This window comes from Gorilla gorilla, chromosome 5, assembly GCF_029281585.2.
Source record: "Gorilla gorilla gorilla isolate KB3781 chromosome 5, NHGRI_mGorGor1-v2.1_pri, whole genome shotgun sequence".
Classification (NCBI taxonomy): domain Eukaryota; kingdom Metazoa; phylum Chordata; class Mammalia; order Primates; family Hominidae; genus Gorilla; species Gorilla gorilla.
Genome location: NC_073229.2, coordinates 13570725 through 13859082, shown reverse-complemented (window position 1 = coordinate 13859082; position 288358 = coordinate 13570725).

Here is a 288358-nt window from a genome sequence, read left to right as displayed (position 1 = left end):
TTTTCAATTTGAAGCATTGGATTAAAATGAATTAGGTTATATTCCAACATGTTTATATTGAATTTCTTTTTTCTCCAATTGGTTTCTTTTTATTAATGGGGGAGTGTTGCATTTGTATAAGGTTTCCCTATTATATTCAATTGTTTTGAGATGCTTTTAATATGAAGTTTTTATGTTTTCTTTTTGATGTATACATGTTATGCTTTTATGCTGAATTTGATAATTGGTGCTGTATGTGCAAAGCAAATGTAATTTCCCAGCTTTTATTTTTTAAAGCCCTGGGAAGCAACATAATAAAGTAGAAATAGTATCAAGACAGGAGTTAGAATACCTGGTTTCTAAAATTTAAATTAAATTAGGATCTAGTGACATTATAGGTGTTCCTTGATCTTCTGATGACCTGATTCCTCAAAAGAAAAATAAAATAATCTATAAATTGTTTCTAATTCTAAAACTCTATCAATCCTATTTTTAAAATTGTAATTAGTTGAACTCTGTAAGGTCACAAAAATCCCTATTAAGAAACTAAAATAAAATTTTATCATATCTTAAAAATACTCTGATCTTTTTTATATGCTGACATGAATTCTAATTATTTTTGAGCCCCTAAAAAATATTTAAGATCACAGTTTATGTTTTATTATTGACTTTCAGATAATTAACATTTTACTGATAGATATGAACAAATCTACTCTAACAGAGATAGTCATTAGTTTATTTCTCTCTTTTCAGTATCAATAAAAAGTATCGATTTACCAATAACAATGAATTAATTGCCTGAAATAAATGAAACGTAAGCAGCAAAAGTGAACCTTTGAGTATAACTCTTCTTGTAAACATTGACTTAGTTCAAAGGGAGCTTATCTTTAAAAAAAAAGCGCTAATTCATGTCTATTGGTATAGATATAATCTTTTGTTCCTTGAAAATAGATCCTACTATACTCCAGACACTATGCCACTTGGTGCAGATATTAACACAAATAGCAGGTGATCATTGTCCTCATGGAGTTTATTTTAAAGAGAACAAAGTGAGACAAAGGCACACAAGCAAAGAACTACAATACAAAGGGGATGGCATCTGACTCAGCATGGAGGTGTCACGGAAGGTGTTGTTTTGCTTAGGTTTTGAAGTGTGGGTAGGAGATGGCCCATGTTGAGAGTGGGAACTGGGAATTAAAAAGATGAGGAGGTCTCTGCAAATCTACATGGATGGGAAGTAGCATGCTGATGTGGGAAACAACTAAAAAGTTCCAGAATGCATGGTTTATAAAGCGTGAATCAGAGAGGGCTAGACCAGTAGCCAGATCAAGGATATCTCAGATGTTATAGTCATGAATTAGTGCATTGACCTGCAGGCCATGGGAGTCACTGAAGGTTTCAGTCAGGTAAGTGAGCTGATCAGAACAGTCCTTTAGATAGGCCGCTCTTTTGGCTGTAAGGGGGACACGTTTGAAGTAGGGCTATAGCTAAAAATATACAGACACTTCCTCTTTTCTACAGCCCTGCTGGCATCTGTTGTATTTTGACTTTTTAATAATAGCCATTCCAACCGGTATGAAATGGTATCTCATTGTGTTTTGATTTGCAATTTTCTGATGATTAGTGATTCTAACCTTTTTTTTTTGTATTTGTTGGCCATTTGTATGTGCTCTTTTGAGATGAGTTTGTTCATGTCCTTTGCCCATTTTTTAATTGGGTTATTTTTTTTTCTAATTGATTTAAGTTCCCTGTAGATTCTGGATACTAAAAAACAAACAAAAACCAGAAGTAAATAAATTCTCAGGACACACACACCCACACCCACACCCACAGAGAGAGAGAGAGAGAGAGAGAGCGCTTAGGTAAGAGGCCACCAACCACCAGGGTCTAAACTGGGAACACTTTCTAGTACAGAATGAATGGAAAAGATTCATGAAATATCTAGAAAGTAACGTTAATGAGATTTACATGTATGGAGTGAATGAGCAGAAACAGGGATCATTCAGGATTCTGGTAGGGATAACAGGGGGAGCCATTAGTTGAAATTTTGAAGTGGGAGAAGGAGAGGGAGTTTTAGGGAGAAAGATGAGTTTTTTTTAGGTATTTCAAACCCTTGAAGCTTCTATGGGACATCGAAGTGGAAATAACAGTCTGTGGGTTGGGACAATAAAGAAAGAAATTGGTTGAAGACTAGGGGAAGAGTATAGAGCAAAGAAATATTTAAGATAATAAACATAGAGAGATAGCTGAAAATGTGGGACTGGATTACAAAGGAAGAGTGATTTAGTTATGAAGCCCAAGGGCTGACAGGAATGGGTGACTACTCGAGGAGTTCATATGCATCTGTTATTGTATGAATAAAAAAAATTATCTGTTCCTTCCTAAAGATATCTTCAACCTGTTTTTGGATACATATGGGCACTGCTTTTCATTCTCTTAGCCCCATTTCTTATTTTAGCCTCTGCTGTAGCAATCAGTTCTGCACAGGCTTTGACCCAGGCTTTGACTAGTTGGTGCAGGTGTGATATGACACTTACCTGGAATGGCCCACAGTTTGTGGCTGCTCTCACTTAAGCAGGTGGGATGCTCATGTAGGTGTAACCTAGAAGCTTGGTAGAGTTTATGCCCATGGGGCAACCTGTGACCACTCAAAAATAAAGCCCTTTCCTCCTCCCAGATTGAGGAGTCTTGCATTATGTAATAAAACTCCTTAGAAGGCCTATTAGGTTCCAATACAGCATTAGGCAACTTGATAAGGTATCCCATCATCAGCCTTCCTTTCTTCCCTCATTCCTCTGCCTCTCACTCTTTCTTCCTAAGTTAACTTCTTAGATAAAATGCCAACTTTCTATATTTTGTTTCACATCAGGGAAAATAATTGTATATCCCATTTCAAAAGCATATAAAAAGGTTACTGTATAGAAAATTTGTCTTTAATAGATTAAGCTGTAATTTTCCAAATACTTTAAAATTTTATTTCAGAAACGTTTTTCCTTTTTATAAGCTTCATCTAAAAGCAGAGTTCACCTAAGAATATACCTAAGAGCATATTACATAGAATATATTTTATATTTCAGTAGTTTAGCTAGGATTCTTTCAAAATTGAGAGGATCTACAAATATTTCTAACACATTAGTTTTCAGTCTTAAGGCTGAGTCAAGAACAAAGCTCCTAAACTTTGTGTTGGTGATTGAGAACATTTTAAAATTGTTATTTAATTCATTAATTTATTTTTAAAAAATTTTCACATTGTAATTATATAGATTTATAGGATACAATTTGATGTTTCAATGAATATGTATGTTGTCTAATGATCCAATAAGGATAGTTAGTGTATTAATTACCTCATGCATTCATCATGTCTTTTTAATAAGAAATTTCAAAATCCTTTCTTCTAGATACTTTGTAATATACAATACTTTACTTTTAACTATAGTCACCCTGCTTTGCAAAGAACACTTCAACTTATTCTTCCTATATAATTGTGATTTCATAACTGTTAACCAATCTATCTCCATTTTGCCCTCCCCACTTCTTCCTCACTGTTTGGTAACCACTATTCTACTCTACTTCTCTATTAACTTTTTTTTTTTAAGATTTCACATATGAGAGAGATCATGCGGTATTTGCTTTCCGTGTCTGGCTTATTTCACTTAACATTGTATCCTGCAGGGTCATCCATGTTGTTGCAACTGGCAGAATTTCATTCTTTTTTTATGGCTGAATAGTAGTTCATTGTGTGTGTGTCCATATACATATATATATATATAATTAATTTTATGTATATTATAATTACACATAAAATTATATATAATTATAATTATAATTATATGTAATTATACATATAATAATATATATTATATGTAATATATATAATATACATAATATACGTTATGTATATTATACATAATATACGTTATGTATATTATATATGTATATATGTATTATATATGTATGTATATATATTATACGTTATATATTATATATAATATACATAATATGTTATTATATATACATAATATGTTATATATATGTTATTATATATAATATACATAATATATATTATATATAATATACATAATATATGTTATATATAATATACATAATATATATTATATATAATATACATAATATATATTATATATAATATACATAATATATATTGTATATATATAATTCACTTGTTTCTTTTTAGACACATAGATTGATTCCATATCTGATTATTAGAAATAGTGCTACAGTAAACATAAGAGTGCAGATATTTTTCAAACACAATGATTTCATTTCCTATGGATGTATACCCAGTAGTGGGATTGCTGGGTTATGTGATCGAATGATTGTTGTTTTGTTTTTTTTTTTATTTTTTAGCGAATTTCCATAAAGTTTTGCTTAATGGTTGTACTAGTTTACAACCCCATCAACAGTGTGTAAGTGTTCCCTTTTCTCCACTTCCTTGCCAACTCTTGTTATCTTTTACCTTTTTGGTAATAGCCATTCTAATGGGTGAACTGGTATCTCATTGTGGTTTTGATTTGCATTTCCCTGATGGTTAGTGATGTTGAACATGATTTTATTATATATTCGTCTTGACCATTTCTATATTTTCTCTTGTGGCATGTCTTTTAGTTTATTTTGTCCTTTTTTTTTTTTTTTTTTTTGAGAAGGAGTCTTGCTCTGTTGCCCAAGCTGGAGTACAGTGGTGCAATCGGGGCTCACGGCAACCTCCATCTCCCTGGTTCAAGCAATTCCCCTGCCTCAGCCTGCTGAGTAGCTGGGGTTACAGGCACACACCATCATGTTTGGCTAAATTTTTGTATTTTTAGTAGAGAAATGATTTCACCATATTGGTCAGGCTGGTCTCAAACTCCTGACCTCAGTCAATCCACCTGCCTCAGCCTCCCAGTTTTGCCCATTTTTAAATAAGTTATTTATGTTTTTGCTGTTGAGTTGTTTAAGTTTCTTATATAATCTGGGCATTAACTCCTTAGCAGATGTATAGTTTGCAAATATTGTATCCCATTCTGTAAGTTGTTTTTTCACTCTGTTAAGTTTCCTTTGCTGTGCAGAAGCATTTTAGTTTGATGAAACCCCATTTATCTATTTTTGCTTTTTTTTGCCTGTGCTTTTGACGTCTCATTTAAAAAATCCTTGTACAACCCAAAGTTATAGAGAATTTCCCACATGTTATCTTCTAGTAGTTTTTCATAGTTTTCAATCTTACCTTTAGGTCTTTAATCGCATTTGAGTTGATTTTTGTATAAGGTAAAAGATAGGGGTCTGATTTCATTATCCCACATATAGATATCCAATCTTCTCAGTACCATTTAATGAAGACACTGTCTTTACCCCTGTGTGTGCTCTTGACTCCTTTTTTGAAAATCAGTTGACTTTAGGTATGAGAATTTATTTCTGAGCTGTATATTCTCTTCCATTGGTCTATGTGTTTGCTTTATGGCAGTGCCATGCTGTTTTGCTTACTATGGCTTTGTAGTATATTTTGAAGTCAGGTAGTGTGGTGCCTCCAGCTTTGTTATTTTTGCACAGGATTGCTTTGGTTATTTGGGGTCTTTTCTGGTTTCATACAAATTTTAGGGTATTTTTTTCTATTTCTGTGAAGAATTTCATTGTTATTTTGATAGGGATTGCATTGAATCTGTAGGACATTTTGTTAATATGGTCATTTCAATAGTATCAATTCTTCCATTCCATGAGTATATAGTGTCCATTTTTTGTGTATCGTAAATTTTTCCATCAGTGTGTTATAGTTTTCATTGAAGAGATCTTTCACGACCTTGATTAAATTTATCTGCAGATTTCTTGGTAGCTATTGTAAATGGAATTCCTTTCTTGATGACTTTTTCAGATAGTTCACTATTAGTGTATAGAAACACCACTGCATTTTCTGTGTTGATTTTGTATACTACAACTTTACTGAATTTATTTATGATTTCTAGTAGTTTTTGGTCAAGTGTTTAGGGTTCCCCTTCTATATAAGTATATATAGAAAGAACCCTAAAGAGAGAGAGATCATATATATCTATATGATCATATATATAGATGTATACATATGTATGTGAGATCACATTTTCTACAAACAGAAACAATCTGACTTCCTTCTTTCCAGTTTGGATCCCTCTTATTTATTTCTTTTGTCTAATTGCTCTGGCTCTGACCTCCAGTACTATGCTAAATAGAAGTGGTAGAAGTTGACATCCTTGTCTTCCTCCATATCATAGAGGAAAAGCATTTAACTATTCACCATAAATAAGATGTTAGCTGTGGTTTTGTCACATATGGCCTTTACTGCGTTGAGGTACACTCCTATACCTACTTTCTTGACAGTTTTTATCATAAACAAATGTTGACTTTTGTCAAGTGTTCTTTTTGCATCTGTTGAAATGATCACATGGTTTTTGTTTTTCTTTCTATTGTGGTGGTGTATCATATTTACTGATTTGTGCATGTTAAGCCATCCTTTCATCCCTGGGATGAATCCCACTTGATTATAGTGAATACTCTTTTTAGTGTGCTGTCGAAGTCAGTTCACTTGTATCTTGTTGAGAATTTTTGTATCTATGTTCTGCAGGAATATTGGCCTGTTATTTTCATTTTGTGCATGTCTTTGTCTGGTTTTAGAATCAGGATATTGCGAGCCTCATAAGATGAGTATGGAAGTATTCCTTCCTCATTACTTTTGTGGAAAAGTTTGTGGAGAATTGGTAGTTATTCTTTAACTGTTTGGTAGAATTCAGCAGTGAAGACATCAGGTCCTGGGTGTTGGTTGTTGTTGTTGTTTTGATGGAAGATGTTTTATTATTGATTCAATTTCCAAACTCATTATTGATGTGTTCAGATGTTATATTTCCTCACAATTTAATCTGGGTAGTTGTATGTGTGCAGAAATTTATTCATTTTATTCTACATTATCACATTTGTTGGCATATAGTTATGAGTAATGTCTTACAATCCCTTATATTTCTGTGGTGTATCAGTTGTAATGTCTCCTTTTTCATCTTTTATTTATTTGAATTTTCTCTCCTTTTGTCTTAGTTTAGCTAAAGGTTTGTCAGTTTTACCTTTACACTTTGTCTTATTTATCTTTTGAAATATTTTTTAGTGTCTGTTTCCTTTATATCTGCTGTGAGCTTTATTATTTCCTTCCTTCTACCAATTTTGGGTTTAGTTTGTTTTTGATGTTCTAGTTACTTGAAGTGTATAATTTTGCTTTGTGATTTGAAAATCTTTCTTCATTTTTGGTGTAGGCTTTTATTGCTATAAATTTCCCTCTTAGAACTGCTTTTGCTACGTTCCATAGGTTTGGGTATGTTGGATTTTAATTCTTACTTGTCTCAGCGACTTTTGAAATTTTCCTATTAATGTCTTAATGAGACCTATTGATTTCTTGGGTGCATGCTATTTAATTTCCATGTCTTCATAAAATTTCCAAGGGCTTTCCTGTTGTTGATTTCTGGCTTTATATCACTGTAATCAGAAAAGATACTTCATATGATATCTGTCTTCTTAAGTTTGTTAAGACTTATTATGTGTCATAATGTATGATTGGTCCTAGAGAATGTTTGGTGTACAGTTGAGAATAATTTGTATTCTGCAGCTGTTGGATGATGTATTAGTCTGTTTTCATACTGCTGATAAAGACATACCCGAGACTGGGTAATTTACAGAGAAAAAGAGGTTTAGTGGACTCATAGTTCCACGTGGCTGGGGAGGTCTCCCAATCATGATGGAAGGCGAAAGGCACATCTTACATGGTAGCAAACAAAATAGAATTGAGAACCAAGTGAAAGGGTTCCCCCTTATAAAACCATCAGATCTTGTTAGACGTATTCACTACCACAAGAACAGTATGGGGGAAACCGCCCCCATGATTCAATTATCTCCCACTGGTTCCCTCCCACAACATGTATGAATTATGGGAGCTATAATCAAGATGAGATTTCGGTGGGGATATACAGCCAAACCATATCAGGTGAGATCTTCTTTACCTGCTAGGTCCATTTGGTCTATGGTATAGTTTGAGTCTGTCATTTTTTGGTTGATTTTCTCTTCATATAATCTGTCCATTTTTAAAGTGGAGTGTTGAAATTTCCTACTAATATTGTATTGCAGTCTATCTCTACCTTTAAATCTAATATTTGCTTTACATATCTGGTTGTTCTGGTGTTGGGTACATATATAGTAACACCTAAGTAACATATATGTTACGTCCTCTTATTGAATTGGACCTTTTATCATTTCTTTATACAGTGACATTCTTTTTTTATATAGTTCTTTTATTTAAAGCCTTTTAAAATATGACATGACTGTGGCTACTCCTGCTTGCTTTTCATTTGTTTGCATAAAATATATTTTTCCATCTCTTCACTTTCAGTCTATTTGTCTTTAATAGTGAGGTAAGTATCATGTAGGCAGCACATAGGTGGCTTTTGCTGTCTGAATCCATTCATCCACTTTATATCTTTTAAGTAGAGTTTAATCCACTTCTATTCAAGTTTATTATTGATAAATTAGGACTTCCTTCTACCATTTCATTACTTGTTTTTTAGATTACTTGTTCACTTCTTCCTTTCTTATTGTTCATCTCTCTAGTTTGGTGGTTTTCTGTGGTGCTAAGCTTTGTTTCTTTTCCCTTTTTTGGTGTGTGTGTGTGTGTATCTGCTGTAATTTATTTCTTTCTGGTAAGTGAAACTAACATACAGAGTCCTGTATTTGTAACAGACTATTTTACACTGATAACAACTTAACATCTGTCACATAAAAATACTCTTGACTTCTCCCCCTCACACACACAATTTATACTTTTGTTACCTTACATTGCATCTTTATGAATGGTAGACTCAATGGAACATAGGATCTATGTCACAACTAAATCAACTATTTAATGGCAGCATTAAAGCAGCCCAAAGAATTTGAAAAACTGGTGTGGGTGTATTTAACTTTTTAAAAACTATGTTTCATAATGTTTTCATTAAAAAGTCTTTATCAGTTTGCTAATGCCTAATTTTTACAACCAGCCACCATAGATTTTACAGGATAAATATATTATTTCAGTGGTAATTGAAGCAGAATTTTTGTTGCTCTTCTTACCCTTAGAGATTGTGTATTATCCTCAGACGTAATTCTTTGATTTTTTTTCTTTTCATGTTGTTACACATAGTTACCAACAATCAACGTGAGAATAACCTTTGAATATTTTCAAGCATTAAGATTTGTTTATACAGCTGCACAATTAGACAACAAACACTCTTGGGTCTTTACCTCTCAGCATTCCCCTGATTATTAACTTAAAGGTATGATGGGAAAAGTATCAATTTTTCTTGGTCACCTAGATTTAGAAATATGTAATAAGTATAAGCTTGGGTCTGCTTCTTCAGAAGCCTAGGAAGTGGAGTGATGGTTCTCTGAAGAGGCTGGAAACAAAGTATGTGTTTCCAGAAGGCTTAATAGAATATGTTGAGACATAGGCCATTAACACAAAAGTGAAAGAAATGCAAAAAATGTATGAAAGTAAGGATTTGAGAAGGGAAATTTTATTTTTAAGTCTAAGATTCCTATGAATTATATGAAAGTAAATGTCCTATTCCTAAAATTAGCCAAAGGAAACACTTCACTTATCAATGTGATGTGACTTTTCATACTCTTATCTAAAGATATCCTAAACTAAGATCCAGTTTTCTGAGAAAAGACCTTTTACTCATGCTTTAAAGCATGTTAGATGATTCCTACCACATCACATAATGTTGTTTACATGTATGATTTAAACTGCATTTATTCTTCAACTCACTGGTTCCTTAGGCTTCTTATCTTTCCTTGCACGCTTAGATAATTTTATGTAAAATTGATTTTTAGAAGTTTAGTTGCTGGGCGTAATGGCTGTCACCTGTAAACCCAGTAGTTTGGGAATTCAAGGCAGGTGGATTGCTTGAGTCTTGGAGTTTGAGGCCTGCCTGGGAAAGATGACAAACCCCATTTGTACAAAAATAAAAATATTAGCTGGATATGGTGGCACATGCCTGTGGTCCCAGCTACCCCAAGTCTGAGGTGGGTGGATGGCTTGAGTCCGAGAGGCAGAGGTGTGAGCCAAGATCATGCCCTGCTCTTCACCCTGGGCAACGAAGCCAGACACTGTTTAAAAAAAAAAAAATGTAGTGAGATTAGATTTCTATTTCTATGTGATTAAAAATTAGGAGAACTTCAAGGATAATGAATATTAAAAAATGGCCATTGCTACTTGCATGTTCTATGAAGCCAGCATACACAGCAACGTGCTACCTAAAAACCAAGCTATTTAATATGTAGCTTAGATTTCAGATTTGATTGTCTTTGAGGTTTCATTATTGCAGAGATCAATTTCCAGACCAAATATAGACTAATTATGTACTTGGTCTTTTTTCATATGAAACTTCCCAGCCTCGGGTATAAATTAAGAGCAAATACGGATGTTTATACCGATAGCGGTGTAGATATTTCAATGTTTATACAGTTAGCGGTGTAGATATTTCCATGTCTATACAGATAGCGGTGTGGACATTTCCATGTTTATACAGATAGTGGTGTAGATATTTCCATGTTTATAGAGATAGCGGTATAGATATTTCCATTTTTATACAGATAGCGGTGCAGATATTTCCATGTATATACAGATAGCGGTGTAGATATTTCCATGTTTATACAGATGGCAGTGTAGATATTTCCATGTTTATAGAGATGGTGGAGTAGATATTTCCATGTTCCTACAGAGGGCGGTGTAGGTATTTCCATGTTCATACAGATGGCGGTGAAGATATTTGCATGTTCATACAGATGTATGTGTACATATTTCCATGATAATACAGATGGTGGTGTAGATATTTCCATGTTCATACAGATTTCGCGGTAGATATTTCCATGTTCATACAGATGGCGGTGTAGATATTTCAATGTTTATAGAGATTGCGGTGAAGATATTTCCATGTTTATACAGATGGCCGTGTAGATATTCCCATTTTTATTCAGATGGCAGTGTAAATATTTCCATTTTATACAGATAGCGGTGTAGATATTTCCATGTTCATACAGATTGCGGTGAAGATATTTCCATCTTTATAGAGATAGCGGTGTAGATATTTCCATGTTCATACAGATAGCGGTTTAGATATTTCCATGTTTATAGAGATGGTGGTGTAGATATTTCCATGTTTATACAGATGGCGGTGCAGATATTTCCCTGTTTATAGAGATAACGGAGTAGATATTTCCATGTTTATGAACATAGCGGTGTAAATATTTCCATGTTTATAGAGACAGCGGTGTAGACATTTCCATGTTAATAGAGATAGCATTCTAGATATTTCCATGTTTCTACAGATAGCAGTGTAAATATTTCTATGTTCATACAGATAGTAGTGTAGATATCTCCATGTTTATAGAGATAGCGGTGTAGACACTTAGCTGTTTTACAGATAGCAGTGTTGATATTTCCAAGTTTATACAGATAGCGGTGTAGATATTTCCATGTTTATACAGATAGCGGTGTAGATATTTCCATGTTTATACAGATAGCGGTGTACATATTTCCATGTTTATACAGATAGCCGTGTAGATATTTCCATGTTTATACAGATAGCATTGTAGATATTTCCATGCTTATACACTTAGCGGTGTAGATATTTCCATGTTTATGCAGATAGCGGTATAGGTATTTCCATCTTTATAGTGACGGCACTGTGGATATTTCCATGTTCAAACAGATGGCGGTCTAGATATTTCCATGTTTATAGAGATAGTGGTGTAGATGTTTCCCAGTTGATAGAGATATCGGTGTAGGTATTTCCATGTTTATACAGATGGCGGTGCAGATATTTCCCTGTTTATAGAGATAACGGTGTAGATATTTCCATGTTTATGAACATAGCGGTGTAAATATTTCCATGTTTATAGAGACAGCGGTGTAGACATTTCCATGTTAATAGAGATAGCATTCTAGATATTTCCATGTTTCTACAGATAGCAGTGTAGATATTTCTATGTTCATACAGATAGTAGTGTAGATATCTCCATGTTTATAGAGATAGCGGTGTAGACACTTAGCTGTTTTACAGATAGCAGTGTTGATATTTCCAAGTTTATACAGCTAGCGGTGTAGATATTTCCATGTTTATACAGATAGCGGTGTAGATATTTCCATGTTTATACAGATAGCGGTGTACATATTTCCATGTTTATACAGATAGCCGTGTAGATATTTCCATGTTTATACAGATAGCGTTGTAGATATTTCCATGCTTATACACTTAGCGGTGTAGATATTTCCATGTTTATACAGATAGCGGTGTAGATATTTCCATGTTTATGCAGATAGCGGTATAGGTATTTCCATCTTTATAGTGACGGCACTGTGGATATTTCCATGTTCAAACAGATGGTGGGGTAGACATTTCCATGTTTACACAGATACCGTTGTAGGTATTTGCATGTTTATAGAGATAGCATTGTAGATATTTCCATGTTTATACAGATAGCTGTGAAGATATTTCCACGCTTATAAAGATAGCGGTGTAGATATTTCCATGTTCATACAGACAGCGGTTTAGATATTTTCATGTTTATACAGATAGCGGTGTAGATATTTCCATGTTTTTACAGATAGCCTTGTAGATATTTCCATGTTTATACAGATGGCGGTGTAGATATTTCCATGTTTATACAGATGGCGGTGTACGTATTTCCATGTTTATGGAGATGGCGGTCTAGATATTTTCATGTTTATGAAGATAGCGGTGTAGGTATTTCCATGTTTAGAGAGATAGCGGAGTTGATATTTCCATGTTCATTCAGATAGCGCTGTAGATATTTTCATGTTCATACAGATAGCTGTGTAGATATTTCCATGTTTATAGAGATGGCGGTGTAGATATTTCCTTGTTTATACAGATAGCGGTGTAGATATTTCCATGTTTACAGAGGTAGCGGTGTAGATATTTCCATGTTTATGCAGATAGCGGTGTAGATATTTAAATGTTTATACATATAGCGGTGTAGATATTACCATGTCCATACTGATTGTTGGGTAAATATTTATTTCCATCTTTATACAGATGGTGGTGTAGATATTTCCATATTCACACAGATGGCTGTGGAGATATTTAAATGTTTATAGAGATGGCAGTGTAGATATTTCCATGTTTCTACAGATGGCGGTGTAGATATTTCCATGTTTATAGAGATAGCGGTGTAGATATCTAGATGTTTATACATACAGCGGTGTAGATTTTTCCATGTTCTTACAGTAGGGGTGTAGATATTTCTATGTATATACAGATAGCGGTGTGGATATTTCCATGTTTTTACAGATGGCAGTGTAGATATTTCCATGTTTATAGAGATGGCGGTGTAGCTATTTCCTTGTTTATACAGAAAGCGGTGTGGATATTTGCATGTTTATACAGATAGCGGTGTAGATATTTCCAAGTTCATACAGATAGCGGTGTAGATATTTCCATGTTCATCCAGATGGCGGTGTAGATATTTCCATGGTCATACAGATGGCGGTGTAGATATTTCCATGTTTACAGAGAAAGCGGTGTAGATATTTTCATCTTGATACACATAGCGGTGCAGATATTTCCAAGTTCATAGAGATAGCGGTGTAGATATTTCCATGTTTATACAGATGGCCATGTAGATATTTCCATGTTCATACAGATGTCGGTGTAGCTATTTCCATGTTTACACAGATGGCAGTGTAGATATTTCCATGTATACACAGATAGCGTTGTAGATATTTCTATGTTTATAGAGATAGCGGTGTAGATATTTCCATGTTTATACAGATGGCGGTGTGTATATTTCCATCTTTATAGAGATGGCGTTGGAGATATTTCCATGTTCATACAGAGTGGCGTATTGATATTTCCGTGTTTATAAAGATGGCGGTGTAGATATTTCCGTTTTTAGAGAGATGGCGGTTTAGATATTTTCATGTTTATAGAGATAGCCGTGTAGATACTTCCATGTTTATACAGATGGCGCTGTACATATTTTCATGTTCATACAGATAGCGGTGTAGATATTTCCATGTTTATAGAGATGGCAGTGTAGATATTTCCTTGTTTATTCAGATAGCGGTGTAGATATTTCCATGTTAACAGAGGAAGCGGTGTAAGTATTTCCATGATTTCGCAGATAGCGGCGTAGATATTTAAATGTTTATACAGATAGTGGTGTAGATATTTCCATGTCCATACTGATTGCGGTGTAGATATTTCTTTCCATCTTTATACAGATGGTGGTGTAGATATTTCCATGTTGATACACATAGCGTTGCAGATATTTCCATGTTTATAGAGATAGCGGTGTAGATATTTCCATTTTTCTACAGATAGCGGTATAGATATTTCCATGTTTATACAGATGGTGGTGTAGATATTTCCATGTTTATAGAAATGGCGGTCTAGATATTTCCATGTTTATAGAGATAGTGGTGTAGATATTTCCCAGTTGATAGAGATATCGGTGTAGGTATTTCCATGTTTATACAGATAGCGGTGTAGATATTTCCATGTTTATACAGATAGCGGTATAGATATTTCCATTTTTATGCAGATAGCAGTGTAGATATTTCCATGTACATACAGAGAGCGGTGTAGATATTTCCACATTTATAGAGATGGCGGTGTAGATATTTCCTTGTTCATACAGATGGCGGTGCAGATATTCCCATGTTCGTACAGATGGCGGTGTAGATATTTCCATGTTTATAGCGATGGCGGTGTAGATATTTCCATGTTTATTCAGATAGCGGTGTAGATATTTCCATCTTTATACAGATAGCGGTGTAGATATTTCCACGTTTATACAGATGTCGGTGTAGATATTTCCATGTTTATAGAGATGGCGGTGTAGATATTTCTACGTTTATACAGGTGGCGGTGTAGATGCTTCCTTCTTTATATACATAGCGGTGTAGATATCTACATGTTCATACAGATGGCGGTTTAGATATTTCCATCTTTATAGAGATGGCGGTATAGGTATTTCCATGTTTATAGAGATGGCGGTGTAGATATTTTCATGTTCCTACAGATGGCGATGTAGATATTTCCATGCTTATAGATATGGCGGTGTAGATATTTCCACGTTTATAGTGATAGTGGTGTAGTTATTTCCAAGTTTATAGAGATAGCGGTGTAGATATTTCCATGTTTATACAGATAGCGGTGTAGTTATTTCCATGTTTATTCACAGAGCAGTGTAGATATTTACATGTTTGTAGAAATGGCGGTCTAGATATTTCGTTGTTCATACAGATAGCGGTGTAGATATTTCCATTCTTATAGATATAGCAGTGTAGATATTTCCATTTTTATACTAATAGCAGTGAGAATATTTCCAAGTTCATACAGACAGCGGTGTAGATATTTCCACCTTTAAAGATATGGCGGTGTAGATATTTCCATTTTCATTCGGTTGGCAGTGTAGATATTTCCACGTTTATACAGATGGCGGTGTAGATATTTCCATGTTTATACAGATGGCGGTGTAAGTATTTCCATGTTTACACAGATAGCGGTGTAGGTATTTCCATGTTTACACAGAAAGCGGTGTAGACATTTCCATCTTTACACAGATAGCGTTGTAAATATTTACATGTTCACAGAGATAGCGGTGTAGTTATTTCCATGTTTATACAGAGAGCGGTGAAGATATTTCCATGTTTACACAGCTAGCGGTGCGGATATTTCCATGTTTATGCAAATAGCAGTGTAGTTATTTCCATGTTTATAGAGATAGCAGTGTAGATATTTCCATTGATATACAGATAGCAGTGTAGATATTTCCATGTTCATTCAGATAGCGGTGTAGATATATCCATGTACATACAGATAACGGTGTAGATATTTCCATGTTCATACAGATAGCGGTGTAGATATTTCCATGTTCATACAGTTAGTGGTGAAGATATTTCCATGTTCATACAGACGGCGGTGTAGATATTTACATGTTCATACAGATGGTGGTGTAGTTATTTCCATGTTCATACAGATAGCGGTGTAGATATTTCCATGTTCATACAAATGGCAGTGTAGATATTTCCATGTTCATAGAGATGGCGGTGTAGATATTTCCATGTTCATACAAATGGCGGTGTAGATATTTCCATGTTCATAGAGATGGCGGTGTAGATCTTTCCATGTTTATACAGATAGCAGTGTAGTTATTTCCATGTTTATAGAGATAGCAGAGTAGATATTTCCTTTGATATACAGATAGCGGTGTCGATATTTCCATGTTCATACAGATAGCGGTGTAGATATTTCCATGTTCATACAGATAGTGGTGTAGATATTTCCATGTTCATAGAGATAACGGTGTAGATATTTCCATGTTCATACAGTTAGCGGTGTAGATATTTCCATGTTCATACAGATGGCGGTGCAGATATTTACATGTTCGTACAGATGGCGGTGTAGATATTTCCCTGTTCGTACAGATGGCGGTGTAGATATTTCCATGTTCATAGTAATGGCGGTGTAGATATTTCCATGTTTATGCAGATAGCGGTATAGATATTTCCATGTTTATACAGATGGTGGTGTAGATATTTCCATGTTTATAGAGACGGCGGTCTAGATATTTCCATGTTTACAGAGATAGTGGTGTAGTTATTTCCAAGTTTATAGAGACAGCGTTGTAGATATTTCCATGTTTATACAGATAGCGGTGAAGATATTTCCATGTTTATACAGATAGCGGTGTAGATATTTCCATGTTTATAGAGATAGTGGTGTAGATAATTTCAATTTATACCGAGAGCAGTGTAGATAATTCCAAGTTCATACAGATAGCGGTGTAGATATTTCCACGTTTATAGAGATTGCGGTGTAGATATTTCCATGTTCATGCAGATGGCGGTGTAGATATTTCCATGTTCATACAAATGGCGGTGTAGATATTTCCATGTTCATAGAGATGGCGGTGTAGATATTTCCATGTTCATACAAATGGCGGTTTAGATATTTCCATGTTCATGGAGATAGTGGTGTAGATATTTCCACGTTTATACAGATAGCAGTGTAGTTATTTCCATGTTTATAGAGATAGCAGTGTAGATATTTCCATTGATATACAGATAGCTGTGTAGATATTTGCATGTTCATACAGATAGCGGTGTAGATATTTCCATGTTTATTCAGATAGCGGTGTAGATATTTCCATGTTCATACAGATAGCGGTGTAGATATTTCCATGTTCATACAGTTAGCGGTGTAGATATTTCCATGTTCTTACAGATGGCAGTGTAGATATTTACATGTTCATACAGATGGCAGTATAGATATTTCCATGTTCATACAGATGGCGGTGTAGATATTTCCATGTTCATTCAGATAGCGGTGTAGATATTTCCATGTTCATACAGATGGCGGTGAAGATATTTGCATGTTCATTCAGATGTATGTGTACATATTTCCATGATAATACAGATGGTGGTGTAGATATTTCCATGTTCATACAGATTTCACTGTAGATATTTCCAAGTTCATACAGATGGCGGTGTAGATATTTCCATGTTCATATAGATGGCGGTGCAGATATTTCAATGTTTATAGAGATTGCGGTGAAGATATTTCCATGTTTATACAGATGGCCGTGTAGATATTCCCATTTTTATTCAGATGGCAGTGTAAATATTTCCATTTTATACAGATAGCGGTGTACATATTTCCATGTTCATACAGATTGCAGTGAAGATATTTCCATCTTTATAGAGATAGCGGTGTAGATATTTCCATGTTCATACAGATAGCGGTTTAGATATTTCCATGTTTATAGAGATGGCGGTGTAGATATTTCCAAGTTTATACAGATGGCGGAGTAGATATTTCCATGTTTATAGAGATGGTGGTGTAGATATTTCCATGTTTATACAGATGGCGGTGCAGATATTTCCCTGTTTATAGAGATAACAGTGTAGATATTTCCATGTTTATGAACATAGCGGTGTAAATATTTCCATGTTTATAGAGACAGCGGTGTAGACATTTCCATGTTAATAGAGATAGCATTCTAGATATTTCCATGTTTCTACAGATAGCAGTGTAGATATTTCAATGTTCATACAGATAGTAGTGTAGATATCTCCATGTTTATAGAGATAGCGGTGTAGACACTTAGCTGTTTTACAGATAGCAGTGTTGATATTCCCAAGTTTATACAGATAGCGGTGTAGATATTTCCATGTTTATACAGATAGCGGTGTAGATATTTCCATGCTTATACAGATAGCGTTGTAGATATTTCCATGCTTATACACTTAGCGGTGTAGATATTTCCATGTTTATACAGATAGCGGTGTAGATATTTCCATGCTTATACAGATAGCGGTGTAGATATTTCCATGTTTATACACTTAGCGGTGTAGATATTTCCATGCTTATACAGATAGCGTTGTAGATATTTCCATGCTTATACACTTAGCGGTGTAGATATTTCCATGTTTATACAGATAGCGTTGTAGATATTTCCATGCTTATACACTTAGCGGTGTAGATATTTCCATGTTTACACAGATAGCGGTGTAGATATTTCCATGTTTACACAGATAGCGCTGTAGGCATTTCCATGTTTACACAGATAGCGTTGTAGTTATTCGCATGTTTATAGAGATAGTGGTGTAGTTATTTCCATGTTTATACAGATAGCGGTGAAGAGATTTCCATGTTGACACAGATAGCGGTGTGGATATTTACGTGTTTATACAGATAGCGGTGTAGATATTTCCATGTTTATACTGATAGCGGTGCAGATATTTCCATGTTTATACAGATAGCGGTGCAGATATTTCCAAGTTTATACAGATAGCGGTGTAGATATTTCCATGTTTATACAGATAGTGGTGTAGATATTTACATGTTTATAGAGATGGCGGTCTATATATTTACTCGTTTACACAGATAGCGGTGTAGATATTTCCATGTTTATAGAGATAGCAGTGTAGATATTTCCAATTTTATACAGATAGCAATGTAGATATTTCCATGTTCATGCAGATAGCGGTGTAGATATTTCCACGGTTATAGAGATGGCGGTGTAGATATTTCCGTGTTTATACAGAGAGCGGTGCAGATATTTCCATCTTAATACAGATGGCGCTGTAGATATTTCCATGTTCCTACAGATGGTGGTGTAGATATTTCGAAGTTTATAGCGATAGCAGTGTAGTTATTTCCATTTTTATAGGGAAAGCTGTGTAGATATTTAAATGTATATGCAGATTGCTCTGCAGATATTTCCATGTTAATTCAGATAGCGGTGTAGATATTTCCATGTTCACCCAGATGCCGGTGTAGATATATGCATGTTCATACAGATGGCGGTGAAGATATTTCCATGTTCATACAGATTGCGGTGTAGTTACTTCCATGTTCATACATATCACGGTGTAGATATTTCCATGTTCATAGAGATGGAGGTGTAGATAATTCTATGTTCATACAAGTGGCGGTGTAGTGATTTCCATGTTCATAGAGATGGTAGTGTAGATATTTCCATGTTTATACAGATAGAAGTGTAGTTATTGCCATGTTTATAGAGATAGAAGTATATATATTTCCATTGATATACAGATAGCTGTGTAGATATTTCCATGTTCATACAGATAGCGGTGTAGATATTTCCATGGTGATACAGATGATGTTGTAGATATTTCCATGTTCATAGAGATGGCGGTCTAGATATTTCCAAGTTTATAGAGATAGTGGTGTAGTTATTTCCAAGTTTATAGAGATAGCAGTGTAGATATTTCCATGTTTATACAGATAGCGGTGTAGTTATTTCCATGTTTTTACAGATAGCGGTGCAGATATTTCCATGTTTATAGAGATGGCGGTCAAGATATTTCCTTGTTTATACAGATAGAGGTGTAGATATTTCCATGTTTATAGAGATAGCGGTGTAGATATTTCCATTTTTATACAGATAGCAATGTAAATATTTCCATGTTCATACAGATAGCGGTGTAGATATTTCCATGTTCATACAGATAGCGGTGTAGACATTTCCATGCTGATACAGATGGTGGTGTAGATATTTCCATGTTTATAGAGATGGCGGTCTAGATATTTCCACGTTTATAGAGATAGTGGTGTTGTTATTTCCAAGTTTATAGAGATAGCAGTGTAGCTATTTCCATTTTTATACAGATAGCGGTGTAGGTATTTCCATGTTTATACAGATAGCGGTGTAGATATTTCCATGTTTATACAGATAGCTGTGCCGATATTTCCATGTTTATACAGATAGCACTGTAGATATTTTATGTTTACGCAGATAGCGGTGTAGATATTTCCATGTTTATACTGATTGTGGTGTAGATATTTCCATGTTTATAGAGATAGGGGTGTAGATATTTCCATGTTAATCCAGATTGCGGTGTACATGCTTCCATGTTCATACAGATGGCGCTGAAGATAATTCCGTGTTCATACAGATGGCAGTGTGGATGTTTCCATGTTCATACAAATGGCGGTGTAGTTATTTCCATGTTCATAGAGATGTCAGTGTAGATATTTCCATATTTATAGAGATAGCGGTGTAGTTATTTCCATGTTCATAGCGATAGCAGTGTAGATATTTCCATGTATATACAGATAGCTGTGTAGATATTTCCATGTTCATACAGATAGCGGTGTAGATATTTTCATGTTCATACGGATGGCGGTGGAGTTATTTCCATATTTAAAAAGATAGCGGCATAGTTAGTTCCATGTTCATAGAGATAGCGGTGTAGATATTTCCATGTATATACAGAGAGCGGTGTAGATATTTCCATGTTCATATGGATGGCGTTGTAGATATTTCCATGTTCATACAGATGGCGTTGTAGATATTTCCATGTTTTTAGAGATGGCAGTGTACATATTTCTATGTTTATACAGAGGGCGGTTTAGATATTTCCATGTTTACAGAGACAGCCGTGTAGATATTTCCATGTTGATACGCATAGCTGTGTAGATATTTCCATGTTTATACAGATAGCGTTGTAGATATTTACATGTTTAGAGAAATGGCGGTCTAGATATTTTCTGGTTTATACACATAGCGGTGTAGATATTTCCATGTTCTTAGAGATAGCGGTGTAGATATTCCCCATTTTATACAGATAGCAGTTTAGATATTTCCATGTTCATACAGTTGGCGGTGTAGATATTTCCACGTTGATAGAGATAGCGGTGTAGATATTCCCAATTTTATACAGTTAGCAGTTTAGATATTTCCATGTTCATACAGATAGCGGTGTCGATATTTCCACGTTTATAGAGATGGTGGTGTAGATATTTCCATGTTCATCCAGATGGCGTTGCAGATATTTCCATCTTTATACAGATGGTGGTGTAGATATTTCCATGTTTACACAGATAGCAGTGTGGATATCTCCATGTTTATACTGATAGCGGTGTAGACAATTCCATGTTTATACAGATAGCGGTGCAGATATTTAAATCTTAATACAGATGGTGGTGTAGATATTTCCATGTTCCTAAAAATGGTGGTGTAGATATTTCCATGTTCATACAGATGGCAGTGTAGATATTTCCAAGTTTATAGATAGTGGTGTAGTTATTTCCACGTTTATAGAGAAAGCTGTGTAGATATTTCCATGTATATGCGGATAGCTGTGTAGCTATTTCCAAGTTGATACAGAGAGCGGTGTAGATATTTCCACGTTCATCCACATGGCGGTGTAGATATATCCATGTTCATACAGATGGTGGTGAAGATATTTCCATGTTCATACAGATGGCGATGTAGATATTTCCATGTTCATACAAATGGCGGTGTAGATATTTCCATGTTCGTAGAGATGGCGGTGCAGATATTTCCATGTTCATACAGATAGCGGTGTAGTTATTTCCATGTTTATACAGATAGCGCTGAAGATATTTCCATGTTTACACAGATGGCAGTGTGGATATTTTCAAGTTTATACACATAGCGGTGTAGATATTTCCATCTTAATACAGATGGTGGTGTAGATATTTCCATATTCCTAGAGATGGCGGTGTAGATATTTCCATGTTCATAGAGATGGTGGTGTAGACATTTCCATGTTTAGTCATATAGCATTGTAGATATTTACATGTTTACATAGATAGCGGTGTAGTTATTTCCATGTTTATACAGATAGCGGTGAAGATATTTCCATGTTTACACAGATAGCGGTGTTGATATTTCCATCTTTATACAGATAGCGGTGTAGATATTTCTATGTTTATACTGATAGCGGTGCAGATATTTCCATGTTTATACAGATACCGGTGAAGATATTTCCATGTTTATACAGGTAGCGATGTAGATATTTCCAAGTTTATAGAGATAGCGGTGTAAATATATCCTTGTTTATACAGATAGCGGTGTAGATATTTCCATCTTAATACGGATGGCGTTGTAGATATTTCCTTGTTCATACAGATGGCGGTGCAGATATTCCCATGTTCGTACAGATGGCGGTGTAGATATTTCCATGTTTATAGCGATGGCGGTGTAGATATTTCCATGTTTATTCAGATAGCGGTGTAGATATTTCCATCTTTATAGAGATAGAGGTGTAGATATTTCGACGTTTATACAGATGTCGGTGTAGATATTTCCATGTTTATAGAGATGGCGGTGTAGATACTTCTACGTTTATACAGGTGGCAGTGTAGATGCTTCCTTCTTTTTATACATAGCCGTGTAGATATCTCCGTGTTCATACAGATGGCGTTTTAGATATTTCCATCTTTATAGAGATGGTGGTATAGGTATTTCCATGTTTATAGAGATGGTGGTGTAGATATTTTCATGTTCCTACAGATGGCGGTGTAGATATATCCATGTTTATAGATATGGCGGTGTAGATATTTCCATGTTTATAGAGATAGTGGTGTAGTTATTTCCAAGTTTATAGAGATAGCGGTGTAGATATTTCCATGTTTATACAGATAGCGGTGTAGTTATTTCCATGTTTATTCACAGAGCAGTGTAGATATTTACATGTTTGTAGAAATGGCGGTCTAGATATTTCATTGTTCATACAGATAGTGGTGTAGATATTTCCATACTTATAGACATAGCAGTGTAGAAATTTCCATTTTTATACTAATAGCAGTGTGAATATTTCCAAGTTCAAACAGACAGCGGTGTAGATATTTCCACCTTTATAGATATGGCGGTGTAGATATTTCCATGTTCATATGGTTGGCAGTGTAGATATTTCCACGTTTATACAGATTGCGGTGTAGATATTTCCATGTTTATACAGATGGCGGTGTAAGTATTTCCATGTTTACACAGATAGCGGTGTAGTTATTTCCATGTTTACACAGATAGCGGTGTAGACATTTCCATCTTTACACAGATAGGGTTGTAAATATTTACATGTTCATAGAGATAGCGGTGTAGTTATTTCCATGTTTATACAGAGAGTGGTGAAGATATTTCCATGTTTACACAGCTAGCGGTGTGGATATTTCCATGTTTATGCAAATAGCAGTGTAGTTATTTCCATGCTCATAGAGATTGCAGTGTAGATATTTCCATTGATATACAGATAGGGGTGTAGATATTTCCATGTTCATACAGATAGCGGTGTAGATATTTGCATGTTCATACAGTTAGCGGTGTAGATATTTCCATGTTCATACAGATGGTGGTGTAGATATTTACATGTTCATACAGATGGCGGTGTAGATATTTCCATGTTCAAACAGATGGCGGTGTAGATATTTCCATGTTCATACAGATGGTGGTGTAGACATTTCCATGTTTAGTCGTATAGCATTGTAGATATTTACATGTTTATATAGATAGCGGTGTACTTATTTCCATGTTTATACAGATAGCGGTGAAGATATTTCCATGTTTACACAGATAGCGGTGTGGATATTTCCATCTTTATACAGATAGCGGTGTAGATATTTCTATGTTTATACTGATAGCGGTGCAGATATTTCCATGTTTATACAGATACCGGTGAAGATATTTCCATGTTTATACAGGTAGCGATGTTGATATTTCCAAGTTTATAGAGATAGCGGTGCAAATATATCCTTGTTTATACAGATAGCGGTGTAGATATTTCCATCTTAATACGGATGGCGTTGTAGATATTTCCTTGTTCATACAGATAGCGGTGTAGATATTTCCATGTTCATACAGATAACGGTGTAGATATTTCCATGTTCATACAGATAGCGGTGTAGATATTTCCATGTTCATACAGATAGCGGTGTAGATATTTCCATGTTCATACAGTTAGCGGTGTAGATATTTCCATGTTCATACAGATGGAGGTGTAGATATTTACATGTTCATACAGATGGCGGTGTAGATATTTCCATGTTCATACAGATGGCGGTGTAGATATTTCCACGTTCATACAGATAGCCGTGTAGTTATTTCCATGTTCATACCAATAGCGGTGTAGATATTTCCATGTTCATACAGTTAGCGGTGTAGATATTTCCATGTTCATACAGATGGCGGTGAAGATATTTATGTGTTCATACAGATGGCGGTGTAGATATTTCCATGTTCGTACGGATGGCAGTGTAGATATTTCCATGTTTATATAGGTGGCGGTGTAGACATTTCCATGTTTATACAGATAGCAGTGTAGTTATTTCCATGTTTATAGAGATAGCAGTGTGGATATTTCCATTGATATACAGATAGCTGTGTAGGTATTTGCATGTTCATACAGATAGCGGTGCAGATATTTCCATGTTCATACAGTTAGCGGTGTAGATATTTCCATGTTCATACAGATGGCGGTGTAGATATTTACATGTTCATACAGATGGCGGTGTAGATATTTCCATGTTCGTACAGATGGCGGTGTAGATATTTCCATGTTCATAGAGATGGCGGTGTAGATATTTCCATGTTTATGCAGATAGCGGTATAGATATTTCCATGTTTATAGAGATGGCGGTCTAGATATTTCCATGTTTACAGAGATAGTGGTGTAGTTATTTCCAAGTTTATAGAGACAGCGTTGTAGATATTTCCATGTTTATACAGATAGCGGTGAAGATATTTCCATGTTTATACAGATAGCTTTGTAGATATTTCCATGTTTATACAGATAGCAGTGTAGATGTTTCCATGTTTATAGTGATAGTGTTGTAGATAATTTGAATTTATACCGAGAGCAGTGTAGATATTTTCAAGTTCATACAGATAGCGGTGTAGATATTTCCACGTTTATAGAGATGGCGGTGTAGATATTTCCATGTTCATGCAGATGGCGGTGTAGATATTTCCATGTTCATACAAATGGCGGTGTAGGTATTTCGATGTTCATAGAGATGGCGGTGTAGATATTTCCATGTTCATAGAAATGGCGGTGTAGATATTTCCGTGTTCATAGAGATGGCTGTGTAGATATATCCATGTTTATACAGATAGCAGTGTAGTTATTTCCATGTTTATAGAGATAGCAGTGTAGATATTTCCATTGATATACAGATAGCTGTGTAGATATTTGCATGTTCATACAGATAGCGGTGTAGATATTACCATGTTCGTACAGATAGCGGTGTAGATATTTCCATGTTCATACAGATAGCGGTGTAGTTATTTCCATGTTCATACAGATAACGGTGTAGATATTTCCATGTTCATACAGATAGCGGTGTAGATATTTCCATGTTCATACAGTTAGCGGTGAAGGTATTTCCATGTTCATACAGATGGCGGTGTAGATACTTACATGTTCATACAGATGGCGGTATAGATATTTCCATGTTCGTACAGATGGCGGTGTAGATATTTCCATGTTCATAGAGATGGCGGTGTAGATATTTCCATGTTTATGCAGATAGCGGTATAGATATTTCCATGTTTATACAGATGGTGGTGTAGATATTTCCATGTTTGTAGAGATGGCTTTCTAGATATTTCCATGTTTACAGAGATAGTGGTGTAGTTATTTCCAAGTTTATAGAGGCAGCGTTGTAGATATTTCCATGTTTATACAGATAGCGGTGAAGATATTTCCATGTTTATACTGATAGCGATGTAGATATTTCCATGTTTGTGCAGATAGCAGTGTAGATATTTCCATGTTTATAGAGATAGTGGTGTAGATAATTTCAATTTTATACAGAGAGCAGTGTAGATATTTACAAGTTAATAAAGATAGCGTTGTAGGTATTTCCACGTTTACAGAGATGGCGGTGTAGATATTTCCCTGTTCATACAGATGGCAGTGTAGATATTTCCACGTTTATAGGTATTGCAGTGTAGATATTTTCATGTTTACACAGATGGCGATGTAGATATTTCCATGTTTACACAGATAGCGGTGTAGACATTTCCATGTTTACACTGATAGCGGTGTGGATATTTCCATGTTCATACAAATGTCGGTGTAGATAATTCCATGTTCATAGAGATGACGGTGTAGATATTTCCATGTTTATACAGGTAGCAGTGTAGTTATTACCATGTTTATAGACATAGCAGTGTAGATATTTCCATTGACATACAGATAGCTGTGTAGATATTTGCATGTTCATAGAGATAGCGGTGTAGATATTTCCATGTTTATTCAGATAGCGGTGTAGATATTTCCATTTTCATACAGTTAGCGGTGTAGATATTTCCATGTTCATACAAATGGCGGTGTAGATATTTCCATGTTTATACAGATAGCAGTGTAGATGTTTCCATGTTTATAGAGATAGCAGTGTAGATATTTCCATTGATATACAGATAGCTGTGTAGATATTTGCATGTTCATACACATAGCGGTGTAGATATTTCCATGTTCATACAGATAGCGGTGTAGATATTTCCATGTTCGTACAGAGAGCGGTGTAGTTATTTCCATGTTCATACAGTTAGCAGTGTAGATATTTCCATGTTCTTACAGATGGCAGTGTAGATATTTACATGTTCATACAGATGGCGGTGTAGATATTTCCACGTTCATACAGATAGCGGTGTAGATATTTCCATGTTCATACAGATAGCGGTGTAGATATTTCCATGTTCATACAGTTAGCAGTGTAGATATTTCCATGTTCATACAGATGGCGGTGTAGATATTTACATGTTCATACAGATGGCTGTGTAGATATTTCCATGTTCGTACGGATGGCAGTGTAGATATTTCCATGTTCATATAGGTGGCGGTGTAGATATTTCCATGTTTATACAGATAGCAGTGTAGTTATTTCCATGTTTATAGAGATAGCATTGTGGATATTTCCATTGATATACAGATAGCTGTGTAGGTATTTGCATGTTCATACAGATAGCGGTGTAGGTATTTCCATGTTCGTACAGATAGCTGTGTAGATATTTCCATGTTCATACAGAAAGCGGTGTAGATATTTCCATGTTCATACAGATAACGGTGTAGATATTTCCATGTTCATACAGATGGCGGTGTAGATATTTCCATGTTCATACAGATAGCGGTGTAGATATTTCCATGTTCATACAGTTAGCGGTGTAGATATTTCCATGTTCATACAGATGGCGGTGTAGATATTTACATGTTCATACAGATGGCGGTGTAGATATTTCCATGTTCATAGAGATGGCGGTGTAGATATTTCCATGTTTATGCAGATAGCGGTATAGATATTTCCATGTTTATACAGATGGTGGTGTAGATATTTCCATGTTTATAGAGATGGCGGTCTAGGTATTTCCATGTTTACAGAGATAGTGGTGTAGTTATTTCCAAGTTTATAGAGACAGCGCTGTAGATATTTCCATGTTTATACAGATAGCGGTGAGGATATTTCCATGTTTATACAGATAGCTGTGTAGATATTTCCATGTTTATACAGATAGCAGTGTAGATATTTCCATGTTTATAGAGATAGTGGTGTAGATAATTTCAATTTATACCGAGAGCAGTGTAGATATTTCCAAGTTCATACAGATAGCGGTGTAGATATTTCCACGTTTATAGAGATGGCGGTGTAGATATTTCCATGGTCATGCAGATGGCGGTGTGGATATTTCCATGTTCATACAAATGGCAGTGTAGGTATTTCCATGTTCATAGAGATGGCGGTGTAGATATTTCCATGTTCATAGAAATGGCGGTGTAGATATTTCCATGTTCATAGAGATGGCGGTGTAGATATTTCCATGATTATACAGTTAGCAGTGTAGTTATTTCCATGTTTATAGAGATAGCAGTGTAGATATTTCCATTGATATACAGATAGCTGTGTAGATATATGCATGTTCATACAGATAGCGGTGTAGATATTTCCATGTTCGTACAGATAGCGGTGTAGATATTTCCATGTTCATACAGATAGCGGTGTAGATATTTCCATGTTCATACAGATTGCGGTGTAGATATTTCCATGTTCATAGAGATAGCCGTGTAGTTATTTCCATGTTCATACCAATAGCGGTGTACATATTTATATGTTCATACAGATGGCGGTGTAGATATTTCCATGTTCATACAGATGGCGGTGTAGATATTTCCATGTTCATACAGATAGCGGTGTAGTTATTTCCATGTTCATACCAATAGCGGTGTAGATATTTCCATGTTCATACAGTTAGCGGTGTATGTATTTCCATGTTCATACAGATGGCGGTGTAGATATTTACATGTTCATACAGATGGCGATGTAGATATTTCCATGTTTGTACGGATGGCATTGTAGATATTTCCATGTTCATATAGGTGGCGGTGTAGACATTTCCATGTTTATACAGATAGCAGTGTAGTTATTTCCATGTTTATAGAGATAGCAGTGTGGATATTTCCATTGATATACAGATAGATGTGTAGGTATTTGCATGTTCATACAGATAGCGATGTAGATATTTCCATGTTCATACAGATAGCTGTGTAGATATTTCCATGTTCATACAGATAGCGGTGTAGATATTTCCATGTTCATACAGTTAGCGGTGTAGGTATTTCCATGTTCATACAGATAGCGGTGTAGTTATTTCCATGTTCATACCAATAGCGGTGTAGATATTTCCATGTTCATACAGTTAGCGGTGTAGATATTTCCATGTTCATACAGATAGCGGTGTAGATATTTACATGTTCATACAGTTAGCGGTGAAGATATTTCCATGTTCATACAGATGGCGGTGTAGATATTTACATGTTCATACAGATGGCGGTATAGATATTTCCATATTCGTACAGATGGCGGTGTAGATATTTCCATGTTCATAGAGATGGCGGTGTAGATATTTCCATGTTTATGCAGATAGCGGTATAGATATTTCCATGTTTATACAGATGGTGGTGTAGATATTTCCATGTTTATAGAGATGGCGGTCTAGATATTTCCATGTTTTCAGAGATAGTGGTGTAGTTATTTCCAAGTTTATAGAGACACCGTTGTAGATATTTCCATGTTTGTGCAGATAGCAGTGTAGATATTTCCATGTTTATAGAGATAGTGGTGTAGATAATTTCAATTTTATACAGAGAGCAGTGTAGATATTTCCAAGTTAATACACATAGCGGTGTAGATATTTCCACGTTTACAGAGATGGCGGTGTAGATACTTCCATGTTCATACAGATGGCAGTGTAGATATTTCCACGTTTATAGGTATTGCGGTGTAGATATTTTCATGTTTACACAGATGGCGGTGTAGATATTTCCATGTTTACACAGATTGCGGTGTAGACATTTCCATGTTTACACAGATAGCGGTGTGGATATTTCCATGTTCATACAAATGTCGGTGTAGATATTTCCATGTTCATAGAGATGACGGTGTAGGTATTTCCATGTTTATTCAGGTAGCAGTGTAGTTATTACCATGTTTATAGACATAGCAGTGTAGATATTTCCATTGATATACAGATAGCTGTGTAGATATTTGCATGTTCATACAGATAGCGGTGTAGATATTTCCATATTCATACAGTTAGCGGTGTACATATTTCCATGTTCATACAAATGGCGGTGTAGATATTTCCATGTTTATACAGATAGCAGTGTAGATGTTTCCATGTTTATAGAGATAGCAGTGTAGATATTTCCAGTGATATACAGATAGCTGTGTAGATATTTGCATGTTCATACACATAGCCGTGTAGATACTTCCATGTTCATACAGATAGCGGTGTAGATATTTCCATGTTCGTACAGAGAGCGGTGTAGATATTTCCATGTTCATACAGATAGCGGTGTAGATATTTCCATGTTCATACAGATGGCGGTGTAGATATTTCCATGTTCATACAGTTAGCGGTGTAGATATTTCCATGTTCATACAAATGGCGGTGTAGATATTTCCATGTTCATAGAGATGGCGTTGTAGATAATTCCATGTTCATACAAATTGCGGTGTAGATGTTTCCATGTTCATAGAGATGGCGGTGTAGATCTTTCCATGTTTTTACAGATAGCAGTGTAGTTATTTCCATGTTTATAGAGATAGCAGTGTAGATATTTCCATTGATATACAGATAGCGGTGTAGATATTTCCATGTTCATACAGATAGCGGTGTAGATATTTCCATGTTCATACAGTTAGAGGTGTAGATATTTCCATGTTCATACAGATAGCGGTGTAGATATTTACATGTTCATACAGATGGCGGTGTAGATATTTCCATGTTCATACCGATGGCGGTGTAGATATTTCCATGTTCATACAGATAGCGTTGTAGTTATTTCCATGTTCATACCAATAGCGGTGTAGATATTTCCATGTTCATACAGTTAGCAGTGTAGATATGTCCATGTTCATACAGATGGCGGTGTAGATATTTACATGTTCATACAGATGGCGATGTAGATATTTCCATGTTCGTACGGATGGCAGTGTAGATATTTCCATGTTCATATAGGTGGCGGTGTAGATATTTCCATGTTTATACAGATAGCAGTGTAGTTATTTCCATGTTTATAGAGATAGCAGTGTGGATATTTCCATTGATATACAGATAGCTGTGTAGGTATTTGCATGTTCATACAGATAGCTGTGTAGATATTTCCATGTTCGTACAGATAGCTGTGTAGATATTTCCATGTTCATACAGATAGCGGTGTAGATATTTCCATGTTCATACAGATAACGGTGTAGATATATCCATGTTCATACAGATAGCGGTGTAGATATTTCCATGTTCATACAGTTAGCGGTGTAGATATTTCCATGTTCATAGAGATAACGGTGTAGATATTTCCATGTTCATACAGATAGCGGTGTAGATATTTCCATGTTCATACAGTTAGCGGTGTAGATATTTCCATGTTCATACAGATGGCGGTGTAGATATTTACATGTTCATACAGATAGCGGTGTAGATATTTCCATGTTCATACAGATAGCGGTGTAGATATTTCCATGTTCATACCAATAGCAGTGTAGATATTTCCAAGTTCATACAGATGGCAGTGTAGATATTTCCACGTTTATAGGGATGGCGGTGTAGATATTTTCATGTTTACCCAGATGGCGGTGTAGATATTTCCATGTTTACACAGATAGCGGTGTAGGCATTTCCATGTTTACACAGATAGCTGTGTGGATATTTCCATGTTCATACAAATGTCGGTGAAGTTATTTCCATGTTCATAGAGATGACGGTGTAGATATTTCCATGTTTATACAGATAGCAGTGTAGTTATTACCATGTTTATAGAGATAGCAGTGTAGATATTTCCATTGATATACAGATAGCTGTGTAGATATTTGCATGTTCATACAGATAGCGGTGTACGTATTTCCATGTTTATTCAGATAGCGGTGGAGACATTTCCATATTCATACAGTTAGCGGTGTAGATATTTCCATGTTCATACAAATGGCAGTGTAGATATTTCCATGTTTATGCAGATAGCAGTGTAGATATTTCCATGTTTATAGAGATAGCATTGTAGATATTTCCATTGATATACAGATAGCTGTGTAGATATTTGCATGTTCATACACATAGCGGTGTAGATATTTCCATGTTCATACAGATAGCGGTGTAGATATTTCCTTGTTCATACTGATAACGGTGTAGATATTTCCATGTTTATAGAGATAGTGTTGTAGTTATTTCCAAGTTTATAGAGACAGGGTTGTAGATATTTCCATGTTTATACAGATAGCGGTGAAGATATTTCCATGTTTATACAGATAGCGGTGTAGATATTTCCATGTTTATACAGATAGCAGTGTAGATATGTCCATGTTTATAGAGATAGTGGTGTAGACAATTTCAATTTATACCGAGAGCAGTGTAGATATTTCCAAGTTCATACAGAAAGCGGTGTAGATATTTCCATGTTTATAGAGATGGCGGTGTAGATATTTCCATGTTCATGCCGATGGCGGTGTAGATATTTCCATGTTCATTCAAATGTCGGTGTAGGTATTTCCATGTTCATAGAGATGGCGGTGTAGATATTTCCATGTTCATACAGATAGCGGTGTAGATATTTCCATGTTCATACAGATAGCGGTGTAGATATTTCCATGTTCATACAGTTAGCGGTGTAGATATTTCCATGTTATTACTGATGGCAGTGTAGATATTTACATGTTCATACAGTTAATGGTGTAGATATTTCCATGTTCATACAGATGGTGGTGTGGATATTTCCATGTTCATACAGATAGCGGTGTAGATATTTCCATGTTCATACAGATAGCGGTGTAGATATTTCCATGTTCATACAGTTAGCGGTGTAGATATTTCCATGTTCATACAGATGGCGGTGCAGATATTTACGTGTTCATTCAGATGGCGGTGTAGATATTTCCATGTTCCTTCGGATGGCAGTGTAGATTTTCCATGTTCATACAGGTGGCGGTGTAGATATTTCCATGTTTATACAGATAGCAGTGTAGTTACTTCCATGTTTATAGAGGTAGCATTGTAGATATTTCCATTGATATACAGATAGCTGTGTAGATATTTGCATGTTCATACAGATAGCGGTGTAGATATTTCCATGTTCGTACAGATAGCGGTGTAGATATTTCCATGTTCATACAGTTAGCGGTGAAGATATTTCCATGTTCATACAGATGGCGGTGTAGATATTTACATGTTCATAGAGATGGCAGTATAGATATTTCCATGTTCATACAGATGGCGGTGTAGATATTTCCATGTTCATAGAGATGGCGGTGTAGATATTTCCATGTTTATGCAGATAGCGGTATAGATATTTCCATGTTTATACAGATGGTGGTGTAGATATTTCCATGTTTATAGAGATGGCGGTCTAGATATTTCCATGTTTACAGAGATAGTGGTGTAGTTATTTCAAAGTTTATAGAGACAGAGTTGCAGATATTTCCATGTTTATACAGATAGCGGTGAAGATATTTCCATGTTTATACAGATAGCGGTGTAGATATTTCCATGTTTATACAGATAACAGTGTAGATATTTCCATGTTTATAGAGATAGTGGTGTAGATAATTTCAATTTTATACAGAGAGCAGTGTAGATATTTCCAAGTTCATACAGATAGCAGTGTAGATATTTCCACGTTTATAGAGATGGCGGTGTAGATATTTCCATGTTCATAGAGATGGCGGTGTAGATATTTCCATGTTCATACAAATGGCGATGTAGATATTTCCATGTTCATAGAGATGGCGGTGTAGATATTTCCATGTTTATACAGATAGCAGTGTAGTTATTTCCATGTTTATAGAGATAGCAGTGTAGATATTTCCATTGATATACAGATAGCTGTGTAGATATTTGCATGTTCATACAGATAGCGGTATAGATATTTCCATGTTTATACAGATAGCGGTGTAGATATTTCCATGTTCATACAGATAGCGGTGTAGATATTTCCATGTTCATACAGTTAGCGGTGTAGATATTTCCATGTTCATACAGATGGCGGTGTAGATATTTCCATGTTCATACAGTTAGCGGTGTAGATATTTCCATGTTCATACAGATGGCGGTGTAGATATTTCCATGTTCGTACAGATGGCGGTGTAGGTATTTCCAGGTTCATAGAGATGGCAGTGTAGATATTTCCATGTTTATGCAGATAGCGGTATAGATATTTCCATGTTTATACAGATGGTGGTGTAGATATTTCCATGTTTGTAGAGATGGCGGTCTAGATATTTCCTTGTTTATAGGGATGTCGGTGTAGATATTTTCATGTTTACACAGATGGCGGTGTAGATATTTCCATTTTTACACAGATAGCGGTGTGGAAATTTCCGTGTTTATGCAGATAGCAGTGTAGATATTTCCATGTTTATACAGATAGCGGTGCGGATATTTCCATGTTTATACAGATAGTTGGGCAGATATTTGCATGTTTATACAGATAGCGGTGTAGATATTTCCATCTTAATACAGATGGCGGTGTAGATATGTCCATGTTTGTACAGATGGAGGTGTAGATATTTCCATGTTCATATAGATGGCGGTGTAGATATTTCGAAGTTTATAGAGATAGCGCTGTAGTTATTTCCAAATTTATAGAGAAATCTGTGTAGATATTTCCATGTATATGCAGATAGCTGTGTAGATATTTCCATGTTCATGCAGAAAGCGGTGTAGATATTTCCATGTTCATCCAGATGCCGGTGTAGGTATATCCATGTTCATACAGATGGCCGTGAAGATATTTCCAAGTTCATACAGATGGCGGTGTAGATATTTCCATGTTCATACAAATGGCCGTGAAGATATTTCCATGTTCATAGAGATGGCGGTGTAGATATTTCCATGTTCATACAAATGGCGGTGTAGATATTTCCATGTTCATACTGTTAGCGGTGTAGGTATTTCAATGTTCATACAGCTGGCGGTGCAGATATTTACACATTCATACAGATGGCGGTGTAGATATTTCCATGCTCGTACGGATGGCAGTGTAGATATTTCCATGTTCATACAGGTGGCGGTGTGAATATTTCCATGTTTATACAGATAGCAGTGTAGTTATTTCCATGTTTATAGAGATAGCAGTGTAGATTTTCCATTCATATACAGATAGCTGTGTAGATATTTGCATGTTCATACAGATAGCGGTGTAGATATTTCCATGTTCGTACAGATAGCGGTGTAGATATTTCCATGTTCATACTGATAGCAGTGTAGATATTTCCATGTTCATACAGATAACGGTGTAGATATTTCCATGTTCATACACATATCTGTGTAGATATTTGCATGTTCATACAGATAGCGGTGTAGATATTTCCATGTTCGTACAGATAGCGGTGTAGATATTTCCATGTTCATACAGGTGGCGGTGTAGATATTTCCCTGTTTATACAGATAGCAGTGTAGTTATTTCCATGTTTATAGAGAGAGCAGTGTATGTATTTCCATTGATATAAAGATAGCTGTGTAGATATTTGCATGTTCATACAGATAGCGGTGTAGATATTTCCATGTTCATACAGATAGCGGTGTATATATTTCCATGTTCATACAGAGAGCGGTGTAGATATTTCCATGTTCATACAGATAGCGGTGTAGATATTTCCATGTTCATGCAGATAGCGGTGTAGATATTTCCATGTTCATACAGTTAGCGGTGTAGATATTTCCATGTTCATACAGATGGCGGTTTAGATATTTACATGTTCATACAGATGGCGGTGTAAATATTTCCATGTTCTTACAGATGGCGGTGTAGATATTTCCATGTTCATAGAGATGGCGGTATAGATATTTCCTTGTTTATGCAGATAGCAGTATAGATATTTCCATGTTTATACAGATGGTGGTGTAGATATTTCCATGTTTATAGAGATGGCGGTCTAGATATTTCCATTGTTTATAGAGATAGTGGTGTAGTTATTTCAAAGTTTATAGAGACAGCATTGTAGATATTTCCATGTTTATACAGATAGCGTTGAAGATATTTCTATGTTTATACAGATAGCGGTGTAGATATTTCCATGTTTATACAGATAGTGGTGTAGATATTTCCATTTTTAAAGAGATATTGGTGTAGATAATTCCAATTTTATACAGATAGCAGTGTAGATATTTCCAAGTTCATACAGATAGCAGTGTAGATATTTCCACGTTTATAGAGATGGCGGTGTAGATATTTCCATGTTCATACAGATGGCGTTGTAAATATTTCCATGTTTATAGAGATGGCTGTATAGATATTCTCATCATTACACAGATGGCAGTGTAGATATTTCCATGTTTACACAGATAGCGGTGTAGATATTTCCATGTCCATACAGATAGCAGTGTAGATATTTCCATGTTCATACAGATAGCGGTGTAGGTATTTCCATGTTCATACCAATAGTGGTGCAGATATTTCCATGTTCATACCAATAGTGGTGCAGATATTTCCATGTTCATACAGTTAGCGGTGTAGATATTTCCATGTTCATACAGATGGCCGTGTAGATATTTACATGTTCATACAGATGGCGGTGTAGGTATTTCCATGTTCATACAGATGGCGGTGTAGATATTTCCATGTTCATACAGATAGCGGTGTAGATATTTCCATGTTCATTCAGTTAGCGGTGTAGATATTTCCATGTTCATACAGATGGCGTTGCAGATATTTACATGTTCATACAGATGGTGGTGTAGATATTTCCATGTTCGTACGGATGGCAGTGTAGTTATTTCCATGTTCATACAGGTGGCGGTTTAGATATTTCCATGTTTATACAGATAGTAGTGTAGTTATTTCCATGTTTATAGAGATAGCAGGGTAGATATTTCCATAGATATACAGATAGCTGTGTAGATATTTGCATGTTCATACAGATAGCGGTGTTGCTATTTCCATGTTCGTACAGATAGCAGTGTAGATATTTCCATGTTCATACAGATAGCGGTGTAGATATTTCCATGTTCATACAGTTAGCGGTGTAGATATCTCCATGTTCATACAGATGGCAGTGTAGGTATTTACAAGTTCATACAGATGGCGGTATAGATATTTCCATGATCGTACGGATGGCAGTGTAGATATTTCCATGTTCATACAGGTGGCGGTGTAGATATTTCCCTGTTTATACAGATAGCAGTGTAGTTATTTCCATGTTTATAGAGAGAGCAGTGTAGATGTTTCCATTGATATACAGATAGCTTTGTAGATATTTGCATGTTCATACAGATAGCGGTGTAGATATTTCCATGTTCATACAGATAGCGGTGTAGATATTTCCATGTTCATACAGATAGTGGTGTAGATAATTCCATGTTCATACAGATGGCGGTGTTGATATTTACATGTTCATACAGATGGCGGTGTAGATATTTCCATGTTCATACAGATGGCGGTGTAGATATTTCCATGTTCATAGAGATGGCGGTGTAGATATTTCCATGTTTATGCAGATAGCGGTATAGATATTTCCATGTTTATACAGATGGTGGTGTAGATATTTCCATGTTTATAGAGATGGCGGTCTAGATATTTCCATGTTTATAGAGATAGTAGTGTAGTTATTTCCAAGTTTATAGAGACAGCGTTGTAGATATTTCCATGTTCATAGAAATGGCGGTGTAGATATTTCCATGTTCATAGAGATGGCGGTGTAGATATTTCCATGATTATACAGTTAGCAGTGTAGTTATTTCCATGTTTATAGAGATAGCAGTGTAGATATTTCCATTGATATACAGATAGCTGTGTAGATATATGCATGTTCATACAGATAGCGGTGTAGATATTTCCATGTTCGTACAGATAGCGGTGTAGATATTTCCATGTTCATACAGATTGCGGTGTAGATATTTCCATGTTCATAGAGATAGCCGTGTAGTTATTTCCATGTTCATACCAATAGCGGTGTACATATTTATATGTTCATACAGATGGCGGTGTAGATATTTCCATGTTCATACAGATGGCGGTGTAGATATTTCCATGTTCATACAGTTAGCGGTGTATGTATTTCCATGTTCATACAGATGGCGGTGTAGATATTTACATGTTCATACAGATGGCGATGTAGATATTTCCATGTTTGTACGGATGGCATTGTAGATATTTCCATGTTCATATAGGTGGCGGTGTAGACATTTCCATGTTTATACAGATAGCAGTGTAGTTATTTCCATGTTTATAGAGATAGCAGTGTGGATATTTCCATTGATATACAGATAGATGTGTAGGTATTTGCATGTTCATACAGATAGCGATGTAGATATTTCCATGTTCATACAGATAGCTGTGTAGATATTTCCATGTTCATACAGATAGCGGTGTAGATATTTCCATGTTCATACAGTTAGCGGTGTAGGTATTTCCATGTTCATACAGATAGCGGTGTAGTTATTTCCATGTTCATACCAATAGCGGTGTAGATATTTCCATGTTCATACAGTTAGCGGTGTAGATATTTCCATGTTCATACAGATAGCGGTGTAGATATTTACATGTTCATACAGTTAGCGGTGAAGATATTTCCATGTTCATACAGATGGCGGTGTAGATATTTACATGTTCATACAGATGGCGGTATAGATATTTCCATATTCGTACAGATGGCGGTGTAGATATTTCCATGTTCATAGAGATGGCGGTGTAGATATTTCCATGTTTATGCAGATAGCGGTATAGATATTTCCATGTTTATACAGATGGTGGTGTAGATATTTCCATGTTTATAGAGATGGCGGTCTAGATATTTCCATGTTTTCAGAGATAGTGGTGTAGTTATTTCCAAGTTTATAGAGACACCGTTGTAGATATTTCCATGTTTGTGCAGATAGCAGTGTAGATATTTCCATGTTTATAGAGATAGTGGTGTAGATAATTTCAATTTTATACAGAGAGCAGTGTAGATATTTCCAAGTTAATACACATAGCGGTGTAGATATTTCCACGTTTACAGAGATGGCGGTGTAGATACTTCCATGTTCATACAGATGGCAGTGTAGATATTTCCACGTTTATAGGTATTGCGGTGTAGATATTTTCATGTTTACACAGATGGCGGTGTAGATATTTCCATGTTTACACAGATAGCGGTGTAGACATTTCCATGTTTACACAGATAGCGGTGTGGATATTTCCATGTTCATACAAATGTCGGTGTAGATATTTCCATGTTCATAGAGATGACGGTGTAGGTATTTCCATGTTTATTCAGGTAGCAGTGTAGTTATTACCATGTTTATAGACATAGCAGTGTAGATATTTCCATTGATATACAGATAGCTGTGTAGATATTTGCATGTTCATACAGATAGCGGTGTAGATATTTCCATATTCATACAGTTAGCGGTGTACATATTTCCATGTTCATACAAATGGCGGTGTAGATATTTCCATGTTTATACAGATAGCAGTGTAGATGTTTCCATGTTTATAGAGATAGCAGTGTAGATATTTCCAGTGATATACAGATAGCTGTGTAGATATTTGCATGTTCATACACATAGCCGTGTAGATACTTCCATGTTCATACAGATAGCGGTGTAGATATTTCCATGTTCGTACAGAGAGCGGTGTAGATATTTCCATGTTCATACAGATAGCGGTGTAGATATTTCCATGTTCATACAGATGGCGGTGTAGATATTTCCATGTTCATACAGTTAGCGGTGTAGATATTTCCATGTTCATACAAATGGCGGTGTAGATATTTCCATGTTCATAGAGATGGCGTTGTAGATAATTCCATGTTCATACAAATTGCGGTGTAGATGTTTCCATGTTCATAGAGATGGCGGTGTAGATCTTTCCATGTTTTTACAGATAGCAGTGTAGTTATTTCCATGTTTATAGAGATAGCAGTGTAGATATTTCCATTGATATACAGATAGCGGTGTAGATATTTCCATGTTCATACAGATAGCGGTGTAGATATTTCCATGTTCATACAGTTAGAGGTGTAGATATTTCCATGTTCATACAGATAGCGGTGTAGATATTTACATGTTCATACAGATGGCGGTGTAGATATTTCCATGTTCATACCGATGGCGGTGTAGATATTTCCATGTTCATACAGATAGCGTTGTAGTTATTTCCATGTTCATACCAATAGCGGTGTAGATATTTCCATGTTCATACAGTTAGCAGTGTAGATATGTCCATGTTCATACAGATGGCGGTGTAGATATTTACATGTTCATACAGATGGCGATGTAGATATTTCCATGTTCGTACGGATGGCAGTGTAGATATTTCCATGTTCATATAGGTGGCGGTGTAGATATTTCCATGTTTATACAGATAGCAGTGTAGTTATTTCCATGTTTATAGAGATAGCAGTGTGGATATTTCCATTGATATACAGATAGCTGTGTAGGTATTTGCATGTTCATACAGATAGCTGTGTAGATATTTCCATGTTCGTACAGATAGCTGTGTAGATATTTCCATGTTCATACAGATAGCGGTGTAGATATTTCCATGTTCATACAGATAACGGTGTAGATATATCCATGTTCATACAGATAGCGGTGTAGATATTTCCATGTTCATACAGTTAGCGGTGTAGATATTTCCATGTTCATAGAGATAACGGTGTAGATATTTCCATGTTCATACAGATAGCGGTGTAGATATTTCCATGTTCATACAGTTAGCGGTGTAGATATTTCCATGTTCATACAGATGGCGGTGTAGATATTTACATGTTCATACAGATAGCGGTGTAGATATTTCCATGTTCATACAGATAGCGGTGTAGATATTTCCATGTTCATACCAATAGCAGTGTAGATATTTCCAAGTTCATACAGATGGCAGTGTAGATATTTCCACGTTTATAGGGATGGCGGTGTAGATATTTTCATGTTTACCCAGATGGCGGTGTAGATATTTCCATGTTTACACAGATAGCGGTGTAGGCATTTCCATGTTTACACAGATAGCTGTGTGGATATTTCCATGTTCATACAAATGTCGGTGAAGTTATTTCCATGTTCATAGAGATGACGGTGTAGATATTTCCATGTTTATACAGATAGCAGTGTAGTTATTACCATGTTTATAGAGATAGCAGTGTAGATATTTCCATTGATATACAGATAGCTGTGTAGATATTTGCATGTTCATACAGATAGCGGTGTACGTATTTCCATGTTTATTCAGATAGCGGTGGAGACATTTCCATATTCATACAGTTAGCGGTGTAGATATTTCCATGTTCATACAAATGGCAGTGTAGATATTTCCATGTTTATGCAGATAGCAGTGTAGATATTTCCATGTTTATAGAGATAGCATTGTAGATATTTCCATTGATATACAGATAGCTGTGTAGATATTTGCATGTTCATACACATAGCGGTGTAGATATTTCCATGTTCATACAGATAGCGGTGTAGATATTTCCTTGTTCATACTGATAACGGTGTAGATATTTCCATGTTTATAGAGATAGTGTTGTAGTTATTTCCAAGTTTATAGAGACAGGGTTGTAGATATTTCCATGTTTATACAGATAGCGGTGAAGATATTTCCATGTTTATACAGATAGCGGTGTAGATATTTCCATGTTTATACAGATAGCAGTGTAGATATGTCCATGTTTATAGAGATAGTGGTGTAGACAATTTCAATTTATACCGAGAGCAGTGTAGATATTTCCAAGTTCATACAGAAAGCGGTGTAGATATTTCCATGTTTATAGAGATGGCGGTGTAGATATTTCCATGTTCATGCCGATGGCGGTGTAGATATTTCCATGTTCATTCAAATGTCGGTGTAGGTATTTCCATGTTCATAGAGATGGCGGTGTAGATATTTCCATGTTCATACAGATAGCGGTGTAGATATTTCCATGTTCATACAGATAGCGGTGTAGATATTTCCATGTTCATACAGTTAGCGGTGTAGATATTTCCATGTTATTACTGATGGCAGTGTAGATATTTACATGTTCATACAGTTAACGGTGTAGATATTTCCATGTTCATACAGATGGTGGTGTGGATATTTCCATGTTCATACAGATAGCGGTGTAGATATTTCCATGTTCATACAGATAGCGGTGTAGATATTTCCATGTTCATACAGTTAGCGGTGTAGATATTTCCATGTTCATACAGATGGCGGTGCAGATATTTACGTGTTCATTCAGATGGCGGTGTAGATATTTCCATGTTCCTTCGGATGGCAGTGTAGATTTTCCATGTTCATACAGGTGGCGGTGTAGATATTTCCATGTTTATACAGATAGCAGTGTAGTTACTTCCATGTTTATAGAGGTAGCATTGTAGATATTTCCATTGATATACAGATAGCTGTGTAGATATTTGCATGTTCATACAGATAGCGGTGTAGATATTTCCATGTTCGTACAGATAGCGGTGTAGATATTTCCATGTTCATACAGTTAGCGGTGAAGATATTTCCATGTTCATACAGATGGCGGTGTAGATATTTACATGTTCATAGAGATGGCAGTATAGATATTTCCATGTTCATACAGATGGTGGTGTAGATATTTCCATGTTCATAGAGATGGCGGTGTAGATATTTCCATGTTTATGCAGATAGCGGTATAGATATTTCCATGTTTATACAGATGGTGGTGTAGATATTTCCATGTTTATAGAGATGGCGGTCTAGATATTTCCATGTTTACAGAGATAGTGGTGTAGTTATTTCAAAGTTTATAGAGACAGAGTTGCAGATATTTCCATGTTTATACAGATAGCGGTGAAGATATTTCCATGTTTATACAGATAGCGGTGTAGATATTTCCATGTTTATACAGATAACAGTGTAGATATTTCCATGTTTATAGAGATAGTGGTGTAGATAATTTCAATTTTATACAGAGAGCAGTGTAGATATTTCCAAGTTCATACAGATAGCAGTGTAGATATTTCCACGTTTATAGAGATGGCGGTGTAGATATTTCCATGTTCATAGAGATGGCGGTGTAGATATTTCCATGTTCATACAAATGGCGATGTAGATATTTCCATGTTCATAGAGATGGCGGTGTAGATATTTCCATGTTTATACAGATAGCAGTGTAGTTATTTCCATGTTTATAGAGATAGCAGTGTAGATATTTCCATTGATATACAGATAGCTGTGTAGATATTTGCATGTTCATACAGATAGCGGTATAGATATTTCCATGTTTATACAGATAGCGGTGTAGATATTTCCATGTTCATACAGATAGCGGTGTAGATATTTCCATGTTCATACAGTTAGCGGTGTAGATATTTCCATGTTCATACAGATGGCGGTGTAGATATTTCCATGTTCATACAGTTAGCGGTGTAGATATTTCCATGTTCATACAGATGGCGGTGTAGATATTTCCATGTTCGTACCGATGGCGGTGTAGGTATTTCCAGGTTCATAGAGATGGCAGTGTAGATATTTCCATGTTTATGCAGATAGCGGTATAGATATTTCCATGTTTATACAGATGGTGGTGTAGATATTTCCATGTTTGTAGAGATGGCGGTCTAGATATTTCCTTGTTTATAGGGATGTCGGTGTAGATATTTTCATGTTTACACAGATGGCGGTGTAGATATTTCCATTTTTACACAGATAGCGGTGTGGAAATTTCCGTGTTTATGCAGATAGCAGTGTAGATATTTCCATGTTTATACAGATAGCGGTGCGGATATTTCCATGTTTATACAGATAGTTGGGCAGATATTTGCATGTTTATACAGATAGCGGTGTAGATATTTCCATCTTAATACAGATGGCGGTGTAGATATGTCCATGTTTGTACAGATGGAGGTGTAGATATTTCCATGTTCATATAGATGGCGGTGTAGATATTTCGAAGTTTATAGAGATAGCGCTGTAGTTATTTCCAAATTTATAGAGAAATCTGTGTAGATATTTCCATGTATATGCAGATAGCTGTGTAGATATTTCCATGTTCATGCAGAAAGCGGTGTAGATATTTCCATGTTCATCCAGATGCCGGTGTAGGTATATCCATGTTCATACAGATGGCCGTGAAGATATTTCCAAGTTCATACAGATGGCGGTGTAGATATTTCCATGTTCATACAAATGGCCGTGAAGATATTTCCATGTTCATAGAGATGGCGGTGTAGATATTTCCATGTTCATACAAATGGCGGTGTAGATATTTCCATGTTCATACTGTTAGCGGTGTAGGTATTTCAATGTTCATACAGCTGGCGGTGCAGATATTTACACATTCATACAGATGGCGGTGTAGATATTTCCATGCTCGTACGGATGGCAGTGTAGATATTTCCATGTTCATACAGGTGGCGGTGTGAATATTTCCATGTTTATACAGATAGCAGTGTAGTTATTTCCATGTTTATAGAGATAGCAGTGTAGATTTTCCATTCATATACAGATAGCTGTGTAGATATTTGCATGTTCATACAGATAGCGGTGTAGATATTTCCATGTTCGTACAGATAGCGGTGTAGATATTTCCATGTTCATACTGATAGCAGTGTAGATATTTCCATGTTCATACAGATAACGGTGTAGATATTTCCATGTTCATACACATATCTGTGTAGATATTTGCATGTTCATACAGATAGCGGTGTAGATATTTCCATGTTCGTACAGATAGCGGTGTAGATATTTCCATGTTCATACAGGTGGCGGTGTAGATATTTCCCTGTTTATACAGATAGCAGTGTAGTTATTTCCATGTTTATAGAGAGAGCAGTGTATGTATTTCCATTGATATAAAGATAGCTGTGTAGATATTTGCATGTTCATACAGATAGCGGTGTAGATATTTCCATGTTCATACAGATAGCGGTGTATATATTTCCATGTTCATACAGAGAGCGGTGTAGATATTTCCATGTTCATACAGATAGCGGTGTAGATATTTCCATGTTCATGCAGATAGCGGTGTAGATATTTCCATGTTCATACAGTTAGCGGTGTAGATATTTCCATGTTCATACAGATGGCGGTTTAGATATTTACATGTTCATACAGATGGCGGTGTAAATATTTCCATGTTCTTACAGATGGCGGTGTAGATATTTCCATGTTCATAGAGATGGCGGTATAGATATTTCCTTGTTTATGCAGATAGCAGTATAGATATTTCCATGTTTATACAGATGGTGGTGTAGATATTTCCATGTTTATAGAGATGGCGGTCTAGATATTTCCATTGTTTATAGAGATAGTGGTGTAGTTATTTCAAAGTTTATAGAGACAGCATTGTAGATATTTCCATGTTTATACAGATAGCGTTGAAGATATTTCTATGTTTATACAGATAGCGGTGTAGATATTTCCATGTTTATACAGATAGTGGTGTAGATATTTCCATTTTTAAAGAGATAGTGGTGTAGATAATTCCAATTTTATACAGATAGCAGTGTAGATATTTCCAAGTTCATACAGATAGCAGTGTAGATATTTCCACGTTTATAGAGATGGCGGTGTAGATATTTCCATGTTCATACAGATGGCGTTGTAAATATTTCCATGTTTATAGAGATGGCTGTATAGATATTCTCATCATTACACAGATGGCAGTGTAGATATTTCCATGTTTACACAGATAGCGGTGTAGACATTTCCATGTTTACACAGATAGCGGTGTAGATATTTCCATGTCCATACAGATAGCAGTGTAGATATTTCCATGTTCATACAGATAGCGGTGTAGGTATTTCCATGTTCATACCAATAGTGGTGCAGATATTTCCATGTTCATACCAATAGTGGTGCAGATATTTCCATGTTCATACAGTTAGCGGTGTAGATATTTCCATGTTCATACAGATGGCCGTGTAGATATTTACATGTTCATACAGATGGCGGTGTAGGTATTTCCATGTTCATACAGATGGCGGTGTAGATATTTCCATGTTCATACAGATAGCGGTGTAGATATTTCCATGTTCATTCAGTTAGCGGTGTAGATATTTCCATGTTCATACAGATGGCGTTGCAGATATTTACATGTTCATACAGATGGTGGTGTAGATATTTCCATGTTCGTACGGATGGCAGTGTAGTTATTTCCATGTTCATACAGGTGGCGGTTTAGATATTTCCATGTTTATACAGATAGTAGTGTAGTTATTTCCATGTTTATAGAGATAGCAGGGTAGATATTTCCATAGATATACAGATAGCTGTGTAGATATTTGCATGTTCATACAGATAGCGGTGTTGCTATTTCCATGTTCGTACAGATAGCAGTGTAGATATTTCCATGTTCATACAGATAGCGGTGTAGATATTTCCATGTTCATACAGTTAGCGGTGTAGATATCTCCATGTTCATACAGATGGCAGTGTAGGTATTTACAAGTTCATACAGATGGCGGTATAGATATTTCCATGATCGTACGGATGGCAGTGTAGATATTTCCATGTTCATACAGGTGGCGGTGTAGATATTTCCCTGTTTATACAGATAGCAGTGTAGTTATTTCCATGTTTATAGAGAGAGCAGTGTAGATGTTTCCATTGATATACAGATAGCTTTGTAGATATTTGCATGTTCATACAGATAGCGGTGTAGATATTTCCATGTTCATACAGATAGCGGTGTAGATATTTCCATGTTCATACAGATAGTGGTGTAGATAATTCCATGTTCATACAGATGGCGGTGTTGATATTTACATGTTCATACAGATGGCGGTGTAGATATTTCCATGTTCATACAGATGGCGGTGTAGATATTTCCATGTTCATAGAGATGGCGGTGTAGATATTTCCATGTTTATGCAGATAGCGGTATAGATATTTCCATGTTTATACAGATGGTGGTGTAGATATTTCCATGTTTATAGAGATGGCGGTCTAGATATTTCCATGTTTATAGAGATAGTAGTGTAGTTATTTCCAAGTTTATAGAGACAGCGTTGTAGATATTTCCATGTTTATAGAGACAGCGTTGTAGATATTTCCATGTTTATAGAGATAGCGGTGTAGATATTTTCATGTTCATAGAGATTGCGGTGTAGATATTTCCATGTTTATACAGATAGCAGTGTAGTTATTTCCATGTTTATAGAGATAGCAGTGTAGATATTTCCATTGATATACAGATAGCTGTGTAGATATTTCCATGTTTATGAAGATAGCGGTATAGATATTTCCATGTTTAAACAGATGGCGGTGTAGATATTTCCATGTTTATAGGGATGGCGGTGTAGATATTTTCATGTTTACACGGATTGAGGTGTAGATATTTCCATGTTTACACAGATAGCGGTGTAGACATTTCCATGTTTACACAGATAGCGGTGTGGATATTTCCATGTTTATGCAGATAGCAGTGTAGATATTTCCATGTTTATACAGATAGCGGTGCGGATATTTCCATGTTTATACAGATATTTGGGCAGATATTTCCATGTTCATACAGACGGCGGTGTAGATATTTCGAAGTTTATAGATGTAGTGCTGTAGTTATTTCCATATTTATAGAGAAATCTGTGTAGATATTTCCATGTATATTCAGATAGCTGTGTAGATATTTCCATGTTCATGCAGATAGCGGTGTGGATATTTCCATGTTCATCCAGATGCTGGTGTACATATATCCATGTTCATTTTGATGGCGGTGTAGATATTTCCAAGTTCATACAGATGGCGGTGTAGATATTTCCATGTTCATAGAGATGGCGGTGTTGATATTTCCATGTTCATACAAATGGCGGTGTAGGTATTTCCACGTTCATAGAGATGACGGTGTAGATATTTCCATGTTTATACAGATAGCAGTGTAGTTATTTCAATGTTTTAGAGATAGCAGTGTAGATATTTCCATTGATATAGAGATAGCTGGGTAAATATTTCCATGTTCATACAGAGAGCGGTGTAGATATTTCCATGTTCATACAGATAACGGTGTAGATATTTCCATGTTCATACAGAGAGCGGTGTAGATATTTCCATGTTCATACAGATAGCGGTGTAGGTATTTCCATGTTCATAGAGATGGTGGTGTAGATATTTCCATGTTTGTACAGATAGAACTGTAGATATTTCCATGTTTATAGAGATAGCAGTGTAGATATTTACATTGATATACAGATAGCTGTGTAGATAGTTGCATGTTCATACACGTAGCGGTGTAGATATTTCCATGTTCATACAGATAGCGGTGTAGATATTTCCATGTTCGTACAGAGAGCGGTGTAAATATTTCCATGTTCATACAGATAGCCGTGTAGATATTTCCATGTTCATACAGATAGCGGTGTAGGTATTTCCCTGTTCATACAGTTAGCGGTGTAGATATTTCCATGTTCATACAGATGGCAGTGTAGATATTTACATGTTCATACAGATGGCGGTGTAGGTATTTCCATGTTCGTACGGATGGCAGTGTAGATATTTCCATGTTCATAAAGGTGGCGGTGTAGATATTTCCATGTTTATACAGATAGCAGTGTAGTTATTTCCATGTTTATAGAGATAGCAGTGTAGATATTTCCATTGATATAAAGATAGCTGTGTAGATATTTGCATGTTCATACAGATAGCGGTGTAGATATTTCCATGTTCATACAGATAGCAGTGTAGATATTTCCATGTTCATACAGATAGCGGTGTAGATAATTCCATGTTCATACAGATGGCGGTGTAGATATTTCCATGTTCATTCAGATGGCGGTGTAGATATTTCCATGTTCATACAGATAGCGGTGTAGATATTTCCATGTTCATACAGTTAGCGGGGTAGATATTTCCATGTTCATACAGATGGCGGAGTAGATATTTACATGTTCATACAGATTTCGGTGTAGACATTTCCAAGCTCATACAGATAGCGGTGTAGATATTTCCATGTTCATACATTTAGCGGTGTAGATATTTCCATGTTCATAAAGATAGTAGTGTAGATATTTCCATGCTCATACCAATAGCGGTGTAGATATTTCCATGTTCATACAGTTAGCGGTGTAGATATTTCATGTTCATACAGATGGCGGTGTAGATATTTCCATGTTCATAGGGATGGCGGTGTAGATATTTCCATGTTTATGCAGATAGCGTTATAGATATTTCCATGTTTGTACAGATGGTGGTTTAGATATTTCCATGTTTATAGAGATGGCGGTCTAGATTTTTCCATGTTTTCAGAGATACTGGTGTAGTTATTTCCAAGTTTATAGAGACAGCGTTGTAGATATTTCCTTGTTTATACAGATAGCGGTGAAGATATTTCCATGTTTATACAGATAGCAGTGTAGATATTTCCATGTTTATAGAGACAGTGGTGTAAATAATTTGAATTTTATACCGAGAACTGTGTAGAAATTTCCAAGTTCATACTGATAGCGCTGTAGATATTTCCACGTTTATAGAGATGGCGGTATAGATATTTCCATGTTCATACACCTGGCGGTGTAGATATTTCCATGTTCATACCAATGGCGGTGTAGATATTTCCATGTTCATAGAGATGGCAGTGTAGATAGTTCCATGTTCATACAAATGGCGGTGTAGATATTTCCATGTTCATAGAGATGGCGGAGTAGATATTTCCATGTTTATACAGATAGCAGTGTAGTTATTTCCATGTTTATAGAGATAGCAGTGCAGATATTTTCATTGATATACAGATAGCTGTTTAGATATTTGCATGTTCATATAGGTGGTGGTGTAGATATTTCCATGTTTATGTAGATAGCGGTATAGATATTTCAATGTTTATACAGATAGCGGTGTAGATATTTCCATGTTTATACAGATAGTAGTGTAGTTATATCCATGTTTATAGAGATAGCAGTGTAGATATTTCCACGTTTATAGAGATAGCAGTTTAGATATTTCCATTGATATACAGATAGCTCTGTAGATATTTCCATGTTCATACCAATAGCGGTGTAGATATTTCCATGTTCATGCAGTTAGCGGTGTAGTAATTTCCATGTTCATTCAGATGGCGGTGTAGATATTTACATGTTCATACAGATGGCGGTGTAGATATTTCCATGTTCATACAGATGGCGTTGTAGATATTTCCATGTTCATACAGGTGGCGGTGAAGATATTTCCATGTTCATTCAGTTAGCGGTGTAGATATTTCCATGTTCATACAGATAGAGGTGTAGATATTTCCATGTTGATACAGATAGCGGTGTAGGTATTTCCATGTTCATACAGATAACGGTGTAGATATTTCCATGTTCATACAGAAGTCGGTGTAGATATTACCATGTTCATACAGTTAGCGGTGTAGATATTTCCATGTTCATACAGATGGCAGTGTAGATATTTACATGTTCGTACAGATGGCGGTGTAGATATTTCCATGTTCGTACAGATGGCGGTGTAGATATTTCCGTGTTCATAGAGATGGCGGTGTAGATATTTCCATGTTTATGCAGATAGCGGTATAGATATTTCCATGTTTATACAGATGGTGGTGTAGATATTTCCATGTTTATAGAGATGGCGGTCTAGATATTTCCATGTTTATAGAGATAGTGGTGTAGTTATTTCCAGGTTTATAGAGACAGCGTGGTAGTTATTTCCAAGTTTATACAGATAGCGGTGAAGATATTTCCATGTTTATACAGATAGCAGTGTAGATATTTCCATGTTTATACAGATAGCAGTGTAGATATTTCCATGTTTATAGAGATAGTGGTGTAGATAATTCCAATTTTATACAGATAGCAGTGTAGATATTTCCTAATTCCTACAGATAGCGGTGTAGATATTTCCACGTTTATAGAGATGGCGGTGTAGATATTTCCATGTTCATACAGATGGCGGTGTAGATATTTCCATGTTTATAGAGATGGCGGTGTAGATATTTTCATGTTTACACAGATGGCTGTGTAGATATTTCCGTGTTTACACAGATAGCAGTGTAGACATTTCCATGTTTACACAGATAGCGGTGTGGATATTTAAATGTTTATGCAGATAGCGGTGTAGATATTTCCATGTTTATACAGATAGCGATGTGGATATTTCCATGTTTATACAGAGAGTTGGGCAGATATTTCCATGTTTATACAGATAGCGGTGTAGATATTTCCATCTTAATACAGATGGCGGTGTAGATATGTCCATGTTCGTACAGATGGCGTTGTAGATATTTCCATGTTCATTCAGACGGCGGTGTAGACATTTCGAAGTTTATAGAGATAGCGCTGTAGTTATTTCCATATTTATAGAGAAATCTGTGTAGATATTTCCATGTATATGCAGATAGCTGTGTAGATATTTCCATGTTAATGCTGAGAGCGGTGTAGATATTTCCATGTTCATCCAGATGCCGGTGTAGATATATCCATGTTCATACAGATGGCGGTGAAGATATTTCCATGTTCATACAGATGGCGGTGTAGATATTTCCATGTTCATACAAACGGTGTTGTAGATATTTCCATGTTCATAGAGATGGCGGTGTAGATATTTCCATGTTTATACAGATAGCAGTGTAGTTATTTCCATGTTTATAGAGATAGCATTGTGGATATTTCCACTGATATAGAGATTGCGGTGTAGATATTTGCATGTTCATACAGATAGCGGTGTAGATATTTCCATGTTCATACAGATAGCGGTGTAGATATTTCCATGTTCATACAGATAGCGGTGTAGATATTTCCATGTTCATACAGATAACGGTGTAGATATTTCCAAGTTCATACAGATAGCGGTGCAGATATTTCCATGTTCCTACCGTTAGCGGTGTAGATAATTCCATGTTCATACAGATGGCGGTGTAGATACTTTCATGTTCATACAGATGGCGGTGTAGATATTTCCATGTTCGTACAGATGGCGGTGTAGATATTTCCATGTTCATAGAGATGGCGGTGAAGATATTTCCATGTTTATGCAGATGGCGGTATAGATATTTCCATGTTTATACAGATGGTGGTGTAGATATTTCCATGTTTATAGAGATGGCGGTCTAGATATTTCCATGTTTATAGAGAGAGTGGTGTAGTTATTTCCAAGTTTATAGAGACAGCGCTGTAGGTATTTCCATGTTTATACAGATAGCGGTGAAGATATTTCCATGTTTATACAGATAGCGGTGTAGATATTTCCATGTTTATACAGATAGCAGTGTAGCTATTTCCATGTTTATAGAGATAGAGGTGTAGATAATTCCAATTTTACACAGATAGCAGGGTAGATATTTAAAAATTCATACAGACAGCGGTGTAGATATTTCCACGTTTATACAGATGGCGGTGTAGATATTTCCATGTTCATACAGATGGTGGTGTAGGTATTTCCATGTTTATAGAGATGGCGGTGTAGACATTTTCATGTTTACACAGATTGTGGTGTAGATATTTCCAAGTTTACACAGATAGCGGTGTAGACTTTTCCATGTTTAAACAGATAGCGGTGTGGATATTTCCATGTTTATGCAGATAGCAGTGTAGATATTTCCATGTTTATACAGATAGCGGTGCGGATATTTCCATGTTTATACAGATAGTGGTGCAGATATTTCCATGTTTATACAGATAGCGGTGTAGATATTTCCATCTTATTACAGATGGCGGTGTAGTTATGTCCATGTTCATACAGATGGCGGTGTAGATATTTCCATGTTCATACAGATGGCGGTGTAGATATTCCGAAGTTTATAGTGATAGCGCTGTATTTATTTCCATATTTATAGAGAAATCTGTGTAGATATTTCTATGTATATGCAGATAGTTGTGTAGATATTTCCATGTTCATGCAGATAGCGGTGTAGATATTTCCATGTTCATCCAGATGCCGGTGTAGATATATCCATGTTAATACAGATGGGGGTGAAGATATTTCCATGTTCAAACAGATGGCAGTGTAGATATTTCCATGTTCATACAAATGGCGGTGTAGATAATTCCATGTTCATAGAGATGGCGGTGTAGGTATTTCCATTTACATACAAATGGCGGTGTAGATATTTCCATGTTCATAGAGATGGCGGTGTAGATATTTCCAGGTTTATACAGATAGCAGTGCAGTTATTTCCATGTTTGTAGAGATAGCAGTGTAGATATTTCCATTTATATACAGATAGCTTTGTAGATATTTCCATGTTCATACAGATAGCGGTGTAGATATTTCCATGTTCATACAGATAGCGGTGTAGATATTTCCATGTTCATACAGATAGCAGTGTAGATATTTCCATGTTCATACAGATAACGGTGTAGATATTTCCATGTTGGTACAGATAGCGGTGTAGATATTTCCATGTTCATACAGTTAGCGGTGTAGATATTTCCATGTTCATGCAGACGGCGGTGTACATATTTACATGTTCATACAGATGGCGGTGCAGATATTTCCATGTTCGTACAGATGGCGGTGTAGATATTTCCATGTTTACGCAGATAGAGGTATAGATATTTCCCTGTTTATACAGAAAGTGGTGTAGATATTTCCATGCTTATAGAGATAGTGATGTAGATAATATCAATTTTATGCAGATAGCAGTGTAGATATTTCCAAGTTCATACAGATAGCGGTGTAGATATTTTCACGTTTATAGATATGGCGGTGTAGATATTTCCATGTTCATACTGATGGAGGTGTAGATATTTCCATGTTTATAGAGATGGCGGTGTAGATATTTTCATGTTTACACAGATTGCGGTGTAGATATTTCATTGTTTACACAGATAGTGGTGTAGGCATTTCCATGTTTACACAGATAGTGGTGTGGATATTTCCATGTTTATGCAGATAGCGGTGTAGATATTTCCATGTTTATACAGATAGCGGTGTGGATATTTCCATGTTTATACAGATAGTTGGGCAGATATTTCCATGTTTATACAGATAGCGGTGTAGACATTTCAATGTTCATACAGAGAGTGGTGTAGATATTTCCATGTTCATACAGATAGCGGTGCCGATATTTCCATGTTCATACAGATAACGGTGTAGTTATTTCCATGTTCATAAAGATAGTGGTGCAGATATTTCCATGTTCGTACAGTTAGTGGTGTAGATATTTCCATGTTCATACAGATGGCGGTGTAGATATTTACATGTTCATTGGGATGGCGGTGTAGATATTTCTAAGTTTGTACAGATGGCGGTGTAGATATTTCCATTTTCATAGAGATGGCGGTGTAGATATTTCCATGTTTATAGAGATAGCAGAGAAGTTATTTCCATGTTTATAGAGATAGCAGTGTAGATATTTCCATTGATATACAGATAACTGTGTAGATATTTGCATGTTGATACAGATAGTGGTGTAGATATTTCCATGTTCATACAGATGGCAGTGTAGATATTTACATGTTCGTACAGACGGCAGTGTAAATATTTCCATGTTCGTACAGATGGCGGTGTAGATATTTCCATGTTTGTGCAGATAGCGGTATAGATATTAGCATGTTTATACAGATGGTGGTGTAGATATTTCCATCTTTATAGAGATGGCAGTCAAGGTATTTCCATGTTTATAGAGATAGTGGTGTAGTTATTTTCAAGTTTATAGAGATAGCGTTGTAGACATTTCCATGTTTATACAGATAGCGGTGAACATATTTCCATGTTTATACAGATAGCGGTGTAGATATTTCCATGTTCATACAGATAGCGGTGTAGATATTTCCATGTTTATAGAGATAGTGGTGTAGATAATTCCAATTTCATACAGATAGCAGTGTAGATATTTCTGTTCATACAGATAGCGGTGTAGATATTTCCACGTTTATAGAGATGACGGTGTAGATATTTCTATGTTTTTACAGATGGCGGTGTAGATATTTCCTTGTTTATAGAGATGGCGGTGTAGATATTTTCATGTTTACAGAGATGGCGGTATAGATATTTCCATGTTTGCACAGATAGCTGTGTAGACATTTCCATGTTTACACAGATAGCGGTATGGATATTTCCATGTTTATGCAGATAGCGGTGTAGATATTTCCATGTTTATACAGATAGCGGTGCGGAAATTTCCATGTTTGTACAGATAGTTGGGCAGATATTTCCATGTTTATACAGATAGCGGTGTATATATTTCCATCTTAATACAGATGGCGGTGTAGATATCACCATGTTCATACAGATGGCAGTGTAGATATTTCGAAGTTTATAGAGATAGCGCTGTAGGTATTTCCATATTTATAGAGAAATCTGTGTAGATATTTCCATGTAAATGCAGATCGCTTTGTAGATATTCCCATGTTCATGCAGATAGCCGTGTAGATATTTCCATGTTCATCCAGATGCCGGTGTAGATATATCCGTGTTCATACAGATGGCGGTGAAGATATTTCCATGTTCACAGATGGCGGTGTAGATAATTCCATGTTCATACAACTGGCGGTGTAGATATTTCCATGTTCATAGAGATGGCGGTGTAGATATTTCCATGTTCATAGAGATGGCGGTGTAGATATTTTCATGTTTATACAGATAGCAGTGTAGTTATTTCCATGGTTATAGAGATAGCAGTGTAGATATTTCCATTGATATACAGATAGCTGTGTAGATATTTGCATGTTCATACAGATAGCGGTGTAGATATTTCCATGTTCATAAAGATAGCGGTGTAGATATTTCCATGTTCATACAGATAGCGGTGTAGATATTTCCAAGTTCATACAGATAGTGGTGTAGATATTTCCATGTTCATAGAGATAGCGGTGTAGATATTTCCATGTACATACAGGTAGCGGTGTAGATATTTCCATGTTCATACAGATGGCGGTGTAGATATTTACATGTTCATACAGATGGCGGTTTAGATATTTCCATGTTGGTACGGATGGCAGTGTAGATATTTCCATGTTCATACAGGTGGCGGTGTAGATATTTCCATGTTTATACTGATAGCAGTGTAGTTATTTCCATGTTTATAGAGATAGCAGTGTAGATATTTCCATTGATATACAGATAGCTGTGTAGATATTTGCATGTTCATACAGATAGCGGTGTAGATATTTCCATGTTCATACAGATAGCTATGTAGATATTTCCATGTTCATTCAGATAGCGCTGTAGTTATTTCCATGTTCATACAGATGACGGTGTATATATTTCTATGTTCATACAGATAGCGGTGTAGATATTTCCATGTTCATACAGTTAGCGGTGTAGATATTTCCATGTTCTTATAGATGGCGGCGTAGATATTCACATGTTTATAGAGATGGCTGTCTAGATATTTCCATGTATATAGAGATAGTGGTGTAGTTATTTCCAAGTTTATAGAGACAGCGTTGTAGATATTTCCATGTTTATACAGATAGCGGTGAAGATATTTCCATGTTTATACGGATAGCGGTGTAGATACTTAAATGTTTATACAGATAGCGGTGTAGATATTTCCATGTTTTTAGAGATAGTGGTGTAGATAATTCCAATTTTATACAGATAGCAGTGTAGATATTTCCAAGTTCATACAGATAGCGGTGTAGATATTTCCACGTTTATACAGATAGCGGTGTAGATATTTCCATGTTCATACAGATGGCGCTGTAGGTATTTCCATATTTATTGAGATGGCGGTGTAGGTATTTTCATGTTTACACAGATGGCGGTGTAGATATTTCCATGTTTACACAGAAAGCGGTGTAGACATTTCCATGTTTACACAGATAGCGGTGTGGGTATTTCCATGTTTATACAGATAGTTGGGCACATATTTCCATGTTTATACAGATAGCAGTGTAGATATTTCCATCTTAATACAGATGGCGGTGTAGATATCTCCATGTTCGTACAGATGGCGTTGTAGATATTTCCATGTTCATACAGATGTCAGAGTAGATATTTCTAAGTTTATAGAGATAGCGCTGTAGTTATTTCCATATTTATAGAGAAATCTGTGTAGATATTTCCATGTATATGCAGATAGCTGTGTAGATATTTCCATGTTCATGCATATAGCGGTGTAGATATTTCCATGTTCATCCAGATGCCGGTGTAGATATATCCATGTTCATACAGATGGCGGTGAAGATATTTCCATGTTCATACAGATGGCGGTGTAGATATTTCCATGTTCATATAAATGCCGGTGTAGATATTTCCATGTTCATAGAGATGGCGGTGTAGATATTTCCATGTTCGTACGGATGGCAGTGTAGATATTTCCATGTTCATATAGGTGGCGGTGTAGATATTTCCATGTTTATACAGATAGCTGTGTGGGTATTTGCATGTTCATACAGATAGCGGTGTAGATATTTCAATGTTCATACAGATAGCGGTGTAGTTATTTCCATGTTCATACAGATGGCGGTGTAGATATTTACATGTTCTTACTGATGGCGGTGTAGGTATTTCCATGTTCGTACGGATGGCAGTGTAGATCTTTCCATGTTCATACAGGTGGCGGTGTAGGTATTTCCATGTTTATACAGATAGCAGTGTAGATATTTCCATGTTTATAGAAATAGCAGTGTAGATATTTCCATTGATATACAGATAGCTGTGTAGATATTTGCATGTTCATACAGATAGCGGTGTAGATATTTCCATGTTCATACAGTTAACGGCGTATATATTTCAATTTTCATACAGATAGCGGTGAAGATATTTCCATGTTCATACAGTTAGCGGTGTAGATATTTCCATGCTCATACAGAAGGCGGTGTAGATATTTACATGTTCATACAGATGGCGGTGTAGATAATTCCATGTTCACACAGATGGCGGTGTTGATATTTCCATGTTCATAGAGATGGCGGTGTAGATATTTCTATGTTTATGCAGATAGCGGTATAGATAATTCCATGTTTATACAGATGGTGGTGTAGATATTTCCATGTTTATAGAGATGGCAGTCTAGATATTTCCATGTTTATAGAGATAGTGGTGTAGTTATTTCCAAGTTTATAGAGACAGCGTTGTAGATATTTCCATGTTTATACAGATAGCGGTGAAGATATTTCCATGTTTATACAGATAGCGGTGTAGATATTTCCATGTTTATACATATAGCGGTTTAGATATTTCCATGTTTATAGAGATAGTGTTGTAGATAATTCCAATTTTATACAGATAGCAGTGTAGATATTTCCAAGTTCATACAGATAGCGGTGTCGATATTTCCACGTTTATACAGATGGCGGTGTAGATATTTCCATGTTCATACAGATGGCGCTGTAGATATTTCCATGTTTATAGAGATGGCGGTGTAGATATTTTCATGTTTACACAGATGGCTGTGTAGATATTTCCATGTTTACACAGAAAGCGGTGTAGACATTTCCATGTTTATAGAGATGGCGGTGTAGATATTTTCATGTTTACACAGATGGCGGTGTAGATATTTCCATGTTTACACAGAAAGCCGTGTAGACATTTCCATGTTTACACAGACAGCGGTGTGGATATTTCCATGTTTATGCAGATAGCGGTGTAGATATTTCCATGTTTATACAGATAGCGGTGCAGATATTTCCTTGTTTATACAGATAGTTGGGCAGATATTTCCATGTTTATACAGATAGCTGTGTATATATTTCCATCTTCATACAGATGTCGGTGTAGATATCTCCATGTTCGTACAGATGGCGGTGTAGATATTTCCATGTTCATACAGATGGCAATGTAGATATTTCGAAGTTTATAGAGATAGCGCTGTAGTTATTTCCATATTTATAGAGAAATCTGTGTAGAGATTTCCATGTATATGCAGATAGCTATGTATATATTTCCATGTTCATGCAGATAGCGGTGTAGATATTTCCATGTTCATCCAGATGCCGGTGTAGATATTTCCATGTTCATACAGATGGCGGTGTAAATATTTCCATGTTCGTACAGATGGCGGTATAGATATTTCCATGTTCATACAGGTGGCGGTGTAGGTGTTTCCATGTTTTTACAGATAGCAGTGTAGTTATTTCCATGTTTATAGAGATAGCAGTGTAGATATTTCCGTTGATATACAGATAGCTTTGTAGATATTTGCATGTTCATAGAGATAGCGGTTTAGATATTTCCGTTGATATACAGATAGCTTTGTAGATATTTGCATGTTCATACAGATAGCGGTTTAGATATTTACATGTTCATACAGATAGCGGTGTAGGTATTTCCATGTTCATACACTTAGCGGTGTAGATATTTCCATGTTCATACAGATAACGGTGCAGATATTTCCATGTTCATACAGATAACGGTGTAGATATTTCCATGTTCATACAGTTAGCAGTGTAGATGTTTCCATGTTCATACAGATGGCGGTGTAGATATTTCCATGTTCATACAGATGGCATGGTAGATATTTCGAAGTTTATAGAGATAGCAGTGTAGTTATTTCCATATTTATAGAGAAATCTGTGTAGATATTTCCATGTATATGCAGATAGCTATGTAGATATTTCCATATTAGTGCAGATAGCGGTGTAGATATTTCCATCTTCATCCAGATGCCGGTGTAGATATATCCATGTTCATACAGATGGCGGTGAAGATATTTCCATGTTCATACAGATGGCGGTGTAGATATTTCCATGTTCTTAGAGATGGCGTTGTAGATATTTCCGTGTTCATACAAATGGCGGTGTACATATTTCCATGTTCATAGAGATGGCGGTGTAGATATTTAAATGTTTATACAGATAGCAGTGTAGTTATTTCCATGGTTATATAGATAGCAGTGTAGATATTTCCATTGATATACAGATAGCTGTGTAGATATTTGCATGTTCATAAAGATAGCGGTGTAGATATTTCCATGTTCATACAGATAGCGGTGTAGATATTTCCATGTTCATACATTTAGCGGTGTAGATATTTCCATGTTCATACAGATGGCGGTGTAGATATTTACATGTTCATACAGATGGCGGTTTAGATATTTCCATGTTCGTACGGATGGCAGTGTAGATATTTCCATGTTCATACAGGTGGCGGTGTAGATATTTCCATGTTTATACAGATAGCAGTGTATTTATTTCCGTGATTATAGAAATAGCAGTGTAGATATTTCCATGTATATGCAGATAGCTGTGTAGATATTTCCATGTTCATGGAGATAGCGGTGTAGATATTTCCATGTTCATCCAGATGCCGGTGTACTTATATCCATGTTCATACAGATGTCGGTGAAGATATTTCCATGTTCAAGCAGATGGCGGTGTAGGTATTTCCATGTTCATACAAATGGCGGTGCAGATATTTCCATGTTCATAGAGATGGCGGTGTAGATATTTCCCTGTTCATACAAATGGCGGTGTAGATATTTCCATGTTCATAGAGATGGCGGTGTAGATATTTCCATGTTTATACAGATAGCAGAGTAGTTATTTCCATCTTTATAGAGATAGCAGTGTAGATATTTCCATTGATATACAGATAGCTGTGTGGATATTTGCATGTTCATACAGATAGCGGTGTAGATATTTCCATGTTCATAGAGATGGCGGTGTAGATATTTCCATTCTCATACAAATGGCGGTGTAGATATTTCCATGTTCATAGAGATGGCGGTGTAGATATTTCCATGTTTATACAGATGGCAGTGTAGTTATTTCCGAGGTTATAGAGACAGCAGCGTAGATATTTCCATTGGTATACAGATAGCTGTGTAGATATTTGCAAGTTCATACAGATAGCTTTGTAGATATTTCCATGTTCATACAAATAGCGTTGTAGATACTTCCATGTTCATACAGATAACGGTGTAGATATTTCCATTTTCATACAGATAGCGTTGTAGAAATTTGCATGTTCATACAGATAGCGGTGTAGAAATTTCCATGTTCATACAGATAGCGGTGTAGATATTTCCATGTTCATACAGATTGCAGTGTAGATATTTCCATGTTCATACAGATAGCGGTGTAGATATTTCCATGTTCATACAGATAGCGGTGTAGATATTTCCATGTTCATACTCTTAGCCGTGTAGATATTTCCATGTTCATACAGATGGCGGTGTAGATATTTACATGTTCATACAGATGGCGGTGTAGATATTTCCATGTTCGTACGGATGGCAGTGTAGATATTTCCATGTTCATACAGGTGGCGCTGTAGATATTTACATGTTTATACAGATAGCAGTGTAGTCATTTACAAGTTTATAGAGAAAGCAGTGTAGATATTTCCATTGATATACAGATAGCTGTGTAGATATTTGCATGTTCATACACATAGCGGTGTAGATATTTCCATGTTCATACAGATAACGGTGTTGATATTTCCATGTTCATAGAGATGGCGGTGTAAATATTTCTATGTTTATGAAGATAGCGATATAGATATTTCCATGTTTATACAGATGGTGGTGTAGATATTTCCATGTTTATAGAGATGGCGGTCTAGATATTTCCATGTTTATAGAGATAGTGGTGTAGTTATTTCCAATTTTATAGAGACAGCGTTGTAGATATTTCCATGTTTATACAGATAGCAGTGAAGATATTTCCATGTTAATACAGATAGCTGTGTAGATATTTAAATGTTTATACAGATAGCGGTGTAGATATTTCCATGTTTATAGAGATAGTGGTGTAGATAATTCCAATTTTATACAGATAGCAGTGTAGATATTTCCAAGTTCATACAGATAGCGGTGTAGATATTTCGATGTTCATACAGATAACGGTGTAGATATTTCCATGTTCATACAGATGGCGGTGTAGATATTTACATGTTCATACAGATGGCGGTGTAGATATTTCCATGTTCGTACTGATGGCGGTGTAGATATTTCCATGTTCATAGAGATGAGGGTGTAGATATTTCCATTTTTATACAGATAGCAATGTAGATTTTCCATGTTTATAGAGATAGCAGTGTAGATATTTCCATTGATATACAGATAGCTGTGTAGATATTTGCATGTTCATACAGATAGCGGTGTAGATATTTCCATGTTCGTACAGATAGCGGTGTAGATATTTCCATGTTGATACAGATAGCGGTGTAGATATTTCCATGTTCATACAGTTAGCGGTGTAGATATTTCCATGTTCATACAGATGGTGGTGTAGATATTTACATGTTCATAGAGATGGCGGTGTAGTTATTTCCATGTTCGTACAGATGGCGGTGTAGATATTTCCATGTTCATAGAGATGGTGGTGTAGATATTTCCATATTTATGCAGATAGCGGTATAGATATTTCCATGTTTATACAGATGGTGGTGTAGATATTTCCATGTTTATAGAGATAGCTGTCTAGATATTTCCATGTTTATAGAGATAGTGGTGTAGTTATTACCAAGTTTATTGAGACAGCGTTGTAGATATTTCCAAGTTTATAGAGACAGCGATGTAGATTTTTCCATGTTTATACAGATAGCGGTGTAGATATTTTCATGTTTATGCAGATAACAGTGTAGATATTTCCATGTTTATAGAGGTAGTGGTGTAGATAATTTCAATTTTATACAGATAGCAGTGTAGATATTTCCAAGTTCATACAGATAGCGGTGTAGATATTTCCACGTTTATAGAGATGGCGGTGTAGATATTTCCATGTTCATATGGATGGCTTTGTAGATATTTCCATGTTTATAGAGATGGCGGTGTAGATATTTCCATGTTTACACAGATGTCGGTGTAGACATTTCCATGTTTACACAGATAGCGGTGTGGATATTTCCATGTTTATGCAGATAGCGGTGTAGATATTTCCATGTTTATACAGATAGCGGTGCGGATATTTCCATGTTTGTACAGATAGTTGGGCAGATATTTCCAAGTTTATACAGATAGCGGTGTAGATATTTCCATCTTAATACAGATGGCGGTGTAGACATGTTCATGTTCCTACAGATGGCGGTGTAGATATTTCCATGTTCATACAGATGGCGGTGTAGATATTTTGAAGTTTACAGAGATAGCGCTGTAGTTATTTCTATATTTATAGAGAAATCTGTGTAGATATTTCCATGTATATGCAGATAGCTGTGTAGATATTTCCATGTTCATGCAGATAGCGATGTAGATATTTCCATCTTCATCCAGATGCCGGTGTAGATATATCCATGTTCCTACAGATGGCGGTGAAGATATATCCATGTTCATACAGATGGCGGTGTAGATATTTCCATGTTCATACAAATGGCGGTGTAGATATTTCCATTTTCATACAGATAGCGGTTTCGATATTTCCATGTTCATAGAGATGGCGGTGTAGTTATTTCCATGTTTATACAGATAGCAGTGTAGTTATTTCCATGTTTATAGAGATCGTGGTGTAGATAATCTCAATTTTATACAGATAGCTGTGTAGATATTTGCATGTTCATACAGATAGCGGTGTAGATATTTCCATGTTCATCCAGATGCCAGTGTAGATATATCCATGCTCATACAGATGGCGGTGAAGATATTTCCATGTTCATACAGATGGCGGTGTAGATATTTCCATGTTCATACAGATGGCAGTGTAGATATTTCCAGGTTCATAGAGATGGCGGTGTAGATATTTCCATGTTTATACAGATAGCAGTGTAGTTATTTCCATGTTTATAGAGATAGCAGTGTAGATATTTCCATTAATATACAGATAGCGGTGTAGATATTTCCATGTTCATACAGATAGCGGTGTAGATATTTCCATGTTTATACAGAGAGCGTTGTAGATATTTCCATGTTCACACAGATAGCGGTGTAGATATTTCCATTTTCATACAGATAGCGGTGTAGATATTTCCATGTTCATACAGACAGCGGTGTAGATATTTCCATGTTCATACAGATGGCGGTGTAGATATTTACATGTTCATACAGATGGCGGTGCAGATATTTCCATGTTCGTACGGATGGCAGTGTAGATATTTCCATGTTCATACAGGTGGCAGTTTAGACATTTCCATGTTTATACAGATAGCAGTGTAGTTATTTCCATGTTTACAGAGATAGTGTAGATATTTCCATAGATATACAGATAGCTGTGTAGATATTCGCATGTTCATACAGATAGCAGTGTAGATAATTCCATGTTCATACAGATAGCGGTGTAGATATTTCCATGTTCATACAGAGAACGGTGTAGACATTTCCGTGTTCATACAGATAGCGGTGTAGATATTTCCATGTTCATACAGATAGCGGTGTAGGTATTTCCATGTTCATACAGTTAGCGGTGTAGATATTTCCATGTTCATACAGATGGCGGTTTAGATATTCAAATGTTCATACAGATGGCGGTGTAAATATTTCCTTGTTCTTACAGATGGCGGTGTAGATATTTCCATGTTCATAGAGATGGCGGTGTAGATATTTCCATGTTTATGCAGATAGCGGTATAGGTATTTCCATGTTTATACAGATGGTGGTGTAGATATTTCCATGTTTTTAGAGATGGCAGACTAGATATTTCCATGTTTATAGAGATAGTGGTGTAGTTATTTCAAAGTTTATAGAGACAGCATTGTAGATATTTCCATGTATATACAGATAGCGGTGAAGTTATTTCCATGTTTATACAGATAGCGGTGTAGATATTTCCATGTTTATACAGATAGCGGTGTAGATATTTCCATGTTTATAGAGATAGTGGTGTAGATAATTTCAATTTTATACAGATAGCAGTGTAGATATTTCCAAGTTCATACAGATAGCAGTGTAGATATTTCCACGTTTATAGAGATGACGGTGTAGATATTTCCATGTTCATACAGATGGCGGTGTAGATATTTCCATGTTTATAGAGATGGCGGTTTAGATATTTCCATGTTTACACAGATAGCGGTGTAGACATTTCCATGTTTACACAGATAGCGGTGTGGATATTTCCGTGTTTATGCAGATAGCGGTGTAGATATTTCCATCTTTAAACAGATAGCGGTGCGGGTATTTCCATGTTTATACAGATAGTGGTGCAGATATTTCCATGTTTATACAGATAGCGGTGTAGATATCTCCATCTTAATACAGATGGCGGTGTAGATATGTCCATGTTCATACAGATGGCGGTGTAGATATTTCCATGTTCATACAGATGGCGGTGTACATATTTCGAAGTTTATAGAGATAGCGCTGTAGTTATTTCCATATTTATAGAGAAATCTGTGTAGCTATTTCAATGTATATTCAGATAGCTGTGTAGATATTTCCATGTTCATGCAGATAGCAGTGAAGATATTTCCATGTTCATCCAGATGCCGGTGTACATATATCCATGTTCATACAGATGGCGGTGAAGATATTTCCATGTTCATACAGATGGCGGTGTAGATCTTTCCATGTTCATACAAATGGCGGTGTAGATATTTCCATGTTCATAGAGATGGCGGTGTAGATATTTCAATGTTCATACAAATGGCGGCGTAGATATTTCCATGTTTATAGAGATTGCAGTGTAGATATTTCCATGTTTATAAAGATAGCAGTGTAGTTATTTCCATGTTTATAGAGATAATGGTGTAGTTATTTCCAAGTTCATAGAGACAGCGTTGTAGATATTTCCATGTTTATACAGATAGCGGTGAAGATATTTCCATGTTTATACAGATAGCGGTGTAGATATTTCCATGTTTATACAGATAACAGTGCAGATATTTCCATGTTTATAGAGATAGGGGTGTAGATAATTTCAATTTTTTACAGATAGCAGTGTAGATATTTGCATGTTCATACAGATAGCGGTGTAGATATTTCCATGTTCATACAGATAGCGGTGTAGATATTTTCATGTTCATACAGATGGCGGTGTAGATATTTACATGTTCATACAGATGGCGGTGTAGATATTTCCATGTTCGTACGGATGGCATTGTAGATATTTCCATGTTCATACAGGTGGCGGTGTAGATATTTCAATGTTTACAGATAGCAGAGTTGTTATTTCCCTGTTTATAGAGATAGCAGTGTAGATATTTCCATTGATATTCAGATAGATGTGTAGATATTTGCATGTTCATACAGATAGCGGTGTAGATATTTCCATGTTCGTATAGATAGCGGTGTAGTTATTTCCATGTTCATACAGATAGCGGTGTAGATATTTCGATGTTCATACAGATAACGGTGTAGATATTTCCATGTTCATACAGATGGCGGTGTAGATATTTACATGTTCATACAGATGGCGGTGTAGATAATTCCATGTTCGTACTGATGGCGGTGTAGATATTTCCATGTTCATAGAGATGAGGGTGTAGATATTTCCATTTTTATACAGATAGCAATGTAGATTTTCCATGTTTATAGAGATAGCGGTGTAGATATTTCCATTGATATACAGATAGCTGTGTAGATATTTGCATGTTCATACAGATAGCGGTGTAGATATTTCCATGTTCGTACAGATAGCGGTGTAGATATTTCCATGTTGATACAGATAGCGGTGTAGATATTTCCATGTTCATACAGTTAGCGGTGTAGATATTTCCATGTTCATACAGATGGTGGTGTAGATATTTACATGTTCATAGAGATGGCGGTGTAGTTATTTCCATGTTCATACAGATGGCGGTGTAGATATTTCCATGTTCATAGAGATGGTGGTGTAGATATTTCCATATTTATGCAGATAGCGGTATAGATATTTCCATGTTTATACAGATGGTGGTGTAGATATTTCCATGTTTATAGAGATAGCTGTCTAGATATTTCCATGTTTATAGAGATAGTGGTGTAGTTATTACCAAGTTTATAGAGACAGCGTTGTAGATATTTCCACGTTTATAGAGACAGCGATGTAGATTTTTCCATGTTTATACAGATAGCGGTGTAGATATTTTCATGTTTATGCAGATAACAGTGTAGATATTTCCATGTTTATAGAGGTAGTGGTGTAGATAATTTCAATTTTATACAGATAGCAGTGTAGATATTTCCAAGTTCATACAGATAGCGGTGTAGATATTTCCACGTTTATAGAGATGGCGGTGTAGATATTTCCATGTTCATACAGATGGCTTTGTAGATATTTCCATGTTTATAGAGATGGCGGTGTAGATATTTCCATGTTTACACAGATGGCGGTGTAGACATTTCCATGTTTACACAGATAGCGGTGTGGATATTTCCATGTTTATGCAGATAGCGGTGTAGATATTTCCATGTTTATACAGATAGCGGTGCGCATATTTCCATGTTTGTACAGATAGTTGGGCAGATATTTCCAAGTTTATACAGATAGCGGTGTAGATATTTCCATCTTAATACAGATGGCGGTGTAGACATGTTCATGTTCCTACAGATGGCGGTGTAGATATTTCCATGTTCATACAGATGGCGGTGTAGATATTTTGAAGTTTACAGAGATAGCGCTGTAGTTATTTCTATATTTATAGAGAAATCTGTGTAGATATTTCCATGTATATGCAGATAGCTGTGTAGATATTTCCATGTTCATGCAGATAGCGATGTAGATATTTCCATCTTCATCCAGATGCCGGTGTAGATATATCCATGTTCCTACAGATGGCGGTGAAGATATATCCATGTTCATACAGATGGCGGTGTAGATATTTCCATGTTCATACAAATGGCGGTGTAGATATTTCCATTTTCATACAGATAGCGGTTTCGATATTTCCATGTTCATAGAGATGGCGGTGTAGTTATTTCCATGTTTATACAGATAGCAGTGTAGTTATTTCCATGTTTATAGAGATCGTGGTGTAGATAATCTCAATTTTATACAGATAGCTGTGTAGATATTTGCATGTTCATACAGATAGCGGTGTAGATATTTCCATGTTCATACAGATAGCGGGGTAGGTATTTCCATGTTTACACAGATAGCGGTGTAGACATTTCCATGTTTACGCAGATAGCGGTGTGGATATTTCCATGTTTATGCAGATAGCGGTGTAGATATTTCCATGTTTATACAGATAGCGGTGCGGATATTTCCTTGTTTATACAGATATTTGGGCAGATATTTCCATGTTTATACAGATAGCGGTGTAGATATTTCCATCTTAATACAGATGGCGGTGTAGATATGTCCATGTTAGTACAGATGGCGGTGTAGATATTTCCATGTTCATACAGATGGCGGTGTAGATATTTCGAAGTTTATAGAGATAGCACTGTAGTTATTTCCATATTTATAGAGAAATCTGTGTAGATATTTCCATGTATATGCAGATAGCTCTGTAGATATTTCCATGTTCATGCAGATAGCCGTGTAGATATTTCCATGTTCATCCAGATGCCAGTGTAGATATATCCATGCTCATACAGATGGCGGTGAAGATATTTCCATGTTCATACAGATGGCGGTGTAGTTATTTCCATGTTCATACAGATGGCAGTGTAGATATTTCCAGGTTCATAGAGATGGCGGTGTAGATATTTCCATGTTTATACAGATAGCAGTGTAGTTATTTCCATGTTTATAGAGATAGCAGTGTAGATATTTCCATTAATATACAGATAGCGGTGTAGATATTTCCATGTTCATACAGATAGCGGTGTAGATATTTCCATGTTTATACAGAGAGCGTTGTAGATATTTCCATGTTCACACAGATAGCGGTGTAGATATTTCCATTTTCATACAGATAGCGGTGTAGATATTTCCATATTCATACAGACAGCGGTGTAGATATTTCCATGTTCATACAGATGGCGGTGTAGATATTTACATGTTCATACAGATGGCGGTGCAGATATTTCCATGTTCGTACGGATGGCAGTGTAGATATTTCCATGTTCATACAGGTGGCGGTTTAGACATTTACATGTTTATACAGATAGCAGTGTAGTTATTTCCATGTTTACAGAGATAGTGTAGATATTTCCATAGATATACAGATAGCTGTGTAGATATTCGCATGTTCATACAGATAGCAGTGTAGATAATTCCATGTTCATACAGATAGCGGTGTAGATATTTCCATGTTCATACAGAGAACGGTGTAGACATTTCCGTGTTCTTACAGATAGCGGTGTAGATATTTCCATGTTCATACAGATAGCGGTGTAGGTATTTCCATGTTCATACAGTTAGCGGTGTAGATATTTCCATGTTCATACAGATGGCGGTTTAGATATTCAAATGTTCATACAGATGGCGGTGTAAATATTTCCATGTTCTTACAGATGGCGGTGTAGATATTTCCATGTTCATAGAGATGGCGGTGTAGATATTTCCATGTTTATGCAGATAGCGGTATAGGTATTTCCATGTTTATACAGATGGTGGTGTAGATATTTCCATGTTTTTAGAGATGGCAGACTAGATATTTCCATGTTTATAGAGATAGTGGTGTAGTTATTTCAAAGTTTATAGAGACAGCATTGTAGATATTTCCATGTATATACAGATAGCGGTGAAGTTATTTCCATGTTTATACAGATAGCGGTGTAGATATTTCCATGTTTATAGAGATAGTGGTGTAGATAATTTCAATTTTATACAGATAGCAGTGTAGATATTTCCAAGTTCATACAGATAGCAGTGTAGATATTTCCACGTTTATAGAGATGACGGTGTAGATATTTCCATGTTCATACAGATGGCGGTGTAGATATTTCCACGTTTATAGAGATGGCGGTGTAGATATTTTCATGTTTATACGGATGGCGGTGTAGATATTTCCATGTTTACACAGATAGCGGTGTAGACATTTCCATGTTTACACAGATAGCGGTGTGGATATTTCCGTGTTTATGCAGATAGCGGTGTAGATATTTCCATCTTTAAACAGATAGCGGTGCGGTTATTTCCATGTTTATACAGATAGTGGTGCAGATATTTCCATGTTTATACAGATAGCGGTGTAGATATTTCCATCTTAATACAGATGGCGGTGTAGATATGTCCATGTTCATACAGATGGCGGTGTAGATATTTCCATGTTCATACAGATGGCGGTGTAGATATTTCGAAGTTTATAGAGATAGCGCTGTAGTTATTTCCATATTTATAGAGAAATCTGTGTAGCTATTTCAATGTATATTCAGATAGCTGTGTAGATATTTCCATGTTCATGCAGATAGCAGTGAAGATATTTCCATGTTCATCCAGATGCCGGTGTACATATATCCATGTTCATACAGATGGCGGTGAAGATATTTCCATGTTCATACAGATGGCGGTGTAGATCTTTCCATGTTCATACAAATGGCGGTGTAGATATTTCCATGTTCATAGAGATGGCGGTGTAGATATTTCAATGTTCATACAAATGGCGGCGTAGATATTTCCATGTTTATAGAGATTGCAGTGTAGATATTTCCATATTTATAAAGAAAGCAGTGTAGTTATTTCCATGTTTATAGAGATAATGGTGTAGTTATTTCCAAGTTCATAGAGACAGCGTTGTAGATATTTCCATGTTTATACAGATAGCGGTGAAGATATTTCCATGTTTATACAGATAGCGGTGTAGATATTTCCATGTTTATACAGATAACAGTGCAGATATTTCCATGTTTATAGAGATAGGGGTGTAGATAATTTCAATTTTTTACAGATAGCAGTGTAGATATTTGCATGTTCATACAGATAGCGGTGTAGATATTTCCATGTTCATACAGATAGCGGTGTAGATATTTACATGTTCATACAGATGGCGGTGTAGATATTTACATGTTCATACAGATGGCGGTGTAGATATTTCCATGTTCGTACGGATGGCATTGTAGATATTTCCATGTTCATACAGGTGGCGGTGTAGATATTTCAATGTTTACAGATAGCAGAGTTGTTATTTCCCTGTTTATAGAGATAGCAGTGTAGATATTTCCATTGATATTCAGATAGATGTGTAGATATTTGCATGTTCATACAGATAGCGGTGTAGATATTTCCATGTTCGTATAGATAGCGGTGTAGTTATTTCCATGTTCATACAGATAGCGGTGTAGATATTTCGATGTTCATACAGATAACGGTGTAGATATTTCCATGTTCATACAGATGGCGGTGTAGATATTTACATGTTCATACAGATGGCGGTGTAGAAATTTTCCATGTTCGTACTGATCGCGGTGTAGATATTTCCATGTTCATAGAGATGAGGGTGTAGATATTTCCATTTTTATACAGATAGCAATGTAGATATTTCCATGTTTATAGAGATAGCGGTGTAGATATTTCCATTGATATACAGATAGCTGTGTAGATATTTCCATGTTCATACAGATAACGGTGTAGATATTTCCATGTTCATACAGATAGCGGTGTAGATATTTCCATGTTCATACAGATAGCGGTGTAGATATTTTCATGTTTATGCAGATAACAGTGTAGATATTTCCATGTTTAAAGAGGTAGTGGTGTAGATAATTTCAATTTTATACATATAGCAGTGTAGATATTTCCAAGTTCATTCAGATAGCGGTGTAGATATTTCCACGTTTATAGAGATGGCGGTGTAGATATTTCCATGTTCATACAGATGGCGGTGTAGATATTTCCATGTTTACACAGATAGCAGTGTGGATATTTCCATGTTTATGCAGATAGCGGTGTAGATATTTCCATGTTTATACAGATAGCGGTGCGGATATTTCTATGTTTGTACAGATAGTTGGGCAGATATTTCCAAGTTTATACAGATAGCGGTGTAGATATTTCCATCTTAATACAGATGGCGGTGTAGACATGTTCATGTTCCTACAGATGGCGGTGTAGCTATTTCCATGTTCATACAGATGGCGGTGTAGATATTTTGAAGTTTACAGAGATAGCGCTGTAGTTATTTCTATATTTATAGAGAAATCTGTGTAGATATTTCCATGTATATGCAGATAGCTGTGTAGATATTTCCATGTTCATGCAGATAGCGATGTAGATATTTCCATCTTCATCCAGATGCCGGTGTAGATATATCCATGTTCCTACAGATGGCGGTGAAGATATATCCATGTTCATACAGATGGCGGTGTAGATATTTCCATGTTCATACAAATGGCGGTGTAGATATTTCCATTTTCATACAGATAGCGGTTTCGATATTTCCATGTTCATAGAGATGGCGGTGTAGTTATTTCCATGTTTATACAGATAGCAGTGTAGTTATTTCCATGTTTATAGAGATCGTGGTGTAGATAATCTCAATTTTATACAGATAGCTGTGTAGATATTTGCATGTTCATACAGATAGCGGTGTAGATATTTCCATGTTCATACAGATAGCGGGGTAGGTATTTCCATGTTTACACAGATAGCGGTGTAGACATTTCCATGTTTACGCAGATAGCGGTGTGGATATTTCCATGTTTATGCAGATAGCGGTGTAGATATTTCCATGTTCATACAGATAGCGGTGTAGATATTTCCATGTTCATACAGTTAGCGGTGTAGATATTTCCATGTTCATACAGTTAGCGGTGTAGATATTTCCATGTTCATACAGATGGCGGTGTAGATATTTACATGTTCATACAGATGGCGGTGTAGATATTTCCATGTTCGTACGGATGGCATTGTAGATATTTCCATGTTCATACAGGTGGCGGTGTAGATATTTCAATGTTTACAGATAGCAGAGTTGTTATTTCCCTGTTTATAGAGATAGCAGTGTAGATATTTCCATTGATATTCAGATAGATGTGTAGATATTTGCATGTTCATACAGATAGCGGTGTAGATATTTCCATGTTCGTATAGATAGCGGTGTAGTTATTTCCATGTTCATACAGATAGCGGTGTAGATATTTCGATGTTCATACAGATAACGGTGTAGATATTTCCATGTTCATACAGATGGCGGTGTAGATATTTACATGTTCATACAGATGGCGGTGTAGATATTTCCATGTTCGTACTGATGGCGGTGTAGATATTTCCATGTTAATAGAGATGAGGGTGTAGATATTTCCATTTTTATACAGATAGCAATGTAGATTTTCCATGTTTATAGAGATAGCGGTGTAGATATTTCCATTGATATACAGATAGCTGTGTAGATATTTGCATGTTCATACAGATAGCGGTGTAGATATTTCCATGTTCGTACAGATAGCGGTGTAGATATTTCCAAGTTAATACAGATAGCGGTGTAGATATTTCCATGTTCATACAGTTAGCGGTGTAGATCTTTCCATGTTCATACAGATGGTGGTGTAGATATTTACATGTTCATAGAGATGGCGGTGTAGTTATTTCCATGTTCCTACAGATGGCGGTGTAGATTTTTCCATGTTCATAGAGATGGCGGTGTAGATATTTCCATGTTTATACAGATACAGTGTAGTTATTTCCATGTTTATAGAGATAGCATTGTAGATATTTCCATTGATATACAGATAGCTCTGTAGATATATGCATATTCATACAGATAGCGGTGTAGATATTTCCATGTTCATAAAGATGGCGGTTTAGATATTTCCATGTTCATACAGATAGCGGTGTAGATATTTCCATGTTCATACAGGTGGCGGTGTAGATATTTCCATGTTCATAGAGATAGCGGTGTAAATATTTCCGTGTTCATACAGATAGCGGTGCAGATTTTTCCATGTTCAAAGAGATAGTGGTGTAGATATTTCCATGTTCATTCAGATAGCGGTGCAGATATTTCCATGTTCATACAGTTAGCGGTGTAGATATTTCCATGTTCATACAGATGGTGGTGTAGATACTTACATGTTCATACAGATGGCGGTGTCGATATTTCCATGTTCGTACAGATGGCGGTGTAGATATTTCCATGTTCATAGAGATGGCGGTGTACATATTTCCATGTTTATGCAGATAGCGGTATAGATATTTCCATGTATATACAGATGGTGGTGTAGGTATTTCCATGTTTATAGAGATGGCAGTCTAGATATTTCCATGTTTATAGAGATAGTGATGTAGTTATTTCCAAGTTTATAGAGACAGCGTTGTAGATATTTCCATGTTTATACAGATAGTGGTGTAGATATTTCCATGTTCATAGAGATAGTGGTGTAGATAATTCCAATTTTATACAGATAGCAGTGTAGATATTTCCAAGTTCATACAGATAGCGGTGTAGATATTTCCACGTTTATAGAGATGGCGGTGTAGATATTTTCATGTTCATACAGAAGGCAGTGTAGATATTTCCATGTTTATAGAGATGGCGGTGTAGATATTTTCATGTTTACACAGATGGCGGTGTAGATATTTCCATGTTTACACAGATAGCGGTGTAGACATTTCCATGTTTACACAGATAGCGGTGTGGATATTTCCATGTTTATGCAGATAGCTGTGTAGATATTTCCAAGTTTATACAGATAGCGGTGCGGATATTTCCATGTTTATACAGATAGTTGGGCAGATATTTCCATGTTTATACAGATAGTGGTGTAGATATTTCCATCTTAATACAGATGGTGGTGTAGATATGTCCATGTTCGTACAGATGGCGTTGTACATATTTCCATGTTAATACAGATGGTGGTGTAGATATTTCGAAGTTTATAGAGATAGCACTGTAGTTATTTCCATATTTATAGAGAAATCTGTGTAGCTATTTCCATGTATATGCAGATAGCTGTGTAGATATTTCCATGTTCATGGAGAAAGCGGTGTAGATATTTCCATGTTCATCCAGATGCCGGTGTAGATATATCCATGTTCATACAGATGGCGGTGAAGATATTTCCATGTTCATACAGATGGCGGTGTAGATATTTCCATGTTCATACAAAGGGCGGTGTAGATATTTCCATATTCATTGAGATGGCGGTGTAAATATTTCCATGTTCATACAAATGGCGGTGTAGATATTTACATGTACATAGAGATGGCGGTGTAGCTATTTCCATGTTTATACAGATAGCAGTGTAGTTATTTCCATGTTTATAGAGATAGCATAGTAGATATTTCCACTGATATACAGATAGCTGTGTAGATATTTGCATGTTCGTACAGATAGCGGTGTAGATATTTCCATGTTCGTACAGATAGCGGTGTAGATATTTCCATGTTCTTACAGATGGCGGTGTAGATATTTCCATGTTCATACAAATGGCGGTGTAGATATTTCCATGTTCATAGAGATGGCGGTGTAGATATTTCCATGTTTATACAGATAGCAGTGTAGTTATTTCTATGTTTATAGAGATAGCATTGTAGATATTTCCATTGATATATAGATAGCTCTGTAGATATATGCATATTCATACAGATAGCGGTGTAGATATTTCCATGTTCATACAGATGGCGGTGTAGATATTTCCATGTTCGTACGGATGGCAGTGTAGACATTTCCATCTTCATACAGGTGGCGGTGTAGATATTTCCATGTTTATTCAGATAGCAGTGTAGTTATTTCCATGTTTATAGAGATAGCAGTGTAGATGTTTCCATTGATATACAGATAGCTGTGTAGATATTTGCATGTTCATACAGATAGCGGTGTAGATATTTCCATGTTCATACAGATAGCGGTGTAGATATTTCCATGTTCATACAGATAGCGGTGTAGATATTTCCATGTTCATACAGATAGCGGTGTAGGTATTTCCATGTTCATACAGTTGCAGTGTAGATATTTCCATATTCATACAAATGGCGGTGTAGATATTTCCATGTTCATACAGATGGCGGTGTAGATATTTCCATGTTCGTACAGATGGCGGTGTAGATATTTCCATGTTCATACAGATGGCGGTGTAGATATTTCCATGTTCGTACAGATGGCGGTGTAGATATTTCCATGTTCATACAGATGGCGGTGTACATATTTCCATGTTTATGCAGATAGCGGTATAGATATTTCCATGTATATACAGATGGTGGTGTAGATATTTCCATGTTTATAGAGATGGCGGTCTAGATATTTCCATGTATATAGAGATAGTGGTGTTGTTATTTCCAAGTTTATAGAGACAGCGTTGTAGATATTTCCATGTTTATGCAGATAGCGGTGTAGATATTTCCATGTTTATACAGATAGCGGTGCAGATATTTCCATGTTTATACAGATGGTCAGATATTTCCATGTTTATACAGATAGCGGTGTAGATATTTCCATGTTTATGCAGATAGCCGTGTGGATATTTCCATGTTTATAGAGATGGTGGTGTAGATAATTCCAATTTTACACTGATAGCATTGTAGATATTTCCAAATTCATACCGATAGCGGTGTAGATATTTCCACATTTATAAAGATGGCGGTGTAGATATTTCCATGTTCATACAGATGGCGGTGTAGATATTTCCATGTTTATAGAGATGGCGGTGTAGATATATCCGTGTTTACACAGATAGCGGTGTAGACATTTCCGTGTTTACAGAGATAGCGGTGTGGATATTTAAAAGTTTATGCAGATAGCGGTGTAGATATTTCCATGTTTATGCAGATAGCGGTGCGGATATTTCCATGTTTATACAGATATTTGGGCAGATATTTCCATGTTTATACAGATAGCGGTGTAGATATTTCCATCTTAATACAGATGGCGGTGTAGATATGTCCATGTTCATACAGATGGTGTTGTACATATTTCCATGTTCATACAGATGGCGGTGTAGACATTTCGAAGTTTACAGATATAGCACTCTAGTTATTTCCATATTTATAGAGAAATCTGTGTAGATATTTCCATCTATATGCAGATAGCTGTGTAGATATTTCCATGTTCACGCAGAAAGCGGTGTAGATATTTCCATGTTCATCGGGATGCCGGTGTAGATAGATCCATGTTCATACAGATGGCGGTGAAGATATTTCCATGTTCATACAGATAGCGGTGTAGATATTTCTATGTTTATACAGTTAGTAGTGTAGTTATTTCCATGTTTATAGAGATAGCAGTGTAGATATTTCCATTGATATACAGATAGCTGTGTAGATATTTGCATGTTCATTCAGATAGCGGTGTAGATATTTCCATGTTCATACAGACAGTGGTGTAGGTATTTCCATGTTCATACAGATATCGGTGTAGATATTTCCATGTTCATACAGATAGTGGTGAAGATATTTCCATGTTCATACAGATAGCATTGTAGATATTTCCATGTTCATACAGTTAGCGGTATAGATATTTCCATGTTCATATAGATGGCGGTGTAGATACTTACATGTTCATACAGATGGCGGTGTGGATATTTCCATGTTCTTACGGATGGCAATGTAGATATTTCCATGCTCATACAGATGGCGGTGTAGATATTTCCATGTTTATACAGATAGCGGTGTATTTATTTCCATATTTATAGAGATAGCAGTGTAGATATTTCCATTGATATACAGATAGCTGTGTAGATATTTCCATGTTTATACAGACAGCGGTGTAGATATTTCCATGTTCATACAGATAGCTGTGTAGATATTTCCATGTTCATACAGATAGCGGTGTAGATATTTCCATGTTCATACAGATAACGGTGTAGATATTTCCATGTTCATACAGATAGCGGTGAAGGTATTTCCATGTTCATACAGTTAGCGGTGTAGATATTTCCATGTTCATACAGATGGCGGTGTAGATATTTACATGTTCATACAGGTGGAGGTGTAGATATTTCCATGTTCGTACGGATGGCAGTATAGATATTTCCAAGTTCATGCAGGTGGCGGTGTAGATATTTCTATGTTTATACAGATAGCAGTGTAGTTATTTCCATGTATAAAGAGATAGCATTGTAGATATTTCCATTGATATACAGATAGCTGTGTAGATATTTGCATGTTCATACAGATAACGGTGTAGATATTTCCATGTTCGTACAGATAGCGGTGTAGATATTTCCATGTTCATACAGATAGCAGTGTAGATATTTCCATTGATATACAGATAGCTGTGTAGATATTTCCATGTTCATACAGATAACGGTGTAGATATTTCCATGTTCATACAGATAGCGGTATAGATATTTCCATGTTCATACAGATAGCAGTGTAGATATTTCCATGTTCATACAGATAACGGTGTAGATATTTCCATATTCGTACAGATAGCGGTGTAGATATATCCATGTTCATATAGTTAGCGGTGTAGATATTTCCATGTTCATACAGATGGTGGTGTAGATATTTCCATGTTCATACAGATGGCGGTGTAGGTATTTCCATGTTCGTACAGATGGCCGTGTAGATATTTCCATGTTCATAGAGATGGAGGTGTAGATATTTCCATGTTTATGCAGATAGCGGTATAGATATTTCCATGTTTATACAGATGGTGGTGTAGATATTTCCATGTTTATAGAGGTGGCGGTCTAGATATTTCCATGTTTACAGAGATAGTGGTGTAGTTATTTCCAAGTTTATTGAGATAGCGTTGTAGATAATTCCATGTTTATACAGATAGCGGTGAAGATATTTCCATGTTTATACAGATAGCGGTGTAGATATTTTCATGTTTATACAGATAACAGTGTAGATATTTCCATGTTTATAGAGATAGTGGTGTAGATAATTTCAATTTTATACAGATAGCAGTGTAGATATTTCCAAGTTCATACAGATAGCGGTGTAGGTATTTCCACGTTTATAGAGATGCGGTGTAGATATTTCCATGTTCATACAGATGTCGGTGTAGATATTTCCATGTTTATAGAGATGGCGGTGTAGATATTTTCATGTTTACACAGATGGCGGAGGAGATATTTCCATGTTTACACAGATAGCTTTGTAGACATTTCCATGTTGACACAGATAGCGGTTTGGATATTTCCGTGTTTATGCAGATAGAGGTGTAGATATTTCCATATTTATGCAGATAGCGGTGCGGTTATTTCCATGTTTATACAGATAGTGGTGCAGATATTTCCATGCTTATACAGATAGCGGTGTAGATATTTACATCTTAATACAGATGGCGGTGTAGAAATGTCCATGCTCGTACAGATGGCGGTGAAGGTATTTCCATGTTCATACAGATGGCGGTGTAGATATTTCGAAGTTTATAGAGACAGCGCTGTAGTTATTTCCCTATTTATAGAGAAATCTGTGTAGCTATTTCAATGTATATTCAGATAGCTGTGTAGATATTTCCATGTTCATGCAGATAGCGGTGAAGATATTTCCATGTTCATCCAGATGCCGGTGTACATATATCCATGTTCATACAGATGGCGGTGAAGATATTTCCATGTTCATACAGATGGCAGTGTAGATATTTCCATGTTCATACAAATGGCGGTGTAGATATTTCCATGTTCATAGAGATGGCGGCGTAGTTATTTCCACTTTCATACAAATGGCGGTGTAGATATTTCCATGTTTATAGAGATGGCGGTGTAGATATTTCCATGTTTACACAGATAGCAGTGTAGTTATTTCCATGTTTATAGAAATTGCAGTGTAGATATTTCCATTGATATACAGATAGGTGTGTAGATATTTGCATGTTCATACAGATAGCGGTGTAGATATTTCCATGTTCATACAGATAGCTGTGTAGATATTTGCATGTTCATACAGATAGCGGTGTAGATATTTCCATATTCATACAGATAGCGGTGTAGATATTTCCATGTTCATACAGATAGCGGTGTAGATATTTCCATGTTCATACAGTTAGCGGTGTAGATATTTCCATGTTCATACAGATGGCGGTGTAGATATTTACATGTTCATACAGATGGCGGTGTAGATATTTACATGTTCGTACAGATGGCAGTGTTGATATTTCTATGTTCATACAGGTGGCAGTGTAGACATTTCCATCTTTACAGATAGCAGTGTAGTTATTTCCATGTTAATAGAGATAGCAGTGTGGATATTGCCATTGATATACAGATAGCTGTGTAGATATTTGCATGTTCATACAGATAGCGGTGTAGATATTTCCATGTTCGTACAGATAGCGGTGTAGATATTTCCATGTTCATACAGATAGCGGTGTAGATATTTCCATGTTCATACAGATAACGGAGTAGATATGTCCATGTTCATACAGATAGCGGTGTAGATATTTCCATGTTCATACAGATGGCGGAGTAGTTATTTACATGTTCATGCAGATGGCGTTGTTGATATTTCCATGTTCGTACCGATGGCGGTGTAGATACTTCCATGTTCATACGGATGGCGGTGTAGATATTTCCATGTTCATACAGTTGGCGGTGTAGATATTTCCATGTTTACACAGAGAGCGCTGTAGATATTTCCATGTTGATACACATAGCAGTGTAGTTATTTCCAAGTTTATAGAGATAGCGGTGTAGATATTTCCATGTTTATAATGATAGCGTTGTTGATATTTCCAGGTTTATACAGATAGCGGTATAGTTATTTCCATGCTTTTACAGATGGCGGTGTAGATATTTCCATGTTTATAGAGATGGCGGTCTAGATATTTCCATGTTTTTACAGATAGCAGCGTAGTTATTTCCATGTTTATAGAGATAGCGGTGTAGATAATTTCAATTTTATACAGATAGCTGGGTAGATATTTGCATGTTCATACAGATAGCGGTGTAGATATTTCCATGTTCATACAGATAGCGGTGTAGATATTTACATGTTCATACAGATGGCGGTGTAGATATTTACATGTTCATACAGATGGCGGTGTAGATATTTCCATGTTCGTACGGATGGCAGTGTAGATATTTCCATGTTCATACAGGTGGCGGTGTAGATATTTCCTTGTTTACAGATAGCAGAGTAGTTATTTCCCTGTTTATAGAGATAGCAGTGTAGATATTTCCATTGATATTCAGATAGCTGTGTAGATATTTGCATGTTCATACAGATAGCGGTGTAGATATTTCCATGTTCGTATAGATAGCGGTGTAGGTATTTCCATGTTCATACAGATAGCGGTGTAGATATTTCGATGTACATACAGATAACGGTGTAGATATTTCCATGTTCATACAGATGGCGGTGTAGATATTTCTATGTTCATACAGATGGCGGTGTAGATATTTCCATGTTCATTCTGATGGCGGTGTAGATATTTCCATGTTCATAGAGATGAGGGTGTAGATATTTCCATTTTTATACAGATAGCAATGTAGTTATTTCCATGTTTATAGAGATAGCGGTGTAGATATTTCCATTGATATACAGATAGCTGTGTAGATATTTGCATGTTCATACAGATAGCGGTGTAGATATTTCCATGTTCGTACAGATAGCGGTGTAGATATTTCCATGTTGATACAGATAGCGGTGTAGATATTTCCATGTTCATACAGTTAGCTGTGTAGATATTTCCATGTTCATACAGATGGTGGTGTAGATATTTACATGTTCATAGAGATGGCGGTGTAGTTATTTCCAAGTTCGTACAGATGGCGGTGTAGGTATTTCCATGTACATACAGATGGCGGTGTAGATATTTGCATGTTTATAGAGATGGCGGTGTAGATATTTTCATGTTTACAAAGATGGCGGTGTAGATATTTCCATGTTTATGCAGATAGCGGTGTAGATATTTCCATGTTTATACAGATAGCAGTGCGGATATTTCCATGTTTATACACAGAGTTGGGCAGATATTTCCATGTTTATACAGATAGCGGTGTAGATATTTCCATCTTAATACAGATGGCTTTGTAGATATGTCCATGTTTGTACCGATGGCGGTGTAGATATTTCCATGTTCATACAGATGGCGGGGTAGATATTTCGAAGTTTATAGAGATAGCGCTGTAGTTATTTTCATATTTATAGAGAAATCTCTGCAGATATTTCCATGTATATTCAGATAGCTGGGTAGATATTTCCATGTTCATGCAGATAGCGGTGTAGATATTTCCGTGTTCATCCAGATGCCGGTGTACATATATCCATGTTCATACAGTTGGCGGTGAACATATTTCCATGTTCATACAAATGGCGGTGTAGATATTTCCATGTTCATAGAGATGGCGGTGTAGATATTTCCATGTTCATACAAATGGCGGTGTAGATATTTCCATGTTCCTAGAGATGGCGGTGTGGATATTTCCTTGTTTATACAGATAGCAGTGTAGTTATTTCCATGTTTATAGAGATAGCAGGGTAGATATTTCCATTGATATACAGATGGCTGTGTAGATATTTGCATGTTCATACAGCTAGCGGTTTAGATATTTCCATGTTCATACAGATAGTGGTGTAGATATTTCCATGTTCATACAGATAGCGGTGTAGATATTTCCATGTTCATACAGATAGCGGTGCAGATATTTCCGTGTTCATCCAGATGCCGCTGTACATATATCCATGTTCATACAGTTGGCGGTGAACATATTTCCATGTTCATACAGATGGCGGTTTAGATATTTCCATGTTTATAGAGATAGTGGTGTAGTTATTTCCAAGTTTATAGAGACAGCGTTGTAGATATTTCCATGTTTATACAGATAGCGGTGTAGATATTTTCATGTTTATGCAGATAACAGTGTAGATAATTCCATGTTTATAGAGGTAGTGGTGGAGATAATTTCAATTTTATACAGATAGCAGTGTAGATATTTCCAAGTTCATACAGATAGCAGTGTAGATATTTCCACGTTTATAGAGATGGCGGTGTAGATATTTCCATGTTCATACAGATAGCGGTGTAGATATTTCGATGTTCATACAGATAACGGTGTAGATATTTCCATGTTCATACAGATGGTGGTGTAGATATTTACATGTTCATACAGATGGCGGTGTAGATATTTCCATGTTCGTACTGATGGCGGTGTAGATATTTCCATGTTCATAGAGATGAGGGTGTAGATATTTCCATTTTTATACAGATAGCAATGTAGTTATTTCCATGTTTATAGAGATAGCGGTGTAGATATTTCCATTGATATACAGATAGCTGTGTAGATATTTGCATGTTCATACAGATAGCGGTGTAGATATTTCCATGTTCGTGCAAATGGCGGTGTAGATATTTCCATGTTCATAGAGATGGCGGTGTAGATATTTCCATGTTCATGCAAATGGCGGTGTAGATATTTCCATGTTCATAGAGATGGCGGTGTGGATATTTCCATGTTTATACAGATAGCAGTGTAGTTATTTCCATGTTTATAGAGATAGCAGGGTAGATATTTCCATTGATATACAGATGGCTGTGTAGATATTTGCATGTTCATACAGATAGCGGTTTAGATTTTTCCATGTTCATACAGATAGCGGTGTAGATATTTCCATGTTCATACAGATAGCGGTGTAGATATTTCCATGTTCATACAGATAGCGGTGTAGATATTTCCATGTTCGTACTGATGGCGGTGTAGATATTTCCATGTTCATAGAGATGAGGGTGTAGATATTTCCATTTTTATACAGATAGCAATGTAGTTATTTCCATGTTTATAGAGATAGCGGTGTAGATATTTCCATTGATATACAGATAGCTGTGTAGATATTTGCATGTTCATACAGATAGCGGTGTAGATATTTCCATGTTCGTACAGATAGCGGTGTAGATATTTCCATGTACATACAGATGGCGGTGTAGATATTTGCATGTTTATAGAGATGGCGGTGTAGATATTTTCATGTTTACAAAGATGGCGGTGTAGATATTTCCATGTTTATGCAGATAGCGGTGTAGATATTTCCATGTTTATACAGATAGCAGTGCGGATATTTCCATGTTTATACAGAGAGTTGGGCAGATATTTCCATGTTTATACAGATAGCGGTGTGGATATTTCCATCTTAATACAGATGGCTTTGTAGATATGTCCATGTTTGTACAGATGGCGGTGTAGATATTTCCATGTTCATACAGATGGCGGTGTAGATATTTCGAAGTTTATAGAGATAGCGCTGTAGTTATTTTCATATTTATAGAGAAATCTCTGCAGATATTTCCGTGTATATTCAGATAGCTGGGTAGATATTTCCATGTTCATGCAGATAGCGGTGTAGATATTTCCGTGTTCATCCAGATGCCGGTGTACATATATCCATGTTCATACAGTTGGCGGTGAACATACTTCCATGTTCATACAGAAGGCGGTGTAGATATTTCCATGTTCATGCAAATGGCGGTGTAGTTATTTCCATGTTCATAGAGATGGCGGTGTAGATATTTCCATGTTCATACAAATGGCGGTGTAGATATTTCCATGTTCATAGAGATGGCGGTGTGGATATTTCCATGTTTATACAGATAGCAGTGTTGTTATTTCCATGTTTATAGAGATAGCAGGGTAGATATTTCCATTGATATACAGATGGCTGTGTAGATATTTGCATGTTCATACAGATAGCGGTTTAGATATTTCCATGCTCATACAGATAGCGGTGTAGATATTTCCATGTTCATACAGATAGCGCTGTAGATATTTCCATGTTCATACAGATAGCGGTCTAGATATTTCCACGTTCATACAGATAGCGCTGTAGATATTTCCATGTTCATACAGTTAGGGGTGTAGGTATTTCCATGTTTATAGAGATAGTGGTGTAGTTATGTCCAAGTTTATAGAGACAGCATTGTAGATATTTCCATGTTTATACAGATAGCAGTGGAGTTATTTCCATGTTTATAGAGATAGTGGTGTAGATAATTTCAATTTTATACCGAGAGCAGTGTAGATATTTCCAAGTTCATACAGATAGCGATGTAGATATTTCCATGTTTATAGAGATGGCGGAGTAGATTTTTCCATGTTCATACAGATGGCGGTGTACATATTTCCATGTTCATACAAACGGCGGTGTAGATATTTCCGTGTTCATAGAGATGGCGGTGTAGATATTTCCATGTTCATACAAATGGCGGTGTAGATATTTCCATGTTCATAGAGATGGCGGTGTAGATATTTCCATGTTTATACAGATAGCAGTGTAGTAATTTCCATGTTTATAGAGATAGCAGTGTAGATATTTCCATTGATATACAGATAGCTGTGTAGATATTTGCATGTTCATACAGATAGCGGTGTAGATATTTCCATCTTCGTACAGATAGCGGTGTAGATATTTCCATGTTCATACAGATAGCGATGTAGATATTTCCATGTTCATACAGATAACGGTGTAGATATTTCCATGTTCATACAGATAGCGGTGTAGATATTTCCATGTTCATACAGTTAGCGGTGTAGATATTTAAATGTTCATACAGATGGCGGTGTAGATATTTACATGTTCATACAGATGGCGGTGTAGATATTTCCATGTTCGTACAGATGGCCGTGTAGATATTTCCATGTTCATAGAGATGGCGTTGCAGATATTTCCATGTTTATGCAGATAGCGGTATAGATATTTACATGTTCATACAGATGGTGGTGTAGATATTTCCGTGTTTATAGAGATGGCGGTCTAGATATTTCCATGTTTATAGAGATAGTGGTGTAGTTATTTCCAAGTTTATAGAGACAGCGTTGTAGATATTTCCATGTTTATACAGATAGCGGTGTAGATATTTTCATGTTTATGCAGATAACAGTGTAGATATTTCCATGTTTATAGAGATAGTGGTGTAGATAATTTCAATTTTATACAGATAGCAGTGTAGATATTTCCAAGTTCATACAGATAGCAGTGTAGATATTTCCACGTTTATAGAGATGGCGGTGTAGATATTTCCATGTTCATACGGATGGCGGTGTTGATATTTCCATGTTTATAGAGATGGCAGTGTAGATATTTCCATGTTTACACAGATGGCAGTGTAGACATTTCCATGTTTACACAGATAGCGGTGTGGATATTTCCATGTTAATGCAGATAGCGGTGTAGATATTTCCATGTTTATACAGATAGCGGTGCGGATATTTCCATGTTTGTACAAATAGTTGGGCAGATATTTCCATGTTTATACAGATAGCGGTTTAGATATTTCCATCTTAATACAGATGGCGGCGTAGACATGTCCATGTTCGTACAGATGGCGGTGTAGATATTTCCATGTTCATACAGATGGCGGTGTAGATATTTCGAAGTTTATAGAGATAGCACTGTAGTTTTTTCCATATATATAGAGAAATCTGAGTAGATATTTCCATGTATATGCAGATAGCTGTGTAGATATTTCCATTTTCATGCAGACAGCGGTGTAGATATTTCCATGTTCATCCAGATGCCAGTGTAGATATATCCATGCTCATACAGATGGCGGTGAAGATATTTCCATGTTCATACAGATGGCGGTGTAGATATTTCCATATTCATGCAAATGGCGGTGTAGATATTTCCATGTTCATACAGATGGCGGTGTGGATATTTTCATGTTTATACAGATAGCAGTGTAGTTATTTCCATGTTTATAGAGATAGCAGTGTAGATATTTCCATTGATATACAGACAGCTGTGTAGATATTTGCATGTTCATACATATAGCGGTGTAGATATTTCCATGTTCATATAGATGGCGGTGTAGATATTTCCATGTTCATACAGATAGCGGTGTAGATATTTCCATGTTCATCCAGATGCCGGTGTAGATATATCCATGCTCATACAGATGGCGGTGTAGATATTTCCATGTTAATACAGATGGCGGTGTAGATATTTCCATGTTCATACAAATGGCGGTGTAGATATTTCCATGTTCATAGAGATGGCGGTGTAGATATTTCCATCTTCATACAAATGGCGGTGTAGATATTTCCATGTTTATACAGATAACAGTGTAGATATTTCCATGTTTATAGAGATAGTGTTGTAGATAATTTCAATTTTATACAGATAGCAGTGTAGATATTTCCAAGTTCATACAGATAGCGGTGTAGATATTTCCACGCTTATAGAGATGGTGGTGTAGATATTTCCATGTTCATACAGATGGCGGTGTAGATATTTCCATGTTAATGGAGATGGTGTTGTAGATATTTTCATGTTTACACAGATGGTGGGGTAGATATTTCCATCTTTACACAGATAGCGGTGTAGACATTTCCATGTTTACACAGATAGCGGTGTGGATATTTCCATGTTTATGCATATAGCGGTGTAGATATTTCCACGTTTATACAGATAGCGGTGCGGATATTTCCATGTTTATACAGATAATTGGGCGGATATTTCCATATTTATACAGATAGCGGTGTAGATATTTCCATCTTTATACACATGGCTTTGTAGATATATCCATGTTTGTACAGATGGCGGTGTAGATATTTCCATGTTCATACAGATGGCGGTGTAGATATTTCCATGTTCATACAGTTAGCGGTGTAGATATTTCCTTGCTCATACAGATGGCGGTGTAGATATTTCCATGTTCATACAGATAACGGTGTAGATATTTCCATGTTCATACAGATAGCGGTGTAGATATTTCCATGTTCATACAGTTAGCCGTGTAGATATTTCCCTGTTCATACAGATGGCGGTGTAGATATTTACATGTTCATACACATGGCGGTGTAGATATTTCCATGTTTGTACAGATGGCGGTGTATGTATTTCCATGTTCGTACAGATGGCGGTGTAGATATTTCCATGTTCATGGAAACGGCGGTGTAGATATTTCCATGTTTATGCAGAGAGCGGTATAGATATTTCCATGTTTATACAGACGGTGGTGTGGATATTTCCATGTTTATGGGGATGGCGGTGTAGATATTTTCATGTTTACACAGATTGGGGTGTAGATATTTCCATGTTTACACTTATAGCGGTGTAGGCATTTCCATGTTTACACAGATAGCGGTGTGGATATTTCCATGTTTATGCAGATAGCAGTGTAGATATTTCCATGTTTATAGAGATAGCGGTGCGGATATTTCCATGTTTATACAGATGGGCAGATATTTCCATGTTTATACAGATGGCGGTGTAGATATTTACATGTTCATACAGATGGCTGTGTAGGTATTTCCATGTTCGTTCAGATGGCGGTGTAGATATTTCCATGTTCATAGAGATGGCTGTGGAGTTATTTCCATGTTTATGCAGATAGCGTTATAGATATTCCCATGTTTATACAGATGGTGCTGTAGGTATTTCCATGTTTATAGAGATGGCGGTGTAGATATTTCCATGTTTATAGAGATAATGGTGTAGTTATTTCCAAGTTTATAGAGACAGCGTTGTAGATATTTCCATGTTTATACAGATAGCGGTGAAGATATTTCCATGTTGATACAGATAGCGGTGTAGATATTTCCATGTTTATACAGATAACAGTGCAGATATTTCCATGTTTATAGAGATAGGGGTGTAGATAATTTCAATTTTTTACACATAGCAGTGTAGGTATTTCCAAGTTCATACCGATATCGGTGTAGATAATTCCACGTTTATAGAGATGGCGGTGTAGAAATTTCCATGTTCATACAGATGGCGGTGTAGATATTTCCAAGTTTATAGAGATGGCTTTGTAGTTATTTTCATGTTTACACAGATGTCGGTGTAGATATTTCCATGTTTACTCAGATAGCGGGGTAGACATTTCCAAGTTTACACCGATAGCGGTGTGGATATTTCCATGTTTATGCAGATAGCAGTGTAGATATTTCCATGTTTATACAGAGAGCGGTGCGGATATTTCCATGTTTATACAGATGGGCAGATATTTCCATGTTTATACAGATGGCGGTGTAGATATTTCGAACTTTATAGAGATAGCGTTGTAGTTATTTCCATATTTATAGAGAAATCTGTGTAGATATTTCCATGTTTATGCAGATAGCGGAATAGATATTTCCATGTTCATACAAATGGCGGTGTAGATATTTCCATGTTCATAGCGATGGCGGTGTGGATATTTCCATGTTTATACAGATAGCAGTGTAGATATTTCCATGTTTATAGAGATAGCAGTTTAGATACTTCCATTGATATACAGATAGCTGTGTAGATATTTGCATGTTCATACAGATAGCGGTGTAGATGTTTCCATGTTCAGAGGGCGGTGTAGATATTTCCATGTTCATACAGATAGCGGTGTAGATATTTCCATGTTCATACAGATAGCGGTGTAGATATTTCCATGTTCATACAGATAGCGGTGTATATATTTCCATGTTCATACAGTCAGCGGTGTAGATATTTCCATGTTCATACAGATGGCGGTGTATTTACATGTTCATACAGATGGCGGTGTAGATATTTCCATGTTTGTACGGATGGCAGTGTAGATATTTCCATGTTCATACAGGTGGCGGTGTAGATATTTCCACGTTTATACAGATAGCAGTGTAGTTATTTCCATGTTTATAGAGATAGCATTGTAGATATTTCCATTGATATACAGATAACTGTGTAGATATTTGCATGTTCATACAGATAGCGGTGTAGATATTTCCATGTTCGTACAGATAGCGGTGTAGATATTTCCATGTTTATACAGATAGCGGTGTAGATATTTCCATGTTCATACAGATAACGGTGTAGATATTTCCACGTTCATACAGATAGCGGTGTAGATATTTCCATGTTCATACAGACGGCGGAGTAGTTATTTACATGTTCATGCAGATGGCGGTGTAGATATTTCCATGTTCGTACCGATGGCGGTGTAGATACTTCCATGTTCATATGGATGGCGGTGTAGATATTTCCATGTTCATACAGTTGGCGGTGTAGATATTTCCATGTTTACACAGTGAGCGCTGTAGATATTTCCATGTTGATACACATAGCAGTGTAGTTATTTCCAAGTTTATAGAGATAGCGGTGTAGATATTTCCATGTTTATAATGATAGCGTTGTAGATATTTCCAGGTTTATACAGATAGCGGTATAGGTATTTCAATGCTTTTAGTGATGGCGGTGTAGACATTTCCATGTTTATAGAGATGGCGGTCTAGATATTTCCATGTTTTTACAGATAGCAGCGTAGTTATTTCCATGTTTATAGAGATAGCGGTGTAGATAATTTCAATTTTATACAGATAGCTGGGTAGATATTTTCATGTTCATACCGATAGCGGTGTAGATATTTCCATGTTCATACAGATAGCGGTGTAGATATTTACATGTTCATACAGATGGCGGTGTAGATATTTACATGTTCATACAGATGGCGGTGTAGATATTTCCATGTTCGTACGGATGGCATTGTAGATATTTCCATGTTCATACAGGTGGCGGTGTAGATATTTCCATGTTTACAGATAGCAGAGTAGTTATTTCCCTGTTTATAGAGATAGCAGTGTAGATACTTCCATTGATATTCAGATAGATGTATAGATATTTGCATGTTCATACAGATAGCGGTGTAGATATTTCCATGTTCGTATAGATAGCGGTGTAGATATTTCCATGTTCATACAGATAGCGGTGTAGATATTTCGATATTCATACAGATAACGGTGTAGATATTTCCATGTTCATACAGATGGCGGTGTAGATATTTACATGTTCATAGAGATGGCGGTGTAGTTATTTCCATGTTCGTACAGATGGCGGTGTAGATATTTCCATGTTCATAGAGATGGCGGTGTAGATATTTCCATATTTATGCAGATAGCGGTATAGATATTTCCATGTTTATACAGATGGTGGTGTAGATATTTCCATGTTTATAGAGATGGCGGTGTAGATATTTCCATGTACATGCAGATGGCGATGTAGATATTTGCATGTTTATAGAGATGGCGGTGTAGATATTTTCATGTTTACAAAGATGGCGGTGTAGATATTTCCATGTTTATGCAGATAGCGGTGTAGATTTTTCCATGTTTATACAGATAGCAGTGCGGATATTTCCATGTTTATACAGAGAGTTCGGCAGATATTTCCATGTTTATACAGATAGCGGTGTAGATATTTCCATCTTAATACAGATGGCTTTGTAGATATGTCCATGTTTGTACAGATGGCGGTGTAGATATTTCCATGTTCATACAGATGGCGGTGTAGATATTTCGAAGTTTATAGAGATAGCGCTGCAGTTATTTTCATATTTATAGAGAAATCTCTGCAGATATTTCCATGTATATTCAGATACCTGGGTAGATATTTCCATGTTCATGCAGATAGTGGTGTAGATATTTCCGTGTTCATCCAGATGCCGGTGTACATATATCCATGTTCATACAGTTGGCGGTGAAGATATTTCCATGTTCATACGGATGGCGGTGTAGATATTTCCATGTTCATACAAATGGCGGTGTAGATATTTCCATGTTCATAGAGATGGCGGTGTAGATATTTCCATGTTCATACAGATAGCGCTGTAGATATTTCCATGTTCATACAGTTAGGGGTGTAGGTATTTCCATGTTTATAGAGATAGTGGTGTAGTTATGTCCAAGTTTATAGAGACAGCGTTGTAGATATTTCCATGTTTATACAGATAGCAGTGGAGATATTTCCATGTTTATAGAGATAGTGGTGTAATTTCAATTTTATACCGAGAGCAGTGTAGATATTTCCAAGTTCATACAGATAGCGATGTAGATATTTCCAGGTTTATAGAGATGGCGGAGTAGATTTTTCCATGTTCATACAGATGGCGGTGTAGATATTTCCATGTTCATACAAACGACTGTGTAGATATTTCCGTGTTCATAGAGATGGCAGTGTAGATATTTCCATGTTCATACAAATGGCGGTGTAGATATTTCCATGTTCATAGAGATGGCGGTGTAGATATTTCCATGTTAATACAGATAGCAGTGTAGTAATTTCCATGTTTATAGAGATAGTAGTGTAGATATTTCCATTGATATACAGATAGCTGTGTAGATATTTGCATGTTCATACAGATAGCGGTGTAGATATTTCCATCTTCGTACAGATAGCGGTGTAGATATTTCCATGTTCATACAGATAGCGATGTAGATATTTCCATGTTCATACAGATAGCGGTGTAGCTATTTCCATGTTCATACAGATAGCGGTGTAGATATTTCCATGTTCATACTGTTAGCGGTGTAGATATTTCCATGTTCACACAGATGGCGGTGTAGATATTTACATGTTCATTCAGATGGCGGTGTAGATATTTCCATGTTCGTACAGATGGCCGTGTAGATATTTCCATGTTCATAGAGATGGCGTTGTAGATATTTCCATGTTTATGCAGATAGCGGTATAGATATTTCCATGTTTATACAGATAGCGGTGTAGGAATTTCCATGTTTATAGAGATGGCGGTCTAGATATTTCCATGTTTATACAGATAGCGGTGAAGATATTTCCATGTTTATACAGATAGCGGTGTAGATATTTCCATGTTTATACAGATAGCAGTGTAGATATTTTCATGCTTATAGAGATAGTGGTGTAGAAAATTTCAATTTTATACTGAGAGCAGTGTAGATATTTCCAAGTTCTTACAGATAGCGATGTAGATATTTCCACCTTTATAGAGATGGCGGTCTAGATATTTCCATATTCATACCGATGGCGGTGTAGATATTTCTATGTTCATACAAATGGCGGTGTAGATATTTCCATGTTCATAGAGATGGCGGTGTAGATATTTCCATGTTCATACAAATGGCGGTGTAGATATTTCCACGTTCATGGAGATGGCGGTATAGATATTTCCATGTTCATACAGATAGCAGTGTAGTAATTTCCATGTTTATTGATATAGCAGTGTAGATATTTCCATTGATATACAGATAGCTGTGTAGATATTTGCATGTTCATACAGATAGCGGTGTAGATATTTCCATCTTCGTACAGATAGCGGTGTAGATATTTCCATGTTCATACAGATAGCGGTGTAGATAATTCCATGTTCGTACAGATGGCCGTGTAGATATTTCCATGTTCATAGAGATGGCGGTGTAGATATTTCCATGTTTATGCAGATAGCGTTATAGATATTTACATGTTTATACAGATGGTGGTGTACATATTTTCATGTTTATAGAGATAGCGGTGTAGATGCTTCCATGTTTATACAGATGGCGCTGCAGATATTTTCATGTTCATCCAGATAGCGGTGGAGATATCTCCATATTTATAGCGATGGCTTTTTAGATATTTCCTTGCTTATACAGAAAGTGGTGTAGATATTTCCATGTTCAGACAGATGGCGGTGAAGATATTTTCATGTTCATACAGGTGGCGGTGTAGACACTTCCATGTTCGTACAGATGGTAGTGACGTTATTTCTATGTTTATACAGATGGCGGAGTAGATATTTCCATGTTCATGCAGGTGGCAGTGTAGATATTTCCATGTTTATACGGATAGCGGTGTAGATATTTCCATGTATGTACAGATAGTGGTGTAGATATTTCCATGTTTATACAGATGGCGGTGTAGATATTTCCATGTTCTGAGAGATGGTGGTGTAGATATTTCCGTGTTCATACAGTTGGCGGTGTAAATATTTCCGTGTTCATACAGATTGCGGTGTAGGTATTTCCATCTGTAGACAGACGGCGGTGTAGATATTTCCATGTTTATTCAGATAGCGGTGTACATATTTCCATCCTTATACAGATAGCGGTGTAGATATTTCCATGTTTATTCACATGACGGTGTAGATATTTCCTTGTTTATACAGATAGTGGTGTAGATCTTTCCAAGTTTACAGAGATAGCGTTGTATATATTTCAGTATTTATACAGTTGGCGGTGTAAGTATTTCCATGTCATACAGATAGTGGTGTAGATAATTCCATGTTCATACAGATGGCGGTGTAGATAATTCCATCTTTATACAGATGGTGGTGTAGATATTTCCATGTTTATTCGGAATGCGGTGTAGATATTTCCATGTTTCTAGAGATGGCGGTCTAGATATTTCCATGTTAATAGAGGTAGCAGTGTTGTTATTTCCATGTTTATAGAGGTAGCGGTGTAGATATTTCCATCTTTATACAGATAGCGGAGTAGATATTTCCATGTTTATACAGATAGGGCTGTAGATATTTCCATGTTCGTACAGATGGTGGTGTAGATATTTTCATGTTCATACAGATGCCAGTGTAGATATTTCCATGTTCCTGCAGATGGTGGTGAAGATATTTCCATGTTTATACAGATTGCGGTGTAGATATTTCCATTTTCGTACAGATGGCGGTGTAGATATTTCCATGTTTATACGGATAGAGGTGTAGATATTTCCATCTTTATACAGATAGCGGTGTAGGTATTTCCATGTTTATTGAGATAGTTTTGTAAATATTTCCATGTTTATACAGATAGCTGTGTAAATGTTTACAAGTTTATACAGATATCGATGTAGATACTTCCATGTTTATGGAGACAGCGGTGTAGATAGTTCCAGGTTTATACAGACAGTGGTGTAGATATTTCCATCTTTATACAGACAGTGGTGTAGATATTCCCATGTTTATACAGACAGTGGTGTAAATATTTCCATGTTTATAGAGATAGCCTTGTAGATGTTTCCATGTTTATAGAGATAGCGGTGTAGATATTTCCATGTTTATACAGATAGCGGTGTAGATATTCCCATGTTCTTACAGATAGCGGTGTAGATATTCCTATGTTTACAGAGATGGCGGTGTAGACATTTTCATGTTTATACAGATGGAGGTGTAGATATTTCCTTGTTTATATAGATAGCGGTGTAGATATTTCCATGTTTATAGAGATAGCGGTGAAGATATTTCCATGTTTATACAGATAGCGGTGTAGGAATTTCCATGTTCATACAGATAGCGGTTTAGATACTTCCATCTTTATACAGATGGCGGTGCACATATTCAAATGTTCATACAGATGGCGGTGTAGATATTTCCATGTTTATAGAGATGGCAGTGTAGATATTTCCTTGTTCATACAGATGGCAGTGTAGATATTTCCATGTTCATACAGATGGCGGTGAAGTTATTTGCATGTTCATATGGATGGCGCTGTAGATACTTCCGTGTGCATACAGATGGTGGAGTAGATATTTCCATGTTCATACAGATGGCAGTTTAGATATTTCCATGTTTATAGAGATGGCGGTGGAGATATTTCCATCTTTATGCAGATAGCGGTGTAGATATTTCCATGTTTAAACAGATAGCGGTGTAGACATTTCCATGTTTACACTGATAGCGTTGTAGATATTTCCTTGTTTAGAGAGATATCAGTGTAGATATTTCTATGTTTATACAGATAGCAGTGAAGGTATTTCCATGTTTATAGAGATAGAGCTGTAGATATTTCCAAGTTTAAACATATAGCGGTGTAGATATTTCCATGTTTATACAGATGGCGGTGTAGGTATTTCCATGTTTATACAGATAGCGGTGTAGATATTTCCTTGTTTAGACAGATAGCGGTGTAGATATTTCCATGTTTACAGAGATAGCGCTGTAGATATTTCCATCTTTATATAGATGGCAGTGTACATATTTCCATGTTTATAGAGATGGCGTTGTAGATATTTTCATGTTCTTACAGATGGCCGTGTAAGTATTTCCATGTTTATAGAGATGACGGTGTACATATTTTCATGTTTATAGAGATAGCGGTGTAGATACTTCCATGTTTATGCAGATGGTGCTGTAGATATTTTCATGTTCACACAGATAGCGGTGGAGATATTTCCATGTTTATAGAGATGGCTGTGTAGACATTTCCATGTTTATACAGAGAGCAGTGTAAAGGTTTACATGTATATAGAGATGATGTAGATATTTCCATGGTTATACAGATAGCGGTGTAGATATTTCCATGTTTATACAGATAGCGGTGCAGATATTTCCATGTTTGTACAGATAGCGGTGTAGATATTTCCAAGTTCATACAGATAGCGGTGTAGTTATTTCCATGTTCATACAGATAGTGGTGTAGATATTTCCATGTTCATAGAGATATCGGTGTAGATATTTCCATGTTCATACTGATAGCAGTGTAGATATTTCCATGTTTATACAGATAGCGGTGTAGATATTTCCATGTTTATACAGATAGCGGTTTAGATATTTCCATCTTAATACAGATGGCTGTGTAGATATTTCCATGTTGATACAGATGGCGGTGTAGATATTTCGAAGTTCATTCAGATGGCGTTGTAGACATTTCCATGTTTATAGAGATAGTGGTACAGTTATTTCCATGTTTATAGAGAGAGCTGTGTAGATATTTCCATGTTCATACAGATAGCAGTGTAGATGTTTCCATGTTCATACATATAGAGTTGCAGATATTTACATGTTCATAAAGATAGCGGTGTAGATATTTACATGTTCATACAGATAGCAGTGTAGATATTTCCATGTTTATACAGATGGCGGTGTAGATATTTCCATGTTCATCCAGATGACTATGTAGATATTTCCAAGTTCATACAGAAGGCGGTGTAGATATTTCCATGTTCATAGAGATGGCCGTGTAGATATTTCCAAGTTTATAGAGATAATGGTGTAGTTATTTCCATGTTTATAAAGAAAGCGGTGTAGATATTTCCATGTTCCTACAGATAGCGGTGTAGATATTTCCACCTTTATAGAGATGGCGGTGCAGATATTTCCATGTTCATACAGATGGCGGTGAAGGTATTTCCATGTTCATACAGATGGCGGTGTAGATATTTCCATCTTCATACGGATGGCGGTGTAGACATTTCCATGTTAATACAGATGGCAGTGTAGTTATTTCCATGTTCATAGAGATGGCGGTGTAGATATTTCCATGTTTATTCAGACGGCGGTTTAGATATTTCCATGTTTACAGAGATAGCGGTGTAGATATTTCCATGTTGATTCACATTGCGGCGTAGATATTTCCATGTTTATGGAGATAGCGTTGTAGATATTTCCATGTTTGTACAGATAGCGGTACAGATATTTCCATGTTTATACAGATGGCAGTGTAGATATTTCCACGTTTATAGAGATGGCTGTCTAGATATTTCCATGGTTATAGAGAGAGTGGTGTAGTTATTTCCAAGTTTATAGAGATAGCGGTGTAGATATTTCCATGTTTGTACAGATAGCGGTGTAGATATTTCCATGTTTATACAGATAGCGGTGTAGATATTTCCATGTTTACATAGATAGTGTTGTGGATATTTACGTGTTTATAGAGATAGCGGTGTAGTTATTTCCATGTTTATACAAATAGCGGAGTAGATATTTCCATGTTCATACAGATAGCGGTGTAGATATTTCCAAGTTCATACAGATAGCAATGAAATTATGTCCATGTTTATACAGATAGCGGTGTAGATATTTCCATGTTTATACAGATAGCGGTATAGATTTTTCCATTTTTATACAGATGGCAGTGTTGATATTTCCATGTTTATAGAGAGAGTGGTGTAGTTATTTCCAAGTTTATAGAGATAGCAGTGTAGATATTTCCATGTTTATACAAATAGCAGTGTAGATATTTCCGTGTTTATAGAAATGGCTGTCTAGTTATTTCTTTGTTTACACAGATAGCGGTGTAGATATTTCCATGTTTGTAGAGATAGCAGTGTAGATATTTTCTTGTTCATACAGATAGCGGTGTACATATTTCCACCTTTATAGAGATTGCGGTGTAGATATTTTCATGTTCATACAGTTGGCTGTGTACATATTTCCATGTTTATGCAGACTACTGTGTAGATATTTCCATGTTTATACAGATAGCATTGTAGGTATTTCAATGTTTATACAGAGGGCGGTTTAGATATTTCCATGTTTACAGAGACAGTCGTGTAGATATTTCCATGTTGATTCACATTGCAGCATAGATATTTCCATGTTTATGGAGATAGCGTTGTAGATATTTCCATGTTTGTACAGATAGCTGTGCAGATATTTCCATGTTTATACAGAAGGCAGTGTAGATATTTCCACGTTTATAGAGATGGCTCTCTAGATATTTCCATGTTTATAGAGAGAGTGGTGTAGTTATTTCCAAGTTTATAGAGATAGCGCTGTAGATATTTCCATGTTTATACAGATAGCGGTGTAGATATTTCCATGTTTATACAGATAGCGGTGTAGACATTTCCAGGTTTACACACATAGTGTTGTCGATATTTACGTGTTTATAGAGATAGCGGCGTAGTTATTTCCATGTTTATACAAATAGCGACGTAGATATTTCCATGTTCATACAGATAGCGGTGTAGATATTTCCAAGTTCATACAGATAGCAGTGAAGGTATTTCCAAGTTTATACAGATAGCGTTGTAGATATTTCCATCTTCATACAGATGGCAGTGTAGATATTTCCACGGTCATACAAAGGGCGGTGTAGATATTTCCATGTTGATAGAGATGGCGGTGTAGATATTTCCATGTTTTTATAGATAGCGGTGTGGTTATGTCCATGTTTACAGAGATAGCGCTGTAGATATTTGCATGTTTATACAGCTAGCGGTGTAGATATTTCCATCTTAATACAGATGGCGGTGCAGTTATTTCCATGTTGATACAGATGGCGGTGTAGATATTTCCATCTTTATGGAGATAGCAGTGTAGATATTTCCATGTTCAAACAGATGGCTGTTTAGATATTTCCACGTTTATAGTGATGATGTTGTGGATATTTCCTTGTTTATAGAGATGGCCGTTTAGATATTTTCACGTTCATACAACTGGCGGAGTAGGTACTTACATGTTTATAGAGTTGGCGTTGTAGATATTTCCATATTTATAGAGATAGCGGTGTAGATATTTCCATGTTCATACAGATAGCGGTGAAGATATTTCCATGTTCAAACAGATGGCGGGTTAGATATTTCCTTGTTCATGGAGATGGCTGAGTAGATATTTCCATGTTCATACAGAAGGCGGTGTAGATATTTCCATGTTCATACAGATGGCGGTGTAGGTATTTCTATGTTTATACAGAAAGCGGTGTAGGTATTTCCATGTTGATACAGTTAGTGGTGTAGATATTTCCATGTTGATACAGATAGCGGTGTAGTTATTTCCATCTTTATACAGATGATGTAGATATTTGCATGTTTAAAAAGATGGCGGTGTAGATATTTCCATGTTTATACAGATGGCGGTGTAGATATTTCCATCTTTATAGAGATAGTGGTGTAGATATTTTCACGTTCAAACACATGGTGGTTTAGATATTTCCACTTTTATAGAGATGACGGTGTAGATATTTCCATGTTTATAGAGATGGCTGTGTAGATATTTCCATGTCCATAGAGATGGCAGTGTAGATATTTCCGTGTTCATACAGATGGCGGTGTAGATATTTCCATGTTCATACAGATGGAGGTATAGACATTTCCATGTTCATACAGATGGCGGTGTCTATATTTCCATATTCATACAGATGGCGGTGTAGATATTTCCATGTCAATAGAGATGGCTGTGTCAATATTTCGATATTCATACAGAAGGCGGTGTAGATATTTCCATGTTCATACAGATGGCGGTGAAGATATTTCCATGTTCATACAGATGGCGGTGTTGATGTTTAAATGTGCGTGCAAATGGCGGTGTAGGTATTTCCATGTTCATAGAGATGGTGGTGTAGATATTTCCATGTTTATAGAGATAGCGGTGTAGTTACTTCCATGTTTATACAGATAGCGGCGTAGATATTTCCATGTATATACAGATAGTTGAGTAGATATTTCCATGTTCATACAGATAGCAGTGTACATATTTCCAGGTTCATACAGATAGCGGTGTAGATATTTCATGTTCATACATATAGCGGTGTAGATATTTCCATGTTCATATAGATAGCGGTGTAGATATTTCCACCTTTATAGAGACGGCGGTGCAGATATTTCCATGTTCATACAGATGGCGGTGTAGGTATTTCCATGTTTATAGAGTTGCTGGTTTAGATATTTCCTTGTTTACAGAGATAGCAGTTTAGATATTTCCATGTTCATACAGATGGCGCTGAAGTTATTTGCATGTTTATACAGATGGCTGTGTAGATATTTCCATGTTCATAGAGACGGTGGTATAGATATTTCCATGTTCACACAGATGGCGATGTGCATATTTCCATGTTCATACAGATGGCAGTGTAGGTATTTTCATGTTCATAGAGTTGGCCGTGTAGATATTTCCATGTTTACAGAGATAATGTTGTAGATACTTCCATGTTTATACAGATGGCGGTATAGATATTTTCTTGTTCATTCAGATACCGTGTAGATATTTCCAGGTTTATTTAGATGGCGTTGTAAATCTTTCCTTCTTTATACAGATAGCGGTGTAGATATTTCCATGTTTATAGAGATAGCGGTGAGGATATTTCCATGTTTATAGAGATATCGGTGTAGATATTTCCATGTTCCTACAGATAGCGGTGTAGATATTTCCATCTTTATACAGATGGCGGTGTAGATATTTCCATGTTTATACAGAAGGCGGTGTAGATATTTCCATGTTTATAGAGAAGGCCGTGTAGATATTTCCGTCTTTATACAGATGGCGGTGTAGATATATCCATGTTTACACAGATAGCGGTGTAGATATTTCCATGTTTATGCAGATGGCGGTGTAGATATTTACATGTTTACACAGATAGCAGTGTAGACAATTCCATGTTTACACCGATAGCGTTGTAGATATTTCCATGTTCTGGTAGCGGTGTAGATATTTCCTTGTTCACACAGATACCGGTGTTGATATTTCCATGTTCACACAGATGGCGGTGTAGATATTTCCTTGTTCATGCAGATGGCGGTGTAGATATTTCCATGTTCATACAGATGGCGGTGTAGATATTTCCATGTTGATACAGATGGCGGTGAAGACATTTCCATGTTTATACAGATGGCGTTGTAGATATTTCCATGTTGATACAGATAGCGGTGAAGATATTTCCATGTTGATACAGATAGCGGTGTAGATATTTCCATCTTTATACAGATGATGAAGATATTTGCATGTTTATAAAGATGGCGGTGTAGATATTTCCATGTTTATATAGATGGCAGTGTAGATATTTTCATGTTCATACAGATGGCGGTGAAGTTATTTCCATGTTTATAGAGTTGCTGGTGTAGATATTTCCATGTTTATAGAGATTGCGGTGAAGATATTTCCATGTTCATACAGATGGCGGTGTAGATATTTCCATATTTATACAGATGGCAGTGTAGATATTCCCATGTTTATTCAGATGGCAGTGTAGATATTTCCATCTTTATACAGATTGCGGTGTAGCTATTTTCATGTTTATACACATGGCGGTGTAGATATTTCCATCTTTATAGATATAGCTTTGTATATATTTCCATGTTCATACAGATGCCATTTGAGATATTTCCATGTTTATAGAGATGGCGGTGTAGATATTTCCATGTTTATACAGATGGCGTTGGAGTTATTTTCATGTTCATACAGACAACGGTGTAGATATTTCCATGTTTATAGAGATAGCGGTGCAGATATTCCCATGTTGATACAGATAGCGGTGTAGATAATTCCATGTTCATTCAGATAGCGGTGTAGATATTTCCATCTTTATACAGATGGCGATGTACACATTTAAATGTTCATAAAGATGGCGGTGTAGATATTTCCACGTTTATAGAGATGGCATTGTAGATATTTCCCAGTTTATACAGATGGCGGTGTAGATATTCCCATGTATATAGAGATGGCGGTGTAGATATTTCCATCTTTATACAGATAGCGTTGTAGATATTTCCGTCTTTACACAGATAGCAGTGTAGACATTTCCACGTTGACACAGATAGCGTTGCAGATATTTCCATGTTTACAGAGATAGCGGTGTAGATATTTCCATGTTTGTACAGATAGCGGTGAAGCTATTTCCATGTTTATAGAGATAGCTGTGTAGATATTTCCACGTTTATACATATAGCGGTGTAGATATTTCCATGTTTATACACATAGTGGTGTAGATATTTCCATGTTTATACAGACGGCGGTGTAGGTATTGCCATGTTTATACAGATGGCGGTGTAGATACTTCCATGTTCATAGAGATGGTGGTGTAGATATTTCCATGTTTATACATATGGCGTTGTAGATATTTCCAGGTTCATACAGATTTCGGTGAAGATAGTTCCATCTTCATAGAGATAGCAGTGTAGATATTTCTGTGTTGAAACTGATGGCAGTGTAGATATTTCCACGTTCATACAGATGGCGGTGAAGATATTTCCACGTTCATACAGATGGCGGTGAAGATATTTCCACATTCATACAGATGGTGGTGTAGATATTTCCACGTTCATACAGATGGCAGTGTAGATATTTCCACGTTCATACAGATGGCGGTGTAGATATTTCCATGTTCATACAGATGGCGGTGTAGGTATTTCCAAATTCATACAGATGGCGGTGTAGATATTTCCATGGTTATAGAGATGGCAGTGTAGATATTTCCACGTTCATACAGATGGCGGTGTAGATATTTCCATGTTCATACAGATGGCAGTGTAGATATTTCCACGTTCACACAGATGGCGGTGTAGATATTTCCATGTTTATAGAGATAGCGGCGCAGATATTTCCATGTTTATACAGATAGCGGTGTAGGAATTTCCATGTTCATACAGATAGCGGTTTAGATACTTCCATCTTTATACAGATGGCGGTGCACATATTTAAATGTTCATACAGATGGAGGTGTAGATATATCCATGTTTATAGAGATGGCAGTGAAGATATTTCCCTGTTTATACAGATGGTGGTGTAGATATTTCCATGTTTATAGAGATGGCGGTTTAGCTATTTCCATCTTTATACAGATAGTGGTGTAGATATTTCCATGTTTACACAGATAGTGGTGTAGACATTTCAAAGTTTATACAGATACCGTTGTTGATATTTCCATGTTTATAGAGATAGCGGTGTAGATATTTCTATGTTTATACAGATAGCAGTGAAGATATTTCCAGGTTTATAAATATAGCGGTGTAGATATTTCCATGTTTATACAGATAGCGGTGTAGATATTCCCATGTTTGTACAGATAACGGTGAAGATATTTCCATGTTTATAAAGATAGTGGTGTAGATATTTCCATGTTTATACAGATAGCGGTGTATATATTTCCATGTTTATACAGATAGCGGTGTAGATATTACCATGTTTATACACATAGCGGTATAGATATTTCCTTGTTCTTACAGATAGCAGTGTAGATATTTCCATGTTCATACAGATGGTGGTGGAGATATTTGCATGTTCATATGGATGGCGCTGTAGATACTTCCGAGTACATACAGATGGTGGAGTAGATATTTCCATGTTCATACAGATGGCAGTTTAGATATTTCCATGTTTATAGAGATGGCGGTGGAGATATTTCCATGTTTATACAGAGAGCGGTGTAAAGGTTTAAATGTATATAGAGATGATGTAGATATTTCCATGTTTATACAGATACCGGTGTAGATATTTCCATGTTTATACAGATGGCGGTGTAGATATTTCTGTGTTTATTGACATGGCGGGGAAGATATTTCCATGTTTATAGAGATAGCTGTGTAGATATTTCCATGTTTATACAGATAGTGGTGTAGATATTTGTACGTTTACAGAGACAGCGGTGTAGATATTTCCATATTTTTAGAGATAGCGGTGTAGGTATTTCCATGTTCATACAGATGGCGGTGTAGATATTTCCATGTTCATACAGATGGCGGTGTAGATATTTCCATGTTTATACACATGGCGGTTTAGATATTTCCATGTTTATACAGATAGCGGTGTAGATATTTCCATGTTTATACAGATGGCAGTGTACATATTTCCATCTTTATACAGATAGCGGTGTAGATATTTCCATGTTTATACAGATTGCGGTGTACATATTTCTATTTTATAGAGATAGTGGTGCAGATATTTCCATGTTCGTACAGATGGTGTTTTAGATACTTCCATGTTTATAGAGATGGCAGTGTAGATAATTCCATGTTTATAGAGATAGCGGAATAGATACTTCCATGTTTATACAGATTGCGCTGTAGACATTTTCATGTTCACACAGATAGCGGTGGAGATATTTCCATGTATATAGAGATGGCGGTGTAGATATTCCTTGTTTACAAAGATAGCGGTGTAAATATTTCCATGTTTATACAGATAGCGGTGTAGATATTTCCATGTTTATACTGATAGCGGTGTAGCTATTTCCAAGTTCATACAGATAGTTGTGTGGATATATCCATCTTTGTACAGATGGCGGTGTAGATATTTCCATGTTTATACAGATGGTGGTGTAGATATTTCCATGTTTATAGAGATGGCGGTCTAGATATTTCCATGTTAATAGAGATAGCGGTGTTGTTATTTCCATGTTTATAGAGATAGCGGTGTAGATATTTCCATGTTTATACAGATAGCGGAGTAGATATTTCCATGTTTATACAGATAGGGCTGTAGATATTTCCATGTTCATACAGATGCCCGTGTAGATATTTCCATGTTCCTACAGATGGCGGTGAAGATATTTCCATGTTTATACAGATGGCTGTGTAGAAATTTCCATTTTCACACGGAAGGCTTTGTAGATATTTCCGTGTTTATATACATAGAGGTGTAGGTATTTCCATGTTTATACAGATGGCGGTGTAGATATTTCCATGTTTATAGAGATGGCGGTTTAGCTATTTCCATCTTTATACAGATAGTGGTGTAGATATTTCCATGTTTACACAGATAGTGGTGTAGACATTTCAAAGTTTATACGGATACCGTTGTTGTTATTTCCATGTTTATAGAGATAGCGGTGTAGATATTTCTATGTTTATACAGATAGTGAAGATATTTCCAGGTTTATAAATATAGCGGTGTAGATATTTCCATGTTTATACAGATAGCGGTGTAGATATTCCCATGTTTGTACAGATAACGGTGAAGATATTTCCATGTTTATAAAGATAGTGGTGTAGATATTTCCATGTTTATACAGATAGCGGTGTATATATTTCCATGTTTATACAGATAGCGGTGTAGATATTACCATGTTCATACACATAGCGGTATAGATATTTCCTTGTTCTTACAGATAGCAGTGTAGATATTTCCATGTTCATACAGATGGTGGTGGAGATATTTGCATGTTCATATGGATGGCGCTGTAGATACTTCCGAGTACATACAGATGGTGGAGTAGATATTTCCATGTTCATACAGATGGCAGTTTAGATATTTCCATGTTTATAGAGATGGCGGTGGAGATATTTCCATGTTTATAGAGAGAGCGGTGTAAAGGTTTAAATGTATATAGAGATGATGTAGATATTTCCATGTTTATACAGATACCGGTGTAGATATTTCCATGTTTATACAGATGGCGGTGTAGATATTTCTATGTTTATTGACATGGCGGGGAAGATATTTCCATGTTTATAGAGATAGCTGTGTAGATATTTCCATGTTTATACAGATAGTGGTGTAGATATTTGTACGTTTACAGAGACAGCGGTGTAGATATTTCCATATTTTTAGAGATAGCGGTGTAGGTATTTCCATGTTCATACAGATGGCGGTGTAGATATTTCCATGTTCATACAGATGGCGGTGTAGATATTTCCATGTTTATACACATGGCGGTGTAGATATTTCCATGTTTATACAGATAGCGGTGTAGATATTTCCATGTTTATACAGATTGCGGTGTACATATTTCTATTTTATAGAGATAGTGGTGCAGATATTTCCATGTTCGTACAGATGGTGTTTTAGATACTTCCATGTTTATAGAGATGGCGGTGTAGATAATTCCATGTTTATAGAGATAGCGGTTTAGATACTTCCATGTTTATACAGATTGCGCTGTAGACATTTTCATGTTCACACAGATAGCGGTGGAGATATTTCCATGTATATAGAGATGGCGGTGTAGATATTCCTTGTTTACAAAGATAGCGGTGTAAATATTTCCATGTTTATACAGATAGCGGTGTAGATATTTCCATGTTTATACTGATAGCGGTGTAGCTATTTCCAAGTTCATACAGATAGTTGTGTGGATATATCCATCTTTGTACAGATGGCGGTGTAGATATTTCCATGTTTATACAGATGGTGGTGTAGATATTTCCATGTTTATAGAGATGGCGGTCTAGATATTTCCATGTTAATAGAGATAGCGGTGTTGTTATTTCCATGTTTATAGAGATAGCGGAGTAGATATTTCCATGTTTATACAGATAGGGCTGTAGATATTTCCATGTTCATACAGATGCCGGTGTAGATATTTCCATGTTCCTACAGATGGCGGTGAAGATATTTCCATGTTTATACAGATGGCTGTGTAGATATTTCCATTTTCATACGGAAGGCGGTGTAGATATTTCCGTGTTTATATACATAGAGGTGTAGGTATTTCCATGTTTATACAGATGGCGGTGTAGATATTTCCATGTTTATTCAGATAGCGGTGTAGATATTTCCATCTTTATACAGATAGCGGTGAAGATATTTCCATGTTTATAGAGATGGCGGTGTACATATTTTCATGTTTATAGAGATAGCGGTGTAGATGCTTCCATGTTTATACAGATGGCGCTGTAGATATTTTCATGTTCATCCAGATAGCGGTGGAGATATCTCCATATTTATAGAGATGGCGATTTAGATATTTCCTTGCTTATACAGAAAGCGGTGTAGATATTTCCATGTTCAGACAGATGGCGGTGAAGATATTTTCATGTTCATACAGATGGCGGTGTAGACACTTCCATGTTCGTACAGATGGTAGTGACGTTATTTCTATGTTTATACAGATGGCGGAGTAGATATTTCCATGTTCATGCAGATGGCAGTGTAGATATTTCCATGTTTATACGGATAGCGGTGTAGATATTTCCATGTATGTGCAGATAGTGGTGTAGATATTTCCATGTTTATACAGATGGCGGTGTAGATATTTCCATGTTCTGAGAGATGGTGGTGTAGATATTTCCGTGTTCATACAGTTGGCGGTGTAAATATTTCCGTGTTCATACAGATTGCGGTGTAGGTATTTCCATCTGTAGACAGATGGTGGTGTAGATATTTCCATGTTTATTGAGATAGCGGTGTAGATATTTCCATCCTTAGACAGATAGCGGTGTAGATATTTCCATGTTTCTAGACATGACGGTGTAGATATTTCCTTGTTTATACAGATAGTGGTGTAGATCTTTCCAAGTTTACAGAGATAGCGTTGTAGATATTTCAATATTTATACAGTTGGCGGTGTAAATGTTTCCATGTTCATACAGATAGCGGTGTAGATATTTCCATGTTCATACAGATGGCGGTGTAGATAATTCCATCTTTATACAGATGGTGGTGTAGATATCTCCATGTTTATTCAGAATGCGGTGTAGATATTTCCATGTTTATTGAGATGGCGGTCTAGATATTTCCATGTTAATAGAGATAGCGGTGTTGTTATTTCCATGTTTATAGAGGTAGCGGTGTAGATATTTCCATATTTATACAGATATCGGAGTAGATATTTCCATGTTTATACAGATAGGGCTGTAGATATTTCCATGTTCTTACAGATGGCGGTGTAGATATTTTCATGTTCATACAGATGCCTGTGCACATATTTCCATGTTCCTGCAGATGGCGGTGAAGATATTTCCATGTTTATACAGATTGCGGTGTAGATATTTCCATGTTTATACACATGGCGGTTTAGATATTTCCATGTTTATACAGATAGCGGTGTAGATATTTCCATGTTTATACAGATGGCAGTGTACATATTTCCATCTTTATACAGATAGCGGTGTAGATATTTCCATGTTTATACAGATTGCGGTGTACATATTTCTATTTTATAGAGATAGTGGTGCAGATATTTCCATGTTCGTACAGATGGTGTTTTAGATACTTCCATGTTTATAGAGATGGCAGTGTAGATAATTCCATGTTTATAGAGATAGCGGATTAGATACTTCCATGTTTATACAGATTGCGCTGTAGACATTTTCATGTTCACACAGATAGCGGTGTAGATATTTCCATGTATATAGAGATGGCGGTGTAGATATTCCTTGTTTACAAAGATAGCGGTGTAAATATTTCCATGTTTATACAGATAGCGGTGTAGATATTTCCATGTTTATACTGATAGCGGTGTAGCTATTTCCAAGTTCATACAGATAGTTGTGTGGATATATCCATCTTTGTACAGATGGCGGTGTAGATATTTCCATGTTTATACAGATGGTGGTGTAGATATTTCCATGTTTATAGAGATGGCGGTCTAGATATTTCCATGTTAATAGAGATAGCGGTGTTGTTATTTCCATGTTTATAGAGATAGCGGTGTAGATATTTCCATGTTTATACAGATAGCGGAGTAGATATTTCCATGTTTATACAGATAGGGCTGTAGATATTTCCATGTTCATACAGATGCCGGTGTAGATATTTCCATGTTCCTACAGATGGCGGTGAAGATATTTACATGTTTATACAGATGGCTGTGTAGAAATTTCCATTTTCACACGAAGGCGGTGTAGATATTTCCGTGTTTATATACATAGAGGTGTAGGTATTTCCATGTTTATACAGATGGCGGTGTAGATATTTCCATGTTTATAGAGATGGCGGTTTAGCTATTTCCATCTTTATACAGATAGTGGTGTAGATATTTCCATGTTTACACAGATAGTGGTGTAGACATTTCAAAGTTTATACAGATACCGTTGTTGATATTTCCATGTTTATAGAGATAGCGGTGTAGATATTTCTATGTTTATACAGATAGTGAAGATATTTCCAGGTTTATAAATATAGCGGTGTAGATATTTCCATGTTTATACAGATAGCGGTGTAGATATTCCCATGTTTGTACAGATAACGGTGAAGATATTTCCATGTTTATAAAGATAGTGGTGTAGATATTTCCATGTTTATACAGATAGCGGTGTATATATTTCCATGTTTATACAGATAGCGGTGTAGATATTACCATGTTCATACACATAGCGGTATAGATATTTCCTTGTTCTTACAGATAGCAGTGTAGATATTTCCATGTTCATACAGATGGTGGTGGAGATATTTGCATGTTCATATGGATGGCGCTGTAGATACTTCCGAGTACATACAGATGGTGGAGTAGATATTTCCATGTTCATACAGATGGCAGTTTAGATATTTCCATGTTTATAGAGATGGCGGTGGAGATATTTCCATGTTTATAGAGAGAGCGGTGTAAAGGTTTAAATGTATATAGAGATGATGTAGATATTTCCATGTTTATACAGATACCGGTGTAGATATTTCCATGTTTATACAGATGGCGGTGTAGATATTTCTATGTTTATTGACATGGCGGGGAAGATATTTCCATGTTTATAGAGATAGCTGTGTAGATATTTCCATGTTTATACAGATAGTGGTGTAGATATTTGTACGTTTACAGAGACAGCGGTGTAGATATTTCCATATTTTTAGAGATAGCGGTGTAGGTATTTCCATGTTCATACAGATGGCGGTGTAGATATTTCCATGTTCATACAGATGGCGGTGTAGATATTTCCATGTTTATACACATGGCGGTGTAGATATTTCCATGTTTATACAGATAGCGGTGTAGATATTTCCATGTTTATACAGATTGCGGTGTACATATTTCTATTTTATAGAGATAGTGGTGCAGATATTTCCATGTTCGTACAGATGGTGTTTTAGATACTTCCATGTTTATAGAGATGGCGGTGTAGATAATTCCATGTTTATAGAGATAGCGGTTTAGATACTTCCATGTTTATACAGATTGCGCTGTAGACATTTTCATGTTCACACAGATAGCGGTGGAGATATTTCCATGTATATAGAGATGGCGGTGTAGATATTCCTTGTTTACAAAGATAGCGGTGTAAATATTTCCATGTTTATACAGATAGCGGTGTAGATATTTCCATGTTTATACTGATAGCGGTGTAGCTATTTCCAAGTTCATACAGATAGTTGTGTGGATATATCCATCTTTGTACAGATGGCGGTGTAGATATTTCCATGTTTATACAGATGGTGGTGTAGATATTTCCATGTTTATAGAGATGGCGGTCTAGATATTTCCATGTTAATAGAGATAGCGGTGTTGTTATTTCCATGTTTATAGAGATAGCGGTGTAGATATTTCCATGTTTATACAGATAGCGGAGTAGATATTTCCATGTTTATACAGATAGGGCTGTAGATATTTCCATGTTCATACAGATGCCGGTGTAGATATTTCCATGTTCCTACAGATGGCGGTGAAGATATTTCCATGTTTATACAGATGGCTGTGTAGATATTTCCATTTTCATACGGAAGGCGGTGTAGATATTTCCGTGTTTATATACATAGAGGTGTAGGTATTTCCATGTTTATACAGATGGCGGTGTAGATATTTCCATGTTTATTCAGATAGCGGTGTAGATATTTCCATCTTTATACAGATAGCGGTGAAGATATTTCCATGTTTATAGAGATGGCGGTGTACATATTTTCATGTTTATAGAGATAGCGGTGTAGATGCTTCCATGTTTATACAGATGGCGCTGTAGATATTTTCATGTTCATCCAGATAGCGGTGGAGATATCTCCATATTTATAGAGATGGCGATTTAGATATTTCCTTGCTTATACAGAAAGCGGTGTAGATATTTCCATGTTCAGACAGATGGCGGTGAAGTTATTTTCATGTTCATACAGATGGCGGTGTAGACACTTCCATGTTCGTACAGATGGTAGTGACGTTATTTCTATGTTTATACAGATGGCGGAGTAGATATTTCCATGTTCATGCAGATGGCAGTGTAGATATTTCCATGTTTATACGGATAGCGGTGTAGATATTTCCATGTATGTGCAGATAGTGGTGTAGATATTTCCATGTTTATACAGATGGCGGTGTAGATATTTCCATGTTCTGAGAGATGGTGGTGTAGATATTTCCGTGTTCATACAGTTGGCGGTGTAAATATTTCCGTGTTCATACAGATTGCGGTGTAGGTATTTCCATCTGTAGACAGATGGTGGTGTAGATATTTCCATGTTTATTGAGATAGCGGTGTAGATATTTCCATCCTTAGACAGATAGCGGTGTAGATATTTCCATGTTTCTAGACATGACGGTGTAGATATTTCCTTGTTTATACAGATAGTGGTGTAGATCTTTCCAAGTTTACAGAGATAGCGTTGTAGATATTTCAATATTTATACAGTTGGCGGTGTAAATGTTTCCATGTTCATACAGATAGCGGTGTAGATATTTCCATGTTCATACAGATGGCGGTGTAGATAATTCCATCTTTATACAGATGGTGGTGTAGATATCTCCATGTTTATTCAGAATGCGGTGTAGATATTTCCATGTTTATTGAGATGGCGGTCTAGATATTTCCATGTTAATAGAGATAGCGGTGTTGTTATTTCCATGTTTATAGAGGTAGCGGTGTAGATATTTCCATATTTATACAGATAGCGGAGTAGATATTTCCATGTTTATACAGATAGGGCTGTAGATATTTCCATGTTCTTACAGATGGCGGTGTAGATATTTTCATGTTCATACAGATGCCTGTGCACATAGTTCCATGTTCCTGCAGATGGCGGTGAAGATATTTCCATGTTTATACAGATTGCGGTGTAGATATTTCCATTTTCGTACAGATGGCGGTGTAGATATTTCCACGTTTATACGGATAGAGGTGTAGTTATATCCATCTTTATACAGATAGCGGTGTAGGTATTTCCATGTTTATTGAGATAGTTTTGTAAATATTTCCATGTTTATACAGATAGCTGTGTAAATGTTTACAAGTTTATACAGATAGCGGTGTAGATACTTCCATGTTTATGTAGACAGCGGTGTAGATAGTTCCAGGTTTATACATACAGTGGTGTAGATATTTCCATCTTTATACAGACAGTGGTGTAGATATTCCCATGTTTATACAGACAGTGGTGTAGATATTTCCATGTTTATAGAGATAGCCGTGTAGATGTTTCCAGGTTTATAGAGATTGCGGTCTAGATATTTCCATGTTTATACAGATAGCGGTGTAGATATTCCCATGTTCTTACAGATAGCGGTGTAGATATTCCTATGTTTACAGAGATGGCGGTGTAGACATTTTCATGTTTATACAGATGGAGGTGTAGATACTTCCTTGTTTATATAGATAGCGGTGTAGATATTTCCATGTTTATAGAGATAGCGGTGCAGATATTTCCATGTTTATACAGATAGCGGTGTAGGAATTTCCATGTTCATACAGATAGCGGTTTAGATACTTCCATCTTTATACAGATTGCAGTGCACATATTCAAATGTTCATACAGATGGCGGTGTAGATATTTCCATGTTTATAGAGATGGCAGTGTAGGTATTTCCTTGTTCATACAGATGGCAGTGTAGATATTTCCATGTTCATACAGATGGCGGTGAAGTTATTTGCATGTTCATATGGATGGCGCTGTAGATACTTCCGTGTGCATACAGATGGTGGAGTAGATATTTCCATGTTCATACAGATGGCAGTTTAGATATTTCCATGTTTATAGAGATGGCGGTGGAGATATTTCCATCTTTATGCAGATAGCGGTGTAGATATTTCCATGTTTAAACAGATAGCGGTGTAGACATTTCCATGTTTACACAGATAGCGATGTAGATATTTCCATGTTTAGAGAGATAGCGCTGTAGATATTTCTACGTTTATACAGATAGCAGTGAAGGTATTTCCATGTTTATAGAGATAGAGCTGTAGATATTTCCAAGTTTAAACATATAGCGGTGTAGATATTTCCATGTTTATACAGATGGCGGTTTAGATATTTCCATGTTTATACAGATAGCGGTGTAGATATTTCCTTGTTTAGACAGATAGCAGTGTAGATATTTCCATGTTTACAGAGATAGCGCTGTAGATATTTCCATCTTTATATAGATGGCGGTGTACATATTTCCATGTTTATAGAGATGGCGTTGTAGATATTTTCATGTTCTTATAGATGGCGGTGTAAGTATTTCCATGTTTATAGAGATGACGGTGTACATATTTTCAGGTTTATAGAGATAGCGGTGTAGATACTTCCATGTTTATGCAGATGGTGCTGTAGATATTTTCATGTTCACACAGATAGCGGTGGAGATATTTCCATGTTTATAGAGATGGCGGTGTAGACATTTCCATGTTTATACAGAGAGCAGTGTAAAGGTTTACATGTATATAGAGATGATGTAGATATTTCCATGGTTATACAGATAGCGGTGTAGATATTTCCATGTTTATACAGATAGTGGTGCAGATATTTCCATGTTTGTACAGATAGCGGTGTAGATATTTCCAAGTTCATACAGATAGCGGTGTAGTTATTTCCATGTTCATTCAGATAGTGGTGTAGATATTTCCATGTTCATAGAGATATCGGTGTAGATATTTCCATGTTCATACAGATAGCGGTGTAGATATTTCCATGTTTATACAGATAGCGGTGTAGATATTTCCATGTTTATACAGATAGCGGTGTAGATATTTCCATCTTAATACAGATGGCTGTGTAGATATTTCCATGTTGATACAGATGGCGGTGTAGATATTTCGAAGTTCATTCAGATGGCGTTGTAGATATTTCCATGTTTATAGAGATAGTAGTACAGTTATTTCCATGTTTATAGAGAGAGCTGTGTAGGTATTTCCATGTTCATACAGATAGCAGTGTAGATGTTTCCATGTTCATACATATAGAGTTGCAGATATTTACATGTTCATAAAGATAGCGGTGTAGATATTTACATGTTCATACAGATAGCAGTGTAGATATTTCCATGTTTATACAGATGGCGGTGTAGATATTTCCATGTTCATCCAGATGACTATGTAGGTATTCCCAAGTTCATACAGAAGGCGGTGTAGATATTTCCATGTTCATAGAGATGGCCGTGTAGATATTTCCAAGTTTATAGAGATAATGGTGTAGTTATTTCCATGTTTATAAAGAAAGCGGTGTAGATATTTCCATGTTCCTACAGATAGCGGGGTAGATATTTCCACCTTTATAGAGATGGCGGTGCAGATATTTCCATGTCCATACAGATGGCGGTGAAGATATTTCCATGTTCATACAGATGGCGGTGTAGATATTTCCATCTTCATATGGATGGCTGTGTAGACATTTCCATGTTAATACAGATGGCAGTGTAGTTATTTCCATGTTCATAGAGATGGCGGTGTAGATATTTCCATGTTTATACAGAGGGCGGTTTAGATATTTCCATGTTTACAGAGATAGCGGTGTAGATATTTCCATGTAGATTCACACTGCGGCGTAGATATTTCCATGTTTATGGAGATAGCATTGTAGATATTTCCATGTTTGTACAGATAGCGGTACAGATATTTCCATGTTTATACAGATGGCAGTGTAGATATTTCCACGTTTATAGAGATGGCTGTCTAGATATTTCCATGTTTATAGAGACAGTGGTGTAGTTATTTCCAAGTTTATAGAGATAGCGGTGTAGATATTTCCATGTTTATACAGATAGCGGTGTAGATATTTCCATGTTTATACAGATAGCGGTGTAGACATTTCCATGTTTACATAGAGAGCGTTGTGGATATTTATGTGTTTATAGAGATAGCGGTGTAGTTATTTCCATGTTAATACAAATAGCGGAGTAGATATTTCCATGTTTATACAGATAGCGGTGTAGACATTTCCATGTTTACATAGAGAGCGTTGTGGATATTTATGTGTTTATAGAGATAGCGGTGTAGTTATTTCCATGTTTATACAAATAGCGGAGTAGATATTTCCATGTTCATACAGATAGCGGAGTAGATGTTTCCAAGTTCATACAGATAGCAATGAAAGTATTTCCATGTTTATACAGATAGCGGTGTAGATATTTCCATCTTCATACAGATGGCAGTGTAGATATTTCCACGGTCATACAAATGGCGGTGTAGATATTTCCATGTTCATAGAGATGGCGGTGTAGATATTTCCATGTTTTTATAGATAGCGATGTGATTATGTCCATGTTTATACAGATAGCGGTGTACATATTTCCATGTTTATACAGATAGCGGTATAGATTTTTCCATTTTTATACAGATGGCAGTGTTGATATTTCCATGTTTATATAGATATCGGTGTAGATATTTCCATGTTTATACAGATAGCGTGTGGATATTTGCATCTTAATACAGACGGCGGGGTAGATATTTCCATGTATATACAGATGGCTCTGCAGATATTTCCATTTTCATACAGATGGCGGTTTATATATTTAAAGTTTTATAGAGATAGCGGTGTAGTTATTTCCATGTTTATAGAGATAGCGGTGTAGAGTTTTCCATGTATATACAGATAGCTGTGTAGATATTTCCATGTTCATACAGATAGCGATGTAGATATTTCCATGTTCATACAGATAGCAATGTAGATATTTCCATGTTCATACAGGTAGCGGTGTAGATATTTCCATGTTCATTCAGATAGCGGTGTAGATATTTCCATGTTCATACAGATAGCGGTGTAGATATTTCCATGTTCAGATAGCGGTGTAGATATTTCCACCTTTATAGAGATGGCGGTGTAGATATTTCCATGTTCATACAGATGGCGGGGTAGATATTTCCATGTTTATAGAGATGGCGGTGTAGATATTTCCATGTTTATAATGATGGCGGTGTAGATATTTCCATGTTTATAAAGATGGCGGTTTAGGTATTTCCATGTTTTTGCAGAATGCGGTGTAGATATTTCCATGTTTACGCAGATAGTGGTGTAGACCTTTTCATGTTTACACAGATAGCGTTGTAGATATTTACATGTTTATAGAGATAGTGGTGTGGTTATTTCCATGTTTATACAGATAGCGGTGAAGATATTTCCATGTTTACACAGATAGCAGTGTGGATATTTCAATGATCATACAGAGAGCGGTGTAGATATTTCCATGTTTATACAGATAGCAGTGCTGATATTTCCATGTTTATACAGATAGCGGTGTGGATATTTCCATGTTTATACAGATAGCGTTGTGGATATTTCCATGTTTATACAGATAGCGGTGTAGATATTTCCATGTTCATACAGATAGCGGTGTAGATATTTCCACCTTTATAGAGATTGAGGAGTAGATAATTCCATGTTCATACAGATAGCGGTGTGGTTATTTCCATGTTCTTACAGATAGCGGTGTAGATATTTCCATGTTCATACAGATCGCGGTGTAGATATTTCCATGTTCATACAGATAGCGGTGTAGATTTTTCCATGTTCATACAGTTAGCGGTGTAGATATTTCCATGTTCATACAGATGGCGGTGTAGATATTTCCATGGTCATACAGGTGGCGGTGTAGATATTTCCATGTTCGTACGGATGGCAGTGTAGATATATCCATGTTCTTACTGGTGGCGTTGTAGATATTTCCATGTTTATACAGATAGCAGTGTAGTTATTTCCATGGTTATAGAGATAGCAGTGTAGATATTTCCATTGATATAACGATAGCTGTGTAGATATTTGCATGTTCATACAGATAGCGGTGTAGATATTTCCATGTTCATACAGATAGCGGTGTAGATATTTCCATGTTCATACAGATAGCGGTGTAGATATTTCTATGTTCATACAGATAACGGTATAGATATTTCCATGTTCATACAGATAGCGGTGTAGATATTTCCATGTTCCTACAGTTAACGGTGTAGATATTTCCATGTTCATACAGATGGCGATGTAGATATTTACATGTTCATACAGATGGCGGTGTAGATATTTCCATGTTCGTACAGATGGCGGTGTAGATATTTCCATGTTTATAGAGATGGCGGTGTAGATATTTTCATGTTTACACAGATGGCGGTGTAGACATTTCCATGTTTACACTGATAGTGGTGTAGACATTTCCATGTTTACACAGATAGCAGTGTGGATATTTCCATGTTTATGCAGATAGCGGTGTAGATATTTCTGTGTTTATACAGATAGTGGTGCGGTTATTTCCATGTTTATACAGATAGTGGTGCAGATATTTCCCTGTTTATACATATAGCGGTGTAGACATTTCCATCTTAATACAGATGGCGGTGTAGATATGTCCATGTTCGTACAGATGGCGGTGTAGATATTTCCATGTTCATACAGATGGCAGTGTAGAAATTTCGAAGTTTATAGAGATAGCGCTGTGGTTATTTAAATATTTATATAGAAATCTGTGTAGATATTTCCATGTATATGCAGATAGCTGTGTTGATATTTCTATGTTCATGCAGATGGCGGTGTAGATGTTTCCATGTTCATGCAGATGGCGCTGGAGATATTTCAATGTTCCTACAGATGGCGGTGTAGATATTTCCATGTTCCTACAAATGGCGGTGTAGATATTTCCATGTTCATAGAGATGGCGGTGTAGTTATTTCCATGTTTATAGAGATAGCAGTGTAGATATTTCCATTTATATGTAGATAGCTGTGTAGATATTTCCATGTTCATACGGATAGCGGTGTAGATATTTCCATGTGCATACAGATAGCGGTGTAGAAATTTCCATGTTCCTACAGAGAGCGGTGTAGATATTTGCATGTTCATACAGATAACGGTGTAGATATTTCCATGTTTATAGAGACAGTGTTGTAGATATTTCCATGTTTATATATATAGCGGTATAGGTATTTCCTTGTTTATACAGATCGCAGTGTAGATATTTCCATGTTTATGGAGATGGCAGTGTAGATATTACCATGTTCATACAAATGGCGGTGGAGATATTTCCATGTTTATAGAGATAGCGGTGTAGTTATTTCCTTGTTTATAGAGAAAGCTGTGTAGATATTTCCATGTATATGCAGTTAGCTGTGTAGGTATTTCCATGTTCATACAGATAGCGGTGTAGATATTTCCATGTTCATACAGATAGCGGTGTCGATATTTCCAAGTTCATACAGGTAGCGGTGTGGATATTTCCATGTTCATAGAGGTGGCGGTGTTATTTCCATGTTTATAGAGATAGCGGTGTAGATATTTCCATGTTTATAGAGATAGCAGTGTAGATATTTCCATTTATATACAGATAGCTGTGCAGTTATTTCCATGTTCATACAGATAGCGGTGTAGATATTTCCATGTTCATACAGATGACGGTGTAGGTATTTCCATGTTTATAGAGATGGTGGTGTAGATATTTTCATGTTTACACAGATGGCGGTGTAGATATTTCCATGTTTAGACAGATAGCGGTGTGGATATTTCCATGTTTATGCAGATAGCGGTGTAGATATTTCCATGTTTATACAGGTAGCGGTGAGGATATTTTCATGTTTATACAGATAGTGGTGCAGATATTTCCAAGTTTATACAGATAGCGGTGTAGATATTTCCATCTTAATACAGATGGCGGTGTAGATATCTCCATGTTCGTACAGATGGCGGTGTAGATATTTCCATGTTGATACAGATGGCAGTGTAGATATTTCGAAGTTTATAGAGAAAGCGCTGTAGATATTTCCATATTTATAGAGAAATCTGTGTAGATATTTCCATGTATATGCAGATAGCTGTGTAGATATATCCATGTTCATGCAGATAGCGCTGTAGTTATTTCCATGTTCATCCAGATGCCGTTGTAGGTATATCCATGTTCATACAGATGGCGCTGAAGATATTTCCATGTTCATACAGATGGCTGTGTAGATATTTCCATGTTCATACAAATGGCGGTGTAGATATTTCCATGTTCATAGAGATGGCGGTGTAGATTTTTCCATGTTCATACAAATGGCGGTGTAGATTTTTCCATGTTCATAGAGATGGCGCTGTAGGTATTTCCGTGTTTATACAGATAGCGGTGAAGATATTTCCATGTTTATACAGATAGCAGTGTAGATATTTCCATGTTTATACAGATAGCGGTGTAGATATGTCCATGTTTATAGAGATAGTTGTGTAGATAATTCCGATTTTATACAGATAGCAGTGTAGATATTTCCAAGTTCATACAGATAGCGGTGTAGATATTTCCACCTTTATAGAGATTGAGGAGTAGATAATTCCATGTTCATACAGATAGCGGTGTGGTTATTTCCATGTTCTTACAGATAGCGGTGTAGATATTTCCATGTTCATACAGATCGCGGTGTAGATATTTCCATGTTCATACAGATAGCGGTGTAGATTTTTCCATGTTCATACAGTTAGCGGTGTAGATATTTCCATGTTCATACAGATGGCGGTGTAGATATTTCCATGGTCATACAGGTGGCGGTGTAGATATTTCCATGTTCGTACGGATGGCAGTGTAGATATATCCATGTTCATACTGGTGGCGGTGTAGATATTTCCATGTTTATACAGATAGCAGTGTAGTTATTTCCATGGTTATAGAGATAGCAGTGTAGATATTTCCATTGATATAACGATAGCTGTGTAGATATTTGCATGTTCATACCGATAGCGGTGTAGATATTTCCATGTTCATACAGATAGCGGTGTAGATATTTCCATGTTCATGCAGATAGCGGTGTAGATATTTCCATGTTCATACAGGTAGTGGTGTAGATATTTCCATGTTCATACAGATGGCTTTTTAGACATTTCCATGTTCTTCCAGATGGCGGTGTAGATATTTCCATGTTCATGCAGATGGCGGTGAAGTTATTTCCATGTTCCTACACATGGCGGTGTAGATATTTCCATGTTCATACAGATGGCGGTGTAGATATTTCCATGTTCATAGAGATGGCGGTGTAGTTATTTCCATGTTTATAGAGATAGCGGTGTAGATATTTCCATGTTTATAGAGATAGCAGTGTAGATATTTCCATTTATATACAGATAGCTGTGCAGTTATTTCCATGTTCATACAGATAGCGGTGTAGGAATTTCCATGTTCATACAGATAGTGGTGTACATATTTCCATGTTCATACAGATAGCGTTGTAGATATTTGCATGTTCATAGAGATTCCGGTGTAGATATTTCCATGTTCATACAAATGGCAGTGTAGATATTTCCATCTTCTTAGAGACGGCGGTGTAGTTATTTCCTTGTTTATAGTGATAGCGGTGTAGATATTTCCATGTTTATAGAGATGGCGGTCTAGATATTTCCATGTTTATAGAGATAGTGGTGTAGTTATTTCCAAGTTTATAGAGACAGCGTTGTAGATATTTCCATATTTATGCAGATAGCAGTGAAGATATTTCCATGTTCATCCAGATGCCAGTGTAGATATATCCATCTTCCTACAGATGGCGGTGAAGATATATCCATGTTCATACAGATGGCGGTGTAGATATTTCCACGTTTATAGAGAGGGCGGTGTAGATATTTCCATGTTTATACTGATGGCGTTGTAGATATTTCCTTGTTTATAGAGGTGGTGGTGTAGTTATTTCCGTGTTTATACAGATCACGGTGTAGATATTTCCATGTTTATAGAGATGGCAGTGTAGATATTTCCATGTTCATACAAATGGCGGTGTAGATATTTCCATGTTAATAGAGATAGCGGTGTAGTTATTTCCTTGTTTATAGAGAAATCTGTGTAGATATTTCCATGTATATGCAGTTAGCTGTTTAGATATTTCCATGTTCAAACAGATAGCGGTGTAGATATTTCCATGTTCATACAGATAGAAGTGTAGGTATTTCCATGTTCATACAGATAGCGGTGTAGATATTTCCATGTTCATACAGGTAGCGGTGTAGATATTTCCATGTTCATACAGATGGCGGTGTAGATATTTCCATGTTCATCCAGATGGCGGTATAGATATTTCCATGTTCATGCAGATGGCGGTGAAGATATTTCCATGTTCCTACAGATGGCGGTGTAGATATTTCCATGTTTATAGAGATGGCGGTGTAGATATTTCCATGTTCATACGGATGGCGGTGTAGATATTTCCATGTTCATACAGATGGCGGTGTAGATATTTCCATGTTTATAGAGCTGGCGGTGTAGATATTTCCATGTTTTTACGGAGGGTGTTTTAGATATTTCCATGTTTACAAAGATAGCGGTGTAGATACTTCCATGTTGATACTCATAGCGGTGTAGATATTTCCATGTTTATAGAGACTGCGTTGTAGATATTTCCATGTTTATACAGATAGCGGTATAGATATTTCTATGTTTATACAGATGGCGGTGGAGATATTTCCATGATTCTAGAGATGGCAGTGTAGATATTTCCATGTTCATACAAATGGCGGTGTAGATATTTCCATGTTTATAGAGATAGGGGTGTAGTTATTTCCTTGTTTATAGAGAAAGCTGTGTAGATATTTCCATGTACATGCAGTTAGCTGTGTAGATATTTCCATGTTCATACAGATAGCGGTGTAGATATTTCCATATTCATACAGATAGTGTTGTAGATATTTCCATGTTCATACAGGTAGCGGTGTAGATATTTCCATGTTCATACAGATGGCAGTGTAGATATTTCCATGTTCATCCAGATGGCCGTGTAGGTATTTCCATGTTCATGCAGATGGCGGTGAAGATATTTCCATGTTCCTACAGAGGGCAGTGTAGTTATTTCCATGTTCATAGAGATGGCGGTGTAGTTATTTCCATGTTTATAGAGATAGCGGTGTAGATATTTCCATGTTTATAGAGATAGCAGTGTAGATATTTCCATGTACATGCAGTTAGCTGTGTAGATATTTCCATGTTCATACAGATAGCGGTGTAGAAATTTCCATGTTTATAGAGCCAGTGTTGTAGATATTTCCATGTTTATATAGATAGCGGTATAGGTATTTCCTTGTTTATACAGATCGCGGTGTAGATATTTCCATGTTTATGGAGATGGCAGTGTAGATATTACCATGTTCATACAAATGGCGGTGGAGATATTTCCATGTTTATAGAGATAGCGGTGTAGTTATTTCCTTGTTTATAGAGAAAGCTGTGTAGATATTTCCATGTATATGCAGTTAGCTGTGTAGATATTTCCATGTTCATACAGATAGTGTTGTAGATATTTCCATGTTCATACAGAGAGCTGTGTAGATATTTCCATGTTAATACAGGTAGCGGTGTAGAAATTTCCATGTTCATACAGATGGCAGTGTAGATATTTCCATGTTCATCCAGATGGCCGTGTAGATATTTCCATGTTCATGCAGATGGCGATGAAGATATTTCCATGTTCCTACAGAGGGCGGTGTAGACATTTCCATGTTCATAGAGATGGCGGTGTAGTTATTTCCATGTTTATAGAGATAGCGGTGTAGATATTTCTATGTTTATAGAGATAGCAGTGTAGATATTTCCATTTATATGTAGATAGCTTTGTAGATATTTCCATGCTCATACGGATAGCGGTGTAGATATTTCCATGTGCATACATATAGCGGTGTAGAAATTTCCATGTTCCTACCGAGAGCGGTGTAGATATTTTCATGTTCATACAGATAACGGTGTAGATATTTCCATGTTTATAGAGACAGTGTTGTAGATATTTCCATGTTTATATAGATAGCGGTATAGGTATTTCCTTGTTTATACAGATCGCGGTGTAGATATTTCCATGTTTATGGAGATGGCAGTGTAGATATTACCATGTTCATACAAATGGCGGTGGAGATATTTCCATGTTTATAGAGATAGCGGTGTAGTTATTTCCTTGTTTATAGAGAAAGCTGTGTAGATATTTCCATGTATATGCAGTTAGCTGTGCAGGTATTTCCATGTTCATACATATAGCGGTGTAGATATTTCCATGTTCATACAGATAGCGGTGTCGATATTTCCATGTTCATACAGATAGCGGTGTAGATATTTTCATGTTCATACAGGTAGCGGTGTGGATATTTCCATGTTCATAGAGGTGGCGGTGTAGTTATTTCCATGTTTATAGAGATAGCGGTGTAGATATTTCCATGTTTATAGAGATAGCAGTGTAGATATTTCCATTTATATACAGATAGCTGTGCAGTTATTTCCATGTTCATACAGATAGCGGTGTAGATATTTCCATGTTCATACAGATAGCGGTGTAGAAATTTCCATGTTCATACAGATAGCGGTGTACATATTTCCATGTTCATACAGATAGCGTTGTAGATATTTGCATGTTCATACAGATGGCGGTGTAGATATTTCCATGTTCATACAAATGGCGGTGTAGATATTTCCATGTTCATAGAGATGGCGGTGTAGTTATTTCCTTGTTTATAGTAATAGCGGTGTAGATAATTCCATGTTTATAGAGATGGCGGTCTAGATATTTCCATGTTTATAGAGATAGTGGTGTAGTTATTTCCAAGTTTATAGAGACAGCGTTGTAGATATTTCCATGTTTATGCAGATAGCGGTGAAGATATTTTCATGTTCATCCAGATGCCAGTGTAGATATATTCATGTTCATACAGATGGCATTGAAGATATTTCCATGTTTATACAGATGGCAGTGTAGATATTTCCACGTTTATAGAGATGGCGGTGTAGATATTTCCATGTTCATATAGATGGCGGTGTAGATATTTCTAAGATTATACTGATAGCGGTGTAGTTATTTCCATGTTTATAGAGAAAGCTGTGTAGATATTTCCAAGTATGTGCAGATAGCTGTGTAGATATTTCCATGTTCATGCAGATAGCGGTGTAGATATTTCCATGTTCATCCAGATGCCAGTGTAGATATATCCATGTTCATACAGATGGCGGTGAAGATATTTCCATGTTCATACAGATGGCGGTGTAGATATTTCCATGTTCATAGAGATGGCGGTGTAGATATTACCATGTTCATACAAATGGCGGTGAAGATATTTCCATGTTCATAGAGATGGCGGTGTAGATATTTCCATCTTTATACAGATAGCAGTGTAGTTATTTCCATGTTTATAGAGATAGCAGTGTAGATATTTCCATTGATATACTGACAGCGGTGTACATATATGCATGTTCATACAGATAGCGGTGTAGATATTTCCATGTTCATACAGATAGTGTTGTAGATATTTCAATGTTCATACAGAGGGCGGTGTAGATATTTTCATGTTCATACAGATAGCGGTGTAGATATTTCCATGTTCATACAGGTAGTGGTGTAGATATTTCCATGTTCATACAGATGGCTTTTTAGACATTTCCATGTTCTTCCAGATGGCGGTGTAGATATTTCCATGTTCATGCAGATGGCGGTGAAGTTATTTCCATGTTCCTACACATGGCGGTGTAGATATTTCCATGTTCATACAGATGGCGGTGTAGATATTTCCATGTTCATAGAGATGGCGGTGTAGTTATTTCCATGTTTATAGAGATAGCGGTGTAGATATTTCCATGTTTATAGAGATAGCAGTGTAGATATTTCCATTTGTATACAGATAGCTGTGCAGTTATTTCCATGTTCATACAGATAGCGGTGTAGATATTTCCATGTTCATACAGATAGCGGTGTAGGAATTTCCATGTTCATACAGATAGTGGTGTACATATTTCCATGTTCATACAGATAGCGTTGTAGATATTTGCATGTTCATAGAGATTCCGGTGTAGATATTTCCATGTTCATACAAATGGCAGTGTAGCTATTTCCATCTTCTTAGAGACGGCGGTGTAGTTATTTCCTTGTTTATAGTGATAGCGGTGTAGATATTTCCATGTTTATAGAGATGGCGGTCTAGATATTTCCATGTTTATAGAGATAGTGGTGTAGTTATTTCCAAGTTTATAGAGACAGCGTTGTAGATATTTCCATGTTTTTGCAGATAGCGGTGAAGATATTTCCGTGTTCATCCAGATGCCAGTGTAGATATATCCATCTTCCTACAGATGGCGGTGAAGATATATCCATGTTCATACAGATGGCGGTGTAGATATTTCCACGTTTATAGAGAGGGCGGTGTAGATATTTCCATGTTTATACTGATGGCGTTGTAGATATTTCCTTGTTTATAGAGATGGTGGTGTAGTTATTTCCGTGTTTATACAGATCACGGTGTAGATATTTCCATGTTTATAGAGATGGCAGTGTAGATATTTCCATGTTCATACAAATGGCGGTGTAGATATTTCCATGTTTATAGAGATAGCGGTGTAGTTATTTCCTTGTTTATAGAGAAAGCTGTGTAGATATTTCCATGTATATGCAGTTAGCTGTTTAGATATTTCCATGTTCAAACAGATAGCGGTGTAGATATTTCCATGTTCATACTGATAGAGGTGTAGGTATTTCCATGTTCATACAGATAGCGGTGTAGATATTTCCATGTTCATACAGGTAGCGGTGTAGATATTTCCATGTTCATACAGATGGCGGTGTAGATATTTCCATGTTCATCCAGATGGCGGTATAGATATTTCCATGTTCATGCAGATGGCGGTGAAGATATTTCCATGTTCCTACAGATGGTGGTGTAGATATTTCCATGTTCATACAGATGGCGGTGTAGATATTTCCATGTTCATAGAGATGGCGGTGTAGTTATTTCCATGTTTATAGAGATGGCGGTGTAGATATTTCCATGTTTATAGAGATAGCAGTGTAGATATTTCCATTTATATTCAGATATCTGTGTAGATATTTCCCTGTTCATACAGATAGCGGTGTAGATTTTTCCATGTTCATACTGTTAGCGGTGTAGATATTTCCATGTTCATACAGATGGCGGTGTAGATATTTCCATGGTCATACAGGTGGCGGTGTAGATATTTCCATGTTCGTACGGATGGCAGTGTAGATATATCCATGTTCATACTGGTGGCGGTGTAGATATTTCCATGTTTATACAGATAGCAGTGTAGTTATTTCCATGGTTATAGAGATAGCAGTGTAGATATTTCCATTGATATAACGATAGCTGTGTAGATATTTGCATGTTCATACAGATAGCGGTGTAGATATTTCCATGTTCATACAGATAGCGGTGTAGATATTTCCATGTTCATACAGATAGCGGTGTAGATATTTCTATGTTCATACAGATAACGGTATAGATATTTCCATGTTCATACAGATAGTGGTGTAGATATTTCCATGTTCATACAGTTAACGGTGTAGATATTTCCATGTTCATACAGATGGCGTTGTAGATATTTACATGTTCATACAGATGGCGGTGTAGATATTTCCATGTTCGTACAGATGGCGGTGTAGATATTTCCATGTTCATAGAGATGGCGGTGTAGATATTTCCATGTTTATGCACATAGCGGTATAGATAGTTCCATGTTTATACAGATGGTGGTGTAGATATTTCCATGTTTATAGAGATGGCGGTCTAGATATTTCCATGTTTATAGAGATAGTGGTGTAGTTTTTTCCAAGTTTATAGAGACAGCGTTGTAGATATTTCCATGTTTATACCGAAAGCGGTGAAGATATTTCCATGTTTATACAGATAGTGGTGTAGATATTTCCATGTTTATACAGATAGCGGTGTAGATATTTCCATGTTTATGGAGATAGTGGTGTAGATATTTCCATGTTTATACAGATAGCAGTGTAGATATTTCCATGTTTATACAGATAGCAGTGTAGATATTTCCATGTTTATAGAGATAGTGGTGTAGATAATTCCAATTTTATACAGATAGCAGTGTAGATATTTCCAAGTTCATACAGAAAGCGGTGTAGATATTTGCACGTTTATAGAGATGGCGGTGTAGATATTTCCATGTTCATACAGATAGCGGTGTAGATATTTCCATGTTCATACAGTTAGCGGTGTAGATATTTCCATGTTTATACAGATAGCAGTGTAGATATTTCCATGTTTATAGAGATAGTGGTGTAGATAATTCCAATTTTATACAGATAGCAGTGTAGATATTTCCAAGTTCATACAGATAGCGGTGTAGATATTTGCACGTTTATAGAGATGGCGATGTAGATATTTCCATGTTCATACAGATGGCGGTGTAGATATTTCCATGTTTATAGAGATGGCGGTGTAGATATTTTCATGTTTACACGGATGGCGGTGTAGACATTTCCATGTTTACACTGATAGCGGTGTAGACATTTCCATGTTTACACAGATAGCAGTGTGGATATTTCCATGTTTATGTAGATAGCGGTGTAGATATTTCTGTGTTTATACAGATAGTGGTGCGGTTATTTCCATGTTTAAACAGATAGTGGTGCAGATATTTCCCTGTTTATACAGATAGCGGTGTAGACATTTCCATCTTAATACAGATGGCGGTGTAGATATGTCCATGTTCGTACAGATGGCGGTGTAGATATTTCCATGTTCATACAGATGGCAGTGTAGATATTTCGAAGTTTATAGAGATAGCGCTGTGGTTATTTAAATATTTATAGAGAAATCTGTGTAGATATTTCCATGTATATGCAGATATCTCTGTTGATATTTCTATGTTCATATAGATGGCGGTGTAGATATTTCGAAAGATTATGCAGATAGCGGTGTAGTTATTTCCATGTTTATAGAGAAAGCTGTGAAGATATTTCCATGTATATGCAGATAGCTGTGTAGATATTTCCATGTTCATGCAGATAGCGGTGCAGATATTTCCATGTTCATCCAGATGCCAGTGTAGATATATCCATGTTCATACAGATGGCGGTGAAGATATTTCCATGTTCATACACTTGGAGGTGTGGATATTTCCATGTTCATAGACATGGCGGTGTAGATATTACCATGTTCATACAAATGGCGGTGTAGATATTTCCATGTTCATAGAGATGGCGGTGTAGATATTTCCATGTTTATACAGATAGCAGTTTAGTCATTTCCATGTTTATAGAGATAGCAGTGTAGATATTTCCATTGATATACTGACAGCGGTGTACATATTTGCATGTTCATACAGATAGCGGTGTAGATATTTCCATGTTCATACAGATGCCGGTGTATTTATATCCATGTTCATACAGATGGCGGTGAAGATATTTCCATGTTCATACAAATGGCGATGTAGATATTTCCATGTTCATAGAGATGGCGGTGTAGATATTTCCATGTTCATACAAATGGCGGTGTAGTTATTTCCATGTTCATAGAGATGGCGTTGTAGATATTTCCATGTTCATGCAGATAGCGGTGTAGATATTTCCATGTTCATCCAGATGCCGGTGTTGATATATCCATGTTCATACAGATGGCGGTGAAGATATTTCCATGTTCATACAAATGGCGGTGTAAATATTTCCATGTTCATAGAGATGGCGGTGTAGATATTTCCATGTTCATACAAATGGCGGTGTAGATATTTCCATGTTCATAGAGAAGGCGTTGTAGATATTTCCATGTTTATAGAGATAGCAGTGTAGTTATTTCCATGTTTATAGAGATAGCGGTGTAGATAATTTCAATTTTATACAGATAGCTGGGTAGATATTTGCATGTTCATACAGATAGCGGTGTAGATATTTCCATCTTCATACAAATAGCGGGGTAGATATGTCTATGTTCATACAGATAGCGGTGTAGATATTTCCATGTTCATACAGATGCTGGTGTAGATATTTCCATGTTCATACAAATGGCGGTGTAGATATTTCCATGATCATAGAGATGGCGGTGTAGATATTTCCGAGTTCATACAAATGGCGGTGTAGATATTTCCATGTTCATAGAGATGGCACTGTAGATATTTCCATGTTTATACAGATAGCAGTGTAGATATTTCCATGTTTATAGAGATAGCAATGTAGATATTTACATTGATATAGAGATAGCTGTGTAGATATTTGCATGTTGATACAAATATCGGTGTAGATATTTCCATGTTCGTACAGATATCGGTGTAGATATTTCCATGTTCATACAGATAGCGGTGCAGATATTTCCATGTTCATACAGATGGCGGTGTAGATATTTCCATGTTCATACAGATGGCGGTGTAGATATATCCATGTTCATAGAGATGGCGGTGTAGATATTTCCATGTTTATACTGATGGTGGTGTAGATATTTCCATGTTTATAGAGCTGGCGGTCTAGATATTTCCATGTTTATACAGATAGCGGTGAAGATATTTTCATGTTTATACAGATAGCGGTGTAGATATTTCCATGTTTATACAGATAGCAGTGTAGATATTTCCATGTTTATAGAGATAGTGGTGTAGATAATTTCAATTTTATACCGAGAGCAGTGTGGATATTTCCAAGATCATACAGATAGCGATGTAGATATTTCCACGTTTATAGAGATGGCGGTGTAGATATTTCCATGTTCATACTGATGGCGGTGTAGATATTTCCATGTTCATACAAATGGCGGTGTAGATATTTCCATGTTCATAGAGATGGCAGTGTAGATATTTCCATGTTTATGCAGATAGCGATATAGATATTTCCATGTTTTTACAGATGGTGTTGTAGATATTTCCAAGTTTATGCGGATGGCGGTGTAGATATTTTCATGTTTACACAGATGGCGGAGCATATATTTCCATGTTTACACAGATAGCGGAGTAGACATTTCCATGTTTACACAGATAGCGTTGTGGATATTTCCATGATTATGCAGATAGCGGTGTAGATATTTCCATGTTTATACAGATTGCGGTGCGGATATTTCCATGTTTATACAGATAGGCAGATATTTCCATGTTTATACAGATAGCGGTGTAGATATTTCCATCTTAATACAGATGGCGGTGTAGATATATCCATGTTCATACAGATGGCGGTGTAGATATTTCCATGTTCATACAGATGGCGGTGTAGATATTTCGAAGTTTATAGAGATAGCGCTGTAGTTATTTCCATATTTATAGAGAAATATGTGTAGATATTTCCATGTATATGCAGATAGCTGTGTAGATATTTCCATTATCATGCAGATAGCTGTGTAGATATTTCCATGTTCATCCAGATGCCGGTGTAGATATATCCAAGTTCATGCAGATGGCGGTGAAGGTATTTCAATGTTCATACAGATGGCGGTGTAGATATTTCCAGGTTCATAGAAATGGCGGTGTAGATATTTCCATGTTCATAGAGATGGCGGTGTAGAAATTTCCATGTTCATACAAATGGCGGTGTAGTTATTTCCATGTTCATAGAGATGGCGGTTTAGATATTTCCATGTTTATACAGATAGCAGTGTAGTTATTTCCATGTTTATAGAGATAGTGGTGTAGATAATTTAAATTTTATACAGATAGCTGTGTAGATATTTGCATGTTAATACAGATAGCGGTGTAGATATTTCCATGTTCATACAGTTAGCGGTGTAGATATTTCCATGTTCATACAGATGGTGGTGTAGATATTTACATGTTCATACAAATGGCGGTGTACATATTTCCATGTTCATAGAGATGGTGGTGTAGATATTTCCATGTTTATGCAGATAGCGATATAGATATTTCCATGTTTATACAGATGGTGTTGTAGATATTTCCAAGTTTATGCGGATGGCGGTGTAGATATTTTCATATTTACACAGATGGCGGTGCATATATTTCCATGTTTACACAGACAGCGGTGTAGATATTTCCATGTTCATGCAGAATGCGGTGTAGATATTTCCATGTTCATACCAATAGCGGTGTAGATATTTCCGTGTCCATACAGTTAGCGTTGTAGATTTTTCCATGTTCATACAGATGGCGGTGAAGATATTTACATGTTCATACAGATGGCGGTGTAGATATTTCCATGTTCGTATGGATGGCAGTGTAGTTATTTCCATGTTCATACTGGTGGCGGCGTAGATATTTCCTTGTTTATACAGATAGCAGTGTAGTTATTTCCATGTTTATAGAGATAGCAGTGTAGATATTTCCACTGATATAGAGATAGCTGTGTAGATATTTGCATGTTCATACAGATAGCGGTGTAGATATTTCCATGTTCGTACAGATAGCGGTGTAGATATTTCCATGTTCATACAGATAGCGGTGTAGATATTTCCATGTTCATACAGATAACGGTGTAGATATTTCCATTTTCATACCGATAGAGGTGTACATATTTCCATGTTCATACTAATTGCGGTGTAGATATTTCAATGTTCATACAGTTAGCGGTGTAGATATTTCCATGTTCATACAGATGGCGGTGTAGATATTTACATGTTCATACAGATGACGGTGTAGATATTTCCATGTTCGTACAGATGGCAGTGTATATATTTCCATGTTCATACAGGTGTCGGTGTACATATTTCCATGTTTATACAGATAGCAGTGTAGTTATTTCCAAGTTTATAGAGATAGCAGTGTAGATATTTCCATTGATATACTGATAGCTGTGTAGATATTTGCATGTTCATACAGATAGCGGTGTAGATATTTCCAAGTTCGTACAGATAGCGGTGTAGATATTTCCATGTTCATGCAGATAGCGGTGTAGATATTTACATGTTCATAGAGTTAGCGGTGTAGATATTTCCATGTTCATACAGATGGCGGTGTAGATATTTACATGTTCATACAGATGGCGGTGTAGATATTTCCATGTTCATACAGATAGCGGTGTAGAGATTTCCATGTTCATACATATAGCGGTGTAGATATTTCCATGTTTATGCAGATATCGGTATAGATATTTCCATGTTTATACAGATGGTGGTGTAGATATTTCCATGTTTATAGAGATGGTGGTCTAGATATTTCCATGTTTATAGAGATAGTGTAGTTATTTCCAAGTTTATAGAGACAGGGTTGTAGATATTTCCATGTTTATACAGATAGCGGTGAATATATTTCCATGTTTATACACAAAGCGGTTTAGATATTTCCATGTTTATACAGATAGCAGTGTAGATATTTCCATGTTTATAGAGATAGTGGTGTAGATAATTTCAATTTTATACAGATAGCAGTGTAGATATTTCCAAGTTCATACAGATAGTGGTGTAGATATTTCCACGTTTATAGAGATGGCGGTGTAGATATTTCCATGTTCATACAGATGGCGGTGAAGATATTTTCATGTTTATACAGATAGCGGTGTAGATATTTCCATGTTTATACAGATAGCAGTGTAGATATTTCCATGTTTATAGAGATAGTGGTGTAGATAATTTCAATTTTATACCGAGAGCAGTGTGGATATTTCCAAGATCATACAGATAGCGATGTAGATATTTCCACGTTTATAGAGATGGCGGTGTAGATATTTCCATGTTCATACTGATGGCGGTGTAGATATTTCCATGTTCATACAAATGGCGGTGTAGATATTTCCATGTTCATAGAGATGGCAGTGTAGATATTTCCATGTTTATGCAGATAGCGATATAGATATTTCCATGTTTTTACAGATGGTGTTGTAGATATTTCCAAGTTTATGCGGATGGCGGTGTAGATATTTTCATGTTTACACAGATGGCGGAGCATATATTTCCATGTTTACACAGATAGCGGAGTAGACATTTCCATGTTTACACAGATAGCGTTGTGGATATTTCCATGATTATGCAGATAGCGGTGTAGATATTTCCATGTTTACACAGATTGCGGTGCGGATATTTCCATGTTTATACAGATAGGCAGATATTTCCATGTTTATACAGATAGCGGTGTAGATATTTCCATCTTAATACAGATGGCGGTGTAGATATATCCATGTTCATACAGATGGCGGTGTAGATATTTCCATGTTCATACAGATGGCGGTGTAGATATTTCGAAGTTTATAGAGATAGCGCTGTAGTTATTTCCATATTTATAGAGAAATATGTGTAGATATTTCCATGTATATGCAGATAGCTGTGTAGATATTTCCATTATCATGCAGATAGCTGTGTAGATATTTCCATGTTCATCCAGATGCCGGTGTAGATATATCCAAGTTCATGCAGATGGCGGTGAAGGTATTTCAATGTTCATACAGATGGCGGTGTAGATATTTCCAGGTTCATAGAAATGGCGGTGTAGATATTTCCATGTTCATAGAGATGGCGGTGTAGAAATTTCCATGTTCATACAAATGGCGGTGTAGTTATTTCCATGTTCATAGAGATGGCGGTTTAGATATTTCCATGTTTATACAGATAGCAGTGTAGTTATTTCCATGTTTATAGAGATAGTGGTGTAGATAATTTAAATTTTATACAGATAGCTGTGTAGATATTTGCATGTTAATACAGATAGCGGTGTAGATACTTCCATGTTCATACAGTTAGCGGTGTAGATATTTCCATGTTCATACAGATGGTGGTGTAGATATTTACATGTTCATACAAATGGCGGTGTACATATTTCCATGTTCATAGAGATGGTGGTGTAGATATTTCCATGTTTATGCAGATAGCGATATAGATATTTCCATGTTTATACAGATGGTGTTGTAGATATTTCCAAGTTTATGCGGATGGCGGTGTAGATATTTTCATATTTACACAGATGGCGGTGCATATATTTCCATGTTTACACAGACAGCGGTGTAGATATTTCCATGTTCATGCAGAATGCGGTGTAGATATTTCCATGTTCATACCAATAGCGGTGTAGATATTTCCGTGTCCATACAGTTAGCGTTGTAGATTTTTCCATGTTCATACAGATGGCGGTGAAGATATTTACATGTTCATACAGATGGCGGTGTAGATATTTCCATGTTCGTATGGATGGCAGTGTAGTTATTTCCATGTTCATACTGGTGGCGGCGTAGATATTTCCTTGTTTATACAGATAGCAGTGTAGTTATTTCCATGTTTATAGAGATAGCAGTGTAGATATTTCCATTGATATAGAGATAGCTGTGTAGATATTTGCATGTTCATACAGATAGCGGTGTAGATATTTCCATGTTTGTACAGATAGCGGTGTAGATATTTCCATGTTCATACAGATAGCGGTGTAGATATTTCCATGTTCATACAGATAACGGTGTAGATATTTCCATTTTCCTACCGATGGAGGTGTACATATTTCCATGTTCATACTAATTGCGGTGTAGATATTTCAATGTTCATACAGTTAGCGGTGTAGATATTTCCATGTTCATACAGATGGCGGTGTAGATATTTACATGTTCATACAGATGACGGTGTAGATATTTCCATGTTCGTACAGATGGCAGTGTATATATTTCCATGTTCATACAGGTGTCGGTTTACATATTTCCATGTTTATACAGATAGCAGTGTAGTTATTTCCATGTTTATAGAGATAGCAGTGTAGATATTTCCATTGATATACTGATAGCTGTGTAGATATTTGCATGTTCATACAGATAGCGGTGTAGATATTTCCAAGTTCGTACAGATAGCGGTGTAGATATTTCCATGTTCATGCAGATAGCGGTGTAGATATTTACATGTTCATAGAGTTAGCGGGGTAGATATTTCCATGTTCATACAGATGGCGGTGTAGATATTTACATGTTCATACAGATGGCGGTGTAGATATTTCCATGTTCATACAGATAGCGGTGTAGAGATTTCCATGTTCATACATATAGCGGTGTAGATATTTCCATGTTTATGCAGATATCGGTATAGATATTTCCATGTTTATACAGATGGTGGTGTAGATATTTCCATGTTTATAGAGATGGTGGTCTAGATATTTCCATGTTTATAGAGATAGTGTAGTTATTTCCAAGTTTATAGAGACAGCGTTGTAGATATTTCCATGTTTATACAGATAGCGGTGAATATATTTCCATGTTTATACACAAAGCGGTGTAGATATTTCCATGTTTATACAGATAGCAGTGTAGATATTTCCATGTTTATAGAGATAGTGGTGTAGATAATTTCAATTTTATACAGATAGCAGTGTAGATATTTCCAAGTTCATACAGATAGTGGTGTAGATATTTCCACGTTTATAGAGATGGCGGTGTAGATATTTCCATGTTCATACAGAGGACGGTGTAGATATTTCCATGTTTATAGGGATGGCGTTGTAGATATTTTCATGTTTACACAGATGGCGGTGTAGATATTTCCATGTTTACACAGATCGCGGTGTAGACACTTCCATGTTTACACAGATAGCGGTGTGGATATTTCCATGTTTATGCAGATAGCGGTGTAGATATTTCCATGTTTATAAAGATAGCGGTGTGGATATTTCCATGTTTATACAGATAGTTGGGCAGATATTTCCATGTTTATACAGACAGCGGTGTAGATATTTCCATCTTAATACAGATGGCGGTGTAGATATGTCCATGTTCGTACAGATGGCGGTGTATATATTTCCATGTTCATACAGATGGCGGTGTAGATATTTCGAAGTTTATACAGACAGCGCTGTAGTTATTTCCATATTTATAGAGAAATCTGTGTAGATATTTCCATGCATATGCAGACAGCTGTGTAGATATTTCCATGTTCATGCAGATAGCGGTGTAGATATTTCCATGTTCATCCAGATGCCGGTGTAGATATATCCATGTTCATACAGATGGCGGTGAAGATATTTCCATGTTCATACAAATGGCGGTGTAGATATTTCCATGTTCATAGAGATGGCGGTGTAGATATTTCCATGTTCATACAAATGGCGGTGTAGTTATTTCCATGTTCATAGAGATGGCGTTGTAGATATTTCCATGTTCATGCAGATAGCGGTGTAGATATTTCCATGTTCATCCAGATGCCGCTGTTGATATATCCATGTTCATACAGATGGCGGTGAAGATATTTCCATGTTCATACAAATGGCGGTGTAAATATTTCCATGTTCATAGAGATGGCGGTGTAGATATTTCCATGTTCATACAAATGGCGGTGTAGATATTTCCATGTTCATAGAGAAGGCGTTGTAGATATTTCCATGTTTATAGAGATAGCAGTGTAGTTATTTCCATGTTTATAGAGATAGCGGTGTAGATAATTTCAATTTTATACAGATAGCTGGGTAGATATTTGCATGTTCATACAGATAGCGGTGTAGATATTTCCATCTTCATACAAATAGCGGGGTAGATATGTCTATGTTCATACAGATAGCGGTGTAGATATTTCCATGTTCATACAGATGCTGGTGTAGATATTTCCATGTTCATAGAAATGGCGGTGTAGATATTTCCATGATCATAGAGATGGCGGTGTAGATATTTCCGAGTTCATACAAATGGCGGTGTAGATATTTCCATGTTCATAGAGATGGCACTGTAGATATTTCCATGTTTATACAGATAGCAGTGTAGATATTTCCATGTTTATAGAGATAGCAATGTAGATATTTACATTGATATAGAGATAGCTGTGTAGATATTTGCATGTTGATACAGATATCGGTGTAGATATTTCCATGTTCGTACAGATATCGGTGTAGATATTTCCATGTTCATACAGATAGCGGTGCAGATATTTCCATGTTCATACAGATGGCGGTGTAGATATTTCCATGTTCATACAGATGGCGGTGTAGATATATCCATGTTCATAGAGATGGCGGTGTAGATATTTCCATGTTTATACTGATGGTGGTGTAGATATTTCCATGTTTATAGAGCTGGCGGTCTAGATATTTCCATGTTTATACAGATAGCGGTGAAGATATTTTCATGTTTATACAGATAGCGGTGTAGATATTTCCATGTTTATACAGATAGCAGTGTAGATATTTCCATGTTTATAGAGATAGTGGTGTAGATAATTTCAATTTTATACCGAGAGCAGTGTGGATATTTCCAAGATCATACAGATAGCGATGTAGATATTTCCACGTTTATAGAGATGGCGGTGTAGATATTTCCATGTTCATACTGATGGCGGTGTAGATATTTCCATGTTCATACAAATGGCGGTGTAGATATTTCCATGTTCATAGAGATGGCAGTGTAGATATTTCCATGTTTATGCAGATAGCGATATAGATATTTCCATGTTTTTACAGATGGTGTTGTAGATATTTCCAAGTTTATGCGGATGGCGGTGTAGATATTTTCATGTTTACACAGATGGCGGAGCATATATTTCCATGTTTACACAGATAGCGGAGTAGACATTTCCATGTTTACACAGATAGCGTTGTGGATATTTCCATGATTATGCAGATAGCGGTGTAGATATTTCCATGTTTATACAGATTGCGGTGCGGATATTTCCATGTTTATACAGATAGGCAGATATTTCCATGTTTATACAGATAGCGGTGTAGATATTTCCATCTTAATACAGATGGCGGTGTAGATATATCCATGTTCATACAGATGGCGGTGTAGATATTTCCATGTTCATACAGATGGCGGTGTAGATATTTCGAAGTTTATAGAGATAGCGCTGTAGTTATTTCCATATTTATAGAGAAATATGTGTAGATATTTCCATGTATATGCAGATAGCTGTGTAGATATTTCCATTATCATGCAGATAGCTGTGTAGATATTTCCATGTTCATCCAGATGCCGGTGTAGATATATCCAAGTTCATGCAGATGGCGGTGAAGGTATTTCAATGTTCATACAGATGGCGGTGTAGATATTTCCAGGTTCATAGAAATGGCGGTGTAGATATTTCCATGTTCATAGAGATGGCGGTGTAGAAATTTCCATGTTCATACAAATGGCGGTGTAGTTATTTCCATGTTCATAGAGATGGCGGTTTAGATATTTCCATGTTTATACAGATAGCAGTGTAGTTATTTCCATGTTTATAGAGATAGTGGTGTAGATAATTTAAATTTTATACAGATAGCTGTGTAGATATTTGCATGTTAATACAGATAGCGGTGTAGATATTTCCATGTTCATACAGTTAGCGGTGTAGATATTTCCATGTTCATACAGATGGTGGTGTAGATATTTACATGTTCATACAAATGGCGGTGTACATATTTCCATGTTCATAGAGATGGTGGTGTAGATATTTCCATGTTTATGCAGATAGCGATATAGATATTTCCATGTTTATACAGATGGTGTTGTAGATATTTCCAAGTTTATGCGGATGGCGGTGTAGATATTTTCATATTTACACAGATGGCGGTGCATATATTTCCATGTTTACACAGACAGCGGTGTAGATATTTCCATGTTCATGCAGAATGCGGTGTAGATATTTCCATGTTCATACCAATAGCGGTGTAGATATTTCCGTGTCCATACAGTTAGCGTTGTAGATTTTTCCATGTTCATACAGATGGCGGTGAAGATATTTACATGTTCATACAGATGGCGGTGTAGATATTTCCATGTTCGTATGGATGGCAGTGTAGTTATTTCCATGTTCATACTGGTGGCGGCGTAGATATTTCCTTGTTTATACAGATAGCAGTGTAGTTATTTCCATGTTTATAGAGATAGCAGTGTAGATATTTCCACTGATATAGAGATAGCTGTGTAGATATTTCCATGTTCATACAGATAGCGGTGTAGATATTTCCATGTTCGTACAGATAGCGGTGTAGATATTTCCATGTTCATACAGATAGCGGTGTAGATATTTCCATGTTCATACAGATAACGGTGTAGATATTTCCATTTTCATACCGATAGAGGTGTACATATTTCCATGTTCATACTAATTGCGGTGTAGATATTTCAATGTTCATACAGTTAGCGGTGTAGATATTTCCATGTTCATACAGATGGCGGTGTAGATATTTACATGTTCATACAGATGACGGTGTAGATATTTCCATGTTCGTACAGATGGCAGTGTATATATTTCCATGTTCATACAGGTGTCGGTGTACATATTTCCATGTTTATACAGATAGCAGTGTAGTTATTTCCAAGTTTATAGAGATAGCAGTGTAGATATTTCCATTGATATACTGATAGCTGTGTAGATATTTGCATGTTCATACAGATAGCGGTGTAGATATTTCCAAGTTCGTACAGATAGCGGTGTAGATATTTCCATGTTCATGCAGATAGCGGTGTAGATATTTACATGTTCATAGAGTTAGCGGTGTAGATATTTCCATGTTCATACAGATGGCGGTGTAGATATTTACATGTTCATACAGATGGCGGTGTAGATATTTCCATGTTCATACAGATAGCGGTGTAGAGATTTCCATGTTCATACATATAGCGGTGTAGATATTTCCATGTTTATGCAGATATCGGTATAGATATTTCCATGTTTATACAGATGGTGGTGTAGATATTTCCATGTTTATAGAGATGGTGGTCTAGATATTTCCATGTTTATAGAGATAGTGTAGTTATTTCCAAGTTTATAGAGACAGCGTTGTAGATATTTCCATGTTTATACAGATAGCGGTGAATATATTTCCATGTTTATACACAAAGCGGTGTAGATATTTCCATGTTTATACAGATAGCAGTGTAGATATTTCCATGTTTATAGAGATAGTGGTGTAGATAATTTCAATTTTATACAGATAGCAGTGTAGATATTTCCAAGTTCATACAGATAGTGGTGTAGATATTTCCACGTTTATAGAGATGGCGGTGTAGATATTTCCATGTTCATACAGAGGACGGTGTAGATATTTCCATGTTTATAGGGATGGCGTTGTAGATATTTTCATGTTTACACAGATGGCGGTGTAGATATTTCCATGTTTACACAGATCGCGGTGTAGACACTTCCATGTTTACACAGATAGCGGTGTGGATATTTCCATGTTTATGCAGATAGCGGTGTAGATATTTCCATGTTTATAAAGATAGCGGTGTGGATATTTCCATGTTTATACAGATAGTTGGGCAGATATTTCCATGTTTATACAGACAGCGGTGTAGATATTTCCATCTTAATACAGATGGCGGTGTAGATATGTCCATGTTCGTACAGATGGCGGTGTATATATTTCCATGTTCATACAGATGGCGGTGTAGATATTTCGAAGTTTATACAGACAGCGCTGTAGTTATTTCCATATTTATAGAGAAATCTGTGTAGATATTTCCATGCATATGCAGACAGCTGTGTAGATATTTCCATGTTCATGCAGATAGCGGTGTAGATATTTCCATGTTCATCCAGATGCCGGTGTAGATATATCCATGTTCATACAGATGGCGGTGAAGATATTTCCATGTTCATACAAATGGCGGTGTAGATATTTCCATGTTCATAGAGATGGCGGTGTAGATATTTCCATGTTCATACAAATGGCGGTGTAGTTATTTCCATGTTCATAGAGATGGCGTTGTAGATATTTCCATGTTCATGCAGATAGCGGTGTAGATATTTCCATGTTCATCCAGATGCCGGTGTTGATATATCCATGTTCATACAGATGGCGGTGAAGATATTTCCATGTTCATACAAATGGCGGTGTAAATATTTCCATGTTCATAGAGATGGCGGTGTAGATATTTCCATGTTCATACAAATGGCGTTGTAGATATTTCCATGTTCATAGAGAAGGCGTTGTAGATATTTCCATGTTTATAGAGATAGCAGTGTAGTTATTTCCATGTTTATAGAGATAGCGGTGTAGATAATTTCAATTTTATACAGATAGCTGGGTAGATATTTGCATGTTCATACAGATAGCGGTGTAGATATTTCCATCTTCATACAAATAGCGGGGTAGATATGTCTATGTTCATACAGATAGCGGTGTAGATATTTCCATGTTCATACAGATGCTGGTGTAGATATTTCCATGTTCATACAAATGGCGGTGTAGATATTTCCATGATCATAGAGATGGCGGTGTAGATATTTCCGAGTTCATACAAATGGCGGTGTAGATATTTCCATGTTCATAGAGATGGCACTGTAGATATTTCCATGTTTATACAGATAGCAGTGTAGATATTTCCATGTTTATAGAGATAGCAATGTAGATATTTACATTGATATAGAGATAGCTGTGTAGATATTTGCATGTTGATACAGATATCGGTGTAGATATTTCCATGTTCGTACAGATATCGGTGTAGATATTTCCATGTTCATACAGATAGCGGTGCAGATATTTCCATGTTCATACAGATGGCGGTGTAGATATTTCCATGTTCATACAGATGGCGGTGTAGATATATCCATGTTCATAGAGATGGCGGTGTAGATATTTCCATGTTTATACTGATGGTGGTGTAGATATTTCCATGTTTATAGAGCTGGCGGTCTAGATATTTCCATGTTTATACAGATAGCGGTGAAGATATTTTCATGTTTATACAGATAGCGGTGTAGATATTTCCATGTTTATACAGATAGCAGTGTAGATATTTCCATGTTTATAGAGATAGTGGTGTAGATAATTTCAATTTTATACCGAGAGCAGTGTGGATATTTCCAAGATCATACAGATAGCGATGTAGATATTTCCACGTTTATAGAGATGGCGGTGTAGATATTTCCATGTTCATACTGATGGCGGTGTAGATATTTCCATGTTCATACAAATGGCGGTGTAGATATTTCCATGTTCATAGAGATGGCAGTGTAGATATTTCCATGTTTATGCAGATAGCGATATAGATATTTCCATGTTTTTACAGATGGTGTTGTAGATATTTCCAAGTTTATGCGGATGGCGGTGTAGATATTTTCATGTTTACACAGATGGCGGAGCATATATTTCCATGTTTACACAGATAGCGGAGTAGACATTTCCATGTTTACACAGATAGCGTTGTGGATATTTCCATGATTATGCAGATAGCGGTGTAGATATTTCCATGTTTATACAGATTGCGGTGCGGATATTTCCATGTTCATACAGATGGCGGTGTAGATATTTCGAAGTTTATAGAGATAGCGCTGTAGTTATTTCCATATTTATAGAGAAATATGTGTAGATATTTCCATGTATATGCAGATAGGTGTGTAGATATTTCCATTATCATGCAGATAGCTGTGTAGATATTTCCATGTTCATCCAGATGCCGGTGTAGATATATCCAAGTTCATGCAGATGGCGGTGAAGGTATTTCAATGTTCATACAGATGGCGGTGTAGATATTTCCAGGTTCATAGAAATGGCGGTGTAGATATTTCCATGTTCATAGAGATGGCGGTGTAGAAATTTCCATGTTCATACAAATGGCGGTGTAGTTATTTCCATGTTCATAGAGATGGCGGTTTAGATATTTCCATGTTTATACAGATAGCAGTGTAGTTATTTCCATGTTTATAGAGATAGTGGTGTAGATAATTTAAATTTTATACAGATAGCTGTGTAGATATTTGCATGTTAATACAGATAGCGGTGTAGATATTTCCATGTTCATACAGTTAGCGGTGTAGATATTTCCATGTTCATACAGATGGTGGTGTAGATATTTACATGTTCATACAAATGGCGGTGTACATATTTCCATGTTCATAGAGATGGTGGTGTAGATATTTCCATGTTTATGCAGATAGCGATATAGATATTTCCATGTTTATACAGATGGTGTTGTAGATATTTCCAAGTTTATGCGGATGGCGGTGTAGATATTTTCATATTTACACAGATGGCGGTGCATATATTTCCATGTTTACACAGACAGCGGTGTAGATATTTCCATGTTCATGCGGAATGCGGTGTAGATATTTCCATGTTCATACCAATAGCGGTGTAGATATTTCCGTGTCCATACAGTTAGCGTTGTAGATTTTTCCATGTTCATACAGATGGCGGTGAAGGTATTTACATGTTCATACAGATGGCGGTGTAGATATTTCCATGTTCGTATGGATGGCAGTGTAGTTATTTCCATGTTCATACTGGTGGCGGCGTAGATATTTCCTTGTTTATACAGATAGCAGTGTAGTTATTTCCATGTTTATAGAGATAGCAGTGTAGATATTTCCATTGATATAGAGATAGCTGTGTAGATATTTGCATGTTCATACAGATAGCGGTGTAGATATTTCCATGTTCGTACAGATAGCGGTGTAGATATTTCCATGTTCATACAGATAGCGGTGTAGATATTTCCATGTTCATACAGATAACGGTGTAGATATTTCCATTTTCATACCGATAGAGGTGTACATATTTCCATGTTCATACTAATTGCGGTGTAGATATTTCAATGTTCATACAGTTAGCGGTGTAGATATTTCCATGTTCATACAGATGGCGGTGTAGATATTTACATGTTCATACAGATGACGGTGTAGATATTTCCATGTTCGTACAGATGGCAGTGTATATATTTCCATGTTCATACAGGTGTCGGTGTACATATTTCCATGTTTATACAGATAGCAGTGTAGTTATTTCCATGTTTATAGAGATAGCAGTGTAGATATTTCCATTGATATACTGATAGCTGTGTAGATATTTGCATGTTCATACAGATAGCGGTGTAGATATTTCCAAGTTCGTACAGATAGCGGTGTAGATATTTCCATGTTCATGCAGATAGCGGTGTAGATATTTACATGTTCATAGAGTTAGCGGTGTAGATATTTCCATGTTCATACAGATGGCGGTGTAGATATTTACATGTTCATACAGATGGCGGTGTAGATATTTCCATGTTCATACAGATAGCGGTGTAGAGATTTCCATGTTCATACATATAGCGGTGTAGATATTTCCATGTTTATGCAGATATCGGTATAGATATTTCCATGTTTATACAGATGGTGGTGTAGATATTTCCATGTTTATAGAGATGGTGGTCTAGATATTTCCATGTTTATAGAGATAGTGTAGTTATTTCCAAGTTTATAGAGACAGCGTTGTAGATATTTCCATGTTTATACAGATAGCGGTGAATATATTTCCATGTTTATACACAAAGCGGTGTAGATATTTCCATGTTCGTACGGATGGCAGTGTAGATATTTCCATGTTCATACAGGTGGCGGTTTAGATATTTCCATGTTTATACAGATAACACTGTAGTTATTTCCATGTTTATAGAGACAGCTGTGTAGATATTTCCATTGATATACAGATAGCTGTGTAGATATTTGCATGTTCATACAGATAGCGGTGTAGATATTTCCATGTTCGTACAGATAGCGGTGTAGATATTTCCATGTTCATACAGATAGCGGTGTAGATATTTCCATGTTCATACAGATAACGCTGAAGATATTTCCATGTTCATACAGATAGCAGTGTAGATATTTCCATGTTCATACAGTTAGCGGTGTAGATATTTCCATGTTCATACAGTTAGCGGTGTAGATATTTCCATGTTCATACTGATAGCGGTGTAGATATTTCCATGTTCATACAGATGGCGGTGTAGATATTTACATGTTCATACAGATGGTGGTATAGATATTTCCATGTTCGTACAGATGGCGGTGTAGATATTTCCAAGTTCATAGAGATGGCGGTGTAGATATTTCCATGTTTATGCAGATGGTGGTGTAGATATTTCCATGTTTATAGAGATGGCGGTCTAGATATTTTCCTGTTTACAGAGATAGTGGTTTAGTTATTTCCAAGTTTATAGAGACTGCGTAGTAGATATTTCCATGTTTATACAGATAGCGGTGAAGATATTTCCTTGTTTATACACATAGCGGTGTAGGTATTTCCATGTTAATACAGATAGCAGTGTAGATATTTCCATGTTTATAGAGATAGTGGTGTAGATAATTTCAATTTTATACCGAGAGCAGTGTAGATATTTCCAAGTTCATACTGATAGCGGTGTAGATATTTCCACGTTTATAGAGATGGCGGTGTAGATATTTCCATGTTCATACAGATGGCGGTGTAGATATTTCCATGTTTATAGAGATGGCGGTGTAGATATTTTCATGTTTGCACAGATGGCGGTGTGGATATTTCCATGTTTACACAGATAGCGTTGTAGACATTTCCATGTTTACACAGATAGCGTTGTGGATATTTCCATGTTTATGCAGATAGCGGTGTAGATATTTCCATGTTTATAAAGATAGCGGTGCAGATATTTCCATGTTTATACAGATAGTTGGGCAGATATTTCCATGTTTATACAGACAGCGGTGTAGATATTTCCATCTTAATACAGATGGCGGTGTAGATATGTCCATGTTCGTACAGATGGCGGTGTATATATTTCCATGTTCATACAGATGGCGGTGTAGATATTTCGAAGTTTATACAGACAGCGCTGTAGTTATTTCCATATTTATAGAGAAATCTGTGTAGATATTTCCATGCATACGCAGACAGCTGTGTAGATATTTCCATGTTCATGCAGATAGCGGTGTAGATATTTCCATGTTCATCCAGATGCCGGTGTAGATATATCCATGTTCATACAGATGGCGGTGAAGATATTTCCATGTTCATACAAATGGCGGTGTAGATATTTCCATGTTCATAGAGATGGCGGCGTAGATATTTCCATGTTCATACAAATGGCGGTGTAGATATTTCCATGTTCTTAGAGATGGAGTTGTAGATATTTCCATGTTCATGCAGATAGCGGTGTAGATATTTCCATGTTCATCCAGATGCTGGTGTTGATATATCCATGTTCATACAGATGGCGGTGAAGATATTTCCATGTTCATACAAATGGCGGTGTAAATATTTCCATGTTCATAGAGATGGCGGTGTAGATATTTCCATGTTCATACAAATGGCGGTGTAGATATTTCCATGTTCTTAGAGATGGCGTTGTAGATATTTCCATGTTTATAGAGATAGCAGTGTAGTTATTTCCATGTTTATAGAGATAGCGGTGTAGATAATTTCAATTTTATGCAGATAGCTGGGTAGATATTTGCATGTTCATACAGATAGCGGTGTAGATATTTCCATCTTCATACAAATAGCGGGGTAGATATTTCTATGTTCATACAGATAGCGGTGTAGATATTTCCATGTTCATACAGATAGCGGTGTAGATATTTCCATGTTCATACCAATAGCGGTGTGGATATTTCCATGTCCATACAGTTAGCGGTGTAGATATTTCCATGTTCATACAGATGGCGGTGTAGATATTTACAGGTTCATACAGATGCCGGTGTAGATATTTCCATGTTCGTACGGATGGCATTGTAGTTATTTCCATGTTCATACAGGTGCCGGTGTAGATATTTCCACGTTTATACAGATAACAGTGTAGTTATTTCCATGTTTATAGAGATAGCAGTGTAGATATTTCCATTGATATACAGATAGCTTTGTAGATATTTGCATGTTCATACAGATAGCGGTGTAGATATTTCCATGTTCGTACAGATAGCGGTGTAGATATTTCCATGTTGATACAGATAGCGGTGTAGATATTTCGATGTTCATACAGATAACGGTGTAGATATTTCCATGTTCATACAGATAGCGGTGTAGATATTTCCATGTTCATCTAGATGCCGGTGTAGATATATCCATGTTCATACAGATGGCTTTGAAGATATTTCCATGTTCATACAGATGGCGGTGTAGATATTTCCATGGTCATACAAATGGCGGTGTAGATATTTCCATGTTCATAGAGATGGCGGTGTAGATATTTCCGAGTTCATACAAATGGCGGTGTAGATATTTCCATGTTCATAGAGATGGCACTGTAGATATTTCCATGTTTATACAGATAGCAGTGTAGTTATTTCCATGTTTATAGAGATAGCAGTGTAGATGTTTCCATTGATATACAGATAGCTGTGTAGATATTTGCATGTTCATACAGATAGCGGTGTAGATATTTCCATGTTCATACAGATAGCGGTCTAGATATTTCCATGTTCATACAGATAGCGGTGTAGATATTTCCATGTTCATACAGATAGCAGTGTAGGTATTTCCATGTTCATACAGATGGCGGTGTAGATATTTCCATTTTCGTACGGATGGCAGTGTAGATATTTCCATGTTCATACAGATGGCGGTGTAGATATTTCCATGTTCATACAGATGGCTTTGAAGATATTTCCATGTTCATACAGATGGCGGTGTAGATATTTCCATGTTCATACAAATGGCAGTGTAGATATTTCGAAGTTCATAGAGATGGCAGTGTAGATATTTCCGAGTTCATACAAATGGCGGTGTAGATATTTCCATGTTCATAGAGATGGCACTGTAGATATTTCCATGTTTATACAGATAGCAGTGTAGTTTTTTCCATGTTTATAGAGATAGCAGTGTAGATATTTCCATTGATATACAGATAGCTGTGTAGATATTTCCATGTTCATACAGATAACGGTGTAGATATTTCTATGTTCATACAGATATCGGTGTAGATATTTCCATGCTCATACAGTTAGCGGTGTAGATATTTCCATGTTCATACAGATGGCAGTGTAGATATTTCCATGTTCATACAGATGGCGGTGTAGATATTTCCATTTTCAAAGAGATGGCGGTGTAGATATTTCCATGTTCATAGAGATGGCGGTGTAGATATTTCCATGTTTATGCAGATAGCGGTATAGATATTTCCATGTTTATACAGATGGTATTGTAGATATTTCCATGTTTATAGAGATGGCGGTCTAGATATTTCCATGTTTATACAGATAGCGGTGAAGATATTTCCATGTTTATACGGATAGCGGTGCAGATATTTCCATGTTTATACAGATAGCAGTGTAGATATTTCCATGTTTATAGAGATAGTGGTGTAGATAATTTCAGTTTTATACCGAGAGCAGTGTGGATATTTCCAAGTTCATACAGATAGCGATGTAGATATTTCCACGTTTATAGAGATTTCGGTGTAGATATTTCCATGTTCATATTGATGGCGGTGTAGATATTTCCATGTTCATCCAGATGCCGGTGTAGATATATCCAAGTTCATGCAGATGGCGGTGAAGGTATTTCAATGTTCATACAGATGGCGGTGTAGATATTTCCAGGTTCATAGAAATGGCGGTGTAGATATTTCCATATTCATAGAGATGGCGGTGTAGAAATTTCCATGTTCATACAAATGGCGGTGTAGTTATTTCCATGTTCATAGAGATGGCGGTTTAGATATTTCCATGTTTATACAGATAGCAGTGTAGTTATTTCCATGTTTATAGAGATAGTGGTGTAGATAATTTAAATTTTATACAGATAGCTGTGTAGATATTTGCATGTTAATACAGATAGCGGTGTAGATATTTCCATGTTCATACAGTTAGCGGTGTAGATATTTCCATGTTCATACAGATGGTGGTGTAGATATTTACATGTTCATACAAATGGCGGTGTACATATTTCCATGTTCATAGAGATGGTGGTGTAGATATTTCCATGTTTATGCAGATAGCGATATAGATATTTCCATGTTTATACAGATGGTGTTGTAGATATTTCCAAGTTTATGCGGATGGCGGTGTAGATATTTTCATATTTACACAGATGGCGGTGCATATATTTCCATGTTTACACAGACAGCGGAGTAGATATTTCCATGTTCATGCAGAATGCGGTGTAGATATTTCCATGTTCATACCAATAGCGGTGTAGATATTTCCGTGTCCATACAGTTAGCGTTGTAGATTTTTCCATGTTCATACAGATGGCGGTGAAGATATTTACATGTTCATACAGATGGCGGTGTAGATATTTCCATGTTCGTATGGATGGCAGTGTAGTTATTTCCATGTTCATACTGGTGGCGGCGTAGATATTTCCTTGTTTATACAGATAGCAGTGTAGTTATTTCCATCTTTATAGAGATAGCAGTGTAGATATTTCCATTGATATAGAGATAGCTGTGTAGATATTTGCATGTTCATACAGATAGCGGTGTAGATATTTCCATGTTCGTACAGATAGCAGTGTAGATATTTCCATGTTCATACAGATAGCGGTGTAGATATTTCCATGTTCATACAGATAACGGTGTAGATATTTCCATTTTCATACCGATAGAGGTGTACATATTTCCATGTTCATACTAATTGCGGTGTAGATATTTCAATGTTCATACAGTTAGCGGTGTAGATATTTCCATGTTCATACAGATGGCGGTGTAGATATTTACATGTTCATACAGATGACGGTGTAGATATTTCCATGTTCGTACAGATGGCAGTGTATATATTTCCATGTTCATACAGGTGTCGGTGTACATATTTCCATGTTTATACAGATAGCAGTGTAGTTATTTCCATGTTTATAGAGATAGCAGTGTAGATATTTCCATTGATATACTGATAGCTGTGTAGATATTTGCATGTTCATACAGATAGCGGTGTAGATATTTCCAAGTTCGTACAGATAGCGGTGTAGATATTTCCATGTTCATGCAGATAGCGGTGTAGATATTTACATGTTCATAGAGTTAGCGGTGTAGATATTTCCATGTTCATACAGATGGCGGTGTAGATATTTACATGTTCATACAGATGGCGGTGTAGATATTTCCATGTTCATACAGATGGCGGTGTAGATATTTCCATGTTCATACAGATAGCGGTGTAGAGATTTCCATGTTCATACATATAGCGGTGTAGATATTTCCATGTTTATGCAGATATCGGTATAGATATTTCCATGTTTATACAGATGGTGGTGTAGATATTTCCATGTTTATAGAGATGGTGGTCTAGATATTTCCATGTTTATAGAGATAGTGTAGTTATTTCCAAGTTTATAGAGACAGCGTTGTAGATATTTCCATGTTTATACAGATAGCGGTGAATATATTTCCATGTTTATACACAAAGCGGTGTAGATATTTCCATGTTTATACAGATAGCAGTGTAGATATTTCCATGTTTATAGAGATAGTGGTGTAGATAATTTCAATTTTATACAGATAGCAGTGTAGATATTTCCAAGTTCATACAGATAGTGGTGTAGATATTTCCACGTTTATAGAGATGGCGGTGTAGATATTTCCATGTTCATACAGAGGACGGTGTAGATATTTCCATGTTTATAGGGATGGCGTTGTAGATATTTTCATGTTTACACAGATGGCGGTGTAGATATTTCCATGTTTACACAGATCGCGGTGTAGACACTTCCATGTTTACACAGATAGCGGTGTGGATATTTCCATGTTTATGCAGATAGCGGTGTAGATATTTCCATGTTTATAAAGATAGCGGTGTGGATATTTCCATGTTTATACAGATAGTTGGGCAGATATTTCCATGTTTATACAGACAGCGGTGTAGATATTTCCATCTTAATACAGATGGCGGTGTAGATATGTCCATGTTCGTACAGATGGCGGTGTATATATTTCCATGTTCATACAGATGGCGGTGTAGATATTTCGAAGTTTATACAGACAGCGCTGCAGTTATTTCCATATTTATAGAGAAATCTGTGTAGATATTTCCATGCATATGCAGACAGCTGTGTAGATATTTCCATGTTCATGCAGATAGCGGTGTAGATATTTCCATGTTCATCCAGATGCCGGTGTAGATATATCCATGTTCATACAGATGGCGGTGAAGATATTTCCATGTTCATACAAATGGCGGTGTAGATATTTCCATGTTCATAGAGATGGCGGTGTAGATATTTCCATGTTCATACAAATGGCGGTGTAGTTATTTCCATGTTCATAGAGATGGCGTTGTAGATATTTCCATGTTCATGCAGATAGCGGTGTAGATATTTCCATGTTCATCCAGATGCCGGTGATGATATATCCATGTTCATACAGATGGCGGTGAAGATATTTCCATGTTCATACAAATGGCGGTGTAAATATTTCCATGTTCATAGAGATGGCGGTGTAGATATTTCCATGTTCATACAAATGGCGGTGTAGATATTTCCATGTTCATAGAGAAGGCGTTGTAGATATTTCCATGTTTATAGAGATAGCAGTGTAGTTATTTCCATGTTTATAGAGATAGCGGTGTAGATAATTTCAATTTTATACAGATAGCTGGGTAGATATTTGCATGTTCATACAGATAGCGGTGTAGATATTTCCATCTTCATACAAATAGCGGGGTAGATATGTCTATGTTCATACAGATAGCGGTGTAGATATTTCCATGTTCATACAGATGCTGGTGTAGATATTTCCATGTTCATACAAATGGCGGTGTAGATATTTCCATGATCATAGAGATGGCGGTGTAGATATTTCCGAGTTCATACAAATGGCGGTGTAGATATTTCCATTTTCATAGAGATGGCACTGTAGATATTTCCATGTTTATACAGATAGCAGTGTAGATATTTCCATGTTTATAGAGATAGCAATGTAGATATTTACATTGATATAGAGATAGCTGTGTAGATATTTGCATGTTGATACAGATATCGGTGTAGATATTTCCATGTTCGTACAGATATCGGTGTAGATATTTCCATGTTCATACAGATAGCGGTGCAGATATTTCCATGTTCATACAGATGGCGGTGTAGATATTTCCATGTTCATACAGATGGCGGTGTAGATATATCCATGTTCATAGAGATGGCGGTGTAGATATTTCCATGTTTATACTGATGGTGGTGTAGATATTTCCATGTTTATAGAGCTGGCGGTCTAGATATTTCCATGTTTATACAGATAGCGGTGAAGATATTTTCATGTTTATACAGATAGCGGTGTAGATATTTCCATGTTTATACAGATAGCAGTGTAGATATTTCCATGTTTATAGAGATAGTGGTGTAGATAATTTCAATTTTATACCGAGAGCAGTGTGGATATTTCCAAGATCATACAGATAGCGATGTAGATATTTCCACGTTTATAGAGATGGCGGTGTAGATATTTCCATGTTCATACTGATGGCGGTGTAGATATTTCCATGTTCATACAAATGGCGGTGTAGATATTTCCATGTTCATAGAGATGGCAGTGTAGATATTTCCATGTTTATGCAGATAGCGATATAGATATTTCCATGTTTTTACAGATGGTGTTGTAGATATTTCCAAGTTTATGCGGATGGCGGTGTAGATATTTTCATGTTTACACAGATGGCGGAGCATATATTTCCATGTTTACACAGATAGCGGAGTAGACATTTCCATGTTTACACAGATAGCGTTGTGGATATTTCCATGATTATGCAGATAGCGGTGTAGATATTTCCATGTTTATACAGATTGCGGTGCGGATATTTCCATGTTTATACAGATAGGCAGATATTTCCATGTTTATACAGATAGCGGTGTAGATATTTCCATCTTAATACAGATGGCGGTGTAGATATATCCATGTTCATACAGATGGCGGTGTAGATATTTCCATGTTCATACAGATGGCGGTGTAGATATTTCGAAGTTTATAGAGATAGCGCTGTAGTTATTTCCATATTTATAGAGAAATATGTGTAGATATTTCCATGTATATGCAGATAGCTGTGTAGATATTTCCATTATCATGCAGATAGCTGTGTAGATATTTCCATGTTCATCCAGATGCCGGTGTAGATATATCCAAGTTCATGCAGATGGCGGTGAAGGTATTTCAATGTTCATACAGATGGCGGTGTAGATATTTCCAGGTTCATAGAAATGGCGGTGTAGATATTTCCATGTTCATAGAGATGGCGGTGTAGAAATTTCCATGTTCATACAAATGGCGGTGTAGTTATTTCCATGTTCATAGAGATGGCGGTTTAGATATTTCCATGTTTATACAGATAGCAGTGTAGTTATTTCCATGTTTATAGAGATAGTGGTGTAGATAATTTAAATTTTATACAGATAGCTGTGTAGATATTTGCATGTTAATACAGATAGCGGTGTAGATATTTCCATGTTCATACAGTTAGCGGTGTAGATATTTCCATGTTCATACAGATGGTGGTGTAGATATTTACATGTTCATACAAATGGCGGTGTACATATTTCCATGTTCATAGAGATGGTGGTGTAGATATTTCCATGTTTATGCAGATAGCGATATAGATATTTCCATGTTTATACAGATGGTGTTGTAGATATTTCCAAGTTTATGCGGATGGCGGTGTAGATATTTTCACATTTACACAGATGGCGGTGCATATATTTCCATGTTTACACAGACAGCGGTGTAGATATTTCCATGTTCATGCAGAATGCGGTGTAGATATTTCCATGTTCATACCAATAGCGGTGTAGATATTTCCGTGTCCATACAGTTAGCGTTGTAGATTTTTCCATGTTCATACAGATGGCGGTGAAGATATTTACATGTTCATACAGATGGCGGTGTAGATATTTCCATGTTCGTATGGATGGCAGTGTAGTTATTTCCATGTTCATACTGGTGGCGGCGTAGATATTTCCTTGTTTATACAGATAGCAGTGTAGTTATTTCCATGTTTATAGAGATAGCAGTGTAGATATTTCCATTGATATAGAGATAGCTGTGTAGATATTTGCATGTTCATACAGATAGCGGTGTAGATATTTCCATGTTCGTACAGATAGCGGTGTAGATATTTCCATGTTCATACAGATAGCGGTGTAGATATTTCCATGTTCATACAGATAACGGTGTAGATATTTCCATTTTCATACCGACAGAGGTGTACATATTTCCATGTTCATACTAATTGCGGTGTAGATATTTCAATGTTCATACAGTTAGCGGTGTAGATATTTCCATGTTCATACAGATGGCGGTGTAGATATTTACATGTTCATACAGATGACGGTGTAGATATTTCCATGTTCGTACAGATGGCAGTGTATATATTTCCATGTTCATACAGGTGTCGGTGTACATATTTCCATGTTTATACAGATAGCAGTGTAGTTATTTCCATGTTTATAGAGATAGCAGTGTAGATATTTCCATTGATATACTGATAGCTGTGTAGATATTTGCATGTTCATACAGATAGCGGTGTAGATATTTCCAAGTTCGTACAGATAGCGGTGTAGATATTTCCATGTTCATGCAGATAGCGGTGTAGATATTTACATGTTCATAAAGTTAGCGGTGTAGATATTTCCATGTTCATACAGATGGCGGTGTAGATATTTACATGTTCATACAGATGGCGGTGTAGATATTTCCATGTTCATACAGATAGCGGTGTAGAGATTTCCATGTTCATACATATAGCGGTGTAGATATTTCCATGTTTATGCAGATATCGGTATAGATATTTCCATGTTTATACAGATGGTGGTGTAGATATTTCCATGTTTATAGAGATGGTGGTCTAGATATTTCCATGTTTATAGAGATAGTGTAGTTATTTCCAAGTTTATAGAGACAGCGTTGTAGATATTTCCATGTTTATACAGATAGCGGTGAATATATTTCCATGTTTATACACAAAGCGGTGTAGATATTTCCATGTTCGTACGGATGGCAGTGTAGATATTTCCATGTTCATACAGGTGGCGGTTTAGATATTTCCATGTTTATACAGATAACACTGTAGTTATTTCCATGTTTATAGAGACAGCTGTGTAGATATTTCCATTGATATACAGATAGCTGTGTAGATATTTGCATGTTCATACAGATAGCGGTGTAGATATTTCCATGTTCGTACAGATAGCGGTGTAGATATTTCCATGTTCATACAGATAGCGGTGTAGATATTTCCATGTTCATACAGATAACGCTGAAGATATTTCCATGTTCATACAGATAGCAGTGTAGATATTTCCATGTTCATACAGTTAGCGGTGTAGATATTTCCATGTTCATACAGTTAGCGGTGTTGATATTTCCATGTTCATACTGATAGCGGTGTAGATATTTCCATGTTCATACAGATGGCGGTGTAGATATTTACATGTTCATACAGATGGTGGTATAGATATTTCCATGTTCGTACAGATGGCGGTGTAGATATTTCCAAGTTCATAGAGATGGCGGTGTAGATATTTCCATGTTTATGCAGATAGCGGTATAGATATTTCCATGTTTATACAGATGGTGGTGTAGATATTTCCATGTTTATAGAGATGGCGGTCTAGATATTTTCCTGTTTACAGAGATAGTGGTTTAGTTATTTCCAAGTTTATAGAGACTGCGTAGTAGATATTTCCATGTTTATACAGATAGCGGTGAAGATATTTCCTTGTTTATACACATAGCGGTGTAGGTATTTCCATGTTTATACAGATAGCAGTGTAGATATTTCCATGTTTATAGAGATAGTGGTGTAGATAATTTCAATTTTATACCGAGAGCAGTGTAGATATTTCCAAGTTCATACTGATAGCGGTGTAGATATTTCCACGTTTATAGAGATGGCGGTGTAGATATTTCCATGTTCATACAGATGGCGGTGTAGATATTTCCATGTTTATAGAGATGGCGGTGTAGATATTTTCATGTTTGCACAGATGGCGGTGTGGATATTTCCATGTTTACACAGATAGCGTTGTAGACATTTCCATGTTTACACAGATAGCGGTGTGGATATTTCCATGTTTATGCAGATAGCGGTGTAGATATTTCCATGTTTATAAAGATAGCGGTGCAGATATTTCCATGTTTATACAGATAGTTGGGCAGATATTTCCATGTTTATACAGACAGCGGTGTAGATATTTCCATCTTAATACAGATGGCGGTGTAGATATGTCCATGTTCGTACAGATGGCGGTGTATATATTTCCATGTTCATACAGATGGCGGTGTAGATATTTCGAAGTTTATACAGACAGCGCTGTAGTTATTTCCATATTTATAGAGAAATCTGTGTAGATATTTCCATGCATACGCAGACAGCTGTGTAGATATTTCCATGTTCATGCAGATAGCGGTGTAGATATTTCCATGTTCATCCAGATGCCGGTGTAGATATATCCATGTTCATACAGATGGCGGTGAAGATATTTCCATGTTCATACAAATGGCGGTGTAGATATTTCCATGTTCATAGAGATGGCGGCGTAGATATTTCCATGTTCATACAAATGGCGGTGTAGATATTTCCATGTTCTTAGAGATGGAGTTGTAGATATTTCCATGTTCATGCAGATAGCGGTGTAGATATTTCCATGTTCATCCAGATGCTGGTGTTGATATATCCATGTTCATACAGATGGCGGTGAAGATATTTCCATGTTCATACAAATGGCGGTGTAAATATTTCCATGTTCATAGAGATGGCGGTGTAGATATTTCCATGTTCATACAAATGGCGGTGTAGATATTTCCATGTTCTTAGAGATGGCGTTGTAGATATTTCCATGTTTATAGAGATAGCAGTGTAGTTATTTCCATGTTTATAGAGATAGCGGTGTAGATAATTTCAATTTTATGCAGATAGCTGGGTAGATATTTGCATGTTCATACAGATAGCGGTGTAGATATTTCCATCTTCATACAAATAGCGGGGTAGATATTTCTATGTTCATACAGATAGCGGTGTAGATATTTCCATGTTCATACAGATAGCGGTGTAGATATTTCCATGTTCATACCAATAGCGGTGTGGATATTTCCATGTCCATACAGTTAGCGGTGTAGATATTTCCATGTTCATACAGATGGCGGTGTAGATATTTACAGGTTCATACAGATGCCGGTGTAGATATTTCCATGTTCGTACGGATGGCATTGTAGTTATTTCCATGTTCATACAGGTGCCGGTGTAGATATTTCCACGTTTATACAGATAACAGTGTAGTTATTTCCATGTTTATAGAGATAGCAGTGTAGATATTTCCATTGATATACAGAGAGCTTTGTAGATATTTGCATGTTCATACAGATAGCGGTGTAGATATTTCCATGTTCGTACAGATAGCGGTGTAGATATTTCCATGTTGATACAGATAGCGGTGTAGATATTTCGATGTTCATACAGATAACGGTGTAGATATTTCCATGTTCATACAGATAGCGGTGTAGATATTTCCATGTTCATCTAGATGCCGGTGTAGATATATCCATGTTCATACAGATGGCTTTGAAGATATTTCCATGTTCATACAGATGGCGGTGTAGATATTTCCATGGTCATACAAATGGCGGTGTAGATATTTCCATGTTCATAGAGATGGCGGTGTAGATATTTCCGAGTTCATACAAATGGCGGTGTAGATATTTCCATGTTCATAGAGATGGCACTGTAGATATTTCCATGTTTATACAGATAGCAGTGTAGTTATTTCCATGTTTATAGAGATAGCAGTGTAGATGTTTCCATTGATATACAGATAGCTGTGTAGATATTTGCATGTTCATACAGATAGCGGTGTAGATATTTCCATGTTCATACAGATAGCGGTCTAGATATTTCCATGTTCATACAGATAGCGGTGTAGATATTTCCATGTTCATACAGATAGCGGTGTAGGTATTTCCATGTTCATACAGATGGCGGTGTAGATATTTCCATTTTCGTACGGATGGCAGTGTAGATATTTCCATGTTCATACAGATGGCGGTGTAGATATTTCCATGTTCATACAGATGGCTTTGAAGATATTTCCATGTTCATACAGATGGCGGTGTAGATATTTCCATGTTCATACAAATGGCAGTGTAGATATTTCGAAGTTCATAGAGATGGCAGTGTAGATATTTCCGAGTTCATACAAATGGCGGTGTAGATATTTCCATGTTCATAGAGATGGCACTGTAGATATTTCCATGTTTATACAGATAGCAGTGTAGTTTTTTCCATGTTTATAGAGATAGCAGTGTAGATATTTCCATTGATATACAGATAGCTGTGTAGATATTTCCATGTTCATACAGATAACGGTGTAGATATTTCCATGTTCATACAGATAGCGGTGTAGATATTTCCATGCTCATACAGTTAGCGGTGTAGATATTTCCATGTTCATACAGATGGCAGTGTAGATATTTCCATGTTCATACAGATGGCGGTGTAGATATTTCCATGTTCAAAGAGATGGCGGTGTAGATATTTCCATGTTCATAGAGATGGCGGTGTAGATATTTCCATGTTTATGCAGATAGCGGTATAGATATTTCCATGTTTATACAGATGGTATTGTAGATATTTCCATGTTTATAGAGATGGCGGTCTAGATATTTCCATGTTTATACAGATAGCGGTGAAGATATTTCCATGTTTATACGGATAGCGGTGCAGATATTTCCATGTTTATACAGATAGCAGTGTAGATATTTCCATGTTTATAGAGATAGTGGTGTAGATAATTTCAGTTTTATACCGAGAGCAGTGTGGATATTTCCAAGTTCGTACAGATAGCGATGTAGATATTTCCACGTTTATAGAGATTTCGGTGTAGATATTTCCATGTTCATATTGATGGCGGTGTAGATATTTCCATGTTCTTACAAATGGCGGTGTAGATATTTCCATGTTAATAGAGATGGAGGTGTAGATATTTCCATGTTCACAGAGATGGAGGTGTAGATATTTCCATGTTCACAGATATGGCGGTGTAGATATTTCCATGTTTATACAGATAGCAGTGTAGTTATTTCCATGTTTATAGAGATATCAGTGTAGATCTTTCCATTGATATACACATAGCTGTGTAGATATTTGCATGTTCATACAGATAGCGGTGTAGGTATTTCCATCTTCGTACAGATAGTGGTGTAGATATTTCCATGTTCATACAGAGAGCGGTGTAGATATTTCCATGTTCATACAGATAGCGGTGTAGATATTTCCATTTTCCTACAGATAGCGGTGTAGCTATTTCCATGATCATACAGTTAGCGGTGTAGATATTTCCATGTTCAAACAGTTAGCGGTATAGATATTTCCATGTTTATACAGATGGTGGTGTAGATAGTTCCATGTTTATGCAGATGGCGGTATAGATATTTCCTTGTTTATACAGATGGTGGTGTAGATATTTCCATGATCATACAGATGGTGGTGTAGATATTTCGAAGTTTATAGAGATTGCGCTGTAGTTATTTCTATATTTATATAGAAATCTGTGTAGATATTTCCATGTATATGCAGATAGCTGTGTAGATATTTCTATGTTCATGCAGATTGCGGTGTAGTTATTTCCATGTTCATCCAGATGCCGGTGTAGATACATCCATGTTCATAGAGATGGCGGTGAAGATATTTCCATGTTCATACAGATGGCTGTGTAGATATTTTCATGTTCATAGAGATGGCGGTGTAGATATTTCCATGTTGATACAGATAGCAGTGTAGTTATTTCCATGTTTATAGAGATAGCAGTGTAGATATTTCCATTGATATACAGATAGCGGTGTAGGTATTTCCATGTTCGTAGAGATAGCGGTGTAGATATTTCCATGTTCATACAGAGAGTGGTGTAGATATTTCCATGTTCATACAGATAGCTGTGTAGATATTTCCATGTTCATACAGATAGCTGTGTAGATATTTCCATGTTCATACAGATAGCTGTGTAGATATTTCCATTTTCATACAGATAGCGGTGTAGATATTTCCATGTTCATACACTTAGCGGTGTAGATATTTCCATGTTCATACAGCTGGCGGTGTAGATATTTACATGTTCATACAGATGGCGGTGTAGATATTTCCATGTTCGTACGGAAGGCAGTGTAGGTATTTCCATATTAATACAGGTGGCGGAGTAGATATTTCCATCTTTATACAGATAGCAGTTTAGTTATTTTCATGTTTACAGAGATAGCAGTGTAGATATTTCCATTGATATACAGATAGTTGTGTAGATATTTGCATGTTCATACAGATAGCAGTGTAGATATTTCCATGTTCATACAGAGAGCGGTGTAGATATTTCCATGTTCATACAGATGGCGGTTTAGATAATTGCATGTTCATACAGATGGCGGTGTAAATATTTCCAAGTTCTTACAGATGGCGGTGTATACATTTCCATGTTCATAGAGATGGCGGTGTAGATATTTCCATGTTTATGCAGATAGCGGTATAGATATTTCCATGTTTATACTGATGGTGGTGTAGATATTTCCATGTTTATACAGATGGCGGTCTGGATATTTCCATGTTTATAGAGATAGTGGTGTAGTTATTTCAAAGCTTATTGAGACAGCATTGTAGATATTTCCATGTTTATACAGATAGCGGTGTAGATATTTCCACGTTTATAGAGATGGCGGTGTAGATATTTCCATGTTCATACAGATGGCGGTGTAGATATTTCCATGTTTATAGAGATGGCGGTGTAGATATTTTCATGCTTACACAGACGGCAGTGTAGATATTTCCATTTTTACACAGATAGCGGTGTAGACATTTCCATGTTTACACAGATAGCGGTGTGGATATTTCCACGTTTATGCAGATAGCGGTGTAGATATTTCCATGTTTATACAGATAGCGGTGCTGTTATTTCCATGTTTATACAGATAGTCGTGCAGATATTTCCTTGTTTATACAGATATCGGTGTAGATATTTCCATCTTAAAACAGATGGAGGTGTAGATATATCCATGATCATACAGATGGCGGTGTAGATATTTCCATGTTCATACAGATGGCGGTGTAGATATTTCAAAGTTTATAGAGATAGCGCTGTAGTTATTTCCATATTTATTGAGAAATCTGTGTAGTTATTTCCATGTATATGCAGATAGCTGTGTAGATATTTCCATGTTCATGCAGATAGCAGTGTAGATATTTCCATGTTTATACAGATAGCGGTGCGGATATTTCCATGTTTATACAGATAGTTGGGCAGATATTTCCATGTTTATACAGATAGTGGAGTAGATATTTCCATCTTAATACAGATGGCGGTGTAGATATGTCCATGTTTGTACAGATGGCAGTGTAGATATTTCCATGTTCATACAGATGGCGGTGTAGATATTTCGAAGTTTATAGAGATAGCGCTTTAGTTATTTCCATATTTATAGAGAAATCTGTGTAGATATTTCAGTGTATATTCAGATAGCTGTGTAGATATTTCCATGTTCATTCAGATAGCGGTGTAGATATTTCCATGTTCATCCAGATGCCGGTGTACATATATCCATGTTCATACAGATGGCGGTGAAGATATTTCCATGTTCACAGAGATGGCAGTGTAGATATTTCCATGTTCATACCAATGGCCGTGTAGATATTTCCATGTTCACATAGATGGCGGTGTAGATATTTCCATGTTTATGCAGTTAGCAGTCTAGTTATTTCCATGTTTATAGAGATAGCAGTGTAGATATTTCCACTGATATACAGATAGCTGTGTAGATATTTGCATGTTCATACAGATAGCGGGGTAGATATTTCCATGTTCGTACAGATAGCGGTGTAGATATTTCCATGTTCATACAGATAGCGGTGTAGATATTTCCATGTTCATACAGATAGCGGTGTAGATATTTCCATGTTCATACATATAGCGGTGTAGATATTTGCATGTTCATACAGTTAGCGGTGTAGATATTTCCATGTTTATAGAGATAGTGGTGTAGTTATTTCCAAGTTTATAGAGACAGCGTTGTAGATATTTCCACGTTTATACAGATAGCGGTGAAGATATTTCCATGTTTATACACATAGCGGTGTAGATATTTCCATGTTTATACAGATAGCAGTGTAGATATTTCCATGTTTATAGAGATAGTGGTGTAGATAATTTCAATTTTATACCGAGAGCAGTGTAGATATTTCCAAGTTCATACAGATAGCGGTGTAGATATTTCCACGGTTATAGAGATGGCGGTGTAGATATTTCCATGTTCATACTGATGGCCGTGTAGATATTTCCATGTTTATAGAGATGGCGGTGTAGATATTTTCATGTTTACAGAGATGGCGGTGTAGATATATCCATGTTTACACAGATAGCGTTGTAGACATTTCCATGTTTACACAGATAGCAGTGTGGATATTTCCATGTTTATGCAGATAGCGGTGTAGATATTTCCAAGTTTATAAAGATAGCGGTGCGGATATTTCCATGTTTATACAGATAGTTGGGCAGATATTTCCATGTTTATACAGATAGCTTTGTAGATATTTCCATCTTAATACAGATGACGGTGTAGATATGTCCATGTTCGTACAGATGGCGGTGAAGATATTTCCATGTTCATACAGATGGCGGTGTAGATATTTCGAAGTTTATAGAGACAGCGCTGTAGTTATTTCCATATTTATAGAGATATCTGTGTAGATATTTGAATGCATATGCAGACAGCTGTGTAGATATTTCCATGTTCATGCAGATAGCGGTGTAGATATTTCCATGTTCATCCAGATGCCGGTGTAGATATATCCATGTTCATACAGATGGCGGTGAAGATATTTCCATGTTCATACAGATGGCGGTGTAGATATTTCCATGTTCATACAAATGGCGGTGTAAATATTTCCATGTTCATAGAGATGGCGGTGTAGATATTTCCATGTTCATACAAATGGCGGTTTAGATATTTCCATGTTCATAGAGATGGCGTTGTAGATATTTCCATGTTTATACAGATAGCAGTGTAGTTATTTCCATGTTTATAGAGATAGCGGTGTAGATAATTTCAATTTTATAAAGATAGCTGGATAGATATTTGCATGTTCATACAGATAGCTGTGTAGATATTTCCATCTTCATACAAATAGCGGTGTAGATATTTCCATGTTCATACAAATGGCGGTGTAAATATTTCCATGTTCATAGACACGGCGGTGTAGATATTTCCATGTTCATCCAGATGCCGGTGTAGATATTTGCATGTTCATACAGATAGCAGTGTAGATATTTCCATGTTTATAGAGATAGTGGTGTAGATAATTTCAATTTTATACAGAGAGCATTGTAGTTATTTCTAAGTTCATACAGATATCGGTGTAGATATTTCCACGTTTATAGAGATGGCGGTGTAGATATTTCCATGTTCATACAGAGGACGGTGTCGATATTTCCATGTTTATTGGAATGGCGGTGTAGATATTTCCGTGTTAGTACGGATGGCAGTGTAGATATTTCCATGTTCATAGAGGTGGCGGTGTAGATATTTCCATGTTTATAGAGATAGCGGTGTAGATAATTCCATGTTTATACAGATAGCAGTGTAGATATTTCCATGTTTATAGAGATAGTGGTGTAGATAATTTCAATTTTATACAGAGAGCAGTGTAGATATTTCCAAGTTCATACAGATAGCGGTGTAGATATTTCCACGTTCATACAGATGGCGGTGTAGATATTTCCATGTGTGTAGGGATGGCGCTGTATATATTTTCATGTTTACACAGATGGCAGTGTAGATATTTCCATGTTTACAAAGATAGCGGTGTAGACATTTCCATCTTTACACAGATAGCATTGTGGATATTTCCAAGTTTATGCAGATAGCAGTGTAGATATTTCCATGTTTATACAGATAGCGGTGCGGATATTTCCATGTTTATACAGATAGTTGGGCATATATTTCCATGTTTATACAGATAGCGGTCTAGATATTTCCATCTTAATACAGATGGCAGTGTAGATATGTCCATGTTTGTACAGATGGCGGTGTAGATATTTCCATGTTCATACAGATGGTGGGGTAGATATTTCGAAGTTTATAGAGATAGCGCTGTAGTTATTTCCACATTTATAGAGAAATCTGTGTAGATATTTCCATGTATATTCAGATAGCTGTGTAGATATTTCCATGTTCATGCAGATAGCGGTGTAGATATTTCCATGTTTATCCAGATGCCGGTTTACATATATCCATGTTCATACAGATGGCGGTGAAGATATTTCCATGTTCATACAGATGGTGGTGTAGATATTTCCATGTTCATAGAAATGGCGGTGTATATATTTCCATGTTCATAGAGATGGCGGTGTAGATATTTCCATGTTCATACAAATGGCGGTGTAGATATTTCCATGTTCATAGAGATGGCAGTGTAGATATTTCCATATTTATACAGATAGCAGTGTAGTTATTTCAATGTTTATAGAGATAGCAGTGTAGATATATCCATTGATATACAGATAGCTGTGTAGATATTTGTACGTTCATTCAGATAGCGGTGTAGATATTTCCATGTTCATACAGATAGCGGTGTAGATATTTCCATGTTCATACAGATAGCGGTGTAGATATTTCCATGTTCAGACAGATAGCGGTGTAGATATTTCCATGTTCATACAGATAGCGGTGTAGATATTTCCATGTTTATGCAGAGAGCGGTATAGATATTTCCATGTTTATAGAGATAGTGGTGTAGTTATTTCCAAGTTTATAGAGACAGTGTTGTAGATATTTGCATGTTTATACAGATAGCGGTGAAGATATTTCCATGTTTATACAGATAGCGGTGTAGATATTTCCATGTTTATAGAGATAGCAGTGTAGATATTTCCATGTTTATAGAGATAGTGGTGTAGATAATTTCAATTTTATACAGATAGCAGTGTAGATATTTCCAAGTTCATACAGATAGCAGTTTAGATATTTCCACGTTTATACAGATGGCGGTGTAGATATTTCCATGTTCATACAAATGGCGGTGTAGATTTAACATGTTTATAGAGATGGCGATGTAGATATTTTCATGTTTACACAGATGGCGGTGTAGATATTTCCATGTTTACACAGATAGTGGTGTAGACATTTCCATGTTTACACAGTTAGCGGTGTGGATATTTCCATGTTTATGCAGATAGCGGTGTAGATATTTCCATGTTTATACAGATAGCGGTGCGGATATTTCCAAGTTTATGCAGATGGCAGTGTAGATATTTCCATGTTTATACAGATAGCGGTGCGGGTATTTCCATGTTTATACAGATAGTGGTGCAGATATTTCCATGTTTATAAAGATAGCGGTGTAGATATTTCCATCTTAATACAGATGGCGGTGTAGATATGTCCATGTTCGCACAGATGGCGGTGTAGATATTTCAATGTTCATACAGATGGCGGTGTAGATATTTCGAAGTTAATAGAGATAGCGCTGTAGTTATTTCCATATTTATAGAGAAATCTGTGTAGATATTTCCATGTATATGCAGATAGCTGTGTAGATATTTCCATGTTCATGCAGATAGCGGTGTAGATATTGCCATGTTCATCCAGATGCCGGTGTAGATATTTGCATGTTCATACAGATAGCGGTGTAGATATTTCCGTGTTCATACAGATAGCGGTGTAGATATTTCCATGTACATACAGAGAGCTTTGTAGATATTTCCATGTTTATACAGATAGCGGTGTAGATATTTCCATGTTCATACAGATAGCGGTGTACTTATTTCCATGTTCTTACAGTTAGCGGTGTATATATTTCCATGTTCATACAGATGGCGGTGTAGATATTTCCATGTTCATACAGATGGCAGTGTAGATATTTCCATGTTCGTACAGGTGGCGGTGTAGATATTTCCATGTTTATACAGATAGCAGTGTAGTTATTTCCATGTTTATAGAGATAGCAGTGTAGCTATTTCCATTCATATACAGATAGCTGTGTAGATATTTGCATGTTCATACAGATAGCGGTGTAGATATTTCCATGTTCATACAGATAGCGGTGTAGATATTTCCGTGTTTATACAGATAGTGGTGCAGATATTTCCATGTTTATAAAGATAGTTGGGCAGATATTTGCATGTTCATACAGATAGCGGTGTAGATATTTCCATGTTCATCCAGATGCCGGTGTAGATATATCCATGTTCATACAGATGGGAGTGAAGATATTTCCATGTTCATAGAGATGGCGGTGTAGATATTTCCATGTTCGTACAGATGGCGGTGCAGATATTTCCATGTTCATACAGTTAGCCGTGTAGATATTTCCATGTTCAAACAGAGGGCGGTGTAGATATTTACATGTTCATACAGATGGTGGTATAGATATTTCCATGTTCGTATGGATGGCAGTGTAGATATTTCCATGTTCATACAAATGGCGGTGTGGATATTTCCGTGTTCATAGGGATGGCGGTGTAGATATTTCCATGTACATACAAATGGCAGTGTAGATATTTCCATGTTCGTACAGATGGCGGTGCAGATATTTCCATGTTCATACAGTTAGCCGTGTAGATATTTCCATGTTCATACAGAGGGCGGTGTAGATATTTACATGTTCATACAGATGGCGGTGTAGATATTTCCATGTTCGTATGGATGGCAGTGTAGATATTTCCATGTTCATACAGGTGGCGGTGTAGATATTTCCATGTTTATACAGATAGCAGTGTAGTTATTTCCATGTTTATAGAGATAGCAGTGTAGATATTTCCATTGATATACAGATAGCTGTGAAGATATTTGCATCTTCGTACAGATAGCGGTGTAGATATTTCCATGTTCATACAGATAGCGGTGTAGATATTTCCATGTTCATACAGATAGCGGTGTAGATATTTCCATGTTCATACAGATGGCGGTGTAGATATTTCCATGTTCATACAAATGGCGGTGTAGGTAATTCCATGTTCATAGAGATGGCGGTGTAGATATTTCCATGTTTATACAGATAGCAGTGTAGTTATTTCCATGTTTATAGAGATAGCAGTGTAGATATTTCCATTGATATACAGATAGATGTGTAGATATTTGCATGTTCATACAGATAGCGGTGTAGATATTTCCATGTTCATACAGATAGCGGTGTAGATATTTCCATGTTCATACAGATAGCGGTGTAGTTATTTCCATGTTCATACAGATAGCGGTGTAGATATTTCCGTATTCATACAGATAGCGGTGTAGATATTTCCATGTTCATACTAATAGCGGTGTAGATATTTCCATGTTCATACAGATGGCGGTGTAGATATTTAAATGTTCATACAGATGGCGGTGTAGATATTTCCATGTTCGTACGGATGGCAATGTAGATATTTCCATGTTCATACAGGTGGCGGTGTACATATTTCCATGTTTATACAGATAGCAGTGCAGTTATTTCCATGTTTATAGAGATAGCAGTGTAGATATTTCCATTGATATACAGATAGCTGTGTAGATATTTGCATGTTCATACAGATAGCGGTGTAGACAGTTCCATGTGTACACAGATAGCGGTGTAGACATTTCCATGTGTACACAGATAGCGGTGTGGATATTTCCATGTTTATGCAGATAGCAGTGTACATATTTCCATGTTTATACAGATAGTTGGGCAGATAATTTCATGTTTATACAGATAGCAGTGTAGATATTTCCATCTTAATACAGATGCCGGTGTAGATATGTCCTTGCTCGTACAGATGGCGGTGTAGATATTTTCATGTTCAAACAGATGGTGGTGTAGATATTTCGAAGTTTATAGAGATAGCGCTGTAGTTATTTCCATATTTATAGAGAAATCTCTGTAGATATTTCCATGTATATTCAGATAGCTGTGTAGATATTTCCATGTTCATGCAGATAGCCGTGTAGATATTTCCATGTTCATTCAGATGCCGGTGTACATATATCCATGTTCATACAGATGGCGGTGAAGATATTTCCATGTTCATACAGATGGCGGTGTAGGTATTTCCAAGTTCATACAAATGGCGGTGTAGATATTTCCATGTTCATAGAGAAGGCGGTGTAGATATTTCCAGGTTCACACATATGGCGGTGTAGATATTTCCATGTTCATAGAGATGGCGGTGTAGATATTTCCATGTTTATACAGATATCAGTGTAGTTATTTCCATGTTAATAGAGATAGCTGTGTAGATATTTCCATTGATATACAGATAGATGTGTAGATATTTGCATGTTCATACAGATAGCGGTGTAGATATATCCATGTTCATACAGATAGCCGTGTAGATATTTCCATGTTCATACAGTTAGCGGTGTAGATATTTCCATGTTCATACAGTTGGCGGTGTAGATATTTACATGTTCATATAGATGGCGGTATAGATATTTCTATGTTCGTACCGATGGCGGTGTAGATATTTCAGTGTTCATAGAGATGGCGGTGTAGATATTTCCATGTTTATACAGATAGCAGTGTAGATATTTCCATGTTTATAGAGATAGTGGTGTAGATAATTTCAATTTTATACAGAGAGCATTATAGTTATTTCCAAGTTCATACAGATATCGGTGTAGATATTTCCACGTTTATAGAGATGGCGGTGTAGATATTTCCATGTTCATACGGATGGCAGTGTAGATATTTCCATGTTCATAGAAGTGGTGGTGTAGATATTTCCATGTTTATACAGATAGCGGTGAAGATATTTAGATGTTTATACAGATAGCGGTGTAGATAATTCCATGTTTATACAGATAGCAGTGTAGTTATTTCCATGTTTATAGAGATAGTGGTGTAGATAATTTCAATTTTATACAGAGAGCAGTGTAGATATTTCCATGTTCATACAGGTAGCGGTGTAGATATTTCCACGTTTATAGAGATGGCGGTGTAGATATTTCCATGTTCATACAGATGTCGGTGTAGATATTTCCATGTTTATAGGGATGGCGGTGTAGATATTTTCATGTTTACACAGATGGCAGTGTAGGTATTTCCATGTTTACACAGATAGCGGTGTAGACATTTCCATGTTTACACAGATAGCAGTCTGGATATTTCCATGTTTATGCCGATAGCAGTGTAGATATTTCCATGTTTATACAGATAGCGGTGCGGATATTTCCATGTTTATACAGATAGTTGGGTAGATATTTCCAGGTTTATACAGATAGCGGTGTTGATATTTCCATCTTAATACAGATGGCAGTGTAGATATTTCCATGTTTGTACAGATGGCGGTGTAGATATTTCCATGTTCATACAGATGGCGGTGTAGATATTTCGAAGTTTATAGAGATAGCGCTGTAGTTATTTCCACATTTATAGAGAAATCTGTGTAGATATTTCCATGTATATTCAGATAGCTGTGTAGATATTTCCATGTTCATGCAGATAGCGGTGTAGATATTTCCATGTTCATCCAGATGCCGGTGTACATATATCCATGTTCATACAGATGGCAGTGAAGATATTTCCATGTTCGTACAGATGGCGGTGTAGATATTTCCATGTTCATACAAATGGCGGTGTAGATATTTCCATGTTCATAGAGATGGCGGTGTAGATATTTCCATATTTATACAGATAGCAGTGTAGTTATATCCATGTTTATAGAGATAGCTGTGTAGATATTTCCATTGATATGCAGATAGCTGTGTAGATATTTGCATGTTCATACAGATAGCGGTGCAGATATTTCCATGTTCATACAGATAGCGGTGTAGATATTTCCATGTTCGTACAGATAGCGGTGTAGATATTTCCATGTTCATACAGATAACGGTGTAGATATATCCATGTTCATACAGATAGCCGTGTAGATATTTCCATGTTCATACAGTTAGCGGTGTAGATATTTCCATGTTCATACAGTTGGCGGTGTAGATATTTACATGTTCATATAGATGGCGGTATAGATATTTCTATGTTCGTACCGATGGCGGTGTAGATATTTCAGTGTTCATAGAGATGGCGGTGTAGATATTTCCATGTTTATACAGATAGCAGTGTAGATATTTCCATGTTTATAGAGATAGTGGTGTAGATAATTTCAATTTTATACAGAGAGCATTATAGTTATTTCCAAGTTCATACAGATATCGGTGTAGATATTTCCACGTTTATAGAGATGGCGGTGTAGATATTTCCATGTTCATACGGATGGCAGTGTAGATATTTCCATGTTCATAGAAGTGGCGGTGTAGATATTTCCATGTTTATACAGATAGCGGTGAAGATATTTAGATGTTTATACAGATAGCGGTGTAGATAATTCCATGTTTATACAGATAGCAGTGTAGTTATTTCCATGTTTATAGAGATAGTGGTGTAGATAATTTCAATTTTATACAGAGAGCAGTGTAGATATTTCCATGTTCATACAGGTAGCGGTGTAGATATTTCCACGTTTATAGAGATGGCGGTGTAGATATTTCCATGTTCATACAGATGTCGGTGTAGATATTTCCATGTTTATAGGGATGGCGGTGTAGATATTTTCATGTTTACACAGATGGCAGTGTAGGTATTTCCATGTTTACACAGATAGCGGTGTAGACATTTCCATGTTTACACAGATAGCAGTCTGGATATTTCCATGTTTATGCAGATAGCAGTGTAGATATTTCCATGTTTATACAGATAGCGGTGCGGATATTTCCATGTTTATACAGATAGTTGGGTAGATATTTCCAGGTTTATACAGATAGCGGTGTTGATATTTCCATCTTAATACAGATGGCAGTGTAGATATTTCCATGTTTGTACAGATGGCGGTGTAGATATTTCCATGTTCATACAGATGGCGGTGTAGATATTTCGAAGTTTATAGAGATAGCGCTGTAGTTATTTCCACATTTATAGAGAAATCTGTGTAGATATTTCCATGTATATTCAGATAGCTGTGTAGATATTTCCATGTTCATGCAGATAGCGGTGTAGATATTTCCATGTTCATCCAGATGCCGGTGTACATATATCCATGTTCATACAGATGGCAGTGAAGATATTTCCATGTTCGTACAGATGGCGGTGTAGATATTTCCATGTTCATACAAATGGCGGTGTAGATATTTCCATGTTCATAGAGATGGCGGTGTAGATATTTCCATATTTATACAGATAGCAGTGTAGTTATATCCATGTTTATAGAGATAGCTGTGTAGATATTTCCATTGATATGCAGATAGCTGTGTAGATATTTGCATGTTCATACAGATAGCGGTGTAGATATTTCCATGTTCATACAGATAGCGGTGTAGATATTTCCATGTTCGTACAGATAGCGGTGTAGATATTTCCATGTTCATACAGATAACGGTGTAGATATTTCCATGTTCATACAGATAGCGGTGTAGATATTTCCATGTTCATTCAGTTAATAGTGTAGATATTTCCATGTTCATACAGATGGCGGTGTAGGTATTTACATGTTCATACAGATGGCGGTATAGATATTTCCATGTTCGTACAGATGGCGGTGTAGATATTTCCATGTTCATACAGATGGCGGTGTAGGTATTTACATGTTCATACAGATGGCGGTATAGATATTTCCATGTTCGTACAGATGGCGGTGTAGATATTTCCATGTTCATAGAGATGGCGGTGTAGATATTTCCATGTTTATGCAGGTAGCGGTATAGATGTTTCCATGTTTATACAGATAGCGGTGTAGATATTTCCATGTTCATCCAGATGCCGGTGCACATATATGCATGTTCATACAGATGGCGGTGAAGATATTTCCATGTTCATACAGATGGCGGTGTAGATATTTCCATGTTCATACAAATGGCTGTGTAGATATTTCCATGTTCATAGAGATGGCGGTGTAGATATTTCCATGTTCATACAAATGGCGGTGTAGATATTTCCTTGTTCATAGAGATGGCGGTGTAGATATTTCCATATTTATACAGATAGCAGTGTAGTTATATCCATGTTTATAGAGATAGCTGTGTAGATATTTCCATTGATATGCAGATAGCTGTGTAGATATTTGCATGTTCATACAGATAGCTGTGTAGATATTTCCATGTTCATTCAGATAGCGGTGTAGATATTTCCATGTTCATACAGATAGCAGTGTAGATATTTCCATGTTCATACAGATAGCGGTGTAGATATTTCCATGTTAATACAGTTAGCGGTGTAGATATTTCCATGTTCATACAGATGGCGGTGTAGATATTTACATGTTCATACAGATGGCGGTGTAGATATTTACATGTTCATACAGATGGTGTAGATATTTCCATGTTCATACACATAGCGGTGTAGATATTTCCATGTTCATACAGATAGCGGTGTAGATATTTCCATGTTCATACAGAAGGCGGTGTAGATATTTGCATGCTCATACAGATAGCGGTGTACATATTTCCATGTTCGTACAGACAGCGGTGTAGATATTTCCATGTTCGTACAGATGGCGGTGTAGATATTTCCATGTTCGTACAGATAACGGTGTAGATATTTCCATGTTCATACAGATAGAGGTGTAGGTAATTCCATGTTCATACAGTTAGCGGTGTAGATATTTCCAGGTTCATACAGATTGCGGTGTAGATATTTACATGTTCATACAGCTGGCGGCGTAGATATTTTCATGTTCGTACAGATGGCGGTGTAGATATTTCCATGTTCTTAGAGATGGCGGTGTAGATATTTCCATGTTTATGCAGATAGCGGTATAGATATTTCCATGTTTATGCAGATGGTGGTGTAGACATTTCCATGTTTATAGAGATGGCGGTCTAGATATATCCATGTTTACAGAGATAGTCGTGTAGTTATTTCCAAGTTTATAGAGACAGCGTTGTAGATATTTCCATGTTTATACAGATAGCGGTGAAGATATTTCCATGTTTATACAGATAGCGGTGTAGATATTTCCATGTTTATACAGAGAGCAGTGTTGATATTTCCATGTTTATAGAGATAGTGGAGTAGATAATTTCAATTTTATACAGAGAGCAGTGTAGATATTTCCAAGTTCATACAGATAGCGGTGTATATATTTCCACTTTTATAGAGATGGCGGTGTAGATATTTCCATGTTCATACAGATTGCGGTGTAGATATTTCCATGTTTATAGGGATGGCGGTGTAGGTATTTTCATGTTTACACAGATGGTGGTGTAGATATTTCCATGTTTACACAGATAGCGGTGTAGACATTTCCATGTTTACACAGATAGCGGTGTGAATATTTCCATGTTCTTGCAGATAGCAGTGTAGATATTTCCATGTTTATACAGATAGCGGTGCGGTTATTTCCATGTTTATGCAGATAGTTGGGCAGATATTTCCATGTTTATAGAGAGGGCGGTGTAGATATTTCCATCTTAATACAGATGCCGGTGTAGATATGTCCATGTTTGTACAGATGGTGGTGTAGATATTTCCGTGTTCATACAGATGGCGGTGTAGATATTTCGAAGTTTATAGATATAGCACTGTAGTTATTTCCATATTTATAGAGAAATCTGTGTAGATATTTCCATGTATATTCAGATCGCTGTGTAGATATTTCCATGTTCATGCAGATAGCGGTGTAGATATTTCCATGTTCATCCAGATGCCGGTGCACATATATCCATGTTCATACAGATGGCGGTGAAGATATTTCCATGTTCATACAGATGGCGGTGTAGATATTTCCATGTTCATACAAATGGCTGTGTAGATATTTACATGTCCATAGAGATGGCGGTGTAGATGTTTTCATGTTCATACAGATAGCGGTGTAGATATTTCCATGTTCATACAGATAGCAGTGTAGATATTTCCATTTTCATACAGATAGCGGTGTAGATATTTCCATGTTCATATGAATAGCGGTGTAGTTATTTCCATGTTCATACAGATAGCGGTGTAGATATTTCCATGTTCATACACATGGCGGTGTAGATATTTACATGTTCATACAGATGGCGGTGCAGATATTTCCATGTTCGTACGGATTCCAGTGTAGATATTTCCATGTTCATACAGGTGGCGGTGTAGATATTTCCCTGTTTATACAGATAGCAGTGTAGTTATTTCCATGTTTATAGACATAGCAGTGTAGGTATTTCCATTGATATACAGATGGCAGTGTAGATATTGGCATGTTCATACAGATAGCGTTATACATATTTCCATGTTCGTACAGATAGCGGTGTAGATATTTCCATGTTCATACAGATAGCGGTGTAGATATTTCCATGTTCATACAGATAACGGTGTAGATATTTCCATGTTTATGCAGATAGTTGGGCAGATATTTCCATGTTTATAGAGAGGGCGGTGTAGATATTTCCATCTTAATACAGATGCCGGTGTAGATATGTCCATGTTTGTACAGATGGTGGTGTAGATATTTCCGTGTTCATACAGATGGCGGTGTAGATATTTCGAAGTTTATAGATATAGCACTGTAGTTATTTCCATATTTATAGAGAAATCTGTGTAGATATTTCCATGTATATTCAGATAGCTGTGTAGATATTTCCATGTTCATGCAGATAGCGGTGTAGATATTTCCATGTTCATCCAGATGCCGGTGCACATATATCCATGTTCATACAGATGGCGGTGAAGATATTTCCATGTTCATACAGATGGCGGTGTAGATATTTCCATGTTCATACAAATGGCTGTGTAGATATTTACATGTCCATAGAGATGGCGGTGTAGATGTTTTCATGTTCATACAGATAGCGGTGTAGATATTTCCATGTTCATACAGATAGCGGTGTAGATATTTCCATTTTCATACAGATAGCGGTGTAGATATTTCCATGTTCATACGAATAGCGGTGTAGTTATTTCCATGTTCATACAGATAGCGGTGTAGACATTTCCATGTTCATACACATGGCGGTGTAGATATTTACATGTTCATACAGATGGCGGTGCAGATATTTCCATGTTCGTACGGATTCCAGTGTAGATATTTCCATGTTCATACATGTGGCGGTGTAGATATTTCCCTGTTTATACAGATAGCAGTGTAGTTATTTCCATGTTTATAGACATAGCAGTGTAGGTATTTCCATTGATATACAGATGGCTGTGTAGATATTGGCATGTTCATACAGATAGCGGTATACATATTTCCATGTTCGTACAGATAGCGGTGTAGATATTTCCATGTTCATACAGATAGCAGTGTAGATATTTCCATGTTCATACAGATAACGGTGTAGATATTTCCATGTTCATTCAGATAGCGGTGTAGATATTTCCATGTTCATATAGTTAGCGGTGTAGATATTTCCATGCTCATACAGATGGCGGTGTAGATATTTATGTGTTCATACAGATGGTAGTGTAGATATTTCCAAGTTAATACAGATAGCCGGGTAGATATTTCCACGTTTATAGAGAAGGCGGTGTAGATATTTCCATGTTCATACAGATAGCGGTGTAGATATTTCCATGTTTATAGGGATGGCGGTGTAGATATTTTCATGCTTACACAGATGGCGGTGTAGATATTTCCATGTTTACACAGATAGCGGTGTAGACATTTCCATGTTTACACAGATGGCGGTGTGGATATTTCCACGTTTATGCAGATAGCAGTGTAGATATTTCCATGTTTATACAGATAGCGGTACGGATATTTCCATGTTTATACAGATAGTTGGGCAGATATTTCCATGTTTATACCGATAGCGGTGTAGATATTTCCATCTTAATACAGATGGCGGTGTAGAAACGTCCATGTTCGTACAGATGGCGGTGTAGATATTTCCATGTTCATACAGATGGCAGTGTAGATATTTCCATGTTCATACTGGTGGCGGTGTAGATATTTCCCTGTTTATACAGATAGCAGTGTAGTTATTTCCATGTTTATAGAGATAGCAGTGTAGGTATTTCCATTGATATACAGATGGCTGTGTAGATATTTGCATGTTCATACAGATAGCGGTGTACATATTTCCGTGTTCGTACAGATAGCGGTGTAGATATTTCCCTGTTCATACAGATAGCGGTGTAGATATTTCCATGTTCATACAGATAACGGTGTATATATTTCCATGTTCATACAGATAGCGGTGTAGACATTTACATGTTCATACAGTTAGCGGTGTACATATTTCCATGTTCATACAGATGGCGGTGTAGATATTTACATGTTCATACACCTGGCGGTATAGATATTTCCATGTTCGTACAGATGGCGGTGTAGATATTTCCATCTTCTTAGAGATGGCGGTGTAGATATTTCCATGTTTATGAAGATCGCGGTATAGATATTTCCATGTTTATACAGATGGTGGTGTAGATATTTCCATGTTTATAGAGATGGCGGTCTAGATGTTTCCATGTTTACAGAGATAGTGGTGTAGTTATTTCCAAGTTTATAGAGACAGCGTTGTAGATATTTCCATGTTTATACAGATAGCGGTGAAGTTATTTCCCTGTTTATGCAGATAGCGGTGTGGATATTTCCATGTTTATACAGATAGCAGTGTAGATATTTCCATGTTTATGGAGATAGTGGTGTAGATAATTTCAATTTTATACAGAGAGCAGTGTAGATATTTCCAAGTTCATACAGTTAGCGGTGTAGATATTTCCACGTTTATAGAGATGGCGGTGTAGATATTTCCATGTTCATACAGATGGCGGTGTTGATATTTCCATGTTTATAGGGATGGCGGTGTAGATATTTTCATGCTTACACGGATGGCGGTGTAGATATTTCCATGTGTACACTGATAGCGGTGTAGACATTTCCATGTTTACACAGATGGCGGTGTGGATATTTCTATGTTTATGCAGATAGCAGTGTAGATATTTCCATGTTTATACAGATAGCGGTGCGGATATTTCCATGTTTATACTGATAGTTGGGCAGATATTTCCATGTTTATACAGATAGCGGTGTAGATATTTCCATCTTAATACAGATGGCGGTGTAGAAATGTCCATGTTCGTACAGATGGCAGTGTAGATATTTCCATGTTCATACAGATGGCAGTGTAGATATTCCGAATTTTATAGAGATAGCGCTGTATATATTTCCAGACTTATAGAGAAATCTGTGTAGTTATTTCCATGTATATTCAGATAGCTGTGTAGATATTTCCACGTTCATGCAGATAGCGGTGTAGATATTTCCATGTTCATCCAGATGCCGGTGAAATTATATCCATGTTCATACAGATGGCGATGAAGATATTTCCATGTTCATACAGATGGCGGTGTAGATATTTCCAGGTTCATACAAATGGCGGTGTACATATTTCCATGTTCATAGAGATGGCGGTGTAGATATTTCCATGTTCATACAAATGGCGGTGTAGATATTTCCATGTTCATAGAGATGGCGGTGTAGAAATTTCCATGTTTATACAGATAGCAGTGTAGTTATTTCCATGTTTATAGTGATAGTGGTGTAGATAATTTCAATTTCATACAGATAGCTGTGTAGATATTTGCATGTTCATACAGATAGCGGTGTAGATATTTCCATGTTCATACAGATAGCGATGTAGATATTTCCATGTTCATACAGATAGCGGTGTAGATTTTTCCATGTTCATGCAGATAGCGGTGTAGATATTTCTATCTTCATACCAATAGCGGTGTAGATATTTCCATGTCCATATACTTAGCGGTATAGATATTTCCATGCTCATACAGATGGCGGTGTAGATATTTCCATGTTCTTACAGATGGCGGTGTAGATATTTCCATGTTCATACGGATGGCAGTGTAGATATTTCCACGTTCGTACAGATAGTGGTGTAGATATGTCCATGTTCATACAGATAACGGTGTAGATATTTCCATGTTCATACAGTTAGCGGTGTAGAGATTTCCGTGTTCATACAGATGGCGGTGGAGATATATCCATGTTCATACAGACGGCGGTGTAGATATTTCCATGTTCGTACAGATGGCCGTGTAGATATTTCCATGTTTATGCAGATAGCGGTATAGTTATTTCCATGTTCATACAGATGGCGGTGTAGATATTTCCATGTTCATACAGATGGCGGTGTAGATATTTCCATGTTGGTACAGATGGCGGTGTAGATATTTCCATGTTCATAGAGATGGCGGTGTAGATATTTCCACGTTTATGCAGATAGCAGTATAGATATTTCCATGTTTATACAGATGGTGGTGTAGGTATTTCCATGTTTATAGAGATGGCGGTCTGGATATTTCCATGTTTAAAGAGATAGTGGTGTAGTTATTTCCAAGTTTATAGAGACAGCGTTGTAGATATTTCCATGTTTATACACATAGCGGTGAAGATATTTCCATGTTTATACAGATAGCGGTGTAGATATTTCCATGTTTATACAGATAGCAGTGAAGATATTTCCATGTTTATAGAGATAGTGGTGTAGATAATTCCAATTTTATACAGATAGCATTGTAGAAATTTCCAAATTCATACAGATAGCGGTGTAGATATTTCCACGTTTATAGAGATGGCGGTGTAGATATTTCCATCTTCATACAGATGGCGGTGTAGATATTTCCATGTTTTTAGAGATGGCGGTGTAGATATTTTCATGTTTACACAGATGGCGGTGTAGATATTTCCGTGTTTACAAAGATAGCGGTGTGGATATTTCCATGTTTATGCATATAGCGGTGTAGATATTTCCATCTTTATACCGATAGCGGTGCGGATATTTCCATGTTTATACAGATAGTTGGGCAGATATTTCCGTGTTTATACAGATAGCGGTGTAGATATTTCCATCTTAATACAGATGGCGGTGTAGATATGTCCATGTTCGTACAGATGGCGGTGTAGATATTTCCAAGTTCATACAGATGGCGGTGTAGATATTTCGAAGTTTATAGAGACAGCGCTGTAGTTATTTCCATATTTATAGAGAAATCTGTGTAGATATTTCCATGAATATGCTGACAGCTGTGTAGATATTTCCATGTTCATGCAGATAGCGGTGTAGATATTTCCATGTTCATCCAGATGCCGGTGTAGATATATCCATGTTCATAGAGATGGCGGTGAAGTTATTTCCATGTTCATAAAGATGGCGGTGTAGATATTTCCATGTTCATACAAATGGCGGTGTAGATATTTCCATGTTCATAGAGATGGCGGTGTAGATATTTGCATGTTTATATAGATAGCAGTGTGGTTATTTAAATGTTTATAGAGATAGTTTTGTAGATAATTTCAATATTATACAGATAGCTGTGTAGATATTTGCATGTTCTTACAGATAGCGGTGTAGATATTTCCATGTTCATACAGATAGCGTTGTAGATATTTCCATGTTCATACAGAGAGCGGTGTAGATATTACCATGTTCATGCAGATAGCGGTGTAGATATTTCCATGTTCATACCAATAGCGGTGTAGGTATTTCCATGTCCATACAGTTAGCGTTGTAGATATTTCCATGTTCATACAGATGGTGGTGTAGATATTTACATGTTCATACAGATGGCGGTGTAGATATTTCCATGTTCATACGGATGGCAGTGTAGTTATTTCCATGATCAGACAGGTGGCGGTGTAGATATTTCCATGTTTCTACAGAGAGCAGTGTAGTAATTTCCATGTTTATAGAGATAGCAGTGTGGATATTTCCATTGATATACAGATAGCTGTGTAGATATTTCCATGTTCATAGAGATGGCGGTGAAGGTATTTCCATGTTTATGCAGATAGCGGTATAGATATTTCCATGTTTATACAGATGGTGGTGTACATATTTCCATGTTTATAGAGATGGCGGTCTAGATATTTCCATGTTTATACAGATAGCGGTGAAGATATTTCCATGTTTATACAGATAGCGGTGTAGATATTTCCATGTTTATACAGATAGCAGTGTAGATATTTCCATGTTTATAGAGATAGAGGTGTAGAAAATTTCAATTTCATACCGAGAGCAGTGTAGATATTTCCAAGTTCATACAGATAGCAATGTAGATATTTCCACGTTTATAGAGATGGCGGTGTAGATATTTCCATGTTCATACTGATGACGGTGTAGATATTTCCATGTTCATACAAATGGCGGTGTAGATATTTCCATGTTCATAGAGATGGCGGTGTTGATATTTCCATGTTTATACAGATAGCAGTGTAGTTATTTCCATGTTTACAGAGATAGCAGTGTAGATATTTCCATTGATATACACATAGCTGTGTAGATATTTGCATGTTCATACAGATAGCGGTGTAGATATTTCCATCTTCGTACAGATGGCGGTGTAGATATTTCCATGTTCAAACAGATAGCGGTGTAGATATTTCCAAGTTCATAAAGATAACGTTGTAGATATTTCCATGTTCATACAGATAGCGGTGTAGATATTTCCATGGTCATACAGTTAGCGGTGTAGATATGTCCATGTTCATACAAATGGCGGTGTTGATATGTACATGTTCAAACAGATGGCGGTGTAGATATTTCCATGTTCGTACAGATGGCCGTGTAGATATTTCCATGTTCATAGAGATGGCGATGTAGGTATTTCCATGATTATGCAGACAGCGGTATAGATATTTCCATGTTAATACAGATGGTGGAGTAGATATTTCCACGTTTATAGAGATGGCGGTCTAGATATTTCCATTTTTATAGAGATAGTGGTGTAGTTATTTCCAAGTTTATAGAGACAGCGTTGTAGATATTTCCATGTTTGTACAGATAGCGGTGAAGTTATTTCCATGTTTATACAGATAGCGGTGTAGACATTTTCATGTTTATACAGATATCAGTGTAGATATTTCCATGTTTATAGAGATAGTGGTGTAGATAATTTCAATTTTATACAGATAGCAGTGTAGATATTTCCAAGTTCATACAGATAGCGGTGTAGATATTTCCACGTTTATAGAGATGGCGGTGCAGATATTTCCATGTTCATACAGATGGCGGTGTAGATATTTCCATGTTTATAGAGATGGCGGTGTAGATATTTCCACGTTTACACAGATGGCGGTGTAGTTATTTCCCTGTTTACACAGACAGCGGTGTAGACATTTCCATGTTTACACAGATACCGGTGTGGATATTTCCATGTTTATAGAGATAGCGGTGCAGATATTTCCATGTTTATACAGATAGTTGGGGAGATATTTCTATGTTTATACAGAGTGCGGTGTAGATATTTCCATCTTAATACAGATGGCGGTGTAGATATGTCCATGTTCATACAGATGGCGGTGTAGATATTTCCATGTTCATACAGATGGCGGTGTAGATATATCGAAGTTTATAGAGATAGCGCTGTAGTTATTTCCATATTTATAGAGAAATCTGTGTAGTTATTTCCATGTATATGCAGATAGCTGTGTAGATATTTCCATGTTCATGCAGATAGCGGTGTAGATATTTCCATGTTCATCCAGATGCCGGTGTAGATATATCCATGCTCATACAGATGGCGGTGAAGATATTTCCATGTTCATAGAGATGGCGGTGTAGATATTTCCATGTTCATACAAATGGCGGTTTAGATATTTCCATGTTCATAGAGATGGCGGTGTAGATATTTCCATGTTTATACAGATAGTAGTGTAGTTATTTCCATGTATATAGAGATAATGGTGTAGATATTTCCATTGATATACAGATAGCTGTGTAGATATTTGCATGTTCATACAGATAGCGCTGTAGATATTTCCATGTTCATACAGAGGGCGGTGTAGATATTTCCATGTTCATACAGATAGCGGTGAAGATATTTCCATGTTCATACAGATAGCGGTGTAGATATTTCCATGTTCATACAGATGACAGTGTAGATATTTACATGTTCATACAGATGGCGGTGTAGATATTTCCATGTTCGTGCGGATGGCAGTGTAGATATTTCCATGTTCATACAGGCGGCGGTTTAGATATTTCCATGTTTATACAGATAGCAGTGTAGTTACTTCCATGTTTATAGAGATAGCAGTGTAGATGTTTCCATGTTCATACAAATGGCGGTGTAGATATTTCCATGTTCATAGAGATGGCGGTGTAGATATTTCCATGTTCATACAGTTAGCCGTGTAGATATTTCCATGTTCATACGGAGGGCGGTGTAGCTATTTCCATGTTCGTATGGATGGCAGTGTAGATATTTCCATATTCATGCAGGTGGCGGTGTAGATATTTCCATGTTTATACAGATAGCAGTGTAGTTATTTCCATGTTTATAGAGATAGCAGTGTAGATATTTCCATTGATATACAGATAGCTGTGTAGATATTTGCATGTTCGTACAGATAGCGGTGTAGATATTTCCATGTTCATTCAGAGAGCGGTGTAGATATTTCCATGTTCATACAGATAGCGGTGTAGTTATTTCCATGTTCATACAGATAGCGGTTTAGATATTTCCATGTTCATACAGATAGCGTTGCAGATATTTCCATGTTCATACAGATAGCGGTGTAGTTATTTCCAGGTTCATACAGATAGCGGTGTAGATATTGCCATGTTAACACAGATAGCGGTGTGGATATTTCCATGTTTACACAGATAGCGGTGTGGATATTTCCATGTTTATGCAGAGAGCGGTATAGATATTTCCATGTTTATACAGATGGCGGTGCGGATATTTCCATGTTTTTACAGATAGTGTTGCAGATATTTCCATGTTTATAAAGATAGCGGTGTAGATATTTCCAGCTTAATACAGATGGCTGTGTAGATATGTCCATGTTCGAACAGATGGCGGTGTAGATATGTCCATGTTCCTACAGATGGCGGTGTAGATATTTCGAAGTTTATAGAGAGAGCGCTGTAGTCATTTCCATATTTATAGAGAAATCTGTGTAGATATTTCCATGTATATGCAGATAGCTGTGTAGATATTTCCATGTTCATGCAGATAGCGGTGTAGATATTTCCATGTTCATCCAGATGCCGGTGTAGATATTTGCATGTTCATACAGATAGCGGTGTAGATATTTCCATGTTCATACAGATAGCGGTGTAGATATTTCCATGTACATACAGATAGCGGTGTAGATATTTCCGTGTTCATACAGATAGCGGTGTAGATAATTCCAATTATATACAGATAGCAGTGTAGATATTTCTAAGTTCATACAGATAGCGGTGTACATATTTCCACGTTTATACAAATGTCGGTGTAGATATTTCCATGTTCATTCAGATGGCGGTGTAGATATTTCCATGCTTATAGAGATGGCGGTGTAGATATTTTCATGTTTACACAGATAGCGGTGTAGACATTTCCATGTTTACACAGATAGCGGTGTGGATATTTCCATGTTTATGCAGATAGCGGTGTAGATATTTCCATGTTTATACAGATAGCGGTGCGGATATTTCCATGTTTGTACAGATAGTGGTGCAGATATTTCCATGCTTATACAGATAGCGGTGTAGATATTTCCATCTTAATACAGATGGCGGTGGAGATATGTCCATGTTCGTACAGATGGCGGTGTAGATATTTCCATGTTCATTCTGATGGCGGTGTAGGTATTTTGAAGTTTATAGAGATAACGCTGTAGTTATTTCCATATTTATAGAGAAATCTGTGTAGATATTTCCATGTATATGCAGATAGCTTTGTAGATATTTCCATGTTCATGCAGATAGCGGTATAGATATTTCCATGTTCATCCAGATGCCGGTGTAGATATTTGCATGTTCATACAGATAGCGGTGTAGATATTTCCATGTTCATACAGATAGCGGTGTAGATATTTCCATGTTCATACAGAGAGCGGTGTGCATATTTCCATGTTGATACAGATAGCGGTGTAGATATTTCCATGTTCATACAGATAACGGTGTATGTATTTCCATGTTCTTACAGTTAGCGGTGTACATATTTCCATGTTCTTACAGATGGCGGTGTAGATATTTCCATGTTCATGCAGATAGCGGTGTAGGTATTTCCATGTTCTTACATTTAGCGGTGTACATATTTCCATGTTCTTACAGATGGCGGTGTAGATATTTCCATGTTCATACAGATGGCAGTGTAGATATTTCCATGTTCATACAGGTGGCGGTGTAGATATTTCCATGTTTATTCAGATAGCAGTGTAGTTATTTCCGTGTTTATAGAGATAGCAGTGCAGATATTTCCATTGATAAACAGATAGCTGTGTAGATATTTGCATGTTCATACAGATAGCGGTATAGATATTTCCATGTTCATACAGATAGCGGTGTAGATATTTCCATGTTTATACAGATGGCGGTGTAGATATTTACAGGTTCGTAGAGATGGCGGTGTAGATATTTCCATGTTTATGCAGATAGTGGTATAGATATTTCCATGTTTATACAGATGGTGGTGTAGATATTTCCATGTTTATAGAGATGGCGGTCTAGATATTTCCATGTTTATAGAGATAGTGGTGTAGTTATTTCCAAGTTTATAGAGACAGCGTTGTAGATATTTTCATGTTTACACAGATGGCGGTGTAGATATTTTCATGTTTGCACAGATAGCGGTGTAGATATTGCCATGTTAACACAGATAGCAGTGTGGATTTTTCCATGTTTACACAGATAGCGGTGTGGATATTTCCATGTTTATGCAGAGAGCGGTATAGATATTTCCATGTTTATACAGATGGCGGTGCGGATATTTCCATGTTTATACAGATAGTGTAGCAGATATTTCCATATTTATAAAGATAGCGGTGTAGATATTTCCAGCTTAATACAGATGGCTGTGTAGATATGTCCATGTTCGTACAGATGGCGGTGTAGACATGTCCATGTTCATACAGATGGCGGTGTAGATATTTCGAAGTTTATAGAGAGAGCGCTGTAGTCATTTCCATATTTATAGAGAAATCTTTGTAGATATTTCCATGTATATGCAGATAGCTCTGTAGATATTTCCATGTTCATGCAGATATCGGTATAGATATTTCCATGTTCATACAGATAGCGGTGTAGATATTTCCATGTTCATACAGATAGCGGTGTAGGTATTTCCATGTTCTTACAGTTAGCGGTGTACATATTTCCATGTTCTTACAGATGGCAGTGTAGATATTTCCATGTTCATACAGATAGCGGTGTAGGTATTTCCATGTTCTTACAGTTAGCGGTGTACATATTTCCATGTTCTTACAGATGGCGGTGTAGATATGTCCATGTTCATACAGATGGCGGTGTAGATATTTCGAAGTTTATAGAGAGAGCGCTGTAGTCATTTCCATATTTATAGAGAAATCTGTGTAGATATTTCCATGTATATGCAGATAGCTGTGTAGATATTTCCATGTTCATGCAGATAGCGGTGTAGGTATTTCCATGTTCATCCAGATGCCAGTGTAGATATTTGCATGTTCATACAGATAGCGGTGTAGATATTTCCATGTTCATACAGATAGCGGTGAAGATATTTCCATGTTCATACAGATAGCGGTGTAGATATTTCCATGTTCATACAGATAGCGGTGTAGATAATTCCAATTATATACAGATAGCAGTGTAGATATTTCTAAGTTCATACAGATAGCGGTGTACATATTTCCACGTTTATACAGATGGCGGTGTAGATATTTCCATGTTCATTCAGATGGCGGTGTAGATATTTCCATGCTTATAGAGATGGCGGTGTAGATATTTTCATGTTTACACAGATAGCGGTGTAGACATTTCCATGTTTACACAGATAGCGGTGTGGATATTTCCATGTTTATGCAGATATCGGTGTAGATATTTCCATGTTTATACAGATAGCGGTGCGTATATTTCCATGTTTGTACAGATAGCGGTGCAGATATTTCCATGCTTATACAGATAGCCGTGTACATATTTCCATCTTAATAGAGATGGTGGTGTAGATATGTCCATGTTTGTACAGATGGCGGTGTAGATATTTCCATGTTCATACTGATGGCGGTGTAGGTATTTCGAAGTTTATAGAGATAACGCTGTAGTTATTTCCGTATTTATAGAGAAATCTGTGTAGATATTTCAATGTATATGCAGATAGCTGTGTAGATATTTCCATCTTCATGCAGATAGCGGTATAGATATTTCCATGTTCATCCAGATGCCGGTGTAGATATTTGCATGTTCAGACAGATAGCAGTGTAGATATTTCCATGTTCATACAGATAGCGGTGTAGATATTTCCATGTTCATACAGAGAGCGGTGTAGATATTTCCATGTTCATACAGATAGCAGTGCAGATATTTCCATGTTTGTACCGTTAGCGGTGTAAATATTTCCATGTTCATACAGATGGCGGTGTAGATATTCTCATGTTCATACAGATGGCCGTGTAGATATTTCCATGTTCGTACAGATGGCGGTGTAGATATTTCCATGTTCATAGAGATGGCGGTGTAGATATATCCATGTTTATGCAGATTGCGGTATAGATATTTCCATGTTTATACAGATGGTGGTGCAGATATTTCCATGTTTATAGACATGGCTGTCTGGATATTTCCATGTTTATAGAGATAGTGGTGTAGTTATTTCCAAGTTTATAGAGTCAGTGTTGTAGATATTTCCATGTTTATACAGATAGCGGTGAAGATATTTCCATGTTTATAGAGATAGCGGTGTCGATATTTCCATGTTTATACAGATAGCGGTGTACATCTTTCCATGTTTATACAGACAGTGGTGTAGATAATTCCAATTTTATACAGATAGCAGTGTAGATATTTCCAAGTTCATACAGATAGCGGTGTAGATATTTCCACGTTTATAGAGATGGCGGTGTAGATATTTCCATGTTCATACAGATGGCGGTGTAGATATTTCCATGTTTATAGAGAAGGCGGTGTAGATATTTTCATGTTTACACAGATGGCGGAGTAGATATTTCCATGTTTACACAGATAGCGGTGTAGACATTTCCATGTTTATAAAGATAGCGGTGTGGATAATTCCATGTTTATGCAGATAGCGTTGTAAATGATTCCATGTTTATACAGATAGCGGTGCGTATATTTCCATGTTTATACAGATAGTGGTGCAGATATTTCCATGTTTATACAGATAGCTGTGTAGATATTTCCATCTTATTACAGATGGCGGTGTAGGTATGTCCATGTTCATACAGATGGCGGTGTAGATATTTCCATGTTCATACAGATGGCGGTTTAGATATTTCGAAGTTTATAGAGATAGCGCTGTAGTTATTTCCATATTTATAGAGAAATCTGTGTAGATATTTCCATGTATATGCAGACAGTAGTGTAGATATTTTCACGTTCATGCAGATAGCGGTGTAGTTATTTCCATGTTCATCCAGATGCCGGTGTAGATATATCCCTGTTCATACAGATGGCGGTGAAGATATTTCCATGTTCATACAGATGGCGGTGTAGATATTTCCATGTTCATAGAGATGGCAGTGTAGATATTTCCATGTTCATACGAACGGCAGTGTAGATATTTCCATGTTCATAGAGATGGCGGTGTAGATATTTCCATGTTTATAGAGATAGCAATGTAGTTATTTCCATGTTTATAGAGATAGCAGTGTACATACTTCCATTGATATACAGATATCTGTGTAGATATTTTCAAGTTCATACACATAGCGGTGTAGATATTTCCATGTTCATAGAGATAGCGGTGTAGATATTTCCATGTTCGTACAGATGGCGATGTAGATATTTCCACGTTCATAGAGATGGCGGTGTAGATATTTCCATGTTTATGCAGATACCGGTATAGATATTTCCATGTTTATACAGATGGTGGTGTAGATATTTCCATGTTTATAGAGATGGCGGTCTAGATATTTCCATGTTTATAGAGATAGTGGTGTAGTTATTTCCAAGTTTATAGAGACAGCGTTGTAGATATTTCCATGTTTATATAGATAGCGGTGAAGATATTTCCATGTTTATACAGATAGCGGTATAGATATTTTCATGTTTACACAGATGGCGGTGTAGATATTTCCACGTTTACACAGATGGCGGTGTAGACATTTCCATGTTTACACAGATAGCGGTGTGGATATTTCCATGTTTATGCAGATAGCGGTGTAGATATTTCCATGTTCATACAGATAGCGGTGTGGATATTTCCATGTTTATACAGATAGTGGTGCAGATATTTCCATGTTTATACAGATAGCGGTGTAGATATTTCCATCTTTATACAGACGGCGGTGTAGATATGTCCATATTCGTACAGATGGCGGTGCAGATATTTCCATGTTCATGCAGTTCGCGGTGTAGATATTTCCATGTTCATACAGAGGGCGGTGTAGATATTTACATGTTCTTACAGATGGCGGTGCAGGTATTTCCATGTTCCTATGGATGGCAGTGTAGATATTTCCATGTTCATACAGGTGGCGGTTTAGATATTTCCTTGTTTATACAGATAGCAGTGTAGTTATTTCCATGTTTATAGAGATAGCAGTGTAGATATTTCCACTGATATACAGATAGCTGTGTAGATATTTACATGTTCATACAGATAGCGGTGTAGATATTTCCATGTTCATACAGATAGCGGTGTAGATAATTCCATGTTCATACAGATAGCGGTGTTGATATTTCCATGTTCATACAGATAGCGGTGTAGATATTTCCATGTTCATACAGTTAGCGTTGTAGATATTTCCATGTTCATACAGTCAGCGGTGTAGGTATTTCCATGTTCATACAGATGGCATTGTAGATATTTACATATTCATACAGATGGCGGTGTAGATATTTCCATGTTCGTACGGATGGCAGTGTAGGTATTTCCATGTTCATACAGGTGGCGGTGTAGATATTTCCATGTTTATACAGATAGCAGTATAGTTATTTCCATGTTTATAGAGATAGCAGTGCAGATATTTCCATTGATAAACAGATAGCTGTGTATATATTTGCATGTTCATACAGATAGCGGTATAGATATTTCCATGTTCATACAGATTGCGGGGTAGATATTTCCATGTTCATACAGGTGGCGGTGTAGATATTTACATGTTCATACAGATTGCGGTGTAGATATTTCCGTGTTCGTACAGATGGCTGTGTAGATATTTCCATGTTCATAGAGATGGCGGTGTAGATATTTCCATGTTTATGCAGATAGCGGTGTAGATATTTCCGTGTTTGTAGACAGAGCGGTGTTGTTATTTCCACATTTATACAGATAACGGTGTAGATATTTCCATGTTTATATGGATAGCCGTGTAGATATTTCCATGTATATACAGATAGCGGTGTAGATACTTCCATGTTTATGCAGATTGCAGTGTAGATATTTCCATGTTTATAGAGATGGCGGTGTAGATATTTCCGTGTTGATACAGATAGCGGTGTAGATATTTCCATGTTTATAGTGATAGCGGTGTAGATATTTCCATGTTCATACAGATAGTAGTGTAGTTATTTCCATGTTCATACAGATGGCGGTGTAGATATTTCCATGTTCCTAGATATGGCGGTGTAGATATTTCCATGTTCATACAGACGGCGGTGTAGATATTTCCATGTTCATACGGATGGCGGTGTAGATATTTCCGCGTTTATAGAGATGGTGGTGTAGATATTTCCATCTTTATACAGATAGCTGTGTAGATATTTCCATGTTTATACTGATGGCGGTGTTGATATTTCAACCTTTATAGAGATAGCGGTGTAGATATTTCCATGTTCCTTCAGATGGCGGTTTAGATATTTCCATGTTTATAGAGATGGCGGTATAGATTTTTCCATGTTTATACAGATGTCGGTGTAGATATTTCCATTTTTATAGAGATGGCGGTGTTGATATTTCCATGTTTGTACAGGTAGCGGTGAAGACATTTCCATATTTATACAGGTAGCGGTGCAGATATGTGAATTCATTAAACCTCTTCTTCTTTATAAATTACTCAGTCTTGGGTATGTCTTTATCAGCAGCATGAAAATTGACTAATACACTCACTGTCCATGAATGATTCTCTGTTAGCCCATTTGCATTGTTATAAAGAAATACCTGAGGCTGGGTGGTTTATAAAGAAATGAGGTTTATTTGGCTCCTTGTTCTGAAGGCTGTACGTGTAGCATAGTACTGGTACCTGCTTCCAGGGAGGGCCTCAGGAACCTTCCAATCATGGTGGAAGGTGAAGGGAAACCAGCATATCACATGGTGAGAGAGGAAGCAAGAGAGACAGGGAGGAGGTGTCAGTCTCTTTTAAACAACCAGATATCGCATGAACTCACAGGGTAAGAACTCATTCGTTACCAAGAGGACAGCACCAAGCCATTCAGGAGGCATCTGTCTCCAACATTGGGGATCACATTTTAACGTGAGATTTGAAGGGGACAAACATCCAAACTATGTCAGATACCAAAGCTGACAATGCTTAGGATCTTTAGCTGTTCCAGGTCCTGGGAAAAGGGAGAGAGTTAGCTTCCCTCGTTTATGCTGTGCTACTCCATATTATATTAGTAATTATTGTTCTCTAAAGGTTCTTAAAAGCAAATAAACAAATGCAAGGCAAAACATATGATATGCAAGGCAAAACATTTGAAATGGAAGGCAAAACACAAGAAATGCAAGGCAAATGCATTAAAAACTTTTGAGTGTTAATATATAGATTTTATTTTATCTTTTTAATTTCTTTTGCTTAACCAAATAGATTATGTAGTTTTGATTTACTGGCCATGAAATAGCTCTGCCTACATAGAATTTCCCATGAATAATTATTTGTGGAGACTTTTGTGTGTGACCCAAATCCTCCCTCAAAACTTAAGTTTGCCCAGCTATTGGGAGTGTTGGCAAATCATGCCTCTCAGCTGATTCTCTCTAGAATTTATTCTCAGGAGATCTAATTAATAACTTGTCAAGCTGATGTCCATCCTTGGGGACAACTCGTATCTGAAGAATGGTCAGTGAAAGGTATTAAAACTCCATACTCCTGCCTCAATTTAGGGCAACTCTGAAGGGTCACCCCAGCTTCTCAGCTCCCCCTTGAGATTAGCTGAGGTATTTGTTGCGACTGCGTCACATCTCAACTCCCTTTATCCAATTCAGCTTTTTCGCCACAGTTGTTGGTTCCTAGGATTTTACCCAGTTAAATGTTCTCTACACAAATCTCTATCTCAAATCTGCTTTACAGGGAATGTGGCCTCAGACAGGTTTTCATTAGGTTCTGGACATAACTCTCATTAGTCATTGATATGATTCGGCTGTGTCTCTGCCCGAATCTCACCTTGATTGTAATTATCCCCGCATGTCAAGGATGGAGTCAGGTGGAGATAATTGAATCATAGGGGCGGGTTCCCCCTACTGTTCTCCTGGTAGCGAATAAGTCTCACGAGATCTGATGGTTTTCAAATGGGAGTTTCCCTACACAAGCTTTCTTCTCTGCTACCATTTAAGATGTGCCTTTGCTTCTTTTTTGCCTTCTGCCGTGACTGTGAGGCCTCCCCAGCCATGTGGAATTGTGAGTTCATTAAACCTCTTTCCTTTATAAATTACCCGGTCTTGGGTAGGACTTTATTAGCAGCATGAGAACAAACTAGTACAGTCTGTTCTATAAGCCCAAGTCGGATCACAGAGTCCCGCTTTCTGTTTCTTTTTTTTTCTAGCCCATATTTCTACTAAAACTTGACTCATAAAGACTCAAAACAAAATAATTAAGCATGGCTAATATTTATTTAACATTTTATACGTGTCAGGTACTGTATTTTGTAACTTATCTTTTAATAATCTTTCCAAATCTCTAAAAGGAGAATTATGCTTTTTTATAGAGAAAATAAGGATGGCTCTGAAAATTTTAGTAGTAGGGGAAGCAGGGTGAGGGACATAGGGGGCACTTTGTGTTATTTGTGCATTTTACCATCAGTCTAAAATCAGGTCAAAATAAAAAAAAATGAGAAGTAGAAGCAGGTTGTTAAGATTTTCAGTGTGACTCTAGAATTTTTTTGTTTGTTGTTTGTTTTGGAGTGTAGTGGTAAGATCTCTGCTCACTGCAACCTCCACTTCCCAGGCTCAAGCAATTCTCCTCCCTCAGTCTCCCAAGTAGCTGGGATTATAGGTGCCTGCCACCACACCCAGCTAATTTTTGTATTTTTTTTTTTAGTAGAGATGGGGTTTCAGCATGTTGGCCAGGCCAGTCTCCAACTCCTGACTTCAAGTCATCCGCCCGCCTCAGCCTCCCGAAGTGCTGAGATTATAGGCATGAGCCACCACTCCTGGCCCAAAGTTCATATTTTAACTACTAACCAAAATTATTTTAAAAACAAAAGTCTCCTTGGACTCAAACCAGGTCAGAGTGACATGATCATGTGCCTGTTTTGTGCAGGGTGAAGTGAGATTATTATCTAGGAATTAGCTGAAATGTCTTGTTGTGGGCATAATTATTTCATATAAATTCTAAGCTTCATATTAGCACTTAGATTATAATTATCTAAAGAATAGAGAACAATTTCATATAATTTTCAGTGTAGCAGGTGAATCAACAGTATACATACAAGCATGCAGATGAATTTCAGTGAATATAGTGGTGACAATGCTCAACAGAATAAGTGTCCCCCACCCCAACCCTGCATCTTGCTCTTTCACTGTCCTAAAGATAGAACAAAATGGTTCAGGCATCCAGCTTGTCCCCTCCACACTTCACACTTTTACTTAATAGCAGCTTATCTTTAACACTTTGTCATCTTTAAGATGTTGCTAATTCTTTCTGGTAGATCCCAGGACTGAGGATGAGGAAGAATGATTTTATTTAAATAAGGTTGCTTAGTTAAAAAACAATTTTTTTAGTTTTAAAATATTTTCATTATTTTATAAAATGTTTGTGGGTACAAAGGAGGTTTATATATTTGTGGGGTACATGAGATGTTTTAATACAGGCATGCAGTGTGAAATAATCACATCATGAGGAATGGGCTTTCCATCCCCTCAAGCATTTATCCTCTGAGTTAAAAACTATTCAATTGGCTGGGCGCGGTGGCTCACGCCTGTAGTCCCAGCTCTTTGGGAGGCCGAGGTGGGCGGATCGCCTGAGGTCAGGAGTTTGAGACCAGCCTGGCCAACATGATGAAACCCCATCTCTACTAAAAATACAAAAATTAGCCAGGTGTGGTGGCGAGTGCCTGTCATCCCAGCTACTCGGGAGGCTGAGACAGGAGAATCATTTGAACCTGGGAGGTGGAGGTTACAGTGAGCCGAGATCATGCCATTGTACTCCAGCCTGAGTGACAAGAGTGAAACTCCATGTCAAAAACAAACAAAAATCAATTACATTCTTTAAGTTATTAAAATTAAACATTGTAAATGATATTTTTTCCCAAAGCTTTTTCAAAGAAAAAAAAAGTAGAAACAAAGACACTTTCTACTGATTTCCAGCATGGTGACTCTGTATTTCTAGCATGTGTTAAGGTGAAAAATTGATTTTATGTTTAATACAAAACATAGCATAATGTAATGAAAAGCAAGATTGTAATGATAAAGGAAAATAACACTAGTGCTAATTTTTTTCAATTTGAAGCATTGCATTAAAATGAATTAGGTTATATTCCAACATGTTTATATTGAATTTCTTTTTTCTCCAATTGGTTTCTTTTTATTAATGGGGGAGTGTTGCATTTGTATAAGGTTTCCCTATTATATTCAATTGTTTTGAGATGCTTTTAATATGAAGTTTTTATGTTTTCTTTTTGATGTATACATGTTATGCTTTTATGCTGAATTTGATAATTGGTGCTGTATGTGCAAAGCAAATGTAATTTCCCAGCTTTTATTTTTTAAAGCCCTGGGAAGCAACATAATAAAGTAGAAATAGTATCAAGACAAGAGTTAGAATACCTGGATTCTAAAATTTAAATTAAATTAGGATCTAGTGACATTATAGGTGTTCCTTGATCTTCTGATGACCTGATTCCTCAAAAGAAAAATAAAATAATCTATAAATGGTTTCTAATTCTAAAACTCTATCAATCCTATTTTTAAAATTGTAATTAGTTGAACTCTGTAAGGTCACAAAAATCCCTATTAAGAAACTAAAATAAAATTTTATCATATCTTAAAAATACTCTGATCTTTTTTATATGCTGACATGAATTCTAATTATTTTTGAGCCCCTAAAAAATATTTAAGATCACAGTTTATGTTTTATTATTGACTTTCAGATAATTAACATTTTACTGATAGATATGAACAAATCTACTCTAACAGAGATAGTCATTAGTTTATTTCTCTCTTTTCAGTATCAGTAAAAAGTATCGATTTACCAATAACAATGAATTAATTGCCTGAAATAAATGAAACGTAAGCAGCAAAAGTGAACCTTTGAGTATAACTCTTCTTGTAAACATTGACTTAGTTCAAAGGGAGCTTATCTTTAAAAAAAAAGCGCTAATTCATGTCTATTGGTATAGATATAATCTTTTGTTCCTTGAAAATAGATCCTACTATACTCCAGACACTATGCCACTTGGTGCAGATATTAACACAAATAGCAGGTGATCATTGTCCTCATGGAGTTTATTTTAAAGAGAACAAAGTGAGACAAAGGCACACAAGCAAAGAACTACAATACAAAGGGGATGGCATCTGACTCAGCATGGAGGTGTCACGGAAGGTGTTGTTTTGCTTAGGTTTTGAAGTGTGGGTAGGAGATGGCCCATGTTGAGAGTGGGAACTGGGAATTAAAAAGATGAGGAGGTCTCTGCAAATCTACATGGATGGGAAGTAGCATGCTGATGTGGGAAACAACTAAAAAGTTCCAGAATGCATGGTTTATAAAGCGTGAGTCAGAGAGGGCTAGACCAGTAGCCAGATCAAGGATATCTCACATGTTATAGTCATGAATTAGTGCATTGACCTGCAGGCCATGGGAGTCACTGAAGGTTTCAGTCAGGTAAGTGAGCTGATCAGAACAGTCCTTTAGATAGGCCGCTCTTTTGGCTGTAAGGGGGACACGTTTGAAGTAGGGCTATAGCTAAAAATATACAGACACTTCCTCTTTTCTACAGCCCTGCTGGCATCTGTTGTATTTTGACTTTTTAATAATAGCCATTCCAACCGGTATGAAATGGTATCTCATTGTGTTTTGATTTGCAATTTTCTGATGATTAGTGATTCTAACCTTTTTTTTTTGTATTTGTTGGCCATTTGTATGTGCTCTTTTGAGATGAGTTTGTTCATGTCCTTTGCCCATTTTTTAATTGGGTTATTTTTTTTTCTAATTGATTTAAGTTCCCTGTAAATTCTGGATACTAAAAAACAAACAAAAACCAGAAGTAAATAAATTCTCAGGACACACACACCCACACCCACACCCACAGAGAGAGAGAGAGAGAGCGCTTAGGTAAGAGGCCACCAACCACCAGGGTCTAAACTGGGAACACTTTCTAGTACAGAATGAATGGAAAGGATTCATGAAATATCTAGAAAGTAACGTTAATGAGATTTACATGTATGGAGTGAATGAGGAGAAACAGGGATCATTCAGGATTCTGGTAGGGATAACAGGGGGAGCCATTAGTTGAAATTTTGAAGTGGGAGAAGGAGAGGCAGTTTTAGGGAGAAAGATGAGTTTTTTTTAGGTATTTCAAACCCTTGAAGCTTCTATGGGACATCGAAGTGGAAATAACAGTCTGTGGGTTGGGACAATAAAGAAAGAAATTGGTTGAAGACTAGGGGAAGAGTATAGAGCAAAGAAATATTTAAGATAATAAACATAGAGAGATAGCTGAAAATGTGGGACTGGATTACAAAGGAAGAGTGATTTAGTTATGAAGCCCAAGGGCTGACAGGAATGGGTGACTACTCGAGGAGTTCATATGCATCTGTTATTGTATGAATAAAAAAAATTATCTTTTCCTTCCTAAAGATATCTTCAACCTGTTTTTGGATACATATGGGCACTGCTTTTCATTCTCTTAGCCCCATTTCTTATTTTAGCCTCTGCTGTAGCAATCAGTTCTGCACAGGCTTTGACCCAGGCTTTGACTCGTTGGTGCAGGTGTGATATGACACTTACCTGGAATGGCCCACAGTTTGTGGCTGCTCTCACTTAAGCAGGTGGGATGCTCATGTAGGTGTAACCTAGAAGCTTGGTAGAGTTTATGCCCATGGGGCAACCTGTGACCACTCAAAAATAAAGCCCTTTCCTCCTCCCAGATTGAGGAGTCTTGCATTATGTAATAAAACTCCTTAGAAGGCCTATTAGGTTCCAATACAGCATTAGGCAACTTGATAAGGTATCCCATCATCAGCCTTCCTTTCTTCCCTCATTCCTCTGCCTCTCACTCTTTCTTCCTAAGTTAACTTCTTAGATAAAATGCCAACTTTCTATATTTTGTTTCACATCAGGGAAAATAATTGTATATCCCATTTCAAAAGCACATAAAAAGGTTACTGTATAGAAAATTTGTCTTTAATAGATTAAGGTGTAATTTTCCAAATACTTTAAAATTTTATTTCAGATACGTTTTTCCTTTTTATAAGCTTCATCTAAAAGCAGAGTTCACCTAAGAATATACCTAGGAGAATATTACATAAAATATATTTTATATTTCAGTAGTTTAGCTAGGATTCTTTCAAAATTGAGAGGATCTACAAATATTTCTAACACATTAGTTTTCAGTCTTAAGGCTGAGTCAAGAACAAAGCTCCTAAACTTTGCATTGGTGATTGAGAACATTTTAAAATTGTTATTTAATTCATTAATTTATTTTTAAAAAATTTTCACATTGTAATCATATAGATTTATAGGATACAATTTGATGTTTCAATGAATATGTATGTTGTCTAATGATCCAATAAGGATAGTTAGTGTATTAATTACCTCATGCATTTATCATTTCTTTTTAATAAGAAATTTCAAAATCCTTTCTTCTAGATACTTTGTAATATACAATACTTTACTTTTAACTATAGTCACCCTGCTTTGCAAAGAACACTTCAACTTATTCTTCCTATATAATTGTGATTTCATAACTGTTAACCAATCTATCTCCATTTTGCCCTCCCCAATTCTTCCTCACTGTTTGGTAACCACTATTCTACTCTACTTCTCTATTAACATTTTTTTTTAAGATTCCACATATGAGAGAGATCATGCGGTATTTGCTTTCTGTGTCTGGCTTATTTCACCTAACATTGTATCCTACAGGGTCATGCATGTTGTTGCAACTGGCAGAATTTCATTCTTTTTTTATTGCTGAATAGTATTTCATTGTGTATGTGTCCATATATATATATATATTATATATAATAATATGTATAATTATAATTACACATAAAATTATATATAATTATAATTAATTTTATGTATAATTATAATTACACATAAAATTATATATAATTATAATTATAATTATATATAATTATATATATAATAATAATATATATTATATGTAATATATAATATACATAATGTATATTATATATAATATACATAATGTATATTATATATAATATACATAATGTATATTATATATAATATACATAACGAATATTATATATATTATACATAACGTATATTATATATATTATACATAACGTATATTATATATTATACATGATATATATTATGTATAATATACATGATATATATTATACATAATATACATGATATATATTATATATAATATACATGATATATATTATGTATAATATACATAATATATATTATATATATATTATTCACTTCTTTGTTTTTAGACACATAGGTTGATTCCATATCTGATTATTAGAAATAGTGCTACAGTAAACATAAGAGTGCAGATATTTTTCAAACACAATGATTTCATTTCCTATGGATATATACCCAGTAGTGGGATTGCTGGGTTATGTGATCGAATAATTGTTTTTTTTTATTTTTTTTATTTTTTAGCGAACTTCCATAAAGTTTTGCTTAATGGTTGTACTAGTTTACAACTCCATCAACAGTGTGTAAGTGTTCCCTTTTCTCCACTTCCTTGCCAACTCTTGTTATCTTTTACCTTTTTGGTAATAGCCATTCTAATGGGTGAACTGGTATCTCATTGTGGTTTTGATTTGCATTTCCCTGATGGTTAGTGATGTTGAACATGATTTTATTATGTATTCGTCTTGACCATTTCTATATTTTCTCTTGTGGCATGTCTTTTAGTTTATTTTGTCCTTTTTTTTTTTTTGAGAAGGAGTCTTGCTCTGTTGCCCAAGCTGGAGTACAGTGGTGCAATCGGGGCTCATGGCAACCTCCATCTCCCTCTTTCAAGCAATTCCCCTGCCTCAGCCTGCTGAGTAGCTGGGGTTACAGGCACACGCCATCATGTTTGGCTAAATTTTTGTATTTTTAGTAGAGAAATGATTTCACCATATTGGTCAGGCTGGTCTCAAACTCCTGACCTCAGGCAATCCACCTGCCTCAGCCTCCCAGTTTTGCCCATTTTTAAATAAGTTTTTTATGTTTTTGCTGTTGAGTTGTTTAAGTTTCTTATATAATCTGGGCATTAACTCCTTAGCAGATGTATAGTTTGCAAATATTGTATCCCATTCTGTAAGTTGTTTTTTCACTCTGTTAAGTTTCCTTTGCTGTGCAAAAGCATTTTAGTTTGATTAAACCCCATTTATCTATTTTTGCTTTTGTTGCCTGTGCTTTTGACGTCTCATTTAAAAAATCCTTGTACAACCCAATGTTATAGAGAATTTCCCACATGTTATCTTCTAGTAGTTTTTCATAGTTTTCAATCTTACCTTTAGGTCTTTAATCGCATTTGAGTTGATTTTGTATAAGGTAAAAGATAGGGGTCTAATTTCATTATCCCACATATAAATATCCAATCTTCTCAGTACCATTTAATGAAGACACTGTCTTTACCCCTGTGTGTGCTCTTGACTCCTTTTTTGAAAATCAGTTGACTTTAGGTATGAGAATTTATTTCTGAGCTGTATATTCTCTTCCATTGGTCTATGTGTTTGCTTTATGGCAGTGCCATGCTGTTTTGCTTACTATGGCTTTGTAGTATATTTTGAAGTCAGGTAGTGTGGTGCCTCCAGCTTTGTTAATTTTGCACAGGATTGCTTTGGTTATTTGGGGTCTTTTCTGGTTTCATACAAATTTTAGGGTATTTTTTTCTATTTCTGTGAAGAATTTCATTGTTATTTTGATAGGGATTGCATTGAATCTGTAGGACATTTTGTTAGTATGGTCATTTCAATAGTATCAGTTCTTCCATTCCATGAGTATATAGTGTCCATTTTTTGTGTATCGTAAATTTTTCCATCAGTGTGTTATAGTTTTCATTGAAGAGATCTTTCATGACCTTGATTAAATTTATCTGCAGATTTCTTGGTAGCTATTGTAAATGGAATTCCTTTCTTGATGACTTTTTCAGATAGTTCACTATTAGTGTATAGAAACACCACTGCATTTTCTGTGTTGATTTTGTATACTACAACTTTACTGAATTTATTTATGATTTCTAGTAGTTTTTGGTCAAGTCTTTAGGGTTCTCACTCTATATAAGTATATATAGAAAGAACCCTAAAGAGAGAGAGATCATATATATCTATATGATCATATATATAGATGTATACATATGTATGTGAGATCACATTTTCTACAAACAGAAACAATCTGACTTCCTTCTTTCCAGTTTGGATCCCTCTTATTTATTTCTTTTGTCTAATTGCTCTGGCTCTGACCTCCAGTACTATGCTAAATAGAAGTGGTAGAAGTTGACATCCTTGTCTTCCTCCATATCATAGAGGAAAAGCATTTAACTATTCACCATAAATAAGATGTTAGCTGTGGGTTTGTCACATATGGCCTTTACTGTGTTGAGGTACACTCCTATACCTACTTTCTTGACAGTTTTTATCATAAAGGAATGTTGACTTTTGTCAAGTGTTCTTTTTGCATCTGTTGAAATGATCACATGGTTTTTGTTTTTCTTTCTATTGTGGTGGTGTATCATATTTACTGATTTGTGCATGTTAAGCCATCCTTTCATCCCTGGGATGAATCCCACTTGATTATAGTGAATACTCTTTTTAGTGTGCTGTGGAAGTCAGTTCACTTGTATCTTGTTGAGAATTTTTGTATCTATGTTCTCCAGGAATATTGGCCTGTTATTTTCATTTTGTGCATGTCTTTGTCTGGTTTTAGAATCAGGATATTGCGAGCCTCATAAGATGAGTATGGAAGTATTCCTTCCTCATTACTTTTGTGGAAAAGTTTGTGGAGAATTGGTAGTTATTCTTTAACTGTTTGGTAGAATTCAGCAGTGAAGACATCAGGTCCTGGGTGTTGGTTGTTGTTGTTGTTGTTTTGATGGAAGATGTTTTATTATTGATTCAATTTCCAAACTCATTATTGATGTGTTCAGATGTTATATTTCCTCACAATTTAATCTGGGTAGTTGTATGTGTGCAGAAATTTATTCATTTTATTCTACATTATCAAATTTGTTGGCATATAGTTATGAGTAATGTCTTACAATCCCTTATATTTCTGTGGTGTATCAGTTGTAATGTCTCCTTTTTCATCTTTTATTTATTTGAATTTTCTCTCCTTTTGTCTTAGTTTAGCTAAAGGTTTGTCAGTTTTACCTTTACACTTTGTCTTATTTATCTTTTGAAATATTTTTTAGTGTCTGTTTCCTTTATATCTGCTGTGAGCTTTATTATTTCCTTCCTTCTACCAATTTTGGGTTTAGTTTGTTTTTGATGTTCTAGTTACTTGAAGTGTATAATTTTGCTTTGTGATTTGAAAATCTTTCTTCATTTTTGGTGTAGGCTTTTATTGCTATAAATTTCCCTCTTAGAACTGCTTTTGCTACGTTCCATAGGTTTGGGTATGTTGGATTTTCAATCTTACTTGTCTCAGCGACTTTTGAAATTTTCCTATTAATGTCTTAATGAGACCTATTGATTTCTTGGGTGCATGCTATTTAATTTCCATGTTTTTATAAAATTTCCAAGGGCTTTCCTGTTGTTGATTTCTGGCTTTATATCACTGTAATCAGAAAAGATACTTCATATGATATCTGTCTTCTTAAGTTTGTTAAGACTTATTATGTGTCATAATGTATGATTGGTCCTAGAGAATGTTTGGTGTACAGTTGAGAATAATTTGTATTCTGCAGCGGCTGGATGATGTATTAGTCTGTTTTCATACTGCTGATAAAGACATACCCGAGACTGGGTAATTTACAGAGAAAAAGAGGTTTAGTGGACTCATAGTTCCACGTGGCTGGGGAGGTCTCCCAATCATGATGGAAGGCGAAAGGCACATCTTACATGGTAGCAAACAAAATAGAATTGAGAACCAAGTGAAAGGGTTCCCCCTTATAAAACCATCAGATCTTGTTAGACGTATTCACTACCACAAGAACAGTATAGGGGAAACCGCCCCCATGATTCAATTATCTCCCACTGGTTCCCTCCCACAACATGTATGAATTATGGGAGCTATAATCAAGATGAGATTTCGGTGGGGATATACAGCCAAACCATATCAGGTGAGATCTTCTTTACCTGCTAGGTCCATTTGGTCTATGGTATAGTTTGAGTCTGTCATTTTTTGGTTGATTTTCTCTTCATATAATCTGTCCATTTTTAAAGTGGAGTGTTGAAATTTCCTACTAATATTGTATTGCAGTCAATCTCTACCTTTAAATCTAATATTTGCTTTATATATCTGGTTGTTCTGGTGTTGGGTACATATATAGTTACACCTAAGTATTATATATGTTATGTCCTCTTATTGAATTGGGCCTTTTATCATTTCATTATACAGCGACATTCTTTTTTTATATAGTGTTTTTATTTAAAGCCTTTTAAAATATGACATGACTGTGGCTACTCCTGCTTGCTTTTCATTTGTTTGCATAAAATATATTTTTCCATCTCTTCACTTTCAGTCTATTTATCTTTAATAGTGAGGTAAGTATCATGTAGGCAGCATATAGGTGGGTTTTGCTATCTGAATCCATTCATCCACTTTATATCTTTTAACTAGAGTTTAATCCACTTCTATTGAAGTTTATTATTGATAAATTAGGACTTCCTTCTACCATTTCATTAGTTGTTTTTTAGATTACTTGTTCACTTCTTCCTTTCTTATTGTTTATCTCTCTAGTTTGGTGGTTTTCTGTGGTGCTAAGCTTTGTTTCTTTTCCCTTTTTTGGTGTGTGTGTGTGTATCTGCTGTAATTTATTTCTTTCTGGTTAGTGAAACTAACATACAGAGTCCTGTATTTGTAACAGACTATTTTACACTGATAACAACTTAACTTCTGTCACATAAAAATACTCTTGACTTCTCCCCCCCCACACACACAATTTATATTTTTGTTACGTTACATTGCATCTTTATGAATGGTAGACTCAATGGAACATAGGATCTATGTCACAACTAAATCAATTATTTAATGGCAGCATTAAAGCAGGCCAAAGAATGTGAAAAACTGGTGTGGGTGTATTTAACTTTTTAAAAACTATGTTTCATAATGTTTTCATTAAAAAGTCTTTATCAGTTTGCTAATGCCTAATTTTTACAACCAGCCACCATAGATTTTACAGGATAAATATATTATTTCAGTGGTAATTGAAGCAGAATTTTTGTTGCTCTTCTTACCCTTAGAGATTGTGTATTATCCTCAGACGTAATTCTTTGATTTTTTTTTCTTTTCATGTTGTTACACATAGTTACCAACAATCAACGTGAGAATAACCTTTGAATATTTTCAAGCATTAAGATTTGTTTATACAGCTGCACAATTAGACAACAAACACTCTTGGGTCTTTACCTCTCAGCATACACCTGATTATTAACTTAAAGGTATGATGGGGAAAGTATCAATTTTTCTTGGTCACCTAGATTTAGAAATATGTAATAACTATAGGCTTGGGTCTGCTTCTTCAGAAGCCTAGGAAGTGGAGTGATGGTTCTCTGAAGAGGCTGGAAACAAAGTATGTGTTTCCAGAAGGCTTAATAGAATATGTTGAGACATAGGCCATTAACACAAAAGTGAAAGAAATGCAAAAAATGTATGAAAGTAAGGATTTGAGAAGGGAAATTTTATTTTTCAGTCTAAGATTCCTATGAATTATATGAAAGTAAATGTCCTATCCTTAAAATTAGCCAAAGGAAGCACTTTACTTATCAATATGATATGACTTTTCATACTCTTATCTAAAGATATCCTAAACTAAGATCCAGTTTTCTAAGAAAAGACTTTTTACTCATGCTTTAAAGCATGCTAGATGATTCCTACCACATCACATAATGTTGTTTACATGTATGATTTAAACTGCATTTATTCTTCAACTCACTGGTTCCTTAGGCTTCTTATCTTTCCTTGCACGCTTAGATAATTTTATGTAAAATTGATTTTTAGAAGTTTAGTTGCTGGGCGTAGTGGCTGTCACCTGTAAACCCAGTACTTTGGGAATTCAAGGCAGGTGGATTGCTTGAGTCTTGGAGTTTGAGGCCTGCCTGGGAAAGAAGACAAACCCCACTTGTACAAAAATAAAAATATTAGCTGGATATGGTGGCACATGCCTGTGGTCCCAGCTACTCCAAGGCTGAGGTGGGAGGATGACTTGAGTCCGAGAGGCAGAGGTGTGAGCCAAGATCATGCCCTGCTCTTCAGCCTGGGCAAAGAAGCCAGACCCTGTTTCAAAAAAAAAATCTAGTGAGATTTGATTTCTATTTCTATGTGATTCAAAAGTAGGAGAGCTTCAAGGCTAATGACTATTAAAAAATGGCCATTGCTACTTGCATTTTCTATGAAGCCAGCATACACAGCAACGTGCAACCTAAAAACCAAGCTATTTAATATGTAGCTTAGATTTCAGGTTTGATTGTCTTTGAGGTTTGATTATTGCAGAGATCAATTGCCAGACCAAATATAGACTAATTCTGTATTTGGTCTTTTTATCATATGAAACATCCCAGCCTTGGGTATAAATTAAGAGCAAGTATGGATGTTTATACCGATAGCGGTGTAGATATTTCCAGGTTTATACAGATAGCGGTGTAGATATTTTCATGTCTATACAGATAGCGGTGTGGATGTTTCCATGTTTATACAGATAGTGGTGTAGATATTTCCATGTTTATAGAGATAGCGGTGTAGATATTTCCATGTTTCTACAGATAGCGTGGTAGATATTTCCATGTTTATAGAGACAGCGGTGTGGATATTTCTATATTTATAGAGATAGCGGTGTAGTTATTTCCGTGTTTATACAGATAGCGGTGTAGATATTTCCATGTTTATACAGGTAGCAGTGTAGATATTTCCATGTTTGTATAGGTAGCGGTGAAGATATTTCCATATTTATACAGGTAGCGGTGCAGATATGTGAATTCATTAAACCTCTTTTTCTTTATAAATTACCCAGTCTTGGGTATGTCTTTATCAGCAGCATGAAAATTGACTAATACACTCACTGTCCATGAATGATACTCTGTTAGCCCATTTGTATTGTTATAAAGAAATACCTGAGGCTGGGTAATTTATAAAGAAATGAGGTTTATTTGGCTCCTTGTTCTGAAGGCTGTACATGAAGCATAGTACTGGCACCTGCTTCCAGGGAGGGTCTCAGGAACCTTCCAATCATGGTGGAAGGTGAAGGGAAACCAGCATATCACATGGTGAGAGAGGAAGCAAGAGAGACAGGGAGGAGGTGTCAGTCTCTTTTAAACAACCAGATATCGCATGAACTCACAGGGTAAGAACTCATTCATTACCAAGAGGACAGCACCAAGCCATTCAGGAGGCATCTATCTCCAACATTGGGGATCACATTTTAAAGTGAGATTTGAAGGGGACAAATATCCAAACTATGTCAGATACCAAAGCTGACAATGCTTAGGATCTTTAGCTGTTCCAGGTTCTGGGAAAAGGGAGAGAGTTAGCTTCCCTCGTCTATGCTGTGCTACTCCATATTATATTGGTAATTATTGTTCTCTAAAGGTTCTTAAAAGCAAATAAACAAATGCAAGGCAAAACATTTGAAATGGAAGGCAAAACACAAGAAATGCAAGGCAAATGCATTAAAAACTTTTGAGTGTTAATATATAGATTTTATTTTATCTTTTTAATTTCTTTTGCTTAACCAAATAGATTATGTAGTTTTGATTAACTGGCCATGAAATAGCTCTGCCTACATAGAATTTCCCATGAATAATTGGTTGTGGAGACTTTTGTGTGTGACCCAAATCCTCCCTCAAAACTGAAGTTTGCCCAGCTATTGGGAGTGTTGGCAATTCATGCCTCTCAGCTGATTCTCTCCAGAATTTATTCTCAGGAGATCTAATTAATAACTTGTCAAGCTGATGTCCATCCTTGGGGACAACTCGTATCTGAAGAATGGTCAGTGAAAGGTATTAAAACTCCATACTCCTGCCTCAATTTAGGGCAACTCTGAAGGGTCACCCCAGCTTCTCAGCTCCCCCTTGAGATTAGCTGAGGTATTTGTTGTGACTGCCTCACATCTCAACTCCCTTTATCCAATTCAGCTTTTTTGCCACAGTTGTTGGTTCCTAGGATTTTACCCAGTTAAATGTTCTCTACACAAATCTCTATCTCAAATCTGCTTTACAGGGAATGTGGCCTCAGACAGGTTTTCATTAGGTTCTGGACATAACTCTCATTAGTCATTGATATGATTCGGCTGTGTCTCCGGCCTTATCTCACCTTGATTGTAATTATCCCCGCATGTCAAGGATGGAGTCAGGTGGAGATAATTGAATCATAGGGACGGGTTCCCCCTACTGTTCTCCTGGTAGCGAATAAGTCTCACGAGATCTGATGCTTTTAAAATGGGAGTTTTCCTACACAAGCTTTCTTCTCTGCTACCATTTAAGATGTGCCTTTGCTTCTTTTTTGCCTTCTGCCGTGACTGTGAGGCCTCCCCAGCCATGTGGAATTGTGAGTTCATTAAACCTCTTTCCTTTATAAATTACCCGGTCTTGGGTAGGACTTTATTAGCAGCATGAGAACAAACTAGTACAGTCTGTTCTATAAGCCCAAGTCGGATCACAGAGTCCCGCTTTCTTTTTTTTTTTTTCTAGCCCATATTTCTACTAAAACTTGACTCATATAGACTTAAAACAAAATAATTAAGCATGGCTAATATTTATTTAATATTTTATACGTGTCAGGTACTGTATTTTGTAACTTATCTTTTAATAATCTTTCCAAATCTCTAAAAGGAGAATTCTGCTCTTTTATAGAGAAAATAAGGATGGCTCAATCTTTTGATTTTTATTACAAGCTTTATTTTGTATAACATATGAGAAACTAAAAATATTGAAAGTTTAGAAACCATCAGCACACAATCGAGGTGATGGAAATATACTTCACCTCCAGTTTCCTGATGCCTCTTTACAATACATTTCTCTGGCCCCTCATTCCTGGCCCTTAAAAACCACCAAACTGCTTTCTGTCACTGGACAGTAATTTATACAGTCAAAAAATGTATATAAATACAATTTTACACTATGCACTTTTTTGTCTGACATTTTATGTTTTTTTCTCTGCATGTTTTACCTCTAGAGTCTGCCTTGTTTCACTTAGTATAATTATTTTGAGATTCATTCATGTTATAGTATGTATCCATAATTAATTCGGATAAAGCAAGTTAATTCATTAATGTATTGATTGATATTTAGACTGTTTCTAGTTTGGGCTATTATGAATACATGTGCTATGAACATTTGTGTTGATATCATTATATGAACACCTACTTTTATCTCTCTTGGGTAAATACCCAGGAGTGCAATGGCTGAGTCTTACGGCAGAAGTATGTTTAACTTTTTAAGGGACTCTTGAACTGTTTTTCAAAGGTTACACTTTTTTGTATTCCCATCAGCAGTGTATGAGAGTTTCAGCTTCTCCACATCCAAGCCAGTGCTTGGCTATTATCAGTCATGCTAATCTTAGCTATTTAAAAATAGATAGTGGCGTCTCATTTTGGTTTTAATTTGCATTGCCCTAAGCATTAATTATGTTGAGCATATGTGCTTATTTACCAAACAAATGTCTACTTTGAAATGTCTGTTCCAGTCTTTCACCCAAGTTTTAAATGGGGTTGTTTGTTTTTCATTATTAAATTTTGAGCTTTTAAAATATATTTTTGATGCAAGCCTTTTATCAGATATATGAGTTGCAAATATTTTCTCCCAGCCTGCAGCTTGTCTTTTCAGTCTCTTAATAGATTCTTTTGAAGAGCAGATTCTTTTTTTTAAATTTGATGAGTTCTTCTTATCAATATATTATTATATAAATCATGCTGTGGGGTCATATCAAAGAAAGCTTTGCCTGACTCAAAGTCCCAAATGTTTTCACATCTTCCCTCTCCTCTCCTTTGGGAACTGAGATTACACGTAAATTCAGTTACTTGAAATGTACTGTCTACTATTGCTCTGTTCATGTTTTTTAAAAATTTATTTTCTCTCTATATTTTATTTTGAGAGGTGTCTATCTTTTCTTCTTTAATGACTAATGTGCTATCAGCCTACCATGTAGCTGGGACTACAGCCGCATGCTACTATGTCCCGCTAATTTTTGTATTTTTAGTAGAGATGGGATTTCACCATATTGGTCAGGCTGGTCCTGAACTCCTGACTTCGTGATCCACCTGCCTCGGCCTCGCAAAATGCTGAGATTACAGGCGTGAGCCACTGCGCCCAGCCTCCTTTAGTGTATCTTGCATGTCTCTATTTTAGAACATATAGAATACTGTTTCAATAAGCATTTTAATGTTCTTAACTGATAACTCTGGCACCTTGATTTACTCTGGATCAGTTCTGACTCAGTGATTTTTCTCCTTATTATGAGCCACGTTCTTCTGTCTTTTGTTGTTACTGTTGCGTCTCTGCTAAACTGTGTCTGGATGTCAGATACGGTGACTTTTATCTTATTGAGTGCTGGAAGTATATATAAATATTCTTGATCTTTGTATTGGTATGTATTTAAGTTTAGTTGGAAAGAGTTTGACTCTTTTTGGTCTTGCTTTAAAAATTCATTAGGTGGGATCAGACCAGTTCTCATTTTAGAGCTAATCACTCTCAACTAGTGAGGCAAGATCCTTCTGGGTATCCCTGGGAATCTTGAGGTGTTTCTGGGTTGGCTGATAAAATAAGCACTATTACTGGACCTTGGTGAGCATGTGTACTGTTACTTTTCATCTTATCTGTGTGTTGTTTCCCCAACCGTAGGTACTTTTCTCTAGGCCTGTCCTAACAATTACTTAGCTATGTACTTTAGGGGGACCCTTTGCAGAGCTCTGGAGTTCTCTTTCTGTGCAGCCCCTTCTTCTCGGAAACCTTGTCCTGAGAGCTCATGTCAACATGGTTTCTGTGGACTCTCAGCTCTGTCCCCTCAGCTCAGGGAGAACAATGGGCTCCTCTTGGGCTCTTCTCCTGGAGTAGTGGGCTGGAAAACTTTCTCCAGGCATAAATTAGGGCAGTTGATAGGCTCACCTTGTTTGAGACTGACTTTACAGGGTCTTGCAAACTTTTGTGGCATACATTTTGGCCATTTTTTTGGTTGTTTCAGGAGGGAGAGAAAGTCTAGTTCTTGTTACTCCATCATGGTCATTGCAGAAGTCAACCTAACTGATATTTATCAATACAGTCTGTTGCTACACATTGAACTTGCTTAAGATAATTTTTAGATGGCACAGAACTTTCTGTCCATTGAATGAGACTCTCTGCTTATTTTGCAAGTGCTCGTTTGTATGGAGACATTTGTATGGAGAAACTTCAAAAAGTTTGTGGAAAAATGAAGTTAAAAGATAAACATTGAAAATGTGATCTTCGGTTTTCAACCCTAAAGAACTGATGGTCCTGGGAACTTAACAATGTCAATGCAGTCTCTTATACATTATTAACTTAAGAAAAATGGGTGCCCTTTCCACATTTGTTGAGATTGGGAAACAAAAAGAAGTCAGAAGGAGCCAAATCAGAGCTGTAAGGTGGATGCCTGACAATTTCCCATTGAGACTCTCACAAAATTGCCTTTGCTCGATGACAGGAATGAGCAGAAACATTGTGGTGTTAGAGGACTGTCTGCTAAAGCTTTCCCAGGTATTTTGCCCTAAAACTTTGGCTAACTTATTCAAAACACTCTCATGATATGCAGATATTATTGTTCTTTGACCTTCCACAAAGTCAACAAGCAAAATGCCTGGAATGTCCCCAAAAAACTGTTGCCGTGACCTTTGCTCTTGAGTGATCCCCTTTTGCTTTGACTGGACCACTTCCACCTTTGGTAGCCATTGCTTTGATTGTGTTTTGCCCTCAGGATCACACTGGGAAAGCCATGTTTTATCTTCTGTTACAATTCTTCAAAGAAATCCTTCAGGATCTTGACCCTAGTTCTTTAAAATTTCCATTGAGAGCTCTCCTCTTGTCTGCAGCTGATCTGAGCACAACACTTTTGGCACCCATGCAGTGGAAAGTTGGTTCAACTTTAATTTTTTAGTCAGAACTGTGTAAGCTGAACCAATTAAGATGTCTACGATGTTGGCTATTGTTTGTGCTGTTGATTATCAGTCCTCTTCAATTAGGGCACAAACAAGATTAATTTTTTTCCTTGAAAATTGATATGGATGATCTGTCCCTGTGGACTTCATCTTCCACATCATCTCGTTTCTTCTTTAAAAAAGCTGTCCGCTTGTGAACTACTGATTTCTTTGGTGCATTGTCCCCTCAAGCTTCTTGTAAAGCATCAGTGATTTCACCATTCTTTCACTCAAGCTTCATCATAATCTAATGTTTGTTCTTGCTTCAATTTTAGCAGAATTTACATTGCTCTGCTAGGGGCTCTTTTCAAACTAATGTCTACTCCTTCTTACTATCTCAAACTAGATCCTGTTCAAACATGCTATAATAAATTAGTATGAGTTTATTTTGCTGCCAATATTGAAACCTTTGCATAGTTTTTTTCATAATATACATTTTCCATGAACTTTTTAAGGCCTCTCACGTATCCACAGGTAGAGTGCCTTACCTATTCTGACTTCAGTCAATTATTCAAGACCTTTCCTTGTCAGTGACACATTAGAAAGGTAGAGTATTGAAAAATAAGAGTAGCTTCTGCTGATTAAGAAATACTATATCTTTTTCTACTTCTTTCTTTCTTTTTTTTTTTTTTTCTTGAGACAGCATCTTTCTCTGTCACCCAGGCTGGAGTGCAGTGGTGTGATCTCAGCTCACTGCAACCTCTGCCTCCCAGGGTCAAGTGATTCTCCTGCCTCAGCCTCCCGAGTAGCTGGGACTATAGGTGCCTGCCACCACACCCAGCTAATTTTTGTATTTTTAGTGGAGACAAGGTTTCACCATATTGGCCAGGCTGGTCTTGAACTCCTGACCTTGTGATCTGCCTGACTCGGCCTCCCAAAGCGCTGGGATTACAGTCATGAGCCACTGTACCTAGCTTTCTACTTCTTTCTTATTATTTTCCTCCTCTCTCATTCCTATATTCTCTCCTTTCTCCTACTTTCCTCCCCACTCCCTGTTTCCTTCCTTTCATCTTTCCTATTTTCAGGACTTAATATTTCTTGAACCTCAGATGTTATCATAGTATGTTATTTGTTTAATTTTCACATAACAATAATAGTTTAAATACAAATAATATTTATTTTCATCCCCATGTTATCAGTATAACAGTAAAGATGTGGAGAGGCCAGCTGGGCATGGTGGCTCAAGCCTGTAATCCCAGCACATTGGGAGGCCGAGGTGGGTGGATCACGAGGTCAGGAGATCGAGACCATCCTGGCTAACACGGTGAAACCCCATCTCTACTAAAAAATAGAAAAAATTAGCTGGTCGTGGTGGCGCGTGCCTGTAGTCCCAGCTACTCGGGAGGCTGAGGCAGGAGAATAGTGTGAACCCGGGAGGCAGAACTTGCAGTGAGCCAAGATCACGCCACTGCACTCCAGCCTTGGTGACAGAGCAAGACTCTGTCTCAAAAAAAAAATAAATAAATAAATGAAAATAAAATTTAAAAAAATGATGTGGAGAGGCCAAACCAATGGCTCTTATATCCACGTTATTTCTTCTAAATGATTTCACCTTAGTTTTGGTCTGCATCTCTAACCATAGCTAGTTGCAGTAGGACCTTCTATCTGGCCTTGCTGCTCTCATTTTTGGACCTCCTCACTGAAATCAAATTGATCTTTCTAAAATGCAAACCCGGTCTTAGTATTTTATTACTTAAAACCCATTGGTGGCTTTCCATGATTTATGGAATAAAGTCAAAATTCCTGTTTTTGCCCACGTTTCTGTGTGCCTCTCATCCCTACATTTACTGATTCCTGTGTGCCATAAATTGCCAGTTGTCCAGAGTTCATTCTCTTTTTTACTTGGGAGGACTTCTGCATCCTGCAACGTTTCCCCTGAAACATGCTTGGAAAATACCTACTCATTTTTTTCAGATTCAGGTTAGTTTTTTACTTCAGTTTCTTTTCCTGAAGCTTATACTGACTGCTCCATATGGCTTTGGGGATTAGCTACTCATTCCTTTGTGCCCTTTTGTAGATACACATTTATCATGGAGTCTTTTTTTTTTTTTTTGAGACAGAGTCTCACTCTGTCACCAGGCTGGAGTGCAGTGGTGTGATCTCAGCTCACTGCAACCTTTACCTTCCAGGTTCAATTGATTCTCTTGCCTCAGCCTCCCAAGTAACTAAAGCCATGCACCACCGTGCCCAGCTAATTTTTGTATTTTTAGTAGAGACGGGGTTTCACTATGTTGGCCAGGATGGTCTCGATCTCTTGACCTCGTGATCTGCCCACGTTGGCCTCCCAAAGTGCTGGGATTACAGGCATGAGCCACCACTCCCAATCAGTCATGCAGTCTTCATACTTACTTGTTTACTTGCCTGTGAGCTCACTGAATGCAGGGAATATTTCCTTGTTGCTCTAGCACCTACACCAGTACCTGGTATCCAGAAGCTGTATGCTAAATGTTTGTTGAGTGGCTGTTTGACTGAATGATTGTACTCCTAATTAGTAGATAGAAAGCCATGAACTTCCCAGTTCATCATTCTTTGTGCTCAATTCTGGTTTCTTTATTGTGTTCAAAAGAGTTCCTTAGTGACATAAAACTATGGAGCTAGTATGTCAGCTCATTTAAGCAATGATTGGTTTATGTATATAAGAGGCTTCAATAATCATATATTTTTATTTCAGTTTCAATAAATGATCAATTGATTAATTTTCTCTGTTTTGGCTTATTGTTCACACTTAATATCAAAAGTGTTTTACTTAAAATTATTCATGCCAATTATGACAGTTAGGTGAATATTACTTTGATTTACATTCCAGTAGTAGTTTTGGTTGAACCCTGAATATGCTAAGACGTCACTTTTCTTTTTTCTTATGAACAGGCTACTGTGTTTACATATATTATTAAAATCTTCTTTGAAAATACGAAGTGTTACATTTCTTATATTTAGTTCTCTGTGCTTCAGAATTCCTGTGATACTTGCACTTAAGTCCTTCTGAGCAGTTGATGTTAATATTTATGTGGTTAATTTCATGAAACATGGTGGTTTTCATTTCTATCATTAATTTATACAGGAGATAGACTGTTTTCCAGGTGTAAGCTCAGTCATATAATTAGAAAATTTATAAGCAGAAGGGAGTTATTTGGTCTAACCCATTTATTCTACAGATAGAGAAATTAGAGTCCAGAAACTCTGTCTTCTTTAAAGTCTTACAGGTATTTAAGAAAAAAGAATAGACTTGAGGTTTCTGTGTTCTGAACCCAGTGATCTTGACACTGTAATGATCTTCATCCATATTATTCACAGAAGTAAATATAATCACATATTAAATAAGAAACACCAATACTAAGGAGATATTATACTGAAAAATGAAATAATATTATCTTAATTATTTTGATCAGATTCAATATATAGCAGCTTGAAGGCTAATAATTCCAATGATTCTCTGAATAAACCATTTTTCTAATAAGATTACAGGTTTTAGTAATCTAATTATTTTGACTGATGCAAATGTTACCCCGCCAGTCTGAAAAATGTGTTTATTTATATGTCATAAAGAATAATTTATTCCAAAAAGGCTAATTTTCAAAATATATGTATCTTCTGAAACTGTATCTATTTTTTTCCCACGTTTTCTAAATATAGTTTAGAGGGCGTTTGTAGATTTTCATGGTGCTGAAAAATTAAGGTATAATGGTCTCATGAAGGAGAATAATGTCATTTAGACATTGTAATTTTGGAGGATCACAATACTTTTTGGAATGTGGTTGTTGCAGCACTGGTCACTTATACTAATTATATAATAACATACTATACTAATGCAATAATATACCATATGCAATTATTAAATGGTAAATTTGTCTTAAATCCTCTAGAATACTGCAAAGAAATAGTTTATATAAGAAAGAGTACCATAGCATATGTGAACACAATGTTTCCTATTTTTTTCTTCTTTTTTATTTTTTTGAAGACAAGTTCTCACTCTGTTGCCCAGACTGGAGTTCAGTGCCATGTTCATAGTTCACTGCAACCTCAGACTCCCAAGCTCAAGTGATCCTCTTGATTCAGCCTCTGAAGTAGCTGTGCCTATAGGTGTGCACCACCACACTGGCTAATTTTTAAAATTTTTTATAGATATGTTGCCCAAGCTGGTCTCAAATTCTTGAGCTCAAGAGATCTTCTCACCTTGGCCTCCCAGAGTGTTGGGATTACAGGCATGAGCCACCATACTCAGCCAATATTTCTTTTCTAAAAGACATTTTCTAACATACTTCTCATTTTAACTAACATAATATTCAAAGTGTAGATCTGAGAAAGAGATAGTGCCTGCAGATCTGGGATCCTACATGCTAATATTATGGGATGCATTCAGATTTGATCAGCAGATATTCCATTTATTCTAGAACACCACCAGCAGAAGAATGTAATTACGTCTATCACTAAAACTTTGTGTCAATACAGACTACTGTATTTGTTATCATAGATGGTCCTTGGATGGCAGCCTTAAGCAATTTTAAACCTAGACAGGTGATGTACTTTTTCTTCTTGGATAATTTTCATTGTTTTATCTAATTTGGTTGTAACTAATGTGTTTAATATGGCTTGCTTGTTTTTTAAAAAGTTGTTCAGTATCCTTAGAACTCAGTGCTGATTTCTTTTTCTAGCAGGCCTTTTATATAGGACATCTCACTTTCTCCTGGCTCTCTACTACTAGCATGAGGTCTCTGAAAAAATCAAGACAGCCAAATAATTTGTTATAGAATAGCCTATGTAGAGGGACAGGGGAGGAGTCATATTCCAAGAGGGAAAGACCTTTGAGCCAGGCTCAATTTGTAGAGGCTGTTGAATGAAAATGAGAGAGAGAGAATGCACACTTTATTGCACTATTAAAGCAAAATTCTGACAATAACTTCTAAAAATGATTCCACTCTTATACACTGAGAATATGACAGACCTTCCAAAAGTATAATTTCTTACATGAACGTCCAGGTATATAAGGAAAAATAACTATTTCATACCAATATCTTCAGCCGCCTTTATTGTTGGTTCACCACATAGATTTTTATCAGAATCGCAGAACATTAATTTTTTAAATTAGCTACCATTACAACTAGCTTGAGAAGAACTTTCTTTTTAATAATTCGACCCAGATGCATTCTAGATACTCCAGTGTTATGAATCGATGGCTTCATGAGGAGCCGCTGTTGACTCATGCTATCTCTGGACACACTGACAGGAAATGTTTTCTTACACCTGTTTTCCTCCTGCTTTTCCTTGGTAGGACTTAGTTCCTTGGCATAGTTCAGTATCAATGGCAGTCATAGAGAAGTGTTACAAAAACCCAGCTTATTCCAACTTGTGAATTATTTGGCACCCAGGAACCAGGTCTTACAATCTTCAACCCACTTTTTCCTAACATGGCCCCTTTTCTGAAATGTTTATTTATATATGATGTAGGCCTGGGGAAAGGACATGGACTTTCAAAGAAAATATTCTGCAATAGATCTCTCAACTCCAGAGAACCTTCTGACTAAATCTGAAAGAATTCCACTGTGCTCTGATAACATCCTTTAATAATGAAGGAAAAGATATTTTTCCCCCAGGAGGATTTTGTAGTGAAAGAGATGGCATAATTTTTTTTAAATGTTGTTTATAATCTAATTTGTTTTTTCATTTGTGGGGTGTGTCTTAAATCCTAAATGGTACATCCTTTTTAAAATACTTCTAGTAATAAAATGTTTCTGAAGTTATGTTGTAAATATCATTGGACTATGTTTAATAATGTTAAGTTGATCCCACTTCCCCTGAAATTATATACATAAATGCTGAAAGTATAAACTTACATATACAACTTCATGGAACATTTTTCTTCCAAGTGTGCATTTGCTAGAATTTGCATTGAAAGGTTTTGGAAGGAGCCTGTTGGTATGAATCCTGTGTTAGCAACACTCAGATTTGTTGCATACTGAACAGCATGCTAAATCTCACTTCACAATCTTAGATTTCTCATCTACCATCTTGAGCTGAATTTAAAATATAACTGCAGTTTATTATGTCACCTGTTCGTCAAACACTGATGCAAAGCTTAGTTTTCAGTGTGAAGAACCCATGACTAGAGAAGGGAAGAAGAAAGGGTCAAGCAGACCTCATTAAAGAGTGTATGGGCAAGAAAACACATCAGATGTCTTGATAGGTTTTTTAAAGTCCTGTTAGACTTGTCATGATTTCCAAAACACTAAATGCCATCTAGTATTTTGGACCCTCCAAAATTACAGTAGAATATTATTATGGGTCATCTTAATTGGAAATATACAGGAAAATCCTGATGATTAATGTAGACTAGTGATAGCTCTCACACATTTATATAACCTATGTTGAAAAGAAAGAAGAAAGGCAGGAAGGAAAGAAGGAAAAAGAGCGGAGAGAGAGGAACAAGAAAACACGTGGATTTGTGGAAATGAAAATTTTTAAATTACTAATTTGCAAGAATGGGTAAGAAAAATACCGAGTATGAACATAAGTGCTTTCAATTCCGTTTGTCTCTTAATCCTTCTCAGTCCGTGGCCAGTTTTGAAACTTGGTGTAACTTCCTTCCTTTATTCCTCCCTCCCTTGCTCCCTCCATCCCTTCTTGCCAGCCTCCTTCCCTTCCTCTCTCCTTGAGTTTCCTTCTTCTTTCTTGTTCCCTCCCTCCCTCCCTCTCTCTTTTTTTCCCTTAGTTTCCCCGGAAGCACATATACCAGCCATTTGAATGCTTTCTGCTCATAGATACTGCCAAGCCCCCTCACCCAGACTGCTGACTAGATTTGGTAGAATGGAATGAGAAACATAGACTTTGTGTCTGTGGCAGCCACCTCTGATGTTGCAGATTTTTGCCGTGATTATGCACTCCAGCCGAGGGACGCTAGAGAGGTTGAAATTTCAACGGTGGGATTTGCCATTTTGGAATTTGCAGTAATGTACTGGATATGCTAACAGCAGCCTGGCTAGCCGCCACTTCACAAGGAAGTATTTAAATATACACGTGTAATATGAAGAAAATTGCATTAGATCATAAGGGATGAATTATTTTGTAAATGACTATACCATCAAATACCATACCTGATATCAATCATCTTCATCAGACAGTGTCTGTGTATGTAAGTAGATAAACAAAAAAGCAGGAGTTTATTTCTCTCTAATGTATCCTTGACTCTCTAGCGGTGACCTCTGAAATGTCTCTTCTGATCCAGACTTGTTTGAATCATGTGCAACATTTTAGATTTGTCTTTTCTCTGCAAGTTTTTTTTTGTTAAGTACCATAACATATTGAACCAAATAGTTTTGCTTGCTTTCTATTGATGACACATGATTTTGGCTTTTATCTTCAGTGGAAAATCAATGTGTCACATGGCGTTCACTAAGAAAAAGGTATGGGGCCTCTTTGTAATTCTTTGTCAGATGGTTGCTTTATCTTGATTTATGCCTTCAAACTTTTTCCCATTCAGCAGAAAATATTGTGTCGCTATCTGTGAGAGCAAAGCGATCTATACCAATTTATGCTCTAAGTGTAGCCTCCTTCCAGAACTGCTTATGGAACATATCAACTCACTATAGATTAGGGACATAATGGATTCTTCTTTCTTAAAAGTGGCAGATTGACAATTTTAGTTCATATACAAGCTTTTATATTAACATTAAAACAATATTTCTATGTAAAGTAAAATATTGTAGTTGATTATTATTCGAGGGCCTCCCAGAATTTCAAGGTCTGAAAATAAATTCAATGTTCCTGGTGGTAACAAAATTGCTCCTACTTCCTTGTATCAGGACTGCCATTTGGAACTGCTGGGGAAGCTCTTTTCAGAAATTATTTTCAAAACAGCATTGTTGCCTTTTGCCAAACTGAAATCTGGTTGTAAACTTTTGAAAACTAGTTCCTTGGAATGGAATTCAAGTTGTCTTCTAAGCAATTTTTTTTAACTCAAACATACATTCTATCTTGCTTTATTATGTCACTATTTGTGTAGGAAACATATTTCTATTTTTACCATTTTCAATTTATTTACATTTACATTTACATTTGTGTGTATATATATACACACATACATACACTTTAAGTTCTGGGATACATATGCAGAACTTGCAGTTTTGTGAAATAGGTATACATGTGCTGTCATGGTTTGCTGCACCCATCAACCCGTCATCTACATTAAGTATTTCTCCTAATGCTATCCCTCCTCTTTCCTTCCTACCCACTGACAGGCCCCAGTGTGTGATGTTCCCCTCCCTGTGTCTATGTGTTCTCTTTGTTCAACTCCCACTTATGAGTGAGAACATGTGGTGTTTGGTTTTCTGTTCTTGTGATAGTTTGCTGAGAATGATGGTTTCCAGCTTCATCCATGTCTCTGCAAAAGACATTAATCCATCCTTTTTTATAGCTGCATAGTATTCCATGGTGTATATGTGCCACATATTCTTTATCCAGTCTATCATTGATGGGCATTTGGGTTGGTTCCTGGTCTTTGCTATTGTGAATAGTGCTGCAATAAACATATGTGTGAATGTGTCTTTATAGTAGAATGATTTATAATCCTTTGGATGTGTACCTAGTAATGAGACTGTTAGGTCAAATGGTATTTCTAGTTCTGGATCCTTGAGGAATTGCTACACTGTCTTCCACAATGGTTGAACTAATTTACACTCCCACCAACAGTGTAAAAGCATTCCTATTTCTCCACATCCTCTCTAGCACCTGTTGTTTCCTGACTTTTTAATGATTGCCATTCTAACTGGCGCGAGATGGTATCTCATTGGACCAGGGGTGATGAGCTTTTTTTTTTTTTCTTCGAGACAGCCTCACTCTGTCACCCAGGGTGGAGTGCAGTGGCACAATTTCGGCTCACTGCAACCTCCACCTAATGGGTTCAAGCAATTCTCCTGCCTTAGCCTCTTGAGTAGCTGGGATTACAGATATATACCACCACGCCTGGCTAAAGTTTTTTTTGTGTGTGTTTTTGGTAGAGACAGAGTTTCACCGTAGTGGCCAGGCAAGTCTCAAACTCCCGACCTTGTGATCCACTCGCCTTGGCCTCCCAAAGTGATGGGATTACAGGCGTGAGCCACCACGCCCAGCCTATGATGAGCTTTTTTTCATGTGTTTATTGGCCGCATAAATGTCTTCTTTTGAGAAGTGTCTGTTCATATCCTTTTCCCACTTTTTGATGGGGTTGTTTTTTTCTTGTAAATTTGTTTAAGTTCCTTGTAGATTCTGGATATTAGCCCTTTGTTAGATGGATAGATTGCAAAAATTTTCTCCCACTCTGTAGGTTGTGTGTTCACTCCGATGATAGTGTCTTTTGCTGTGCAGAAGCTATCTTTAGTTTAATTAGATCCCGTTTCTCAATTTTGGCTTTTGTTGCCACTGCTTTTGGTGTTTTAGTCATGAAGTCTTTGCCTATGCCTATGTTCTGAATGGTATTGGCTAGGTTTTCTTCTAGAGTTTTTATGGTTTTAGATCTTATGTTTAAGTCTTTAATCCATCTTGAGTTAATTATTTTATAAGGTGTAAGGAAGGGGTCCAGTTTCAGCTTTCTTCATATGGCTAGCCAGTTTTCCCATCACCATTGATTAAATAGTCAATCTTTCCCCATTGTTTGTTTCCGTCAGGTGTGTCAGAGATATGTTGTATATTTCATGGTACAATGCCTTCTGTCAATGGGGAAAAATAACAAGCATATATGGGATGAATGAAGTCTGCTATGGTTAAGGTTGAGAATATTTACTGATCCTTGAGTTCAGTCTCCAGGAATGTTGGAAATAGAGAATGGAGATAATGGAGATAAAGAAAAGTTCTGAAAATGACACTTCCCATAGTGTCAAAATTGTGATCTATTGGAGAATTCTGTGATACATCAAAATCTCTGTTTATACTGATGTTTGTTATTGTGTATGAGCATATCTTTATCAGGTGTAGGCTATTTCTATACTTTCATGTCTTTAAATCAATGTTTCTATTCACATATGTATATGTGCAAATAGAAGCATGTTAATATTATATATATATTTTTTCTGTCATTACCATGATTGCTATGATTATCATTAGCATGTATTATTAGTGTGACCGAAGTATCATCAGTATCAGTTTCTTTCTAACTGCAGTGCTCCTGTAATGCTTCATTTCTACAGAGCCAACCTACACCCACCGTTTCCCTGACTATAACTTTACCTAAAGTATAAGCCCTTATAAAGTCATGAAAGCCTACCAAGAATTGTCAAAGAAGCTAGGCAGCAGCCAGGCTCTGCCTTAGGAAAAGACTTTACTTTTTATTATCATGTGCAGTACTTAACTACTTGTTTTGACCTGTAAGATTTTGCTCTCCTATATTTCTATCCCCTGGCTTTCTGATATTTCATGTGATTATATTTGAAATTTTAACCTTGCTTTTCTTTTTGGAATCTCTGATATCTCTGCTGCCACAGGTAATGACAGGTTCCTCTCTAACTGTTGGTGTTATCCCTGGTCAGATTATTACTGATGACAGAAGTAGATGTTTTACGTGGATTCTCTCGATATCAGAAACAAATACAGATATCACAACTCAAAAATGACAGACTGATAACCATTATGAACTTAGATGCAACATTCTTAATACAATATTAGCAAAGTGAGTCTAGGAATATTTAAAAATGATCATGTGTTTTAACCAAGTGGGGCTTATCTCAAGTTGGTTTCAACAACTGAAAATCTACCATGCTGACAGAAAAAAGAAAAATCACGTGACACTCTCAATAGATGCAAAAAAGGAATTTACAAAATGTAACACATTTTTTAAATTAAAAACTCCCAGCAAACTGAGGATAGAAAAGTACATTTTCAAACTGATTATGTGTTTACAGAAAATCTATAGCAAACATCTTACTTAAAATGGTGAAAGCCTTAATACTTTCTACATAAGATTATGAAAAATGCAATGATGTCCTCTCTCCCTAGTTCTTTAAAGTATTGCATTCAATATTAAATAAGTGGAAATATATACCAAGTTCATTGATAAATATTTAATACTTATGAGATGATAATTCTCCTGAAATTGATCTCTAGATTCAGTGGAATTCCCATGAAACCTTATAGGTCCTTTTGGATAAATTACAAAACTGATTCTAAAACAGGGAGAAAGAAAGAAGGGAAGGAAGGAGGAATGGACAGAAAGAAGAAAGAAATAAAGAGAAAAGAAAAGAAAATAAGAAATAAGTGACACCCAAGTTGGGAAGAAAGAAAAATACTATTCTCACATGATGTAAACATATACACAGAAAATCCTTAGGCATCTGCAGAAGTGTGCTAGAGGTATGAAGTGAATTTAACAAAGTTATAGGATGAAAGATCAATAAATAAAATCAATTGTGTTTCTATACACAATCAACACCAATTAGAAAATAAAATTATGTAAGCAATTTAACTTATAATAGCCTCAAAAATAATAAAATAATTCAGAATAAATTTAATAAAAGGTATGCTGATCCAAAATTTCTAAATCACTAATACGAGAGATTGAATAGGTAGAAATATGTATCAAGTTCATTGGTAAATATACATGTCATACTTGTTAGATGATAATTCTTCTGAAACTGATCTCCAGATTTGGCACAATCCCAATCAAACCTATAGGCCTTTTTGGAGAAATTACAAAGCTGATTCTAATTTTTTTTTTTAAATATGGAAGTCCTAGAATAGCCAGAGCATGTTTTAGAAAGAAGAATAAAGTTGGAAAACTTTCCAAATTTCAAGACATATTGTAAAGCTACACTAACCAGTACAGTAAACTTACTGGCATGAAGAAGACATATATATCAGTGAAACAGAATAAATAATTTAGAAATATATCCAGCCTTACATGGCCAAAGTTGCCAAAATAATTCAATAAGGAAATCAATGTCTTTATAAAGATGGTACTAATAAAATTGGATATTAAATGGAGAATATGAACTTCAGAATTACCTCACACCATATCCTCAAGTTAACTCAACATGTATTTTATACATAATGTAAATATAAAAAGTATAAAGCTTACTGAATAGGAAAAATTTTTAATAATCTTACTATAGCTAAAAATTTTTTAGATAAGAAAAGGATGGATGAAAATGGAAAAAAATAGTAAGTTGGACTTCATGAAATTAAGACTTTTGCAATTTAAAACATAGCATCAAAAAATGAAAAGGCAAACCACAGATTGGGACAGAATAATTTTAAATATGTCTGATAAAGAACTTTCATCTAGAATGTACACATAACTAAAAAACTAAATAACAAAACACAAATAACTCATTTAACATAATATTTTGACCTAAATGGACCAAATATTTGTACAGATATTTTAATTTAAAAAGAGATGATGTCCAATACACAAATGAAAAGATACTTAACATTACCCGTCATCAGGGAAATGCAAGTTAAAACCACATTGAGGTACCACTGTACACCCACTGGAGTGGCTGACACGAGCAGAACTGACCATACCACATGATGTGAAGAATTGCTATTCACACCTGGCTAGTGGGACTTCAAAATGGTACAGACATTTTGGAAAGCAGTTTGGCAGTTTCTTTTAATGTTAAACTTAGTACTGATCATATAACCAAATAATTCCACTGCGACTCAAAATAAATAAAAACATATCCGTACCAAGCCTCATCCTTGAAGTTCATAGCAGATGTGTCCATCAACTTGTAAATGGATAAACCAGTTGTAGATGGAGTACCACTCAACAATAAAAAGGAGCAAACTGATACAACAGCAATATAAATGAATATCAAAAGCATTATGCTCAGTGAAAGAAGCTAGACATGAAAGACACCAATGTATCACTCCACTAATAGGATACTCTAGAAAATGCAAACTGTAGAAACAGAAGCAGATTAGTGGTTGCCTGTGTTCAGGAATGGAGAAAAGATCAAATGCAAAACAGCAAAAGAAAACATTTTGTGATGATGCAGATTTTCTGTATCTTGATCATGATTGTGGTCAAATGATGATATTCATCTGCCATAACCCATTAAATTGCACATTGAAAAGGGTGAATTTTACTGTGTGTACATTATACTTAAATGGAGCTGTAAATATGTTTGGAGCTTATCTGTGAACATTAGTTGCAGAGCAGGAGTTATTTTTATAGAGTGGAAATCTGCTAAGTGCCAACTTGAGAAGGGTTGAGAAAAATTAGAACCTTCTTCCAACACATTTCAGTTAGAACACTCTTAGGATGTCGTTACAGCTGTGCTCTATATTGGAGTCTCTGATGAAATCACATGTCTAACAATCTCAGCATGCCTTTAATCAACAGAATATACACGTGTTTTCTTTTTTTACTATAAAGGATATACCAAACAACTTTTTCAAGACTTTACTTCAAAAAGGCACGTAGTTTTGCAACATTTTTGGTAACATCTTTAATTATTTCAAAATGAAAAATTGAAAATAAAATGCAATTATTTACTCAGGCCCCCCACAAAAAAGGCCTGTACGGGGAATGCATGTGGTGTGTGTGTGTGTGTGTGTGTGTGTGTGTGTGTGTGTAAGTGTGTGATTTGAAGAATTGAAAAAATTTTAGTGGGGTTTTGTAGCATCACTTTGATAGCATCCTGTAATTTTGAATTGTGTTAGAAATAAAAATAAAGTGAATACGCTGATAAAAGAATTTGAAAAGAATTTGCATTATTGCCTAAATTATGTGTGGTTTCCACAGTGGCATGAATCGAGCATCTTTAACCTACATAACAATATATCAGAATGTATTAGGTAAAAAATAAGTAAACTAGTATAACAAAGTTAAATATTTCTAAAGGAAAATTATAGCTTTATTTTTTTTCCTGAACTGTTTTGAGGAGATATTTACACCAAAAGATATTATCATTGATCAATGAAACTTTTTCAGAATTTGCTTGTGTCCCACCAATATTTGATTACATAGTGCTTCTGTGAGTTCCATTTCATTAATTTAGCATTGACAGGAGAGAAGGCAATGGCTCTGCAGCCTCTCTTGATGTGGCATGATCCTGGTTCCGCTGGCTGATATCTATTAGAACCATGGCCTTAATCATGCCTTTCATGCTTCTAACTTGATTTGCATTTGTTGTGTAATCCAAATTTATTCTCTCGTTTAGTCGCTTACACCCATAGAAAAGCAGGTCTTTTTCATTTCTCCTTCACCATTGCCCCCATTTTTTCTTTTTGTCCTCCCATGATGAAAAACAAGACAGAAACAAACTATAACAACAACAGACACCTTTTGTCTGTGGTCACCAATGCATTGTAGCACTAAACTTTGTTCAAAATCTCTAGATCTGACCTCTATATCTGCTGTTCCCAGAGTTTTTCAATGTATTCTCTAGACTGCTGTGACCCATTGACAGAACGTCTAGCTATATTTAATTGAAAGTTATTACTGTCTGATATGGCTTGGCTGTGTCTGCACCGAAATCTCATCTTGCACTGTAGCTCCCATAATTCGCATGTTGTGGGAGGGACCCAGTGAGAGGTAAGTGGATCATGGGGGCAGTTTTCCCCACACTGTTCTAGTGGTAGTGAATAAGTCTCATGAGATCTGATGGTTTTATAAGGGGAAACCCCTTTCGCCTTTCACTTGGTTCTCATTTGCTAAATCATGCCTCTCAGCTGATTCTCTCTAGAATTTATTCTCAGGAGATCTAATTAATAACTTGTCAAGCTGATGTCCATCCTTGGGGACAACTCGTATCTGAAGAATGGCCAGTGAAAGGTATTAAAACTCCATAGTCCTGCCTCAATTTAGGGCAACTCTGAAGGGTCACCCCAGCTTCTCAGCTCCCCCTTGAGATTAGCTGAGGTATTTGTTGTGACTGCCTCACATCTCAACTCCCTTTATCCAATTCAGTTTTTTCGCCACAGTTGTTGGTTCCTAGGATTTTACCCAGTTAAATGTTCTCTACACAAATCTCTATCTCAAATCTGCTTTACAGGGAATGTGGCCTCAGACAGGTTTTCATTAGGTTCTGGACATAACTCTCATTAGTCATTGATATGATTCGGCTGTGTCTCCGGCCGAATCTCACCTTGATTGTAATTATCCCCGCATGTCAAGGATGGAGTCAGGTGGAGATAATTGAATCATAGGGGCGGGTTCCCCCTACTGTTCTCCTGGTAGCGAATAAGTCTCACCAGATCTGATGCTTTTAAAATGGGAGTTTCCCTACACAAGCTTTCTTCTCTGCTACCATTTAAGATGTGCCTTTGCTTCTTTTTTGCCTTCTGCCGTGACTGTGAGGCCTCCGCAGCCATGTGGAATTGTGAGTTCATTAAACCTCTTTCCTTTATAAATTACCCGGTCTTGGGTAGGACTTTATTAGCAGCATGAGAACAAACTAGTACAGTCTGTTCTATAAGCCCAAGTCGGATCACAGAGTCCCGCTTTCTGTTTTTTTTTTCTAGCCCATATTTCTACTAAAACTTGACTCATATAGACTTAAAATAATTAAGCATGGCTAATATTTATTTAATATTTTATACGTGTCAGGTACTGTATTTTGTAACTTATCTTTTAATAATCTTTCCAAATCTCTAAAAGGAGAATTCTGCTCTTTTATAGAGAAAATAAGGATGGCTCTGAAAATGTTAGTATTAGGGGAAGTAGGGTGAGGGACATAGGGGGCACTTTGTGTTATTTGTGCATTTTACTATCAATCTAAAATCAGGTCAAAATAAAAATTAAAAAAATGAGTAGTAGAAGCAGGTTGTTAAGATTTTCAGTGTGACTCTAGAATTTTTTTGTTTGTTGTTTGTTTTGGAGTATAGTGGTATTATCTCTGCTCACTGCAACCTCCACTTCCCAGGCTCAAGCAATTCTCCCCCTCAGTCTCCCAAGTAGCTCGGATTATAGGTGCCCCCCCCCACACCCAGCTAATTTTTGTATTTTTTTTTTTTTAGTAGAGATGGGGTTTCAGCATGTTGGCCAGGCCAGTCTCCAACTCCTGACTTCAAGTCATCCGCACGCCTCAGCCTCCCGAAGTGCTGGGATTATAGGCATGAGCCACCACTCCTGGCCCAAAGTTCATATTTTAACTACTAACCTAAATTATTTTAAAAACAAAAGTCTCCTTGGACTCAAACCAGGTCAGAGTGACATGATCATGTGCCTGTTTTGTGCAGGGTGAAGTGAGATTATTATCTAGGAAATAGCTGAAATGTCTTGTTGTGGGCATAAATATTTCATATAAATTCTAAGCTTCATATTAGCACTTAGATTATAATTATCTAAAGAATAGAGAACAATTTCATATAATTTTCAGTGTATCAGGCGAATCAAAAGTATACATACAAGCATGCAGATGAATTTCAGTGAATATAGTGGTGACAATGCTCAACAGAATATGTGTCCCCCACCCCATCCCTGCTTCTTGCTCTTTCACTGTCCTAAAGATAGAACAAAATGGTTCAGGCATCCAGCTTGTCCCCCCCACACTTCACACTTTTACTTAATAGCAGCTTATCTTTAACACTTTGTCATCTTTAAGATGTTGCTAATTCTTTCTGGTAGATCCCAGGACTGAGGATGAGGAAGAATGATTTTATTTAAATAAAGTTGCTTAATTAAAAAACAATTTTTTTTAGTTTTAAAATATTTTCATTATTTTATAAAATTTTTGTGGGTACATAGGAGGTTTATATATTTGTGGGGTACATGAGATGTTTTGATACAGGCATGCAGTGTGAAATAATCACATCATGAGGAATGGGCTTTCCATCCCCTCAAGCATTTATCCTCTGAGTTAAAAACTATTCAATTGGCTGGGCGCGGTGGCTCACGCCTGTAGTCCCAGCTCTTTGGGAGGCCAAGGGGGGCGGATCTCGTGAGGTCAGGAGTTTGAGACCAGCCTGGCCAACATGATGAAACCCCATCTCTACTAAAAATACAAAAATTAGCCAGGTGTGGTGGGGAGTGCCTGTCATCCCAGCTACTCGGGAGGCTGAGACAGAAAAATCATTTGAACCTGGGAGGTGGAGGTTACAGTGAGCCGAGATCATGCCATTGTACTCCAGCCTGAGTGACAAGAGTGAAACTCCATGTCAAAAACAAACAAAAATCAATTACATTCTTTAAGTTATTAAAATTAAGCATTGTAAATGATTTTTTTCCCAAAGCTTTTTCAGAGAAAAAAAAAAGTAGAAACAAAGACACTTTCTACTGATTTCCAACATGGTGACTGTATTTCTAGCATGTGTTAAGGTGAAAAATTGATTTTATGTTTAATACAAAACATAGCATAATGTAATGAAAAGCAAGATTGTAATGATGAAGGAAAATAACATTAGTGCTAATTTTTTTCAATTTGAAGCATTGGATTAAAATGAATTAGGTTATATTCCAACATGTTTATATTGAATTTCTTTTTTCTCCAATTGGTTTCTTTTTATTAATGGGGGAGTGTTGCATTTGTATAAGGTTTCCCTATTATATTCAATTGTTTTGAGATGCTTTTAATATGAAGTTTTTATGTTTTCTTTTTGATGTATACATGTTATGCTTTTATGCTGAATTTGATAATTGGTGCTGTATATGCAAAGCAAATGTAATTTCCCAGCTTTTATTTTTTAAAGCCCTGGGAAGCAACATAATGAAGTAGAAATAGTATCAAGACAGGAGTTAGAACACCTGGATTCTAAAATTTAAATTAAATTAGGATCTAGTGACATTATAGGTGTTCCTTGATCTTCTGATGACCTGGTTCCTCAAAAGAAAAATAAAATAATCTATAAATTGTTTCTAATTCTAAAACTCTATCAATCCTATTTTTAAAATTATAATTAGTTGAACTCTATAAGGTCACAAAAATCCCTAAGAAACTAAAATAAAATTTTATCCTATCTTAAAAATACTCTGATCTTTTTTTATATGCTGACATGAATTCTAATTATTTTTGAGCCCCTAAAAAACATTTAAGATCACAGTTTATGTTTTATTATTGACTTTCAGATAATTAACATTTTACTGATAGATATGAACAAATCTACTCTAACAGAGATAGTCATTAGTTTATTTCTCTGTTTTCAGTATCAATAAAAAGTATCGATTTACCAATAACAATGAATTAATTGCCTGAAATAAATGAAACGTAAGCAGCAAAAGTGAACCTTTGAGTATAACTCTTCTTGTAAACATTGACTTAGTTCAAAGGGAGCTTATCTTTAAAAAAAAAGCGCTAATTCATGTCTATTGGTATAGATATAATCTTTTGTTCCTTGAAAATAGATCCTACTATACTCCAGACACCATGCCACTTGGTGCAGATATTAACACAAATAGCAGGTGATCATTGTCCTCATGGAGTTTATTTTAAAGAGAACAAAGTGAGACAAAGGCACACAAGCAAAGAACTACAATACAAAGGGGATGGCATCTGACTCAGCATGGAGGTGTCACGGAAGGTGTTGTTTTGCTTAGGTTTTGAAGTGTGGGTAGGAGATGGCCCATGTTGAGAGTGGGAACTGGGAATTAAAAAGATGAGGAGGTCTCTGCAAATCTACATGGATGGGAAGTAGCATGCTGATGTGGGAAACAACTAAAAAGTTCCAGAATGCATGGTTTATAAAGCGTGAGTCAGAGAGGGCTAGACCAGTAGCCAGATCAAGGATATCTCACATGTTATAGTCATGAATTAGTGCATTGACCTGCAGGCCATGGGAGTCACTGAAGGTTTCAGTCAGGTAAGTGAGCTGATCAGAACAGTCCTTTAGATAGGCCGCTCTTTTGGCTGTAAGGGGGACACGTTTGAAGTAGGGCTATAGCTAAAAATATACAGACACTTCCTCTTTTCTACAGCCCTGCTGGCATCTGTTGTATTTTGACTTTTTAATAATAGCCATTCCAACCGGTATGAAATGGTATCTCATTGTGTTTTGATTTGCAATTTTCTGATGATTAGTGATTCTAACCTTTTTTTTTTGTATTTGTTGGCCATTTGTATGTGCTCTTTTGAGATGAGTTTGTTCATGTCCTTTGCCCATTTTTTAATTGGGTTATTTTTTTTCTAATTGATTTAAGTTCCCTGTAGATTCTGGATACTAAAAAACAAACAAAAACCAGAAGTAAATAAATTCTCAGGACACACACACCCACACCCACACCCACAGAGAGAGAGAGAGAGAGAGAGCGCCTAGGTAAGAGGCCACCAACCACCAGGGTCTAAACTGGGAACACTTTCTAGTACAGAATGAATGGAAAGGATTCATGAAATATCTAGAAAGTAACGTTAATGAGATTTACATGTATGGAGTGAATGAGGAGAAACAGGGATCATTCAGGATTCTGGTAGGGATAACAGGGGGAGCCATTAGTTGAAATTTTGAAGTGGGAGAAGGAGAGGCAGTTTTAGGGAGAAAGATGAGTTGTTTTTTAGGTATTTCAAACCCTTGAAGCTTCTATGGGACATCGAAGTGGAAATAACAGTCTGTGGGTTGGGACAATAAAGAAAGAAATTGGTTGAAGACTAGGGGAAGAGTATAGAGCAAAGAAATATTTAAGATAATAAACATAGAGAGATAGCTGAAAATGTGGGACTGGATTACAAAGGAAGAGTGATTTAGTTATGAAGCCCAAGGGCTGACAGGAATGGGTGACTACTCGAGGAGTTCATATGCATCTGTTATTGTATGAATAAAAAAAATTATCTATTCCTTCCTAAAGATATCTTCAACCTGTTTTTGGATACATATGGGCACTGCTTTTCATTCTCTTAGCCCCATTTCTTATTTTAGCCTCTGCTGTAGCAATCAGTTCTGCACAGGCTTTGACCCAGGCTTTGACTAGTTGGTGCAGGTGTGATATGACACTTACCTGGAATGGCCCACAGTTTGTGGCTGCTCTCACTTAAGCAGGTGGGATGCTCATGTAGGTGTAACCTAGAAGCTTGGTAGAGTTTATGCCCATGGGGCAACCTGTGACCACTCAAAAATAAAGCCCTTTCCTCCTCCCAGATTGAGGAGTCTTGCATTATGTAATAAAACTCCTTAGAAGGCCTATTAGGTTCCAATACAGCATTAGGCAACTTGATAAGGTATCCCATCATCAGCCTACCTTTCTTCCCTCATTCCTCTGCCTCTCACTCTTTCTTCCTAAGTTAACTTCTTAGATAAAATGCCAACTTTCTATATTTTGTTTCACATCAGGGAAAATAATTGTATATCCCATTTCAAAAGCACATAAAAAGGTTACTGTATAGAAAATTTGTCTTTAATAGATTAAGGTGTAATTTTCCAAATACTTTAAAATTTTATTTCAGATACGTTTTTCATTTTTATAAGCTTCATCTAAAAGCAGAGTTCACCTAAGAATATACCTAAGAGCATATTACATAGAATATATTTTATATTTCAGTAGTTTAGCTAGGATTCTTTCAAAATTGAGAGGATCTACAAATATTTCTAACACATTAGTTTTCAGTCTTAAGGCTGAGTCAAGAACAAAGCTCCTAAACTTTGCATTGGTGATTGAGAACATTTTAAAATTGTTATTTAATTCATTAATTTATTTTTAAAAAATTTTCACATTGTAATCATATAGATTTATAGGATACAATTTGATGTTTCAATGAATATGTATGTTGTCTAATGATCCAATAAGGATAGTTAGTGTATTAATTACCTCATGCATTTATCATTTCTTTTTAATAAGAAATTTCAAAATCCTTTCTTCTAGATACTTTGTAATATACAATACTTTACTTTTAACTATAGTCACCCTGCTTTGCAAAGAACACTTCAACTTATTCTTCCTATATAATTGTGATTTCATAACTGTTAACCAATCTATCTCCATTTTGCCCTCCCCACTTCTTCCTCACTGTTTGGTAACCACTATTCTACTCTATTTCTCTATTAACATTTTTTTTAAGATTCCACATATGAGAGAGATCATGCGGTATTTGCTTTCTGTGTCTGGCTTATTTCACCTAACATTGTATCCTACAGGGTCATCCATGTTGTTGCAACTGGCAGAATTTCATTCTTTTTTTATTGCTGAATAGTATTTCATTGTGTATGTGTCCATATATATATATATTATATATAATAATATGTATAATTATAATTACACATAAAATTATATATAATTATAATTAATTTTATGTATAATTATAATTACACATAAAATTATATATAATTATAATTATAATTATAATTATATATAATTATATATATAATAATAATATATATTATATGTAATATGTAATATACATAACGTATATTATATATAATATACATAACGTATATTATATATATTATACATAATATATATTATATATATTATACATAATATATATTATATATATTATACATGATATATATTATGTATAATATACATGATATATATTATACATAATATACATGATATATATTATACATAATATACATGATATATATTATATATAATATACATAATATATATTATGTATAATATACATAATATATATTATATATATATAATTCACTTCTTTGTTTTTAGACACATAGGTTGATTCCATATCTGATTATTAGAAATAGTGCTACAGTAAACATAAGAGTGCAGATATTTTTCAAACACAATGATTTCATTTCCTATGGATATATACCCAGTAGTGGGATTGCTGGGTTATGTGATCGAATAATTGTTTTTTTGTTTTTTTTTTATTTTTTAGCGAACTTCCATAAAGTTTTGCTTAATGGTTGTACTAGTTTACAACTCCATCAACAGTGTGTAAGTGTTCCCTTTTCTCCACTTCCTTGCCAACTCTTGTTATCTTTTACCTTTTAGGTAATAGCCATTCTAATGGGTGAACTGGTATCTCATTGTGGTTTTGATTTGCATTTCCCTGATGGTTAGTGATGTTGAACATGATTTTATTATATATTCGTCTTGACCATTTCTATATTTTCTCTTGTGGCATGTCTTTTAGTTTATTTTGTCCTTTTTTTTTTTTTTTTTTTGAGAAGGAGTCTTGCTCTGTTGCCCAAGCTGGAGTACAGTGGTGCAATCGGGGCTCACGGCAACCTCCATCTCCCTCTTTCAAGCAATTCCCCTGCCTCAGCCTGCTGAGTAGCTGGGGTTACAGGCACACGCCATCATGTTTGGCTAAATTTTTGTATTTTTAGTAGAGAAATGATTTCACCATATTGGTCAGGCTGGTCTCAAACTCCTGACCTCAGGCAATCCACCTGCCTCAGCCTCCCCGTTTTGCCCATTTTTAAATAAGTTTTTTATGTTTTTGCTGTTGAGTTGTTTAAGTTTCTTATATAATCTGGGCATTAACTCCTTAGCAGATGTATAGTTTGCAAATATTGTATCCCATTCTGTAAGTTGTTTTTTCACTCTGTTAAGTTTCCTTTGCTGTGCAAAAGCATTTTAGTTTGATGAAACCCCATTTATCTATTTTTGCTTTTGTTGCCTGTGCTTTTGACGTCTCATTTAAAAAATCCTTGTACAACCCAAAGTTATAGAGAATTTCCCACATGTTATCTTCTAGTAGTTTTTCATAGTTTTCAATCTTACCTTTAGGTCTTTAATCGCATTTGAGTTGATTTTGTATAAGGTAAAAGATAGGGGTCTAATTTCATTATCCCACATATAAATATCCAATCTTCTCAGTACCATTTAATGAAGACACTGTCTTTACCCCTGTGTGTGCTCTTGACTCCTTTTTTGAAAATCAGTTGACTTTAGGTATGAGAATTTATTTCTGAGCTGTATATTCTCTTCCATTGGTCTATGTGTTTGCTTTATGGCAGTGCCATGCTGTTTTGCTTACTATGGCTTTGTAGTATATTTTGAAGTCAGGTAGTGTGGTGCCTCCAACTTTGTTATTTTTGCACAGGATTGCTTTGGTTATTTGGGGTCTTTTCTGGTTTCATACAAATTTTAGGGTACTTTTTTCTATTTCTGTGAAGAATTTCATTGTTATTTTGATAGGGATTGCATTGAATCTGTAGGACATTTTGTTAGTATGGTCATTTCAATAGTATCAATTCTTCCATTCCATGAGTATATAGTGTCCATTTTTTGTGTATCGTAAATTTTTCCATCAGTGTGTTATAGTTTTCATTGAAGAGATCTTTCATGACCTTGATTAAATTTATCTGCAGATTTCTTGGTAGCTATTGTAAATGGAAATCCTTTCTTGATGACTTTTTCAGATAGTTCACTATTAGTGTATAGAAACACCACTGAATTTTCTGTGTTGATTTTGTATACTACAACTTTACTGAATTTATTTATGATTTCTAGTAGTTTTTGGTCAAGTCTTTAGGGTTCTCACTCTATATAAGTATATATAGAAAGAACCCTAAAGAGAGAGAGATCATATATATCTATATGATCATATATATAGATGTATACATATGTATGTGAGATCACATTTTCTACAAACAGAAACAATCTGACTTCCTTCTTTCCAGTTTGGATCCCTCTTATTTATTTCTTTTGTCTAATTGCTCTGGCTCTGACCTCCAGTACTATGCTAAATAGAAGTGGTAGAAGTTGACATCCTTGTCTTCCTCCATATCATAGAGGAAAAGCATTTAACTATTCACCATAAATAAGATGTTAGCTGTGGGTTTGTCACATATGGCCTTTACTGTGTTGAGGTACACTCCTATACCTACTTTCTTGACAGTTTTTATCATAAAGGAATGTTGACTTTTGTCAAGTGTTCTTTTTGCATCTGTTGAAATGATCACATGGTTTTTGTTTTTCTTTCTATTGTGGTGGTGTATCATATTTACTGATTTGTGCATGTTAAGCCATCCTTTCATCCCTGGGATGAATCCCACTTGATTATAGTGAATACTCTTTTTAGTGTGCTGTGGAAGTCAGTTCACTTGTATCTTGTTGAGAATTTTTGTATCTATGTTCTCCAGGAATATTGGCCTGTTATTTTCATTTTGTGCATGTCTTTGTCTGGTTTTAGAATCAGGATATTGCGAGCCTCATAAGATGAGTATGGAAGTATTCCTTCCTCATTACTTTTGTGGAAAAGTTTGTGGAGAATTGGTAGTTATTCTTTAACTGTTTGGTAGAATTCAGCAGTGAAGACATCAGGTCCTGGGTGTTGGTTGTTGTTGTTGTTGTTTTGATGGAAGATGTTTTATTATTGATTCAATTTCCAAACTCATTATTGATGTGTTCAGATGTTATATTTCCTCACAATTTAATCTGGGTAGTTGTATGTGTGCAGAAATTTATTCATTTTATTCTACATTATCAAATTTGTTGGCATATAGTTATGAGTAATGTCTTACAATCCCTTATATTTCTGTGGTGTATCAGTTGTAATGTCTCCTTTTTCATCTTTTATTTATTTGAATTTTCTCTCCTTTTGTCTTAGTTTAGCTAAAGGTTTGTCAGTTTTACCTTTACACTTTGTCTTATTTATCTTTTGAAATATTTTTTAGTGTCTGTTTCCTTTATATCTGCTGTGAGCTTTATTATTTCCTTCCTTCTACCAATTTTGGGTTTAGTTTGTTTTTGATGTTCTAGTTACTTGAAGTGTATAATTTTGCTTTGTGATTTGAAAATCTTTCTTCATTTTTGGTGTAGGCTTTTATTGCTATAAATTTCCCTCTTAGAACTGCTTTTGCTACGTTCCATAGGTTTGGGTATGTTGGATTTTCATTCTTACTTGTCTCAGCGACTTTTGAAATTTTCCTATTAATGTCTTAATGAGACCTATTGATTTCTTGGGTGCATGCTATTTAATTTCCATGTTTTTATAAAATTTCCAAGGGCTTTCCTGTTGTTGATTTCTGGCTTTATATCACTGTAATCAGAAAAGATACTTCATATGATATCTGTCTTCTTAAGTTTGTTAAGACTTATTATGTGTCATAATGTATGATTGGTCCTAGAGAATGTTTGGTGTACAGTTGAGAATAATTTGTATTCTGCGGCTGCTGGATGATGTATTAGTCTGTTTTCATACTGCTGATAAAGACATACCCGAGACTGGGTAATTTACAGAGAAAAAGAGGTTTAGTGGACTCATAGTTCCACGTGGCTGGGGAGGTCTCCCAATCATGATGGAAGGCGAAAGGCACATCTTACATGGTAGCAAACAAAATAGAATTGAGAACCAAGTGAAAGGGTTCCCCCTTATAAAACCATCAGATCTTGTTAGACGTATTCACTACCACAAGAACAGTATGGGGGAAACCGCCCCCATGATTCAATTATCTCCCACTGGTTCCCTCCCACCACAAGTATGAATTATGGGAGCTATAATCAAGATGAGATTTCGGTGGGGATATACAGCCAAACCATATCAGGTGAGATCTTCTTTACCTGCTAGGTCCATTTGGTCTATGGTATAGTTTGAGTCTGTCATTTTTTGGTTGATTTTCTCTTCATATAATCTGTCCATTTTTAAAGTGGAGTGTTGAAATTTCCTACTAATATTGTATTGCAGTCTATCTCTACCTTTAAATCTAATATTTGCTTTACATATCTGGTTGTTCTGGTGTTGGGTACATATATAGTTACACCTAAGTAACATATATGTTACGTCCTCTTATTGAATTGGACCTTTTATCATTTCTTTATACAGTGACATTCTTTTTTTATATAGTTCTTTTATTTAAAGCCTTTTAAAATATGACATGACTGTGGCTACTCCTGCTTGCTTTTCATTTGTTTGCATAAAATATATTTTTCCATCTCTTCACTTTCAGTCTATTTGTCTTTAATAGTGAGGTAAGTATCATGTAGGCAGCACATAGGTGGGTTTTGCTATCTGAATCCATTCATCCACTTTATATCTTTTAAGTAGAGTTTAATCCACTTCTATTCAAGTTTATTATTGATAAATTAGGACTTCTTTCTACCATTTCATTACTTGTTTTTTAGATTACTTGTTCACTTCTTCCTTTCTTATTGTTCATCTCTCTAGTTTGGTGGTTTTCTGTGGTGCTAAGCTTTGTTTCTTTTCCCTTTTTTGGTGTGTGTGTGTGTATCTGCTGTAATTTATTTCTTTCTGGTATGTGAAACTAACATACAGAGTCCTGTATTTGTAACAGACTATTTTACACTGATAACAACTTAACATCTGTCACATAAAAATACTCTTGACTTCTCCCCCTCACACACACAATTTATACTTTTGTTACCTTACATTGCATCTTTATGAATGGTAGACTCAATGGAACATAGGATCTATGTCACAACTAAATCAATTATTTAATGGCAGCATTAAAGCAGTCCAAAGAATTTGAAAAACTGGTGTGGGTGTATTTAACTTTTTAAAAACTATGTTTCATAATGTTTTCATTAAAAAGTCTTTATCAGTTTGCTAATGCCTAATTTTTACAACCAGCCACCATAGATTTTACAGGATAAATATATTATTTCAGTGGTAATTGAAGCAGAATTTTTGTTGCTCTTCTTACCCTTAGAGATTGTGTATTATCCTCAGACGTAATTCTTTGATTTTTTTTCTTTTCATGTTGTTACACATAGTTACCAACAATCAACGTGAGAATAACCTTTGAATATTTTCAAGCATTAAGATTTGTTTATACAGCTGCACAATTAGACAACAAACACTCTTGGGTCTTTACCTCTCAGCATTCACCTGATTATTAACTTAAAGGTATGATGGGAAAAGTATCAATTTTTCTTGGTCACCTAGATTTAGAAATATGTAATAACTATAAGCTTGGGTCTGCTTCTTCAGAAGCCTAGGAAGTGGAGTGATGGTTCTCTGAAGAGGCTGGAAACAAAGTATGTGTTTCCAGAAGGCTTAATAGAATATGTTGAGACATAGGCCATTAACACAAAAGTGAAAGAAATGCAAAAAATGTATGAAAGTAAGGATTTGAGAAGGGAAATTTTATTTTTAAGTCTAAGATTCCTATGAATTATATGAAAGTAAATGTCCTATCCCTAAAATTAGCCAAAGGAAGCACTTCACTTATCAATGTGATGTGACTTTTCATACTCTTATCTAAAGATATCCTAAACTAAGATCCAGTTTTCTAAGAAAAGACCTTTTACTCATGCTTTAAAGCATGTTAGATGATTCCTACCACATCACATAATGTTGTTTACATGTATGATTTAAACTGCATTTATTCTTCAACTCACTGGTTCCTTAGGCTTCTTATCTTTCCTTGCACGCTTAGATAATTTTATGTAAAATTGATTTTTAGAAGTTTAGTTGCTGGGCGTAATGGCTGTCACCTGTAAACCCAGTAGTTTGGGAATTCAAGGCAGGTGGATTTCTTGAGTCTTGGAGTTTGAGGCCTGCCTGGGAAAGATGACAAACCCCATTTGTACAAAAATAAAAATATTAGCTGGATATGGTGGCACATGCCTGTGGTCCCAGCTACCCCAAGTCTGTGGTGGGTGGATGGCTTGAGTCCGAGAGGCAGAGGTGTGAGCCAAGATCATGCCCTGCTCTTCACCCTGGGCAACGAAGCCAGACACTGTTTCAAAAAAAAAAAAATCTAGTGAGATTAGATTTCTATTTCTATGTGATTAAAAATTAGGAGAACTTCAAGGCTAATGAATATTAAAAAATGGCCATTGCTACTTGCATGTTCTATGAAGCCAGCATACACAGCAACGTGCTACCTAAAAAAACAAGTTATTTAATATGTAGCTTAGATTTCAGATTTGATTGTCTTTGAGGTTTCATTATTGCAGAGATCAATTGCCAGACCAAATATAGACTAATTATGTACTTGGTCTTTTTTCATATGAAACTTCCCAACCTCGGGTATAAATTAAGAGCAAATACGGATGTTTATACCGATAGCGGTGTAGATATTTCAATGTTTATACAGTTAGCGGTGTAGATATTTCCATGTCTATACAGATAGCGGTGTGGACATTTCCATGTCTATACAGATAGTGGTGTAGATATTTCCATGTATATAGAGATAGCGGTATAGATATTTCCATTTTTATACAGATAGCGGTGCAGATATTTTCATGTATATACAGATAGCGGTGTAGATATTTCCATGTTTATACAGATGGCAGTGTAGATATTTCCATGTTTATAGAGATGGCGGTGTAGATATTTCCATGTTCCTACAGAGGGCGGTGTAGGTATTTCCATGTTCATACAGATGGCGGCGAAGATATTTGCATGTTCATACAGATGTATGTGTACATATTTCCATGATAATACAGATGGTGGTGTAGATAATTCCATGTTCATACAGATTTCGTGGTAGATATTTCCAAGTTCATACAGATGGCAGTATAGATATTTCCATGTTCATACAGATGGCGGTGTAGATATTTCCATGTTTATAGAGATTGCGGTGAAGATATTTCCATGTTTATACAGATGGCCGTGTAGATATAACCATTTTTATTCAGATGGCGGTGTAAATATTTCCATTTTATACAGATAGCGGTGTAGATATTTCCATGTTCATACAGATTGCGGTGAAGATATTTCCATCTTTATAGAGATAGCGGTGTAGATATTTCCATGTTCATACAGATAGCCGTTTAGATATTTCCATGTTTATAGAGATGGCGGTGTAGATATTTCCAAGTTTATACAGATGGCGGAGTAGATATTTCCATGTTTATAGAGATGGTGGTGTAGATATTTCCATGTTTATACAGATGGCGGTGCAGATATTTCCATGTTTATAGAGATAACGGTGTAGATATTTCCATGTTTATGAACATAGCGGTGTAAATATTTCCATGTTTATAGAGACAGCGGTGTAGACATTTCCATGTTAATAGAGATAGCATTCTAGATATTTCCATGTTTCTACAGATAGCGGTGTAGATATTTCAATGTTCATACAGATAGTAGTGTAGATATCTCCATGTTTATAGAGATAGCGGTGTAGACACTTAGCTGTTTTACTGATAGCAGTGTTGATATTTCCATGTTTATACAGATAGCGGTGTAGATATTTCCATGTTTATACAGATAGCGGTGTAGATATTTCCATGTTTATACAGATAGCGGTGTACATATTTTTATGTTTATACAATTAGCCGTGTAGATATTTCCATGTTTATACAGATAGCGTTGTAGATATTTCCATGCTTATACACTTAGCGGTGTAGATATTTCCATGTTTTTACAGATAGCGGTGTAGATATTTCCATGTTTATGCAGATAGCGGTGTCGGTATTTCCATCTTTATAGTGACGGTGCTGTGGATATTTCCATGTTCAAACAGATGGCGGTGTAGAAATTTCCATGTTTACACAGATAGCGGTGTAGACATTTCCATGTTTACACAGATACTGTTGTAGGTATTTCCATGTTTATAGAGATAGCGGTGTAGATATTTCCATGTTTATACAGATAGCTGTGAAGATATTTCCACGCTTATAAAGATAGCGGTGTAGATATTTCCATGTTCATACAGACAGCGGTTTAGATATTTTTAGGTTTATACAGATAGCGGTGTAGATATTTCCATGTTTTTACAGATAGCCTTGTAGATATTTCCATGTTTATACAGATGGCGGTGTAGATATTTCCATGTTTATACAGATGGCGGTGTACGTATTTCCATGTTTATGGAGATGGCGGTCTAGGTCTTTTCATGTTTATGGAGATAGCGGTGTAGTTATTTCCGTGTTTAGAGAGATAGCGGAGTTGATATTTCCATGTTCATTCAGATAGCGCTGTAGATATTTCCATGTTCATACAGATAGCGGTGTAGATATTTCCATGTTCATACAGATAGCGTTGTAGATACTTCCATGTTCATTCAGATGGCGGAGTAGTTATTTCCATGTTTATAGAGATAGCGTTGTTGATGCCTCCATGTTTATACAGATGGCGCTGCAGATATTTTCATGTTCATGCAGATAGCGGTGTAGGTGTTTCCAAGTTTATAGAGATGGTGGTGTAGATATTTTCTTGTTTATAGAGATAGCGGTGAATATATTTCCATGTTCATAGATATCGCGGTGTAGATATTTCCATGTTTATACAGATAGCAGTGTAGGTATTTCCATGTTCATACAGATAGCGGTGTAGATATTTGCATCTTTATGCAGGTGGCAGTGTAGATATTTAAATGTTGATACAGATGGCAGTGTAGATATTTCCATGATTATAGAGAGGGCGGTGTTGATGTTTCCATGTTTATACAGATGGCGGTGTAGATATTTCCATGTTTATACAGATGGCGGTGTAGATATTTCCATGTTTATAGAGATGGCTGTGTAGGTATTTCCATGTTTATACAGATGGCCGTGTAGATATTTCCATGTTCATACAGATGACGGTGTAGATATTTCCATGTTTACACAGATGGCAGTGTAGATATTTCCATGTATACACAGATAGCGTTGTAGATATTTCTATGTTTATAGAGATAGCGGTGTAGATATTTCCATGTTTATACAGATGGCGGTGTACATATTTCCATCTTTATAGAGATGGTGTTGTAGATATTTCCATGTTCATAGAGAGGGCGGTATAGATATTTCCGTGTTTATGAAGATGGCGGTGTAGATATTTCCATGTTTATAGAGATGGCGGTTTAGATATTTTCATGTTTATAGAGATAGCCGTGTAGATACTTCCATGTTCATACAGATGGCGCTATAGATATTTTCATGTTCATACAGATAGCTGTGTAGATATTTCCATGTTTATAGAGATGGCGGTGTAGATATTTCCTTGTTTATACAGATAGCGGTGTAGATATTTCCATGTTTACAGAGATAGCGGTGTAGATATTTCCATGTTTATGCAGATAGCGGTGTAGATATTTAAATGTTTATATATATAGCGGTGTAGATATTACCATGTCCATACTGATTGTGGGGTAAATATTTATTTCCATCTTTATACAGATGGTGGTGTAGATATTTCCATATTCACACAGATGGCTGTGGAGATATTTAAATGTTTATAGAGATGGCAGTGTAGATATTTCCATGTTTCTACAGATGGCGGTGTAGATATTTCCATGTTTATAGAGATAGCAGTGTAGATATCTAGATGTTTATACATACAGCGGTGTAGATTTTTCCATGTTCATACAGTAGGGGTGTAGATATTTCTATGTATATACAGATAGCGGTGTGGATATTTCCATGTTTTTACAGATGGCAGTGTAGATATTTCCATGTTTATAGAGATGGCGGTGTAGCTATTTCCTTGTTTATACAGAAAGCGGTGTAGATATTTGCATGTTTATACAGATAGCGGTGTAGATATTTCCAAGTTCATACAGATAGCGGTGTAGATATTTCCATGTTCATCCAGATGGCGGTGTAGATATTTCCATGGTCATACAGATGGCGGTGTAGATATTTCCATGTATAGACAGATAGCGTTGTAGATATTTCTATGTTTATAGAGATAGCGGTGTAGATATTTCCATGTTTATACAGATGGCGGTGTAGATATTTCCTTGTTTATACAGATGGCCATGTAGATATTTCCATGTTCATACAGATGTCGGTGTAGCTATTTCCATGTTTACACAGATGGCAGTGTTGATATTTCCATGTATACACAGATAGCGTTGTAGATATTTCTATGTTTATAGAGATAGCGGTGTAGATATTTCCATGTTTATACAGATGGCGGTGTGCATATTTCCATCTTTATAGAGCTGGCGTTGGAGATATTTCCATGTTCATACAGAGGGGCGTATAGATATTTCCGTGTTTATAAAGATGGCGGTGTAGATATTTCCGTTTTTAGAGAGATGGCAGTTTAGATATTTTTATGTTTATAGAGATAGCCGTGCAGATACTTCCATGTTTATACAGATGGCGCTGTAGATATTTTCATGTTCATACAGATAGCGGTGTAGATATTTCCATGTTTATAGAGATGGCAGTGTAGATATTTCCTTGTTTATACAGATAGCGGTGTAGATATTTCCATGTTAACAGAGGAAGCGGTGTAGATATTTCCATGATTTCGCAGATAGCGGTGTAGATATTTAAATGTTTATACAGATAGTGGTGCAGATATTTCCATGTCCATACTGATTGCGGTGTAGATATTTATTTCCATCTTTATACAGATGGTGGTGTAGATATTTCCATGTTGATACACATAGCGTTGCAGATATTTCCATGTTTATAGAGATAGCGGTGTAGATATTTCCATGTTTCTACAGATAGCGGTATAGATATTTCCATGTTTATACAGATGTTGGTGTTGATATTTCCATGTTTATAGAAATGGCGGTCTAGATATTTCCATGTTTATAGAGATAGTGGTGTAGATATTTCCAAGTTGATAGAGATATCGGTGTAGGTATTTCCATGTTTATATGGATAGCGGTGTAGATATTTCCATGTTTATACAGATAGCGGTGTAGATATTTCCATGTTTATACAGATAGCGGTGTAGATATTTCCATTTTTATACAGATAGCAGTGTAGATATTTCCATGTACATACAGAGTGCGGTGTAGATATTTCCACATTTATAGAGATGGCGGTGTAGATATTTCCATGTTCATACAGATGGCGATGTAGATATTTCCATGTTTATAGAGATGGCGGTGTAGATATTTCATGTTTATACTGATGGCGGTGTATATATTTCCATGTTTATAGAGATGGCGATGTAGATATTTCCATGTTTACACAGATAGCGCTGAAGATATTTCTATGTTTACACAGATAGCACTGTAGGCATTTCCATGTTTACACAGATAGCGTTGTAGTTATTCACATGTTTATAGAGATAGAGGTGTAGTTATTTCCATGTTTATACAGATAGCGGTGAAGAGATTTCCATGTTGACACAGATGGCGGTGTGGATATTTACCTTTTTATACAGATAGCGGTGTAGATATTTCCATGTTTATACTGATAGCGGTGCAGATATTTCCATGTTTATACAGATAGCGGTGCAGATATTTCCAAGTTTATACAGATAGCGGTGTAGATATTTCCATGTTTATACAGATAGCGGTGTAGATATTTCCATGTTTATAGAGATAGCGGTGTAGATATTTCCATGTTTATACAGACAGCGGTGTAGATATTTCCATGTTTATACAGATAGTGGTGTAGATATTTACATGTTTATAGAGATGGCGGTCTATATATTTTCTCGTTTACACAGATAGCGGTGTAGATATTTCCATGTTTATAGAGATAGCAGTGTAGATATTTCCAATTTTATAAAGATAGCAATGTAGATATTTCCATGTTCATGCAGATAGCGGTGTAGATATTTCCACATTTATAGAGATGGCGGTGTAGATATTTCCGTGTTTATACAGAGAGCGGTGCAGATATTTCCATCTTAATACAGATGGCGTTGTAGATATTTCCATGTTCCTACAGATGGTGGTGTAGATATTTCGAAGTTTATAGCGATAGCAGTGTAGTTATTTCCATGTTTATAGAGAAAGCTGTGTAGATATTTAAATGTATATGCAGATTGCTGTGCAGATATTTCCATGTTAATTCAGATAGCGGTGTAGATATTTCCATGTTCCTGCAGATGCCGGTGTAGATATATCCATGTTCATACAGATGGCGGTGAAGATATTTCCATGTTCATACAGATTGCGGTGTAGTTACTTCCATGTTCATACAAATCACGGTGTAGATATTTCCATGTTCATAGAGATGGAGGTGTACATATTTCCATGTTTATATGGATAGCAGTGTAGTTATTGCCATGTTTATAGAGATAGCAGTATATATATTTCCATTGATATACAGATAGCTGTGTAGATATTTGCATATTCATTCAGATAGTGGTGTAGATACTTCCATGTTCATACAGATAGCGGTGTAGATATTTCCATATTCATACAGATGGCGGTGTAGATATTTCCATGTTTATAGAGATGGCGGTCTAGATATTTCCAAGTTTATAGAGATAGTGGTGTAGTTATTTCCAAGTTTATAGAGATAGCGGTGTAGATATTTCCATGTTTATACAGATAGCAGTGTAGATATATCCATGTTTATATAGATAGCGGTGTAGATATTTCCAGGTTTATACAGATAGCGGTGTAGATATTTCCATGTTTATAGAGATGGCGGTGTAGATATTCCCATTATTATACAGATAGCAATGTACATATTTCCATGTTCATACAGATAGGGGTGTAGATATTTCCATGTTTATAGAGATGGCAGTGTTGATATTTCCATGTTCATACAAAAGGCGGTGTAGATATTTCCATGTTTATGGAGATAGCGGTGTAGTTATTTCCTTGTTTAGGAAGAATGCTGTGTAGATATTTCCATGTATATGCAGTTAGGTGTGTAGATATTTCCACGTTCATACAGATAGCGGTGTAGATATTTCCATGTTCCAACAGATAGCGGTGTAGATATTTCCAAGTTCATACAGGTAGCGGTGTAGATATTTCCATGTTCATACAGATGGCGGTGCAGATATTTCCATGTTTATAGAGATGGCGGTGTAGATATTTCCATGTTCGTACAGATGGCGGTGTAGATATTTCCATGTTTATGCAGATAGCGGTATAGATATTTCCATGTTCATACAAATGATAGCGGTCTAGATATTCCCTCGTTTATACAGGTAGCGGTGTAGATATTACCATGTTCATAGAGATAGCGGTGTAGATAATTCCAATTTTATACAGATTGCAGTGTAGTTATTTCCATGTTCATACAGATAGCGGTGTAGATATTTCCACGTTTATCGAGATTGCGGTGTAGATATTTCCATGTTCCTACAGATGGCGGTGAAGATATTTCCATGTTCATACAGATGGCGGTGAACATATTTTGAAGTTTATAGAGATAGCGGTTTAGTTATTTCCATGTTTATAGAGAAAGCTGTGTAGATATTTCCATGTATATGCAGATGGCTGTGTAGGTATTTCCATGTTCATGCAGATAGCGGAGTAGATATTTCCATGTTCATCCAGATGCCGGTGTAGGTATATCCCTGTTCATACAGATGGCGGTGAAGATATTTCCATGTGTATACAGATGGCGGTGTAGATATTTCCATGTTCATGCAAATGGCGGTGTAGATATTTCCATGTTCTTAGAGATGGCGGTGTAGATATTTCCATGTTCATACAAATGGCGGTGTAGATATTTCCATGTTCATAGAGATGGCGATGTAGATATTTCCATGTTTATACAGGTAGCAGTGTAGTTATTTCCATGTTTATAGAGATAGCAGTGTAGATATTTCCATTGATATACAGATAGCTGTGTAGATATTTGCATGTTCATAGAGATAGTGGTGTAGATATTTCCATGTTTATATAGATAGCAGTGTAGATATTTCCATGTTTATACAGATATCGGTGTAGATATTTCTATGTTTCTACAGATAGCGGTGCGGATATTTGCATCTTAATACAGATGGCGGTGTAGATATTTCCATGTTCATACAGATGGCGGTGCAGCTATTTCCATGTTCATAGAGATGGCGGTGTATATATTTCCAGTTTTATATTGATAGCAGTGTAGTTATTTCCATGTTTATAGAGATAGCGGTGTAGAGTTTTCCATGTACATACAGATAGCTATGTAGATATTTCCATGTTCATACAGATAGCGATGTAGATATTTCCATGTTCATAGAGATGGCAGTGTAGATATTTCCATGTTCATAGAGATGGCGGTGTAGATATTTGCAATTCATATGGATGGCGGTGTAGATATTTCCACGTTCATGCAGATGGTGGTGTAGATATTTCCATGTTTATAGAGATGGCAGTGTCGATATTTCCATGTTTATACAGAGGGCAGCTTGGATATTTCCATGTTTCCACAGATAGCGGTGTAGATATTTCCATGTTGATACACATAGCGATGTAGATATTTCGAAGTTTATAGAGATAGCGGAGTAGATATTTCCATGTTTATAGAGATATCGTTGTAGATATTTCCATGTTTATACAGATAGCATTATAGATATTTCCATGTTTGTACAGATAGCGGTGTAGATATTTCCATGTTAATAGAGACAGCGGTGTAGATAATTCCAATTTTATACAGATAGCAGTGTGGTTATTTCCATGTTCATACAGATAGCGGTGTAGATATTTCCATGTTTATACAGATGGCGGTGTAGATATTTCCATATTTATAGAGATGGCAGTGTAGATATCCCCATGTTTAAACAGATATCGGCGTAGATATTTCCATGTTTACGCAGATAGCACTGTAGACATTTCCATGTTTACACAGATAGCGTTGTAGTTATTTACATGTTTGTAGAGATAGCGGTGAAGTTATTTCCATGTTTATACAGATAGCGGTGAAGATATTTCCATGTTGACACAGATAGCGGTGTGGATATTTCCATGTGTATACAGATAGCGGTGTAGATATTTCCATGTTTATACAGATAGCGGTGCAGATATTTCCATGTTTATACAGATATCGGTGCAGATATTTCCATGTTCATACAGATAGCGATGTAGATATTTCCATGTTCATAAGGATAGCGGTGTAGATATTTCCATGTTCATACAGTTAGCGGTGTAGATATTTCCATGTTCATACAGCTAGCATTGTAGATATTTCCATGTTCATACAGATGGCGGTGTAGATATTTCCATGCTCATACAGATGGCGGTGTAGATATTTCCATGTTCATTGAGATGGCGGTGAAGATATTTCCATGTTCATATGGATGGCGGGGTAGATATTTCCATGATCATACAGATGGCGTTGTAGATATTTCCATGTTTATAGAGATGGCGGTGTAGATGTTTCCATGTTTATACAGAAAGCGGTGTAGATATTTCCATGTTTACACAGATAGCGGTGTAGACCTTTCCATGTTTACACAGATAGCGTTGTAGATATTTACATGTTTATATAGATAGTGGTGTAGTTATTTCCAAGTTTATACAGATAGCGGTGAAGATATTTCCATGTTTACACAAATAGCGGTGTGGACATTTCCATGATTATACAGATAGCAGTGTAGATATTTCCATGTTTATAAAGATAGTGGTGCAGATATTTCCATGTTTATTCAGATAGCGGTGTGGATATTTCCATGTTTATACAGATAGCGGTGTAGATATTTCCTTGTTTATGCAGATAGCGGTGTAGATATTTCCATGTTTATACAGATAGCGGTGTAGATATTTCCACCGTAATACAGATGGCGTTGTAGATATTTCCATGTTCCTACAGTTGGCAGTGTAGATATTTCCATGTTCCTACAGATGGCATTGTAGATATTTCCATGTTCATACAAATGCCGGTGTAGATATTTCCATGTTCATACAGATAGCGGTGTAGATATTTCCATGTTCATACAGATAGCGGTGTAGAAATTTCCATGTTCATACAGATAGCGGTGTGCATATTTCCATGTTCATACAGATAGCGGTGTAGATATTTCCATGTTCATACAGATAGCGGTGTAGATATTTCCATGTTCATCCAGATGGCGCTGTAGATATTTCCATATTCATACAGATTTTGGTGTAGATATTTCCATGTTTATAGAGGTGGTGGTGTAGATATTTTCATGTTTATACAGAGGGCGGTTTAGATATTTCCATGTTTACAGAGATAGCGGTGTAGATGTTTCCTTGTTGATGCACATAGCGGTGTAGATATTTCCAAGTTTATAGAGATAGCGGTGTAGATATTTCCAAGTTTATAGAGATAGCAGTGTAGATATTTCCAATTTTGTACAGATAGCAGTGTAGGTATTTCCATGTCCGTACAGATAGCGGTGTAGATATTTCCACTTTTATAGAGATGGCAGTGTAGATATTTCCATGTTCATCCAGATGGCGTTGTAGACATTTCCATGTTTATATAGATGGAGGTGTAGATATTTCCATGTTTATACAGATGGCGGTGCAGATATTTCCATGTTTATAGAGATGGCGGTGTAGATATTTCCATGTTTATGCAGATAGCGGTGTAGATATTTCCATGTTTTCAGAGATAGCGGTGTGGATATCTCCATGTTTATACAGATAGCGGTGTAGTTATTTCCATGTTTATGCAGAAAGTGGAATAGATATTTCCATCTTAATACAGATGGCGGTGTAGATATTTCCATGTTCATTCAGATGGCGGTGTAGATATTTCCAAGTTCATAGAGATAGCGGTGTAGTTATTTCCATGTTTATAGATAAAGCTGTGTAGATATTTCCATGTATATGTAGATACCTGTGTAGATATTTCCATGTTCATACAGATAGCATTGTAGATAATTCTACGTTTATAGAGATGGCGGTGTATATATTTCTATGTTCATACAGATGGTGGTGTAGATATTAACATGTTTATAGAGATGGCGGTGTGGATATTTCCATGTTTATACAGATGGCGGTGTAGATATTTCTATGTTTATAGAGAAGGCGGTGTAGTTATTTCCATGTATATACAGAAAGCGGTGTAGATATTTCCAAGTTTTCACAGACAGCGGTGTAGATCTTTCCATGTTTACACAGATATCGTTGTAGATATTTACATGTTTATAGAGATAGCGGTGTAGTTGTTTCCATGTTTACACAGATAGCAGTGTTGATATTTCCATGTTTATACACATAGCGGTGTAGATATTTACATCTTAGTAGACATGGCGGTGTAGATATATCCATGTTCATACAGGTAGCGGTGTAGATATTTCCATGTTCATTCAGATAGCGGTGTAGATATATCCATGTTCATACAGATAGCGTTGTAGATATTTCCATGTTCACTTAGATGTCGGTTTAGATATTTCCATGTTTATAGAGATGGCGGTGTAGATATTTCCATGTTTATACAGAAAGCGGTGTAGATATTTCCATGTTTACACAGATAGTGGTGTAGACTTTTCCGTGTTTACACTGATAGCGTTGTAGATATTTCCATGTTTATAGAGATAGTAGTGTAGTTATTTCCATGTTTACACAGATAGCGGTGAAGATATTTCCATGTTTATATAGATAGCGGTGTGGACATTTCCATGATTATACAGATAGCGGTGTAGATATTTCCATGTTTATACTGATGGCAGTGTAGATATTTCCATGTTCATCCAGATGGCGGTGAAGATATTTCCATGTTCATACAGATGGCGGTGACGATATTTCCATGTTCCTTCAGATGGCGGTGTAGATATTTCCATGTTCATACACATGGCGGTGTAGATATTTCCATGTTCATAGAGATTTCGGGGTAGATATTTCCATTTTCATACGGTTGGCATTGTAGATATTTCAATGTTCATACAGATGGTGGTGTAGATATTTCCATTTTTATAGAGGTGGCGGTGTAGATATTTTCATGTTTACACAGAGGGCGCTTTAGATATTTCCATGTTTACAGATTTAGCGGTGTAGATATTTTCATGTTGATACACATAGTGGTGTAGAGATTTCCAAGTTTATAGAGATAGCGGAGTAGATATTTCCATGTTTATAGAGATAGCGGTGTAGATATTTCCATGTTTATACAGATAGCGGTATAGATATTTCCATGTTTATACTGATGGCGGTGTAGATATTTCTATGTTTATAGAGATGGCAGTCTAGATATTTCCATGTTTACAGAGATAGTGTTGTAGTTATTTCCAAGTTTATAGAGACAGCGGTGTAGATATTTCCAAGTTTATACAGATAGCGTTGTAGATATTTCCATGTTTATACAGATAGCGCTGTAGATATTTCCATGTTTACACAGATAGCGGTGTGGATATCTCCATGTTTATACAGATGGCGGTGTAGATATTTCCATGTTCATACAGATGGCGGTGTAGATATTTCCATGTTCATACAGATGGCGCTGTAGATATTTCCAGGTTTATAGAGATAGCGGTGTACTTATTTCCATGTTTATGGATAAATCTGTGTAGATATTTCCATGTATATGCAGATAGCTGTGTAGATATTTCCATGTTCATACAGATAGCAGTGTAGATAATTCCACCTTTATAGAGATGGCGGTGTTGATATTTCTACGTTCATTCAGATGGCGGTGTAGATATTAATATGTTTATAGAGATGGCCGTGTGGATATTTCCATGTTTATACAGATAGCGGTGTAGATATTTCCATGTTTATAGAGATAGCGGTGTAGTTATTTGCATGTTTATACAGATATCGCTGTAGGTATTTCCATGTTTACACAGATAGCAGTGTGGATATTTCCATGTTTATACACATAGCGGTGTAGATATTTCCATCTTAATACAGATGGTGGTGTAGATATTTCCAAGGTCCTACAGATGGCGGTGTAGATATTTCCATGTTCATACAGATGGTGGTGAAGATATTTTGAAGTTTATAGGGATATCGGTGTAGTTATTTCCATGTTTATAGAGAAAGCTGTGTAGATATTTCCGTGTATATGCAGATAGCTGTGTAGATATTTCCATGTTCATCCAGATGCCGTGTAGATATATCCATGTTCATACAGATGGCGGTGAAGATATTTCCATGTTCATACAGAAGGCGGTGTAGATATTTCCATGTTTATACACATGGAGGTGTAGATAATTCCATGTTCTTAGAGATGGCGGTGTAGATATTTCCATGTTTATACAGATGGCGGTGTAGGTATTTCCATGTTTATACAGATAGCGGTGTAGATATTTCCATGTTTATACAGATAGCAGTATAGATATTTCCATGTTTATACAGATGACGGTGTACATATTTCTATGTTTTTAGAGATGGCGGTCTAGATATTTCCATGTTTAGAGAGATAGTGTTGTAGTTATTTCCAAGTTTATAGAGATAGCGGTGTAGATATTTCCATGTTTATACGGATAGCGGTGTAGATATTTCCATGTTTATACAGATAGCGGTGTAGATATTTACATGTTTATAGAGATGGCGGTCTAGATATTTTCTTGTTTATACAGATAGCGTTGCAGATTTTTCCATGTTTACAGAGATAGCAGTGTAGATATTTCCAATTTTATAGAGATAGCGGTGTAGATGTTTCCAATTTTATACAAATAGAAGTGTAGATATTTCCATGTCCATACAGATAGCGGTGTAGATATTTCCACGTTTATAGAGATGGCGGTGTATATATTTCCGTGTTCATACAGAGGGCGTTGTAGACATTTCCATGTTTATAGAGATGGAGGTGTAGATATTTCCATGTTTATACAGATGGTGGTGCAGATATTTCCATGTTTATAGAGATGGCGGTGTAGATATTTCCATGTTTATACAGACAGCGGTGTAGATATTTCCATGTTTACACAGATAGCGGTGTGGATATCTCCATGTTTATACAGATAGCGGTGTAGATATTTCCATGTTTATACAGATAGCGGTGTAGATATTCCATCTTAATACAGATTTCGGTGTAGATATTTCCATGTTCCTACAGATGGCGGTGTAGATATTTCCATGTTCATACAGATGGCGCTGTAGATATTTCCAAGTTTATAGAGATAGCGGTGTAGTTATTTCCATGTTTATAGATAAAGCTGTGTAGATACTTCCATGTACATGCAGATAGCTGTGTAGATATTTCCATGTTCATACAGATAGCAGTGTAGATAATTCCACCTTTATAGAGATGGCGGTGTAGATATTTCTACATTCATTCAGATTGTGGTGTAGATATTAATATGTTTATAGAGATATCGGTTTGGGTATTTCCATGTTTATACAGATGGCGCTGTAGATATTTCTATGTTTATGGAGAAGTCGGTGTAGATATTTCCATGTTTATACAGAAAGAGGTGTAGATATTTCCATGTTTACACAGACAGCGGTGTAGGCCTTTCCATGTTTGCACAGATATCGTTGTAGATATTTACATGTTTATAGAGATAGTTGTGTAATTATATCCATGTTTATACAGATAGCGCTGAAGATATTTCCATGTTTACACAGATAGCAGTGTGGATATTTCCATTGATATACAGATAGCTGTGTAGATATTTGCATGTTCATACAGATAGCGGTGTAGATATTTCCATGTTCATACAGATAGCGGTGTAGATATTTCCATGTTCATACAGATGGCTGTGTAGATATATCCAAGTTCATACAGATGGCGGTGAAGATATTTCCATGTTCATACAGATAGCGGTGTAGATATTTGCATGTTCATACAGATAACGGTGTAGATATTTCCATGTTCATACAGATAACGTTGTAGATATTTCCATGTTCATACAGATAGCAGTGTAGATATTTCCATGTTCATACAGTTAGCGGTGTAGATATTTCCATGTTCATACAGATAACGGTGTAGATATTTCCATGTTCATACAGATAGCGGTGTAGATATTTCCATGTTCATACGGTTAGCGGTGTAGATATTTCCATGTTCATACAGAGGGCGGTGTAGATATTTACAAGTTCATACAGATGGCGGTGTAGATATTTCCATGTTCGTACAGATGGCGGTGTAGATATTTCCATGTTCATAGAGATGGCGGTGTAGATATTTCCATGTTTACAGAGATAGTGGTGTAGTTATTTCCAAGTTTATAGAGGCAGCGTTGTAGATATTTCCATGTTTATACAGATAGCGGTGAAGATATTTCCATGTTTATACAGATAGCGGTGAAGATATTTCCATGTTTATACAGATAGCAGTGTAGATATTTCCATGGTTATTGAGATAGTGGTGTAGATAATTTCAATTTTATAACGAGAGCCGCGTAGATATTTCCAAGTTCATAGAGATAGCAGTGTAGATATTTCCACGTTTATAGAGATGGCGGTGTAGATATTTCCATGTTCATACAGATGGCGGTGTAGATATTTCCATGTTCATAAAAAAGGCGGTGTAGGTATTTCCATGTTCATAGAGATGGCGGTGTAGATATTTCCATGTTCATACAAATGGCGGTGTAGATATTTCCATGTTCATAAAAAAGGCGGTGTAGGTATTTCCATGTTCATATAGATAGCGGTGTAGATATTTGCATGTTCATACAGATAGCGGTGTAGATATTTCCATGTTCTTACAGATAGCTGTGTAGATAATTCCATGTTCATACAGATAACGGTGTAGATATTTCCATGTTCATACAGATAGCGGTGTAGATATTTCCATGTTCATACAGTTAGCGGTGTAGATATTTCCATGTTAATACAGAAGGCGGTGTAGATATTTCCATGTTCATTCAGATAGCGTTGTAGATATTTCCAAGTTCATACAGATAGCGGTGTAGATATTTCCATGCTCATGCAGATAGCGGTGTAGATATTTCCATGTTCATACAGTTAGCGGTGTAGATATTTCCATGTTCATACAGATGGCGGTGTAGATATTTACATGTTCATTCAGATTGCGGTGTAGATATTTAGATGTTCATACAGATGGCGGTGTAGATATTTCCATCTTCATACAGATAGCGGTGTAGATATTTCCATGTTCATACAGATAGCGGTGTAGATATTTCCGTGTTCATACCAATAGCGGTGCAGATATTTCCAAGTTCATACAGTTAGCGGTGTAGATATTTCCATGTTCATACAGATCACAGTGTAGATATTTACATGTTTATACAGATAGCAGTGTAGTTATTTCCATGTTTATAGAGAGAGCAGAGTAGATATTTCCATTGATATACAGATAGCTCTGTAGATATTTACATGTTAATACAGATGGCGGTGTAGTTATTTCCATGTTCGTACGGATGGCAGTGTAGATATTTCCATGTTCATACAGGTGGAGGTGTAGATATTTCCATGTTTATACAGATAGCAGTGTAGTTATTTCCATGTTTATAGATATAGCAGTGTAGATATATCCATTGATATACTGATAGCTGTGTAGATATTTGCATGTTCATACAGATAGCGGTGTAGATATTTGCATGTTCATACAGATAACGGTGTAGATATTTCCATGTTCATACAGTTAGCGGTGTAGATATTCCCATGTTCATACAGATAATGGTGTAGATATTTCCATGTTCATACAGATAGCGGTGTAGATATTTCCATGTTCATACGGTTAGCTGTGTAGATATTTCCATGTTCATACAGAGGGCGGTGTAGATATTTACAAGTTCATACAGATGGCGGTGTAGATATTTCCAGGTTCGTACAGATGGCGGTGTAGTTATTTCCATGTTCATAGAGATGGCGGTGTAGATATTTCCATGTTTATGCAGATAGCGGTATACATATTTCCATGTTTATACAGATGGTGGTGTAGATATTTCCATGTTTATAGTGATGGCGGTCTAGATATTTCCATGTTTACAGAGATAGTGGTGTAGTTATTTCCAAGTTTACAGAGACAGCGTTGTAGATATTTCCATGTTTATACAGATAGCGGTGAAGATATTTCCATGTTTATACAGATAGCGGTGTAGATATTTCCATGTTTATACAGATAGCATTGTAGATATTTCCATGTTTATTGAGATAGTGGTGTAGATAATTTCAATTTTATACCGAGAGCCGTGTAGATATTTCCAAGTTCATACAGATAGCGGTGTATATATTTACATGTTCATACAAATAACGCTGTAGATATTTCCATGTTCATTCAGATATTGGTGTAGATATTTCCATGTTCATAAATTTAGCGGTGTAGATATTTCCATGTTCATACAGATGGTGGTGTATTTACATGTTCATACAGATGGCGGTGTAGATATTTCCATGATCGTACAGATGGTGGTGAAGATATTTCCATGTTCATAGAGATGGTGGTGTAGATATTTCCATGTTTATGCAGATAGCGGTATAGATATTTCCATGTTTATACAGATGGGGGTGTAGATATTTCCATGTTTATAGAGATGGCAGTCTAGATATTTCCATGTTTATAGAGACAGTGGTGTAGTTATTTCCAAGTTTATAGAGACAGCGTTGTATACATTTCCATGTTTACACAGATAGCGGTGAAGATATTTCCATGTTTATACAGATAGTGGTGTAGATATTTCCATGTTTATACAGATAGTAGTGTAGATATTTCCATGTTTATAGAGATAGTGGTGTAGATATTTCCAAGTCCATACAGATAGCAGTGGAGATATTTCCAAATTCATTCAGATATCGGTGGAGATATTTCCACGTTTATAGAGATGGCGGTGTAGATATTTCCTGTTCATACAGATGGCGGTGTAGATGTTTCCATGTTTGTAGAGATGGCGGTGTAGATATTTTCATGTTTACACAGATGGAGGTGTATATATTTCCGTATTTACACAGATAGTGGTGTAGACATTTCCATGTTTACATGGATAGCGGAGTGGATATTTCAATGTTTATGCAGAGAGCGGTGTAGATATTTCCATGTTTATACAGATAGCGGTGCGGATATTTCCATGTTTATACAGATAGTTGGGCAGATATTTCCATGTTTATACAGATAGCGGTGTAGAAATTTCCATGTTCATACAGATAGCAGTGTAGATATTTCCATGTTCATACAGTTTGCGGTGTAGATATTTCCATGTTCTTACAGATAACGGTGTAGATATTTCCATGTTCAAACAGATAGCGGTGTAGATATTTCCATGTTCATACGGTTAGCGGTGTAGATATTTCCATGTTCATACAGAGGGCGGGGTAGATATTTACAAGTTCATACAGATTGCGGTGTAGATATTTCCTTTTTCGTATAGATGGCGGTGTAGATATTTCCATGTTCATAGAGATGGCGGTGTAGATATTTCCATGTTTATGCAGATAGCGGTATAGATATTTCCATGTTTATACAGATGGTGGTGTAGATATTTCCATGTTTATAGAGATGGCGGTCTAGATATTTCCATGTTTACAGAGATAGTGGTGTAGTTATTTCCAAGTTTATAGAGACAGCGTTGTAGATATTTCCATGTTAATACAGATAGCGGTGTAGATATTTCCTCGTTTATAGAGATGGCGGTGTAGATATTTCCATGTTCATACAGATGGCGGTGTAGATATTTCCATGTTCATAAAAAAGGCGGTGTAGGAATTTCCATGCTCATAGAGATGGCGGTGTAGATATTTCCATGTTCATACAAATGGCGGTGTAGATATTTCCATGTACATAGAGATGGCAGTGTAGATATTTCCAACTTTATACAGATAGCAGAGTAGTTATTTCCATGTTTATAGAGATGGCAGTGTAGATATTTCCAATGAAATACAGATAGCTGTGTAGATATTTGCATGTTCATATAGATAGCGGTGTAGATATTTGCATGTTCATACAGATAGCGGTGTAGATATTTCCATGTTCTTACAGATAGCTGTGTAGATAATTCCATGTTCATACAGATAACGGTGTAGATATTTCCATGTTCATACAGATAGCGGTGTAGATATTTCCATGTTCATACAGTTAGCGGTGTATATATTTCCATGTTCATACAGATGGCGGTGTAGATATTTCCATGTTCATACAGATGGCGGTGTAGATATTTCCATGTTCATACAGATGGCGCTGTAGATATTTCTATGTTTATACAGATGGCGGTGTAGATATTTCCATGTTCATACCAATAGCGGTGTAGATATTTCCATGTTCATACAGTTAGCAGTGTAGATATTTCCATGTTCATACAGTTAGCGGTGTAGATATTTCCATGTTCATACAGATAACGATGTAGATATTTCCATGTTCATACAGATAGCGGTGTAGATATTTCCATGTTCATACCAATAGCGGTGTAGATATTTCCATGTTCATACAGTTAGCAGTGTAGATATTTCCATGTTCGTACAGGTAGCGGTGTAGATATTTCCATGTTCATACAGATAGCGGTGTAGATATTTCCATGTTCATACAGATAACGTTGTAGATATTTCCATGTTCATACAGATAGCAGTGTAGATATTTCCATGTTCATACAGTTAGCGGTGTAGATATTTCCATGTTCATACAGATAACGGTGTAGATATTTCCATGTTCATACAGATAACGGTGTAGATATTTCCATGTTCATACAGATAGCGGTGTAGATATTTCCATGTTCATACAGTTAGCGGTGTATATATTTCCATGTTCATACAGATGGCGGTGTAGATATTTCCATGTTCATACAGATGGCGGTGTAGATATTTCCATGTTCATACAGATGGCGCTGTAGATATTTCTATGTTTATACAGATGGCGGTGTAGATATTTCCATGTTCATACCAATAGCGGTGTAGATATTTCCATGTTCATACAGTTAGCAGTGTAGATATTTCCATGTTCATACAGTTAGCGGTGTAGATATTTCCATGTTCATACAGATAACGGTGTAGATATTTCCATGTTCATACAGATAGCGGTGTAGATATTTCCATGTTCATACGGTTAGCGGTGTAGATATTTCCATGTTCATACAGAGGGCGGTGTAGATATTTCCATGTTCATACAGATAGCGGTGTAGATATTTCCATGTTCATACCAATAGCGGTGTAGATATTTCCATGTTCATACAGTTAGCAGTGTAGATATTTCCATGTTCGTACAGGTAGCGGTGTAGATATTTCCATGTTCATACAGATAGCGGTGTAGATATTTCCATGTTCATACAGATAACGTTGTAGATATTTCCATGTTCATACAGATAGCAGTGTAGATATTTCCATGTTCATACAGTTAGCGGTGTAGATATTTCCATGTTCATACAGATAACGGTGTAGATATTTCCATGTTCATACAGATAGCAGTGTAGATATTTCCATGTTCATACGGTTAGCGGTGTAGATATTTCCATGTTCATACAGAGGGCGGTGTAGATATTTACAAGTTCATACACATGGCGGTGTAGATATTTCCACGTTCGTACAGACGGCGGTGTAGATATTTCCATGTTCATAGAGATGGCGGTGTAGATATTTCCATGTTTATGCAGATAGCGGTATAGATATTTCCATGTTTATACAGATGGTGGTGTGGATATTTCCATGTTTATAGAGATGGCGGTCTAGATATTTCCATGTTTACAGAGATAGTGGTGTAGTTATTTCCAAGTTTATAGAGACAGCGTTGCAGATATTTCCATGTTTATACAGATAACGGTGAAGATATTTCCATGTTTATACAGATAGCGGTGAAGATATTTCCATGTTTATACAGATAGCAGTGTAGATATTTCCATGGTTATTGAGATAGTGGTGTAGATAATTTCAATTTTATACCGAGAGCCGTGTAGATATTTCCAAGTTCATACAGATAGCGGTGTAGATATTTCCTCGTTTATAGAGATGGCGGTGTAGATATTTCCATGTTCATACAGATGGCGGTGTAGATATTTCCATGTTCATAAAAAAGGCGGTGTAGGTATTTCCATGTTCATAGAGATGGCGGTGTAGATATTTCCATGTTCATACAAATGGCTTTGTAGATATTTCCATGTACATAGAGATGGCAGTGTAGATATTTCCAAGTTTATACAGATAGCAGAGTAGTTATTTCCATGTTTATAGAGATGGCAGTGTAGATATTTCCATTGAAATACAGATAGCTGTGTAGATATTTGCATGTTCATATAGATAGCAGTGTAGATATTTGCATGTTCATACAGATAGAGGTGTAGATATTTCCATGTTCTTACAGATAGCTGTGTAGATAATTCCATGTTCATACAGATAACGGTGTAGATATTTCCATGTTCATACAGATAGCGGTATAGATATTTCCATGTTCATACAGTTAGCGGTGTAGATATTTCCATGTTCATACAGATGGCGGTGTAGATATTTCCATGTTCATACAGATAGCGTTGTAGATATTTCCAAGTTCATACAGATAGCGGTGTAGATATTTCCATGTTCATGCAGAAAGCGGTGTAGATATTTCCATGTTCATACAGTTAGCGGTGTAGATATTTCCATGTTCATACAGATGGCGGTGTAGATATTTACATGTTCATTCAGATTACGGTGTAGATATTTAGATGTTCATACAGATGGCGGTGTAGATATTTCCATGTTCATACAGATAGCGGTGTAGATATTTCCATGTTCATACAGATAGCGGTGTAGATATTTCCATGTTCATACCAATAGCGGTGTAGATATTTCCATGTTCATACAGTTAGCGGTGTAGATATTTCCATGTTCATACAGATCACAGTGTAGATATTTACATGTTTATACAGATAGCAGTGTAGTTATTTCCATGTTTATAGAGAGAGCAGAGTAGATATTTCCATTGATATACAGATAGCTCTGTAGATATTTACATGTTCATACAGATGGCGGTGTAGATATTTCCATGTTCGTACGGATGGCAGTGTAGATATTTCCGTGTTCATACAGGTGGAGGTGTAGATATTTCCATGTGTATACAGATAGCAGTGTAGTTATTTCCATGTTAATAGAGATAGCAGTGTAGATATATCCATTGATATACAGATAGCTGTGTAGATATTTGCATGTTCATACAGATAGCGGTGTAGATATTTCCATGTTCATACAGATAGCGGTGTAGATATTTCCATGTTCATACAGTTAGCGGTGTAGATATTCCCATGTTCATACAGATAATGGTGTAGATATTTCCATGTTCATACAGATAGCGGTGTAGATATTTCCATGTTCATACGGTTAGCGGTGTAGATATTTCCCTGTTCATACAGATAGCGGTGTAGGCATTTCCATGTTCATACAGTTAGCGGTTTAGATATTTCCATGTTCATACAGATAGCGGTGTAGATATTTACAAGTTCATACAGATGGCGGTGTAGATATTTCCAGGTTCGTACAGATGGCGGTGTAGTTATTTCCATGTTCATACGGTTAGCGGTGTAGATATTTCCATGTTTATGCAGATAGCGGTATACATATTTCCATGTTTATACAGATGGTGTTGTAGATATTTCCATGTTTATAGTGATGGCGGCCTAGATATTTCCATGTTTACAGAGATAGTGGTGTAGTTATTTCCAAGTTTACAGAGACAGCGTTGTAGATATTTCCATGTTTATACAGATAGCGGTGTAGAAATTTCCATGTTCATACAGATAGCAGTGTAGATATTTCCATGTTCATACAGTTTGCGGTGTAGATATTTCCATGTTCTTACAGATAACGGTGTAGATATTTACATGTTCAAACAGATAGCGGTGTAGGTATTTCCATGTTCATACGGTTAGCGGTGTAGATATTTCCATGTTCATACAGAGGGCGGGGTAGATATTTACAAGTTCATACAGATTGCGGTGTAGATATTTCCTTTTTCGTACAGATGGCGGTGTAGATATTTCCATGTTCATAGAGATGGCGGTGTAGATATTTCCATGTTTATGCAGATAGCGGTATAGATATTTCCATGTTTATACAGATGGTGGTGTAGATATTTCCATGTTTATAGAGATGGCGGTCTAGATATTTCCATGTTTACAGAGATAGTGGTGTAGTTATTTCCAAGTTTATAGAGACAGCGTTGTAGATATTTCCATGTTAATACAGATAGCGGTGTAGATATTTCCTCGTTTATAGAGATGGCGGTGTAGATATTTCCATGTTCATACAGATGGCGGTGTAGATATTTCCATGTTCATAAAAAAGGCGGTGTAGGAATTTCCATGCTCATAGAGATGGCGGTGTAGATATTTCCATGTTCATACAAATGGCGGTGTAGATATTTCCATGTACATAGAGATGGCAGTGTAGATATTTCCAAGTTTATACAGATAGCAGAGTAGTTATTTCCATGTTTATAGAGATGGCAGTGTAGATATTTCCATTGAAATACAGATAGCTGTGTAGATATTTGCATGTTCATATAGATAGCGGTGTAGATATTTGCATGTTCATACAGATAGCGGTGTAGATATTTCCATGTTCTTACAGATAGCTGTGTAGATAATTCCATGTTCATACAGATAACGGTGTAGATATTTCCATGTTCATACAGATAGCGGTGTAGATATTTCCATGTTCATACAGTTAGCGGTGTATATATTTCCATGTTCATACAGATGGCGGTGTAGATATTTCCATGTTCATACAGATGGCGGTGTAGATATTTCCATGTTCATACAGATGGCGCTGTAGATATTTCTATGTTTATACAGATGGCGGTGTAGATATTTCCATGTTCATACAGATAGCGGTGTAGATATTTCCATGTTCATACCAATAGCGGTGTAGATATTTCCATGTTCATACAGTTAGCAGTGTAGATATTTCCATGTTCATACAGTTAGCGGTGTAGATATTTCCATGTTCATACAGATAACGGTGTAGATATTTCCATGTTCATACAGATAGCGGTGTAGATATTTCCATGTTCATACGGTTAGCGATGTAGATATTTCCATGTTCATACAGAGGGCGGTGTAGATATTTCCATGTTCATACAGATAGCGGTGTAGATATTTCCATGTTCATACCAATAGCGGTGTAGATATTTCCATGTTCATACAGTTAGCAGTGTAGATATTTCCATGTTCGTACAGATAGCGGTGTAGATATTTCCATGTTCATACAGATAGCGGTGTAGATATTTCCATGTTCATACAGATAACGTTGTAGATATTTCCATGTTCATACAGATAGCAGTGTAGATATTTCCATGTTCATACAGTTAGCGGTGTAGATATTTCCATGTTCATACAGATAACGGTGTAGATATTTCCATGTTCATACAGATAGCAGTGTAGATATTTCCATGTTCATACGGTTAGCGGTGTAGATATTTCCATGTTCATACAGAGGGCGGTGTAGATATTTACAAGTTCATACAGATAGCGGTGTAGATATTTCCATGTTCATACAGATAGCGTTGTAGATATTTCCATGTTCATACCAATAGCGGTGTAGATATTTCCATGTTCATACAGTTAGCGGTGTAGATATTTCCATGTTCATACAGATCACAGTGTAGATATTTACATGTTTATACAGATAGCAGTGTAGTAATTTCCATGTTTATAGAGAGAGCAGAGTAGATATTTCCATTGATATACAGATAGCTCTGTAGATATTTACATGTTCATACAGATGGCGGTGTAGATATTTCCATGTTCGTACGGATGGCAGTGTAGATATTTCCGTGTTCATACAGGTGGAGGTGTAGATATTTCCATGTGTATACAGATAGCAGTGTAGTTATTTCCATGTTAATAGAGATAGCAGTGTAGATATATCCATTGATATACAGATAGCTGTGTAGATATTTGCATGTTCATACAGATAGCGGTGTAGATATTTCCATGTTCATACAGATAGCGGTGTAGATATTTCCATGTTCATACAGTTAGCGGTGTAGATATTCCCATGTTCATACAGATAATGGTGTAGATATTTCCATGTTCATACAGATAGCGGTGTAGATATTTCCATGTTCATACGGTTAGCGGTGTAGATATTTCCCTGTTCATACAGATAGCGGTGTAGGCATTTCCATGTTAGTACAGTTAGCGGTTTAGATATTTCCATGTTCATACAGATAGCGGTGTAGATATTTACAAGTTCATACAGATGGCGGTGTAGATATTTCCAGGTTCGTACAGATGGCGGTGTAGTTATTTCCATGTTCATACGGTTAGCGGTGTAGATATTTCCATGTTTATGCAGATAGCGGTATACATATTTCCATGTTTATACAGATGGTGGTGTAGATATTTCCATGTTTATAGTGATGGCGGTCTAGATATTTCCATGTTTACAGAGATAGTGGTGTAGTTATTTCCAAGTTTACAGAGACAGTGTTGTAGATATTTCCATGTTTATACAGATAGCGGTGAAGATATTTCCACGTTTATACAGATAGCGGTGTAGATATTTCCATGTTTATACAGATAGCAGTGTAGATATTTCCATGTTTATTGAGATAGTTGTGTAGATAATTTCAATTTTATACCGAGAGCCATGTAGATATTTTGAAGTTCATACAGATTGCGGTGTATATATTTCCATGTTCATACAGATAACGCTGTAGATATTTCCATGTTCATTCAGATATTGGAGTAGATATTTCCATGTTCATAAATTTAGCGGTGTAGATATTTCCATGTTCATACAGATGGTGGTGTATTTACATGTTCATACAGATGGCGGTGTAGATATTTCCATGATCGTACAGATGGCGGTGAAGATATTTCCATGTTCATAGAGATGGTGGTGTAGATATTTCCATGTTTATGCAGATAGCGGTATAGATATTTCCATGTTTATACAGATGGGGGTGTAGATATTTCCATGTTTATAGAGATGGCAGTCTAGATATTTCCATGTTTATAGAGACAGTGGTGTAGTTATTTCCAAGTTTATAGAGACAGCGTTGTATACATTTCCATGTTTATACAGATAGCGGTGAAGATATTTCCATGTTTATACAGATAGTGGTATAGATATTTCCAAGTTCATACAGATAGCAGTGGAGATATTTCCAAATTCATTCAGATAGCGGTGGAGATATTTCCACGTTTATAGGGATGGCGGTGTAGATATTTCCTGTTCATACAGATGGCGATGTAGATGTTTCCATGTTTGTAGATATATTCATGTTTACACAGATGGCGGTGTATATATTTCCTTATTTACACAGATAGCGGTGTAGACATTTCCATGTTTACATGGATAGCGGAGTGGATATTTCAATGTTTATGCAGAGAGCGGTGTAGATATTTCCATGTTTATACAGATAGCGGTGCGGATATTTCCATGTTTATACAGATAGTTGGGCAGATATTTCCATGTTTATACAGATAGCGGTGTAGATATTTCGATCTTAATACAGATGGCGGTGTAGATATTTCCATGTTCATACAGATGGCGGTGTAGATATTTCCATGTTCATACAGATAACGGTGTAGATATATCCATGTTCATACAGATGGCGGTGTAGATATTTCCATGTTTATAGAGATAGCAGTGTAGATATTTCCATTGATATACAGATAGCTGTGTAGATATTTGCATGTTCATACACATAGCGGTGTAGATATTTCCATGTTCATACAGATAGCGGTGTAGATATTTTCATGTTCATACAGATAGCGGTGTACATATTTCCATGTTCATACAGATAGCGGTGTAGATATTTCCATGTTCATACAGATAGCGGTGTAGATATTTGCATGTTCATACAGATAGCAGTGTAGTTATTTCCATGTTCATACAGAGAACGGTGAAGATATTTGCATGTTCATAGAGATAGCGGTGTAGATATTTGCATGTTCATACAGATAGCGGTCTAGATATTTCCATGTTCATCCAGATGCCAGTGTAGATGTATCCATGTTCATACAGATGGCGGTGAAGATATTTCCATGTTCATACAGATGGCGGTGTAGATATTTCCATGTTCATACACATAGCGGTGTAGATATTTCCATGTTCATAGAGATGGCGGTGTAGATATTTCCATGTTCATACAAATGGCGGTGTAGATATTTCCATGTTCGTAGAGATCACGGTGTAGATATTTCCATGTTTATACAGATAGCATTGTAGTTATTTCCATGTTTGTAGAGATAGCAGTGTAGATATTTCCATTGATATAAAGATAGATGTGTAGATATTTGCATGTTCATACAGATAGCGGTGTAGATATTTGCATGTTCATACAGATAGCGGTGTAGATATTTCCATGTTCATACAGATAGCGGTGTAGATATTTCCATGTTCATACAGATAGCGGTGTAGATATTTACATGTTCTTACAGATAGCGGTGTAGATATTTCCATGTTCATACAGTTAGCGGTGTAGATATTTCCATGTTCATACAGATGGCGGTGTAGATATTCACATGTTCATACAGATGGCGGTGTAGATATTACCGTGTTCATACAGATAGCGGTGTAGATATTTCCATGTTCATACAGACAGCGTTGCAGATATTTCCATGCTCATACAGATAGCGGTGTAGATATTTCCATGTTCCTACCAACAGCGGTGTAGATATTCACATGTTCATACAGATGGCGGTGTAGATATTACCGTGTTCATACAGTTAGCGGTGTAGACATTTCCATGTTCATACAGATGGCAGTGGAGATATTTCCATGTTCATACAGATGGCGGTGTAGATATTTCCATGTTCGTACAGATGGCAGTGTAAATATTTCCATGTTCATAGAGATGGCGGTGTGGATATTTCCATGTTTATGCAGATAGCGGTATAGATATTTCCATGTTTATACAGATGGTGGTGTAGGTATTTCCATGTTTATAGATATGGCGGTCAAGATATTTCCATGTTTACAGAGATAGTGGTGTAGTTATTTCCCAGTTTATAGAGACAGCGTTGTAGATATTTCCATGTTTACACAGATAGCAGTGAAGATATTTCCATGTTTATACAGATAGCGGTGTAGGTATTTCCATGTTTATACAGATAGCAGTGTAGATATTTCCATGTTTATAGAGATAGTGGTGTAGATAACTTCAATTTTATACCGAGAGCAGTGTAGATATTTCCAAGTTCATACAGTTAGCGGAGTAGATATTTCCACGTTTATAGAGATGGCGGTGTAGATATTTCCATGTTCATACAGATGGCGGTGTAGATATTTCCATGTTCATACAGATGGCGGTGTAGATATTTACATGTTCATACAGATGGTGGTGTAGATATTTCCATGTTCATACAGATGGCGGTGTAGATATTTCCATGTTCATACAGATAGCGGTGTAGATATTTCCATGTTCATACCAATACCGGTCTAGATATTTCCATGTTCATACAGGTTGCGGTGTAGATATTTCCATGTTCATACAGTTAGTGGTGTAGATATTTCCATGTTCATACAGATAACGGTGTAGATATTTCCATGTTCATGCAGATAGCGGTGTAGATATTTCCATGTTCGTAGAGATAGCGGTGTAGTTATTTCCATGATCGTACAGATGGCGGTGTAGATATTTCCATGTTCATAGAGATGGTGGTGTAGATATTTCCATGTTTATGCAGATACCGGTATAGATATTTCCATGTTTATACAGATGGTGGTGTAGATATTTCCATGTTTATAGAGATGGCAGTCTAGATATTTCCATGTTTATAGAGACAGTGGTGTAGTTATTTCCAAGTTTATAGAGACAGCGTTGTAGATACTTCCATGTTTATACAGATAGCGGTGAAGATATTTCCATGTTTATACAGATAGCGGTGTAGATATTTCCATGTTTATACAGATAGCGGTGTAGATATTTCCATGTTGATAGAGATAGTAGTGTAGATAATTCCAGTTTTATACAGATAGCAGTGTAGATATTTCCAAGTTCATACAGATAGCGGTGTAGATATTTCCACGTTTATAGAGATGGCGGTGTAGATATTTCCATGTTTATAGAGATGGCGGTGTAGATATTTTCATGTTTACACAGATGGCGGTGTAGATATTTCCATGTTTACACAGATAGCGGTGTGGACATTTCCAAGTTTACACAGATAGCGGTGTGGATATTTCCATGCTTATGCAGATAGCGCTGTAGATATTTCCATGTTTATACAGATAGCGGTGCGGATATTTCCATGTTTATATAGATAGTGGTGCAGATATTTCCATGTTTATACAGATAGCGGTGTAGATATTTCCATCTTAATACAGATGGCGGGGTAGATATGTCCATGTTAGTACAGATGGCGGTGTAGATATTTCCATGTTAATACAGATGGCGGTGTAGATATTTCGAAGTTTATAGAGATAGCGCTGTAGTTATTTCCATATTTATAGAGAAATCTGTGTATATATTTCCAAGTATATGCAGATAGCTGTGTAGATATTTCCATGATCCTGCAGATAGTGGTGTAGATATTTCCATGTTCATCCAGAGGCCGGTGTAGATATTTGCATGTTCATACAGATAGCGGTGTTGATATTTCAATGTTCATACAGATAGCGGTGTTGGTATTTCCATGTTCATACAGAGAGCGGTGTAGATATTTCCAAGTTCATACAGTTAGCGGAGTAGATATTTCCTCGTTTATAGAGATGGCGGTGTAGATATTTCCATGTTCATACAGATGGCGGTGTAGATATTTCCATGTTCATACAAATGGCGGTGAAGATATTTCCATGTTCATAGAGATGGTGGTGTTGATATTTCCATGTTCATACAAATGGCGGTGTAGATATTTCCATGTTCATAGAGATTGCGTTGTAGATATTACCATGCTTATACAGATAGCAGTGTAGTTATTTCCATGTTTATAGAGATAGCAGTGTAGATATTTCCATTGATATACAGATAGCTGGGTAGATATATCCATGTTCATACAGATAGCGGTGTAGATATTTCCATGTTCATATAGATAGCGGTGTAGATATTTCCATGTTCATACAGTCGGCGGTGTAGATATTTCCATGTTCATACAGATAGCGGTGTAGATATTTCCATGTTCATACCAATACCGGTGTAGATATTTCCATGTTCTTGCAGGTGGCGGTGTAGATATTTCCATGTTTTTACAGACAGCAGTGTAGTTATTTCCATGTTTATAGAGATAACAGTGTGGATATTTCCATTGATATATAGATAGCTGTGTAGATACTTGCATGTTCATGCAGATAGCGGTGTAGATATTTCCATGTTCGTAGAGATAGCGGTGTAGATATTTCCATGTTCTTACAGATAATGGTGTAGATATTTCCCTGTTCATACAGTTAGCAGTGTAGATATTTCCATGTTCATACAGTTAGCGGTGTAGATATTTCCATGTTCATACAGATAACGGTGTAGGTATTTCCATGTTCATGCAGATAGCTGTGTAGATATTTCCATGTTCATACAGTTAGCGGTGTAGATATTTCAATGTTCATACAGATGGCGGTGTAGATATTTACATGTTCATGCAGATGGCGGTGTAGATATTTTCATGTTCGTACAGATGGCGGTGTAGATATCTCCATGTTCATAGAGATGGCGGTGTAGCTATTTCCATGTTTATGGAGATAGCAGTATAGATATTTCCATGTTTATACAGAGGGTGGTGTATATATTTCCATGTTTACAAAGATAGTGGTGTAGTTATTTCCAAGTTTATAGAGACAGCGTTGTAGATATTTCCATGTTTATACAGATAGCGGTGAAGATATTTCCATGTTTATACAGATAGCGGTGTAGATATTTCCATGTTTATACAGATATCATTCTAGATATTTCCATGTTTATAGAGATAGTGGTGTAGACAATTTCAATTTTATACCAAGAGCAGTGTAGATATTTCCAAGTTCATACAGATAGCGGTGTAAATATTTCCACGTTTATAGAGATGGCGGTGCAGATATTTCCATGTTCATACAGATGGTGGTGAAGACATTTCCATGTTTATACACATGGCGGTCGAGATATTTCCATGTTTACAGAGATAGTGGTGTAGTTATTTCCAAGTTTATAGAGACAGCGTTGTAGATATTTCCATGTTTATACAGATAGCGATGAAGATATTTCCATGTTTATATAGATAGCGGTGTAGATATTTCCATGTTTATATAGATAGCAGTGTAGATATTTCCATGTTTATAGAGATAGTGGTTTACATAATTTCAATTTTATACAGAGAGCAGTGTAGATATTTCCAAGTTCATACAGATAGCGGTGTAGATATTTCCACGATTATAGAGATGGCGGTGTACATATTTCCATGTTCATACAGATGGCGGTGTAGATATGTCCATGTTTATAGGGATGGCGGTGTAGATATTACCATGTTCATACAAATGGCGGTGTAGATATTTCCATGTTCATAGAGATCACGGTGTAGATATTTCCATGTTTATACAGATAGCAGTGTAGTTATTTCCATGTTTGTAGAGATAGCAGTGTAGATATTTCCATTGATATAAAGATAGATGTGTAGATATTTGCATGTTCATACAGATAGCGGTCTAGATATTTCCATCTTAATACAGATGGCGGTGTAGATATGTCCATGTTCGTACAGATGGCGTTGTACATATTTCCATGTTCATGCAGATGGCGGTGTAGATATTTCGAAGTTTATAGAGATAGCGCTGTAGTTATTTCCATATTTATAGAGAAATCTGTGTAGATACTTCCATGTATATGCAGATAGCTGTGTAGATATTTCCATGTTGATGCAGATAGCGGTGTAGTTATTTCCATGTTCATACAGTTAGCGGTGTAGATATTTCCATGTTCATACAGATGGCGGTGTAGATATTTACATGTTCATACAGATGGCGGTGTAGATATTTCCATGTTCATACGGATGGCAGTGTAGATATTTCCATGTTCATACAGGTGGCGGTGTAGATATTTCCATGTTTATACAGATAGCAGTGTAGTTATTTCCATGTTTATAGAGATAGCAGTGTATATATTTCCATTGATATACAGATAGCTGTGTAGATATTTGCATGTTCCTACAGATAGCGGTGTAGATATTTCCATGTTCGTACAGATAGCGGTGTAGATATTTCCATGTTCATACAGATAGCGGTGTAGATATTTCCATGTTCGTACAGATAGCGGTGTAGATATTTCCATGTTCCTACAGATAGCGGTGTTGATATTTCCATGTTCGTACAGATGGCACTGTAGACATTTCCATGTTCATAGAGAAGGCGGTATAGATATTTCCATGATTATACAGATGGTGGTGTAGATATTTCCATGTTTATAGAGATGGCGGTCTAGATATTTCCATGTTTACTGAGATAGTGGTGTAGTTATTTCCAAGTTTACAGAGACAACATTGTAGATATTTCCATGTTTATACAGATAGCGGTGAAGGTATTTCCATGTTTATACAGATAGCGGTGTAGATATTTCCATGTTCATGCAGATAGCGGTGTAGATATTTCCATGTTCATCCAGATGCCTTTGTACATATATCCATGTTAATACAGATGGAGGTGAAGATATTTCCATGTTCATTCAGATGGCGGTGTAGATATTTCCATGTTCAAACAAATGGCGGTGTAGATATTTCCATGTTCATAGAGATGGCGGTGTAGATATTTCCATGTTCATACAAATGGCGGTGTAGATATTTCCATATTCATAGAGATGGCGGTGTAGATATTTCCATGTTTATACAGATACCAGTGTAGTTATTTCCATGTTTATAGAGATAGCAGTGTAGATATTTCCATTGATATACAGATAGCTGTGTAGATATTTGCATGTTCATACAGATAGCGGTGTAGATATTTCCATATTCATACAGATAGCGGTGTAGATATTTCTATGTTCATACAGATAGCGGTTTAGATATTTCCATGTTCATACAGATAGTGGTGTAGATATTTCCATTTTCATACAGATAGCGGTGTAGATATTTCCATGTTCATACAGTTAGCGGTGTAGGTATTTCCATGTTCATACAGATGGCAGTGTAGATATTTACATGTTCATACAGATTGTGGTGTAGATATTTCCATGTTCGTACGGATGGCAGTGTAGATATTTCCATGTTCATACAGGTGGCGGTGTAGATATTTCCATGTTTATACAGATAGCAGTGTAGTTATTTCCATGTTTATAGTGATAGCAGTGTAGATATTTCCATTGATATACAGATAGCCGTGTAGATATTTCCATGTTCCTACAGATAGCGGTGTAGATATTTCCATGTTCATACAGATAACTGTGTAGATATTTCCATGTTCATACAGATAGCGGTGTAGATATTTCCATGTTCATACAGTTAGCGGTGTAGATATTTCCATGTTAATACAGATGGCGGTGTAGATATTTCCATGTTTATGGGGATGGCGCTGTAGATATTTTCGTGTTTACACAGATAGCGGTGTAGATATTTCCATGTTTACACAGCTAGCGGTGTAGACATTTCCATGTTTACACAGATAGCGGTGTGGATATTTCCATGTTTATGCAGATAGCAGTGTAGATATTTCCATGTTTATACAGATAGCGGTGCGGATATTTCCATGTTTATACAGATATCGGTTTAGATATTTCCATCTTAATACAGACGGCGGTGTAGATATGTCCATGTTTGTACAGATGGCAGTGTAGATATTTCCATGATCATACAGATGGCGGTGTAGATATTTCGAAGTTTATACAGATAGCGCTGTGGTTATTTCCATATTTATAGAGAAATCTGTGTAGATAATTCCATGTATATTCAGATAGCTATGTAGATATTTCCATGTTCATGCTGATAGCTTTGTAGATATTTCCATGTTCATCCAGATGCCGGTGTACATATATTCTTGTTAATACAGATGGCGGTGAAGATATTTCCATGTTCATACAGATGGCGGTGTAGATATTTCCATCTACATACAAATGGCGGTGTAGATATTTCCATGTTCATAGAGATGCCGGTGTAGGTATTTGCATGTTCATACAGATAGCGGTGTACATATTTCCATTTTCATACAGATCGCGGTGTAGATATTTCCATGTTCATACAGTTAGCGGTGTAGATATTTCCATGTTCATACAGATGGCGGTGTAGATATTTACATGTTCATACAGATGGCAGTGTAGATATTTCCATGTTCGTAAGGATGACAGTGTTGATATTTCCATGCTCATTCAGGTGGCGGTGTAGATATTTCCATATTTATACAGATAGCAGTGTATTTGTTTCCATGTTTGTAGAGATAGCAGTGTAGATATTTCCATTGATATACAGATAGCTGTGTAGATATTTGCATGTTCATACAGATAGCGGTGTAGATATTTCCATGTTCATACAGTTAGGAGTGTAGATATTTCCATGTTCATACAGATGGCGGTGTAGATATTTACATGTTCATACAGATGGCGGTGTAGATATTTCCATGTTCGTACGGAAGGCAGTGTAGATATTTCCATGTTCGTACAGTTAGCGGTGTAGATATTTCCATGTTCATACAGATGGCGGTGTAGATATTTACATGTTCATACAGATGGCGGTGTCGATATGTCCATGTTCGTACAGATGGCGTTGTACATATTTCCATGTTCATACAGATGGCGGTGTAGATATTTCGAAGTTAATAGAGATAGCGCTGTAGTTATTTCCATATTTATAGAGAAAGCTGTGTAGATATTTCCATGTATATGCAGATAACTGTGTAGATATTTCCATGTTCATGCAGAAAGCGGTGTAGATATTTCCATGTTCATCCGGATGCCGGTGTAGATATATCCATGTTCATACAGATGGCAGTGAAGATATTTCCATGTTCATACAGATGGCTGTGTAGATATTTCCATGTTCATAGAAATGGCGGTGTAGATATTTCCATGTTCATAGAGATGGCGGTGTAGATATTTCCATGTTCATACAAATGGCGGTGTAGATATTTCCATGTTCATAGAGATGGCAGTGTTGATATTTCCATGTTTATACAGATAGCAGTGTAGTTATTTCCATGTTTATAGAGATAGCAGTGTACATATTTCCATTGATATACAGATAGCTGTGTAGATATTTCCATGTTCATACAGATAGCGGTGTAGATATTTCCTTTTTCATGCAGATAGCAGTGTAGGTATTTCCATGTTCATACAGATAGCGGTGTAGATATTTCCATGTTCATACAGATAACGGTGTAGATATTTCCATGTTCATACAGATAGCGGTGCAGATATTTCCATGTTCATACAGTTAGCGGTGTAGATATTTCCAAGTTCATACAGATGGCGGTGTAGATATTTACATGTTCATACAGATGGCGGTGTAGATATTTCCATGTTCATACAGATGGCGGTGTAGATATTTCCATGTTCATAGACATGGCGGTGTAGATATTTCCATGTTTATGCAGATAGCGGTATAGATATTTCGATGTTTATACAGATGGTGGTGTAGATATTTCCATGTTTATAGAGATAGCAGTCTAGATATTTCCATGTTTATAGAGATAGAGGTGTAGTTATTTCAAAGTTTATAGAGACAGCATTGTAGATATTTCCATGTATATACAGATAGCGGTGAAGATATTTACATGTTTATACAGATATCGGTGTAGATATTTCAATGTTTATACAGATAGCGGTGCGGATATTTCCTTTTTTATACAGATAGTTGGGAAGATATTTCCATGTTTATACAGATAGCGGTGTAGACATTTCCATCTTAATACAGATGGCGGTGTACATATGTCCATGTTCGTACAGATGGCGTTGTACATATTTCCATGTTCCTACAGATGGCGGTGTAGATATTTCGAAGTTCATAGAGATAGCGCTGTAGTTATTTCCATATTTATAGAGAAATCTGTGTAGCTATTTCCATGTATATGCAGGTATCTGTGTAGATATTTCCATGTTCATGCAGAAAGCGGTGTAGATATTTCCATGTTCATCCAGATGCCGGTGTAGATATATCCATGTTCATACAGATGGCGGTGAAGATATTTCCATGTTCATACAGATGGCGGTGTAGATATTTCCATGTTCATACAAATGGTGGTGTAGATATTTCCATGTTCATATAGATGGCGGTGTAGATATTTCCATGTTTATACAGATAGCAGTGTAGTTATTTCCATGTTTATAGAGACAGCAGTGTAGATATTTCCATTGATATACAGATAGCTGTGTAGATATTTGCATGTTCATACAGATAGCGGTGTAGATATTTCCATGTTCATACAGATAGGGTGTAGATATTTCCATGTTCATACAGATAGCGGTGTAGATATTTCTATGTTCATACAGATAACGGTTTAGATATTTCCATGTTCATACAGATAGCGGTGTAGATATTTCCATTTTCATACAGATAGCGGTGTAGATATTTCCATGTTCATACAGTTAGCGGTGTAGATATTTCCATGTTCATACAGATGGCGGTGTACATATTTACATGTTCATACAGATGGTGGTGTAGATATTTCCATGTTCGTACAGATGGCAGTGTAGATATTTCCATGTTCATACAGGTGGCGGTGTAGATATTTCCATGTTTATACAGATAGCAGTGTAGTTATTTCCATGTTTATAGAGATAGCAGTGTGGATATTTCCATTGATATACAGATAGCTGTGTAGATATTTGCATGTTCATAGAGATAGCGGGGCAGATATTTCCATGTTCGTACAGATAGCGGTGTAGATATTTACATGTTCATACAGATAGCGGTGTAGATATTTCCATATTCATACAGATAACGGTGTAGATATTTCCATGTTCATACAGATAGCGGTGTAGATATTTCCATGTTCATACAGTTAGCGGTGTAGATATTTCCATGTTCATACAGATGGCGGTGTAGATATTTACATGTTCATACAGATGGCGGTGTAGATATTTCCATGTTCGTACGGATGGCAGTGTAGATATTTCCATGTTCATACAGGTGGCGGTGTAGATATTTCCATGTTTATACAGATAGCAGTGTAGTTATTTCCATGTTTATAGAGATAGCAGTGTAGATATTTCCATTGATATACAGATAGCTGTGTACATATTTGCATGTTCATACAGATAGCGGGGTAGATATTTCCATGTTCATACAGATAACGGTGTAGATATTTCCATGTTCATACAGACAGCGTTGTAGATATTTCCATGTTCATACAGTTAGCGGTGTAGATATTTCCATGTTCATACAGATGGCGGTGTATATATTTACATGTTCATACAGATGGCGTTGTAGATATTTCCATGTTCATATAGATAGCGGTGTAGATATTTCCATGTTCATACCAATAGCGGTGTAGATATTTCCATGTTCATACAGTTAGCGGTGTAGATATTTCCATGTTCATACAGATGGCGGTGTAGATATTTACATATTCATACAGATAGCGTTGTAGATATATCCATGTTCATACCAATAGCGGTGTAGATATTTCCATGTTCATACAGGTGGCGGGATAGATATTTCCATGTTTGTACAGATAGCAGTGTAGTTATTTCCATGTTTATAGAGATAGCAGTGTAGATATTTCCATTGATATACAGATAGCTCTGTGGATATTTGCATGTTCCTATAGATAGCGGTGTAGATATTTCCATGTTCGTACAGATAGCGGTGTATATATTTCCATGTTCATACAGATAGCGGTGTAGATATTTCCATGTTCATACAGATAGCGGTGTAGATATTTCCATGTTCCTACAGATAGCGGTGTAGATATTTCCATGTTCGTACAGATGGCGCTGTAGACATTTCCATGTTCATAGAGAAGGCGGTTTAGATATTTCCATGTTTATGCAGATAGCGGTATAGATATTTCCATTTTTATACAGATGGTGGTGTAGATATTTCCATGTTTATAGAGATGGCGATCTAGATATTTCCATGTTTACTGAGATAGTGGTGTAGTTATTTCCAAGTTTCCAGAGACAGCATTGTAGATATTTCCATGTTTATACAGATAGCGGTGAAGATATTTCCATGTTTATACAGATAGCGGTGTAGATATTTCCATGTTCATGCAGATAGCGGTGTAGATATTTCCATGTTCATCCAGATGCCGTTGTACATATATCCATGTTAATACAGATGGCGGTGAAGATATTTCCATTTTCATTCAGATGGCGGTGTAGATATTTCCATGTTCATGCAAATGGCGGTGTAGATATTTCCATGTTCATAGAGATGGCGGTGTAGATATTTCCATGTTCATACAAATGGCGGTGTAGATATTTCCATGTTCATAGAGATGGCGGTGTAGATATTTCCATGTTTATACAGATACCAGTGTAGTTATTTCCATGTTTATAGAGATAGCAGTGTAGATATTTCCATTGATATACAGATAGCTGTGTAGATATTTGCATGTTCATACAGATAGCGGTGTAGATATTCCATATTCATACAGATAGTGGTGTAGATATTTCTATGTTCATACAGATAGGGTGTAGATATTTCCATGTTCATACAGATAGCGGTGTAGATATTTCTATGTTCATACAGATAGCGGTTTAGATATTTCCATGTTCATACATATAGCGGTGTAGATATTTCCATTTTCATACATATAGCGGTGTAGATATTTCTATGTTCATACAGTTAGCGGTGTAGATATTTCCATGTTCATACAGATGGCGGTGTAGATATTTACATGTTCATACAGATGGCGGTGTAAATATTTCCATGTTCGTACGGATGGCAGTGTAGATATATCCATGTTCATACAGATGGCGGTGTAGATATTTCCATGTTTATACAGATAGCAGTGTTGTTATTTCCATGTTTATAGTGATAGCAGTGTAGATATTTCCATTGATATACAGATAGCTGTGTAGATATTTGAATGTTCATACAGATAGCGGTGTAGATATTTCCATGTTCGTACAGATAGCGGTGTAGATATTTCCATGTTCATACAGATAGCGGTGTAGATATTTCCATGTTCATACAGATAGCGGTGTAGATATTTCCATGTTCATACAGATAGCGGTGTAGATATTTCCATGTTCATGCAGTTAGCGGTGTAGATATTTCCATGTTCATACAGATGGCGGTGTAGATATTTCCATGTTTATGGGGATGGCGGTGTAGATATTTTCATGTTTACACAGATAGCGGTGTAGATATTTACATGTTTACAAAGCTAGCGGTGTAGACATTTCCATGTTTACACAGATAGCGGTGTGGATATTTCCATGTTTATGCAGATAGCAGTGTAGATATTTCCATGTTTATACAGATAGCGGTGTGGATATTTCCATGTTTATGCAGATTGCGGTGTAGATATTTCCATGTTCATCCATATGCTGGTGTAGATATATCCATGTTCCTAAAGATGGCGGTGAAGGTATTTCCATGTTAATACAGTTGGCGGTTAAGATATTTCCATGTTCATACAGATGGCGGTGTAGATATTTCCATGTTCATACAAATGGCGGTGTTGATATTTCCATGTTCATAGAGATGCCGGTGTAGATATTTCCTTGTTCAAACAGATAGCGGTGTAGAAATTTCCATTTTCATACAGATCGCGTTGTAGTTATTTCCATGTTCATACAGTTAGCGGTGTAGATATTTCCATGTTCATACAGATGGCGGTGTAGATATTTACATGTTCATACAGATGGCAGTGTAGATATTTCCATGTTCGTACGGATGGCAGTGTAGATATTTCCATGCTCATTCAGGTGGCGGTGTAGATATTTCCATGTTTATACAGATAGCAGTGTATTTATTTCCATGTTTATAGAGATAGCAGTGTAGATATTTCCATTGATATACAGATAGCTGTGTAGATATTTGCATGTTCATACAGATAGCGGGGTAGATATTTCCATGTTCGTACAGATAGCGGTGTAGATATTTCCATCTTCATACAGATAACGGTGTAGATATTTCCATGTTCATACAGATAGCGGTGTAGATATTTCCATGTTCATACAGTTAGGAGTGTAGATATTTCCATGTTCATACAGATGGCGGTGTAGATATTTACATGTTCATACAGATGGCGGTGTAGATATTTCCATGTTCGTATGGAAGGCAGTGTAGATATTTCCATGTTCATACAGGTGGCGGTGTAGATATTTCCATGTTTATACAGATAGCAGTGTAGTTATTTCCATGTTTATAGAGATAGCAGTGTAGATATTTCCATTGATATACAGATAGCTGTGTAGATATTTGCATGTTCATACAGATAGCTTGGTAGATATTTCCATGTTCATACAGATAACGGTGTAGATATTTCCATGTTCATACAGATAGCGGTGTAGATATTTCCATGTTCATACAGTTAGCGGTGTAGATATTTCCATGTTCATACAGATGGCGGTGTAGATATTTACATGTTCATACAGATGGCGGTGTAGATATTTCCATGTTCGTACAGATGGCGGTGTAGATATTTCCATGTTCATAGAGATGGCGGTGTAGATATTTCCATGTTTATACAGATAGCAGTGTAGTTATTTCCATGTTTATAGAGATAGCGGTGTAGATAATTTCAATTTTATACAGATAGCTGTGTAGATATGTGCATGTTCATGCAGATAGCGGTGTAGATATTTCCATGTTCATAGAGATAGCGGTGTAGATATTTCCATGTTCATACAGATAGCGGTGTGGATATTTCCATATTCAAACACATAGCGGTGTACATATTTCCATGTTCATACCAATAGCGGTGTAGATATTTCCATGTTCATACAGTTAGCGGTGTGGATATTTCCATGTTCATAGAGATGGCGGTGTAGATATTTACATGTTCATACAGATGGCGGTGTAGATATTTCCATGTTCGTACGGATGGCAGTGTAGATATTTCCATGTTCATACAGGTGGCGGTGTAGATATTTCCATGTTTATACAGATAGCAGTGTAGTTATTTCCACGTTTATAGAGATAGCAGTGTAGATATTTCCACTGATATACAGATAGCTGTGTAGATATTTGCATGTTCCTACAGATAGCGGTGTAGATATTTCCATGTTCATACAGACAGCGGTGTAGATATTTCCATGTTCATACAGATAGCGGTGTAGATATTCCATGTTCATACAGATAGCGGTGTAGATATTTCCATGTTCCTACAGATAGCGGTGTAGGTATTTCCATGTTCGTACAGATGGCGCTGTAGACATTTCCATGTTCATAGAGAAGGCGGTGTAGATATTTCCATGTTTATGCAGATAGCGGTATAGATATTTCCATGTTTATACAGATGGTGGTGTAGATATTTCCATGTTTATAGAGATGGCGGTCTAGATATTTCCATGTTTACAGAGATAGTGGTGTAGTTATTTCCAAGTTTATAGAGACCGCATTGTAGATATTTCCGTGTTTATGCAGATAGCGGTGAAAATATTTCCATGTTTATACAGATAGCGGTGTAGATATTTCCATGTTCACGCAGATAGCGGTGTAGATATTTCCATGTTCATCCAGATGCCGTTGTACATATATCCATGTTAGTACAGATGGCGGTGAAGATATTTCCATGTTCATACAGATGGCAGTGTAGATATTTCCATGTTCATACAAATGGCGGTGTAGATATTTCCATGTTCATAGAGATGGCGGTGTAGATATTTCCATCTTCATACAAATGGCGGTGTAGATATTTCCATGTTCATAGAGATGGCGGTGTAGATATATCCATGTTTATACAGATAGCAGTGTAGTTATTTCCATGTTTACAGAGATAGCAGTGTAGATATTTCCATTGATAAACAGATAGCTGTGTAGATATTTGCATGTTCATACAGATAGCGGTGTAGATATTTCCATGTTCATACAGATAGCGGTGTAGATATTTCTTTGTTCATACAGATAGCCGTGTAGATATTTCCATGTTCATACAGATAGCGGTGTAGATATTTCCATTTTCATACAGATAGCGGTGTAGATATTTCCATGTTCAAACATTTAGCGGTGTAGATATTTCCATGTTCATACAGATGGCGGTGTAGATATTTACATGTTCATACAGATGGTGGTGTAGATATTTCCATGTTCGTACGGATGGCAGTGTAGATATTTCCTTGTTCATACAGGTGGCGGTGTAGATATTTCCATGTTTATACAGAGAGCAGTGTAGATATTTCCATGTTTTTAGTGATAGCAGTGTAGATATTTCCATTGATATACAGATAGCTGTGTAGATATTTGCATGTTCATACGGATAGCGGGGTAGATATTTCCATGTTCATACAGATAGCGGTGTAGATATTTCCATGTTCATACAGATAACGGTGTAGATATTTCCATCTTCATACAGATAGCGGTGTAGATATTTCCATGTTCATACAGTTAGCGGTGTAGATATTTCCATGTTCATACAGATGGCGGTGTAGATATTTCCATGTTTATGGGGATGGCGGTGTAGATATTTCCATGTTTACACAGATAGCGGTGTAGACATTTCCATGTTTACACAGATAGTGGTGTGGATATTTCCATGTTTATGCAGATAGCCGTTTAGATATTTCCATCTTTATACAGATAGCGGTGTGGTTATTTCCATGTTTATACAGATAGTGGTGCAGATATTTCCATTTTTATACAGATAGCGGTGCAGATATTTCCATCTTAATACAGATGGCGGTGAAGATATGTCCATGCACGTACACATGGCGGTGTAGGTATTTCCATGTTCATACAGTTGGCGGTGTAGATATTTCGAAGTTTATTGAGATAGCGCTGTAGTTATTTCCATATTTATAGAGAAATCTGTGTAGCTATTTCCATGTATATGCAGATAGCTGTGTAGATATTTCCATGTTCATGCAGAAAGCGGTGTAGATATTTCCATGTTCATCCGGATGCCGGTGTAGATATATCCATGTTCATACAGATGGCGGTGAAGATATTTCCATGTTCATACAGATGGCGGTGTAGATATTTCCATGTTCATACAAATGGTGGTGTAGATATTTCCATGTTCATAGAGATGGCAGTGAATATATTTCCATGTTTATACAGATAGCAGTGTAGTTATTTCCATGTTTATAGAGATAGCAGTGTAGATATTTCCATTGATATACAGATAGCTGTGTAGATATTTGCATGTTCATACAGATAGCGGTGTAGATATTTCCATGTTCATACAGATAGCAGTGTAGATATTTCCATGTTCATACAGATAGCGGTGTAGATATTTCCATGTTCATAACAATAGCGGTGTAGATATTTCCATGTTCATACAGTTAGCGGTGTAGATATTTCCATGTTCATACAGATGGCGGTGTAGATATTTACATGTTCATACAGATGGCGGTGTAGATATTTCCATGTTCGTACGGATGGCAGTGTAGATATTTCCATGTTCATACAGGTGGCGGTGTAGATATTTCCATGTTTAAACAGATAGCGGTGTTGTTATTTCCATGTTTATAGAGATAGCAGTGTAGATATTTCCATTGATATACAGAAAGCTGTGTAGATATTTGCATGTTCACACAGATAGCGGTGTAGATATTTGCATGTTCATACAGATAGCGGTGTAGATATTTCCATGTTCATACAGATAGCGGTGTAGATATTTTAATGTTCATTCTGATAACGGTGTAGATATTTAAATGTTCATACAGATAGCGGTGTAGATATTTCCATGTTCATACAGTTAGCGGTGTAGATATTTCCATGTTCATACAGATGGCGGTATAGATATTTACATGTTCATACAGATGGCGGTGTAGATATTTCCATTTTCGTACAGATGGCGGTGTAGATATTTCCATGTTCATAGAGATGGCGGTGTAGGTTTTTCCATGTTTATGCAGATAGCGCTATAGATATTTCCATGTTTATACAGATGGTGGTGTAGATATTTCCATGTTTATAGACATGGCGGTCTAGATATTTCCATGTTTATAGAGATAGTGGTGTAGTTATTTCCAAGTTCATAGAGACAGCGTTGTAGATATTTCCATGTTTATACAGATAGCGGTGAAGATATTTCCACGTTTATAGAGATGGCGGTGTAGATATTTCCATGTTCATACAGATGGCGGTGTAGATATTTCCATGTTTATAGAGATGGCGGTGTAGATATTTTCATGTTTACACAGATGGCGGTGAAGATATTTCAGTGTTTACACAGATAGCGGTGTAGACATTTCCGTGTTTACACAGATAGCGGTGTGGATATTTCCATGTTTATGCTGATAGCGGTGTAGATATTTCAATGTTTATACAGATAGCGGTGCGGATATTTCCTTTTTTATACAGATAGTTGGGAAGATATTTCCATGTTTATACAGATAGCGGTGTAGACATTTCCATCTTAATACAGATGACGGTGTAAATATGTCTATGTTCGTACAGATGGCGTTGTACATATTTCCATGTTCATACAGATGGCGGTGTAGATATTTCGAAGTTTATAGAGATAGCGCTGTAGTTATTTCCATATTTATAGAGAAATCTGTGTAGATATTTCCATGTATATGCAGGTATCTGTGTAGATATTTCCATGTTCATGCAGAAAGCGGTGTAGTTATTTCCATGTTCATCCAGATGCCGGTGTAGATATATCCATGTTCATACAGACGGCGGTGAAGATATTTCCATGTTCATACAGATGGCGGTGTAGATATTTCCATGTACATACAAATGGTGGTGTAGATATTTCCATGTTCATATAGATGGCGGTGTAGATATTTCCATGTTTATACAGATAGCAGTGTAGTTATTTCCATGTTTATAGAGACAGCAGTGTAGATATTTGCATTGATATACAGATAGCTGTGTAGATATTTGCATGTTCATACAGATAGCGGTGTAGATATTTCCATATTCATACAGATAACGGTGTAGATATTTCCATGTTCATACAGATAACGGTGTAGATATTTCCATGTTCATACAGTTAGCGGTGTAGATATTTCCATGTTCATACAGATGGCGGTGTAGATATTTACATGTTCATACAGATGGCGGTGTAGATATTTCCATGTTCGTACGGATGGCAGTGTAGATATTTCCATGTTCATACAGGTGGCGGTGTAGATATTTCCATGTTCATACACATAGCAGTGTAGTTATTTCCATGTTTATAGAGATAGCAGTGTAGATATTTCCATTGATATACAGATAGCTGTGTAGATATTTGCATGTGCATACAGATAGCGGGGTAGATATTTCCATGTTCATACAGATAACGGTGTAGTTATTTCCATGTTCATACAGATAGCGGTGTAGATATTTCCATGTTCATACAGTTAGCGGTGTAGATATTTCCATGTTCAAACAGATGGCGGTGTAGATATTTACATGTTCATACAGATGGCGTTGTAGATATTTCCGTGTTCATACAGATAGCGGTGTAGATATTTCCCTGTTCATACCAATAGCGGTGTAGATATTTCCATGTTCATACAGTTAGCGGTGTAGATATTTCCATGTTCATACAGATGGCGGTGTAGATATTTACATATTCATACAGATAGCGTTGTAGATATTTCCATGTTCAAACCAATAGCGGTGTAGATATTTCCATGTTCATACAGGTGGCGGGGTAGATATTTCCATGTTTATACAGATAGCAGTGTAGTTATTTCCATGTTTATAGAGATAGCAGTGTAGATATTTCCATTGATATACAGATAGCTGTGTAGATATTTGCATGTTCCTACAGATAGCGGTGTAGATATTTCCATGTTCGTTCAGATAGCGGTGTAGATATTTCCATGTTCATACAGATAGCGGTGTAGTTATTTCCATGTTCGTACAGATAGCAGTGTAGATATTTCCATGTTCCTACAGATAGCGGTGTAGATATTTCCATGTTCGTACAGATGGCGCTGTAGACATTTCCATGTTCATAGAGAAGGCGGTGTAGATATTTCCATGTTTATGCAGATAGCGGTATAGATATTTCCATTTTTATACAGATGGTGGTGTAGATATTTCCATGTTTATAGAGATGGCGGTCTAGATATTTCCATGTTTACTGAGATAGTGGTGTAGTTATTTCCAAGTTTACAGAGACAGCATTGTAGATATTTCCATGTTTATACAGATAGCGGTGAAGATATTTCCATGTTTATTACAGATAGCGGTGTAGATATTTCCATGTTCCTGCAGATAGCGGTGTAGATATTTCCATGTTCATCCAGATGCCGTTGTACATATATCCATGTTAATTCAGATGGCGGTGAAGATATTTCCATGTTCATTCAGATGGCGGTGTAGATATTTCCATGTTCATACAAATGGCGGTGTAGATATTTCCATGTTGATAGAGATGGCGGTGTAGATATTTCCATGTTCATACAAATGGCGGTGTAGATATTCCCATGTTCATAGAGATGGCGGTGTAGATATTTCCATGTTTATACAGATACCAGTGTAGTTATTTCCATGTTTATAGAGATAGCAGTGTAGATATTTCCATTGATATACAGATAGCTGTGTAGATATTTGCATGTTCATACAGATAGCGGTGTAGATATTTCCATATTCATACAGATAGCGGTGTAGATATTTCTATGTTCATACAGATAGGGTGTAGATATTTCCATGTTCATACAGATAGCGGTGTAGATATTTCTATGTTCATACAGATAGCGGTTTAGATATTTCCATGTTCATACATATAGCGGTGTAGATATTTCCATTTTCATACAGATAGCGGTGTAGATATTTCCATGTTCATACAGTTAGCGGTGTAGATATTTCCATGTTCATACAGATGGCGGTGTAGATATTTACATGTTCATACAGATGGCGGTGTAGATATTTCCATGTTCGTACGGATGGCAGTGTAGATATTTCCATGTTCATACAGGTGGCGGTGTAGATATTTCCATGTTCATACACATAGCAGTGTAGTTATTTCCATGTTTATAGAGATAGCAGTGTAGATATTTCCATTGATATACAGATAGCTGTGTAGATATTTGCATGTGCATACAGATAGCGGGGTAGATATTTCCATGTTCATACAGATAACGGTGTAGTTATTTCCATGTTCATACTGATAGCGGTGTAGATATTTCCATGTTCATACAGTTAGCGGTGTAGATATTTCCATGTTCATACAGATGGCGGTGCAGATATTTACATGTTCATACAGATGGCGTTGTAGATATTTCCGTGTTCATACAGATAGCGGTGTAGATATTTCCCTGTTCATACCAATAGCGGTGTAGATATTTCCATGTTCATACAGTTAGCGGTGTAGATATTTCCATGTTCATACAGATGGCGGTGTAGATATTTACATATTCATACAGATAGCGTTGTAGATATTTCCATGTTCAAACCAATAGCGGTGTAGATATTTCCATGTTCATACAGGTGGCGGGGTAGATATTTCCATGTTTATACAGATAGCAGTGTAGTTATTTCCATGTTTATAGAGATAGCAGTGTAGATATTTCCATTGATATACAGATAGCTGTGTAGATATTTGCATGTTCCTACAGATAGCGGTGTAGATATTTCCATGTTCGTTCAGATAGCGGTGTAGATATTTCCATGTTCATACAGATAGCGGTGTAGTTATTTCCATGTTCGTACAGATAGCAGTGTAGATATTTCCATGTTCCTACAGATAGCGGTGTAGATATTTCCATGTTCGTACAGATGGCGCTGTAGACATTTCCATGTTCATAGAGAAGGCGGTGTAGATATTTCCATGTTCATACAGATGGCGTTGTAAATATTTCCATGTTCGTACGGATGGCAGTGTAGATATATCCATGTTCATACAGATGGCGGTGTAGATATTTCCATGTTTATACAGATAGCAGTGTTGTTATTTCCATGTTTATAGTGACAGCAGTGTAGATATTTCCATTGATATACAGATAGCTGTGTAGATATTTGCATGTTCATACGGATAGCGGGGTAGATATTTCCTTGTTCGTACATATAGCGGTGTAGATATTTCCATGTTCATACAGATAGCGGTGTAGATATTTCCATGTTCATACAGATAGCGGTGTAGATATTTCCATGTTCATACAGATAGCGGTGTAGATATTTCCATGTTCATACAGTTAGCGGTGTAGATATTTCCATGTTCATACAGATGGCGGTGTAGATATTTCCATGTTTATGGGGATGGCGGTGTTGATATTTTCATGTTTACACAGATAGCGGTGTAGATATTTCCATGTTTACACAGCTAGCGGTGTAGACATTTCCATGTTTACACAGATAGCGGTGTGGATATTTCCATGTTTATGCAGATAGCAGTGTAGATATTTCCATGTTTATACAGATAGCGGTGTGGATATTTCCATGTTTATGCAGATTGCGGTGTAGATATTTCCATGTTCATCCATATGCTGGTGTAGATATATCCATGTTCCTAAAGATGGCGGTGAAGGTATTTCCATGTTCATACAGATGGCGGTGTACATATATCCATGTTAATACAGATGGCGGTTAAGATATTTCCATGTTCATACAGATGGCGGTGTAGATATTTCCATGTTCATACAAATGGCGGTGTAGATATTTCCATGTTCATAGAGATGCCGGTGTAGATATTTCCATGTTCATACAGATAGCGGTGTAGATATCTCCATTTTCATACAGATCGCGTTGTAGTTATTTCCATGTTCATACAGTTAGCGGTGTAGATATTTCCATGTTCATACAGATGGCGGTGTAGATATTTACATGTTCATACAGATGGCAGTGTAGATATTTCCATGTTCGTACGGATGGCAGTGTAGATATTTCCATGCTCATTCAGGTGGCGGTGTAGATATTTCCATGTTTATACAGATAGCAGTGTATTTATTTCCATGTTTATAGAGATAGCAGTGTAGATATTTCCATTGATATACAGATAGCTGTGTAGATATTTGCATGTTCATACAGATAGCGGGGTAGATATTTCCATGTTCGTACAGATAGCGGTGTAGATATTTCCATATTCATACAGATAACGGTGTAGATATTTCCATGTTCATACTGATAGCGGTGTAGATATTTCCATGTTCATACAGTTAGGAGTGTAGATATTTCCATGTTCATACAGATGGCGGTGTAGATATTTACATGTTCATACAGATGGCGGTGTAGATATTTCCATGTTCGTACGGAAGGCAGTGTAGATATTTCCATGTTCATACAGGTAGCGGTGTAGATATTTCCATGTTTATACAGATAGCAGTGTAGTTATTTCCATGTTTATAGAGATAGCGGTGTAGATAATTTCAATTTTATACAGATAGCTGTGTAGATATGTGCATGTTCATGCAGATAGCGGTGTAGATATTTCCATGTTCATACAGATAGCGGTGTAGATATTTCCATGTTCATACAGATAGCGGTGTAGATATTTCCATGTTCATACACATAGCGGTGTAGATATTTCCATGTTCATACAGGTGGCGGTGTAGATATTTCCATGTTTATACAGATAGCAGTGTAGTTATTTCCACGTTTATAGAGATAGCAGTGTAGATATTTCCACTGATATACAGATAGCTGTGTAGATATTTCCATGTTCCTACAGATAGCGGAGTAGATATTTCCATGTTCATACAGACAGCGGTGTAGATATTTCCATGTTCATACACATAGCGGTGTAGATATTCCATGTTCATACAGATAGTGGTGTAGATATTTCCATGTTCCTACAGATAGCGGTGTAGGTATTTCCATGTTCGTACAGATGGCGCTGTAGACATTTCCATGTTCATAGAGAAGGCGGTGTAGATATTTCCATGTTTATGCAGATAGCGGTATAGATATTTCCATGTTTATACAGATGGTGGTGTAGATATTTCCATGTTTATAGAGATGGCGGTCTAGATATTTCCATGTTTACAGAGATAGTGGTGTAGTTATTTCCAAGTTTATAGAGACCGCATTGTAGATATTTCCGTGTTTATGCAGATAGCGGTGAAAATATTTCCATGTTTATACAGATAGCGGTGTAGATATTTCCATGTTCACGCAGATAGCGGTGTAGTTATTTCCATGTTCATCCAGATGCCGTTGTACATATATCCATGTTAGTACAGATGGCGGTGAAGATATTTCCATGTTCATACAGATGGCAGTGTAGATATTTCCATGTTCATACAAATGGCGGTGTACATATTTCCATGTTCATAGAGATGGCGGTGTAGATATTTCCATCTTCCTACAAATGGCGGTGTAGATATTTCCATGTTCATAGAGATGGCGGTGTAGATATATCTATGTTTATACAGATAGCAGTGTAGTTATTTCCGTGTTTACAGAGATAGCAGTGTAGATATTTCCATTGATAGACAGATAGGTGTGTAGATATTTGCATGTTCATACAGATAGCGGTGTAGATATTTCCATGTTCATACAGATGGCGGTGTAGATATTTACATGTTCATACAGATGGTGGTGTAGATATTTCCATGTTCGTACGGATGGCAGTGTAGATATTTCCATGTTCATACAGGTGGCGGTGTAGATATTTCCATGTTTATACAGAGAGCAGTGTAGTTATTTCCATGTTTATAGTGATAGCAGTGTAGATATTTCCATTGATATACAGATAGCTGTGTAGATATTTGCATGTTCATACGGATAGCGGGGTAGATATTTCCATATTCGTACAGATAGCGGTGTAGATATTTCCATGTTCATACAGATAGCGGTGTAGATATTTCCATGTTCATACAGATAACGGTGTAGGTATTTCCATCTTCATACAGATAGCGGTGTAGATATTTCCATGTTCATACAGTTAGCGGTGTAGATATTTCCATGTTCATACAGATGGCGGTGTAGATATTTCCATGTTTATGGGGATGGCGGTGTAGATATTTTCATGTTTACACAGATAGCGGTGTAGATATTTCCATGTTTACACTGCCAGCGGTGTAGACATTTCCATGTTTACACAGATAGCGGTGTGGATATTTCCATGTTTATGCAGATAGTAGTGTAGATATTTCCATGTTTATACAGATAGCGGTGCGGATATTTCCATGTTTATACAGATATCGGTTTAGATATTTCCATCTTAATACAGACGGCGGTGTTGATATGTCCATGTTTGTACAGATGGCAGTGTAGATATTTCCATGTTCATACAGATGGCGGTGTAGATATTTCGAAGTTTATACAGATAGCGCTGTAGTTATTTCCATTTTTATAGAGAAATCTGTGTAGATAATTCCATGTATATTCAGATAGCTATGTAGATATTTCCATGTTCATGCTGATAGCTTTGTAGATATTTCCATGTTCATCCAGATGCCGGTGTACATATATCCATGTCAATACAGATGGCGGTGAAGATATTTCCATGTTCATACAGATGGCGGTGTAGATATTTCCATGTTCATACAAATGGCGGTGTAGATATTTCCATGTTCATAGAGATGCCGGTGTAGATATTTCCATGTTCATACAGATAGCGGTGAAGATATTTCCATTTTCATACAGATCGTGGTGTAGATATTTCCATGTTCATACAGTTAGCGGTGTAGATATTTCCATGTTCATACAGATGGCGGTGTAGATATTTACATGTTCATACAGATGGCAGTGTAGATATTTCCATGTTCGTACGGATGGCAGTGTAGATATTTCCATGCTCTTTCAGGTGGCGGTGTAGGTATTTCCATGTTTATACAGATAGCAGTGTATTTATTTCCATGTTTATAGAGATAGCAGTGTAGATATTTCCATTGATATACAGATAGCTGTGTAGATATTTGCATGTTCATACAGATAGCGGGGTAGATATTTCCATGTTCGTACAGATAGCGGTGTAGATATTTCCATATTCATACAGATAACGGTGTAGATATTTCCATGTTCATACAGATAGCGGTGTAGTTATTTCCATGTTCGTACAGATAGCGGTGTAGATATTTCCATGTTCCTACAGATAGCGGTGTAGATATTTCCATGTTCGTACAGATGGCGCTGTAGACATTTCCATGTTCATAGAGAAGGCGGTGTAGATATTTCCATGTTTATGCAGATAGCGGTATAGATATTTCCATTTTTATACAGATGGTGGTGTAGATATTTCCATGTTTATAGAGATGGCGGTCTAGATATTTCCATGTTTACTGAGATAGTGGTGTAGTTATTTCCAAGTTTACAGAGACAGCATTGTAGATATTTCCATGTTTATACAGATAGCGGTGAAGATATTTCCATGTTTATTACAGATAGCGGTGTAGATATTTCCATGTTCCTGCAGATAGCGGTGTAGATATTTCCATGTTCATCCAGATGCCGTTGTACATATATCCATGTTAATTCAGATGGCGGTGAAGATATTTCCATGTTCATTCAGATGGCGGTGTAGATATTTCCATGTTCATACAAATGGCGGTGTAGATATTTCCATGTTGATAGAGATGGCGGTGTAGATATTTCCATGTTCATACAAATGGCGTTGTAGATATTCCCATGTTCATAGAGATGGCGGTGTAGATATTTCCATGTTTATACAGATACCAGTGTAGTTATTTCCATGTTTATAGAGATAGCAGTGTAGATATTTCCATTGATATACAGATAGCTGTGTAGATATTTGCATGTTCATACAGATAGCGGTGTAGATATTTCCATATTCATACAGATAGCGGTGTAGATATTTCTATGTTCATACAGATAGGGTGTAGATATTTCCATGTTCATACAGATAGCGGTGTAGATATTTCTATGTTCATACAGATAGCGGTTTAGATATTTCCATGTTCATACATATAGCGGTGTAGATATTTCCATTTTCATACAGATAGCGGTGTAGATATTTCTATGTTCATACAGTTAGCGGTGTAGATATTTCCATGTTCATACAGATGGCGGTGTAGATATTTACATGTTCATACAGATGGCGGTGTAAATATTTCCATGTTCGTACGGATGGCAGTGTAGATATATCCATGTTCATTCAGATGGCGGTGTAGATATTTCCAAGTTTATGCAGATAGCAGTGTTGTTATTTCCATGTTTATAGTGATAGCAGTGTAGATATTTCCATTGATATACAGATAGCTGTGTAGATATTTGCATGTTCATACGGATAGCGGGGTAGATATTTCCTTGTTCGTACAGATAGCGGTGTAGATATTTCCATGTTCATACAGATAGCGGTGTAGATATTTCCATGTTCATACAGATAGCGGTGTAGATATTTCCATGTTCATACAGATAGCGGTGTAGATATTTCCATGTTCATACAGTTAGCGGTGTAGATATTTCCATGTTCATACAGATGGCGGTGTAGATATTTCCATGTTTATGGGGATGGCGGTGTTGATATTTTCATGTTTACACAGATAGCGGTGTAGATATTTCCATGTTTACACAGCTAGCGGTGTAGACATTTCCATGTTTACACAGATAGCGGTGTGGATATTTCCATGTTTATGCAGATAGCAGTGTAGATATTTCCATGTTTATACAGATAGCGGTGTGGATATTTCCATGTTTATGCAGATTGCGGTGTAGATATTTCCATGTTCATACAGATGGCGGTGTAGATATTTCGAAGTTTATACAGATAGCGCTGTAGTTATTTCCATATTTATAGAGAAATCTGTGTAGATAATTCCATGTATATTCAGATAGCTGTGTAGATATTTCCTTGTTCATGCAGATAGCGGTGTAGATATTTCCATGTTCATCCAGATGCCGGTGTAGATATATCCATGTTCATACAGATGGCGGTGTAGATATTTACATGTTCATACAGATGGTGGTGTAGATAT